The sequence below is a fragment of the Castor canadensis genome, chromosome 13, assembly GCF_047511655.1.
Source record: "Castor canadensis chromosome 13, mCasCan1.hap1v2, whole genome shotgun sequence".
NCBI lineage: Eukaryota > Metazoa > Chordata > Mammalia > Rodentia > Castoridae > Castor > Castor canadensis.
In genome coordinates this window covers 45,350,078-45,638,435 of record NC_133398.1, presented here as the reverse complement: position 1 = coordinate 45,638,435, position 288,358 = coordinate 45,350,078, and the positions used below count along the sequence as shown (strand labels likewise).

Sequence of the window (288,358 nt, the reverse complement as noted above, 5' to 3'; positions counted from 1 at the left end):
ACTCACATAACTTGAAATCTAGATAGGCTTCAGGCACAGCTAGACCCAGAGTGTTAATGAATGCCACTGGGTATCTGTCTTTCCCTCTTTCCCTTAGCTCCACTTCCTTTTGCATATGGCTTTATTTTAAAGGCAATCTGCCTCCAGATGGCAGAAGTAATGACAAAGGGTGGTGGGGTATTCACATCTATTCCCCCAGCAGGTTTGATCTAAAAACCTTCCATGGTAACTCAAGCAGAGCAGTCTCAGGAAAACTCCAATTGGCCTCACTTGTGTTACTTGTCAACTCCCAGCACCATGAAAGCTTGTCACACCAGAGCCACATAAAGTAGAGAAGGGGTTCAGGAAGGACAGCTTCTATGCCTATGGCTTTGGTAGCAAGTGGACACTCTTCACTGAGTACTTAGATTGATCTTAATGTCAGAGAAGTACCTGCTGCCAGTGCATTCTCAACCTGATCTCCACTCCCAGAGACCAGGTCTGGCTTTTGACAGTCATGTCCATGCAAGGCCTCAGTGGTACCCTCAGTTACCAATCTGAGCCCCATAACAGTAAACATTAATGAGGATTTTCTGCATCCTGAGCAAAAGCAGGAACTAAATCAGGCAAAGTGTCAACCCTCATGCCTCTAAGAGCTGCTGGCACAAGGTGTAAAACCAAAAGAAAGCCAGTGGTCTCTGATTTGTTTTTCATCCCACTATCCACAATTCACCTTGTGGATAGCAGAGATTGAAAGAAAAGGGATATTTTCATATTTTATGGGGAAAAATATAATAATACTTCTGTTCTATCACAAGGCCTGCTCTCACCTTGCTATTGGACTTTAAGCAAATAATTTAGCCTCTTTAGTTAAAAAGAAAAGGAAAAGGAAAAAAAGAACATTTTATGAGCAAAACTCTTTCTATATCAGGGTGTCAAAAGGGGACTTTTTTTTCTATTGTCCTTTTGTTATAAATACGGTCCAAAGCTGAGAACGAAAACAAGGCAAGCACCTCTCATTCTATTTAGAGCAACTATCCTTCCAGGCCTTTTTGTGAGGTACGAGGACAGACCCAGCCCTGTCAACAGTTACCACCCCACTCTGCAATACAAGAGAGCTGTACAGAAAGAAAGGTAAAACTAGAGGGTGAATGGGCTTGTGGTGAGACCTTCCTTCCTCCCCAAAGCCACAGAAGGAAGTACCAAGAGATGTTTTCAGAGATTAGGGACAGCCCACTCACCCTCATTCTTTGTCCTCTTAGTGGATGCAGAGGAGCAGTTGCCACATTGCCACATGAAGGAATTGGGGTTGGGTAAGATGTGTCAGGAGCCTTCAGTCTTCTCTGTATGGTGCTGGGCAAATCATATGCATTGCCAAATACACAAAGAATTGCTACTACACACACAACTCTGTTGTCTTGCAACAGTAACTGGGCAAGTTATGAATGAAATATTGATTTGCCATATTAATCTATTAATAGACACTCTTTGAATGAATATCAATTTAAAAAAAAAAACTCAGACTAAAAAACACATGAAGAAATGTTCAAAACCCTGGCCATAAAGAAAATGCAAATCAAACTATGTTAAGATTCCACCTCACTCCTGTTTGAATTGCTACCATCAAGAACACAAACAACAACAAATGTTGGTGAGGATTTGGGGAAAAAGAAACCTTCGTACACTACTGGTGAGAATTTAAATTAGTACAACCTCTAAAGAAAACAGTATGGAGGCTCCTCAAAAAACTAAAAATAGAACTGCTGTATGATCCAGCATTTCCACTCCTAGGAATATACCTCAACGAACACGAATCAGGTTACAATAAAGACACTGCACACCCATGTTTATTGCAGCACTATTCATAATAACTATGCTACAGAAACAGCCAAGATGCCCCACTACTGATGAATGGATTAAGAAAATTTGGTATTTATATTCAATGAAATTTTATCTAGCCATAAAGAAGAACAAGATTTTGTCTTTTGCAGGTAAATGGATAGAACTGGAGAGCATCATCTTAAGTGAAGTTAGCCAGGTTCAGAAAGCCAAAGGCCACATGTTTTTTCTCATATGTGGAATGTAGATAGACCTATACAAATACAGCAATATTATGAATATCAGGCTAAGGGAAGGTCATTCAAAAGGGGGAGGATGAAAGAAAGAAGTTAAGAAGGTGATTGTGGTTGATGTACTTTCTACACAAGAATGAATATAGAATTTTTAAACCTGTTGAAGTCACCATAAGAAGGGGACTAAGGTAGAAAGGAGAAAAATAGAGGGGATGAACCAATTCTGGCTATAATACATATATACATGGAAATGTCACAATGAAACACCCTGTATAGCTATCTTAAACAAACAAAAATGTTATTATGTTATTTTTTTACAAAAACAGAGAACAGGAAGGCAAAACAGGTCCTGTCTGGGGGGTAGGTATTGGTGGGAGAAAGAATGGAGTGGGAAAAGGGCATAGGAGGGTGAATATGGTGCAAATACTGTGTGCACATGTATGTAAATTGAAAAATGAGACCTGTTGAAACTATTCTAATAGGAGGAGAGAGGATAAAGGAGAATGATGAAGGGGGTTAATTCAGACCTGGATCAACCATAATTACCTTCTTAACTTCCTTTTTATTCTCCCACTCTTGTATATGATCTCCCTTTATAATAACCCGTTTTTCAAATATTACTTGTATTTTCATTGGGTCTATATTCCACATATGAGAAAAAACATGTGGCCTTTGGCTTTCTGAACCTGGCTAACTTCACTTAAGATGATGCTCTCCAGTTCTATCCATTTACCTGCAAAAGACAAAATCTTGTTCTTCTTTATGGCTAGATAAAATTTCATTGTATATAAATACCAAATTTTCTTAATCCATTCATCAGTAGTGGGGCATCTTGGCTGTTTCTGTAGCATAGTTATTATGAATAGTGCTGCAATAAACATGGGTGTGCAGTGTCTTTATTGTAACCTGATTCATGTTCGTTGAGGTATATTCCTAGGAGTGGAAATGCTGGATCATACAGCAGTTCTATTTTTAGTTTTTTGAGGAGCCTCCATACTGTTTTCTATAGAGGTTGTACTAATTTAAATTCTCACCAGTAGTGTACGAAGGTTTCTTTTTCCCCAAATCCTCACCAACATTTGTTGTTGTTTGCGTTCTTGATGGTAGCAATTCAAACAGGAGTGAGGTGGAATCTTAACATAGTTTTGATTTGCATTTCCTTTATGGCCAGAGATTTCTTCATGTGTTTTTTGGCCATTTGGACTTCTTCCTTTAAAAAAACTCTGTTCATTTGCCCTTTTCTTTATTGGGTCATTGATTTTGGGGAAGTTTAGTTTTTTGAGCTCTCTGTATATTCTGGTTATCAATCCCTTGTCAGATGTATAACTGGCAAAGGTTTTCTCACATTCTGTGTGCTGCCTTCTTCAATCTGGTGACCATTTCTTTTGCTGTGCAGAAGCCTTTTTAGTTTCATATAGTCAATCCTTCCTCTTAGTTGCTGAGCCCTTTTAGTTCTATTTAGGAAGTCATTGCTTATGTGTATTAATTCCAGTGTTTGCCTTGCTCTTTCCTGCACTAGCTTCAAAGTTTCAGGTACTATATCAAGGTCATTAATCTACTCTGAGTTGATACTTATACTGGGTGCAAAACAGATTGTCTCAGTTTTCTGCATGAAGGAATCTAGTTTTCCCAACAACATTTGTTGAAGAGGCTGTCTTTTCTTCATCAGATGTTTTATGTGCCTTTGTCAAAAATCAGGTGGGTGTAGCTGCATGGATTCATATCTGGGTTGAGAAGACATTTCTGACATGATCTTTTCTCCATGGCCTAATCTTACTACTCAAATACCACCTCTTTTGTGATGTCTCCTGAATCATTGCTCCACCCCCACCATCACTGCACTTCCTTATTTGAATTTACTTTTATATATCAACAACTCAACTCATTTGTTTTGTTTAATACTGTTCCACTAGACTAAATTGTCAGTCCCCAGAAAAAAGTATCTAGCACAAAAATGAAATGAGGAAATCTTAAGGGAAAGAAAAAGGTCAGTTCACTTTCTTCCAAAACAACTCATTCATTCCAGCTTTCAACTGGAAAATGCCTGCCTAATTTTTCATGCATTTTTCCTCAAGCAGTCTTCTGGAGAAAAATATTAGATAGGTCCTCATTTGACATGATAAATATTTATTGAATTAATGGATAAATGAACAGATGAATGGATGGATGGATGGACAGATGAATTGATGGGTTTGTTCTCAACCTGTGATGTGTCAAAATTCTTACAGACTGTCCAGTTATTTTTGTTTAAGTAAATAAGTACTTAAAAACAAATATAATTATTTTCTTTTGCTCCTCATCTGTCATCTCTGTATGCCATCATTTATTAATTAACAAGCATAAGTTTCAGGGCTGGAGAAGTAGTTATCAACAGTAGAGCACTTGCTTATCCTTCACAGGCCTTGGGTTTGATCCCAGCACCACAAAAAGAAAAAGGACACAGGTTTTGAGTGATCATTTTCTTGGCTAGAAGGTTCCTATAAATGTCAGCTCTTGAAAAAACACCTAAATGTTTTCCATGTAGAGAAAAGTATTATCAAGATGTGGTATCCTTTCAGGTCTATAATATATATCACCTCTATTAAGTGAGCTTACTAACTTTTTCTCCAGAGCAGTAATATTGCCCACCTCATGCACAGCATCCAGTCATTGTCCCTGGTAGTTCCAGAAAATGGTTTTCATTCCAACCCCCTTCTTCTTGTCTGATAGGATGTTCTCCCTGTCCCCTAACTGCCAGTCTCCCACTCCTTATGCATGGCTATCATCCTCCAGCTTTATCCTCTGGCTCTAGTCATTTTTTTCACTGACAGATCATAAGTGCCAAGTCATTTCCTCTCAAAGGTTCTACCCGACTCAGTTGCATCAGCAATATCACAACTGATCAAAACTCCACAGATCAACTCCATCCATCAAAAACCTATCCACACATCCAGGCTCTCGGCAATGATTTGCAGTCTTTTTGGTTTCATAGAAAAGCTAACTAAACTACAGTATGTGGTAGTAAGAAGAGAAAACAAAGAATAATGGTTGTGCATTTGGTTCTAAAGTCTAATCAAGAATGGTAAGGAACTCCTGCCAGAAAGAATTTCACCTTGTCCTGTGGCTTTCTAGATAGAGGACACTGCTCAAGGTTGACACAATATACCCAAGAGGTAATCAATAGTGGCTCAGAACTCAGAGCCATACTTGAGCTGAATCTTCCCAGTATATATCAAACATGTTACACACACACACACACACAACCTTGTTCACTTTCTATTCCCTTTAACTCTTAGCATAATATCTGGCCCATCTAATAATGGCCAACACTTACTATCTACCAGATCTGTTCTGAGCATTTTGCAAAAAGTATTCAATTTAACCACCCTATTATTATGAGTATTATCATCCTTATTTTATACATGAGGAAGTTTCCACATAGTATCTCTTTTATTTAACCTCTATCTATAAAGAAACTCTTTCTGTCCACATTTTTTAGACAAGGAAACTGAGGACCAAAGAAATTAAGTAACTTGAATAATCACATCCACCCCTCTGGTAAGTGTTGCAGGATGGATTCAAAGTCAGGATTCTGACTCTACAATCCATGCATTCTCTTTTTTAAACTGTCTGCTTCCCAAAAATCTCCTAGTGTAGAAAATACAGAAAAAGACATTGCTGAATAAAAGAAAGATTCAGATATTAAGCAACTTAATCCAAATTCATGCCATCAAGGTGGTACTCCCATGATTAGACTGACTACAAAAAAACCATGATCATAACCTTTGGGTTTTTAAACCAACAAATAAATAGAAGGTATTAAAAAGAGAAAAAAATCCAAAACCATCTAATATAAGGATCCAAAAGTCATTTTTAAAAAACAGAAGTAAATATACCAAAGACCTGGAATGAGTTAGTTGCTGCAATTGAGTATTAATTTAAATGTGAGCTTCCACAACTATGCCAGAGTAAAAATGATCAGTGCTGTTCTGGTCCTAGGAGTGAATCAGCACACAATAGCTACATTGGAAAGCTAACTTTCTGCATCTAGCAGATGCAGTTATTAGGCATCTACAAGTAAAAGTGCAGTGTTCTGCCCTGAAACATTAACAGGATGTATTTACTTTAAAAAGGTGGAATTTACCAGGATGAGTATATACACAGGATACAGCAGTGACTTACAAGAGCTCCTCCTTATCACAGAATCCATTCCTCCTGCAGGGCACATAAACCACAGAACAGTAGAAAAAGAGATCATAAAGAAAGTAACTAAAGGAAAAGAATGAACATTTGCTGAAATATACATCATCTCAAAGTAGCTTATCAATAGCTTTATGAAACAAGTGCTAACATTCACCATTTTACACTTGAGGATGCCAAAGGCCAAATAATAACTAAAAGCATAGAATTTTCCTGAATAATATCGAGATGAGTACAAGTTGAGCCCATATCCCATCTCTGAGGAGTCAGAAGTCATGTCCCTTTTCCACCTCATTCTACTGGTTTGACTTAACTGAGGCAAGTTGCAAAAGCTCTCTTGATACCTGAGTCATCATGTGGTAAAAGGACTCACTGGGTTGGTGGGAGAGTGAAAATGAAATAATGAGTAGAAAATCTCTTTGAAAAGGAATAGAGAATTTCATAAATTTTAGCCTCATTATGTCCTATTCATCTTTCACAGCTTAGCTCAAAGTCATTTCCTCAGGGAAGCCTTCCCTAACCTTCTTGTCAAGATTCAGTCCCCATAGTAAGCCTTCTCCTTTGTGTGCCTTATTAGAGCACAATTTTATGCTGATGCTCTTATGGGATGGTCTGTCTTCCTCTCCAGTGTGCAGTTCTATGAGGGCAGAGACACGCTTAGCTTTTTCTAGCATTATAACTCCAGTGCTTAGCACGGTGTCTGGCACTTAGTAAGCATACAATAAATATCTGTGGAATAAATGCATAAATATATTTGTATTACACATTTTTATGATCATAAAGTATAATCATAAAAACAAAAATTAACACCTTACTTCTAGCTTAAAAACCACACTATCTAATCATCATAACTAACTAGATCTTAGAAGTAAAAAGAAAAATATCTCTTCTGTGTGGAAAATGACTGTCATAAAGTCCACATAGCTTGACTCTTTAGGAAAGGTGGATCCACCCTCGAGCCATCATCCTGACAATCAGGCATAAAATAAGGCAAGGGATGACAGCAGCTAGGATATCTGACAGCTGCCAAAGTGACAACCAACAGCAGCAGGAGGAGGTAGAATATAAAACAGTGGGCTGGCTCTCCAGCACAAAAGTCCAAAGGCATTAAATGTGGGGACCACTGGTCACACTCCTAGGAGACACCCTCTCACCACTCAGTGCAAGGCTGATGCTCCAGGAGGGGCACCATGTCTCCAATACAGGGAAAATAATGTCTGAGACACTGTACATCAGCAATGGGACACCGGCAGATATCCTAGCAATGTCTGTCTGCTAGAGTAAAAATGAAAACTGTTTTAGCAGCCAATAAACTTCCCTAAAACAGAAAAGATATGTCACTCCAGAATGACTTTACATCACTGAGGGTTTAGTGAGACATGGTTTTATCCAGCATAGGCTAGGACCGATTACTTGTGTTTAATCTCCCCCTCTTCATACCTCCCACTAAGATTAATTTCCCAAAACAAATTTCAGAAGAATAAATATCCTCTTATCTAGCTGACCTGAGAACGATAAAATTCATTTCTCTTTACCAGCTGGGAAAATATGGAACCTAATACCAACTTAAAATGCAGCAAGGTGGTATACAGGACAGGCAGGTGGGGGCAGCAGACAGTAGTGATAGGATAAAGATAAAACTATGATCCTTTGCAGATTCAAATAACAAAAAGTTCCCATATAAGGGAGAAAAGATTTCTCTTATCAGCCATCACTAAGTTTATGGCTGAGACCTCTATATCAAAAGACAGTTTAACAAGAGAAAGGCATACAGGTTTAATAGGAATGTTACATGACAAAGACCCTTTTGTAAATGAAGACCTGAGAAATGGGCAAACCCATGTATTTTGACACTAATTTTAATGAAGAAATAGTTAGCTGTAGAGAAATATGTTTAGAGAAATACATAACCTAATGGTAATAAATGCTGGGGGATTAGCACCTGTGTGTTCAGATTCTTCTGGTGTTTTTGTGTCTTTGAGAATAAAGATGTTCTTTTCCTTCAAACATAGGGAGGACACCCCTGGAATGAATTCCTTATGATGTACATTAGACAAAAGTCCAAGAATTCTTTTTGGGTTTGCATCAGGGGAAAGAGACAAAGACAAAGTCAGAAAGACATTTTTACTTTTGCTGTTATCTGAAATGCCAGGATATATATTTGGGGGTAAGGTATACTAAACTCCATCACTTAATTGAATTTTTTTGGTTGTACTGCTGTTTGAACTCAGGGCTTTGCACTTACTAGGCAAATGCTTTACCACTTGAGCCATGCTCCTAGCCCTTTTTGCTTTAGTTTACTTTTCTAGCAGGCTTTCACACTTTCTGCCCTAGGACCAGCCTTAGACCATGATCTTCCTACTTCTGCCTCCCACAGAGCTGGGACCACAGGCATGAACCACCACATCCAACTTGTTTGTCGAGAAAGGATTTCAGTAACTGTTTAACCCAGGCTGGCCTCAAACCACAATGCTCCCATCTCCACCTCTCAAGTAGCTGGGAATACAAGCATGTACCACTGGTCCTCACGCACACCCCACCCCCATCACTTTATTGATACAAGAGCAAGAAAGTCTCCGTGACAACCAAGATAGAATAAAAGCTTGCTCTCGTGGTTAGAATTCATGCATCCATTCATATATTCAGTTTACCGTTAGGCAAACTGATACCCTGTATCTCATTTTCTTTCTTGTTTTTTTGTGGGTTTTTTTATACTTTTTTATTAGGATATATTAATTGTACAGGGGGAGGTTCCCTATCAGATTTCCATACATGTTTACAATGTACCTTGGCTAGATTCATCCTCTCCGTTATTTTCTCTCATCTCCCTCACCCCAACTTAAAACAATTTCCAATTCTATTTTCATACACGTATATAAAGTACATCAACCATATTCACCCTCTCCATTTGCTCTTTCCCTTCCCACTAGAACTCTTCCCCTAACAGGACCTGTTTTGCATTTCAGTCTTTCATTTTTCAAGTTTACATTCATTGTGCAAAGGGATTTCACCATGGCATTTTGCTTGTAAAAATATTGTGCTTTAACCAGATTATTTTAATAGATTACCTCCTCTATTATTCTCCCTTACCCTGCTCCTCAGACCTCCCCCATTAATCAACAACTTTCAATGTGTTTTGTTTCTGCATTTCATTTTCTATACCTGCAATATGGGGAACTGACAGTACCCAACTACATTAGTCAGACTTCTTGTCACTGTGATAAATACCTAAGATAAACAACTTCAGGGAGGAAGGATATGTTTTGGTTCATGTTTTTAGAGGTTTGAATCCATAATCACTAGGCTCCAAACACTACAGGCCTACGGTGAGACAGGGCATCATGTCAGAGAGGGTGCAGGGGAGCACAGATGCTTAACTTATGGTGGCTAAGAAGCTGAGAGAGCATGCCTGCTCCAACTGGCCTTCTTCTTCCCCCTTTGTTCCATCTGGGCCACCAGAGTGGTTTGTACTTCCCACATTCAGAGAGGGTCTTCCACCCTCAGTTGAGGTCCCCCATGCCATTTTCTCTGGAAATGCCTTCACAAACACACAGATGTGTACCAGACTAATCTTCTAGGCTTCTCCTAGTCCAATCAAGTTCACAATCAAGATTAACTATCACACCACCTAATAGGATTTTCAGAAGGATTAAATAGCAAATACATATACACAAAAAGTAATCATGGGCACATAGGAAGTGCTCATTATTCTTATTGTGAATATCACTACTATTTTTATTACTAATTACCTCTGTGTTATATAATATAAGAAGGGCATGGTAAATTAGAGTAGGAAAGAAGGCAGACATGGGAAGACATGATAAACAAAACCAGTAATTATAATTTTAGATAAGGTGAGAAAGGAAATAGAAATGTTGCGATGGTATAGAAAATGTGAGCTACCTTAGTGAGAATGAACAAGAAAAGCCTTTCTTGAGGAGGTAGTGTATAAGAGGTTTCATTCTTCCCTTCTGCTAAAACCAGGAGGAAACTTGCTCCAGACAGAAGAAACAGTACAAAAACTTTGGAGCAGAAAGAAGCAGAGCATGCTCTGAGAATTCTTAGAAGACCTAATGTGAATGGAGCTGAGTAAGGTGCAGGAAGAGTGAAGTCCAAGGGAATAGAAAAGGAGTCCACAGAAAATGCAATGATGGCTAGAGGCTGAGGACTTCATTTGACACCGATGCACCCCAATTAAGTCACAGGCCTTCTTTCTCTCCTGAGTTCCTTAAGGAAGTAGTATACTCTCAAAGATAAATACTTGCTTATGGCTATTTTTTTAATATCACATAAGATCCTAATAATGAAAAGAGGTTATTAGAGAAATGAACCAACATTTATCTAGCCCCTCTATGTACCAAGCATGGTTCTAGACTCATATCACTTATATTAAATCATTTAATTATCATAGCAGCTATAAAAAGGGCTATCAATATCTCCATTTTGCAGAAAATACTTTGAGCTAAACATCAGAGTTGTGAAGTAACTTGTCCAAGGTGACCCAGCTAATAAGGCAGAACTTAGATTTGAGCTTGGATCTCTCTGTCTCTACCATGCATCCCAGCAACAGCTGTTCATTCAGTATTAAGCATTTTCCATGGGTCAGACTTCATTAGTTATCTCATGTCCATTTTTGTTTGGCATTTGATATTCTACCTTTTTTATGACAAGGAGCACAGGAGCTAAGAGCCAAGGCATTAGCGCATCTAGCTCTGAGAGTCTTTCATTTGTTGGAAATAATGAAAGGCACCACAAAGGTGTGTAAGAGTGATTCCACTCGGGACTTCTTTAAGAATAACTGTTTTACTATGAAAGAAAAGTTTAGAGCTCTTGGGCATCTTGCAAATAGAAAGCTAATTTGCCTTATCAATTTTTGTTCACTGTGCTTGATCCTTGGGATAATTTGTGAGCCACTGTATCAGCCTCATTTATATTGTAGTCTTTTATCATATGGATGCAAGATATATTTCTTGCTGTCAAACCTAATCAAAGCATCTAAGGAAACCAAAGCAACTATTTATTTCCTCAGAGATCACAGTAAATGTCCTCTTGGTATTTTTAAAAATAAGTTGATTTTTTTTTTGGCTGCACATCAAGGCACTTAAATTAAGGACAGTATGTCTTCATTTCAAATGTTGGTTGATACCCCTTAAATGTTTGCTTTTTTAAAAATGAATTCATGTCTAAAGCTGGCAATAATGGGCCCTGTATTATTAACAATTTAATTCAAAGTTTAATGCATTTGACATCACAAACACATGGATCCCACATTATAATAACCTTTAGTAAATGAAGAGTAAACTAAATGTAGGCTTTTGAGACAGCTAATTTAAAAGGTATGATACAGAGGATAATATTGAAATATAGAGATTACTGATATACACTCTGGATCCAATATAGGGGAGGGATAGAGGTTGTTTAATTTTAATGTCCCCAGAGGTTGACTTTGCTCATAACATTTATAAAATATTGAAAGACAAGAAATGGTACAGATGTGAATTTTGCAGTTGGTTTTTTCAGTTGCCCTTGAAAGCAACTGCCATAAATCTTGGATGAAGCCAAATAAGGCTGACGATTTTGATCTTCAATTCATTCTTTTCTATCCTTCAAAAGGTAAATGATCCTGATGGAATTAGAGCTAAGCAGAATGGCTTTCTTCTGTGATCTGCATAGCCAATGATGCACACCGTCATCATTAGCACAGCGGAGCTGGTTCCCTCGTGTGGCTGTGCTTGTGCACTCAGGCTTGAACTGCATTTTGAGTGAGAAAAACACTTAAACGTTGAGCTCAGAAGCCTTCCATTTCCTCCCCTCCCTCTTTGCTTTCACTTCTGTGTCAGTTCAGCAGAAAGCCAACGTGCAAACTGAACGTATGAGAATCAAATAAAAAGCTGTACCACCAAGTCCTGTACTGGCATTTGAAAAAGCTTCAGCAAAAGAGTTCTTAAATCTTTTGACTGGGAAAAGAGTACTGCAAAAACTTATAGAAGTAGAATTTCCAGCAGCCCAGGGCTTCCCTTACAGAAAATACTGGGGCCTTTCCCACTACAACATGTAAATTGGATGACTCTTTTCTATCCCTATGGTAAAACATATTGTCACTTTCTGAAGTCCCACTCAGCATCCATAAGACATGGCATCCTGTCATTAGGAATGGCAATAAATGTATTTGTGTGGGTTTGCAACTCTGCTTCAGACTGCAAGGAAAACCCAGTTAAAACAACCACAGAGAGAATCATCTATCTTCATAAATTCAGTTGCAAAGAGAAATTCATCATGTTTACTGTCTTTAAGAAAGGAGCGGGTCTTGTAATAAAATGTTCTCTGGTCCAGATTCTTTGTATTTATAGGATCCTTTTCTTTCAGGCTTTCACAGAGTATGGCACATTTTAAACCACTAGCTGTAGCTTCATTAGCATAACATAATAAATAAGTGGTATGTCTCAGAATGAAGAACGTGCCTAGAGAGGATGAGGAAGGGGTGTCCCTTCCATGGTTAAGTTCATCCTATGACAGCTCAAGGCATAAGAAACCACAGAGCTGAGCATTCTGAACCCCAAAAATGCAAAAGAGACAAAGGGTCTTTGTGATGAAGATGGATATACCCATCCTTTCCTCTTTTCTCACTCCTAAATTGCAGAGAACTATTATGAGAATGTGTTCATTCATTTGTTGACATTTGTTGAGTATTAATATGTATCAGAGGATACTAAAACAAGATTACGAAAATAATGATATAGCTTGAAAACAATTTTTATCTTACTTTTAAACATTTTGCCATTTTATGCATCCAGAGACATATACTCACAATATGAAATTGATCATGCATAAGAGAGATGACCCCAAAATGAGTTTCCAGGTCCATCTTGATCTTCTTCTCCATAGCTCCCCACCAAAAAAAAAAAAGCAATGATAAGTGTTACAAGCCAAAGTAGAACCATGGATGTTCAAGTGCTGGAAGAATGTCCCTGGGCCACCTGGCCCATGAGCACTTTTAACGTCCGTTTTTCAGACACTTTGTGGAGCGTCCCTTAGCTTTGTCCTATAACTTGTGTAATTCTACCCATTCTTGCTAGTGGAAATTTTAATATTTTTATTGCATAACTTTAAATGATTTTCTAGAAAATATATTACTTTTTGAAATTAGTTTCTTTCATGGCTGGTTTTTGTTTGCTTTTGTTTTGGTTTGATTGACTTGTGGTTTGGTTTTTTGTTCTTGTTGGTTTTGGTGTCCAATTTCAAATGGGGGAAGAGATTAAATTCTGAAAATTAGTGGAAGTGGAGTGTGGAGTCCAACTGGCTGGGTTCGAGGGTTTGGAAGATTTTGTTTTTTGTTAACTTGTTTTCCTCCATCTTTTATTAGAAAAAGAAATATAGTATAACAGGATAAAAGTAGGGAAAAAGGGAGAGAAACACTTCTGCTCCCCATGCAGGAATTGGAAATATATATTCTTCATTTCATTTTATGATTGGACTACTAAATTGAGTGTCAGGACAGCACTAGGAATATCCTGTTTCTGGAAAACATCTCAAGTCATTGGATATGCTCTCTGACAACCAGGGTGGGTGGCTGTCATAATCTTCACCAAACCACAATACTTCTGAGAGTGCAAAAAAATGTGCTCTTTAATTATATCTAAATAGCAGGCATAAGCCAGAATTTAGCAGGTAAACTGTAATTCTCCTGGGCAAACCAATCTATATGCTCATCACATCTGTAACATTAAACTGATTTTTTTTTTTAGACAGGGTCTCACTATATAGCCCAGACCAAACTGACCTCAAACTTGGGACCTGCCTACCTCTTCAATGCTGGGATTACAGGCATAAAACACCACACCCAGCTAAGCTGACTTCTTTAGGATAAAGAAACATATCCCAAAGGAGATGATTTATGAGACTACCAAGGGCTCTGTCCGCCCACCTGTTCTCTTCCACATTTGCAATGATGGCCTGAATAAAGGTATAGGCAGCATGTTAATCAAGTTTAACAACAGCATAGACTGGGAAAAAGTAGCTAATATGCAATAATCAGAATGAAGGCTTAAAATTATCTTTAAACTGGAATATTAAAGTCAAGTCAAGTAACTTTGAAGGAATAAAGTCCTACTTTGAAATTCTAAACAATAAATTACACAAATGGGATGCAAGAATTGTTTGGAACCCTTTACATGAGTGAAAAGAATGCCTATGGGGTTTAGTTGACCACAAGTTTAATATAAGTATGTAAAAGGCTCTCATGTTAAAGATTAATGTTCCCCTATTTTATATTGTAGAACTGTAATTGAATGAACAGCATAAAAATATTAATAAATCAGCAGATTTTTAATGCTACAGAGAAATGGGCAAACTTGTAAGATAATAAAGAAATGCAAGTCAAGACTAAGATGGCCATGGATGGTTTTCCTATATTAAGGATGTTGAATCAGATGAGCTCTACAGACTTGCAGTGAATTCTCAGTGAATTTCCCTATCTCATTCACACTACATTCCACTGCCAGGCATACAAAGCATGCAGATCTACTAATGGTGGCCAAATTCTAGGAGCTCATGTGAACCAAGCTATAACATCTTTTCTTATTATTTTAAAGATATACCTCTTCCAGCCAGATCATCCACTCCCTCCATGTTTCCAAAGCAATTTTTACTTTCTGTCTCTTTCTGTCTTTGCTCTTTGCCCTTATCACACTGAATGACACAGTCATTCCTGATCTGCCTTCTACTACCAAACTAGGCACTCCCTGAAAGGCCTGACTTTCATGGGGGCTTATTTGTTTGGAGAATAAATGGTAAGATAAACAAACAAATAAATGAATGGATGAAAATAAATCTATACATGCCTGCATTTCCTAAGGGATAATTCTACCATCATTTTTAGCAAATCTCTTTTCAGAAGAAGAAAAATAGAAATGTTAAAGGGACTTAGGCAGCATTCTGCTTAAAATGTCCTCCAAACCTGATATAATTCAAGCTAAGTGTCCTTCTCTGTGGAATCAAAAGTTCAATTGTCCTACAAATTACAAACTAATGCAACTATTTCCCCTCTATATAGAAGCTCTTTTACCAAGTGAAACAAACTCATAGCTATAGAAAAGCTAATGTTTCTGCTGTATTGCTTTTCAGAATTTAAAGCAATGATGATCAAACACATACTTCCCTTGGAATATCGAGAAAGGGTCACACATACACTTCCCCAGTGAGTTAGTTATTGTAGTTGTAAAAACCAAACCCTCTGTAGCCTACACTAACACTGATTTAAAGCCTAATTCTCTGAGCACACAATATAAATCCTTCCAGCCTAACGTCCACTGATCTGGAACTGGAATCCACAAGACAATCATCTTCAAAGAATCTTATAGTGCAACTAATGTAATATAATAAATTTTAAAAGACCAGCTTGCTTTTCCCTTCTTCTGCCACAGTAAGAAAAAACAACTGCAGAAAAACATAAACAATAAACATCACAAACTGGAGCTGGATTAATAACGTATATATATTTTTAATTCCTCTAATTTGAATACCTGGATTTCATTGGTCTCTTCTCTGGCTGTTTTTCAAGGGTATTATAAGATTACATGATTTGCTAGTATACCCATATCCATGGTTTTCTGGTGTTCAGAACAATGCTGATATCCAATACTGTCAACTGTCTATCACAGTACAGATTCTTGGGTTTGTTTACCATTAAGCATTTATTAAACTCTTCATGCACTTCACAGATAAATGATGATTAATTTAATTTTAGTTGCTTAATTTCAACTGAGACTCAGGACAGATCTTTTCTTTTTTTCTGGGTTTTTTTTCCATCTTTTTCTTCTTTTTGCTTTTTTAATTCTTGGCAAGAAAGAAAAGTGAAGTGCTTTAATCCCTCACTTATCTTTAAATAAAATCAGTTATCATAGGCAAACAGTAAGTCATAAAATAGACACAGTGATTTGGGCAGTAATCCGTGGGCACATAGATCATCCTGCCATGGTACATTAATCATTACACTTGAAGACAGGGCAAAAGGGATGATGTTTTTTCAATTGTCTATTGCAATTCAGCAACATTCAAGAATTTTTAAGCTGGGCCATTTCTGCAAATAGAAATGAATGCATTTTTATCTAGAAACATCTTCCAGCCACATCCTTGAACAGGATGAAAACAACACCAGAAAAGCAGAATTGTTCCTGAATACAGAAAAGATTGTTTTAAGTAGTTAAGCAACCAGTAGGAATCATGTACCTTTCTAAAACCATTCAGTCCTAACAGTAAAAAGACTCCATGACAAAGTCCAAGGTCTGCCTCCGGCATACACATGATCTTGATGAAATCATTTCACCATCCAGTCCTTAATCTACTCATCTGTTAAACGTGAATAATTGTCAATCCTGTACTATGATAGTAAGGTATCAAAGCATGTAAGCAAAACCCCAAGTAATTTGCATGGGACATATTAGGCACTTAAAATATAGTACCAAATTTTGTCTTAGATATCCCTTATGCTTATGATTCAGCATTGGACACTGTATATGAAAATAGGAGGACACCAGCAGCTCTGTCATATATGGAAAGGAGATTCTAGGTAACATCCCCTACTGCTCCCATCCCTGGCAGTGGAACTCACTTGTCCTTTCCCAGTGGAATCTTTAACTGAATGCTAGTATCTTGTACCTACTCCATTCTGACTGAGAGCTGTAAGTCTCTCAGTAAATAAAAAATATCTCCTTCCCACAGAAAGTTTGGAAACTGAACTAACTACTAGTACTATTTCAAACAAGTTATTGTTCTAAATATCAAGCTGTTGGGGATCATGTAGATCTAATATGCCAATAAATGACCAATCTCTTCACATTATATGGGAAGATTCCATAATTATATAGATACAGGCTATTGTAAACATTCTTTAAAGTGAATGAGATTCTTTATAACAGTTATTTTTGCTTCAAACTATTTAGCCAATGCTTTCTAGTACCACTTTAGATTATAATGTAATTTTTTTTAAATTAATGAATTCAAACTAGATGGTTTGCCACCATTCTGGCTGGAGCTCCAGCTTTTGTATTAATCCCTACCTCTTGAGTGGAACCAAAAGATGTCTGGGGTCCTAATTTTATGGGTCATATTCATATCGCTTAGATCTGACATCCAAGTCTGAGTCATCCAAGCCTGACAACTAGCTGGTCATTGACTTGTTGAAGCACAACCATATGTATCACTTTTTAGTTTCAAATGTAGAAAGGGTGGAAATCATAGCCATACCCAGGCTTTGCAGGAGTCTAGTGCTGCGAGCACTTAATAGTTGACCAGGAAAAGGCCTTGCAGATACTGACAACAGTTACCCTAGAAAAAGGAAGATCTGCTGGATAAGGCTAAAGGGAACAAATAAAAGGTTGTAGTATTAAGATAAAAGTTCAGTTAAGTTTAGAAGGCAGGTCCTACAGTAAAGTGAAATAGTGTATATACTTAGCACAATGTTTGACACAGAGTAAGTATTCAGTAAATGGTGGTGATAATGATGATGACACTGAGAAGGAAGAGGAAGAAAACAAGGAGGCAAAAGAAGATGATGATACTCCCAAATATAAGGACTATGCTTGGGGGATTCCAAGATGGTGGCTACAGGGAGGAAGCAGAAAGCGTGTCTCCTATAGTGAAATCTTGGAGAGATGCTGGAGACACACCTTGCAAGCAAAACCACCGAGAAGAGGCAAAACTTTGACCCCTCCAAACCTCCAGCCAGTGCAGAGAATCTCCACTTCACATTAAACGGAGAAATCAGAAGGGTCCCCGGGCTGCCAGTTGCCCATGCCCAGACAGCTTGGGAAGACGTGGACAAGGTGAGCTTAGTGGTACCACAGTACTCCCACAGACAACCCTGGGCCAGAATAGCATAGCCCCCTGGACAGATCGATCCCCACCCGGGGAAATAAGAGAAACTGAATAATAAGCAATAAGAACAATAAAGACACATTGCAAAGAGAGTGGGGCACACTGAACACCGAAGAGGGGGGGAAGGGAAATCCTTCCCAGAACTGTAAATAAACAAGCTGGGCCTAGCCAGAGAGGCTCCGGCGGGAGCAGGGGCACACGCCCAGCAACAAGGAGCAGAAAAGCTTGTGAGAGTGGTGGCCAGCCGGCAGGAGCAGCAGCACCACCCAGCAATCAGGAGCGGGAAAGCTTGTAAAAGCAGCAGTGGGAGGAAAACTCCACAGGATGAGGGGAAGACCCACTTCCCATGTGAGCTGTAAACAAACATGCAGGCCTGAAAAAGCAGGTGCAGTGTCACCTCAGCCAGTGTGCTTGGACAGGGGAAAGCTTGTAGCAGAGGCTCACGTACAGGAGAACTCTGAGTAAACAAAGCCTGCAGGGCCAGGTGAGTGCTAAGCTCACCCCCGAGATCTGCATAAATAACGCCTCCAGCAACAGCAGGCTGACAGCAGTAGGCAGGCAAGCCACAGCTGCAGATAGCCATTCACAGAACTGTCTCCAGATGCTTTTTTTTCTACCTTTGATGAGAAAACAACTGAACTACACCTGCATGCTGAAAAACTTACTGAAACAGTTTTGCATTTGAACTTGGGACACTTTGTGGGGTTTGTGTGTGTGTGTGTGTGTGTGTGTGTGTGTGTGTGTGTGTGTATGCAGTTTTGTCCTACTTTATGTGTCCCCTTTGATGAGAAAACAACAGAAGAACATGTGAGGCACCATCTCCAGGATTGGAGGCTGAGACAGACACCAAAATTATTAAGACTGAAACTTCATTGCATTTGAACTTGGAGGGTTTTTTTTTTATTTTTCATTTTGTTTTATTTTATTTATATATCTATATCTATATCTATATCTATATCTATATATATATATACACATTTCTTTCATTTACTTTTTTTTATTTTTATTCTTATCTTTATTCTTTTTAGTTTTTATTTTCAGTCCTCTCTCTGTCTCTCTAATGCCTGTTCAGCTTACTGTCGATTAGTACACTAACGCTCCCTGTTTATATCTTTGAAATTTTTTGTTTGATTCTTTGTTTTGTTTTTTCCTACTTGTCTGTTTATTTGTTTTTCCCTTTTTCTTTAACTTCTTTCCTTTCCATCTCCTCTCACCCTTCCATTCTAAATATCACCATTGTTATTATTACAAGCTGTAAAATACTTAATTGCACACAGTACAGGGACAGTAACAACACCAAAGGCAATGACGGGAAGACAGAAAAAACAGGGAAACCAGTTTCCCCAAGCAAAAAATTAGTACAGGAACCAGAGGGAAATGAAGAAAACAGATACTCAGATACAGACTCCAACAAAATGAAGATAAACTATGCCAAAGACCCCAATGAAGCCCACAAGAATAATTTAAAAGAAGACATACTACAGGTACTCAGTGAGAATTTTATAGAGATGATACTGGATAGGGTCAACCAAAATGTACAGGAGACACTCAAGAAATTCCAAGACAACAAAAATAAAGAATTTGAAAAAGCAAAAGAAGAAATAAAGGAAACCCATAGAAGCACTGTATAAACACCAAAGTGAAACAGAGAACATGATTAATAAACAGATAAATGAACTCAGGACAAAAATAGACAACATTAAAGAGGAAACCACTCAGGATATGGAAAACCTCAGAAAAAAGAACAAAACAGAACTGCAAAACAAAACGGAAGGCCAATCCAGCACAATAGAACAAACAGAAGACAGAATCTCAGAACTTGAAGATGAAATGGTAATTAAAGGAAAAACAGAAGAACTATTAATTAAACAACTCAAGATCTGTGAAAAGAAAATGCAAGAACTCACGGACTCCATCAAAAGACCAAACATGAGAATCATGGGCATCAAAGAAGGAGAAGAGGTGTAAACAAAGGGAATGTGTAATACATTCAACACAATAATAACAGAAAATTTCCCAAATCTAGAGGAAGAATTCCTATACAGATGCAAGAGGCCTCCAGAACACCAGACAGACCAGATCAAAATAGAACTACTCCACAACATATCGTCATTAAAACAACAAGTTCAGAAACTAGGGAAAGAATATTGAAGGCTGCAAGAGAGAAAAAACAAATAACATACAAAGGTAAACCTATCAAAATCACAGCAGACTTCTCAACAGAAACATTAAAAGCAAGAAGAGTGTGGGGTTAGATCTTCCGGGCAATGAATGAAAATAACTTCAACCCCAGGATACTCTACCCAGCAAAATAGATGGAGAAGTAAAAGTCTTCCATGATAAACAGAAACTAAAACAATATGTGACCACAAAGCCACCACTACAAAAGACTTAGTTGATGTCTACAAAATATCTCACCCAACCTCTACAAAATATACATTCTTCTCAGCAGCCCATGGAACCTTCTCCAAAATAGATCATATCCTAGGGCACAAAGCAAGCTTCAGCAAATATAAGAAAATAGAAATTATACCATGCATATTGTCTGATCACAATGCAGTAAAAGTAGAACTCAACAACAAAAGTAGAGACAAAAAACATGCAAGCAGCTGGAAACTAAATAACTCATTACTTAATGAACAATGGATCATCAATGAAATAAAAGAGGAAATTAAAAAGTTCCTGGAAGTCAATGAAAATGAAAACACAACCTACCGGAACCTATGGGACACAGCTAAGGCAGTCCTGAGAGGAAAGTTTATAGCCATGAGTGCATATATTAAAAAGACTGAAAGATCCCAAATCAATGACCTAATGATACATCTCAAACTCCTAGAAAAACAAGAACAAGCAAATCCCAAAACAAATACAAGGAGAGAAATAATAAAAATAAGAGCTGAAATCAATGAACTAGAAACCAAAAAAACCATACAAAGAATTAGTGAAACAAAAAGTTGGTTCTTTGAAAAAATAAACAAGATCGATAGACCCCTGGCAAACCTGAATAAAATGAGGAGAGAAAAAACCCAAATTAGTAGAATTAGGAATGCAAAAGGGGAGATAACAACAAACACCATGGAAGTCCAGGAAATCATCAGAGACTACTTTGAGAACCTATATTCAAATAAATTTGAAAATCTAAAAGAAATGGACAGATTTGTAGAAACATATGATCATCCAAAACTGAACCAACAGGAAATTAATCACTTGAATAGACCTATAACACAAAATGAAGTTGAAGCAGCAATCAAGAGTCTCCCCAAAAAGAAAAGTCCAGGACCTGATGGATTCTCTGCTGAATTCTATAAGACCTTTAAAGAAGAACAGACACCAACCCTCCTTAAACTGTTCCACGAAATAGAAAGGGAAGGAAAACTGCCAAACACATTTTATGAAGCCAGTATTACACTTATCCCAAAACCAGGCAACGACACCTCCAAAAAGGAGAACTATAGGCCAATCTTCTTAATGAACATTGGTGCAAAAATCCTCAACAAAATAATGGCAAACCGAATTCAACAACACATCAAAATATTATTCACCATGACCAAGTAGGCTTCATCCCCGGAATGCAGGGGTGGTTTAAAATATGAAGCAAACAGAAGCAAAGACAAAAACCACTTGATCATCTCAATAGATGCAGAAAAAGCCTTTGATAAGATCCAACACCATTTCATGATAAAAGCTTAAGAAAACTAGGAATAGAAGGAAAGTACCTCACCATTATAAAAGCTATATATGACAAACCTACAGCCAGCATTATACTTAGTGGAGAAAAACTGAAACCATTCCCTCTAAAATCAGGAACTAGACAAGGATGCCCACTATCTCCACTCCTATTCAACATAGTACTGGAATTCCTAGCCAGAGCAATTAGGCAAGAAGAGGGAATAAAAGGAATACAAATAGGTAAAGAAACTGTCAAAATATCCTTATTTGCAGACGACATGATCCTATACCTTAAAGACCTAAAAAACTCTACTCAGAAGCTTCTAGACATCATCAATAGCTATAGCAAGGTAGCAGGATACAAAATCAACATAGAAAAATCATTAGCATTTCTATACACTAACAATGAGCTAACTGAAAAAGAATGTATGAAAACAATTCCATTTACAATAGCCTCAAAAAAAATCAAATACCTAGGTGTAAACTTAACAAAGGATGTGAATGACATCTACAAGGAAAACTATACACTTCTGAAGAAAGAGATTGAGGAAGACTGTAGAAAGTGGAGAGATCTCCCATGCTCATGGATTGGTAGAATCAACATAGTAAAAATGTCTATACTCCCAAAAATAATCTACCTGTTTAATGAAATTCCCATCATAATTCCAATGACATTCATTAAAGAGATTGAAAAATCTACCAGGAAATTTATATGGAAACACAAGAGACCACAAATAGCCAAGGCAATACTCAGTCAAAAGAACAATGCTGGAGGTATCACGATATCCGAGTTCAATCTATATTACAAAGCAATAACGACAAAAACAGCATGGTACTGGCACAAAAACAGACTTGAAGACCAGTGGAACAGAATAGAGGACCCAGATATGAAGCCACACAACTATAACCAACTTGTCTTTGACAAAGGAGCTAAAAATATACGATGGAGAAATAGCAGCCTCTTCAACAAAAACTGCTGGGAAAACTGGTTAGCAGTCTGCAAAAAACTGAAACTAGACCCATGTATATCACCCTATACCAAGATTAACTCAAGATGGATCAAGGATCTTAATATCAGACCACAAACTCTAAAATTGATACAGGAAAGAGTAGGAAATACTCTGAAGTTAGTAGGTATAGGTAAGAACTTTCTCAACGAAACCCCAGCAGCACAGCAACTAAGAGATAGCATAGATAAATGGGACCTCATAAAACTAAAAAGCTTCTGTTCATCAAAAGAAATGGTCTCTAAACTGAAGAGAACACCCACAGAGTGGGAGAAAATATTTGCCAGCTATACATCAGACAAAGGACTGATAACCAGAATATATAGGGAACTTAAAAAACTAAATTCTCCCAGAACTAATGAACCAATAAAGAAATGGGCAAGTGAACTAAACAGAACTTTCTCAAAAGAAGAAATTCAAATGGCCAAAACACACATGAAAAAATGCTCACCATCTCTAGCAATAAAGGAAATGCAAATTAAAAGCACACTAAGATTCCACCTCACCCCTGTTAGAATAGCCATCATTAGCAACACCACCAACAGGTGTTGGTGAGGATGCAGGGTAAAGGGAACCCTCTTACACTGTTGGTAGGAATATAAACTAGTACAACCACTCTGGAAAAAAATTTGGAGGCTACTTAAAAAGCTAAACATTGATCTACCATTTGATCCAGCAATACCACTCTTGGGGATATACCCAAAAGACTGTGACACAGGTTACTCCAGAGACACCTGCACACCCATGTTTATTGCAGCATTATTCACAATAGCCAAGTTATGGAAACAGCCAAGATGCCCCACCACTGACGAATGGATCAAGAAAATGTGGTATCTATACACAGTGGAATTTTATGCAGCCATGAAGAAGAACGAAATGTTATCATTTGCTGGTAAATGGATGGAATTGGAGAACATCATTCTGAGTGAGGTTAGCCTGGCCCAAAAGACCAAAAATCATATGGTCTCCCTCATATGTGGACATTAGATCAAGGGTAAACACAACAAGGGGAGTGGACTTTGAGTACATGATAAAGCGAGAGCACACAAGGGAGGGGTGAGGATAGGTAAGACACTTCAAAAATTAGCTAGCATTTGTTGCCCTTAATGCAGAGAAACTAAAGCAGATACCTTAAAAGCAACTGAGGCAAATAGGAAAAGGGGACCAGGAACTAGAGAAAAGGTGAGATCAAAAAGAATTAACCTAGAAGGTAACACACACGCACAGGAAATTAATGTGAGTCAACTCTCTGTATAGGTAACCTTATCTCAACCAACAAAAACACTTGTTCCTTCCTATTATTGTTTATACTCTCTCTACAACAAAATAGAGATAAGGGAAAAATAGTTTCTGCCAGCTATTGAGGGGGTGGGAGGGAGAGGGAGGAGGCAGAGTGGGTGGTAAGGGAGGGAGTGTGGGAAGAGGGGAGAAATGACCCAAGCCTTGTATGCACATAAGAATAATAAAACAATAATAATAAAAAAGACTATGCTTTTTTCATTTTCATGTCTTTACTATCTAGCTTTTTGTCTGGGAGTTAAAAGATGCTCAATTATCCTTTGCTGAGCTGAATTGACTAGAACCAAACAAAGAATTGCCAGAAAAGGAAAAACCAAAGAGTTCATAGAGAAAATCAAGGTGGACAAAAAGAACTGGGGAAAGATAAGCACCAAACCATTACTGAGCAATGTTCTAGACAAACAATGCCCACGAATAACAGCATTCCCTCCTTTTGGTTCTACAGTCCACAAACCAACATGAAGTAAGACACTGTAAAAACATGGACCTTTTTACAAAGTATAAAACTTCTCAAGTAGGATGAGTCTTGCAGCTAAATAGAAAAAGATTTTAAAAAGGAAAGGGCTGAGTATTCAGGAATGTCCACCAGAATCTCTTTCCCTGAGAAACCCAAAAATGACCATCAAACAGGGAGAAAGGATGCATGACTTAGCGAACTCTGGATAACAATCTTCATTGTTAACCACAATGACAATCACTAATATTTTTGGGGAGCACTATGTCCACATTCTGTTTATTGCTCAGCAATCCAACAAGGTGCATGTTATTACTCTCATTTTAAAAAAAGAAGAAACTGGTGTTTAGAGAGTTTAAATAATGTCTCACATAGCTGGTGGGAAAGTCTTTTAGACTCAGATCTGTGTAACTTGAGACTAAATCTTAGTCATTACCATAAACCAGCATTCTGTCATTCTGCCACAAAATGTACTCATAGGTTATACTTTATGCTTCAATTTCCCTGATGTTTCATAAGCTTTACTTTTGATCATAGATTTTTTTTTTTGCCTGAGACCATAGACTCCAGAAAGCAAATGTTAATAAAGAGTGTCTGTCAGTTTCCTAAAACTAAAAGTATCAGATATGAGTGTATTGGTAGGTGCATTTTTCTATAGAGAAGAAGGTTTATTGTTACAGCCTTTGTTAAAGGTGTTTGTGATCCCAAACCAACCATGTTAAAAACCACTGCATAGGCTATGCATTCAAGATTATTATCTTGAATTACATTATCTGGATATGATAATACTCTCTGGAGATTAGTAGAGTTAGATAAAACACTAAATAGATACAGGAGGGATCTAAATAAATTTTAGACTACTACTACTATCACTAAATCCTGAATTTAAAAGTATAAGAAAGGATGAGCAAGAAAAAGAGAAAAAAAAAAGTTGAAAAAATATTATTCAAAGACATGATTTGAGGAAAGCCAACTTTGTTTCTTTTCTTAAAATATTGTTACTAGTCCAAAAAAGAGAAGGAAACAGTTTCATTTGCTCATTTCCTTGCCTGTTCCCATTTATGCAAAGAATAATTTGAGCACCAAGCAAAGATAAAAATGAGGAGCTCTCAAGTGCAGCACCAGCACCTCAAATTCCATCTCACAATCCAGGTCAAAAAGGACCCAGCCTACAATAGCTGGTCAAAGAACAATGGCATGACCTGTGCAGGGTTTCTACACATGACACGAATCTTAGGCAGTAGAGAGTTGTGCCTGGTGAAGCAACAATCCTCTTTAAAAATCCTTCTCTTCTCAGCAGGATTCAACTATCCAATTGCCCAACTCCTTCATTGTTTCCAAGACCACCAAGTATAATGATAGACATTTTCCTTTTCTCTTTGGGCTGTTTCTCATGTAGATGTACTACTTTCCCCATCTTTCTTGCTGGTACTTAACTTTCAGTTTCCTTTTGATAAAAAGCCTATTTGCAACTACACACACTACTAGTCACACAAAAAAAGGCACACATACACCTACACACACACACACACACACACACACACACACACAAACAACCAGCTACTACATTCATGTCCAGAGAATTTCCAATGGTGCCCTGCCTCTTACTTGCTTTAACACATTTGCCTATGTAGAAAAATTATTTTTCTTTAAGGGAATGAGTTTTCTCTGGAGGCATACACTCAATTGTAGGGTTTTATTTTTCTTTTAAGCATTTTAGTTTTTATTTTATTTGGGATCAAGAGGGTTTTTATTTCCATTGAAAAAAATAAGATAAAGTGATTCGGCCTTTTCAATCTTACACCAACCCTGAGGTCCTGAGTTCAACCTTTCTCCAAAAAGAAAAATGTCAAGGCTGAAATGCACCCAATTTCACCTAATTTTCCATGTCTCACTCTTCAAGAAGATGGATTGAGATGGCTCACCTCACTGAATGGGCACAACTTATTTGATAAAATAAGAACTGTAAGCCTGTGGTTTAAGTAACTACACCATTGTGAGGAAGGTTGTAGGCACTCTGCAACTCTCACTTTATAGCTGACCAGGGCCGGCTGTATAATTATGCAGAGCACTCTTTCTATTGGCAAGATCCATTGATCCTTAAGTGTACACTTTCTGGCATCCAATAAACTAGGACGATGAGTGAGCAAGCTTTTCGGCTCTTGGAACAGTGAAGGGCTAATTAGTTGCATCTACAGATTAATGACTTTCAACTAGAAAGGGCAAATGCACAGGGATAAGCCACAACCACAGTGACAGAATGCAAATAAAAGCATTTATAAGGGCAGGAGGAGGGGTAGGGAGGGCCAGGAAGGACCATCAATTGCTATTCCCTCTGCACTGTGACACATTCCAATGAGGGAGGGCATTCTGCCAACCCGCCTGCCTTCAACAAAGCTAAGGCATAAACAGAATCTGTTGATAGATACAAGCAAGGCCAGGAGGAGAGACAGAAATTCTCCACAGAAAGTGCAATAGGGATCAAAAAAACCTGTCTCTCTTCTCACCCCAGCCAGCCTTTGCCTTCTCTTTGTCAGGGCAGCCTTCGATTTCAACTGGCTCTCCTTCTGCCCTGTCTCTCACCCTCATCTATATAAAAGTTGACTTGATAACTTGCTAGGAAACTTCCCAACCAGTACACAGAATCACATGCTTAAATTCTCTGTTTATTCTCATTTCCTGAGATGACACTACTTATGCAACTTTGCATAAGGAGTTTGTCTCGTTATTTTTATCCCTATTTCCCACATAAAAATGCAAAAGTACTGCCTCATTCCTTTGACTTACTATGTTAATGAAAGGTTTTTCCTCCAGTGGAGGTGAGACTGTACCAGGATAGACATCACTGGTTCTCAAATTTGGGATGTCACTAAACAAAAGTATCTTAAGTGGAATTGGAGAAATTGATATAGGATTTAAATTTTTTACAGCCTTAAATAATTCGCTGAAAAAATTATTTATCATAATAATCAATGTACAAAAGAAAAGGTGTTTTAAAACCATAAAAAAAATAAGATATACTTTTAAGTGTATTTAGCTTGAAGAAAAGTACACTATTCTGTCAAGTATTTCTTATTTCTTCGTATAATGTTAGGATCTTTCGTCTGACCAGAGTGTAGAATTCGTTGGTGTTGAACTCTTAAAGTAAGAGCCAGGACACATTTTGGGAGCATATATGTCACACAACTTTAGACCAGCCTTTCCTAATCCAAATCTCACCCACAGACAACATTATAGTCCCCTTATAAATTCTCATTACAATATATACTTTTGATGCATTGAACTTATCACAACTGTTACAAACATTTTTTTGTTTGCTGTCTCCACGATCTTATACAGGCATATAGATTTGTTTTTAACTAGATGAAATTAAAATCTCATTCTAGTTTCTGCTCTGTCACTTACCAGCCAGGTAACCTTTGGTAAATCATTTAATCAAGCTGTTTCTTGCCTTGTCAAGCTTGTTTGGTGGATCAAATCAGGTGATGTATGCAAATGAAGTATATCAATTATAAACTTCTATGTAGCCGCAATTCACACACACACACACACACACACACACACATCAGCAGGAAGCACTCCTGTCAGACTTGCCAGCTAAATCTTTCCTTCTAGTTAAATTATGACACCAAAGTTGACCTCAAATTTCTAGAAAATACTAAAAAAATCACAAGACTAGATATAAAGTAATATAATTTCTAGTTGTTTTTCTCTTCCACCAAAGAGACATAGCATCTACTTTTGTTCTCTGTTTCATGATTAATAAAATGGGGAGTGTACATGAGCCTCAAAATTCTGTCCAAAGGAATGGTTTCATCAGTATGATTACAAAGGACCCAAGCACCACACAGCCAAGACTATTCCTTGCCATTTAATACACATTTCCTAGCATTTATCATTTGTTAGGCACTTTCATATAACTTAATGCCCTTTAAATTATTCTAAATAAGGTTATTTAACAATATAAAATAGTATTCAAAGAGAATACTATTGCATTTTTCATGCTACATTTCACTGTGTTTCTGGTGTGGGCACCTGGAGTCATCTATTAGATTACTTTGCTTTGTTTTGTAGCTAGCATCCCTTATAGCTTTGGTATGCCTCATAAAGGCTTTTGTTTTTTTCCAAATTGATGTTATACAAGAGAATAAAAAGTTCAAATTCTTTTTTTTTCTTTTATTATTCATATGTGCATACAAGGCTTGGGTCATTTCTCCCCCCTTCCCACACCCCCTCCCTTACCACCCACTCCGCCCCCTCCCTCTCCCCCCCACCCCCTCAATACCCAGCAGAAACTATTTTGCCCTTAGTTCCAATTTTGTTGTAGAGAGAGTATAAGCAATAATAGGAAGGAACAAGGGTTTTTGCTGGTTGAGATAAGGATAGCTATACAGGGAGTTGACTCACATTGATTTCCTGTGCGTGGGTGTTACCTTCTAGGTTAATTCTTTTTGATCTAACCTTTTCTCTAGTTCCTGGTCCCCTTTTCCTATTGGCCTCAGTTGCTTTTAAGGTATCTGCTTTAGTTTCTCTGCGTTAAGGGCAACAAATGCTAGCTAATTTTTTAGGTGTCTTACCTATCCTCACCCCTCCCTTGTGTGCTCTTGCTTTTATCATGTGCTCATAGTCCAATCCCATTGTTGTGTTTGCCCTTGATCTAATGTCCACATATGAGGGAGAACATACAATTTTCGGTCTTTTGGGCCAGACTAACCTCACTCAGAATGATGTTCTACAATTCCATCCATTTACCAGCAAATGATAACATTTCGTTCTTCTTCATGGCTGCATAAAATTCCATTGTGTATAGATACCACATTTTCTTAATCCATTCGTCGGTGGTGGGGCATCTTGGCTGTTTCCATAACTTGGCTATTGTGAATAGTGCCGCAATAAACATGGGTATGCAGGTGCCTCTGGAATAACCTGTGTCACAGTCTTTTGGGTATATCCCCAAGAGTGGTATTGCTGGATCAAATGGTAGATCAATGTCAAATTCTTTAAATTCAACAAAAGTTTACTGACTGCTATAAAAGAAAAATTGCCCCAAGCCTAGTTAAACAAGAAAAGTAACACTAATTCAAAACTACTGCAATAGAGGAGAGAGACTGAACTCAACTCCACTGAAACAAAAAGTCATGGGCAAAGGAGGGTGTTAAATGCTGAAGCAAGTAAATGAAAATGTATTAGAGAATTAGGAGAGGGTTGATCAATGTGAGTTAGGCTACCTGTGTTTAATAATTGTCATTTATTGACATCAGTCTCCTACTCTCCCACGAAGACTGGGAGACAGGACCCCTATATGTTTGTTTTGTTTTGTTTTGTTTTGTTTTTTGAGACAAGGCTTCACTGCATAGCCCAAACTGGCTTGGAATTTGCCATCCACCTGCCTTGTCCTCATGAATGTTGGCACTACAGATGAGGGCCACCATCCCTTTCTGGCCCTGCCTGTCTTGATGATTACATTTCAAAGGGATAGCTCCCAATTTCTTTGAAAAAGAAAGTACTGGGTTGTAGAGGATTTATATCTCCAAGGGCCCAAGAGATAATTTACAATTGAAAGTTTTCTAAAGTAAATGCTCTGAGAAAAGAGAAGCAGAAGTTGTAATCAGGTATAGCTGGAGGGAAATATCAATGCTGTCTTGGTCCCATGGTCACTGGGAAGGTTACCAGAAATACTTTGTAAGGCAGACATGTTCCTTTCCCTTCAAATCCTATTGTGTCTAACCAAATGACTCCTTGCTTCAGTGGGCCAAAAGTCTGCCTCTAAGTCATTTGTCCCTCTAGCAATGTGGTCTTCTTTTTTTTTCAGTATACCATCTCCACACAGGCATACAGTGTACACTGATCAAATTCAACTTCCCTTCACTCGCCCTTCTCCACCCACATACCCTTCCCAACCTCTATTAACCACGATTCTACATTTGTGTGAACTCTTATTAGCTTCTATATATGAAAGAAAACACTTGGTACTTGTCTTTCTGTGTCTAGTTTATTTCACTTAATATAATGTCCACCAGTTCCATCCATTTTGCTATAAGTTGACAGGATTACATTCTTCTTCATGGCTGAATAACACTATTGTGCATACATATATTTATACATAGCTATATCTATATCTATCTATCTATATATATATATACATATACACATATCACATTTTCTTTATCCATTAATCTATGGGTGAGCACCTAGGCTGGTTCCATACCTTAGCTATTGTGAATAGTACTGCAATCAACATGCAAATATGTATCTCTTTGGTATGCTGGTTTCATTTCCTTTAGATATATACCCAGAGTGGCATAGCTAGGTTATATGGTGAATCTACTTAGTGATTATTACAAACCAACAGAGTTTGATGGCAAGGCTGGAAACAGGATCACAGGCATGGGTTTAACCAAATTTTTAATCAATGTTATTTTCTCTTCTCCCTCAAATATAATTATAAACCATTTAATTGTCTTACAGTGATGGATCATAACTCAGGGTCTCTGCCATTCTACACAAATCTTCATCCCTTTCAAATGCTTGTCCATCCATGTACCATCACATTTACAGTAACAGACATACTGTTTTAGTTGTCAGCTTCCTTTGGCGTTTTAATTTCTGTCACTTACAAATCCAGTTGCTCTTGTTCTGAGAATTCTTTGCATGCCCTGGAGCCCTCATCTCTTATGACAGCACTCTTTGCTGCACTTTAAGTGCCCCTGTCTCCCTTTCATTATTTAATCACATGGTAAATTTAAAAGATGAGTCCAGATAAAGAAGGCTCGTTAACTTTAATGGGTCACCCTTTATATTTGGGTGAAAGGCCTCAAACCCTTGTAAATTAGGCTGGAATTTATAAACCATGACAAACGTGATGACAAATACTGATTTCCCAGTAAATTCTTTCAACACTCTAATTCCCATACATGATGAATTAGTAGTGCTCCTTTCTGTTATTATTTACAGAAATGACTTTGGCATTGTCTTGATAGGTGGGCAATTTACTTAAACCCATGACAGATCTCACAGATTAAGGTAGAGCCACATATTTCCCTTATTGGGCTTTTACTAGGAAAAAATCTGACTATAATACATATGTGATGTATGCACAGAGAATTAAAAATATACTTCATGTACTGTTTTTAAAAAAAGTAAAAACAGACCAACTTGAGAGAAAAATCAGTTTCCCACAAAACTGCTCAAGTTACAGAGACCAAGTGGTTTTATTTCACAAATTATACCTCTGTGTTAGACTCCTCTTCAAGAAAACTATAGAGATCGATCAGCTCCAGCCATAACATCCTTAATCCTGCTGTTAGACTTTTGTAATTTTCTGCCACTGGTGAGTTATTGCCTGACAAGTGTTTAAATATTATACATAGTGAAGTTTAAATAAAGAAATTATTTACACAGGAATTTTAAAAAGTCTATTACCAATTATATAGTTCCCTGAACACTTAATCATGCAGCCAAGTGCAAAACCCTTCAGGAAGTCTGTCCTCTACCATGTCACCATAATGAAGGACGCCTCGGGAAATACGCATTTAATCTCTGCAGCCACATTTCACACACCTAATCTCACTTTGCAGTGCACTCTGCCACTTCTTGTCATCCAAACAAAACGCAGGTAAATGATGGAGAAGCTTAGCTTATACCCTTTAAATATTTACTGGCTAGTCGACTCTCAGTAATACATGTTACAGTGTTAGACTCAATTTCATCCTCGAGTGGGTTGGCAGACAATTTGGACAGGCTTACTCAGAAGTGGAGGCTCTTGCCTTGCTCTGCCTTTGAGGAGAAGCCATTCCCTTATCGTAAGTGAATTAGTTTAAGAACTTTCCCTGCTAGCCCACTGTATCAACAAATCAGCCAGGCCTGCCTCACTGACAGCTCACTTATCCCAACTCTGTAAGTTGATGGGAGAAAAGTCCTGTGGAGGAATCCAGATCTCTTCTGCCTGCCAGTCCTGGTGGATCTGGATCCCAGTCACACAAGGGATCCTACATTTCCCAAAGTGAAATTTCTGTAATTTCCTAGACAGAAATCCAACCTGTTTACTGTCTCATTTTTTTCCCCACAATGGAACTTGAGCCTAAGCGAAAAGGAAGCTTTGCTCCATAACCATGCTTCAGGCTACCTTTAGAAACAGAACTATTTCCAAGAACAGGTGGCCAGAGCCTAAAGTCACTGACTACAGATGGTGGTAGAAATCTTCCTGTTCTGCTCGTTGTCTGGGTTTTTATTGAAAGTCAAAGAAGTTTAAAAGTTCCCTGAGAACTTTAAAAAAACAAAAAGAATGAGATGAAACTATACCTACTAACATGAAGATATCAATAGTATGCAATGCAATTAAGTAAAACTCCCATTTATATTTTTAAGCCACTTATGTTTGTATATATATATTTTTTATTCATATGTGTACACAATGTTTGGGTCATTTCTCCCCCCTCCCACTACCCTCTCAATACCCAGCAGAAACTATTTTGCCCTTATCTCTAATTTTGTTGAAGAGAGAGTATAAGCAATAATAGGAAGGACCAAGGGTTTTTGCTAGTTGAGATAAGGATAGCTACACAGGGAGTTGACTCGCATTGATTTCCTGTGCATGTGTGTTACCTTCTAAGTTAATTCTTCTTTTTTTTTTTTTAACATTATTATATCTTGATTTTATTTTTTTTATTTTTTTTCTTTCATTTTTCTTTTATTATTCATATGTGCATACAAGGATTGGTTCATTTCTCCCCACTGCCCCCACCCCCTCCCTTACCACCCACTCTGCCCCCTCCCTCTCCCCCCCCCTCAATACCCAGCAGAAACTATTTTGCCCTTATTTCTAATTTTGTTGTAGAGAGAGTATAAGCAATAATAGGAACGAACAAGAGTTTTTGCTGGTTGAGATAAGGATAGCTATACAGGGCATTGACTCACATTGATTTCCTGTGCGTGGGTGTTACCTTCTAGGTTAATTCTTTTTGATCGAACCTTTTCTCTAGTACCTGTTCCCCTTTTCCTATTGGCCTCAGTTGCTTTTAAGGTATCTGCTTTAGTTTCTCTGCGTTGAGGGCAACAAATGCTATCTGTGTATATATATTTTATATGTTTACATGTACATATGTAAGTGTGTGTGTGTATGATTATCTAGAAAGAGTCTAGACAGACCTACTTTCAAATACTATTAGTGAAGTATCTTAAAGAATAGTGAATATGGTGCAAAAAAGTGTGTACACATGTATGTAAATGCAAAAATGATACCTATTGAAACTACTCCAGGAATCGGAGAAGTGGGGGATGAAGGAGAACAGTGGAGGGAGTGAATTCAAGTGTGATATATTTGATACATTATAAGAACCTTTGTAAATGCCACAATGTACCTCCTACCCAGCACAACAATGAAGGGAAAAATAAAAAAGAATGGGATTCAGGGAAACAGATTAAAAAACCAGGAATTCTACTGCGAATTTTTGCATTGTGAGAATTTTCACAAACTTATATGGCCACTATCATTTTTAAGTGTTAATAAATAGAAATCTCTCCATTGGCTCAGGTTTTCCTCACATTGGCACATGTAAGCATTGGGGCTCAATGTTAGACTGCAGATGGGAAGGCAGAGCCTAATCTCCTTCACTGCTTGAGGATGGCAGATAATTGACTAAAGTGGCTGTGGAACAGACTGTAGACATCACCAGGAGCCTCCACGGGAGCTTTTGAGATCTCGTTCTGAATCTATTTCTTTGTGTCCTGATATCATGGCAAAGTAAACTCTGTATGCTTTATGGCTAATGAATTAAATGCTTTGAAAGCCTGATTTTATGCCTCTCTAGCCCATGCTTTACTTGGCATTAGACTATAGCTTTGTGAAAATAGTTAAGTAGTGGTTTTGTTGGATTTTTCCTAAGGTATTTGTCAATAAGAAGACTAAATCCCCCAACCCATTTCTGCCTTGAGGCTCCAACACGCAGCCCCTTCAGACATCAGAAAGACCTGCTCCTTGCTTTCTTGAGCAAAAGAAGTCTATCCTTCTATAGTTACTATGTGGTGCAGATTGGCACAATATCATAGCTAACACAACAGAGTACATGAAAGAACAGGTTATAACATCTCTGCTGCTGTAAATTGAAATAATAAACTTTGGCAAACACAGAGGATGGCAAATTCAATTTGACAGTCCTCTCAAAGCAGACTAAGAACAACAGAGGGAAGCTGGCTAAATAGGATTAGAAGTCATTTTATTTGATTATTACATCATTGGATGAGGCACATTGTAATGCAATTCCCCCAAACTGTTAATGCAACATTGGCAAAATAATGGTAGAAATCAAATTATCATTATGTTCTACATTCAAAATCACTGATTTACAAGCTGGAAGGGAATTTTCTAACTTCCTTTGGCCTTAAGAACTCTCTCTTTAAGCAAACACACAGGTGAATGTCTAATATGTAAAACAGAGAAACCCAAACTTGCTCACTGTGATGAGAAAGGGAAGGTTGTACTGACCACCTGTCCCACTTCTGCAAATCCCTCCCTTCCCAACTTCTCTTGAAGAGCTTTTAGGAAATCTCTCAGTATCTACTATGGAGAATCATTTAGAAAACATCACAACTATCCTTTAAAAGATGCAGACTTGCCAGGCATGGTGGTTCATACCTACAATCCCAATACTGTCAAAGATGAAGAAGGAAGATGGTAATTTTGAAGTCAACCTGGGCTGTCTAGCGCCTTCCAGGCCAGCATAGGCTGCATAGCAAGACCCAATCTCAACAAACAAACAAAAGGGATACAGATGGTAATTCTTTCAAGATTGCTAACTAAAGACAGAGCTAGGAAAAAGAAGAAGAAAAGGAAACCACATTTGGACAAAGATTCTTATTGTGAAATCTTTTGAAGGAATTAAGAGATAAAAGTTTTGGGGGGCATTAATAACATGTTAGAAATAGTGCTAAGTGCTTCATAAGCAAGCTTTGGCAAATTTGAAATTTACACAATCCTTTCTAGGTAGATACTATTCTTTTCCCTGTTAAACAGATGAAAATACTTAGGCTCAGAAGAATTAAATAATATAAGGTCACATGGCTAATAGATGGCAGATCTGGTTCAAAGCCATGCAACCTGGCTTGAAGGGTAACATACCCTACCACTGTGCTTGTCCACCTGTGCTGCCCAGTAGTCAGCCACCACCATTTTTCCCCAATTATTTTATTGATAAAATGGCAGGAAGGCAACATTTCACTAGTGTCACCACACTCTGTGGACCTAACTATGCGTATCACCTACTGGAACTAATATCCTACTGGATACCTTACATAGAGACTGCCAGGTGACATTGGTGGTACCCCTACTTTAAGCAAGCCAGTCAACAGACAGACTACTTCTGTCAAGAATAAGCTCCTCAAATTCAAAGCTGTGACCAAATGAGACAGGGTAACAGACCTCTGAAAGACAAAGTAAAAGCCAAAGCAGGAATGACAATCAGAATCCATGCCCTCTAAGGCAGGAAAAAATAAGGACAGATCAAGCTGGAGTATTTGGGGACAAAACCAGACATGGATAGAGATGGGAAGGGACAAGCAAGCACTGAGTCACAAATAATCCCAGCAAGGTCAGAGTACAAGTCAACAATGGCAAGAGGAAAGTTATTGTGGAATGTCCTGGCAGAAATGTGACTCACAAAAATTGTAACTTGCCAATGTTCTGTTCATCAGCTTATACCTTAAAACACTGGCCACTCTACTTTTTGAATAAAGGAGAGAAAATAAGTAAGAGTTAAAAAGGCAAAGTTGATTAGAAAGAGGATGAAAAGTTCTTTGAAGAAAGATTAAAATATTTAGTGTTGTTTCACCTGCATAGGATAATACTGAGAGGAAAGGGGCCTCAAAGGCATCAAATATCCTTATAAGAGAAAGCTTATTGCTTGTCCTCTGTTTAAACAAACAAAAACTATTCATTGTTTTGTTAAACACATGTTTATCAAATACCTACTATGTGTGGGGATACTAATGTGGAAAGGCACAAAGTCACAATCTAGTGAAGATCTAGACATGTAAATAAATGATTAATATTGCAGTGTATTGGACAATCAGGACATATATGGAAAACAAAGGAGTACACAGAAGGAAGTGGTAAACCATGGCAGTGGTGTGTTTGGGAACAGGCAGCTGAACCATCTTAAAGGAAGAAGGGGAGGTTTCCCAGAAATGCCAGAAAGAGAAGAACATTCCAGGCAAGGAGAAGGGTATATGCAAAGGCAGGAGATGGGAAGCTGTCTAACACATTCAAGGACTTAGAAGTAGTTCAACAAAGCTGGAGATTGGCATGTAGGATAAAAAATAGGAGATAAGCCAGAGACACAGACTGAGGCTACATAATGGAGAAGTTTTTACATCAACTAATAGGCTGAGCTTACCTTCAGCCAGTTAAAATGTCTTTCTATAAAATCAAAATACATTGACTGGAATGGGCTTCCCAGCTGCATTCTCCTCTCTAGACATACCTTCCCTCTACAGGGACTTTCAGACCTTTTCACCACTTAGCCATAAAAGGGTAATACTTGGGACTAGGAACTCTAACCTATTTTCCTGTTCTACACCATTGTCTATTTCGATTCCATGATAGTTGATTAAAATGTTTATATCATCCTTGCTATCATTTGGGAATTTTACCCACAGATTAAAGGGAGCTGTTGTGCTGGTGGATGGCTCAAGTGGTAGAGTGACTGCCAAACAAGCATGAGTCCCTAGTTTAAGCCACAGTACAGCCAAAAAAAAATCCAACTGAAAGGGAGCTGTTAAAGAGTTTCAAGTAAGGATGTCACATGATCAGGATGACATACTTTTTTTGTTATTATTCTTGATTGTCAAAGTAAGCAAAGGGAATGAACCTCTCACCATGGATACATTTTAAAAGATACACAGTTTTCTATCCTGTGAGTTGGATGGTTTTGATGCTACTTGGCCCATGGATGACTGAATGGAATTGCCAGAAAGGGTTTTCACTTCATTTATTAGACTATTCCCTGATCAAACATTGGAAAACACTGCCTGGTTAAATCTTCCTGCAACATCTCTGAAGAAGATGAAGCAGGTGAAAGTTGGCTGGGAGCAGACCTCTTTGAGTGACAACTTCTGTCTCGTAAGCATAGACATGGTTTGGTGTGGAAATTCTTTTCACACTGGTATACTAGGTAACCGCTAGCAGCAGATAACATCTAGCAGTGGCCTCTTGTCTCAGAGCTGTCCACACTGTTGCCGTCTCTTCTCCAGTGACAACTACAAGAGCATGCTGCCAACTTCACGTTTATAGATGAAGGCAAGTGGGCAGGAGCTGCCAATAGGAAGGAAAGAAGTCTAAGTTCACCCAGAAAAACAGGGAACTGCAGGGGGAACAGAAGCCACATTTCAGCTCAGAATCTCATCACTTAAGTCATGTCCCTTCCAAGTACACTAAATCCTATCTAAATTCAATCATTTCTAAATGATATAAAAAAATAAAACCTTACCTTTTCTTTTTAAAAATTTGCATTTCTTGGTATAAATCATATAACCCTAAATCCTAAATTTTCCCCCGCTCATTTTTTCTCATCTTTCAACTACTTACTCATCTACTACTGTGCAAGCATTTTTCTCCTCATTTACTAAAATATCACTTTTTTCTTCTTTTTTTCCCTCCTAATGCTCACCTAATTAACAGCCAAGCAGCTTTTCATACAAAATCTCCAAGCTTTAAAATTTTTCCTTCTGATTTGAAGCTTTAAAAAAAAAAGTGTTGAGTTTCAAAAATACCATTTTCCAAGAGTTTTATGTGCTCAGTCATCCTGAGTGAAGCCAATGTGAACAGCAGCTCTGCAACTCCCAGAGACTGGGAGACTTACGCTTCCTGAGATGATAACTGGGTATGCAGTGGCCATCAAAGTGGATCAAAGAAAACACAACGGAGCCACATTCAGCAAAAGCCTGACTTGCTTAATTCCCTTTTATTGTGCTGTCCTTAAGAGTTAGAAAAAGGCTTGCCTTAAAACTTTTATTAATTCATTTACCAATCTTTTTTTGGTGGTACTTGGACTTGAACTCAGGGCCTTGTGCTTGCAAGGCAGGTGCTCTACCACTTAAGCTGTAGCATGGAGGAGGACCAGAAAAGAAACAGACAGTTTGTGTTCTAATAATGTAGCAGAAGGAAGGGATGGCATAGCAGAAAGAAAAAAACTTAAAGAATTAAAACATGAAAAAGGTTACATAACACTGGGGGAATAAAATAGTCAATAAAGTCGCATACAACCATATATGAGTTAAGCTTTGCTTTTTGCTTCTGTAACCTGCTTGCAAGAGTATATAAGGTGAGACCCCTTTGTTCTTGGGGCTCAGCCTTCGGACACAAATCCACTGAGTCTGTGCCGGCACAATAAAGCATTGCCTCCTGCTAAACTGCCTCAGTGTCCCGTATCTCAGCTTTAGATTCCTGCAGCAGAGCCACTCCACCAGCCCATCAAAAATCATTTTCGACACCAACTTCAGAGTAGGCACTAATGTGGTGCTGGAATATGATGATGAGCAAAAGATACAGTCCTCCTTCTATGGAGTGAATACTGAGTAGCGATTCTTAACCTTGGCTGCATTTTGGAACTCCCCAGGGAGTTTTGGCAATTCTAAAGCACATCCAAACCCAGACCAATTCAGAATGTCCAGGGATGAGGCCCATACTAAATATTTTTAAAGGTACCCAACTGATCTCAAAGTGCAGCCAAGGTTGAAAACTAGACACGGCAAATAAGTAATTATGTAAATAGAGCATTAATAAAGACTAGAAAGAATTTTTCATGCTGTCAGAAGACGTCAATGCCATTCATTTATATATCCAACCAAGATAGTCTGAATACCAGCTGCTCATCTCAAGCTATAAGGGCAACATGTCTATGGGCCATAACAAGAAACACTGGGTACCCTGGCCATCCTTCATTTGAATGCGTCAGAATGAGCTGAACACGGGAATTTCTGGTTATTCCGCTCTGCTCCAGTGAAGGAAGCTAGATGATTCACATCATGAAGGGACTAGGCCACAGAGCTCAAGCAAAGGTGAAAGCCTGACCCTCCCAACCCTGGCAGGATTTTGAATAAGGCCATTTGTCCGAAACTCAGTGCTTAAAGGACCAACTGGAATAGAGGGTTGTGGTCTAATCATTTGGATTGACAATAGATGGCCAAGAAAAAGGAAAAAGGAATCCTGATCCACTGGGTCTGTTTGCAAATTTAAAGAAGAAAATAACTTCTGTAAGGCTCTAAGCAAGATTGCCTGGGATTTGCTCAGGGATATGTGCAGAATCCTTATATAATGAGCATCTTTAAATAAACAAACAGCTTTCTGGCTTTGCAAAAGCTTCTGGGTACTGAAGAGGTTATTAAAAGTAAAAGAGGTGAAATTTAACCTCACCGTTGCTCTGAGAATGGCCTTCCAGATTTTAACACCCTCCTGCTGTTGGTTATTGGAAGCATTGTAACTCAAGAGAATGCATTTCTTTCTTGTATCATTTTTATTTTAAATATCGTCTGGTATCATTCACTGAATTTACACTATATTGGGTGGAACTGTACTTGAGAAACCACTTATTTGCTCATTATACTCTCTTTAATTTTTTATCTTCAGTCTTTACATTGTAAACCTGACTTCATTCAGCTCATTCCAGCTACCATCCAAAACTGTCACAAAGCAGAGAACGTTCAATATTAAGGATCAATGATATACGGATGTGGCCAAATACGTATTTCTAAAGAGAAATCATGTTTTAAAATGCCTTATGATCCAGTGTTTAATTGCATAATGACATGATATGATTATTTTTTTAAACATGAACTCAGAAATGCTTTAAGAAGCAAGTGGGTTGAGAATTTGCCATGTTTCTTCCAACAATCTCAAGAAGAAAGTAGCTAAGATTGGATTTTATTCCATAGAGGAAGAAAGTTTCATTTTTTAATAAACACAAAAGATTTGGGGCTTATTTTAACTTTTTTTCTTTGGTGGTACTGGGTTTTTAATTCAGGGCCTCACGCTTGCTAGATAGGCATTCTGCCACTTGAGCCACTCCTCCAGCCTGGGGTTTATTTTACACACAGCATAAAATCCAGATTTTTTTCCTGATGCTGCTTGTTGGTCTGTCACCTGAAGGACTGCACTATAAGTCTTGTTTTCCAAGGACTGACATCAGATAGAACCCAGAAGCTTTGCATGACCTTGGCTGTTAGTTAAGACCCATTCACACAGATCACCTCCTAGTTTACAATTTACATCAGAAATGTGGAAGGAAGGTAAAAGGAAAATAAGATGAAGCTATGAATAAGGTTAGTACCCAAAGTTCATGCTCTAGTTTTCTATACTAAATGTAGAGCCTTTGTCCTCAGACTTTATAGTAATTGCCCAAGTTTGTAAGGTAACAGTTGGCAGAGTTTGTTCATGCCATTGAAGCCCTATCTGTTCTGCCAACTAGCTTGAAAAATTCACCTACCATGTTACTTGAAATGCTCCCATCACAAGCTCAATGCTTATATTTTCCATCTTAAACAATTCAACCCAGTTCTATTCATTTAATGTGTAGTCAGCTAGATCACGTCAAAATTATACCTTCCAAAATATTAATATATGTAGTATGACTAACATTTACTACAAACACCAAACCAAATTCCCAATTCTTATGTTATATTAGAATTATATTCCAGTGAATTTAGGATTATTTAAAGGTATTTGTTGTTTTGACATCTTTTGTAAAGTAGTATCTGGCCAATGTATAGATTTTCTTTAACTCAGAACTAGCTCATGATTTCACAAAGGACTATACCTCCAAAACAGAAAGAAAGAAATTATAGCAAAGCAACCCATTTTAATAAGATAATATAGAACTACTAAACTAAAACATAAAAATCAAACTCCAGAAATACAATGCATAGTATTTTCCCATTTTTTTCCTTCAATTTTTTTCTGGGGCATCTTTTGCATAACCCCTGTCACCTGCTATGTTTAGATGTGTCCCATGGTATTTGTGTGTCAGAAACTCAATCTTCAAAGTCACATGTTAATTGCATTTGTAAGGGGGGCCTTTGAGAAGTAATTAGTGTTAGATGAGGTCATGAGTGACCTTGCATTAGTGACTTTAGAAGAGGAGAAGAGAGAATAAAACTAGCAAGTTTCATTACTGCTCACACTATGATTCCATTGCAGCAACAGAAAAGACTATGGTAGCTCCTAAACTTAAACCTAAAGTTTCTCTTCCTTTTTAGGTGCCACAACTTAACTCAAAATGTAAGATCACAATTCCTGCTACCAAGTTTTTCCGGAGAATAAGACATCTACAGGAACCCAAGCACCCACAATCCTTGAAATACCAACTGACTGAAATGAGATTTGGTTAGTTAAGGATGTGCTACCCGTGAAAACAAAGATATCACTAGCCTTTCCAATTTCTCAACTGTATTGGCTTGCAGAAAATAAAATGTATTTCATAGCCTCAATTACACAAACCACTATATGCAAAATTCTGGCTCAATGATACATTCATAAGTTCACACTCTAATTAAAATAATGTTCATTAAGATGGAGTTTTAAAAATAAAATTAAGTGTAAAAAAAAAACACAGAGTTGGACTTTTATACAAGTTTCAAGTCCAACATGCCAAACTTATTTATCTAAAGATATAGCTGAAAAGTCTTGAAACTAAAAGAATCAAAAGAATTCTAGTCAGCATTTTTTGGACAGGAGAGGTACATATCACAGAAGCGATAACCTTCCTCTCCCAGGATCCCTGAGAATGTTTTCTTCCTCCAAGTATATTCCACTTTATCAAGCCCTAGGAGGGTCTTATACAGGAACAGAAATTTCCCTAACGTGATATTTCACTGAGACAGCTACTTTAGGAAGATGCTGTAACACTGACCCCAGGAAGCAAAGTCACTGAGTATAGATGGGGAGGCATAAAACTTTTCTTTAAAGAATAGAGTCAAGGCTCAGATAGCTGAATGTCTTAAGATAATAATCAACGTTTATTACATCCCCAGAGCACTTTGGTCTTTTGAGAAGCATTAACTAAAGAAAATAGAAAAATAAATGTGCTTAGAATTTCATGTGTAAAAGCAAAAGTAAACAAAGGGTCCAAAAATAATATTTACTCTGTTCCAGGCATCTTGCTAATATCCTCAGCATCTCCAGGTTCTCTGTCCATACTTTTCCAGCCAGATCAAAGATATGGGAGAATCATTCACATATACTGTATCAATGGAAACCTTTGCCCTCTGGCTTTCAGCTATTTCTGCCAATGAGAGTAAGGGCCAGAAGACTGGGGGCAGAAGAGTTCAGGCAGGAAGTTAAAAGGAGATTTAAAGCAATAATATGAATAGGGACCAAATCAGGAGGGAAATGAGAAAAATGGAGAGACCAAATCAGAAAGATGAATTAAATATGAGACTGAGAGCCTAAGGCAGGCAATAAAGCAAATGGTGAAACTCGTAAGGGTGAGTTTGGCATTTCCGAGGAGGCAAAGCCTAGGAAGAAGTATGGCAGATATGACTGCTTATTCTGTGTTGCACAAATTGCAGGATTCTGCATGTGGATTCATGTGCCTGAATGCCATTCTGGAGGTCTTATTCTCAAAGGATTTGGCTGGGTGTCTCCATTTGTAGTCTCTGTCAGTCTCTGATAGCTGTTTTAGGCATGGTATAAGAAGCCTGGTTAGACAGAGGAAGTGTTTCTCTACCTCCAGGTACAAAAAGAGAGCAAGAATAAATGGCTCATGAATCTGCCACAATTCTACACTTCAAGTATTTCATTTTAACACAATCCATTTAAAGAAGACATAGAATTAGTAGGTCATTTTGGCCAGAAATATTTAAATGTTTTAATATGACTAGAGACATAAATCTATACTGTACTGAATTTCTTCCATTCACCCCAAACCCTTATAATTCAAAAGTACTCACCAAATTCTGCCTTGTAAAGGAAAACATCTTGTGTAAAAAACTATCACATATTTCCACCATATTCTCCCAAACTTGAATGATAAGCAATTGTGTGCATCTCCCCCTCCACCCCCATGTGCATATGAAGTCTAGCAAATAAGAACATAAAATAATGACAGGAAGAAAACAAACCAAAAGCTAAAATTACCAGTGGAACTGATTAGCATATGTATAAGAGACACTTGTACAGATGTGGGATGCTTTCTTTAGAATGTAAGTTCTCAGAGCAGTGATTCTTAATCATTTTTGGAGTTGTGACATCTTATCATTTATTTGCTTTTTACGATCATCACCCACCTCCTCCCAAGAGCATATTTTTAAATGAGAAGGAATAATTTTACTCTCAAGCACTTGCCTTTATTTTTACTTTCCCTGAGAATCACCCTAGAGAATTAACCAGCCACAGTTACCAATAGTTAAGAATCCAGAGGCCTTTGTCTTTTGCCTTTTTTGTTTGTTTGTTTTCTATGGTACACATTTAATAATCCACTGGCCACAGCAAAGGGTATAGATGGAAGGGAGAAACTGAGATCAGAGTCATTTCTACAAGAATCTTTCAAAATTTGTATAGGCCCCTTTGGAATAGACCTAAAAGGGGAGGGGGAAGATGTTGATGTATTTCTTCACATATATATACATACCCTTCCATTTAAGCAAAAGTTGAACGCTGAGAATCAGTCTCCACATGTTCCAATGATTCACTTCATTGCCAACTCCATTGTGCTAAGACAATTTCATAGGCTTTATTGATTATTTGTGTAAATGTGAAAGAAAAGCAGCAACATACATAACCTTTGATTCTGCCACTTGTTTTAAGCCAAGGTTTAGTTCTTCCTATAAGATTTTGTTAGAAGTTTTTTGTATGGGCCAAAATGCAGAGTACTTCACTCCTCTGGGGGGAAAATTAAATTACTCTTAAATAGGTTTCTTAGAGTCAGAGTTGGAAGGATCTTTTCTATTGCATAAAAATAAGTCAGCCATGAATGTAATTTAAGACTACATACTGCCCCATATTACTTTAAATAAGTTTTAAACCCTCATTAATCTTCATGACCCTTTTGCCAGGTGTGCAGCCACTGGATATTAATTGTAGTTATCTAACAAAGGTGCAGAAAGAAGAAACATTAAATCCTAAATGACATAGCAAGTCAAAATGCCCTAGGTCTTCATGGTTTCTACCCATTCTTTTTTTCCCAGTGATTCTTTTCTCTAAGTAGCAAACCACCTGACCTCCAAAGTATCTAAGCAAAACTTTATCAGGGAAGTAGAGTCAAAGTGATGGTGTCAATGTACAACACTGGCAAAGTTAACTGTGAGGTTTACCCTCAGAGCTAGAGAGAGAACAAGAGGCCTCTTACATACCAGCCCACAAATTTGCATATTTCAACCTATAGCCTGAGAAACACTCGTCTACCCAATCCCAAGCAAGGGTTCTCTTTGGCCCATTTAGGGGCAAAAAAGCCATTTGATTTGCCTGACTGTGCAAACTAGTTACCCAGTCTGATCCAAATCATTGACTTTGAAATTTTAAATCAATTAAGATCAATTCTGTGTTTTATCTACAGAATTCTTAATGCAACCAACACTTCTGTTTCTCTCCTAAAGATAAAAATCCCTTCAAATCCTTTAAAAATAAAGTTGGTGTTTTAGTCATAACAAGATACAAAAACAGACAAGGTATTATAATATCATTTCAGAGCAAATGATTAAATTCCACTTAGAAAAGATGTCATCACTGCTTATCACATATGTATTTGAGAACTACATGAGCCTAATCACAATGATGCCACCAAGACAAAAAGCAAGGAGAAGGGTGGGGTTAAAGACAGAGAAGGAAGCTTAAGCCAATATAATGAAAAAACAGAATACCCATATAGCTAAACAGTTCACTTTTCAAAGGCAGCACAAGGGCAAAATGCTTTGTGCAAAGAAAAAATCAGTTTCCAAAGTGTATGCATTCTACAAAGAGCCAAGCTAATTATTCAAAGCAGAGGCCCATGAATTCCCACAATTTAGTCATTCTATTCTGACACATTCGAGCCCAGCGATCTGCTTCTTATCACTAAGACTTTGATAATTGGCTTAGACATATCAAATAAACTTTCTGGAGAATTCAGTCATAAGCAGGTATGACATCCTAATAGGGGTTTTATTAGGCCTTTCTCTGTGCTGTAATGTATTAGCAATCACTGTGACATTTTCTGCTCTGGGGGGTTTTGGCCTTACTCATTTTTTACACTTACTAGAAAATAAATTTATTCACGGTAGAGATCTAATCCAATACACTACTCTGTTTACCCTGGTTCTAAAGGAACAAGCCTCTCAGAATTAATGAAAAGTGACATATACATCATAGAAGAAAATGTTCTGTCTTCAGCCAGGCATAACTGAAAAGCAAGAATCTCTTCCGATTCTACAAACTTGGGAATTCGATCAGTACAGCCTTGCTCTCCCTTTCCTTGGTCACACTTTTGCCTTCCATTCCATCTTTAAAAAGAGAGAGAGAGAGAGAGTTTAATCAATTATTTACCAAATCCTATGTAAAGAACTTTATTATTTCCATTTTAAAGACAAGAAACAGCAATCTCAGGAAAATTTAATAATCCATCATTGATCACATGACTAGGAAGGCTAGCACTGGAATCCAAACATCTCGTAATAGAAGCAAGGATTACATAATATTCATATGCTTTCAGAAAAAAATAGGAATGATGATGATATACTCTTACAGAATATATAGTCTTAGATAAAAATATGCTAAGCATTTTCTACATATGGCCTTACTAAATTTTTGCAACAACTCTTAGAGACAAACATTATTAATTTCATCTTATATTTGAGAGAACTAAATTTTAGGGAACTTATGGATCTTGCAAACATACATGTAGCTGTGCTACAAAAATACAGCAGTGGAGAGGCTGACATTCAAATCCAGAGGCTACACTCACTCCATAGACATTGCCATGAGAGACCATGACATCTGATGGGTGAAAATGCTAACTGTGGTGGGCAAAATAATGACTCTCCAATGATGTCTCTGTACTAATCCCCAGGACCTGTGAATGAAAATTAAGATTTTCATCACAAAGGAGAATTAATATCATCTAAGTGTGTCCAGTATGATCAAGAGGGTCCTCATTGGCAGACAGAGACAAAAGAGAGATAACCAAAGAAAAGGTAGCAGCATTTAAGACATCCATAAGCCTTTAGAAATGCAACTTTTAGAAACTGGGTAAGACAAAGAAACTGATTTTTCCCTTAGAGCCTCCAGAAGGAATGCAGCCCTGTGGACACTTTGATTTTAGGACAGTAAGATTTATCTGAGAGTTCTGACCTCCATAACTATAAGATGACAAATTTGTATTGTTTTAAGCACCTATTCATTACAGCAACAATAGGAAAGGAATACAGGATCTCTCCAGGTTAGAGAAAGATCAGATACTTGCTGAACAAATGTGATATAATTAATTAGCCCTGTCAAATTTAACTGAATAATTGATATAAAAATTCTAGGAACTTGGATTTTGGGGGAGACAGTTTGTTGTTGTTTGATTTTGGTGGAATTCTTGTTACTTGTAATGCTCATTTTATAAATGTCTTACAGTAAGTGTGAAGTAAAGACAAGAAGAGTTAAGGCAGGAGAATTCCAAGATGGCGGCTAGAGGTAGGAAGCAGAAAGCGAGCCTCCTATAGTGAAATCTTGGAGAGACGCTAGAGACACACTTTGCAGGCATAATCACCGAGAAAAGGCATAACTTTGACCCCTCCACATCTCCAGCCGGCGCAGAGAATCTCCACTTCACGTTAAACGGAGAACCGAGGAGGCCCCTGGGGCCGCCAGTGGCCGGCACCCATACGGCTTGGGAAGACGTGGACCAGGTGAGCTTCGCGGTACCGCGGTAGCCCCACAGACAAGCCTGGGCCAGAGTAGCATAGCCCCCTGGACAGACTGACCTCCACCCGGGAAAAAAAGAGAAACTGAGTACTAAGCAATAAGAACAGTTAAGACACGCTGGAAAGAGGGTGGGGCGCCCTGAGCGCTGAAGATTGGGGGAAGGGAAGCCTTCCTGGGACTGTAAATAAACGAGCCGGGCGGGCCGGAGAGGCTCTGGCGGGAGCAGGGCGTGCCCAGCAACCAGGAGCAGGGACGCTTGTGAGAGGAGGGAAGACCCACTTCCCACGTGAACTGTAGATAAACACGCAGGCCTGACAACGCGGGGCAGTGTCACCTTTCCCAGTGCTTGGGAAGGGGAAAGCCTGTGGCAGAGGCCTCCGCACAGGAGAACTCTGAGCAAACAAAGCCTGTGGGACCAGGTGAGTGCTAGCTCACCCCAGAGATCTGCATAAATAACGCCGCCAGCTACAGGCTGAGAGCAGCAGGCAGGCAAGCCACAGTTGCAGGTACCACTCTCAGAACTGCCTCCAGACGCTTTTTTTTCTTTTTCTCCCTACCTTTGATGAGAGAACAACCGAATTACACCTGCAAGCCGAAAAACTTACTGAAACTGTATTGCATTTGAACTGGGGACACTTGATGGGACTTTTTTTTTTTTTTTATCTTCTGTGTGTGTGTGAGTGTAGTTTTGTTCTACTTTATGCATCCCCTTTGATGAGACAACTACAGAACAACATCTGAGGCACCAACTCCAGGACTGGAGATTGAGACGGACATCCAAATTATTAAGACTGAAATTGCATTGCATATAAACTTGGAAGTTTTTTGGTTTTTTGTTTTTTTTTTTTTTTTAATTTTCTATTTTCCATTTTATTTTAATTCATTTTTATAAATAGATATTACTTTCATATACTTATTTTTTATTTTTTTTATCTTTGATTTTCAATCCTCTCTCTGTCACTCTATTGTCTGTTCAGCTTACTGTCGATTAGTACACTAACACTCCCTGTTTATACCTTTGAAACTCTCTTGTCTGATACCTTGTTCTGCTTTCTCCCTCTTGTCTGTATATTTGTTTTCCCCTTTTCTTTAACTTCTTGCTTTCCATCTCAGCTCACTCTTCCATTCTCAATATTACCATTGTTATTATTACAAGCTAGAAAATACTTAATTACACACAGTACAGGGACAGTAACAACACCAAGGACAATGACAGGAAGACAGAAAAAACAAGGAAACCAGTTTCCCCACAGCAAAAAATTAGTACAGGAACCAGAGGGGAATGAAGAGAACAGAAACTCAGAGCCAGACTCCAACAAAATGAAGATAAACTATGCCAAAGGACCCAATGAAGCCTACAAGAATAATTTAAAAGAAGACATACTACAAGTACTCAATGAGAACTTTATAGAGATGATACTGGATAGGGTCAACCAAAATGTACAGGAGACACTCAAGAAATTCCAAGACAATAAAAATAGAGAATTTGAAAAAGCAAAAGAAGAAATAAAGGAAACCATAGAAGCACTGTATAAACACCAAAGTGAAAGAGAGAACACAATGAATAAATGGATAAATGAACTCAGGACAAAAATAGACAACAATAAAGAAGAAAACAGCCAGGATATGGAAAACCTCAGAAAAAAGAACGAAACAGAACTGCAAAACAAAACGGAAGGCCAATCCAGCAGAATAGAACAAACAGAAGACAGAATCTCAGAACTTGAAGATGAAATGGTAATTAAAGGAAAAACAGAAGAACTATTAATTAAACAACTCAAGACCTGTGAAAAGAAAATGCAAGAACTCACTGACTCCATCAAAAGACCAAACTTGAGAATCATGGGCATCGAAGAAGGAGAAGAGGTGCAAGCGAAGGGAATGCGTAATATATTCAACAAAATAATAACGGAAAATTTCCCAAATCTAGAGAAAGATATTCCCATACAAATGCAAGAGGCCTCCAGGACACCAAACAGACCAGATCAAAATAGAACTACTCCACGACATATCATCATGAAAACAACAAGTTCAGAAACTAAGGAAAGAATATTGAAGGCTGCAAGAGAGAAAAAACAAGTAACATACAAAGGTAAACCCATCAAAATAACAGCAGACTTCTCAACAGAAACATTAAAAGCAAGAAGAGCGTGGGGTGAGATCTTCCAGGCACTGAATGAAAATAACTTCAACCCCAGGATACTCTACCCAGCAAAGCTATCATTCAAAATAGATGGAGCAATAAAAGTCTTCCATGATAAGCAGAAACTAAAACAATATGTGACCACAAAGCCACCATTACAAAAGATTCTGCAAGGGATCCTGCACACAGAAAGTGACACCCAACTTAACCATGAAAAGGCAGGCAGCACCAAGCCACAGGATAAGAAAAAGCAAGACAGTAGAGAGTAACATCAAGTTAGGTATGCACAATCAAATCTTCAAACAACTAAGATAACTAAATGGCAGGAATCACCACATACCTATCAGTACTAACACTTAATGTTAATGGACTTAATTCACCCATCAAAAGACACCGTTTGACAAAATGGATTAAAAAAGAAGATCCAACAATTTGTCGCTTACAGGAGACTCATCTCACCGACAGAAATAAGCATATGCTTAGGATGAAAGGCTGGAAGAAGATTTACCAAGCCAATGGCCCCCGAAAACAAGCAGGAGTAGCAATACTTATCTCTGACAAAGTAGACTTCAAACGAGATAAAGAAGGACATTCCATACTAATAAAAGGGGAAATAGACCAAAAGGAAATAATAATCATCAATCTGTACGCACCCAATGTCAACACACCCAATTTCATCAAACATACCCTGAAAGACCTAAAAGCATATATAAACGCCAACACAGTGGTTGTGGGAGACTTTAACACTCCATTATCATCAATAGATAGGTCATCCAAACAAAAACTCAATAAAGAAATCCAAGATCTAAAATATGCAATAGATCAAGTGGACCTAGTAGATGTCTACAGAACATTTCATCCAACCTCTACACAATATACATTCTTCTTAGCAGCCCATGGAACCTTCTCCAAAATAGATCCTATCCTAGGGCACAAAGCAAGCCTCAGCAAATATAAGAAAATAGAAATAATACCATGCATACTATCTGACCACAATGCAGTAAAAGTAGAACTCAACAACAAAAGTAAAGACAAAAAACATGCAAACAGCTGGAAACTAAATAACTCATTACTTAATGAAGAATGGATCATCGATGCAATAAAAGAGGAAATTAAAAAGTTCCTAGAAGTCAATGAAAATGAAAACACAACCTACTGGAACCTATGGGACACAGCTAAGGCAGTCCTGAGAGGAAAGTTTATAGCCATGAGTGCATATATTAAAAAGACTGAAAGATCCCAAATCAATGACCTAATGATACATCTCAAACTCCTAGAAAAACAAGAACAAGCAAATCCCAAAACAAATAGAAGGAGAGAAATAATAAAAATAAGAGCTGAAATCAACGAAATAGAAACCAAAAAAACCATACAAAGAATTAATGAAACAAAAAGTTGGTTCTTTGAAAAAATAAACAAGATTGATAGACCCCTGGCAAACCTGACTAAAATGAGGAGAGAAAAAACCCAAATTAGTAGAATCAGGAATGCAAAAGGGGAGATAACAACAAACACCATGGAAGTCCAGGAAATCATCAGAGACTACTTTGAGAACCTATATTCAAATAAATTTGAAAATCTAAAAGAAATGGACAGATTTCTAGATACATATGATGATCCAAAACTGAACCAAGAGGAAATTAATCACCTGAATAGACGTATAACACAAAATGAAATTGAAGCAGCAATCAAGAGTCTCCCCAAAAAGAAAAGTCCAGGACCTGATGGATTCTCTGCTGAATTCTATCAGACCTTTAAAGAAGAACTGATACCAACCCTCCTTAAACTGTTCCATGAAATAGAAAGGGAAGGAAAACTGCCAAACACATTTTATGAAGCCAGTATTACACTTATCCCAAAACCAGGCAAAGACACCTCCAAAAAGGAGAACTATAGGCCAATCTCCTTAATGAACATTGATGCAAAAATCCTCAACAAAATAATGGCAAATCGAATTCAGCAACACATCAAAAAGATTATTCACCACGACCCGGTAGGCTTCATCCCAGGGATGCAGGGATGGTTCAACATACGAAAATCAATAAACGTAATAAACCACATTAACAGAAGCAAAGACAAAAACCACTTGATCATCTCAATAGATGCAGAAAAAGCCTTTGATAAGATCCAACATCATTTCATGATAAAAGCTCTAAGAAAACTAGGAATAGAAGGAAAGTTCCTCAACATTATAAAAGCTATATATGACAAACCTACAGCCAGCATTATACTTAACGGAGAAAAATTAAAACCGTTCCCTCTAAAATCAGGAACCAGACAAGGATGCCCACTATCTCCACTCCTATTCAACATAGTACTGGAATTCCTAGCCAGAGCAATTAGGCAAGAAGAAGGAATAAAAGGAATACAAATAGGTAAAGAAACTGTCAAAATATCCCTATTTGCAGATGACATGATCCTATACCTTAAAGACCCAAAAAACTCTACTCAGAAGCTTCTAGACATCATCAATAGCTATAGCAAAGTAGCAGGATATAAAATCAACATAGAAAAATCATTAGCATTTCTATACACTAACAATGAGCAAACGGAAAAAGAATGTATGAAAACAATTCCATTTACAATAGCCTCAAAAAAAATCAAATACCTAGGTGTAAACCTAACAAAAGATGTGAAAGACCTCTACAAGGAAAACTATACACTTCTGAAGAAAGAGATTGAGGAAGACTATAGAAAGTGGAGAGATCTCCCATGCTCATGGATTGGTAGAATCAACATAGTAAAAATGTCGATACTCCCAAAAGTAATCTACATGCTTAATGCAATTCCCATCAAAATTCCAATGACATTCATTAAAGAGATTGAAAAATCTACTGTGAAATTTATATGGAAACACAAGAGGCCACGAATAGCCAAGGCAATACTCGGTCAAAAGAACAATGCAGGAGGTATCACAATACCTGACTTCAAACTATATTACAAAGCAATAACAATAAAAACAGCATGGTACTGGCACAAAAACAGACATGAAGACCAGTGGAACAGAATAGAGGATCCAGATATGAAGCCACACAACTATGAGCAACTTATCTTTGACAAAGGAGCTAAAAATATACGATGGAGAAATAGCAGCCTCTTCAACAAAAACTGCTGGGAAAACTGGTTAGCAGTCTGCAAAAAACTGAAACTAGATCCATGTATATCACCCTATACCAAGATTAACTCAAAATGGATCAAGGATCTTAATATCAGACCCCAAACTCTTAAGTTGATACAGGAAAGAGTAGGAAATACTCTGGAGTTAGTAGGTATAGGTAAGAACTTTCTCAATGAAACCCCAGCAGCACAGCAACTAAGAGATAGCATAGATAAATGGGACCTCATAAAACTAAAAAGCTTCTGTTCATCAAAAGAAATGGTCTCTAAACTGAAGAGAACACCCACAGAGTGGGAGAAAATATTTGCCAACTATACATCAGACAAAGGACTGATAACCAGAATATACAGGGAACTTAAAAAACTAAATTCTCCCAAAACTAATGAACCAATAAAGAAATGGGCAGGTGAACTAAACAGAACTTTCTCAAAAGAAGAAATTCAAATGGCCAGAAAACACATGAAAAAATGCTCACCATCTCTAGCAATAAAGGAAATGCAAATTAAAACCACACTAAGATTCCACCTCACCCCTGTTAGAATAGCCATCATCAGCAACACCACCACCAACAGGTGTTGGCGAGGATGCGGGGAAAAAGGAACCCTCTTACACTGTTGGTGGGAATGTAGACTAGTACAACCACTCTGGAAAAAAATTTGGAGGCTACTTAAAAAGCTGGACATCGATCTACCATTTGATCCAGCAATACCACTCTTGGGGATATACCCAAAAGACTGTTACTCCAGAGGCACCTGCACACCCATGTTTATTGCGGCACTATTCACAATAGCCAAGTTATGGAAACAGCCAAGATGCCCCACTACTGATGAATGGATTAAGAAAATGTGGTATCTATACACAGTGGAATTTTATGCAGCCATGAAGAAGAACGAAATGTTATCATTCGCTGGTAAATGGATGGAATTGGAGAACATCATTCTGAGTGAGGTTAGCCTGGCTCAAAAGACCAAAAATCGTATGTTCTCCCTCATATGTGGACATTAGATCAAGGGCAAACACAACAAGGGGATTGGACTATGAGCACATGATAAAAGCGAGAGCACACAAGGGAGGGGTGAGGATAGGTAAGACACCTAAAAAACTAGCTAGCATTTGTTGCCCTTAATGCAGAGAAACTAAAGCAGATACCTTAAAGCAACTGAGGCCAATAGGAAAAGGGGACCAGGAACTAGAGAAAAGGTTAGATCAAAAAGAATTAACCTAGAAGGTAACACCCACGCACAGGAAATCAATGTGAGTCAATGCCCTGTATAGCTATCCTTATCTCAACCAGCAAAACCCCTTGTTCCTTCCTATTATTGCTTATACTCTCTCTACAACAAAATTAGAGATAAGGGCAAAATAGTTTCTGCTGGGTATTGGTGGGGGGGAGAGGGAGGGGGTGGAGTGGGTGGTAAGGGAGGGGGTGGGGGCAGGGGGGAGAAATAAACCAAGCCTTGTATGCACATATGAATAATAAAAGAAAAATGAAAAAAAAAAAAAGAAGAGTTAAGGCAAAGGAAGAATATCTTTCAAGTTTCTTGAATTATAGAAGCATGTGCTTGGATAATACAGTTCAGTTAAAGCATATGTCTTTATCATGACAGAACTTTTACGGGAGATGTGTTACAGAAGTAGGGCAACTCTAGCTCTGATGGAAATGTTAGAACAAATACTACATTCAACATAGCACACATGGAAGGCTGGGCAATGCAGATGCTACAGAGTGAAGCAGTTGACTCTCCAGAAGTCATCTGTGGCAGACACCTTGTTTTCCCATTCCTCACCTTCTCCCTTTACCAAAACACAATTCAGGTTGTATCTTGGGCATCCATGTATTTCACAAGCAGTGGGCACACCTAGTGCTAGTGGATGACTGTTGATTAATCTTAGCCAATTGTGTTAGTTTCACTCCTCTTATAAATAAGTACTTCAGAAGAGACCATGCAACCCAATCTTGGAAATGAAGCAGGACATAAGATCTGGAGGGAGGCTTCCAGAAATCTGTTCCCTTACATTTCAAATCAGCTGTAAGGAAAGGCTATTTTTCTTTTGGGTTTAGATATTGGTATTTGCTTAGAGCAGCTGCAGAAACTGTCATGCATACATTAAGCTACAAGTTCAACTGAATGTGATGGCATACACCAGTAATCCCAGAACTTGGGAGACTGAGGAAGGAGGATCTTCAGTTTGAAGCCACTTGGGCTACATAGTGAGTTTCACGCCAGTCAGGGCTACATACAAAGACTGTTGGGGAGAAGAGGTCAGAAAGACAGAGAATGAGAGAATCTTGATAATAAAAGACAATACACTGTAAGTGGCAGAATAGAAAAATAAGAATTTGGGTCATTGGTGAGATTAAGCCATTAAATCAGCCATTCCTGAATCTGCATAATTCCAACCTTCTTTTTTATGAGACAACAAATGACCCTTATTGTTTAAATCAGTTGAGGTGGGATTCTCAACTATACACAACAGAAAGAATCCTAAATGACAAATTGAAAGTAAACTAGTCACTAGTCTTTGTGCAATATTTCCTGTGGTTTGGTTCCCATTTCTAGCCTGGCCAATTCTAAACTATTCCCAGTAGACATGAACTACCATGACAACTGCCCTCATAGTTTAGCAGATACATAAAGGATGCTGTATTGGTATATGAGGACTATTTACTTCTTGGATTAAAAGTTTATCCTTAAAATTTCTTATCCCTAAAGGTTTGCATTCATTCAGCAATCGTGGTAAGAAAACTTATTTTTCAGTTGATATCTAGTAGAGATAAAAGTGAGATCTGGGTAGTGTTTGATGACAGTTAGTTGAGAAACCACAATACGTACTCTTGTCCCCTTTCTGATAGATTCTGAGGCTGTATACACTCAAGCATCAATGGCAAAGGAAAGCAAAGCCATACTTCTTCATTCATTGGGCTTAGGTCCTAATATAAAATTCTTTGGTAAACGGCAGGAATCCTTTGGCTTGGGTACAGGGACCTAAAGGGGGTCATTAAATTTGAACTTCATATCCAGCCTTCCATTGGGGGTTTTAAAACAAGTTAAAAAGATCAATGCCCTCAGTGGAGGAAAAAAAAAAAAGGGAATATTGGGTGAACTTAGCTTCTGATAGCAGGAGGTAGCCTGACCATACTGCCCAGAAGTCACACAAAAGATGAAAACAGAAAAGAAAGCCAGGCCTGATGGTGAATACCTGTAATATCAAGTACTCAGAACAAAGAAGTAGGAAGATAGTGATCCTGAGGCCATCCCAGTAAAAGCATGAGACCCTATCTGAAAAAAAAGCTAAAAACAAAAAGAGTGGGGTACGGCTCACATGGTAGAGTAACTGCTTAACAAGCACAAAACCCTAAGTACTCCATCCCCCCAAAAGGAAGGAAGGAAGGAAAGGAGGGAGGAAGGGAGAGAAGAAAAGAAAACAGAGAATCATACCTATATAAGTGATCTTTTAATGTAGAGAAATATTGTACCCAATATACATATCTAATCTGTATCATGAAATCTGACCACTGAAATTTCAAGGAAAAGGACAAGCAAATGTGAAATGGGAAGCTGACAGAGGAGTATAAGTTCCTTCTCATAAGGCCTCCATATCTAGTCTCTGAAATATATAAGGCTTTCCTTTTATGAGGTGGTCAATATTGTATTACTATTAAAACATAATGCAAGCTTCATTCACAGCTGCTTTTATAGTCTCCTATGGATTGGATTTTCTCTTATGAACCATTATATTTATAAGCATTTATTTCCCATGGTTCTACTAAAAAGTGAAAAATGATAATCACAACCAAGTTCAGACAACATGCAGAATAATAATGTGCTTAAAATTTCTTATTAGAGGGCCACCTCATTATAAACAGATTGTGTCTATATGGTGGCTAGCATACTCATGGGATGAAACAGCTGGTCTTACTGACTTTTTGCCAAACTTCACTTTGGGGGATTTGGTAGGGATTTTTGGCCTTTACATAGCTCAGAGTTCACCATGGTACAGTTTGAGTGGTAACCTAAACCATAAAAGAGGCCAAGAAGATGGTATGCTCAAAACACAGCTGGGTTCCTCCCTCATCTCATCAGCCACATCAAGTCTTTTACCAACATCCATGAAAGTTCATTTTCTCATTTCTACTTTTCTTTTCATTACAGTCTTTTCATAGGTTGGAGCTAAAATGAATATTCATCACCTCTGCATGGTAATCCTTCCTCAACCTAATTCTAATTTACCTTTCTATATTTAAATCATATTTCCAAAGACTCTGCTCCAGTCAGATGATTTTTATTCTTTTTCCTATTTTCCTGTTATATCCTGGAAATAGCTTCTGTGTTCCCTAATGGAAACATCTAAGCAGAGGATTCAGTCCCAACTATTCATTTTCATCAGAAGAAACTTAATTCCAGAATTACTGGAAATGGAGAACATAGTGTATTAATTAGCCTTTGCTGCATAACTATCAACCCAAAACTGATGACTTAGATCTCTTATAATTTCATGGGTTGGATGGATAATTCATCTGCTAGTTGTTTCCTATGGTCCCTCATACATGTAGAAGTGTTCCATTATTGTAGGCAACTTCTTCAGCATGTGTATCTTCTTTCAATGGTTTGGCATCCAACAGGCTTCCTTTTTATTTTTTTAATTTTTTTTCTTTTATTTATATGTGCATACAATGTTTGGGGCATTTCTCCCCCCTTTCCCCCGCCCCCTCCCTTATCCCCTCCTTCCCCCTTGCTACCAGGCAGAAAATATTTTGCCCTTATCTCTAATTTAGTTGAAGAGAGAGTATAAGCAATAATAGGAAGGACCAAGGGTTTTTGCTAGTTGAGATAAGGATAGCTATACAGGGAGTTGACGTGCATTGCTTTCCTGTGCATGTGTGTTACCTTCTAAATTAATTCTTCTTGAACTACTCTTTTCTCTAGTTCCTGGTCTCCTTCTCCTATTGGCCTCAGATGCTTTAAAGTACCTGCATTAGTTTCTCTGCATTGAGGGAACAAATGCTATCTAGTTTTTTGGATGTCTTACCTATCCTGATACCTCCCAAGTGTGCTCTTGCTTTATCATGTGATCAAAGTCCAATCCCCATGTTGGACTTTGATCTAATGTCCATATATGAAGGAGAAATACAATTTTTGATCTTTTGGGCCAGGCTAACCTCACTCAGAATGATGTTCTCCAGTTCCATCCATTTACCTGCGAGTGATAACATTTCATTCTTCTTCATGGCTGCATAAAATGTCATTGTGTATAAATACCACATTTTCTTAATCCATTCATCAGTAGTGGGGCATCTTGGCTGTTTCCATAACTTGGCTATTGTGAATAGTGCCGCAATAAACATGGGTGTGCAAGTGCCTCTGGATTAGCCTGTGTCACTTTCTTTTGGGTATATCCCCAAGAGTGGTATTGCTGGATCATATGGTAGATCTATGTTTAGATTTTTAATAAGCCTCCAGATTTTTTCCAGAGTGGTTGTACTAGTTTACATTCCCACCAGCAGTGTAAAAGGGTTCTTTTTTCCCCTGCATCCTCGCCAACACCTGTTGTTAGTGGTGTTGCTAATGATGGCCATTCTAACAGGGGTGAGGTGGAATCTTAGTGTGCTTTTAATTTGCATTTCCTTTATTGCTAGAGATGGTGAGCATTTTTTCATGTGTTTTTTGGCCATTTGAATTTCTTCTTTTGAGAAAGTTCTGTTTAGTTCACTTGCCCATTTCTTTATTGATTCATTAATTTTGGGAGAATTTAGTTTTTTCAGTTCCCTATATATTCTGGTTATCAGTCCTTTGTCTGATGCATAGCTGGCAAATATTTTCTCCCACTCTGTGGGTGTTCTCTTCAGTTAAGAGACCATTTCTTTTGTTGAGCAGAAGCTTTTTAGTTTTATGAAGTCTTATTTATCTATGCTATCTCTTAGTTGCTGTGCTGCTGGGGTTCCATTGAGGAAGTCTTTGCCTATACCTATTAGTTCCAAGGTATTTCCTACTCTTTCTTATATGAACTTTAGAGTTTGAGGTCTGATATTAAGATTCTTGATCCGTTTTGAGTTAATATTGCTATAGGGTGATAAACATGGATCTAGTTTCAGTTTTTTGCAGACTGCTAACTAGTTTTCCCAGCAGTTTTTATTGAAGATGCTGCTATTTCTCCATCATATATTTTTAGCTCCTTTGTCAAAGACAAGTTGGTTATAGTTGTGTGGCTTCATATCTGGGTCCTCTATTCTGTTCCACTGGTCTTCATGTTTGTTTTTGTGCCAGTACCATGCTGTTTTTATTGCTAATGCTTTGTAATATAGTTTGAAGTCAGGTATTGTGATACCTCCAGCATTATTCTTTTGACTGAGTATTGCCTTGGCAAGTTGTGGCCTCTTGTGTTTCCATATAAATTTCACAGTAGATTTTTCAATCTCTTTAATGAATGTTATTGGAATTTTGATGGGAATTGCATTAAACATGTAGATTACTTTTGGGACTATAGACGTTTTTACTATGTTGATTCTACCAATCCATGAGCATGGGAGATCTCTCCACTTTCTATAGTCTTCCTCAATCTCTTTCTTCAGAAGTTTATAGTTTTCCTTGTAGAAGTCATTCACATCCTTTGTTAAGTTTACACCTAGGTATTTGATTTTTTTTGAGGCTATTGTAAATGGTATTGTTTTCATATATTCTTTCTCAGTTTGTTCATTATTAGTGTATAGAAATGCTAATGATTTTTCTATGTTGATTTTATATCCTGCTATCTTGCTAAGGGCTGTTGATGGTGTCTAGGAGCTTTTGAGTAGAGTTTTTTGGGTCTTTAAGGAATAGGATCATATAGTCTGCAAATAGGGATATTTTGACAGTTTCTTTACCTATTTGTATTCCTTTTCTTCCTTCTTCTTGCCTAATTGCCCTGGTTAGGAATTCCAGTACTATGTTGAACACGAGTGGAGATTGTGGGCATCCTTGTCTCATTCCTGATTTTAGAGGGAATGGTACAGTTTTTCACCGTTAAGCATAATGCTGGCTGTAGGTTTGTCATATATAGCTTTTATAATGTTGAGATACGTTCCTTCTGTTCCTAGTTTTCTTAGAGCTTTTATCATGAAATGGTGTTGGATCTTATCAAAGGTTTTTCTGCATCTATTGAGATGATCAAGTGGTTTTTGTCTTTGCTTCTGTTAATGTGGTTTATTACATTTATTGATTTTCATATGCTGAACCACCCCTGCATTCCTGGGATGAACAGGCTTCCTTATGTAGTGGTTTTGGAGCTATGGTCCAAGAAGATGAACAGTGAGGCTACAAAGCTTTGTACGGCTTAGACTCTAAACCCACATAATATCACTCCCACTACACTATATTGGTCAAAGCAAGTAACAAAATGAGTCCAGGTTCAATGGCATGGAGAAATTCACCCCTGGGTGGGATGTAAAAGTGATGTTGCAAGGTGGGATTCATACCAGAATGCAAGGTATTGTGGTCTTTAAATAATTTATCACACAAGAACAGGGACCAGTTGTCAGGAAGCACTGGCACAGAACACATGGAATCCTTAATAGGGGCTACTTAGAATGATTCTGCTTAAAGACAGGATGGCATCCAGGGACAATGTAGATAGTTATATCAAGAAGAAACCAAGTAGATTATTACAAAACTGCCTTTCTATTGCTGAATATGGTCCTGGTGTAATTTGAAAGGGCATGACCACATGCCCCTTTTTGAGGGAAAGGCAGGAATTTAGCTATTCAGACAGCTCTCCCATGTTAATAGTAAGTAAGGGAAGTCCCCATGTTCTTGTGTCTGGTCATATGCTTTTTGTAACACCAAAATTCAACTGTCAAAATGCCAGGTTCTATTGATATTCTGGAGACAGGACAATGCTAATCAAACACTTGTATAAATATTTACCTAATGTACAAAAGTAAGAAGTCCATTAGAGTGTGTGATTGCACAAGCTCAGTTGCCAAATGACATGAAGATCTAACTCATATTCAAAAAGTAACTTGAAAAGAATAAGATCCAAGTCAGGGGAGCCCTGTAGTATAATGAAAACACCTTGGGCTGACTTAAATTCTGCCCCTGGCAACTACTAACTCTCAGACTTTTGGAAACCTTTCTGTGAGAAAGGGTCTCTGTCTTTAATTTTCAACTTCTTCATCTATATAATAGCATAACTATATTTACCTGGAGGAATTGCTATAAGAATTTTAAAAAGAGCTAGGTGTGGTAGCATATAGCAATAATCCCTGCACTTGAGAGGCTAAGGCAGAACCTCAAGTTGGAGGCCAGTCTGGTCTATCTAGTAAGACCCTATTTCCAAAAATACAGAATTAGAAAAGGTCCTAGAACATAGTCATGTGCAATAAGTAGTATATATATATATATATATATATATATATATATATATACTTTAATATCAAATAACCCAACCTCTAATTGCTGGGTTAGACAGTGAGGACACCCTGTTGATAGCTAATCTTGATTATCTAATGATTGGATTGAGGAATACCTAGGAGACTGGTGCAGCACACCTCTGTGTGTGCATCTGTGAGGACAGTTCCAGAGATGATTTGATCATGAGGGTTCTGACTTAATGAATGACTTACTTCATTGATGGATGGAAACCTTGAATAGACTATTGGGAGGTGGAGCCTGACTGGAGGAACTTGGTCACTGTAGGTGGTGTCATTGCGGGCTATGTCTTACCCTGTCCCTTTCTTGTTACTGCTATGTTTTGCTTTCTGCTCCACCATGTTCTCCTCACCATGATGGACTGAAACTGGAGCAAAATATTTTTTCCTCCTTTTAAGTTGTTTTTTGTCAGATATTGTGTCATAGCAATGACAAAGCTCACTAACACACCCTGACTCCTGGACTCATACAGCACTGTGAACATGATTAAAGAAATCAGCTCAACCTTTTAAAACTTTGCATGCCACCTTCTCTGTTTAACTTTCCTAGGCATCTGCTATGTTTCTATTCTTATATTGTGATACATGTGTTTGTAGAGGACTTAGAACCAGAGGTTAAAAAAACCCTAGGAGCACAAATCAGCCTCATAATCTCCCATGACCTGGATGGAATGTACTCACCAAGGTGTGAGACACAATTCTGCTGAACTCCCAATAATGAAGATTTGCTAATGAGGTTTTATTATATAGAGCTATAAAGGCAGTAGAAATAACAGCCTAAATACATCACAATTAAGAATACAGATTAATTTCCCAACGTGACTCCAGAGGAGGATCAATGCTTTGTCAAAATAAAATAGCAAGAGATCCAAGATGGCAACAAGGGTATGGAAGCAGACAGCCTAAGCTCCATGACTCCAAACCTCCCTGAGACATTGGAGCATACTTGGGTAATTCTGACTGCTTCTAGCCAAAATAATAACAACCATCAAACTAGGTGCAGGAAAGAATTCAAATCAGCCTTTAATTGCACCTAACAGCTGCAACCTGGTGCACAGCTAGCAAGGCAGTTCCAGCCCCAGGAAACCCCTCCATCCCCACAGCAATTTTTCTTCTTTTCTTTTTTCGTTCCTTCTCTTCTCCTTTCTCCATCAAGCAGAACTAAAAGCACCAACCAGAATCAAACATTTGACATCCTGAACCCCTTGCTTATGGAAAGCCTCCCCATACCACATTATACTGAGAAAATTTGGTGCCATTTCTTTTTTTGGTTTTGTTTTAGTATTCATATGTGCATACAAGGCTTGGGTCATTTCTCCCCCCTGCACCCACCCCCTCCCTTACCACCCACTCCACCCCCCCCAATAGCCGGCAGAAACTATTTTGCCCTTATCTCTAATTTTGTTGAAGCAAGAGTATAAACAATAATAGGAAGGAACTAGTGTTTTGCTGGTTGAGATAAGGATAACTATACAGGGAATTGACTCACATTAATTTCCTGTGCGTGTGTTACCTTCTAGGTTAATTCTTTTTGATCTCACCTTTTCTCTAGTTCCTGGTCCCCTTCTCCTGTTGGCCTCAGTTGCTTTTAAGCTATCTGCTTTAGTTTCTCTGCGTTGAGGGCAACAAATGCTAGCTAATTTTTTAGGTGTCTTACCTATCCTCACACCTCCCTTGTGTGCTCTTGCTTTTATCATGTGCTCAAAGTCCAATTCCCTTGTTGTGTTTACCCTTGATCTAATGTCCACATATGAGGGAGAACATACGATTTTTGGTCTTTTGGGCCAGGCTAACCTCACTCAGAATGATGTTCTCCAATTCCATCCATTTACCAGAGAATGATAACATTTCATTCTACTTCATGGCTGCATAAAATTCCATTGTGTATAGATACCACATTTTCTTAATCCATTCGTCAGTGGTGGGGCATCTTGGCTGTTTCCATAACTTGGCTATTGTGAATAGTGCCGCAATAAACATGGGTGTGCAAGTGCCTCTAGAGTAACCTGTGTCACAGTCTTTTGGGTATTGCTGGGTCAAATGGTAGATCAATGTTTAGCTTTTTAAGTAGCCTCCAAATTTTTTTCCAGAGTGGTTGTACTAGTTTACATTCCCACCAACAGTGTAAGAGGGTTCCTTTTTCCCCGCATCCTTGCCAACACCTGTTGTTGGTGGTGTTGCTGATGATGGCTATTCTAACAGGGGTGAGGTGGAATCTTAGTGTGCTTTTAATTTGCATTTCCTTTATTGCTAGAGATGGTGAGCATTTTTTCATGTGCTTTTTGGCCATTTGAATTTCTTCTTTTGAGAAAGCTCTGTTTAGTTCACTTGCCCATTTCTTTATTGGTTCATTAGTTCTGGGAGAATTTAGTTTTTTAAGTTCCCTATATATTCTGGTTATCAGTCCTTTGTCTGATGTATAGTTGGCAAATATTTTCTCCCACTCTGTGGGTGTTCTCTTCAGTTTAGAGACCATTTCTTTTGATGAACAGAAGCTTTTTAGTTTTATGAAGTCTTATTTATCTATGCTATCTCTTAGTTGCTGTGCTGCTGGGGTTTCGTTGAGAAAGTTCTTACCTATACCTACTAACTCCAGAGTATTTCCTACTCTTTCCTGTATCAACTTTAGAGTTTGTGGTCTGATATTAAGATCCTTGATCCATTTTGAGTTAATCTTGGTATAGGGTGATATACATGGATCTAGTTTCAGTTTTTTGCAGACTGCTAACCAGTTTTCCCAGCAGTTTTTGTTGAAGAGGCTGCTTTTTCTCCATCGTATATTTTTAGCTTCTTTGTCAAAGACAAGTTGGTTATAGTTGTGTGGCTTCATATCTGGGTCCTCTATTCTGTTCCACTGGTCTTCATGTTTGTTTTTGTGCCAGTACCATGTTGCTTTTATCGTTATTGCTTTGTAATATAGTTTGAAGTCAGATATTGTGATACCTCCTGCATTGTTCTTTTGACTGAGCATTGCCTTGGCTATTCGTGGCCTCTTGTGTTTCCATATAAATTTCATGGTAGATTTTTCAATCTCTTTAATGAATGTCATTGGAATTTTGATGGGAATTGCATTAAACATATAGATTACTTTTATCGACATTTTTACTATGTTGATTCTACCAATCCATGAGCATGGGAGATCTCTCCACTTTCTACAGTCTTCCTCAATCTCTTTCTTCAGAAGTGTATAGTTTTCCTTGTAGAGGTCTTTCACATCCTTTGTTAAGTTTACACCTAGGTATTTGATTTTTTTGAGGCTATTGTAAATGGAATTGTTTTCATACATTCTTCTCAGTTTGTTCATTATTAGTGTACAGAAATGCTAATGATTTTTCTATGTTTATTTTATATCCTGCTACCTTGCTGTAACTATTGATGATGTCTAGAAGCTTCTGAGTAGAGTTTTTTGGGTTTTTAAGGTATAGGATCATGTTGTCTGCAAATAGGGATATTTTGACAGTTTCTTTACCTATTTGTATTCCTTTTATTCCTTCTTCTTGCCTAATTGCTCTGGCTAGGAATTCCAGTACTATGTTGAATAGGAGTGGAGATAGTGGGCATCCTTGTCTGGTTCCTGATTTTAGAGGGAATGGTTTCAGTTTTTCTCCATTAAGTATAATGCTAGCTGTAGGTTTGTCATATATAGCTTTTATAATGTTGAGGTACTTTCCTTCTATTCCTAGTTTTCTTCGAGCTTTTATCATGAAATGGTGGTGGTGCCATTTCTTGCTGCTGCTGCCACCACTGCTGGCACTGCTGCTGCTGGCTCCCAACCTGCCTGCTCAGCAATTGACAAACAGGTGAGCACCACATACCATGTGGAACTCCCGTATCAACCTCTGGGAACATAAACCAGCACAGGCCCTGAGCAAACTGATCCCCCCACCCGAACAAAAACTGGGTAACAAACAGTGAACTGTAATCTAGCATGGACAGTGGAGAGGACAGGTGGAATGCTGAAACTGCACCGAAGAAAGGGGTAAGGGAAAGGCGCTGGTCTCAGCATTGAACTATCAGTAAACAAACACAGAAAAGGCAGTGAAGACTGAGAGTGGGCTGGCAATAAGCTACTCCCCGAAGCAGGGAAAGTAGTGGATCAAAGAGCTCATGTCCTGAGCCAGAGAGCCCCATCCATAACCAAACTGCCCCACAAAACTGAAAAAACAAATAGCAAACTCTAATAAAACACAAATAGTGGAGGGGCGGGTTGAATGCTGAACATGTCCTGGAGAAAGGGGGCAAGGCAAAAAGCTAAACTCTCAGCACCAAACTCAGCAACAAGCCACCTCCAACACAGGGCAGGTAGCAAGAGCTGATCTCCTGAACCAAAGGGCAGCATTCAAAACTGAACTGCCCCACCTTGCCGGGGGAGGACTTAACCAAATAGCTGCAGCTGAAGGATAACACAGCTGGGGAAATCAAAAGCTCTGACCACCCCAAATTATCTGGCAAACCTACTGCACCTCACAATTTCAATTAAACTGTTGGAAGAACAAAACACTACTCACAACCCAATCATCCAGTGTGACCACATCAGAGCTTCTGCATATACACAAATACCAGGACTGGATGCCAGAGGAGTAACTCCAGAATTTAAACTAAGACTGAAATTCTATTGTTAGTGAACCTTGTGTAGTTTTCTTGTTTTGTTTTGTTTTCATTGGGCTTTTTTCCTGTTGTTTTTTGTTTGTTTGTCCTATTATTGTGAGTTTTTTATTTTTATTCCTATTTTCTTTTTATCCTATCAACTTTACCATCATCATCTTCTCATCCTCACTCTCAACCTCCTTCACTCTCCCTCCTTCTCCTGTGCTATAATCCATTGCTCTCCTTCCCTACTACTGTTTCTGCCCCTTCTCATCCACCCTCTCCCCCACCCACACCTTCCCTTCCCATTCTCCCCCAACCTGTCACCAGAATACCCCTCACTCCTATACATTCACCACCTGCTGATCAACCTACCATACCAAATTTATACAACCCTAACCCTCTGCAATCCCTGACAAAAGCACCCTATACTAAAACAACAGAAATACACACAAACACACACAAGGGCCATAAAACCCAGCAGCTACCACACCACTTCCCCTACTCACCCACCCCACTTCCCACCTCCCCTTTTAGTGCCACCTTATCCAACTCCCCAAATATCTACAGCTAGCCTAACAAATGTTAACCCCCCCCCCAACTCCCACTGCTTATAGATATTACCACCAAGGGGCTTCTATGTAATACATAAACTACTGGTCGGGTATTGAACCTGTGTATTAGTTATTGCTAAATTACACCTCCAGACTAGGGACAGAAATAGCACACCAACCTAGCTAACAACCAAGAAAGCCAAAGCACAAAAATTAAATCAAGGGAAAGAAAACAGGTGACTAAAACCACTAACTTATCAACTTATCAAGAACATATCAACTTACCAACTTATCAAGAACATATTTGCACAATACAAAGTGGAGCAATGGGAAGAAGAGATGGAAACCACTCTCCTCAAAAAAATAATTTCATACAGGATTCAGAGGGAAATGAAGAAAATGAATACTCAATTCCTGACCCCAACAAAACAAAAATAAATGACACCAAGGAAATCAGCAATGCCCACAAAAACATCCTCAAAGAAGAAATATTGCAAGTAATCACTGAGAATTTCATGGAGAAGATACTAGATGTGGTTAACCAAAATGCACTCAAGAAATTTCAAGACACCAAAAATAAAGAATATGAGAAGACACAGAAACAAATAAATGAATTCAGAGGAGCCCTAAATAAACACCAAAGTGAAATAGAGAACACGATAAATAGAGAGATAAATGAATTAAAGATGAAAATTAAAAATATTAAAAAGGAAGTGACCCATTATATGGAAAACCTCATAAAAAGGAATCAAGCAGAAACACAAAACACAGTAGAAGGCCACTCCAGCATACTAGAACAGGTGGAAGACAGACTCTCAGAACTCAAAAGTAAAATAGAAATTAAACAAAAAACTAAAGAGCTATTAGCCAAACAACTCAAGTCCTGTGAAAGGAATACACAAGAACTCACCAACTCCATTAAAAGACAAAACCTGAGAATCATGGGCTTTGAAGAAGGAGAAGAGGTCCAAGCAAAGTGGATTTGTAATATATTCAATAAAATAATAACAGAAAATTTCCCAAATCTCAAGAAAGTTTTGCCCATTCAGGTACAGGAACCCTCCAGGACACCAAACAGACTTGACCAAAACAGAATCTCCCCACAACATATTATCCTTAAAACAAGCACAGAGAATGGAGAAAGAATATTGAAGGCTGTAAGAGAGAAAAAACAAATAACATATAAGGCTAAACCCATCAAAATTGCAGCAGACTTCTCAACAGAAACCATAAAAGCAAGAAGGACATGGAGTGAGGTATTCTGGGCACTGAATAAAAATAACTTCAACCCTAGGATACTCTTTTTTTTTTTTTCATTTTAATTTAAGTTTTTTTTTTCTTTTCATTTTTCTTTTATTATTCATATGTGCATACAAGGCTTGGTTCATTTCTCCCCCCTGCCCCCACCCCCTCCCTTACCACCCACTCCGCCCCCTCCCTCTCCCCCCTCCTCAATACCCAGCAGAACCCTAGGATACTCTATACAGCAAAACTATCATTCAAAATAGATGAAGCAATAAAATCTTCCATGATAAACAGAAACTAAAACAATATATGACCAGTTAGGCCCCACCCCCCTAACAGCCCATTCACCTATGAACTCATCGATAGATTAACCCATTGATGAAGTTAGAGTCCTCTTGATCCAATCACCTGTCAATAGTGCCACCACTGGGGACCAACCTTTCAATACATGAGCCTTTTGGTAGGGGGTGGGGGGAAATCATAATACATATCCAAACCATAACAAAATTTAAGGCATGAAAGCAAAGAATAATGGGACAACTAATTGTTTAAATGGTATACAGGCTACTTAAAGGTACTATTAAGAGACATGATTAGAAGACTAGGTTGGGACTAGGTAGAGAATAACTTTGAATATTAAGATAAGCACATGAATTTTTATAATACTGGTTTAGATAAGGTTTTGAGCAGGCAAGAACCCTGACTAAGGCTGTACTTTAGGAAAAGTATAGTGCAGCAATGCAGAAAATGGTTTTCCAAGGAGTTATGAGAAGGGAAGATTAGTCAAGAAATCACTACTGTAGTTGAGCGGAGTTACTTAGTGTGTGCAGTCGTTACATAAGTGTTACTATCCAAAATTGCTTTGGCAGATGCTTTCTCTATGTGGCAGAGAAGGAAAATGAGCCCTTTAAATCTCCAAGCCTCCAGGGATTAGGAGACTATGATTTAGATCATGACATTATCATATGGCTGATAAGTTGCCTAACAAGAACTAGCATCTGGAACTTCTAACTCCCAATCCAATCTCTTCATTTAAATAAATATTTTCCAAGTCAAGAGAAATGGATGATTTCCATATGGTTTTCATTTCTCCTGTAGGAAAATCTTTGTTCTTCTCTAATAAATCCAGAAGTTTTTAAACACTTTTTTGTCTACTTGGTTCTTTTACAAGCAGAAAGGGAAAAGTTGAGCTAAATTCCACATTGGCAGAAATGTAATGGAAATATATCATCATGGTTCAGACTATAGGTTCCAATAGGCATGTGAGTCCAAATCCTGCCTGAGCACCATACTAGTATGCCTCCCTAAGTCTCATTCTTCTTATCTCTAAGATAGAAAGAACATATCAGGAGTTTATAAATGAAATGTTCCTGCTGCAGAGCAATTATTCAGTAATTATAAACCACAGTTATTAAGAGTATATTACGCTGCACATGATATTTTTAACTATGTCAAATTGGAAAACATATTTCAGTTGTTTTAGCAACACAAGTTGGTGGAGCAGAGTTCTTGCTGGTCTTTAGAATCAAATGTAAGTTCTTATAGCTGAGAGAATAAGTCACCTGCTGCCAAGTAGAAGGCAGTAAGATTATTTTAAGTGATGAAGAAGGAAAATGTTACTCTGAGCATTTTAGTTTAATTTGACATGTTCAATCAGACAGGAGAAAAAAATCTTGCCTCTCCAAAACAAGATCATGTAATATGTCCACTAGAAGATCCAGCTTACAAATTTCATCTTCAATGCTATATGTTTATGCTAATTTATGAAGGTATATTCTGTTGATTATAAATGAAATTATTTTGCTTGGCAGTCAAGTGCAGAAAGACAAATATCAAATCTCAGTAGCTATACTTCCAACTGTTTTGCAAACAGAGATAAAAGACAATTCCCAACTAAATAAAATTGCTTTCAAGATAACAACCAACTTTCAAGTGTATTTTGTTGAATAGGAGAAGCCAGGTTTACTCCAAAAGTTTCCAATAATTGGAGTTGAATAATATTTATTAAAAGAACTTGTGCACTGTGTTGAAATTAACAGGAGTGGTGCTTTTTGGCTCAGCATGATGCTAATATCTGTAATTAAGGATATGCTTAAAGAGCATCTGCAAAATGAGTATTTAGTTTCATAAATCTCTTTACAAGTAAATTGACTGAGTTTCACTGTTTTCAACAAAAAACACAGTAAAAAAGTAAAGGTCATATGTCATCACTTGTATTCATTAAAGGTTCATGACTCTAAGCCCTGTTATCACCTTTGCAATCACTGGTATCACCACTACACTTTCTCCATCATCAGCAACACCCTCACTTCCAGCACCAGCTATACTCCCAACTCACCATCTTCAACTCTACAGCCTCTATGACTTCTATCACCATAAACACTATCAGTTCTAACACCAATGATACCAATTCAATCACCATTATTACCAGCTCCACAACTATCACCACCATCATCCCCATATCCATCTCCACAGTTCACCACTATCACCAACACTACCCACTAACCATTGCCACTATGTCTGCCACCATCCCTCATCACAATCACTGCCATCATTGTCTTCAGACCTCTAGTTATACCAGATGTTAATGCTATAGACTCCATCCAAATTGTTTAACTAGGACAAGTGGTAATATTGCAAGTTAGTTACTCAGCAGTTAATCAATTTATGTATATGGTAAACTCAAACTCGATCTCTCAATTTGGGGTAGAAAATAATGTGTAAATAAGCAGGACACTTGTTTTTATTTCTTTATTTATCCAATTTGCCACTGCCACTTTAACGTACTTTTTTTTAAGGAACCAATCTTTTTTAAAAAAAATCACCCATTCTTCATCACCTTCCTCACTCTCACTCAAGATACAGATGTGAGGGTAGGATTCAGCAAAAGGATAAAGGTCAGAGTTAAGATAAAACTAAACAATTTGCACATTTGGTAATTTTTAAAATAAAAGCAGAAATTTTAATGATAAAAATAAAACTCTGCCAAAGGAGCTACCTCAATGTCAAAAAAACCCAACTTGGCTACATTGAAACACCTACTTTGTACAATTTTAATTCACATGTGCACAACTAATAACAAAATGTATTTATCATTATGATAGTGCTAATGTATTTCTCGCAAACTGTTATTCAAATAATATTTCTAATGATTCAAAATACAAACTTACATATGTTTTCAGATTATTTAAAATTTTCCCACCTCCAATTTATTCATGTGAAATTTGATCAATTAATATTTCTCAGGTCAATCACCATACTCATGCATTTCAGCCAAAAGTACCTTAGAAGAATCAGTCCTAATTCAAAATGTTGCATTATGAAAAGTTACCTAGCAAGAAATAGAAGGAAGATTCAGGAAAATGTTAGGACAGGTTGTGCTCTTCAGTTGATACTAAAGAACAATGCTAGATATCCTTCAACTCCCCCATTCTCAGTCCACTCTACTTTTTGGCTTGGTTTTGCTGTTGTTGTGCATTCCTTTGCTGACTCGTAAAATGATGAAGCCCATCACCTGGCTATCCTTGGGCTGATAGTGAGATCCAGCCAATGGGAGACAATGGAAAGAGAAGTTGAGCCATCTTTCTCTGCTTCTTCCCAGCTTCAGTCCATTTCTATGTTGTTACATCACCACAGCTTTAGCCAGGAAGGTCCTCCTACCATATGATGACTCCAGCTGTCACTACCACAACACTACTTCTTTCTGTCCTTTTGGTTGCAACAGTATCCCATAGTTGCTTTGTCTGTATGCCTCAATGTATCTAACACTGCTCACACACTTGAAAGTAACCAGTCCAACAAAATCCCTTGATTTGAGCAGTCTGCAATGAATTCCACCTCCTGTTAGCACCCTGAATGAATCAGCAATGAAAAGGAGACATGGTCCTTATGCTGATCTTTTAATACCTTATGAAGAGGTCATCACCCAAATCTAGTGTACAGATTAAAATACCTCAGCAGTCTGCCAAAACTAGCATTAAGAAAGATGGTGAGGCAGGGTATATACCTATCTATCCCTGATACACCTATCTCTGCACTCTTAGCTCCACCTCCTGGCCCTGAATTTATAGAAGATAAAGAAAAATTTAAGATTACATTCTAAATGCTCACCTCAGTCTATAGACGAGGAAACAGGAATTCTGGATACTCTTGAGAATATTGTGTGTGTAGAGATGCTTCATGCCAATCCTCGTGAGAATCTAGGCAGGGCACATCTAGGGTGCAGAAGAGAAAGGAAACTTTGTAATATTAAAAATCTCTTCCATTTTTATAACACTAGAGTTTCCAAAACACTTTTATTTCTGTCATATTATTGCATAATTAGGAAACCAAACTGTAATACTCTGAATGAAAAAGACAAAACTAAGAGGATAAAGAGAACATTGAATAATGCTGAATTGTAAAAAAGTAAATAACATTTGAAGAGAATGTATGCAGAGAAATCTCATCTAATGTAATTGTCCCAATTCTTGTAAAAAAATTGACTATAAAGCAATTTTCTTTTAATCAAAACCTATTTTTCCATTGACTTACATTACAAAGTCAAAGATGTATTCCCCACAGGAAATATTTAGCCTAAGTCTAAATAAAAATCACATTTAACCATGCAACAAACCCCTGTAAAGTCAACTATCTAAAGGAAAAGCTGTAGTTTTCTGATAAAACAAAAATCACACACAAAATAATTCAGAAAATACAAATAAAGTCTCCACAATAACATTCCCTTAAGTATAGATCCACATAGAAGCAAAAATCACCTGGAGAGGCTTCAATGTAAGGCAGCCACACAATTTTTAAAAGCCCATTTTTATTTAAATATAGTTGTGGTTATTGTGGGGTACTATTTGAAGAACTTTGGAGGGTTCAATATTCTTTTCAATATTGCTGTATGGCATTTCATTCCCAGTGACTTATTCCTTCAGGTTAAATACTTCCTTCTCTTAGAGTCTTCTTTCAAATTAGAAAAATCCTTCAAAAGGAAAACTTACTATGCCTTTGAAGCCATGTTCTCCAAATTATAATCTTTGGACCATCTATATCAGAATTACCAGGGATGCTTATAAAAATGCAAATTCTCACCCCCAGACCATCTGAATCGGCATCTTAAGGATTGGTCCTGGAGTCTGAAATCTTAACAAGTTCCCAAGGGCAGGTTAACATTTGAAAACCACTACTTAGTGTGAATAAGGTTGTCAAAGGGGTAGGAAATCATCCTGTCCTGTATATATTTATTCTATGCTGTAGATACTTCTTTATTCTTAGAGATGTTAGAGCCCTCTAAGGATGCAATCACAATATCCCTCAGCTGCAGGGGTTTACAGTTTATAAAGCACATTTTATTTACTGTATTTTAATCTTTATAGCAGTCCTGGAAGTATTCTTCTTTTGTCAATCTCTACTCTTTCTCAAAGTTATGCAGACCTGAGATTCAAAACCAGATCTTCCAGGGCTAATTCTCATGTTCTGAGTTTGGTTTATCTCACTTGAAAAGTTAAACAGTCTTTAAAACAGAAATGAATGAGGCTTAGACTGAAATCTCAAATAATCAAAAGATGGGAACACAAAATGGGATTAAAAAGTTCTTATGTTGGACATTTACAATTCAAAGTAAATTGCACTGACTCCATAGCTCAGTCAAATTGTAATATCACAAAAACACTTGACTCCAATCAAAGGACAAAACAGAATATTCGTTGTTCTTAGTCATTTGATTTTACACTAAGCTCTAAGAATCTTTCTCCATCTAATGTATTATATATAATACATAGTATTATATATAATACTATGAACAGAATGCAGTGAAATGTTATATTCTGCCTTACAAAAACATAATCTTCTCAATCTAATTTTTATTAAGAAAAAATTCTAAACACGCATAAGACAGGATAGTTTAACAATCCCACATGTACCCATCACCAAGTTCAACAGTTATTAAGATTGTACCATTTTTGGTAGAAAAAAAATTTATGTAAATTCTGAATTCCCCACTGCAAATCTTAAAATAGTTCCTAAATGAAGGAGCAAATACATATATTAACAAATAAATTTATACTCACACACATAATTTTTAAGGAGAATGAATTGTTTCCCTTGTGGGGATGCATACAAAATGCCTGCTCACAGCTCAGAAATGTTTGTGTTTTCACAATCTGTTTGATGGCAGGCACTAATGGTCAGAAAAAATAAAATTTAGTTCTTACAGTCTGTCCTGTCTTTAAGCAAAATGTGTGCCATTTACTTGGGAGCTATCTAACAGATGTGGATTTAAAAGGAAGAGACCAGTTATAAAGCACCAGGGGAAGCTGCAGATGTCCCTATTTTCAATGCGTTACTATGTGGATCCAATTTATCTCACTACAAGTGACCTAGGATTTTACAAAGCAGCTCCAGATTATAGATCCCCAACACCCTTTTTTAAAAGTCTTACATTCTTGTTTTAATGCTCTCAACTTAATGGGAAAATGGGTGGTATACTTCAGGCATACAGAATGGTGTTCGGGACACATTAAATCTGGTAAATAAGAGAGGATGGAACTCCATGAAAGGACATGGCATGCAAAGGAATTGGTGACTGAGCTTAGGTGTCTGTGGCAAGACCATGTCTTAGACCTCCTTGTGCCTATATCCTTCATCACAGCAGAAACCTGAAATTGATTCATTATTTTGGGGGCAAGAAAGAGTTCTGTCTGCTTGCCCAAAGTTCTAGTTTTCCACAGACCTGTAGCTATCATAGATTGACAACTTGCTTTTTACCAGGCACTCAACTGAATTTTTTTATAAAGATTATCTCACTTCACTTGTAAAATCCTTTCTTTTAAGTATTCTGATGAATTTCAGATGTGAGGAAGCTGAAATTCAGTATAAGTAATTCATCAACTTTAAAAGAGGCTGACCCAGGATCTACACTGGGTTCTTTCTGATTCCAACATCTTTTTGAACTCTAATAACCTACAGGAATGAGTGCAGTTGATATAATATTTAAGGACAATTTGGCAATATATATCCTCTGAGTTAATTCAGCAAATCCCTAACAAGAAGTTTTTCTTGTGGGGAAAAATAAAACAAGGTTCCAAATAGTATATATAGAGACAGCCATTGCCACATTGTTTGCACTGTAAAAATGTCAGTCAGCAAAGTGTCTATTTTGAGGGTGAATAAGTGTTGACAAGCTCCCTACTGAAGTAGTATACAACAGCTTAAACGATGAAAGGTAAGGAATATATTAATACATAACCTCTACTTATTTCAGGGCAAAGAAAGAAAATTTAGGGAGAACAGTATAACAGAATTGTGTGTGTGTGTGTGTGTGTGTGTGTGTGTGTGTATTATGTATTAAAAGATTTGAAAGGTAAGCAAATTACATGTGATGTTAGTTTCTTTGAATTATTTAAATTTTAAATTGTACTACCAGATAAAATGATACAGATTTTCCATTTCAAACACTAAGTCCCTTTCTCTTCTCTCCTCAAAAGCCTATAGCCTAATCCTGCCCAGCTTTTGAAAATGCATCAAGAGATGTTTTGCGGGAGACATGAGACTCGTTTTTATTCACATGTCACAGATGTGGAGATAGGAGCTTCCTTTCTGGGATCCCCGGACATCATGAATACATTCTTCTTCACAACAATTACCTCTGTGTAAACATTTGGGTTACAGTATCACTTGACCCTGAGATCCTCCAGAGGAGGAACCACACTTTCTTTATCTAGTACGTGTTTAATAAAAGCTTGACGAACAAGTGAGTGAATGAAAAGAGGAATGGATGCTTGGTGGATGAGGTTGAACTTTAAAAGATTGCTAATGTATTCAAAACCCCCATCGCTGAACAATAGTAGTTGATTAAGGAACAACTAAAGCCAGAGCTAAAGGTGCTATTGAGAAAGAGTTTTAGGTCATTAAAAGAATGTGGGCTTATGGTTAGACACTGGATTTGCCACTTAGTTTTATGAGAAAATCTCTTTATCTCTCTGAATCAGAGTCACCATCTGTAAAATAGAGTTTCAGGTTTGCTGTAAGGAAGGAATTAAATAAAATATGCCTAATACCTGGCACATAGTAGACACTCAGTGAATATTTGCTGTCATCATTTATAGCTCAGACTGTTAGGTGAAGAGTATTTGTGCTAAGAGTGGCTTCCAGGACCATGAGAGCAAGTTAAGGGTCACTTTTCAGCTGCTGATCTGACACTGTTCCTACAACAATAATGGCCCCAAATCAAATGCATCTCTTGAGTACGCAGTCATGAGGCATCTTTTAGACCATTTTGATTCTTGGGCAAGGAAGAATGAGATAGGGGCAAAATATCTCCCAGAACCAAAAAAAGTGAACCTCTGGAAGTCTTGGTTTCATGTAATCAAAGACATTATCTAATTTACAAAAAAAAAAAAAAAAATGAAAGTTTTAGGGACTTCAGTGCACTATTCTGGGAATAGACCCTGCCAAACACAACTTATCCTAGAAAGAGGAAGGGATAAAATTTGAAAGAATCTATCAACCTGCAAAGTATACACACATTACTCTGATTCAGCAATTGTTCATCTAACAATTTCTCTCATACAAATAACTGCAAAAATGGGCAATTTTACATAAAAATGTAAAATACTGTTTGCAGGAGTGAAAAATCAGCCACCACCCTAGTCAATAGGGAAAGGATTAAATAAATTATAATGCATCTCCCCAGTGGTGTAGACTGCAGCTGTTAAACTGAAATCTATCTATACTTCCATGATAAAATATGCAAGATGTATGAATAAGTGAAAAAAGAAATTACATGGAAGCTCCTCAAAAAACTAAAAATAGAGCTGCCACATGATCCAGCAATTCCACTCATAGGGATATACTCAAAGGAAGGTAAAGCAGGCTACAATAAAGGCAACTGCACACCCATGTTTGCTGCAGCACTATTCACAATAGCTAAGCTATGCAAAATGCCAAGATGCCCCACTACTGATGAATGGATTAAGAAAATGTGGCATTTATACACAATGGAATTTTATTCAGCCACAAAGAAGAATTAAATTTTGTCATTTGCAGGTAAATGGATGGAACTGGAGAACATCATCTTAAGTGAAGTGAGCCAGGCTCAGAAAGTCAAAAGCCACATTCTCTCTCTCATATGTGGAATACAGACCTAATACAAGTACAGCAGTCTTATGAAAAACAGGTCACACTAAGGAAAGGTCACATAGAAGAGGGGGAATGAAAAAGAAGAAAATTAAGAAGGAGAATATGGTTGAATGACTATAGAATTTTTTTTAAAACTGTTGAAGACATCATAAAAGGGGAACTAAGGTAGAAAGAAGTAAAACAGAGGGGATGAACCAATTATATATATATATATATAATATATATATTATATTTCCATATATATATGGAAACGTCACCAGGAAAGTCCCTGTGTAGCTATCTTAAACAAGGAAAAATGTCATTTTTTTTAATTTACAAAATTGGAGAATAGGCGGGTGGAATGGGTCCTTCCGGGGTGGGGGAGGGTTAGTACCAGTTGGGGGTGGAGGAGGTGGGGAAAGGGTATGGGAGGGTGAATATGCTGCAAATACTGTGTACACATGAATGTAAATGGAGAAATGATACCTGTTGAAACTATTCCAGGAATGGTGGGAGCAAGAAATAAACAGGGTGAATTCAAGTCTGACATATTTGATGTATTGTAAGAACATTTGTAAATACCACAATGTACACACAGCACAACAATAAAAAAAGGAAAGGAAATTACAGGACAGTATAAACCCCTTTTGTAAAAAAAAAAAAAATTAAAAAATAAAATAAATACAAGTGATAATAATGCTTACATTTCATAGAAAAAGTCTGAGAAATATATTCTAATATGTTAGAGTGATACAAAGGTGATTTCACTTTTTATGATAAGCAACACTTTACTATTTAAACATTATAAATAAACGTATTATTTTGGCAATTACAAAAATAAAGTTTTTGTATTTTTAAATCTAAGCTACTAATGGAAGGAAGGCAAAATATGGGACAAAGCCTAATTTGTTGAAGCCTTCAATGATCTTTTTTGATTCTAATCTCCAAGGCCATTTGACCTTTAGCCAGAAAATTAGCCATGTTCTATAATTCTATTAGCTAACCTGATAGGTCTGACTAATGGTAAACAGGACAGAAGAATACCAAGAATGGTCTTTTTTTTTTTTTTTTCAGAATGAACAAAAGCCTAATACACAACCTGGCTGTGAAATATGTAATTGGAAAAAGTATTGCCCCTTGGTTAAAGAAGTGACCTCCAATGAGCAATAATTCCTTTAGATTGAACATTTTGTTACAACTGTCCACAGAAACTTAAAGAGGTTATTTCCTTGATCTGCAGGGCATTCATTTTCTGCTATAAGCATCCCACAGTGTTAGGTATATATCCTACATATAGAAGATTAATAGCATTTCTCTAGTGCTTTTCCCCTGAAGTTCTTGATGCAAGAGGCATTTCTAGAAACAATTTGATCTGAATCACTTTTGAGCCCCGCCATTCAAGCATTCCTAGCTGTTTTTCTCTCTTACTTTCACCACTGTTGCATATTTTTATTTTTTTAAAAAATTACTTCTATCCACTCATAATTCTAAAAATACAAATAAAAAATATTTCCCACTTACCAAATTGGTAAAGAGAAGAAATAGACAAAACCCAGGTTTGTTGAATGCACATTCATGTACTGTTAGGGTGTGTCAATTAGCAGAATTTTCCTAGGAGATAGTTTGGCGATATGTACTAGAATGGAAAATGTTATTCCTTGTGACTCAGCCATCTTGATAAGGAGTTAAAAGAGGTATGTTCCTTAAAAATCTAGATGCCAAAACCTTGAGATCAAACTTCTTAACTCCAAAAATGAGAGAGAAATTTTTTGTGTGTGAATTACTCAGTAGTCTGAAGTATTCCATTGGAGTTTCACAGAATGGACAGAGACACCTCTCTAACATCATTCAGGATTTTGGATCAGAATTCCAAATTAAGCTCACAGTTTGCCAGAAATGAAGATGGGACACTGTCAGCTGTTACCTTGGTCATTCCTTTAACTCTCAGTTGGAGACTTTAAGACATTTGATCCCTACTCAGATATAAGTAGATACTGACTTGATGGATAAGACATTTGCCCTGTCTCTGGCTATTAACAGGGATACCTCAAGGCCCATGTTGTCTCCCTGTGCACAAAGAGTCATCTTTTACTCTAGTGACATTTGAGCAATATTAGAGGAAGGAATTAAACTCAGGAGATTCTTATCCTTCTAATCTCTTCCCTACCCTGTCCTCCCAGGAAAGCCTTTGGAATTCAAGGAAAACAATCAAGGATGGTTTAAATTCTAGTGGTTAAAGGAAACTCTAGCAAAAAACAGAAAATGTATGACATAGTTGCTTTCCACTTGGAGGTCTGTGGCAGCCACCACTAATTGACCATGGCATTTTTTTAGACTGGATGATAACCCAAAAGGCATCTGCTTCCTGTAGAGCTGGTACACAAGATGAAAGCCATTTGCCATCCTTAGATCCTGTTCTGGAACAAATTCTAACCAAAGGCCAAAGGAGCAGTTTGTTGGCAAAACAGCAAAGTATAAATGAGAGGAATATTAGAAAAGGAATAATAACGCCATCAGGGGTTTGGGACTTAAAAACCTCACCACAGCTATACATTTCATTTAGTCCTTACTAAGCACTATATGACAGCTCTAATAACATTTTAGAAAAGAAAAACTAAAGCATAGTTTCTACCCTGAAGACTACATAGGAAGAGAAAGCACATTGCTCTAGAAATTAGGAGTGTAGACTTCAGAAAGTCTGTAATACGAGATGCACAAGATTTTATCTGAGACTCCTTTTCCTTGCCTGTTGCTGCACCTGTATAAACACAGAGTCAGAGCTTAGATTTCTCACAGCTACAACCCAGAGTCTGCCCAAATTGTTCAGGCTTTATTCTTTGAAAAAAGAATAAAAGAAAGTGTAAGAAATGCAGGAAATCTAAAGACACGATTATTATTCTCATTTTACTCTCAAGGAAAATAAAGTTCCAAGATGTGAAGAAACATGACCAGAAAATAGCCCTTAAGGGGTGGAAATAGGATTTAAACATGAGCATCTTGAAAGCTATAGGATTTGCGTGAAACCACAGGGCCTCCAAAAAGGGAAAACTTCAGTGAGTTTTATGAACAGGAACACTCATCTATGTGCATCTACGTGGCCAAAAATCACAATTTTCGAGGAGGACGCTGCATTTCTACAAATAACAAGAACTAAGTAGTAATGGATGCCATTAACACGCTAGCTGCAGATATATAAATTGAAGAATGTGACTTCTGGTCATAGGAAATACTTTCCAAGATCTTTGAGTCAATGGACTGAAATCAGGAAATAACTTCTCATTATACACCTTCTCCAGTATTTACTTAGCTACCAAAAACCTAATCCTACTATTTGATGGTGCCAGACTGTAAGGAAAGAGAGCACACAGCATATGACACAATTTGAACAGACCAGCAACAAGAGCATTTCCACCCTTTATTTGGTGATTTCCACTCCTGTCATCTGAGCTATTACAGGGTTCAGGGACAGAGAGAAAACAGAACTAAACAGAACTGGTAGACCTTAGAGGAAGGTGAAATGAGGGGCAAAAAATCACTCATTTGTCCAAAGGTGGAAAAAAATCTCATGACACTAAACCAGTTTGATTCAAAAATACTACAAAATTAAAAATAATACCCTTTGTATCAAATAAGACCTTTCTTCTCAGAATTAATGCCTCAGATTAGGTAATCATTCAAAATTAAAACACACAATTTTTATAGGGCTTTTTTATACTGCCAACATGTTCTACTGTTTACGTTGGAGCCAAAGATTAAACATCCTTATATTTTTGTTGTGATTTTACTGCCAAATGCAAATATCTAACTGTAAGTAAGTCATTACTCTCCTGCTGCTATGGTCTGATTAATTCTCACAATATTAGCCAGCAATTCATTTTATCCCTTGGCGTCACAAGTCCAGTTGAAGGAGATAAGTGGCTGATAAAAGATTTCCAAGAACAGTTATAAATGATTCACTTTAAAGGAATAATAAAACAGCCACTGCCTAAGTGCGACAGAGTAAACCTTCCATACATCGCACAAAACTAATTTAGTTTGAAAAACTTCGGCAAATTATAGTCAATAATCTTCACTGTCACCCTGCTGCTCATAAAACTTTTGAGAGGAAACTTAATGCTGAAATGCAAATATTTAATTAGATTTTAATGGTGAGGTTTATTTTTCCTAAATCTGGTCATCTGTCTCAATTACATTCTCCATTTTTTACAGTTAACCAGGAATTGTCATTCCCATGGGTTTGGAGAATGTTTTCTCTTCCCTAATTCTTGTTAAGCATTTGCTTTTGCACAAGTGTTGTTCTTATGGAAAGAGTTTGGCTTGTTCTCTTTTAAAAAAGAGAAATATTTAAGGAAAAAAAAGAAAGAAAGAAAAGTACATGTTCTGAGCAATGCTTTTTAAAGCTAAATGCCCTTATGTCCTAATAAAAGAGCATCTTCAGCTACTAAACAATTATCTTTTTTATACCTTGCTGCAGAGAGGCAATTAATGTTTTCTTATTTAATGCCCAATTAAAACAGTTCTGTATATACTTGAACATTCTAAAACTATATTTCCTTCAAATGTATTCTATAGTTTAGATTTTACATTAAATGAAATGGCTGTTCATGTCCCTTTCTCCAAAACCAATATTAAAATCTGTCATTCCATCCGTTAAGCATAAACCCCTCAGAAATGTTGAAGTGGGTGACAATGAACTTGTGTTCTTGAGCTTCTCTTGTTCTTGGTCATCAAACTACATGTCCTACTTCAGACCCTCTCTTCCATACTAAATTTTGTTATCCTGGGGGTGGAACTTCCTCCTTTGCCAGTTGCTTTCTGTTACACTTCACCCTCAGGGAGCACAGAGGTAGATTAGAGGGCAAGAGAAGGAAAGAGAGATTTGCTGGTCCTTTGACTTGCTGTTCCTTAGAGCATCAGTCACTCCAGTAATGCTTCTTCAAGCTGGCAGTTGATTCCAGTTTGCAGGTTCCCCAACACTGCCAGAAACAGCTTCAACTCACATTCTCAAAGATGCCAGTGGCGGCCAGCAGTGTGCACCTACTCCAGCCCAAGCGAAACCATCCACCAAGCTTCTAGGCTTCAGAATTCCAACCTCCTTCTTTTGTTCTCCCAACCTGATGACTGGTCGATGCTTCCTGCAGTGGTCCCTTAATGTTCACTTCTTTGTATTTTCAGTTCTTTAATGCCTTGGGGAATTGGGGAGCTGGGAGTTGAACCCAGGGTCTTATGTATGCTAGGCACACACTCTACCACTGAGCTATACCCTAAACCACATTTAACACCTTTAATACAATTTTTAATACTCAATTCTGTAAAATTCCTGTGACTTCATTCTCCTGGCTAGATCATGACTACAATTTCCTTGCTCATTTGCAAAACATATAGATCAGGGTTAGAATCCCAGCCTACCACTTTAGCAGCTAGCTATGTGACCTTGGGTAATTGTTACTTAAAATTTCTGAGCTTTTGTTTCTCCTTATGCAAAATGGGTATAATGTCCTAGGGTTGTCAGCATTAATGAGATAATCTATGTCAAGTAACATAGTAAGGGCTAAAAACATGGTTTCTGTCCTCCTCTTCTTCCATAGGTTCAGTTCCTCTCAATTACAGCAGATAAGAGTTATACTCTTTCATCCCTGAAAATAAATGCACTCCTTCTCCTCTTGACAACTTATATTGTACCATTGTAGCTCTAAATCATCCTGGTTAACACCTCTACAAGGCCTTAATTCCAGGTGCCATCATGACAATACTGCCTTCAACCCTGTCAGTACATTTCATGTTAACCATATTCTTTTCCATTGCTTTCAGACAGCCTATCTTCTCTTCTAGTTATTTTCCCACATGACATTTTTCTCTAAAACATTCCTGCATCTCTTATTCTCTTCCTATACAGTGTCTACAGCTGTCATTTTTTCCCCCATTTTGCCTCCCACACAGCCTCACCTTCACCCCAACTCTTTACTCCCATTTTTCTTTTTGCTTCCTGGAAATTTCATGTATTGCTAAAATAATTTCACATCAAGACATACATATCTTTTATAAACACTAAATTCCTTTAGCCCATTTGCCTTTCTTTTGTGAAGTTCTAGGGTTTGGTTCATAACAGGCCCTTGATAAATATTCACTGACTGAACAAAAACGAATGAAATCTCCATTTATCCCAAACATCAATCTTTCCAAATTTGTTGGCTTTTACATTTTGAAAACTGCTATTTTCTCACTCTGAGCAAGAAAGAATAAACTTGCATCATGTTCTCCTTTCTGTTCTACCTTTCCATTAATATTATAATGGAAAAATGAAACTTCAAAGACACAAAAATACAAGGTATTCAAAGATATAAGGCAACGTCCTCATGTCTAATCCTCTTTCATTCAAAAAGCACTCTACTTTCAATTTTTTCTGTGATCTATTGTTTGATAAGGCACTTAGGCATATCGCTGCATGGACAAGTCATATTAAGTTATTGGTGTCCAATTATTGCTTTTGTAGCTGTGTGAATGTGTGTATATGTATATAAAATATTTGGTAAATTGGGCTTACTTTTAAAAAATCTATTTATTTATGTCTACTGTATTACTACAGAAGTTGTAAGGCAGTTAGAAATGAATGTTCTTTCTATCTGATTATTTCCTTTGCCTGGGACACATCAAGCTTAAAGTTCACTATATTAATATTCTATATCAATATTCCTAATTGAATGTTATGACATCATTGGTTCCTACCATTTCACCCTGTCCTGTCGGGAACTTTGGTGCCATGGCTGATAAAAGAATTTGCTGAGACAAGCAAGTAAAAGAAGCAAAAGGTTAATTAGGGAACTGCTGAGAGAAGCAGCATGCAGGCAAGCACAAGGGAGTGTTGGTGTTGCACTGATATGAGGGTTGGGCAAGTTTATTAATGCAAAGCAAAGCAAAAGTACACCCTCTGGCATGAGCGTGGGCAGACTCAATAGGGAATACTTGAGATCCCAAGACCTAAAGCTTTTATTGAGGTCTGCAGAGATGGGGGTGGTCAGTCCTCAAAAACTGTTATGTGTCAGAGAATGGTCTATGTGTCATAAACTTCTCCATAAGTCATGTGGGGGAGTAGGCTTGGATGATCAGACTGGGGCTGTTATTTTATGTGGGTTCCAGGCACTACAGGTCAGCAAGACCCTGCTGCATGTCACAAGCCATTCTGTTAACATCAGCGATCTACGGTGTGATTCTTTATCACATCCAAGTCATGTTTCTCATTCAGTTTCCTAACTCCCTGCCTAGTCTTTTTTCAACCAAGTAGAATTCTCCTAACATGAATATATCATTATTTTCCCTTAGAACCTGATTTTTAAACATACAGAAGTGAATTTCCCAGACAGTCCGTGAGTTGGGTATTTATTTCAATGACTTCAAGAACATTTACGAACAAGACAAGTAAAAACATCTGGATAACACTTTTCCTTCACTATCATTTTATGGAAGATACCCAAACTCAGAGAGGTGATGCAAGCTGTCCAAATGTCAAAGTGGGAGTGACAGAATTGGGACGAAGTTTAGATCCCCAAAATCTCAAGCCAATGTTCTTTCTCTGTGTTATTATCCTGTTACTTCTTTGGAAACCCCTAAGACTTCTTTCAAATCTTGAATGTCTGGAGAGAACTAGTTCATTATGTCTGATCTCTTTTCATTCTGGTTTGATTCATGTTTTTATCCTCTTTTCTGTTCCACTTCACAATGTAGAAATTAAAATATAAATACAGTAATGATTCCTCAGCACCATACTATTATCTGTGGCCTTATTAATTGAGAGGCAACTCAAGTAAAAGAGAGAAAACTAAGATGCTAAAGCATCTGCACACATGGGGCTTCCATTTCAAAATGCTGACTTGGACATACAGCATACTGCCTCTCTCCTTGTGAATCAGAGATTAAATATTTTTAAATGAGAATAATATGGATGTGTATAGGATGCTTGAACAAGAAGGGTAAATTCCAACAGATCACAAAATCTAGGAAATCTCTGACATATTTAAAGTTTTTTGGAAGCAAAAGAAAAATTCTGCATATCCATTACAATACTTTGTTAATGACCTGGTACATAAACCACAGCACACTCTTTTATATTGTTTGACTTTTAGCTTAGATATAAAAGAAGTGAGAACAGAATTAATATTTATGTATTATTTAATCCTCAAAACACCTCAATAAATTTGGTACTATTATTATTATTCCCATTTTGCAGATGTGGAATCAAGTACCAAAGAAGTTAAGTAACCTAAGGTCCCCTAGCTGATAAATGATAAGGTCCCCTAGCTGATAAATGGGAACACAGGTGTTTCTGGCTCTGAAGCCTGAGCAGTTTCTGCTACACTGAGATGTCTCCCCACATAGGGCCAGGACTTATTGCACACTGTCAAATGACAGAATTATTAATGACACTGAATTGTGCAGGCAGTTTGATTGGCTGAAGGATTTTTGAGGAAGAATATAAACAAAGTTGTTTAATCTTGTTTACAGAAGTAAGAAACCTAAGGAATGAAGAGGATAAATCCATTACTTAGGGTGGCAAAAATCACAAACTCTATCCAAAAACAGAAATCATGTCATCACCTTTTAATGGCCACTATCCACAATCTCTGTCTTGGTCCCAACTTGGACCTAGAGCAGGCCTTTACACAACAGGGATTAGGATGGCAGTGCTGAGGCTCTGGAACCAATACAAGATAAAATGCATGGGCTTGTTCTCATTAGTACATTATTAATCCTCTGAGTGATCTCAGACATAAGCTCCATTTTCTTAAAAGCCTAAAATCCTCACTACGGTAACTATCACAAGTCCCACAGAAAAGCAGACGCAGAGACACAAATGCCAGAAATTCTCCCATCCCCATGGAAGTCTCAGCACCCTCCAGAGAGGCTGGCTGTGGTAGCCTTAATAACTGGTTTAGCACTTGGGGATCTCACAGATAGGATTTCACAGGATCTCCTGGGAGATTTCAGACAGTTTTCATCTCTGCTGTGAGCATGACTTTATGCAGTAGCAAGAGAACCATGCTTCAGGTCTTTCATCAGGGAGAGAGCTCAATGTCACCATGAAGAAAAAATGCCTTGTCTTCCTTATTATGCTTATGTCTTCTCTTCAACAAAATTAGAGATAAGGGCAGAACAGGTTCTGCCTGGAAGTGAGGGGGAGAAGGGGGAAGAGGATGGGGGAGGAAAGCAGGAGGGAAAAATGACCCAAACAATATATGCACATGTGAATAAATGAATAATAAAAAATTAAATTAAAAAAGTTAAAAAAATAAAAATTTAAAAAAAGTAGGTAGAAGGAAACTAACATTACTCTCCTATGAGCTTTAATTATGTTCTCTCATTTAATTTGCAAAAAAAAAAAAAAAAAAAACTCTGAAGTAAGTGAGTGTATCTCATTTTGAAATATGATTAAAGATGTGTGAGTTAAGAAACTTGTTCAAATTCAGTCACTAAGGTCATGGACCTAAGATTCAAACATGGGTCTATTCGACAATGGAATCCATGCTCTTCTCACTTAATTACCTCCTACAAAATAGAAATTATGAAAGTTTTCTAAATAATAATCCATCCTTTATACCTGTGAAGTTGAATATAGAAGAAAATATTAAGTAGCTATCCTTGTTCTGTGGCTTTCTCTGACTGGAAATAATTTGATATGAAATATTCTTGCCTTTTTGGAGAAAACTATCTAAATACAGAAAACATTGCACTATTACCTAGTAAATTGGTTTTTTACATACCATAGTTTATCATCTGCAGATACTGTCAGAGCCTGATATTTGAGTCACTATGCTTATGGGATTTAATTTTTAATGATGCAAAAATTATGCATAATATACTATCATTCCTCTTCTAAACCCAGAATCTGATAGCTAATAATTGTTCCTTACTTAGTTTGCTAACACTCCATGATATTAATTAGAATGTAACTAGAATAGAAAAGTGACTCTGAAAATGGTCTTTATGGATTCTGTGCTCATTTTCTTCCAATAAGTTCAAGATTAAAATTGTTGGGTACACGCATCAACAACTTTCTCCCTGACAGACATTTCCACAAACAAGAGATAAGGTCTGAAAAGCTAAGTTGGTGACCTTTGTGCTTCCTGCAAATGCAAAGAACTCTGAAGTTGTATCAGTTAGTATAATACCGGCTACTGTAACAATAAGTCACCAAATTAATTATTCATCACATCAAACAGAAATAAACCTCTTTACTTACGTGTCAATCTGCAGTCAATGGATGGCTTTCTTCCACATGGTGATTTAGAGACCTAGGTTTCTTCCAATTTACGATACTGCCATTCCCTAGGGCCTTACAATCCTCTGCCTCTGCCTCCAGGGATGTGTATGTACACGTAGAATGTTCAAGAGAAACATATATATATATAATTAATATATTTATATAGAGATATGAATAATATTCACTTTTTTTAGGGACCTTATAAAGATTAATGTCATAAATACATAATCTTAATCTTACTAATCTCATGGAGTAGATATTGTTATAAATTTTTTACTTTACACTTGAGGAAAATGAGTCAAAAATAAGCCTAACATCACTGCACTAGTTTCTTGTGGCTGTCATAACAAATTGCCACAAACTTAATGATCTTATTAGTTATTTTTGCATCACTGTTTCCAAAATACCTGACAGAACAACTTAAAGGAAGAAGGATTTATTTTGGTTCTTGTTTTCAGAAGTTTCAGTCCATGTTCTGTTGGCCTCATGTGCTTGGGTGGAACATCATAGTGGCGGAAGAATGTGGTAGAGGAATGCTGTTCATCTCATGGCAGACAGGAAGCAGAGAGAGACAGGAAAGGGCCAGGGAGAAGATACTTCCAAGGACCTGCCCCCGTGATCTACTTCTCCAGCTAGGTCCCACCTCCTAAAGTTTCCAACGCCTCTCAAAACAGCACCACCAGTGGGGAACCAAGCTCCCAACACATGACACCTCTGGGGGATATTTCATATCCAAGCCACAATAGTAATTTAAATATAACAGAAACATATAAACTCACAGTTCTGGAGGAAAGAAGTCCAAAACTAGTGACACTGGGTTAATTAGTGTCAGTAGGGCCACACTCTCTCCAGAAGCTCTAGGAGAGGATCCATTCCTTGCCTCTTACAGTATCTGGTGGTGCTAGCATACCTTGGTCTATGGCCACATCACTCCAAATGTGCCTTGTCTTCCCTGCATGTGTCAAGTTTCCTTCTACTCCCTTTTAAAAGGATATATGTGATACTGGGCACCAATGGCTTACCCCTACAATCCTAGCTACTCAGGAGGCAGCCCAGGCAAATAGTTCACAAGATACTATCTCAAAAAAACCCATCACAAAGATGAGCAGGTGGAGTGGCTCAAGGTGTAGGCCCTGAGTTCAAGTCTCAGTACCATAAAAAAAAGGAAACATGATTACATTTAGGACCCATTCTGAAAATCCAGGATGATATCCTCCCAAAATCTTCAATTTAATCTTATTGCAAAGATGTTTTTGTCCACATAAAGTAACATTTATAGGTTCCAGGCATAAGGACATATTCTTTGGGGATCCATTTTCCAGACTACCACAATCATCCAACTGTCACTACGGAGTGACAGATTCAGAAATTGAAATGAGGAAACCTAGGTTCACAGTCTAAGACCTTACCCATTTTGCTAAATAAGGTTTCCCTTAGCCAGGTACCAATTCAGCTGCCAAAGAACAGCTGAAGGGCTGAGTATGTAGTTCAGTGAGAGTGCACAGGGCAAGGCTCTGGATTCAATCCCCAGCTCTGAAAAGAAAGGGAAGGGAAGCAAAGAAGGAGGGAGGGGAGGGAGGGAGGAAGAAAGGAAGTTATAGCTGTTTACAGAAGAAGAAACTAAAGATAAGATGCAGACCCCTCATTTTCCCACATGTCCTGCCACCTCTCTACGTGTTTGAATCTTATGACTTATCTATAATATAAGAATATTATTAGATGAATAATGCAGTATTAGAATTATAGTGTTAGGCTTCATGACACAAGCCCAAAGTAAGAAGCAAACCTTGTCCTCCTAATTCATCCCTAAATAGAACAGTGAGTAAAGGGAAGATGTAGAAAAACAGCAAAAGATTAACAAATCAGAAACTGCACAATCGTAACGTGATAATAGAACATTTATTTTACATGAATTATGCCATTCATAAAAGGAATCATGACTATGGTGAGACCTAGAAGAAATAAGGAATTCAATCTCTGTCAAGTTAGCCCATTTTCTTTTCATCATTTTGATAAAACATCTGAGAAAATCAATTTAAAAGAAGAAAGTTTTATTTTGGCTCACATTTCAGAGATTTCAGTCCATGGTTTGGCTACATTGCTTTTAGGCCTGTAACAAGGCAAAATCTATCAAAGCAAAAGTTCTTGGCAGAGGAAAGCTGCTCACCTCATGGCAACCAGGAAACAAAGAGAGACATAGGAAGGAGCCATGGACAAGATCTATCCTTCAGCTCTTTGCTTCTTATCAACCATACATGAAGAACTTGCTCCACTGCGTGCTCTCACCACCATGATCTGCACAAGTGCAAATGGAGTCAACCAGTAGTCGATTGAACACTGAAACCATGAGCCAAAATAAATCTTTCTTCCTTTTAAGTTGTTTATATCATGCATTGTGTCACAGTGACAAGAAAGTAACTAGTAGAGAAAATTGGTACCAGAGAAGTGGGGTCATTACTGTGACTAAACCTGACCATGTGGCTCTTAAGCCTTTGAAACTGATTTGTGGGGGAAAATTGGAAGAGTTTTGAGATGCAGACTAGGGAAGCCCTAGAATGCTGTAAGCCGAACTTAATGGTTGATTTTGGTAGTAGCTCAGAGCACCAGAATGTAAAAAGAAATGAAGACATTAGAGATGTGACTCATGAGATTTCAGACAGAAACAAGGATACTGTTGGGAATTGGACTAGAGGCCATTCATGATATGTTAGCAAAGAACTTGTCTACATTTTGTCTACCTGAAACTTTGTAGGAGACTGACTTTAACGGTGATGAACTAATTAATTTGGTGGAGAAATTTCAAGGCTATTGCATGTTTATTGCTGGCTGCTTTTACAGTGAGAATTGAGAGCAAAAAGCACAGCAGAAGTTTCCAAAAAATGTGCAGAGCATGACAAGAAAAGGATCCAAGCTGAAAGTTTGGGACAAGATGGGTGTGGTTATTAGAGATTAGAGCAATTTAAAAGAAGTCAAGCACTTTGCCCTAGGACAGTAGGAAAGATGCCTTGAAAGCCTCTTAGAAATTGGCCAGACCCCACTCATCATGGGCACCAGGGTATAAAATTATAAATTCATTTGAAAGACTTTTCCCATGTAAACAGAGAGCTACAGGCTCTCCATGATCACATAGGGCCACCAAGGGAAGTGTTTTCCTAGGTTCTATCACCCCAGCACTCAGAAGCTGTTGCAGTCATGGTCCAAGGAGACTGGACACTGGTCCAGCTGGTGGAAGACCTGGAGTCATCCACTTGATGACTAATTCTTCAATCTGCAACTAACATCTAGTTCCTGAATATTTCCAATCTCTGACCTCTTGTGAGTTTTATTTCTTACTTTTGTTTTGTTTTGATTTGAGAAGGGTCTCACTCTGCTGCCCAGGCTGGTCTCAAACTACTGGGCTCAGGTGGTTCTCTCACCTCAGCCTCCTGAGTAGCTGTGACTCTAGGGTACAACACTGCTCACTAACTTTTTCTGATTCCCTCTCTGTTTTTCATAGCCTCTCTTCCACAAATCATCAGCAAAGCAAAAGGCACAGGAATGGGAGGGTCACTACCCCCTTATCACTGCCATGTCTGAACTGCCATTGAGCGTTCTGGATGACCCCTCAGATCAACACCAGTGTCCACCCTCTCCTAATTTGTGGTGCATTCTTGCAAATTCACCTATCATAGGAGCTCTGTAGATTTTATTATTTCTGTAATCAAGATAATTTGCATAACAATTATAGCTACCAGGAGACATTTGACTCTGCAACATGTACTATTTGCAAATGGAGAATCACTTTTGCAGTTGATGGAAAGGAGAAGGTGGGGAAGTTGGTCATTTGCCCTAATGACTTTTTCATGATAAGCAGCAGGCATCTATGATTATTTCCAAAGGCAGTGAATAGGTTCAAAGTCTTACATTATTGGACTTTAATTAGGAGTCTAGTTTGCATATACTTTAAATGTTAATCACTGCTCAGTGAGTCACTGAACTCAGATAGGTCACCCACAACCTACTCCTTCTAGAAAGAAGTATCCTTTTCTTGATGAGATGTGAAGTACTGTGAGACAGTGGCACAAGCTCCTGTTTCTGTAAAGAAAATGTCAAAGGACAGGAAGAGTTCAAAATGATGACTAGGAATCTTCAGATCTGCAAATTTCACTACTCTTACCTCAATTCTTACATTACTCTTCCCTAAAATAAAATGCCTAAAATAATGTGGTACAACTTATGTTACCTATAGATTTCATTGATTTTAGATCTTCTGGAGATATTTTGAGGTACAGTGGCAAATATAGGAGCAGAATGGAATTGGGGGACCTAAAACTAGTCTGAACCAGTTTTGAGAAGGTCACTCTAGCAGGGAATTCTAAACCTGGCTCATAGCTTAATTTTGCCTTCTGAAAAAATGAGAAAACCAAATGCTGATACAATTTTCTTGGATAACATTACCTATTATTATAAAAATTGTGTCCTTCCTACTTTCCTGGTATTGAAATATCTTCTTAAAATAAAATTGGCTCCTAGTAGATGGTAGTCATGTGTTGATGCTGTTTCTTAAAACAAGGTCTTGCTTAGTAAAATTTACTTTCAAGAGTAAATTTTTACAGGGGGAACAATCCTGGGTTAGTGGTTAAAATTCTTCAATGTGGACATGCTCAACTAGGGCTCCTCAGTCCTGGTGTTCATCAGAGAAGAAACCTTACAGCACAGGTTTGCTAAAGACCTACTGTTTTATTATCTTTTATTTCTGTCCAAAACAATGCTTAAAAGTCAGTATTTCTTCATTTCCTGGCTCTTTTTGATGAGAAAGGACAAACACTTAGCAAAAAAAAGAGAAAAAAATCATATAAGGTGCTTGAAGACAGAAATTACTTCCTCAAGTGTTTTAATCATGCTGTTGAAAACCACTTCCTTCAGTGGCCTAATCACATAAATCATAGTAAAAGGTTAAAGATGAAGTTCAATTGTACCAAATTGCCTGTGATAGTTTCTCAGAAATGGATTCCTTTGTGTTAAAAGGTGAAGTCATTCTGCTACTCATTGGCATGCTCAGGTGGTCTCTGGAGAGTAACTTCATACCCCCATCCAGGCAATGTGCATGAGTATTTGGTTTAGAAGGGTGTTTGTTTAATTTATTTTTATAAACATTTGACTCAAACCTAGATATGGGGCAGAGCTACTACGAAATGTAATTTTATACTATCAACACCAGGGGGCAGCAGCCAGATTCTCTAAGAGGAAAATAATGGCAATCTAATTCTATCACTTCCTCCTTGATAGACTATGAGACATCATGCAAAGCAGTTCTATGTTTTATTATCCAGGGTTTTGAGATACTAAGCATTATAAATAGAAAAATTCCTCAAAAATATGATTGTATGTTAGCAGCTATATTGCAGTAATTTTTTTTGGCAGGGGGTGGGATTTGAACTCATGGCTTCCCACTTGCAAAGCAGGCACCCTAACACTTGAACCACATCTCCTGTCCATTTTGCTCTGGTTATGTTAGAAATGGGATCTCACTAACACATATGCACAGGAAATCAATGTGAGTCAACTCCCTGTACAGCTATCCTTATCTCAACTAGCAAAAACCCTCGGTCCTTCCTATTGTTGCTTATACTCTCTCTTCAACAAAATTAGAGATAAGGGCAAAATAGTTTCTGCCGGGTAGCGAGAGGGTGGTGGGGAGAGGGAGGGGGCGGAGTGGGTGGTAAGGGAGGGGGTGGGGGCAGGGGGGAGAAATGACCCAAGCATTGTATGCACATATGAATAATAAAAAAAAAATTTTTTTAATTAAAAAAAGAAATGGGATCTCACAAACTATTTGCCCAGGCTGGTCTCAAACTGTGATCCACAACGTATCAGCCTCCCACATAGCTAGGATTATAGGCATAAGCCATTGCATCCAGCTGCAATGATTCTTAAATACTAACTTTTTTTTTTTTTTAGGATACATTCATTGTACAGAGGGGATTCATTGTGACAATTCCAACTAGGATTACATTGCATATTGGCTATATGGCCCCCACCCTCTCCTCCCCACCCCACTTAAAGCATTTGCAAGAGGTTGCACCATTCTATTTTGTATGTGTATATGAAGTATATCAACCACATTCCCTCATCTTCATTCACCTCCCACTTCTCACAAGTCCCCCACACACATACATTGTACCTGTTTCACAGTCCTGTCTTTCGATTTTAATTCCAAAGTCAGTGTTCAAAGGGGTTTCTCAATGCATCCCAGTGCACACATGCTGTTCACCCCTGCTGTTATTTTCCCTTACCCCTGCCTTCCTACCCCCGTTATTCAACAACTTTCAGTACATATTGTTATGTCTTCTGCCAGCACAGGTGTAATGTTAAAAACTAACTTCTAAAGGATGCTGCAATAGAAAGAATCCTGCATCAACAACAGGAGATAGGGGTCCAGTTTTCCCTTTTGTGCAACAGCTTAGACAAGTTACCTAATTCCCTTGAGTCTCACTTTCTCCATCTTTAAAAAAAGAAATGTGTTCCCAGAAGTCAACCTTTTATCTGCTTGTGAACCATTTGCTTTGTGCTAAAATTATACAATGTCACAATATCATCTCATTTAATCTCTAAAAATTCTACGAGGTGGACACTATTTTCTGCCCCCCCACCTTCAAAGAGGAGGAAACTGAGTCTTAGAGATGTTAACTGGCATAGAAGTGGAAAACGGGAGGTCAGATTTAACCACAAATCTGGCTAATTCTAGGCCTACTACTACACTCTACATTGCTAAATGTGTCTGTCTTCCCCCATGAAACAACTACTTAATTTGAACTAATTGGAGTTGCACAAAATGGTAAGAGAAATTTATACAAACACCCCTGAACCCCTTCCCTCTTTCGGTGACAGATGACCTTCTACAGACAATGCCTCACCTTGGGTGTCTAATCCAGTAGTAGCTCGGTGGAAAGAATTTAGGACAGATAAACAGGGATGCAGCCCCACATGGACTAGACTCTAGGTGCTCTCTCTAGCCAAGGCCTTTCAGAAACAGAAAGTGTTCCTTGCTAGGCAACACTACTGATGCCTACTTCAGGGATATATTTGTGACTAAGTAGCCTGAGGTATAGTCCTTGACATACAGAGTGGCTGAGAAGGGACAGGACATGGAAAGAACATTTGTCCCACCATGAAGCTCCTTCATTCACTAATATGCTATTTTTCTCAATGACTGATAAAATACAGATTTTATACTATTTTACAGAAAGAAACAGGCTCAAAGACTTGGGAATCAAAATTACATGTCTCTTTGTATTTGATTCCAATCCCACTATTCGTCTTCTTAGGCCTCCATTATCATAGGAATTTGAGGGATTAACTCAATCTCTTACTTGCAATGTAAATGACTCTTTGAAGGAACTCTAATCCATAACAGAAATAGCTAAACTCTGGGTACCTGGTCTTTCCTCCAGGCCTCTCTACAAGACATCACCACCCTGCTCTTCCCCAAAATGAAACATACCTACACTGCTTTGGGGAAACCAAGTCAGCTCTTCCCAAGGCACAGCCACAGCATCTGTTCTTCATTGGTTAATTGGTTTTCTCTGCTCAATGCCAAAGGAAAAATAGCTGCCATTTATTAAGCACTAACTGCATGCTTTACAATGTTTTCTCTTATTCTAACAGCCTTGTAATAAAGATACTCATTGCTCCATTTTACAGGTGGGGACAGCTTCAGAAATCACACAACCAGGATTTTCCCCCTTGGCAGGTTTGGCTTTCTTTCCACTGGTCCTGCAACCTCTGACACAGGCATATTGTCTATGTGCTCTAATTCTACACAAGTATCACTCAGTCAGCTAAAGGAAGTGTAAATTAGTGTACACGAATACTCAGATCAAGGCTGTCTGTATTGGAAAAGATCATGTTGAAAAAAGAAAAGGGGTTAAATGGTTTCTTATTCAGTCCCTTAAATTGTATATAACCAGCAAAGTGCTATTTAGCAAAAGGAAGCCATCAGGGCAGTGCTATTCTGTGAATATCAGAGCTATGTTCTCAAAATATGTTTTTAATATCTTCTAATTTAATCTCAATTGAAAAATGAGAATTGTGTTTACAGAAATGTACGGTTAATGATGGATGCATACACTTCTGCAATTTCAGACTGTGATTTCTTTCATTCTTTGTGTCTTTGAGCAATGAGCTTCCCCATCTGTGTTACATTTCAAATAGTACTCAAAATTCAGCTAATTTGTCATATTTTTATTACAAATCAGGACATGGAGTTAAAAGTATATAAATCAGTCTATCTATCCATCTTAAATGAGCTGCATAAATTCAATTTTGAAGTACATTTCCGTAGCTTATTTTCATACCTGATCCTCCTCCCCATTCCCTTCCCTGTCTGTAATTTCCTTCCTTACTCATCCAGCCTCCTGTGACCCCAGGTCACAATGTCCACCTGTTTGCACAAGGTGTGTCACATTGTCCCCATTTCAGAGAGAAAGCAGTTTCTTTAATTTCTTTTTGTTGTGTTAGAGTTTCTCTAACACAACAGGCAATGAATATTCATTAAATCCTAGTCTGTGTGGACCACATCACTAGGAATTATAAATGATATTGCAGTACAAAATGGACAGATCTTTGCCCTCAAGGGACTTAGAATCTACCAACCAATGCCACTACATGAACTGGTTTCCCGCTGACCTTCAATTCTCCTACAATGATGAGATTAAGTACATTGTTCTAACAACAGACTCTTCATTGAGCAAGATTCACTGCACATCTCTTAAATGTGTGCCAGGACATTTTAAATGTCTACTTTTGGGAAAACATATTTATTACTTTCATAATAATAGAAATAGGTTGGTAGTTGTTTTTCTCTGCTTTCCAACAGTAGGAGTTAATTTTTTATGATGTAAATTCTTAATTTATTTGCTTTTAAGTTTTAAAAAATGGACTTGAAAACAGGGAACTTGCTTATTATGAAGTCTTGTTAAGTAGTACCAAGAATGACTGTCCACTTTTCCCTTTCTCAAAGCCTGAGTCTTTTTAATATGCTTTAAAAGTATTTGTTAAAATGTGTGCTTGTTTTATAGACCATCAATTTAATGTGACCATTTCCAAATAAGCTATAAAGACTATGAAACTATTATAACAATCAATGATATCAAGAAACAAAAATGAGATCTAATTACACTTTGCTAAAGTCATATATCCCCTTAATAACATTCATAAGTTACCAGTTACATAATTAAATGCCAGAGGTATTATCAAAGATACATTTTAAGGTCTAATTAACTGATAATAATTATGGTTCGATGCTAAGTCTACATGATAATTAGGAAGACATTAGCAGAGAAAGTCTGCTAATCTGAAAATTATGCAGCTATTTCCCACCTGTTGCAGCATGGATGGAGTTCTGTCTCCAAAAAACAACTTCAGGTTCTCAGGTTGGACTCAGAAGAAATAAGTGTGGCTTTATGTGCAGCTGGAATAAAATAGAAATCCTAACTCCTGGACTCTTCTTTGTATTTTTTATTTTTAATTGTGCTAATATACATATAACATAAAAGGTACCCATCTATACATTTTTAAGTGTACACTTCTGTGTCATTAAGTACATTCATACTGCTGTGCAACCAATCTCTGGAACTTTTTGATCTTGAAAAACTGAAACTCTGTGTTTATTAAACAGCTCCACATTTGCCCTTCCCCAGCCCCTTACAACTGCCATACTACTTTTGTTCATATGAGTTTTGACTCCTCTAGGTACCTCATAAAGTGGAATCATACAGTAGTTTTCTTTCTGTGACACTTAGCATAATTTCCTCAAGGTTCATCCATGTTGTAGCATATATTTGAATTTCCTTCCTTTTCAAGACTTCATAATATTCCATTGTTAGTGCATACCACATTTTGTTTATCCATTCATCAATGGACATTTGGGTTGCTTTCAGCGCTCAGCTATTGATAACAATGCAGATTTCAACACAGATCTACAACTGAATCTACAATGTGATGTAAATACATTTCCTGAGTCAAAAGCTTGACCCAACTTCTGGTAGCCCCAGCTGCCTTGACAATGAAGCCCCCTTCTATCGGTGAGCCAGCCTTCTCCTGGAGAGTGGCATACTCCTTCCTAGGAAGGAAGTTAGAGAGGATCTGATATTTACTTTGTCCACCACGTGTCAAGCTCTGTGCAGAGTGCATTTATCTCTATTTATGATGACCCTCTGAAGAAGGTATTAATCTCTGCATTTTACAGATGAGGAAAGTGAGGCTGAGAGTCTGAGAAGAACAACATTCCCACTTGCATTCGTGCATATGAATTGTACTGTTTGAGGGGTCATTCTGCATGACAGGCGTTTCTTCCTTACATCTATACTGCCCCCCTATGTGCCTCACCCCCATCCCAGATGCAGTGGATAAGGAGGCATGAGATGAAGTCCAGCTGGAAGGCAAAAACAGACTTTCAAGGGAGCAAACCTCTATATGTACATTAGCACAGGAACCAGGAAAGCTGGATTCTGACCCCAGTGCCAACCACTATTGGATTCCAAATGTCTGATACGGCAGTGTGTACATACACACAGAGGTATATATTATCACATGGTTCCAGGCAAAAACCCTAAGATCTCAATTGTAAAGTGTACATGACCATGGGCCTTAAAAGATTTGGGGGAATTTAAACACAATATTTCCAAGAGTGCCAGGAATGCTCTTTGGTGCAATAAATGGTTACTCGTAGTACTGTAGATCTGTGTTGACTAATGACAGAATCAGTGGCAAAAGTGTGAGGTAAAGACAAGGATATACCAAGTGCTTAAAGTATGGGTGTCGGGGTTTTTGCTTCTCTTCCTGGGCAAAAATACTCTTTAATAGGAATAATTTGGCTTACCATTCTGAATCCTGTGAGAAATGGACACTGATCTGTTTCTGAAAGTCTTGAAATTATTTTCCATCCACAAAGAAAATATCCAAGGGTTTCAAGGAAGCCATGGGGCTAGGAGGGAAAACAGTTTTATCCAATTATAGAGTGGGAAGAGGACTGGACAGTCATGAGTTTTGTGGCCCCTCGTTTAGTTGGTCATGAGAATCACCTGAGGATGCTTGAAATACAGATTCCTAGCACTGACCCCAGAAAGTTCCTGACTCAGGAGGTGAATCTGTGGCATGTAGTTCCCTAGCTATATATGGACTCCTACAGCTGTGATCCCCTTTCTGTCTTGTTTCCACCTCATAGCAGGCAGAAAAGTTGTTTTCCTGACCAATTTCTCTCCTGGGGATACACCCAAAAGAATTGACAGCAGGACTCAAATATTTGTACACCCATGTTCATGGCAGCTTTAAACACAACAGACAAAAAGTGGAAGCAACCTAGTGTCCATCAAGTGAGGAATGGATAAGCAAAATGTAGCACAAGCCCACGATGGCATATTAATCATCCTTTAAAAAGGAAAGAAATTCTGACACAGGCTGCAACCCATGTCTTGTAAGTAGGACTTCATCTTATGTCTCAATATCCCATTGTGCCTAAGACAGGGCTAGAACATGACAGAGGGTGCTATAGAAAGGGCAGAACAAGTAGAGGGAAAGACATGTGCAAAGTGGGCAAACCTTGAGGACATTGTTCTAACTAAAATAAGCCAGTGGTGAAAGTCAAAGATGGCATGACCCCACTTAAATGAGATACCTAGCATAAACAAATTCAGAGGCAACATAAAACTGTGGTTGCTGGAGGCTGGGGGAGGGACGAGAAGGAGGGATTGTCCATCGGGTCATTTGGGAGGAGGAAAAAGTTGTGATGGTCAGGATAACTGCACAACAACGTGAGTGTGCTTAAGTGCTACCGAACAGTGCGCTTAAAATGATAACTTTTATGTTGTCTATATTTTACCACAAAAGCATAAACAATAAAAACAATGATCTAAGCAGTAAAAATGGGAGGAGTGGGGAGATTTGTTTTGAGCATCACCCTCCATCAGCCAGGTTCTCTTCCAAGTATTAACATGATTCCTCTCCTCCACCAGCCTGTGCATCTTGCAGAGAGGATTGCACTGTGTCTGTGACTCCAACTAAATGGGAAATGCACTCTGCTAGCAGCCCGCAAAGGTTTTGGGGAGTCAGAAAACGGAGCAAGCAGCCCTCCCAGTTCCCTGGGCTTGGGGATGGTGGGGACAATTAAAGGCTTCTTAGAGAAAGTAACACTTCCAATTTTCCTGCTAAAGTATGGGCTCATTGTCCTCCCTCCACTCTCACTCTATCAGAACTGACACTCGCCTCTGCTCCAGCCACTGCACCGTCCGAATCCTTGCTTTGGTGTCCTGAAGTCCCAGATGGAACTTCCCTAGCACCAGCTGACTGACTGACCTGTCAGTCAACGTTACAGAAATTCTTCCTCAGTCAGAGGTTAGAACTTTCACTAAAGTCTTTTCTTATACCTAATATGTTGTAGCTATTTTTATTTTATGTGTTTTTTGTCATCACCCACATATCTGCGCTAGAAAGTATAATAATAGATAATAAAAAAGAAATGAAAAATAAAAAGGTCCATAATTCCACCACCCAGAAATAGTAACACACACACACACACACACACACTTTTTTGTCTTAGTGGGATAACACTATGCATTATCACTTTATAATCTCATTTTTCCATGGCACTCTTTGTCTTGAGAGCTGAGTCCTCTGAGTGTTTGTGACTGGGCAGAGCCTTGGAGCTAGATTCCAGCATTCTCAATCTCCCAGGCACAAAAGCAGTTTGCATGCCCAGGGAGACTCCTGGGGGAGAAGGCAGGGTCTACAGACATGAGAGGCCTGGAGCCTCAGACTGAAGGCAATGCAAGAAAAAGTGACTTTCTGTCTCTTCTCCCCAGGCCCATTTACTCCCCTTCCCCGCCCTTTTTAGCTATCTCTCCAAACACAACTCATGCAAACTCCAGCCCTTTGCAGCAGGCCTGTCCTGCCAGGCCAGCAGCCGGGCAAGGTGCCATTGACGCAGATGGGTTAGAGAATAGGTAGTCAGTGCTCATTTATGTGGAAAAATAGGAATGCCAGCATGGATGTTGATAACAGGACTCCGAGGAAAGAATTTAGCCTTCAACGCTCAAATCAAGACAGACACAAACAGAATTCTAGCTGAGGGACAAATTCACTCTGACCCAAGAGGAACAGCTGTCAATTCTTGGGGAAAAACATTTCTGTGGAGAGGGGAAAGTGGGTATGAGGCCAAGGAACTATCTGGTGTGTTCCCCTTGAATTTGGCAGTATCCTTCATCAAGCCAAAACAAGCTTGCTGGGCCTAGCCAGTGCCTGGCAAAAGCAGGTCATGAAGGCAGTCTCCAGACACATCAAGAATCCATACCATTTGGGCTGCAGACCCAACTCATTATTTGCTATGAAAGTTTATGTAGCCACAAAATTAAATGAGAAAAGCACATTAGGAAGAATTTGCAACCTACTTAACTCATGCCTAAGGACAATGAAAGACCACAAAGTAGCTGTCAGCTTAGTTACTCTCTTCCTCACTTTAAGTCATAACTAGTTCTTCAGGAGAAAGCTCCAGGCACAACATGAGCTTCTCACACATTCCATGGCTTCTCCCCTCTAGCCCGGGATCCTTCCAACAGACGCAAGCATGGCACTCTTGCCAGGACACTGCTAGGGACCCCTGCTTTAGCTGCCGTTTTATAAAAGTCCTTAAGATAATTTCTACAGGCCCCACTGGGTGGGTGACTTTAAGTCTAGTCATAGATTAGACATTTTAACAAGATTTTTTCTTTTACTAAATCATAGATCAGTAAACTGCAGCATCAATCCAGCCTACCACATGGTTTTTTAGTTGAACACAGTCTCACCTTCATATGTTCCCATGGTTGCTTCCCTCCCATGAGAACAGAGTTGAAAAGCTGCAAGAGAATCTGCATGGCCAATAAAACATTCACGAACCTGAACCTTTGAAAGTTTGCCAGCTCTTCCAATCCAACATTATAAGCATCAATTTTTGTTGTTGCTATAAAAATTACTTGTTCATGGTACAAAAGACCAGCAAGGAAGGGTTATGTGAGAGTTGAAGGATTATAGGTAATTTTCTTCTCATTTCACATACATTTTTCTTCTATACATATTATACATTTGCTTATAATTCAGGGGGAATTTTTTTTTAAAGAAAAAGTGAGTGAATTGGATGTCTGTGTTATAGCAAAGAAAATCTGCAGGAGTGGTTGCAGATATACAAATTGCGCTTGTTTTAGTCTGTGCTGCATAACAAAATACCTGAAACTAGGCAATGTATAAAGAGTAGAAATTCAGTTCTCATAGTTCTGAGGCTAGCAAGTCCAACAAGACCCAGCAGTTTTGGATCTTTGCAGAGGGCCAGTCCCTGTTTCCAAAATGGTACCTTGATATTGCATCCCTATGTGAGGAAAAACAACCTGTCCTCACAAAGCAGAAGGAAAAAGGGAAGGAAACCAAAAGCAGCAGGAAGCCACTTTTTTTAAATTTTTATTTATTTATTTTAATAGTACTAGAGGTTGAACTCAGGGCTTCATGCTGGCTGGGTAGGTACTTTACCCCTTGAGCCACACCGCCAGCTTTTTGTGTTGGTTATTTTTTGAGATAGGGTCTGGATTTATCCCTGGGCAGCCCTGGACCATAATCCCCCTATTTGTGCTTCCCCACATAGCTGGGATGACAGGCACATGTACCACACCCAGCCATTGGTTGAGATGGGATCACTCAAATTTTTTGCTCAGCTGGCCTCAAATCTTGATCCTCTTGATCTCTGATAGAATTACAGGATTGAGCCACTATGCCAGCTCTGAAGCCACTTTTATAAGGGCCTTCATGAGGAACAAGTTCTATGGTTTAGTCACCCTTTTAGAGCCCCACCTCTTTGTACCATCACAATGGCCTATAAGTCTCAACACCTGAATTTTGGAGGGAACATATTCAAACCATAGCAATACTAAACCAAGCCAAATTTTCCATTTTTTTCCTGTGGGTAAAAAAAGAAAGATCTTATGACATCGAGTGCAGGTTATGTATTAGTCCAAGTCATCCAAAAAGTAGTCACCAAACATGAGAAGATTTTATTAGGAGAAAAATCTGTGAGAGAAAATGAGGAGGGAACCAGAGGAGGCTGAGCACAATCAGAGTGAGGAGAAGAGAAGAAAGGAAAACTGAAAATGTATGAATATGAAGTTTTGTTCTGGGAAAAATTCAGCAAGGCTGATGGGGAGGTCTTGAGCCAAAGTTACCAGTCAATGGAGTCCTGTGTCTCCCGGATGTGGTTCTGCTCTACTCTCTGTTGCTCAGTCATTGGCAGCAGCCTTTGGGAATCCTTACCCGGACAGTGCAGGGACCGATGTCCACAGGTAGCCATCTGGGGCTCCAGCAATTACACTACTTGCAGTCAGAGATCTGAGAAAAGCATATTCATGGTCGCTTCAAAGGAAAACTACAAAACATACACACACAAAAGTATGTAAGCCTTTGTTATAAATCATTTCAAGCCCTGACTTAGCATATAAATAAGGTTCTAAGGAGACACAGACTTTTTAGAAGCAGAATAGACCCTAGAGCTCACTATTTAAAACCTCCTTATTTTATAGATAGAAAAGTGGTATTTCAAATAGTCTACCTCATAGAAAATGGCCCAATTCTCTATCTTTCAGTAGAGTCTATGTTTTGAACATCATTGATTTTAGAGCTTAAGATACTCTGACAATGATAAAGTCCATGGGGCAGAAAGAAAGAGCTTTAGTGCAGAACGAACCATCAATATTGAGGTTACTATTTAAACTTAAGTCCAGATGTATCATTTGTAAGATTTTCAAGTACAAGTCAAATGAAAACCCCATCCTTTATATAAAGTGTCCAACCAAAGCAGGATGTTAGAGCTGTTTCCAGATAATCAGATAAAGTCACTGATGGTAAGGAAATAGTCAAATAACATTTCTTAAGCATCTACCGTGTGAAGTAGTACTATCAGTGTCATGATTGTACCACTATTTTAAGAAGTTAGATCTAGCAGCAGCAAAGGCTAGTTTTAGAGACAGAAAGACCAGTTAAAGAGGTTGTTGTAATTATCTACACAATGATAGAATAGAAATGAGGGGAGAGACATAATACCTGGCCAAACAATAAAGCACAGAACCTAGCAACTGCAACAAAGATGTTTCCAGGCTGAAGGAATCAAAGGAAGAGAAGGCCTTTAACCAAATATTGGTGAGGACAGAAAATGGAGAGCTTGCCGGGCATGGTGGCTCATGCCAGCAATCCCAGTTCCTGGGGAGGCAGAGATCAGAGCGGATAGCAGTTGAAGGCCAGTCCAGGCAAAAAGTTAGCAAGACCCTGCCCCCACTACCACCATCAATAAGCTGAGCATGGTGGTTCACGCCTGTGATCCCGGCTATGTGGGAGGCTTAAGTAGGAGGATCTCATCTGAAGCCAGTCTCAGGCAATAACTAAGGCAAAAAAAGGTCTGGGACATGACTCAAATGGTAGAGTTTCTGCCTAGTCAGCATGAGGTCTTGAGTACAAACCACAGTAATGTGAAAGAAACGGAAGAAAGAGAGAAAGGAAGGGAGGGAAGGAAATAAGGAGGGAGGGAGGAACTGGAGAGACTAGAGAAGTCAATAAGCAAAACTGCACTTGTGCAGATGGAGACGCTTTTGGACCATTCATGTGGAGCTATCCAGCTAGTGAGTGATGATTCAAGTCTACATCTCACTATGGAGCAGGGCTAGAGGCACCAAAGTCAGCACAGCAAAGTGGGAAGAAGGTAAGAAAAGAATCAGGGAAGTCTGGTACAGAGGGAGCCAAAAGAGAGCAGAGCCCTTAGAAGCAACAACTAGTCAACAGCACTCAGTGCTGTGAAGAGATTGAACCTGGTGAGTAATGCAGAGACCAGGCCAGAGAGCAGAAGTCACACGGCAGAGTTGGGAGTGAGTAGATGATGAGGAAGTGGAGGCCAGCAATGAAGAGAGGGCATGGTAGAATAGTGGAATAACCACTGCAGGGAGGTGAGATATAATTGGCCAACACTGAGCTTCTCAGGACTGATTTTGTTGTTGTCAGGTACTTGGATACATGAGTCCTATTCCCTCATTTCTACAGTCACTCTCATTCCTGACACTTAAGTTTGCCCAATCTGGTCTCCAGATAACTGTACCCTGTAGGATTTAACTGCATTAAGAATGAAATAGGATTTTGTGAGCAAGCCTCAGCACAACTACATGTAATAGCTTGCTGTATAAAGGATGGTATTGGAAACTACACTACTTGGGATGAGCTCTCCCTCCACCTCTCCTGAGCCCCCCATCCCGCTCTTTCCTATTCACAAGCCTTCATTTATATCTTTTCTGACTTAGAGAAGAAAGGGGATAAAAGGCTTATATGTGAGAAAAAAATATTTTTAATTTAACTTCTTACTACATCAATTTACAAACATAACCATGTCTTGGTTCTCTCATGTGTGTGTCTCTCTCTGTTTCTGTTGTCTCTCTCTCACACACACACACACACAGAAGATGTTAAAGAAAGTCATATGAGTTTTTCTAGCTCTGGAATCATCAGTACAAGTTGTAATAATACACTTTTCAAAATATTTCTGTGTTGGCTCTGTAGCAAATCGTAACTGTAAAGACATTAAGCAGTAACCACTATATTACAAATAAAACTTACACCTGTCTCTGTCTAAAATGCTGCAGTTTATTATTATTGTTGTTATAAGGAAAGGAAAAGCAACCCTATAGGTATAACCCTTCACAAAAGAAAAATATCACACCAGCAACTCATTATTTCAGGTTGTTATTATGTTAGACGATAGCTTCTAGGTGTAAGGCACATACCGATAATGATCACTTAACACAGAACCTCATTAATAATAGATGAGATCTGATTATATCCATTCCTGATGTTACTTTAATAACCTGTGGCATTTTTGCAACAAAAATAATAATTTAAACCTTTTTGCTTAAAAAAAATTGTTCTTGGCACATCTTAGTACTACTCTGGAGAAAATAGGTTGCTTTTGAATCAAAGAGCAGTCTCTGACTTGAGTTCTTTCTGGTGCCTTTAAACAGTAAGAATTTGACATTTCAAAGAAATCATAAAAATATTAGACTGCATTTCTGGCCTTTTAGAGATTTCGAGAGAAGGGACTTGATAGCTTTTCATAGCTGGGTATAGTCATCTTGTTTTTTAATAGGCTACATCAGCTTCTGTGCTCAGACCAGACCCAAACACCTTGTATTCCTTGATACTGCTGTTGGCCCGTACTTACAATCTGTAAGAACTGAACAGATACACTCTATAAAGCACTTGGTTTTGGTATTTCTCACTATACTCATAGTTTCTCACTATCAGAAACTATGTTGCTGATTTCCCTTGCTCAGTTCTTATTTAACCTTGCACCTCTCAAATAAGCACCATGTGGAAGGATGAATGCTGCCCCCCCAAAAAAAAATCTTCATGAATTACCTTACTATGGCAAATGGACTTCGCAGATATTATTATTAAAACAAGGTCTTGTTGTCTTTCTTCTGCTGTCCTCAAGTCCCTGAGCTCAAGTGACCCTTTTCCCTCTGCCTCCCAAGTGATGGGAGTATAAGTGCCCACCCCTGGCTCAGACTTTTTTTAATTATTCATTTATTCACATGTGCATACATTGTTTGGGTCATTTCTCTACCCTGCCCCTCTCCCCCACTCAGTTCCAGGCAGGTCCTGTTCTGCCCTTATCACTAATTTTGTTGAAGAAAAGACACAAGCATAATAAGGAAGACAAAGCGTTTTTTGCTAGTTGAGTTAAGGATAAGTATACAGAAATATTCCTAGCATTGCTTTCGTGTACACATGTGTTACAACCCATGTTGATTCATCTCTAACTGATCTTTACACTGGTTCCTGATCCCCTTCTCATGTTAACCTCTGTCACTTTAAGGTTTCTGTATTAATTCCTCTAGAGTGGGGACACCAAATACTTTCATGTTTTGGGTTTTCTACCTATTCCTATATCTTCCGTATGTGCTCTCCCCTTGTCATGTGATCCAAGTCCAGCCACATTGCTGCATTTGCCCTAGATCTAAAGTCCACATATGAGGGAGAACATACAATTTTTGGTCTTCTGAGCCTGGCTGACCTCGCTCAGAATGATGTTCTCCAGTTCCATCCATTTACTTGCAAATGTTAAGATTTCATTCTTCTTCATGGCTGAGTAAAATTCCACTGTGTATAAATACCACATTTTCTTAATCCATTCATCAGTAGTGGGGCATCTTGGCTGTTTCTATAACTTGGCTATTGTGAATAGCACTGCAATAAACATGGGTGTGCAGATGCCTCTGGAGTAACCTGTGTTGCATTCCTTTGGGTATATCCCCAGAAGTAGGATTGCTGGGTCATATGGCAGGTCTATGTTTAGATTTTTAAGAAGTCTCCAGATTTTTTTGCAGAGTGGTTGCACCAGCTTGCATTCCCACCAGCAATGGACTAGGGTTCCTTTTTCCCCACATCCTTGCCAACATATGTTGGTGGTAGTGTTTTTGATGGTGGCTATTCTAACAGGGGTGATGTGGAATCTTAGTGTGGTTTTGATTTGCATTTCCTTTATGGCTAGAGATGGTGAGAATTTTTTCATGTGTTTTTTGCCATTTGAATTTCTTCTTTTGAGATAGTTCTGTTTAGTTCAGTTGCCCATTTCTTAATTGGTTCATTGATTTTAGGAGAGTTTAGTTTCTTAAGTTCCCTGTATATTCTGGTTATCAGTACCTTGTCTGATGTATAGCTGGCAAATATTTTCTCCCACTATGTGAGTGGTCTCTTCAGTTTAGAAACCATTTCTTTTTTTGTGCAGAAGCTTTTTAATTTTATGAAGTCCCATTTGTCCATCCTTTCTCTTAGTTGTTGGGCTGCTGGGTTCTATTGAGGAAGTCTTTGCCTATACCTATTAGTTCCAGAGTGTTTCCTACTCCTTCCTGTAGTAACTTCAGAGTTTCAGGTCTGATATTTAGGTCCTTGATCCATTTTGAGTTGATACTAGTACAGGGCGATAGACATGAATCTAGTTTCAGTTTTTTGCAGATGGGTAATCTCTTCCCAGTAACATTTGTTGAAGAGGCTGTCTTTTCTCCATTGTGTATTTTTGGCACCTTTGTCAAAAATGAGGTGGGTATAGTTGTGTGGATTCATATCCAGGTCCTCTATTCTGTTCCTCTGGTCTTCATGTTTGTTTTTGTGCCAGTACCATGCTGTTTTTATTGCTATTGCTTTGTAATATAGTTTGAAGTCAGGTATTGTGATACCTCCAGCATTGCTCTTTTTGCTGAGTATTGCCTTGGCTATTCACAGTCTCTTGTGTTTCCAAATGAACTTTAGGGTAGATTTTTCAATCTCTGTGATGAATATCATTGGGATTTTGATGGGAATTGCATTAAACATGTAAATTGCTTTCGGTAGTATAGCCATTTTTACTATGTTGATTCTACCAATCCATGAGCACAGGATATCTTTCCATCTTCTGTAGTCTTTCTCGATCTCTTTCTTCAGGAGTTTGTAATTCTCCTTGTAGAGGTCATTCACATCCTTTGTTAAATTTACTCCTAGGTATTTGTTTTTTTTTTTTTTTTTGAGGCTATTGTGAATGGAATTGTTTCCATATATTCCTTCTCAGTTTGTTCGTTGTTGGTGTATTAGAAAAGCTAATGATTTTTGTAAGTTGATTTTGTATCCTGCCACCTTACTGTAGCTGTTTATGGTGTCTAAGAGTTTTTGGGTAGAGTTTTTTGAGTCTTTAAAGTATAGGATCATATTGTCTGCAAATAAGGATATTTTGACAGTTTCTTTACTTTTTTGTATTCTTTTTATTTCTTCTTCTTGCCTAATTGCTCTGGCTAGAAATTCCAGTACTATGTTGAATAGGAGTGGGGATAGTGGGCACCTTTGTCTCGTTCCTGATTTTAGGGGGAATGGTTTCAATTTTTCACCATTAAGTATGATGTTGGCTGTAGGTTTGTCATATATAGCCTTTACAATGTATAGGTTCATTCCTTCTATTCCTAGTTTTCTTAGAGCTTTTATCATGAAGTGGTGTTGGATCTTGTCGAAGGCTTTTTCTGCATCTATTGAGATAATCAAGTGGTTTTTGTCTTTGCTTCTATTCATGTGCTGTGTTACATTTATAGATTTGTGTATGTTAAACCGCCCCTGCATCCCTGGGATGAAGCTGACTTAGTCATGATGTATGAGCTTTCTGATGTGCTGTTGGATTCAGTTTGCCATTATTTTATTGAGGATTTTTGCATTGATGTTCATCAAGGAAATTGGGCTATAATTCTCCTTTTTGCAGGTGTCTTTGTCTGGTTTTGGGATGATAGTAATATTGGCTTCATAAAATGAGTTAGACAGTGTTCCTTCCCTTTCTATTTCATGGGACAGTTTAAGGAGAGTTCGTATTGGTTCTTCTTTAAACATCTGATAGCTTGGCTCAAATTTTTTTTAAGGATCTTGAAATGGGGAGATTTTGATAGGTACCTGGGTATGTCTGATGTATTGTCCTAATAAAGGAAGAAGTTGATGTACTGACAGAAGCAGAGACTGAAGTGATGGGGGAGAGAGCCACAAGCCAAGGAATACAGGCAGCCATGAGAAGGCAAAGAAACAGCCTCTCTCTTCAAGGTCACCAGAAATAATCAGACAGACCCAGTCTTTGATTTTAGCCCCAAGATTCATTTCCAACTTTTAACCTCAAGTGCAAGACAATAAATTTGTATGGTTTTGAGGCACTAAGCTATTTGTGGTAGTTTGTTATAGCAACAATTCAAATTTAATACATTTTATATCTTCCTTCCTTTCAAAGGGTATCTGCTCTTCTCCCTCATTCGAAAGGAATAAAACTTCAATGGGATAGAAGAAAAGGAAAAGAAACTTCAATGGATTTAATTTTAATCTATATGAGCTTGAACAAAGAAACGATGGAAACAATGGGAATCATAATTTTCCTACTGAAGGTAATGTTTGCCTATTACAGAAAGTTGGAAAGTATAGACAGAAAAAGAAACACATAAACTATTGTTGACATTCTATTGTTTCTCCTTCAAGTCTCTTTTCTATGTATATGCTTATGTACTTTAGTATTTACTGTCAGGGTGTTGAAAATAATCATGGATGTCAGGTATATGTTGTCTATTTGTTAATAAGGAATTTGAGTATCAGAGAAGATAAAGTAATTTTGTTCAGTCACACAGCTCATGAAGAACAAAGGCAGGTTCTAATATAACAGCAAATCTCTTTTTACCACCCACAGTTAGTGAGTGGTAATAAAACTGTGAGGAGGCAGATAGATCTGCTAGCTTTGATAGAAGCTTTAAGATTCTCTCCTGCTAGAGGTAACCCCAAGGAACCAGATGCTTTGAAATAAAATGCTAATAAGAGCCATCTTTGTTTTTCCTAAGTTGATTCCACTCCTAACAGGCCAATGAGGCCAGGAGGTCATTAGATCAATGTAATTGAAATACATAAATTAATCCCCTATCATATAAGCAGCCAAAGTATGTCATCGCTAGAACCAAAAGGAGGTAGGGGTTTTGTTTTGTAACTTCATGTAATCCTCCAGATAAAGACTTTCACATCTATGCTTTTTATTAGTTGCATTACCAATACTACACTGCTCAGTTTTGTTCCATTTAAATGTAGTTGTTTTGTGTTTTCAAAGAAAACAAGGAAGGAAGGAAGGAAGGGAGGGAGGGAAGGGAAGGGAAGGGAAGGGAAGGGAAGGGGAAGGAAGGGAAGGAAAGGGAAAGGAAAGGAAGGAGGGAGGAGGGCAGGCAGGGAGGGAAGTTTGCCAAGACCTATGCATTGGGAAAGGATGATTAACATGCTGTCACAATTATGCATATTGGTTTCATCCATAGACTTCTTTTTATTATTATTCATTAAACATTTCTATTTGTGTCAGGCAATTGGGAATTGCTTGCATTTAACAGTTTAATGCCTGTGCAGTCAGTGATGTAGAGAAATTGATGTAAATGAAAATAAATTGAGTGTTATGCTCGGTAGGAAAGCACCCCAGCTTGTATCCCTCATCTAATTCACTGCCTAAGCCAGAGTGCAGAACTCCTAATGCAGTCTAATTTCTTCTTTGTAAGGTGCAAAATACAGCCCCATTAACTCTCAAACTGAGGAATGTTTCTTAAGAAGAAAGAGCATCTGCATCTTGTGAGGTTCTTGGGAAGTTGGTGTCCTCTATATGGGTTCTGGCTGGGACATTCATCCTGAAGGCAATTTGGAAAGACAGACAATAGGCAATAAAGCTAAATCATTGAAGAGACACCAGAGGGCTCTCCTCTGTTTCCAGGTGTTGGAGCTGGGCTGTAGCCAAGACTATTCTGTCTGCTCCGAGTGCACCGCTCCCTCCTTCAAGGTCATTTCCCCTAGTAAAGCAGCAAAGGGAAATGGGGTTGGAATTAAGGTAACATTCGTGAACCCTTTTATACAGAACATCTACAGCTGCTGTACTTCTCACATTTCACTCTTTATGCCATATTCCTATTCCTCATATTCCAGTGACAGGGCTCTAGCTGTTCCAGGGTAATCTGATTACATGGTCCCAGTACATGAAAAGACTTGCTCATGCTTATGTTAGGACACATATGCTCAGAGTAAAATTGAATACAGAAAAGACTAGAAGAAAAATTATGGTCTCAGGGACAGATGACTATGAGAAGCTTACATTCTTCTGTGGTGTCCTCATTTTCTCCATGGACCTCTATCATCTTATATTTAGAAAGACACTTTTTGAAATATATAAAGCCCCATTTTCTATCTATCTTGAATCATATTTGCTCTACTCTAAACTCTAAGGAGGTTTGGATCAACTGGTCAATCATTCATATCTTTCACCAAGATTTATTAAATACCTACTAGGTCCCAAAGTCTCTGTTCTTTCTAGGACTACAATGATAAATAGAACTCTGCCCTTACCTCAAAAGAACCCTAGGTCAAAATGTAAAGACATAATTTCTTCTAGTAAGTTACTTTGCATTTGTACTGTATGCTGGATACTAACCATTCTTCAAACATTACCTCATTTCCTTATCTGTAATTTAGAGGTAATACTAAAGTGGCTATAAAGATTTACTCTTGAAGCATAAGGGTCAGTACCTAACTTAGAGTAAGTCAGCAGATATTTATTGCACTGTGAAAGGTGTTAGAACAGACAAAATCTAAATAAACTAAGAACTAAATATTAAAGGTACAAAGGAAGGATAACTACATCAGAAAGAGATGCTAGGGACACTTGAGATTTGATTAAAAGGGATTAGGATTTTATTAGTAGCTAAGTAAGGGAAAAGCATTCCAGGCAGAGGCACCAATAGATGTCTTCCTCTATTTGAAAATGTCTTTTCTAACACTTCTATAAGGAAACAGCCCCTGTATGATATATGCTGTATAATTGCATGAGACTACTTCCTATGTTAAGATACTTCCCTGACAAATGTCTGTTTTCATTTTATAAAATGATTCCATAGGAAAGAGAGGCAGATGCACTAAGTTCACACAGAGAACATTCACAAAAACTCACCAGAATGTGTACAGGCTGCCGTAGTTTACATCTTGAATGTCCCCCAAAGGATCCGTGTGTCTAAGGCTGGTACTACTGGGAGGTCATGGAACCTCTGAGAGGTGGGGCCTAGTGAGAGGTTCTTAGGCCAATGGGGGTGTGCCCTCTGAGAGGATAATGGGACCCCCATCTCCTCTGTCTCTTTGCTTTCTGGCTTGTAATATGAGTAGTGTTTGTTCTACCACATGCTCCCCTTATGATGTGCTGCCTTGCCACAGGCCCAAAGCAATAGGGTCAATTGATCCTAGACTGGAACCTCCAAAACAGTGAGCCAAAATAAATCTATTTTTCTTTGCAAGTTGATCATCTCGAGTATTTTGTTAACACATGAGCAATAATTTACAAATGCCACCATTCTGCTAACACTTTGGCCTCAGTGTAGGAAAACACTGCTCTTTAATGTGGAACCTCCCTCTCACTCATTTTCACATTTTTCTCAAACACAGCCCATAAGAAGTTTATTTGTAAATAATAGGAAAAATCACACAGATTGGTAAATCCAATGATACTCCTAGAAATGGGCCAAGCTCAGCAGAAGCACTGATATTTCATCTATAGTCATCTTATCCTCCTAATGAGAGCACAGGAGAAGAAATTAAGATAGATATTGGGAAACAATAGGCACAAGAGAGCCTGTGAAACATCTGTTCTTAGAAGTGCTAAGCATATAAGCAAGGTCCACCAATCTTGGATTGCATTGATGATTTCCTGTTTTAAGTGTGAGGTTGACCTTGAAAGTCTTTGACTGCTATAATTTTCCAGAAGGTTAAGTTGCATTACACTGAAGTTTTCCTACATGACCAATTAAAGAACATGTTACTTTAATTGATGGGATTATTCAACACTTGAAACAGTTGTCCACGTATAACAGGAAGTCTATATGTTTTTTTTAAGTAGCTTCCATTCATGAGCCTTTTCCCCAAAACCTAGCACCCAGATGAATATATTCTATTTCTTTTCAATTCAGCCAATCTACCATGGCCCTAAGCAAATCCTATAAATCCATTTATAATTTATTAAGGATTTATTGGATATTTCATTCAACCAGTTCACACAAATGCCTACGTATTTGTTACCTTTTCTTATCACTGTGACCAAATACCCAACAGAACAACTTAAGTGGGGAATGATTTGTTATGTCCAGTTTCTGAGGATTCAGTTCAAGGTTGGCCCCAACCACTTGAACAGTACATCATGGAGGTGAGAGGTGAGGTGAGGCTGTTCTTCACTTCTTGGCAGATGGGAAGCAAAGTGAGGGAGAAGAGACCAAGGACAAGATACACCCGAGAGTCTACTTCTAGTGACCTACTTCCTCCTGGCAGGTTCCACCACTTAAAAAGTTTCCAGAACCTCCCAAAAATAGCACCACCAGCTGGGGACCAAATATTCAGAACGTGAGACTATGGGGGACATTTCATATTCAAACTATAAAAGCATGCATTGTTAAAAAACAAATGGTCCCATTACTGAAAATGAGAAACTACAAGGCAGAGCCACAATAGGTTTAGAGTGACTTCATTTAAATGTTTATTGACTGGAATCCCAAGTAGTCTTGGTGCTGACAGGGCAAACAGCTTTGCATTTAGCCATAATGTATGGAATATGTATCCATGAGTAGTTTCCAAGGGATAGATGAAAAAAATTTCATCTACAACTTTCTCTGTACTCAAGGAGCCTACAACTTCTAGGATAAAATTAAAAACAATAAACACTCAGGTATGCTATATAATTGTAACATTTTGTTAGCATTTTTGTTTGCTTTGTTATTTTGCATCTTGAGTCCTTTTAGACTGAAATATTTTATGAGCACACCATGTGGGAACAACACTACTGCTAATGTGTTATTTCTATTCAGAGTATAATATATTTTTACCTAGGGCCTTCAAAGGAAAGAGGAAGGATGCATAGATTTCTTTAAGGAGAATAAAAAGGGCAACACTCAGAATACACAACTACACCACCAGAAAGATCCCATCCAGGACCCCTGAGTAAGTTGGAAAAGTGACTGCTATGGTTTGAATGTGTTCCACAAAATTCATGTATTAGAAACTTAATCCCTATTTCAACAGTGTTGAGAAGTGGGGCTGTTAAGAGGTGATTAGGTCATGAGGCTCTGTTCTCATGATTAATGTTTTTATGTAGGAATGGGTTCCTGATATAAAAATGAGATCAGGCCTCTTCACTTGTCTCTCTTGCCCTCTCTTAACCTTTTTGCCTTCCACCATGTGAGGATGCAGCAGGAAGAGCCTCATCAGATGTTGCCACCTGGATATTGGACTCCCTAACTTCAAGAACTATGGGAAATAAATTTCTTTATTATAATTGCCTAGGCTGTGGAATTCTGCTATAGCAACACCAGATTGTCTAATACAGTAGCTAAACAAGATTAGGAAGTTTGAGCCTTCAATGAAATTACTATTTTCCAATATTCTCTGGGTGTCAATAACAGAGCTAGCTTAACATTATATGTTAAGCATTATGCTGAACAATATCACTTCCATTATGGCCACATAAAAAGGGCTCAGATTTTAAAGGAAGGAGGCCTAGCTACTTTTGCTAGCCAAACAACGTGCCAGAACCTATAGAGGAGACTCCCAGGATTGTGAAACCAAGTGTAAGACACCAGAGGGCCAACAGTGTGACTAGAATTGCTGATATTTTAGAGCAATAACTGATGTTTAGAACAATTTCCAGTTGCTATAAACACAGAATGGGAAGAAAAGCAAATACAAATTTGGGAGAACCTTCAAGGCAAACCAGTTTGCTCACTAACATCTTCTCCCAAGATGTCTCAACAACACGATGCTCATTACTTTGAAAGTCAACCATGCTCCCCAGGACAAACTCGGAAACTAATTTTGTCAGGATTCTGAGAATGAGTCCATATATCACCTTAACAAACTAAAGAAACTAATATGTAAAATCAAGATATCGATATATTTTTTCTCAATGAGAAATTAGTATCAAAAGGGCCAAAATACATAAAGTCCATTTAATCATTGTTTTATAACCCTGTTCACAGATCATCATGGCTGATGAGTTAGAATGTTCTTAAAAGCAAAAGCAGGGCTCGGTAGTGCACGCCTATAATTTAAGCACTTGAGGTGGCTAAGGCAAGAGGAGGATCATGAGTTCAAGGCTAGCCTGTGCTACCTGTCTCAAAACAAAAGTGCTAGGCACTAGTCACTCACTCCTGTAATCTTAGCTGCTTGGAAGATAAGATCAAGAAGATGGAGGATGGAGGCCAGCTGGGCAAATAGTTCACAAGACTCCCTCTCTAAAATTGCCAGAGCAAAATGGACGGGAGGTGTGGCTCAAGAGGTGTGCCTGCTTTGAAAGCATGAAGCCCTGACTCAAACCCTAGTCCTTCAAAAAAAAAAAAGAAACAACAAAAACAAGCAATAGAAAAACAAACTCAAATTTGATAAAACAATAAAAACAAAGAATTGACTCAGGTAAGTCAAAAGATTTATGGTAGGGAGTCACCATTAATTAAATTTCTATCCACAGCTTGTCTTCATTTTCTATTATATCGGCACCCTCATAGGACTTCTTCTCATGACTGAAAAACAGCTATGAGCAGCAATGATACGCATTTCTAATTTCAATTTCAGCAAAAGAAGTACAGCTTCCTTCTGCCCAACTGGCAAATCGAGGTCCTAAACTTCACTTGGATTGGTCAACTTAGGTAAGTACTTGCCATGAACTACTCCCGTAGACAGAGGATGGTTAGGCCCGGGCCATTGTCTACCTGTGAATCAGTCACTGTGACAGGGTGTAGGTTTATGGATAACCTCTGGGTGAAGGAATGGCAACACCCTCCCTCCCCAACTGCAGTGCAAAGCTATGCAGTATAAACGGGATGGGATGGAGGCTTCGAAGGCAGCGAACTAACTGTACCTACTTTAGGAAGCCACGCCCAAATCAGGTTATTTCATGAATGTGGAATCAGAAAAGAGAAAGCTAGATATGTAGATCTCTAGCTTTCATGGCATTAAAATAAAAGGCAGAGTCACCCAACTCTCTACTGTTACTTTAGGTAAAATACATGCAAAACAAACAAACAAAAAAGCCTTGGTCCATTGGCTAATTTCTGATTTATCAATATACCTTAAGAATGAAAAGAACAAAAAGACAAATACTGTATGATTCCACTTACATGAAGTAGCCAGAGTAGTCAAATTCATACAGAAAGTGGACTGGATTGCCAGGGGCTGTGTCAGCAAGCTATGCTAATTATTATTTAATGAGTATATAGAGTTTCAGTTTTGCAAGATGAAGAGTTTGGGGATATGGGTATTGGTGATGGTTACTTAATACTGCTGAATGGTCCACTTAAAATAATAAAGATGGTACATTTTATGTTCTATGTATTTTACAATTTTATAAAATGAATGAAAGGATGGGTTATAGGCATACCTTACAGGCCTTGGAGTTGAATTTAGGTTATCTCTAAAGTGTTGCACACTTATTTTTAAGTTGAATTATGAAAGAGCAACAATTATTTTGTGCTGCAAAAAAATGTAATAGGATCAAACAACAATACATAAGGAAGATGTCAACATTCGAACTCAAAAAACAAGATGTAGGCAATTCCCTAATCTCTTACCATTCTTTGGTTCCAGTGAGAGATTAAACCAGCACAGCTGGAAACCATTTAAATTGTGCTGCAAGAGACTAACTCCCAATGACCTTCCACTCATATATTTATGACTGGGGTGTGAGAGGGGGGAAGTTGGGGGAGATGACAGACATCACCTGGTTCCGTTATTCTAAAAACAAGGCAGGGATTCACCAGTGTGAAAAGAAAAATTCTGTTCTCAGACCCAGTCTACTGGAAAGTTTGCATGACAGCATTGGGGTCAACCAGTACAACTTTAGGGTCTCTCTGCAGAGCCAGCTCATTGGTGAAACTTGACTACTTGGGTAAAAGTTGCTGGAGGTTTTTCCAGTAGGGAAGTTGGCTGTCTGTCTTGCTAATCTTACAGCCAAGTGCTTGGAGGAGGTTTCACTGTAGTCCCCAAGTACTGACCATATTTCCAAAAAAAAAAAAAAAAAAGGAACTTAAGAAGCACTTCCAGGGGCCTGGTAAAAGAGCTGGTGGCATGACAGCAAGTAGAGGATGAAGGAAGCATACCAAGTGTGAGTGTCTGATAAGGTTTATAAGCCTCACAAAACTGCAGCTGGATTTTGTTATCTTAGCATGAGCAACAGCGCTCCAGAGACCTCTTTATTACATTTACTTTGATTTTTCTACACTCTTGTGATTCCTGCATATCCGATCACTGAACTCTAAAACTCCATGTGAATACTCAGCTGATGTGGCTCAAGGAGCACTAAATTTCCCTCCAAAGAATGTTTCTGATGTTTATAACTAAAGGACAAATATTTCACTTACTTTGTAAAAATCCTTGTTTATTTTTTTGGGAAATGGGAAGGCGATTTCCTAGGGCTTAAACTCAGGGCCTGCACTTTCTAGGCAGTACTGTATCACGTAATAATTATACAGAATTGTTATATATTATACATTACTTCAGTAATCCTAGCTACTCAGGAGGCAGAGATCAGGAGGAGTGTGGTTTGAAGCCAGCCTGGGCAAATAGTTCCATGAGACCCTATCTCGAAAAACCCTTCACAAAAATAGGGCTCCAGTGTAATGGCTCAAGGTGAAGGCCCTGAGTTCAAGCCCCAGTACCACAAAAAAAAACCAAAACAAACAAACAAAAAAAACCTGATTGCCATAATCTAATTACCATTTCCTCAAGGAGAGAATAAGTGCCCAAGAAGATGCAACGTAATGAAAATGAAAACACAACCTACCGGAACCTATGGGACACAGCTAAGGCAGTCCTGAGAGGAAAGTTTATAGCCATGAGTGCATATATTAAAAAGATTGAAAGATCCCAAATCAATGACCTAATGATACATCTCAAACTCCTAGAAAAACAAGAACAAGCAAATCCCAAAACAAATAGAAGGAGAGAAATAATAAAAATAAGAGCTGAAATCAATGAAATAGAAACCAAAAAAACCATACAAAGAATTAATGAAACAAAAAGTTGGTTCTTTGAAAAAATAAACAAGATCGATAGACCCCTGGCAAACCTGACTAAAATGAGGAGAGAAAAAACCCAAATTAGTAGAATTAGGAATGCAAAAGGGGAGATAACAACAAACACCATGGAAGTCCAGGAAATCATCAGAGACTACTTTGAGAACCTATATTCAAATAAATTTGAAAATCTAAAAGAAATGGACAGATTTCTAGATACATATGATCATCCAAAACTGAACCAAGAGGACATTAATCACTTGAATAGACCTGTAACACAAAATGAAATTGAAGCAGCAATCAAGAGTCTCCCCAAAAAGAAAAGTCCAGGACCTGATGGATTCTCTGCTGAATTCTACCAGACCTTTAAAGAACTGATACCAACCCTCCTTAAACTGTTCCACAAAATAGAAAGGGAAGGAAAAGTGCCAAACACATTTTATGAAGCCAGTATTACACTTATCCCAAAACCAGGCAAAGACACCTCCAAAAAGGAGAACTATAGGCCAATCTCCTTAATGAACATTGATGCAAAAATCCTCAACAAAATAATGGCAAACCGAATTCAGCAACACATCAAAAAGATTATTCACCACGACCAAGTAGGCTTCATCCCAGGGATGCAGGGGTGGTTCAACATACGAAAATCAATAAACGTAATAAACCACATTAACAGAAGCAAAGACAAAAACCACTTGATCATCTCAATAGATGCAGAAAAAGCCTTTGATAAGATCCAACATCATTTCATGATAAAAGCTCTAAGAAAACTAGGAATAGAAGGAAAGTTCCTCAACATTATAAAAGCTATATATGACAAACCTACAGCCAGCATTATACTTAACGGAGAAAAACTGAAACCATTCCCTCTAAAATCAGGAATCAGACAAGGATGCCCACTATCTCCACTCCTATTCAACATAGTACTGGAATTCCTAGCCAGAGCAATTAGGCAAGAAGAAGGAATAAAAGGAATACAAATAGGTAAAGAAACTGTCAAAATATCCTTATTTGCAGACGACATGATCCTATACCTTAAAGACCCAAAAAACTCTACTCAGAAGCTTCTAGACATCATCAATAGCTATAGCAAGGTAGCAGGATATAAAATCAACATAGAAAAATCATTAGCATTTCTATACACTAACAATGAGCAAACGGAAAAAGAATGTATGAAAACAATTCCATTTACAATAGCCTCAAAAAAAATCAAATACCTAGGTGTAAACCTAACAAAAGATGTGAAAGACTTCTACAAGGAAAACTATACACTTCTGAAGAAAGAGATTGAGGAAGACTACAGAAAGTGGAGCGATCTCCCATGCTCATGGATTGGTAGAATCACCATAGTAAAAATGTCCATACTCCCAAAAGTAATCTACATGTTTAATGCAATTCCCATCAAAATTCCAATGACATTCATTAAAGAGATTGAAAAATCTACTGTGAAATTTATATGGAAACACAAGAGGCCACGAATAGCCAAGGCAATACTCAGTCAAAAGAACAATGCAGGAGGTATCACAATACCTGACTTCAAACTATATTACAAAGCAATAACAATAAAAACAGCATGGTACTGGCACAAAAACAGACATGAAGACCAGTGGAACAGAATAGAGGACCCAGATATGAAGCCACACAACTATAACCAACTTATCTTTGACAAAGGAGCTAAAAATATACGATGGAGAAATAGCAGCCTCTTCAACAAAAACTGCTGGGAAAACTGGTTAGCAGTCTGCAAAAAACTGAAACTAGATCCATGTATATCACCCTACACCAACATTAACTCAAGATCAAGGATCTTAATATTAGACCCCAACTCTTAAGTTGATACAGGAAAGAGTAGGAAATACTCTGTAGTTAGTAGGTATAGGTAAGAACTTTCTCAATGAAACCCCAGCAGCACAGCAACTAAGAGATAGCATAGATAAATGGGACCTCATAAAGCTAAAAAGCTTCTGTTCATCAAAAGAAATGGTTTCTAAACTGAAGAGAACACCCACAGAGTGGGAGAAAATATTTGCCAGCTATACATTAGACAAAGGACTGATAACCAGAATATATAGGGAACTTAAAAAACTAAATTCTCCCAAAACTAATGAACCAATAAAGAAATGGGCAAGTGAACTAAACAGAACTTTCTCAAAAGAAATTCAAATGGCCAGAAAACACATGAAAAAATGCTCACCATCTCTAGCAATAAAGGAAATGCAAATCAAAACCACACTAAGATTCCACCTCACCCCTGTTAGAATAGCCATCATCAGCAACACCACCAACAACAGGTGTTGGCGAGGATGCGGGGAAAAAGGAACCCTCTTACACTGTTGGTGGGAATGTAAACTAGTACAACCACTCTGGAAAAAAATTTGGAGGCTACTTAAAAAGCTAGACATCGATCTACCATTTGATCCAGTAATACCACTCTTGGGGATATACCCAAGACTGTTACTCCAGAGGCACCTGCACACCCATGTTTATTGCGGCACTATTCACAATAGCCAAGTTATGGAAACAGCCAAGATGCCCCACCACCGACGAATGGATTAAGAAAATGTGGTATCCGTACAGGAAATCAATGTGAGTCAATGCCCTGTATAGCTATCCTTATCTCAACCAGCAAAAACCCTTGTTCCTTCCTATTATTGCTTATACTCTCTCTACAACAAAATTAGAAATAAGGGCAAAATAGTTTCTGCTGGGTATTGGTGGGGGGGAGAGGGAGGGGGTGGAGTGGGTGGTAAGGGAGGGGGTGGGGGCAGGGGGGAGAAATGAACCAAGCCTTGTATGCACATATGAATAATGAAAGAAAAATGAAAAAAAAATGTGGTATCTATACACAATGGAATTCTATGCAGCCATGAAGAAGAACGAAATGTTATCATTCGCTGGTAAATGGATGGAATTGGAGAACATCATTCTGAGTGAGGTTAGCCTGGCCCAAAAGACCAAAAATCGTATGTTCTCCCTCATATGTGGACATTAGATCAAGGGTAAACACAACAATGGGATTGGACTATGAGCACATGATAAAAGCGAGAGCACACAAGGGAGGGGTGAGGGTAGGTAAGACACCTAAAAAATTAGCTAGCATTTGTTGCCCTCAACGTAGAGAAACTAAAGCAGATACCTTAAAAGCAACTGAGGCCAACAGGAAAAGGGGAACAGGTACTAGAGAAAAGGTTAGTTCAAGAAGAATTAACCTAGAAGGTAACACCCACACACAGGAAATCAATGTGAGTCAATGCCCTGTATAGCTATCCTTATCTCAACCAGCAAAAACCCTTGTTCCTTCCTATTATTGCTTATACTCTCTCTACAACAAAATTAGAAATAAGGGCAAAATAGTTTCTGCTGGGTATTGAGGGGGGGAGAGGGAGGGGGCAGAGTGTGTGGTAAGGGAGGGGGTGGGGACAGGGGGGAGAAATGAACCAAGCCTTGTATGCACATATGAATAATAAAAGAAAAAAAAATCAGGCCATAGGCTTGAACTATTATTGGTGATACTTCAAACATACAAACTTTAATCACAGTCCCCCTTCTCTTCATATTCATGTTAATTTGTGGAGTAAGCTGTATTCTTGTTACAAGTATTCCTTCTCTGAGTTTAGATCATAGTGGTTTAAAAATAAAATATCCTTGTAAAACAAACAAACAAAAAAGAAGATGCAACATATCAGATGATGAATTAGTATTCTACGCTTTGTAGTAAGTATGAAGTTAGGTGTTTTTTTTGTATTTTTTAATTGTTTACACATTTATTCATATGTGTATACATTGCTTGGGCCACCTAAGTGCAAAGTTTAATATACCTATTCTTACTTGGTTATGTATTATTGGTAACTCCAGTGGTGTGAGAAACCCATCTATTATCTATTATTGGTAGATAATCTATCTATCATCTATTATCTATTATTGGTAACTCCAGTGGTGTGAGAAACCATCAGTGGTGGGAAACCCATCTAACACTTAAGACACTGACATAAGTATCATTAATCTCAGTTTACAGATAAGGAAATTGAACCTCGAAGTATTTAGTAAATAGCCAAGGGTCATATAATTAAGAAATAGTACAATGTGATTCAAACTGAAATTGGTTAGATTAAAAAAAACTCCTTTTAATCATCATGGTTAAACAAAACAGTATCTTTGTTGGACCAATGAAATCTTGGTGAGTTTTCCACATTTTGAATACTTGCCTCAAGAAGTATCCAGACAAAGATGGATACTGGAAAAAATATAAATGTTACCTGTTAGGCAAAACAGATGCCACAACTTTGATTAAACTTCCATAATATTCTTTGCAACTAGTGATAGTCTATCACAGTGGAAACATTACAAGAGGAAATGGAAATTGTAGTAAGTGAATTCCTGCTTCCAACCTGTTTTTAAAGTCATCTTCAAATGGTTATTGTTTCCACAGCACAGAAGTTAGGCAGAGGTTAAAGAGAGCAGGGTTCAAGTTCAAATTCTCCTTTGGTCAAGTTGTTTAACTCCCTAAGCCTCAGTTTTCTCATTAATAAAAAATGGGCATTATAGTAACATAAAATTATCTTTTAAATTTTTATTCATTTGAATAAGCATGTCATTGTGGTGTTAACTTTTCATTTCCCTGTTGGCTAATGATGTTGAGTTTGCTTATTTGCCATATTATACCTTCTTTATCAAATTCAAGTTCTTAACCCCACTTTATGACTTTTTTTTGTTTTTGGTGGTACTGGGGTTTAAACTCAGGGCCTCTTGCTTGCTAGGCAGGTGCTCTACCACTTGAGCCACTCCACCAGCCCCTTAACCCCACTTTAAAAAACTGGTTTGTCTTCTTAGTAATTGCTTTGAGATTTTCAAAGTAAATCCTAGCTATACACCAAATAGTGAGAATAAAGAAAAACTATAGCCCTCAGATATTGCTGGTAAGAATATAAAATGGTACAACCACTTCAGAAAACTGGTTGGCAGTTTATGAAAAAGTTAAATGTACACCTAAAATAAGACCCAGTCATTGTACTTTGAGGTTTTTAACCAAGAGAAATGAAAAACATGTCCAAAAAGTCCACCTGTGCATGAATGTTCACAGCAGTCTTATTGGTAATAGTCCCAAAGTAGAAATAACCCAAATGTCCATCAACAAGTAAATGGATACAAACCCCATACAATAAAATGAGGTTTTTGTTTGCTTGTCTTTGTGGTGCTAGGAATAAAGCCCAGGGCCTTGAACATGCCACGTAGCATTCTATTACTGACTACGTTCCAAGCTCTATATGATGGAACACTATTCATCTATAAAAAGGAAAGACCACCACAACATGGGGAAATAAACATGCTGAGTGAAAAAGTCACACAGAAAAAGAGTACATTTTGCATGACCCACTTATATACAATTCTAGAAAATGCAAACTAACCTACAGTGACATAAGTAGATCAGTGAATGCTGGGACACAGGTAGAGGGGAGCAGAGGGCTGAGAGAGAAGGAATACAAAAGGGCACAAGGACACATTCAGACATAATATGATATATTTTTTTGTCTTTATTATGGTGATAGTTTCCTGAGTGTGTATACATATATGCCAAAATGAACCAAATGCATCCTGCAAAATGTGTAATTTACTGTATGTCAATTATACCTCAAAAAAAATCTTTAAAATTTTCCACTGAAGTTCTGAAATATTTCATCATGTAAATATTTTCCATGTTTCTCTTCTACAATAAATTGATGCTATCTAAATTAATGACACCTATTATCTCTAGAATTGAGTTTCACTGTACTGATATAAACATTTCCAAACAAAGTATGTAAATGAAAACAAAAGCTTAAAAATTTATTAGCCCCCAACATTCCCTCTGCCATGTAAAGTGAGCCTGAAATGAAGACGGGATCCCCAGTAGCCATGCTTGTATACATGACCCTGCCTTCATGGTCAGAGTCAAGCCATCTGAAGGCAGGCCACTAAAGATGAGAAACAAAGATTCCAGTGTTCCAGAGAAAGGGTGTATAACATTTCTTTTGAGAACCCTGGAGTTCCATGGCTTAGTTTTAACTCCTCAACTTCAGGTTCTGAGCCAGAGCTGGTTTATGTTGTCTGCAACCCTGGAGAAAAAAAATTAAATGGACATTTAATTAATTTCACTGATATTTGTTATGCTTTTTATCACAAATGGCCATACCCCTATTTAAAACAGGATGCACAAACAGCCTGGAAGGTCATTCATCCATTCATTGAATAAAGCTTTCTCCAATGATGCATTATGTGCCAGGCACTGTATGTCACATCTCATACATGCTACAACAGCCTATACATGTTTACAGTTGAGAAAGCTTGGGCTCAGGTGGCTCAATTACTTGCTTAAAGTTAAAGAGCTCCTAGGAGGTCCTGGATCCAGGATTTGAGCCCAGTCTGTCTAACTCCAGAGGCTATAATTTCTCAAATGCCTACATTCTCTTCCTGGTAATGGTACCCGCTCACATCAACAGTGAGCTTACAGTGTCCAGCCACTGGGGCTCGTAGCTTTGGAAGCCAGGGATCCCAACATAATCCCTTGATTCTGTTCCATGGCTGACAGTGTGTCCACTGGATGCAAATCAAGAGGTCTTGGCCCCGTAAGTCTTGGCCCTATGGATGAATTATCTATTCTAGGTGGCAGGGACAATCAGGGGCTTTTTTCCCTGGTGTTGATGTCAGTAATAATAAAACTTATTATTCAGTGGTAAAGGAGTAGCTAAATTCTGAAAATAAAAATGGCCAACCTCAACCACAGGAAATGCCATCCCTGATTATAAATCAAAAGGAACCAGGACTGTAATATTTTTCCTGAAAAGTCACTGGAACTTTTAACACCTATGACAAGCAGGCTTAAAAGTTGCACTTATTTGTGGGTGCCCCGCTAATCTCTGCTGCACTGGCCATGTTAAAGCCAGAAGACCTCACAATACTTTCTTTTCCTTAGGGCAGTAGGTCTACCAGAGCAAAGAAAGGTTTTCATTTTCAATTTCAGAGATTTCAGTATAGTTTAAATGTGCTATTCTTGTGTTAAACATTAAATAAAAGAGGAAAATATCTGGACATTCACATTATATATTCTTCCTTGTGATAGATCTGTAAAAACATGAGAACTTCCCAGTGCTTGTATACACTGAAAAAAACCACAGTATCATTTGTTAGAGATATAATTGAAACAAGCATTCTATACTCTGGTGAGGTTAACCAGAAGTATATCCACATGATAAAAAATATAAACACATTAAACCTTTCTTCAAACAGGTTTGCATTTATATGGCCCACTTTAATAATAAACATTTTGTGTTAATCAGCAAGACAGGGCTTTGAAAGCAATACTAACAAGTATCAGTATAGGCTTTACTAAAATTATTCTAATAGTGCCTCTCCTATACGGTTGCTACTTTGTACTCTCAACTATATGCATTTTCTCCTTCCCCAAAAGGTTCATAAACTATAAAATTCTCCAAGAGGTTTGAGACTAATTGCTAAAAATACAAATTCAAAAATTGTATGTCATGACATACCAATGGATATTTAGCTGTGAAATGTGTAGCATGTAATTCATCACTACTACAAAAACCTCTTAACATTCATTTCTAAGGTAGTCCCTGTAAGGCTTTACACTCACATTCACTCACTCACTTATATCCCAATCTGAATTCTGGAGTGGGGAAGAAAAAGGTGCAGGTAGTCAGGACTTTGGAAACCACATGCCACCCTGGGTGTGTTTGGTTTGCACATGGCAACAGAATAGCAGCCAGTGTGCACCTGCAAACAAAGGGAGGCAGAAAGTCTCTGTTAGAAAGACTTGGCAACTGCTGTGAGTTCCCAACACAGAACCTAAAAGTCTATTTATTTAACGACCCCTCAGAAGTTTATTACAAAAGGGAAAGCAATCTAACATATGTGAGGAAATCTCTTACTAATGGCCAGGTTCATTTAAAGCAATGTGTTTTATAGTTTCTAAAAGTAAGGAATTTCTTTTCAAATGAAATCTTACAATTTATTCATTTATCTAATCATTCTTCCTGAGTGTTTACTGTGTGCCAGGAAGTGTACTACTACTGTAATTAATAAAACAGAAATTAGTTGTGACCTGGGCATTGATGGATTACACCTGTAATCCCAGTTACTTGGGAGACTGAGATCGGCGAGGCCAGCCTGGGCAAATAGTTCCCAAGACCCCATCTACAAAATAATCAAAACAAAATGGATTGGCGGTGTGGCTCAAGTGGTAGAGCAGCTGCTGAGTTTAAACACCAGTCCCAGGGCGTGGGGTGGGGGTAAGAGAGGGAGGGAGGGAGAGAGACAGAGAGAGAGAGAGAGAGAGAGAGAGAGAGAGAGAGAGAGATTGAGATTGTGGAGACAAAGCAATAAGTCAAGTAAACACTAAAAACAAAATTATAAAGAGTGCAATTTTATGAACTACACAGAGCACCGAGTAAGGAGGGAACGTACTTAGGTAAAGAGATCAGGGAAGGATTCTCTGAGGCAGTTACATTTAAGGGAAGACTTCTAGGATCACAAGGAAATATGAAGCACAAGACAATGGTTGCAAGATGGAAACCAACAAAAGTTCCTGAGGGCAGAAAGTAAAAATGTGGAGTACTGCCAATTTGCCTAACCATGTGACTTGTTTTGTAATACTCAGCAGCTCAGATAAAGAACAGAGAAGACATATTTTAGATTGACACACAATCAGGAATTACCAATTGACTAGGTATCATTCAGGGTCTAGGAGGTGGAGGAAATGAGGTGCTTTGAGAAGTATGAGAGATCAGAGAAACCCAATATTTACCTGAGTAAACATTTAAAAAAAACAACAAAACAACCTCCTAGGCTATCTTTGCAGAGGTCTGTGTGTATCCGATTATCATAGAGATGTGGAGACTTTCAGAACCATCAAGCACATTTCACTAAAATCTGGAGATGCCTGAAATAGAAGTGAAAGTTCACATCATTAAGATTATGTCATTTCTTAGAAGACAGCCATCATCTATATATCACTAAATGGAGCCTAAAGCAGTACTTTCCTATGACTCCATCCCCCATTCAGGGAATATTACAAAAATCTGTGATCACTTGCCATGTCCCACACATAATCCACCATTCAACATAAGTCAAGGTTTTACATTTGTAATTTGTTTTAGCCCTTAGAGAATATCTTGCTAGTATTTTAAATAGATAAATCAAATCAAAATTTTGTTAATAAAATATAAGAAATGTCAAAAGACCTCTGATTTATTTAATGATGTCTAACATTTCTTGATCTCCATTTATTTCAAGTTTTTAGGAAGAAAAATGGCTCATCCTGCTCTTATTTTTATTCCTTCATTTAGGAGATTACATCTCAGCTCCAAAACCATTTTTAATAATAAGATACGCAATTTTTAACTGTTGGTATTTTTAAGAGAATAGACATGATTAAGATTAATTTATACAGTTTCAGATATACTTGAATAATGGATTAGTATGTACAGCACAATTTGATTCATGTCTGATAGTCAAGCTTTTATATTTTTAACTTCATCCATATATAAAGAACTTACTCCCTTATTTGCTTAAAAGCCAGAACTAACTATATAATACAAAGAAGTGAATATAGACAGAACACAGCTAGGGAGCCCATTCCAATCATCCAGCTTATAAATGGTATGCATTCCTCATAAAGAGGAACTTTGCCCATGGATGACATAAGGTGCTTTCCAAAGGAGAAGATAAGAATGAGATATGTGGAAAACAGTGAAAACAGACAATACCTGGATACTCACATAGAGGGTGGAAGGGATACTTGCCTCTTATAGCAAAGAGCTATGTCTGTGCTAGGTCTTGAGTCAGAGACAGATTCTCAATTTTATGAGCCAACTTATTCATATTTCTTATACTGAGAACCTGAGGGACAAGAGGTTCATGATGGACCTTGGAAATAATTACCATTCTCTTCATTTATATTTCAATAATTTATGTCCTCCGTGCATTGATGTGTGTGTGTGTGTGTGTGTGTGTGTTAAATGCTAATGAAAACAATATGATGAATCTACTTGCCTTTATTTTTTGTGATACTGTGATTTGATCTCAGGGCCTGTGCTTGCTTTAGTGCAAGCAAAAGGATTCATGGTCTGATACCATGTAAGGTCTTAACACATCAACTTTTTAGTGTTTACCCAATAACAGTAGTAAGTGGCAATGTTACAGACCAAACTAAGACATCGCAAAATGAAAAATAATCTATATAGAAAGGTTAAAATGTAAATGAAAATTTGTTTAATAGTTCCTCAGGCAAATGTGTGTCATGCCTACTCAAAGTTGGCTAAATTTAACAAAACACTGGGATTGTGGAAAACCTTAACTAAGTTTAGCAACTAAGTGTATTTGATAAAGAAAAGTCTTGGAGCTTCAGTTCCCATCATGTGTAAGGCAAGCAATATTAGAGTCTGACTCGTTTAATAAAACCTTGCACTTCATAGCCTAGGTTTATTTATTTACCCATAAGAAATACTTAAAAAGCCAGGCATCAATGGCTCACACCCACAATCCTAGCCACATGGGGGCTGAGGTCAGCAGGATCCCAGTTCAAGGCCAGCCCAGGCAAATAGTCTGTGAGAATCCCATCTGCAAACTAATCAGAGCAAAGTGGGTTGGAGGTGTGACTTTTGCCCGCTTTGCAAGTGTGTAGCCCCAAGTTAAAACCCCAGCCCCACCAAAAAAAAAAAAAAAAAACTAAACAAGGACCTTGACAAGGATGTTTAAAACTACTGTAAACTTTGGCTGAAGGCAAAATCTTCCTTTGAGTTTCACTCCTTTTCCTTATTGTTCAAAATGGTAAAAATAAGATGCTATTCTCTTCTCCTGTGAATGATAGTTCACCAATTCTATGGCACACACACTACTTATAATGCTCACATTACTCCTTCCACACACGACACCTATACTTACTACAGAACTATCAAAAAGCAGTAAGAACTACCTGGCTGAAGAAGAAATGCTGAAAATAGAATATAGTTTACCAGTGTGCCAATTAAAAAACTTCTAAATGTGTTAAAAGAAAGAGAAAGAATTCCTTCCTATGTTCAAAGAGACATACCTCAGGACAACAAGGAAAAAACAAAAGCTTAAATTGAGCAAAAATCTACTGGAGAAAAACAATTTTAAACAAGGAAATAGGTTTACAAAATCTAATATTGAGTCTTTTTTTTTTTCAATTTCTTCCAGTAGTGTTGCCTATATCATAAAATGGTAATGAATAAAACAAATGAGAAACCAGACATTAAAAGAATGGGAAAAAAATCCATGTATTCCTATAGTTCAAAGTCAAAATTCAAAGTCTCTATTACATAGCTTGTCTAAGAAGATAAAAGAAAAAAAATTTAGTCCCAAAAGAAAGGACACTGTTAAATAAAACACTTCATAGCTCTCTACTCTCTGAAGCTCTTGTCATGAGCCACCTCCATCCATGTTCCTATGAACACAATCTCAGCTTTCTCTAAGTTAAAGTGCATTCATGTTGATGCACGTAACTGGATCACTGATTGTAGAACAAGAAAGAAAAGAATATAATCAGATAAAATGTTCTGAGAAGAATGTTAAATTTGACCCCAATTTGAAAAGATCCATACTTCCTAAGAATTTGTACCTAAAAACTGAGCTACAGTCTTATTAAGCCCTTTATATCTAAGTACCAATTAAACAAATACAGTACACAAAGAAGTCGAAGGATACCTTGAAAAAACAATCAGCCTCAGAATGTTGGGATACTGTAAGGGACCTGTTTTTTCCAAGAACTGGTAAGACTGGTAAGAACTGATAGGACCTACACATACTGAAATGCAGCATGCTACCGTGGAAATTTCACTGGCTTTGGAGTTGTACAATCTGGGCAAGTTATTTAAATAATCTGAGAATGTTTCTTCCTCTCTGAAATTACTGTGTCTACCAGTCAGGAACAGTGCAAAGGATTAGAGATGTAAGTGATTAGGGATTTAAGTAAATGCCTATCCCAACACATGGCATCTAATAAACAGAACTCAGAATTATTAACATACTAAAAGCGGGAAAGTTCCAAGAAAATACGCAAAAAGTGGAGGGGATGAGCTGATGGTTAAATAGCATCAACGTCTTAGGGCAAAAAGGTTTTCACACAGAAAACGAAGACAGGGCAAAAGCCTTAAAAGTCTTGTGTGGGCCAATTGATGGTAAGGGCTGAAGAGAAGCCAAGACTTGCATGAGGAGAGGTGCAATGAGCAAAGGCCAGGTAGTAGAGAAGTGAACAAAGTCACACTGTAGGAAGAACAGGAGAACTGTGCAATACCACACTGTGTTCAAAATACTGTGCAGCTTCAAGACACAGTAGAAGGAAGGGGAGATGAACATGAAAGGAAGAAACAAAGAAAAAGTACCTAGAGGTCTCCAAACCTGAACAGGGTACATAGAATGTTCAGGTACTTTTGTGGGGCTAAACAGATAGGGCTTCTGGCAGTGAAAAGCAATCTCTAACCAGTATTATAATAGATGATAGTATTTCAGGGCTTGAACAACCTGGAAATCATTTTAAGATTACCTCATCCTGTCTATTTTAACAAGACAAAAAAAATTAAATCCAGAAGAGGTAAGTCCCCAAGTACTAAGGCAAGGTTCTATAGCAAAGCTATGCCTAGAACTCTGGCTTATGAGACCAGTGCTTGTGTGGTACCTCACTGTGCCCAAGTACTAAGGCAAGGTTCTATAGCAAAGCTATGCCTAGAACTCTGGCTTATGAGACCAGTGCTTGTGTGGTAACTCATTGTGCCATGGGGCATTGGCTGCCCCATGAAAATCATAAAGTCAATTATTTTTATTCACATTAGCATATGCAGCTTTCCAAGTCTTAAAACATACTGTAAAATATAAGAACTTATTTTTTAACATTAGCATCTTTCACATCAAAAGCTCTCTATTGACTTCGGGGTATTTTGTTGCACATAACAAAAGAGAACATATGGAACACTTGCTCAGCAAATGATCCATCAGCACCTACTGTGTGTGAGGAACATACAAACAGAGGGTACAAACCCTGTCATCAAGTATACTGAAGAGGATAACATGCCTACAAATCGGTATAATCCTGTAAGTATACTTTGTTCAATGTGCTAAGGAATTAAAGAGAAGAGAGCTCAATGGACCTGAGATGAGAGAGAAGGAAGACAAAACTTCACTGAGTTGATGCTGGAATAGATCCTAAAGAAAAACCAGTCATCAATAGATGAGGACAAGAAGGTAATCAGTTTCAGTAACAAGTGCCTGGTACAATGGCTGTGAACACTGGTGAGGCCTGAAACTGTGAGGATTACTAGAAAATACGGCAAAACATTAGGGTGGGAACTGGATTGGGTTTATGGAGAGAGAAATCCTAGGCAGGCAAAAAGGCTTTAAGAAAGCAAAAACCAGCCTCTTAAGTTGTAAGGAAATATTTTTATAAAGAAAGAGAAAAAATGTATTGTTTGTGAGCCCCAACAATAATCAAGTGATTAACAACGCTTACTGGCAAAAGACCAGAACAAAGTCTGGTCTTGTCAGATTTCAGGAGCTGTTACAAAACCTGTATTTGAGGGTGTTAGTCTTGAGGTGAGCAGATTGATTCTGGCTTCTTGGCAAAAATTCCTTGCCCCACATCCTTTTTTTCTAGAATCATGTCTCTGTTCTATTGGCTCCTCCTTCCACCTCCCACACCACTAACCTTGTTCAAAATTTGACATTCCAACTGAAAAATTCTTAGTCTTGGTATTTTTATCTCTCAGGTCCTGAGTGGTCTTCAACAAATGGTTCTTCAAAACCACCCAATGACAGCCTCCAAGAAGCAACCTCTGCCTCTGAAGAATAACCTCTACTGGAATCAAATTATATGGACATTTTCTTACAAGAGAGAACTATTAATACATCTTCAACTCCAAATGCTACTTGAGGCAAATTTTATGAGTTGTAAAATATATTGTGAGCAACCTGGTTAGGTCAACCAAGTTCCCGTTGGAGATGATCTTCTTAGAAACAAAAAGAACAGGAAGGTAAGACTGTTGAGGACTTACTTTGAGCTAGGTACCACCCTAAGTATTTTACATATTCTAATTACTGTTTTTCTTTCCTTGTTTAATTCACTCTTTTTTTTTCTCTTTTATTTTGTTTTTACACTTACTTATATGTGCATACAATGTTTGTGCCACATCCCTCCCCGCTTCCAGGGAGCAGAACCTGTTCCGCCCACTTCTTCTACTATTTTGTTAAAGAGAAGACATAAGAGATAAAAAGAAAGACATACCGTTTTTGCTAACTTGGGATAAAGACAGCTATACAGTGAGATTATTAGCGTTGCTTCCATGCACTTGTGTATTGCAACCCATATTAGTTCATTTCTACTAGACCTCTTTGCTACTTCTTGGTCCCCTTCTCATAATGGCATCTGCCAACTTAAGATTAGTATATTCTTTCCTATACAGTGAGCACATCAACCACATTCAAGTTTTAGATTCCTTTCCTTTTCCTATTTCTCCTGAGCGTGTTCTCCCATTAGTGTGTGACCTATGTCCAATAGTATTACTGTATTTGTTTCAGGTCTATAATCCACATGTGAGAGAGAACATGCGATTTCAGGCTTCTGAGGCTGGCTAACTCTGCTCAAGATGATGTTCTCTAGTTCCATCCACTCACTTGTGAATGACAAAATTTTTTTCTTCTTTGTGGCTGAGTAAAATTCCATTGTGTACAAGTACCACATTTTCTTGATCCATTCATCAGTAGTGGGGCATCTTGGCTGTTTCCATAGCTTGGCTATTGCGAATAGCGCTGCAATAAACATGGCTGTGCAGGAGCTTTTGTAATAACTTGAGTCATATTCAGGTATATTCCTAGGAGTGTTGCTGGATCAAATGGCAAATCTATGTTTAGTTTTTTAAGGAGCTTCCATAATGTTTTCCAAAGTGGTTGTACTAGCTTGCATTCCAACCAGCAGTGCATGAGGGTTCTTTCCCCTCCAGACACCTCCACCGCATCCTCACCAGCATTTGTTGGCAGTGGTGTTCTTGATGATAGCCATTCTAACAGGGGTGAGGTGGAATCTTATTTAGTGTGGTTTTGATTTACATTTCCTTTATGGCCAGGGATGGTGAGCATTTTTTCATGTGTTTTTTGGCCATTTGGACTTCTTCCTTAGAAAAAGTTCTGTTTAGTTCAGTTGCCCAATTCTTTATTGGTTCATTGATTTTTGGGGATTTTAGTTTTTTGAACTCCTTGTATATTCTGGTTATCAGTCCTTTGTCTGATGTATAGCTACCAAATATTTTCTCCCACTCTGTGGGTGGTCTCTTCAACTTAGAGACCATCGTTCTGTCTCATTCTTTCCAGTATTTGAGTATTCAACTATTCTATACACACTACATCATTTCTATCTGAGATGAATTTGGAAATGATTAGAGCAAGGAGACTGTCCTAGAAAACCCATTTCTTCAAATTCCCAGATACATAGTCATTGTAAAAGTTCCTACTATATTTCAGATGACAGAGCATTTAAAGATACTCAGTAGTATGAACACTAGAATTTCTTTAAATAGTGGGTATTAAAAATCCTAAGTATTTTGTGAGTTTTGCCTTCTATAATCACATCCTTTTCAAAATTAGGACAGTTGCTGAAATGGGTTGCAGGGATGAGCCTGAACCCAGGCAGAAGTAAGGAAAGCATTATGAGGATTTAACTCATCCACCTAGCATACTCTTGAGATACCCAGCAGCCCTGACCACTGATTTACATTCCTCCCTGATGCACACTTGCCTGTGCCTTTTAGACTATTAAAATATTAACAGGGTTTGGTATCTGTCATTATTAATTTTGGAGAGGAGCAAGGACATGCTGAGCCATAGTACTGATAGATTTGTAGAATATGTTAATCATAACACTCATTATTCAGTTAAGTTACTATTTTTTTCAGATGGTTTTTCTCCACTTATCTTTTTAATAATTTTTCACTCCCAATGAAGTATGCTGGTTCCTTACAAATCTACTTATATATGCTTTTATAATATTTTCATAACAATAATTAACTGAACAATTTTTGTGCCCCACTGCATAATGGTGAAAAGTATTGATAAATTTTTAACTAGAGATAAGCTATAAAGTAAGTAGATTATTAAAGGAAATAAGAACAGTATTTCCCTGCTTTTATTTATTTATTTATTTTTTGTCCTATGGTAAAGTCTGTAAGGTCCAGGGCCAATTTCTCATGGTACCATTTGTTGGTTGGGGACACCTGCCATGGGCACCTGTGCACTCAGAAGGATTTCCCTCCTGGCTCCACAAGTGACCTTTTGGCAACAGCACCTCACTCCAAGACTTCTGGAAATTAGCAACCTTCTGTTATCAACGCCTATTAGATATTATGATATCTGATTTGGGCACTGTGGAGAGAAAACTAAACCATCTTTCAAAACAAAAATCAAGACACATAGTCTGACAGGAGATGCTCCTGCTTTTAAAGCGAGAAAGCTAAAACAAAATTTAAATGACTTCTAAGGTACAGGCAGCAAGAACTGACACACAGGAAGATTTAATCTTTTCTAATGCCAGAAGCTTAGAATGTACCAACTTCTGATTTGGGGTTCACATTTAACAAAGGCAACTCAGGCTTTTCCCTTGGTCAGAACATAGGATTCAAATCTAATTGAAAAGGTAACTAAGAAGTATCTTTTCAGAATTGTTTTTGGTCACCAAAAAATGTTCAACACAAAATACAGAGGAAAAGAACTATACATGCAGTTCTTAGGAAGTAATCAGAAATTCTCTCAGGCTGATGATTTGTTCCCCCTTTAAGGGTGAGTGCCACATGTCTGCCAGTTTTTTCATTCTCCTTAATCTATTTCCCTCTATCATTTCTAAGAGGTCAGCACTTCATATACCCAAAATGGGATGATAGTGGCAAAACATGTAAGCCAGTCTTAAGTTAGAAGTGAAGGTGCTTCACACCCAACTTCAGCACAGTGCTTTACTATAGCCCAATCCATATCTAAATACTTGAATGACCAATGTTCAGACCATACTTCAGATAGTTCTGCTACTACTTTACTGAAGCACCCTACCCCTTCAAGAAAGGATGAAGGATGATGTAAGGATGAGGAATGAAGGCAGAACTAGAAAATAATTTAGCTGATTGTGTGGCTTTAAGCAGAAGCAGAAATATTTTCAATATGGAAGTTGAAATAATTTCAACTGTGCTTTATCTAAGCTGCTTACCACAAATCAGATGGTGATACATCTTTTGAAAAGAAAAAAAAAAAGAAACATAGCCAGCATTGATCTTCACGGCCCAGACTCACAAAATGACAACTTAAAATAATAACAGCAGACTTTTTTGATTGTTCCTGTGGGCTTTAAAAAAAAGCTGTTGTGAGAGGTATTTTCAACTTTCAATATTGTGCAATTCATGTTTAAATTGATAATCTAGATGTTATCTCATGACCTTGAAGAAGCTCAATTGTAAAATGTAAATCTCATCCCATCTCCCCAAAGCATTCAATGATGGATTATGTGAAAGGAAACATTATACAAAACAGATTGCTTGGGAAACAAGGTGCTGTAATTAACCCATGACTCTCCACTAGGCTCCTTCATGCTTTCTACTTTTACCATTAGAAATATTCTAAAAATCAATTATTTTTTCCAATCATGGCATTCAAAATATAGCTGAACATTTCCAGAGTGAGTGAATTCACCCATTGTGAGTTAACTTATTATTTTGAAATGAGTGAACAGTCCATGTTACAACAAGGGTAGAAACCATAATAGAAAGTTCAAGAGATAGCTGACACTTACAAGCACCCTGGAAGTTGTGAATTTTCCATGTTAATTCCTGATACACTTTCTCTTGTGATTGAACGCTACCTATATAAGCCTACAGTGGGTGTAACAGGGATGAGTGAGTAAAGATGAGGAGGGATGAGAACAAACACAGCTATTAATACTCCTAGTCAACTGACAAATTTCAATTTGCTTCATTATGGACTGAACTATTTATACTCTTCAACTTTTTTGAAGACAGCAGCTCTGTCTCAACCTTACTAACTGTCACAATAATACAACTGTTGGGTAGCACTATGGACTGAACTGTGTCCCCCCCAAAATCATTTATTAAAGTCTTAACCCCTAATGTAATGATGGTGTTTATAGAGATGGAAGTTTGGGAGGGTAATCAGATTAGATGAGATTATGGTGGTAGGTTTAGTACAATTATAAAAAGAAGCACCAAAGACGTGGGTTGCTCTTTCTGCTCCTATACTTGGAAACACAAAGAGGAACTCATGGAAGCACACACTGAGATGACTGCTACCTGTAAACCAGGAAAAAAGCCCACACCAGGACTTAGCCATACTGTCACCCTGATTTTGGACTTCAATCTCTAAAACTGTGAGAAAATAAATTTCTGTTGTTTAAAGCCATTCAATTTATGATATTTTGTTATGGCGTCTAAGCCAGGACAGGTGGAGATGTATTTTGAGAAGAGTCCTTTGCACAAAAACAAAGTAGTTCAGAAAACAATAGTTCTTTATCTCATTCATACTCATATTTATGGAAGCTTCATTTAACACTATTTGGCCAGTGCCCAGTGCTACCACCTTTAGAACAGCAAACAACAGTATACAATCTAAACAACAAGAGAGTGAACAGAGCCCTTCTCAGAAGATGGAGCTGTTGATTTAATTTTCTGCATAGGATATCCTATTCAATTGCAGCAGATAAGAAAAAAAGGCAATTCTGATCCCTCCACAAGGCACCTGGGCCCTGCTGTGGTTGGAGATGCCTACATTGGGGCAGACTGTTTGCTAGACCTTGGAATCTGGGCCTTCTTCACATCTTAACAGCTTATACTCCCCAAATCTTCAAAGCACCAGAGAAGATGAAATGAATTAAAGGAAGAAATCACTAGCCTCCAACAAAGAGTAGCTTAAAAGAAAATTGCTAAATTCTACTTTATAAACCAAGTTGGTTCAGTTCTGACTGTGGCAAATTTGAAACTTTCTATCTGGTTCCATATTGTTCTGATGTATAAGGGCTCATGCAAGGCTGAGATACACAGTTAGGTTTACCAGCTGTGTATCAGTGTATCAGCTTCAAAAGTAAGATGCCCTTGGAGAGCAGTTTCCAATAACCTAATAGTATTCCTATTATTCAAAAAAATAAGAATAAAATGCTAACACCATGCAGGCAAGTGCAGAGATGGAAATGAAAGCTCTGCCTAGTACAGCAAGCTTTATTTGCTTTTAATAAAATTGATTTGAATCAATTTGAGATAATTGCTGGGGATATAAGGTTTTACCTTTAGATACATCATTTGTTTTTGTTTCCAATCTGGACTCAAAAGGAACATTGCCAGTGTTTTTCCAGTGGCACAGTGTAGTTCTAAAAGAGTTAAAGTAAGAAATCTACCTGCTTAATCTGCCAGAAAACACATGAGAGGAGCAATCAGCTCTGGAAGAGTCACTCTGAATGGGGTCTGCCTGGATGCTTGAGGCCATATTGTTTGTCAGTCTTTCAAAATTCAAGTCATTACCAGATGCTGATCTACTATAATATTGTGATATTTTATCTGATTATACTTACCTGATTGTGCCTTATCTGCTATTTGCCTTCCCATTCTTCCATGTATATTAAATGCAGGTGCTTTTATTATTCTGAGAGCTAGAAAGTGTTGACTACTCTGAATATAAATGGGGATATTATATCATTAACTTGCTCTGAAAGCAGGGCCATTCACCGTGTAAATCACATGCAAGGTACCTAGTGGAGACACAATAAACCATAATGTCTTGAGAAAGAAAGCAATGAGGAATGGATAAGGAGATAAAAATTTAAGGCATTGTTAAAGAAGGGTAATCTTCAAAATCCTATTTTGTTCTTTCAAACTAGCATTTGTTGATAATATAACCTTTATATTAGAAACTTTTTAAGTTCATAAAAAATCTTTTGGGGAAACATCACAACATGGAATGCTATCACTAGTAGGATTGCATAAAAACATGATCACTAACATTCTATGGCAGTCCAAGTTAGTAGAACATTTGAATGTACTAATCTAATCTTTCAGAGGAGTATTCTTTGCTTTGGCAAATATATTCTTACCCTACCTGGGTGTACAGCTCAAACAAGGTGAACAAATGGTCAAATGCTTCCAGCATTTCCAGACATTAAAAGGTGAAAAATTTAAAATCTGTTTGCAAATTTCGAAGGAAGCAATATGCAGTGAATTAAGGCAGAACTGTGACAATGTATAACTGCCCAACAGTCTGGGGTTATACGCTCTGCTTAACTTCCACTATGTTGGCCTTACTAAAAGTTAATCCACAGTTATTTAAGTGGAAAATATCAGAAAATCCATTTTCAGAGCAAATGTTACATGAGAGTTTAAATGAGACACTTGCCTCAGTTGGACATGGCCTGTGCATTCGTAAGCATCAGACTCTTCTACTGATGTGCAGTTGGGAGTCATGCTCCTAAAGGAACAAAAATGACAATCTTTGTGTGAAGTAGTGTGGCCAGAGTCATATGCTAGCAGATCTGAAGGTGTAAGACTGAAAAAATAAGTGTGAGGACAAATGGGACCCAAGAGGAGTAAGGCAACCAAGGAGGAAACAGTTTCTGTTCTCATTTTTCCTCCCAAATTCCCTGTGCAGTGAGACCACTACATAGGGCATTGGTGCTACTTCTCTTTCCCACACCCACCATTGTACAGAAATGCATAGAACTGTCCATTTTCTCTTACCATAACCAATGTGTGTTTAAAATTCTTTTCTAGGTCAAGGTTGTTCCTTCATCAGAGGAACCTTTAATATTCTTAAATTACATGCTTGAAAACAAAACATAACTATGGAAGATGGTCTGTTCTTTTCAGTAATTCCATATTTGCACATATTTTCTCAGGAAAGACACCTTAATAGGATTCTCATAACCTGATTAAATTTCATTTATTTGCTCATACATAAAAGTAATTTAACTGGGTATTATTTTACACTGTTTAAAAGGTTTATTCACAGAAAACTGTGAAAATAGGAAATAAACATCCTAAATGTAAACACAGAAACTACAATGCTTTTAGCAAAGGGGGAATGTGTTCCTAAACTATAGAAAGCAATAACCATAGGGAAAAAGAGAAAATAAATTATACTTTATCAAAATTAAAACTTCTCATCAAAAGACACCACTAAAAAAGTGAACAAGTAAGCCACAGCCTTGAAGGAAACATAGGCAAGACATGTATCTGACAAAGGACTGGTACCCAGGATATGGAAAGAGATGTGACAACATGAAAAATAAGGAAAAAAAATTAGAGTCAAAATATGTATGCAGACATGGCCAACAAGCACATGAAAAAGTTCTCAACCACATGCATCATTAAGTAAATGAAGACCAAAACCACAAGGAGGTACCACTACACATTCACCACAATGTCCATAGTGATGGACACCATCACATCAAGTGTGGGTGAGGCGGTGGGAAGTAAACTACCCAGCCATGCTGAGAAAAGGGTTCCTTTTAAAAGGAAACACACTAGCAGTTCCACAGGCAGATATTTACCCAATAAAAATGAAAATATGTTCCCAAAAGACTTGTACAAGAATAAACATAGGAATGTTTATTCAAATAGTCTACGACTAGCAAACATACAGTGTCCATCAATCAAATAAACAAACTGTGGCAAGTAATGAAATTGACAACATAAAAGAACAAGTAAGTGATACATGGGACAACATGGAGAAATCTCACAAACACTAACACAGAGTGAAAGTCTTACACAAGAGTATACACTGCATGAGTTCATTTACATGATGCTAGAATATGCAAAACTAATCTGAGCCTGCTTCTTAGATTCCAGAAACGCTATGTCTGCCTTCATTAGTTTGCTCTGGCCACCACAATATAATACCACTGACTGGGTGTCCTACACAACAGAAATTCATTTTCTTACAGCCACAGAGGCCAGAAATCCCATATGAAGGTGTTGTTAGGTCTTAAGTCCTCTGTCCTTTGCCTGGGGAATGCCGTCTCCTCAATGCATTCTCACAGTCTCTTCCTCTGCTTATAAGGACATCACTCATTTTGGACTAAGGCCCCCCAGTTATGATCTCATTTAATGTTAACTACCTATTTAAAGGCCGTATCTGCAAATACAGTCCCTGTACAGGTTAGGACTTTCACATATGAATTTTGGAGGGACACAATTCATTATATAACACCATGAAACTACAATCTCTATTTCTCCCTTCCATAGCCCCTGGAAATCACTGTTCTACTTCCTGTTTCTGAGTTTGACTACTCTAGGGAGCTCATATCAATGGAATCATACAAAATTTGCTTTTTTTAACTGACTTATTTCACTTGTTGTAATGTCCTTAATATACTTTCATGTTGTGGGCTGTGACCGGGTTTCCTTTTGTAAGTCTAAATAATATTCTTTTTATGCATATACCACATTTTCTTTATCCATTCACCCTCAATGGACATCTGAGTTGCTTCTGCCTCTTGGCTATTGTACATATTGCTACAATGTATATGGCATGCAAATAAAAAAGATTTCTGTTTCTTACTGTTGTACACATACTCAGGGTCTTCTCTTAGGGATATCTGGACTTCAGATGGGATGTTCAGGGAAAAAAAAATCCCTGAAATCCCTGTCTTTCATTGGGTGATCTGGAGCACCTAGAGTATTCTATACTACATCTCAATGGGCCCCTCTTTGCAGAGTGCTCAAGATATCCAAGTTGCATTTCTTAGTCAAAACAGGCTCATGTCTCTTAGCCCTTTTCACTGCATTTACTGTCTAGAAGATCAAACCTTCCAGTATCTGATGCCTTTCCAGTACTCAACTTTCCTCCTTTATTCTAGATATCTCTGCCTCAAAAGGCATCACTGTGTACATGATTTAAAATGACACAATAAACATAAGCCCTCATCTGCTGTAACACCTGTATATTTTAATTAGCAAATATAAGAAGTACACAAGTAACAAAAACAGATATTTCTACAATCTTCCAACTGATAGTCATGTCCCTTCCATAGGAAGGATGCTTCAAAGAAAACAGTGGATTACCACAAAGGCAACTGGCTTATTTTACAACTTTGTCTAAGGCTATCCATCTGAAATTAGTTAATATTTTCCATACTTACTCCTGTCAAGTGACATACTGAAAAATTCCTTAAAGAAGAATTTTTGTCCAGATTTTTCAAATACAAAAAAGCTTTAAAAAGCATTACAGGCCAGGCACTGGTGGCTTATGCCTATAATCGCAGCTACTTGGGAGGCTATCGGGAGGATCGTAATTCGAGCCCCGTCTAGGAAAAATAGTTTGTGAAACCCCATCTTCACAATAACTAGAAAATGGACTGGAGGTATGGCTCAAGCAGTAGAGCAAGCTGGTAGCTTTGCAAGCACAAAGCCCTGAGTTCAAACTCTAGTCCCACCAAAAAATAAAAAACCATTACAATGAGAAAATCACTGTATCAAGACTATTAAAAAGTGGCATTAATCTTTTTTAGCTGTTTTCAAATTTCTAACCATTCTGCCAACACCTGCCAAAAAGCTGATGGCACCTCATGGATCAAATGTCATTCCATGCCATCTCATTCCTCTTCCAAAATGGGTACGGGATTGTTTCGTTTATACTCACTTTTAAGTGCAAATCATAACCACATGCTCTTAGATCATCTCTTTGTGCTCATTCATGGAGTTGGGAATGCTGGCAGGTTCCAATGGGAAAAACAGTAAATATTAGACAATATACCCATAAAATGAGATTTTAGTTCCTGTGGCAACTTTACTAGAGAAATGTGGCTAGGACTGAAAATGTCTTTGATTACAAAGTTATGATTTTACACAAGTTAATTCACATATATATAGTAAAGATATTGTATAACAGATCCTTATAAATATGCCACAAATAAAACAACTAAGCTGCCACATATTTTACTGGCAGGGAATCACAGATCACTGATGATACCTATACTCCTTTCTCATCCCATGACATCAAGGTTAAATTCAACTACCTAAATTTCACAGCAAATTTCTGTGACAGTAAGTTAAGATTTTCTAGAAATGGTATAGGGATGTACCTCCATTTCTCACTTAAAACACAATACCCCCTTCTGCTAATGCTCAGTTGCTGACCTGTTAGTCTTTTTGTTAGTCTGTGAAAATTTCATGATCTCTAGGGACACACTGAATTGAGAGTCTTGGTTAGAAAACACATGGAGCATTCTTACAAGTCAGAAGAAGGTGAGCAGCTATTTGCTTACAGACTAACTCATCCATTTAGAGATTGATCTCTGCCAAATTCTCTGTGATTCTGTAACTCTGTTATTTATGAGGAGCTGTGGCATCTTGTTTCAGAAATTACCAACCAGTCAACACTGATGGGTATGTATTTTTCTTGCTCAGTGGCAAGAAACATATATAATAAATTCTTAGGAACTTCATCTCTTTCAGTTAGAGTCAAAATAACTGCTGACTCAGGGACTGGCCACAGAACCTATTCCTGGGTAAAATGGAGGATCACCACTATAGAAAAGGATTTCTGCTTTCAGTTTTCTCCCTCTTCCTGTACAATCTAAGGCAAAACCATACCATAGAGAATTTGATTTTCACATTCCCCTATTATACTTGCCTAAAACTAATCTCCTTCCTTTTTTGCTTTCACCAAAAAAAAATTCATTATGTTTTAACCAAGTATTTACTAAGAACTTATTATGTGTTAAGCTCTGTCCTAAATTCTGAGAATTCAATGTGAATGAAACAGAACAATTTCTTGGTTTCTTCATTTTGGTTCTGAGGCAGGGACTAGCTATATAGCCCAGGCTGGGTTTGACCTTGTGATCCTCCTGCCTCAGCCTCCAGTGTTAAAAATATAGATATAAGTCACCACATCTGGCCTATATTCTTGAGATGAGTGAAGAGAATAAAAATGGAAGCAAGTAAGTATGTATGCAGGGCAGTGGCAAGTGTTATGAACTATACAGAAGAATGAAGAATGCAATGTGGAGGTGCTAGCATAGGGAGTGGTCAGAGAGGTGACCTGAATGACCGGAGACTAACTGCAAGCACTGAAGGCAGAAAGGCAGGTAAGTCCAAAGTATATTCACATCAGGGATACACTGAGAAACCCCTTTGAACACTGACTCTGGAATTTAAAATGAAAGAACGGATTGTAAAATAGGTGCAGTGTGGGGGAGGCACTGCTGGGAGGGGGCAGGGTGAATGGAGGAGATGAAGGTGAGAGAATATGGTTGATGGGCTTCATATATGTATATATAAAGTAGAATGATGAAAGAAAGGATTTCAGTACTTCAGCATTTCTAGAAAGAACAGAGATACCAATGAGAAGCCAAATAAGACACTATGTTCCATGACTGAGAAATTGTTTTGAAATATTTTATATTATTTTAAATTTGTTCCCCATTGAAAATAGCAACAGATTCAGTGCCCATGTCCATTTGATTTTTAAAAACTTTTAAATACTTATTTTACTTTTATGTTCACACATAGACATTATTAACCATCTGCCTTTGCATTAGTTAAACATTATTCAAATAAACATTATTTTACAACCGGAAAAGTTATTCGTAGAGTTGTTCATTTATCCCCCAATAATTTTTCTTTGATGTTTAAAAAGGGCCAAAAGCTATCATCATTTCAAGTCTTTCTTAAATCATTACTTGTAACACAAAGAAAAACAGATGATAATACAGTATTTCATTGTAAATGAAGATGGCCTTAAAGAGATTCTTTAAAATTTATTAACAGCATCAATTATCTCCTTTTGAGAAAATATCTAAAAGGGGAATAAATGATAGCCTACATCTAAACTCACACTGTTAAATGAAATGAGGGTGGCACAAACTACTACTAGCTGACAGTTCCACTAATTAAAGCTCTTATAGAATATCCTCTTGCATAAGAACAGAATATGGATAAATTTATTTTACTTCTCTACTACTTTAAAACACAGAATGAGTATAAGTCCAGAATTAGAGACTATAGCATATAAAATAAACAAAGATAATTCTTTGCTATGCAGGGCAGAGAACAGAGAAAAAACTAGAGTAAACAGAGGGAAAGACAAGGCTTAAGATCTCTTGAAGACAATATGCTTGACCCAAACTTATTAAGATTAGAGAAACACCCTAAAGAACAGAAATCAGAATAAACCAGCAAAAGGAAACTCTGAGGTGTACTCTAAACCAAAGTTATGCATATTGGGTTACTTAGAGCCAAGGACAAGTATGATAGACAGCATCTAAGATGTTCCCCAGGACTATGAGTCAAGTAAAATGACCCAAATCTCCCCATGGATATTTGACTAAGAGGTGTTAAATAGCATTAAAACACTGTTAATGCTAATGATAAACCTTTATTATAAGCACCCATTTTAGTGCTTATTTTTCTTTTAAATAAGTTAAGCTGCTGAGGGATGGGGTGCATTAACCTTCTAATTGACAGCTGTTAGACATTTCCCTGGTGCCTGGCTGCCTCAAGCAGAGGACTATCAGCCAGGCAGCCACTATTTCTAACAGCTTAAGCCAGACTTTTTGCCATTACAAGCTTTCATGAAATCTTAACAATCATTTTCACCCAGGCCATACAGGGAACACTTCCCCTGAGAATCCAGCAGGCCTGAGATTAGAACAAACACCATCCTTCATTTGCTTGAAGGGCTGTGCCATGATTAGTACCCATGCTAGGCAGGCACTATTACCACTTGAGCCACTCTGCCAGCCCCAATCTTTATCATTAGTAGCAGGCTGAGCTGGTAACATGAAGAGGAGATGGTAGAAGCATCCCCAGAGCAGTAATAGCAGCAAAGGTGGCAGCAGTCACCACCCCAGTGGTACCAGCAACAGTGGCAAAAGAACTGAAAAATTCCAGAGAGTGACAGGGGGCAGGACAATGGGAAACAGAGGAGGTAGAGCACAGATGAGAAACTGTGGGCTGCTGGCTGCTAGAAGAGTTCCAGGGAGCTGCACTAGAAGGCACTGCCTATTGCTGCTGTTAACTGCTGGTGAAAGCCATGGAGACAACAGTTGTTAAGTGCTAGGGCCACTGGTGGTTAAAGCTCAGAGCAATAAGCCTCCAACCTGAGTATCTATGGAGTTATAAACCTTTATACTCCAAAGCCTGGAGTAATAGGGCCCTAGTTTTCAGAGCAACTTGGAGATATAAAACTCTGTGTCTACCAGTCCAGCTACTAGATCTTGGGCACTCAAAGGCTAGTACTGTCTCACTTACTCATGATTTCTACCTGCAAGCTGATTAGTTACAACTCCACCACTTAATATTCATGTTCTTATATAATGTCCTCTTTTGAGTATAGGCTGGACTTTAATATATAGAGTATAACAAAAATAATGGATGTGACAAAAATAATTTTGCTCTCATCTTGTTTACCCTTTTTTGGCCTCTTGATTACTGGCTCTGATGGAAGACAGGTGCTATGTTATAAACTGCTCTGTGGAAAAGCCTCATGGCAAGAAACCGAGGAAGGCCTTTGCCCAACACCCAATGAGAAACTGAGGTCTTCAGAGTAACAACCCACAAGGAACTAAATCCTGCCAAAAAAAAAAAAAAAAAAAAGTCACGAGTAACATTAGAAATGGATCCTCTTTCCCGTCTAGCCATCAAGTAAGACCATAGTCCCACCTGACATCTCAATCATATCCTTGTGAGCAATCCTGCACCACACAAGCTGGTTGAGCTACATTCAAGTTCTGACTCATGGAAATTGTGAGAAGAATAAATGTTTGTTGTTTTAAGTTACAAAGTTTGGGAGTATTCAGTGGTATAGAAATAGATAACTACTACAACCTGTTTCTTGAGGTCACTGAATTAAAGTCTTTTCTTTAATGAGGTTAAAATGTCCTATAATTTTTGTACAGTGGTTCCACTTCTAACCTCTCAACCGGCTTTCTTTAAAAAATACAGTATCATGTTAATTCTCAACTTCCTTATGCAAAGTCTTGGAACTATATGTATATGAAAGACCGGAAGAAGATTGTTACACAAGTAACATATAAAAAAAAAAAATCCAACATAGAAACTGAACGTAACAGAGATAAACAGTACCTCTAGAACAATTACAGAATGTGCCCATGGAAACTAAATTTAGCATTAATCATCTCAATCATAAGAAACCTGATGTCATCCTAAATATAGAGATATAAAAAAATGTATTTTAATATGCTGAGAATGTAGCTAATTAATTAAGATGTTGGTAAAAGAGTAAATCCCAGTAAAAAGGATTTTCTTTTTAGTAAAAAGTTAACTCTTCTATGAAGTATAATATAGAAAAGGTCACAAATTATATTTGATAGATCCTTGCAAGGAAAACAAACCAGGGTAATCATCAATCAGATGAGGAAATAATCCTCCTCATGACCCCTTCCATGTCTTATTTCCTTCATTCAATATCACACGTAAAATCCTTCCATATTGCATGTAGCAGCTTGCTCAAACTCATTGCTACATGACATTTTATTATTTGACTTAATCACAATTGTTCATTGAACTATTGATGGACATTTAGGGTGTTTCCAAATTTTGACATTAGGAATATTTTTACTATGAACATTTTCATACATCTCTTATAATGTAATATAATCACAGATCTAAGAAGTACATAACTAGGAGTCAAATTGTTAGACCACAGGTTATATATTTGTTTAGTTTTAGAAGATACACACTAAATAATTTTCCAATACAGTGCACCTGTTAAACTCCCACCAGCAATGTATGAGAGTTGGAATGGCTCGAGTTTTAAATTTTAATCATACTTATGTTAGTTTAGTATACTTTATTGTGGTTATAAGTTCTGAGGACTAAAAAGGTATTTATTCTCCCTTTCACAAGTTTGATTAAACATTTCCCTCATCCTATAACAAAATCTAAGTTTTCTCATTTTTGAAAAACAAACTAAATAAACAATGCAAACAAAGAAACCAAACAACCCTAAAAAGATCCTAGAGTTTCTGAACTCCTAACAATATTCTATTGCTTAACTGGGAAGGCAGTAAGATATCTGTTCAATTTACATTATTTATCCTCATTTCAAAGGCAATCTAAAAAGAGCAAACAAACATAACCTGGATATTGGAATTATCAAAAATGTTAAGGCAGCCATTATGACTATGCTCAACAAGGCAAAGAAAAATAATGTTGGAACAAATAAAGTGATAGGTATTTCAGCAAATACACTGAAAATATAAAAAGAACCAAATGGAGTTTTTATAATAGAAAAATACAGTTTAAAAATCACTGTATCTCACACCCCTGGAGAATGAACAACACGCTGCCTCATGACCAATGAGTCAATGAAGAAATAAAGGAAAAAATCAAAAAGTTCCTGGAATCTAATGAAAATGAAAGCAAAACCTATCAGAACCTATGGAACACAGCAAAGACAGTACTAGGGGAAAGTTTATAGCCATAAATGTATATATTAAAAACACAGAAAAATCTCAAATAAAGCAAACTATTGTTATATCTCAAACTCCTAGAAAAACACGAACAAACTAAATCCAAAACCAGGAGAAGGAGAGAGATAATAAAAATAAGGGCCAAAATCAATGAAACAGAGACAAAAAAAAAAAAATCATACAAAGAGTCAATGAATAACCCTTAGCAAGTATGACTAAAATGAGGAAGGAAAAAGACCCAAATTACCAAAATTAGAAATGAAAAAGGGGAGAACACAACAAACACCAAGGAAATCCAGGGCATCATTAGGGATTGCTTTGAAAACCTATATTGAAATAAACTGGAAAATCTAGAAGAAATGGACAAATTTCTAGACACATATGGCCAACCAAAATTGAACCAAGAGGATATAAATTACCCAAATAGATCTATAACAAGCAACAAAATTGAAGCAGCAATAAGGCATCTCCCCAAAAAGAAAATTCCAGTATCTTGACAAATTTACTGCTGAATTCTACCAGACCTTTAAAGAACTGATGCCAACACTCCTCAAACATTTCCATGAAATAAAAAGGGAAGAAACACTGCCATAATCATTCTACAAAGCCAGTATTATACTCATCCCACAACCAGACACAAAAAAAAAGAGAGAGAATTATAGGCCAATCTCTTTAATGAACTTAGATGCAAAAATTCTCAATAAAATACTGACAAACCAAATTCAACAACATATCAAAAAGATCATATACCATGACCAAATCAGTTTCATTCCATGGATGCAGGGATGGTTCAACATACTCAAGTCATTAAATGAAATACAGCATATTAACAGAAGCAAAGTTAAAAATCACATGATCATCTCAATACAGAAAAAGCCTTTGATAAAATTCATTATCTTTTCATGATAAAAGCACTGATGAAACTAGGAATAGAAGGAATGTACCTCAACATAATAAAGGCTACAAATGACAAGCTGATAGCTAACATCATACTAAATGGGGAAAAACTGAAACCAATGGAACAGAATAAAAGACCCAGATATGAATCCATGCAGCTACACCCACCTGATTTTCAACAAAGGTGCCCAAAACATATGATGGAGAAAAGACAGCCTCTTCAACAAATGTTGCTGGGAAAACTGGGTATCTGCATGCAAAAACTGAAACTGGATCCGTGTCTTTCATCCTGTATAAATATCAACTCAAAGTGGATTAAAGACCTTAATATAAGGCCTGAAACTTTGAAACGAGTGCAGGAAAGAATAGGAAATTCACTGGACCTTACAGGCATAGGTAATAACTTCCTAACTAGGACCCCAATGGCTCAGCAATTAAGAGAAAGGATTGACAAACTCCACATGAAAGTAGAAAGTTTCTGAACAGCAAAAGAAATGGGTCTCTAAATTGAAGAGGCTACCCATAGACTGGGAGAAAATCCTTCCCAGCTATACAACGTGACAAAGGATTAATAACTAGAATATATGGGAAGTTCAAAAAACTAAACTCCCAAAGAATCAACAACCCAATAAAGAAAGGAACTGAATAGTTTCTTTAAAGGAAGAAGTACAAATGACCAAAAAACACATGACAAAATGCTCAACATCCTTGGTCATAAAGAAATGCAAATCACAACCACACTGAGATTCCACCTACTCCTGTTAGAATGACTACCATCAAGAGTACAAACAACAACAAATGTTGGTGAGGAGGTGGGGCAAAATGAACTCTCATATACTGTTGGTGGGAAAGTAAATTAGTACAATCACATGGAAAACAGTATGGAGGCTCCTCAAAAAACTAAAAATAGAACTGCCATATGATCCAGCAATACCACTCCTAAGCATATATTTGAAGGAATGTAAGTCAGGTTACAATAAAGATACCTGCACACCCACGTTTATTGTAGCATTATTCACAACAGCCAAGCTATGGAAACAGCCAAGATGCCCCAAAACTGAATAAAGAAGAAAATGTGGTATTTATATCCAATGGAATTTTAGTCAGCCATAAAGAATGAAATTTTGTCATAAATGGATGGAAATGGAGAACATCATCTTAAGTGAAGTTGGCCAGGGTCAGAAAGCCAAAGGCTGCATGTTTTCTCTCATATGTGGAATACAGGCCCAATACAAATAAAAGCAGTATTATATATACATACATATATATACAGAATATGTACTCAGAAGCTGGATGGGTAGAGGAGACCAAGGGAGGAAGAAAAGGGGACAAGACACAACAAAACACACTGAAAACTGTTAAACAACACAGGATAGGGAAGAAGAACAAAGACGTACAGTGGAGGGGGATTACATTAACTTAAGCACAATGCATGTACAGGTATACTACCAAGGCAAAAATTCCAGTGAACAAGAAATAGACACCTAAACAATGAAGGATAAGAATGAAAAACAGGTCACACTAAGGGGAGGGCACTAATGGGACAGGGAGGGAAAAAGAAGGAAGTAAAGATGAATATAGTAGATGTACTTTCTGTATAAGAATGAACATAGAATATTTAAACCTGCTGAAATCACCACAGGAATGGCACTTAAGTAGAAAGGGGAAAAAATGGAGGGGGTGAACCAATTTAAGAAATAAGATATACATACATGGAAATGTAATAATGAAACTCCATGTATAGCTATCTTAAACAAACAAAAATGTCTTTTTTTTTTTAAATGAAGGACAGGAAGGTAAAACAGGTCCTCTGTGGGGGGTGGTACCAGTGGTAGCGGGGAGGATATAAGGAAAGGGTAAAGGAGGGCAAATATGGTAGAAATATTACATTTGAAAATGGAAAACTAAAATCTGCTGTGGGGGGTAGGGGTATAAAGGAGAATGATGGAGAGAGGGAGTCTAACTAAGATGTATCGTAAGCACTTTTGTAAATGTCACAATACACTCCCAGTACGATATGTGAATAAAAATCACTGTATGAGCTTAATAGCAGAAATAAGATAAAATTGGAATGAATACAAGAACTTCAAGATAATACAGGAAATTATCTAATATGAACAAGCCTCAGGGACCTTGAAACCATATCAAAAGTTCTAATACTTAAATAACTGGAGTCCCAGATAAAGGAGAAAATAAAGCAAAAATTGTGATGACAGCCCAAGGAAAATGGAACATTACATACAAGGAAACAACAATTCAAATACTTCTTATTAGAAACTGTGAAAGGCAGAAGACAGTGAAACATGTTTTAAGTACTGAAAAGGATCAGGAGAGGCAACCCAGAATTCTATATCCATTGAAAAATACCCACTAAGAATGAAGGAAGCTCCACCTCTGGTCAAAATGGAGTAATGGGGACTGGACTTATTCATCCTCCTGAAACAACTGAAGAACAGACAAAATATGTGAAGCAACAATCTTGAAGACACTCTTAAGACAAGAGACAAGTGACCCACGTCAGGTAGGAAGCAAGCCAAGGCTAATGATTATTGTTTTCAGAGTGCTCCAGGGAGTAGAACAAGGAAAGGGAACTAGGCAGAGCACAGAGGTCATTCCCTAAGTCGAAGAAATGAAGTTTAAGCCCAGAAGGACCATGGTAGCAGGAGTTTTCAGAAAAGTGCAGCGGAGATGAGTGTACCCAGAAAGAGAACTCAAGATATGCAGAGGATGTCCTATGTGAGAAGCAACCAGAGGCCAGGAATGAACTGTCATAAAGAAGCAAAGGTAACTGGGCCCAGCAGCCACACAAGACTAGAAATAGTGCCTGTTCCAGCCAGAATGGAAAGCCTTAATGATTCACATTGTGTGTTAATCTCACAGAAGGGTATTCTAGTATTGGGGAACGATTAGCAGGATGCATCCTGCTTAGGAAATCTTAAAAGCAAGAATAGAAAGAATGAAACTATTTACAAGTAACTTAACTGTATCTCATTAAAAAGGCTCATGACTATGTATGAATAAACGTATCCAGTAACCAACAAAGTAAAATTCAGAATGTGTGGCACTCAATCATAGGTTGCCAGGTTTGTAAAGAAACTAGAAGATTGGCCCATCATGAGAAGAAAAACTAATTAAGTGAAACAAGCCCACAACTGGCACAGCTGCAAGAGTAAGAAGACAAGGACTTCTAAAAATGTCATTATAACTGTTTTCTACATGCTCAAAAGGTTAAGACTTGGAAGATAAAAAGATATCTATCAAACTTCTTAAAATTAAAAACTACCATGTATAACATGAAAAACACACTGGATGGAATGAATGGTAGGGTAGATAATGTAGAATAAGGTTGGTGAATTTACGACAGACAGAAGAATTTGACACACTACAAGAACTTTTGTAAATGCCACAATGTATCCCCACCCAGAACAATAAAAAAAAGGACAAAGAAATTGTTATTGAGATGACCAGATCATCAGTAAGATATGCTAAAAACTTTATGTTAAGTATATACAATTGGAGTCTCCAAAGGAAAAAAAGTACAATAAAATATTTGAAGAAATGGTCAAAATGTTCTCAAGAATCTCAGTGAATTCCAAATGAAAGAAGAAATATAAAGACAATGACAATAAGCTACATTGTACTCAAATTGCTCAAAACTAGCAATAAAGAAAATTCTATAGTGTACCTATACAATGGAACATTATTTGGCAATAAAAAGCAATGAAGTACAGATACAGGAAACATCAATGAACCTCGAAAATAAAAAAGCCAGACACAAAAGGCCACCTATTGCACTATTCCATTTATATGAAATGTCCAAAGTAAGCAAATCTATACAGACAAAAAGTGTTATTAGTGGTTGTCAGGGGCTGAGAGAAAGCAGGCATGGGAAGTGACTGCTATGGATATAAAGTATCAATGGTAGCATGACGAAAATGTTCTGAATTTAGACAATGGTTGACAGATACAGGGTGAAATCTGTGGTATATGAATGACAGATCAACAAAGCTGTAAAGATAATATAGTAGAAACAGACTGAGGAGCATTACTAGCATAATATACTTCTAAAAACCTCAGTCAAAAGAGTTAAAAGGGAAACCACTCCCAGAATACTGTAAAAAACACCTCAGACTAAGCAGTTATATTCACAAAGTTTTAAGTAAATGAATAACCAGACTTAATTACTGCATTTAAATATTTAAAAATGCAACTACTACAGAAGATAAAAGAGCTATTGTGGGAATGGAAACGAAAGTGTTATAGTATCAGATGTTTTTCCTATAAACTGACAAAAAAAGGTGTCTCTTAGTCTGATGGCAGTGAAAGACAGAAGATGAATCATCGCTTGTGAAAACCAATTTATTCAGTTACTCTGAATCCCTGTTATTTATTACTTGTCAGCACATGCTGCTACTTCAATTAAGTAAAAAATCTTAAGTTCACTGTCTGCTCCAACCTCACCCTTTAAAAAAAGCAAGAAATGACAGAAAATTTAGAACATTAAAGGAATATTTTAAGTTTATTGTGATTTTACTATTTTACTGAGGTGTTGTGCATTACATATCTGTAACAAGGGAACAAAGCAAAGATTCATTGCTTTGACTAATTAAGATTTAAATGTTTACAGGGACCTTTGTGAAAATGTAATTTGGGACCTTTTCTTTCAGGATAATACAAAACTAAAAATTCAAAATAAGGCAGTGTGTGAAAGTGTTCATGCAATAAAGCACTGAACTGTGAGGAAGCCTGACACACCAAACTCATGGCTACTAGAAAGTCAGATTTCTTACCTGTAAAGTGGGTGAACTCTTTCAGGTAAGTTACTATACCCGAACTTGTTACACACAAAGTATATTACGATATTTCACTTTACCATGGTTAGAACGATTTTATCATTCAACTGAAACCAACAAAATATTTTTGTTCAGATTAAGTTCCAGACATAATGGCAACTACTGCCATAGAAAAACATGGAGAATCTGTCAAGAATATTGAGAAATATATGTAAACTGAATGTGCCATCTACCCCTACCAAGCATAAAAGCCTGCTGTCTCTTATTTGTTCTTTACTGAGTTCATACCTTTAAAATATTACATACAGCAGACTAGTTCTGGGGCTACTCTCGGCCTTCAATGACAAACACATCATTAAGTTTTAATGACATTACGTGGCCTTGTACCATAGAGCACACAAGTCCATTTCCTTTATTCTGCTGTTTCACTCACTGACAAAACCTATATCATTTCTAGTAAATTTTAAAAGCGTGACTGCAATCAGGAGTCAAAGCAAATGTAAGTGGATATAAAAGTGTGTTTTCAAATAGTTGCCTGAGATGATGCCTCATTTATCCAGTAAGTCTTGAAAGAACTAGACCATATAGTCTTCTCATACCAAAATACCATTTTTTACATTTTTACAATAACATATTTACAGCAAAATAGGGTTGTACGCAACCCTATTTGTTGCAAACCAATTAATCATTAGAAACATCAATTACAGCCAGGTGTGGTGATGCACACCTGTAATGCCGGCACTTGGGAGGCAGAGGCAGGAGGATCATGAGCTCAGGCCAGCTTGGGATACACCAAGTCCAAGAACCAGTTTGAGGTACATACCAAGACCCTGTCTCAAAAAAGCAAGGGGTGATATGTAGCTCAGGTATAAAGCACTTGTCTATCATGTGCAAGAACCCAAGTTCAATCCCAATACTGCAAAAAAGAAAAAGCACTATCCATTATCATGATGTGGTGTGATATTTACACAAAACTCCTACATGTGATACTATTTGCCCTTGCACTAAGTAATCTACATGAACTACATAATAGCACTTCTTTCATTGTCAGATGTCATTTCTCTGTTGTATGTATTTCCTCTGCACGTCTCAGAGTTCTCTCATACTTCCAACATTCTTTGAGCTTGAACAATCAGCAATCATGGTTAACATATAATTTTAGGAAATTGAGACTCTGTAGTTTCTTGTTTACATGTAGATCTTGATATAGTCAGAGTAGAAACCCTATGCTTTCATACTTGTGCAAATGCTTTCTCTCCAGATTGTAGTGTGCCTTTTATCATTTACTTCTTATACACTTGCCAACACTGAGTACCATAAATAAAAGTCTACACACACACATATAATTTGATTAGTGAAAAAGGTCTGCATACCATTAAACTGATTAACAGATTGTTTTAAATATTGGAGAAAGCACAATACCAGTAGATTAAGCCTAGAAAGGATTGAAATTTATAGTTCTCTTTGTCTAAGTTATTTGCAATAAACCCATATTACAGACAAGAAATGAGGAAATAAATTAGGAATTACAAAAACAAAGCTTCTTTAAAAAAGTTCTTTGAACTGGAAATGACACAAACTCATATTAAGAGAGAAAGTAGGAGGAAAAGAACTGATATTTGAGGACAACATGTACTGAAATGATTGTGGGTAATAAGGGAATGAAGTGGAATGAACAAAAACTCCAATCCTTTTCTCTAATTAAAAAAACACTAATTCAAAATTAATATTTATGGAAAACATATGCAAGAAATAAACATTAAATTTGTTTTATAATTTTTTGGCAATTCTGGGGTTTGAACTCAGGACTTCACACTTGTGAGACAGGCACTTTTACCACTTGAACCACATCTCCAGCCCAAATTTGATACTTGAAACAAGATCTCATGCAATCAAAAAGTCTATTTCTTGGTTCTATGATTACAAAATTCTTCATTATCTACTTAAAATTAAAAAATAGGCTTTTAAGTAAAGTTAACAACATGTACCTTGTTTTTCTTAAAGTTTGCAAGAATACTGCAAAGAATTTTTTAAAATCTTTCATCCAATGATCATTTAAAGGAAGAAACTGGGCAGTGCCAGTGGCTCACATATGTAATCCTAGCTACACAAGAGGTAGAGATTAGGAGGATCTCAGTTGGAAGCCAGCCTGGGCAAATAGTTCTGTGAGACTCTATCTCAAAAAGACCTTCAGAAAAATAGGGCTGGTGGACTGTGTCAAGGTGAAGGCCCTGAGTTCAAGCCTCAGTACCACACATACACACACACACACACACACACACACACACACACACACACACACGAAGAAACTAAAGGGTAGTAGGAAAATGTAAGAGAAAGAAGTTAATAGTAAAGTAGAAGAGAAAAGGGAAGAACAACAATGAAAAAGATTGGTCAGGTAGGGCTGAGTCAAAGCAGGCAGATCAACTAAGCTGACCTAACTGCACCTCTGAGTTTCGACTCATCTGGTAGTTTAGTTAAGCACTAAATATAAACCGACCAGTCAAAATTCTAGTTTCTGACAACATCTCACCGATAATGGCAAATAATTTCAAACAAATTAACAATTAAATGTGTTTAACATTGATGACTTGCAAGTTTACTCTCAGGAAGAACTACAATCTAAGAGTTCCTGAATTCCACATCAAATGCATTTAGTAAAAGTTAATTTTGTGGATTCAAACAATAACTACCAATGAGGTGCCTATTCTTCACAAAGACTAGCAAGCTTTAAAAATCAGTTAACATTAATTCATATATAGGTAGAACCACAAAAGCTAAATTCTTATAGTTGTCATATTCTGTAATTGAGAGGGACTGATTTAATTTTTGCCACATCCTGACAAAAGAGATTTTCAGTTCTAACAAGAGAGATTTCCCACCTACACATTCGGTGGAAAAGATGACATCTTAAGGTTTATTTAAGGAGAATAGCTGACTATATGAATGTGTATTTAAAAAAGAAAGGATAATTATTGTCTTCTACCTTCATAACCATGTAGCATTTATAGTTACTCTTTGGTTCTTTGTCCAGTGGCTATAGGAGCAGTTTGATTAACTAGTGCACAACAAAACCTTTTTCCAAAACCTTAAATAATTCTGTTTACACATTTTAATGTTAATAGCAAGAAAGAACTATAAAACATGAAACTTGACAAGAAAATGTAATGTTTTAACATTTAAATTTGGCTGTAAATAAGGAAACATAACAAACATTTTTTTCTCTTTCTACATATTGTGGATTTGTTGTAGAAATAAACATGATGGTTTATATAATCATGAATAAGTCAAAGGACCTTATAATCAAATTAAAATTTGATATCTTAGTGCTCTTTGTGTTATATTCTTTTCTTCCCTGTTTACAAACAGAAAAATCCCATAAAAAGCTATTACACAGATGGTTAATAACAAAACAATTATTTTCCAGGTATCAACTACATCAAGCTATTTTGTTTTTCACCAAAAGTCAGAGATAAAACTCTAATGTTTACTGATGCTTCCAGACTTCTTTTCAGGCATTTTTCTGTTTAATTTTAGTTTTTCCTAAAACTATACTTGACTGATAAACATGATAGGCACTAACAACACATTAATTTCGTGATTTTAAGTATTACAATAGAAACACAACCTCATTTAAAAATCCCATGTTGAATGTATTCAAGGTTGGGGATGAGGGGATCAGTTACCAAAACATGTTCCTTTTGAACTCTGATAAAAATATGTTCCAGACTGAGAAGATATGCTAAAACAGAATAGTATTTAACATATACAAATTGTTCAAAGGGAGCAATTTAGCTTTGAAAAGTGACATCTTAGGTTGGAGATGTGGCTTGAGAGGTAGAGCACCTGCCTGGTAAGCACAAAGCCCCAAGTTCATACCCTAATACTGCCCCCCAAAACCCATAAAAATAAATAAGTAAAAGTGACACACTGAATTTTATTTTAAAGCAACATTAAAATTTTGGTCCTTTTGAATCTATAAACTTGTACTTTTTTATATATTTTCTACTTTTAAAAAAGATCTTTCAATCTGGCACTGGTGGCTCATCCCTGTAATCCTAGGTACTTAGGAGACAGAGATCAGGAGGACTGAGGTTCAAAGCCAGTCTTTGGCAAATAGTTCTTGGTATCTTAGCCTGAAAATACTCAATACAAAAAGGAGGGGGGAGCGTGGAGTGGCGCAAGTAGTAGAGCACCTAATGACTATTTTTATAAAATACACTTATAAGCAAAATTCCTTTGTTATTAAAGTAACATGCTTTACCTTCCAACTGAAAACTGCTATCAAAAGGGGAATTGCTTTTGGGCTGGTGGAATGCTCAGGTGGTAGAGTGCTTGCCTAGTAAACTTAGCGTGTGACACCCGGAGTTCAAACACCAATACCGTGAAAAAAAAAAAAAAAGGCATTGATTTTAAAATAAAAACCATTTAAAACCTTAAGAAAAACTTGTTGAAATTAACAAAACAATTTACGAAAGTTCTGAAAATCATTCAGTATTATATTTTACAAATAAAGCATTACTAATTGTATACAAAGACGACTGATTATTTTTAAACCCAAACAGGAACATACTGAATGACGACTGCAGAAGTGGAGATTTTGAGTTTCTTCATAAAACCAGGCAGAGCAGCATAAACACTAGAATATTTTAAACTAAGTGCAGGTAAACCTACAAACTCCACAGAATAAAAATCAGATTAGGACAAATCACTAACACATCAAAAAGAAGACCATTCTATCAGCATTTCTGTGGGACAAAGCAAAGGGAAGCCAACTGGGCACGTAGTAGATCTGGTAATAAGAGAAACCCAAAATAAGTGGAAATTATGGCAAGCCAACTTGAGACAGCAGCTGACAGTGGGTGGGGGTCTTACTTTTACTAACAGCAGGTGAATGTAAGGTACAATGAGGTCAGAAAGGATGTGGAGTCCCTAAGAACTCCTCAAACTGACAAGCCAGGACTCCTAGGACAAGATCTCACACTAAGGAAAAACAACTGGTTGTGAAATTCAAAACAGAGCAGGAGGGCCAAGTATGGTGGTGCATGGCTACAATTCCATACTTGGGAGGCAGAGTTAGGAGGATGGAGGTTCAAGGCCAGTCTAGGCAAAAAGTTAACAAGATCCAATATTCCAACAAACAAGCCAGGCATGGTGATTCCTGCCAGTAATCCCAACTTCTTGGGAGGCAGAGATAGGAGGATCAAGGTCTGAGGTCAGCCCTGGGTAAAATCATGAGACCCTGTGTAAAAATCAATTGAAAGAAAAGAGATCTTGGGGCATGCCTCAAGGTCCTGAGTTCAAACCCCAGTTCTTACACACACAAAAAAAAAAAATTAAGAGAAAATCAAATGAAACCCCTTTCATGATAAATTGATGCTAATAAAAAAATTTAAAAGAGAAAATCAAATCAATAGTATGGAAAGGTAATTCCAAGTATAAGTCAGGGAGGGAAACAGAGACAGCAAATCTCGGACAGCATGTTGACTCATTTTGAGTATTAGAAAACAAAAACAGGCAAAGGGGCATAAAAGTAGAAATGCTAACCTGATCAGGTTCTTTCCCTAAGTTCAGAAAAACAAGCATCACATAAAAATGAGAAACAAAAATATTGAGGTCAAATCTCATGCAATGTTGCTACATAATAAAATTAAAAAAAAAAAAAAGGAACTGAGTAACATCCCTACAGACTTAAATAAAAGTACAAACCCACAAAATATGTTAAAACTACTACCTTGTATTTTGAAATGATATAAAAGTCATATAAGAAAATGATACAAAGCATAAAAGAATATAAATCAGAATTAGATACTAGGTTCCACAATTCAGGGGAAAAAATAGAAATGAAAGTCACTTCAGAATCAAAACTAAACTAGAAGGGACATAGGCTTAAGTAAGCAACAAGTAATGGCTTAGAGAAAACAGGTGAAAAGGGAAATATTTTAAACTCAAAATGAAGATTGAAAAATGATTTATATGAAAATTTTGGAAGATGGAGCACAAATAAATGAATGGAAATGACTCAGTAGATGAGTAAGGTTGCAACACAGAGAGAAATAAACTAAGAAATAACTTAATCCTAAAAACAAATTCGAGTAAGGCTCAGTAATAAGGATCCCAAGTTCTTACAAAGAGTTCAAGGGGTATAAAACACACAAGTTGATTTCCTCACAAATAGGCAACAAGTATTCATTCATCAGCTCTACCAAAGATATTGGCAAAGTAAAAGCATGAGATTCCAAACTCAGGTGTACCCAGCAGAGTTTGAAAGGCAGGACTAGCCTGCTAAGAAAAAGTCTTTAATGGTGAGTGAATTGTGGATATCCTCAAGGTATGGCACAAGGCCAAAGCAAGCAAGTCCTGGCAGATTCAGCCAGAAAAAAAAATAAGAGCTCACCAGGCATGATGGCTCACACCTGCAATCCCAGCACATGGGTGGCTGAGGCAAGGAAGATCCAGAGTTGAAGACACAGCTTGGGCTATATAGGGAGATCTTGAGTCAAAAAAAAAAAAAAAAAAACCACTAGCAAGAACTCTTTTTAGATTCAGACAGATTCTTATTTACACTTATGAGAAAAAAGCAGTCAAGGGTATCACGTTCCCACAGCCTTTGTGCTGGGTGATATCAACACAAAAGCAACAATACAGCAGAAGTAATGGGAGACCTTGTTGAGCTAAGGCCATGCTGCAGCTAAGCAATTTGATAACCTACAGTTGTTCCTGAAGGGGGGCAAAGGTAGTAAGCCCCAGGTCTCACAGAAACGAGGAGAAGAGCAGTTAAGAAAGACATCCTCCTACAGACAAGACATCCTTCTACAATCTAGGAAACCTCCCAGAAGAAAAGCTGTTAAGAAAACGACCATGTAAGAAGTCCTCACAACACTGACTATCTTGCCATGTTCTTGGGAGAATCATAAGGTGTTCCAGCAAGATTAAGGTCAGTCTTTTTTTGTTGCCATTTTTTGGCAGTACTGGGGTTTGAACTGAAGACCTCATGCTTACTATGTAGGAGCACTACTACTTAGGCAACTCCACCAGCCCAAGTCTGAGGTCACTCTGAGGTTCAAGATCTACCTGCATGACCTACCTGAATACATTCAAGGTCACCAAGATACCATTCTGGAGTCATTGCCCTAGATACAAGAAAAGAATGCTATGTTTAAAAGGGAAATTCAGAAAATACAAATAGCAAAAAGATCTCTGGGCTATTAAAAATATGATAGAATTTTTCAACCATAAGAAGAACTGGAAAGGAAAATTGAGAAAATAGGAGAAAGTGGAATAAAATATGAAAAAATGGAAAATTAAGAAAGTGTACAACAATAAAATCAGGCCCAGATATATCTAAATAAAATGACTGCCAGAAAAATAGGGGGAAAAAACACTTAAGTTCTTTAAAAAAAACTTCTTAGTACTTAATGACAGGAATTTCCCCACTGGTGATTTTAAGTTAATAGATGAAAAATTATCTATACCCTGAACACATCAAGAAATTTCAGAATAGCATCAAGAAATTTCAGAATAGTGGGGATAAAGATCAGATCCCGATAACTTCCAAAGAGAAAGTAACAGAATACACATTAAGTATCAAGAATCAGAATGAGAAACGAATTCTCAGTTGTTTCAATGATAAGTTGAAAGGCTCATCTACACTCACATAAAGTTTCAATAGAGCATATGGACAGAACTGAACTATGCTGAGTCACACTGATGAATCAAACCCACTTATTGTTCATGAAATCTTTCACATGAAGCTCTAAGAAAGGGTATGCCACCAAAACAAGGGACTAAACCAAAAGAGGAAGATAGCTTATTCAGGAAATGGGACACCAACATGAGAGGTAAAGGGCAATCAACCTAGATTATCACAGAACAGAGAGCACCAGGAGAAATGTCTTTAAAGAAAAAAAAAAAAGATTAGACAATGTACCTGAACCTAGTAAGAGGAGACTTATACTTCCAGAGGTCGGCTTGGGTATAAAATTAATATATAGAGAACATTAAGCAAATAAAATTACTAATGGCAAAAATCTTAAAACAAAAGTTTAACCAAACAAGGAAATGTAATTATAGATAACATAATCCAGCTATGAATAGTAATTCTATGGTACAAATATCAAATACTAACTTTACCAGAAAGTGTGACAGGACTGCACTGTATAGGGAGGATGAAGGAGGAAGGTGTGTGTTCAGGACACAGAAGAACTAGAGCTTAATCTTCATATTTCAAAACACATCAACAGATAAACTCTAAAGCTGAAATACCATGGCATAATATAATAACTGTGTTAACACCGACACAAATACTCCAGAACACAGCTAAAAGATTTCAAAATGGTTATCTCTCACTAGTAACAGTTGGGTATAAAAAGGACAGGGAAAGAAAGTGCTATTTTTCACTCTAAGCTTTGAGGGGAGGGGCCCAACTTTATTTGACTTAAAATTATTTACCTATTATTTTCCTATTATTTTGAAATAAATAAGACAGTAAGTTAAACATAACCTAAGTTTATGGACCAAAGTGCATAATTCTAGGTAATATACTTACCAAGAGATTGCTTATAATGAAGACTACAGTAGGTAAAAGAAAAAATAGGAAGCAACTAGACTGTTGCTCTTACCAAGCAATAGTAAGGGACAAAGAGAGACTAAATAGATTGCTTCGTTTTAAATTGCAAGGGGAGGAGAATGGAGAAGAAACATTTGTTTCTACAAAATTTATGGTGTTCTATATTGGAATTGCAGACTATGGTAGCTGAAAGAAATACGTATTTGACTAACAGTTTATTTCCCTCGTTTTATAGCTACTTGGACACAAGCAACTAAGTAGAGCAGAATCAGAACCCTCTGCTCTTAACTCTCACATTCTTTTTAGTGCATCACAAATCATCTTAAAACAACTTAAATATTAAGGGAATAGCTGAGTGCCTACTGAAACATCCATTGCCACTTCTCTGCTTGAAAAAAGGGAGTGATGGTACACACCTGCAAATCCAGCACTTGAGAAGCTGAAGCAAGTTAGAGGTAAGTCTGGGCTACATTCTAATACCCTGTCTCAAAAAAAACAAAAAATAAAGCAAAAACAAATTAAAAAGGAGTCTATTTGAATATAAAATATAAAAGAAAATGTGAAAATAACTAAAAATGAAGTTTGAAGTTTAAATACTGATCTTTTACTTTTTAAGAATAGAAGCTGGTCATGGTGGTAACATGCCTGTAATCCCACCACTTGGGAGGCTAAAACAGGAGGACATGAGTTTGAGGACAGTCAGGGCTACAAAGCAAGAAGACACTGTCCCAAAAAAAAGAAGAAGAGAAAGGAAAAGGAGGGAGGACCAAGAATTTTAGAAACTTTCAGACTTTCAGACTGCCCAAACATTTGGCCCAAAGTGAAGATGCGTCCCCTCCTTTATCTACCTTGAAATGGCACTGAAAAATGTCTATTTTATTACAATTTGAATTACTGCTCAAATGATTCAGAATGCCTTTACTGAGATAACTAATCATGCCCTAGGATCTAACATTTTGCTGAAAATAGGTCTTGGCAAAAAGATTTATAAGGAAAAGGATATACTACCTGATAGTCTTAAGGAATTGGTGGTGTTCAACAGAGAGATATGAAGTTGTGGCGTGATTTTTCATAATTGGAATGTTTTACTGGTAACTGCTGATGGTTTTTTAGGATATATCTGAATATGTAGGAACACCAAGGCTTATGGCTTAAGACAACTGCTCATTAATGCAGAAGACACATTACCAGCTGCCACACAGCATTCAAGATTTGGATTGAAGCCAGGCATTGCACATCTGTAATCTCAGCACTGGGGAGAATGAAGCAGGGGGATCTTGAGTTTGAGACTAGCCTGGACTACATATCAAGTTCGAGGCCAGTCTGAGCAACATAGCAAGACGTTACCTCAAAAAAAAAATAGAGAAAATGTTTGGATCAATTTCCTAGTTAAATATTATGATTATCTGACATTAAATGGAAACTCTGGCTGCAATTTTTGTGATTTTAAACTCATAAAGAAAATGTTTAGGAAACTAAATGTTTAGGATTAAACATTTTCTTTACCTTAACAAAAGGAAGAAATTAAGCATAAAAAGAAGCAGTGCCTGTATCTTTATTAATCAGTCTATTCCATGCTAAAATCTATACCGAAACATCTCTGGGTTTAAGATCTGAACAAGGCTGAAAACCTTAGAAGAATTCAATAACTACCTGTGAACTGATGATTTAAATGGCAGCATCAGATCAACATGTGGTATTTTCCCGTTACTTAGGCATTTCTAAAACAAAGTCATTCTCATTCTTTAAAGCCAATCATTTTCAGAAAGTATTTAAGTCTTTCAACATGAAAAATAAAGAATAAGAAAAAAGGCTGTTTTTTTTTAAAGGTAGGAATCTAAGTAGCCTTCAATTTGTTCAGTTCATTCTATCTCACACATATCTACTCCAAACATCCTTTAAACCACTCTGCACACTAAATAACACAGGCACACAAAGCTTTATGAAGGTAGTGACTAATCTAACAATACTCACACCTTTTCCTACTCTTGTATGTTTAATCATATGAATGCCACCTATTATATTTCATAATTAGTAAGGAGTACTGTTCTATAATATTTTATTACTTAACTTTTAGTTTAAGTTGGAAGAGAAAAATTATTTTACTATAATCAATGCTTTTTCATCTTGAAGCAGTAACAATGAGAACTATTTAAATCATACCCATGTTTACCAACCTAAGAGAAGCATTTCAAATGATAAAGGCTTCTGTGGTTCATTAGAAAGATTCCAAAATTCAGAGAAGGGGGAAAAAAATACAGGATTATTTAAAGGCTTATTCAGGAACAAAACATAAATTTGTAACTGTAACACCAATTATTCATAAATATCTTCCATGTCCACTTAAAAACCCTTTAAAATTAACATACACTAAAAGTCAGCTAATAAAACACAATCCCTACAAATTGTGTCTAAGGAGAATCCTCATATTATGTTAGTAATATGTACTTTGTAGAGTATGGCTTATATATTTATTATCAAATATAAAAACAGATCTATATTTTAGAAAAAAATTAGTTTATTTTAAGTTAAGGGACACTACCTAACTTTATTTTGGTATCAAATAACTTCAACTGGCAATGAGGGAAAAGCATCTTAATTGTGGCAAAATGCTTATTTGTTTACAAAAACTATAAAAAATTAGATAAATTATAACATGAACTTATCAAAGGTTCTTGAAATTAATTTACTCTGGGTAAAGTACCAAAAGTCTTCAGATCCAGAATGATAGCCTTTTATTATTTTGATTCATGGAATTATAGCACATTAGATCTTCAAGCAACAACATCAGATAAAACCCTGTATGATAAAATATTCCCCTTTTCTTGATAGCCTGGAATGTAAATGAATATTTGTTCTATTTTACTGCAGAAAAAAAACTTGAACAAAGTGCCCAATAGGATCAAATACTTGTTAGGATGGCTTGTCTGCTGAAATTAAGCAAGGGCAATTAGTTCTACATTATTAAAAACTGTCTTAAATTGAGTTTTCTGTTTATTAAAAAAAAGTTATTCTCAACCATTCCAGATCGCTAAGCCTTACAACAAAAACTGTTATTCAGTTTGAATTAGGAAATCCACATCCACAGAAGGCATTTTCAAAACCATTCATATTTTAAAAGTGAATAAACACAAAACTAAATTTCTTACAGTCAACAAATCTAGGAGCAATAATTTAATATTCTGCTGAAAAATAAAGGAAGCCTTAAGAGAAACATGCTTGGTCAAATCTTTCTTAAAGCTCTTGGATCTGTGGCCAAAACATTTAAAAACAAAAGAAAAAATATTAATGATTCTTTCCTAAAGCTTTTTAAGATGTTAATTTGCAGGCATAGCTAAATAATCACCTAAAAGTGTATCCAAGCTATCCAACTATATTTGCCATGAATTCAAACATACATTTTTAATATAAAAAGTTTTTTAAAAACATATTTTAATTCTAAGATGAGCTTACTTAATAAGGGTTACATGAAAAATATCACATAAGACCCAAAATAAACTTCAGATACAAAATTATATGATGTGGCTTCATTCAAACACACCTAAAATTCAAACTCAAGTAAGTAACTAGGCTGGCTTTTTTATGTCACCAGCTTTCATCAGGGCCTTAATCGCTCTTGCCCTCATCTCAAGTTCTAGCAGCTCCAGTTGCTGTGCAGAAGGCTGAACATCTTCTGGTGGAGGAACAGTCACGGTGGCTGCCTTGGGTTCCTTTGGGCTAGACTCTGCCAGTCCCAGAATCTCATTCACACTTTTTTCAATATCTTTCTCCAGGTCATCTATCTGACCAGCTTCACTTTGGATTGTGTTTTCTGGGGCCTCAGGAGCAGCCGCTTCTTCGTTGCATGGGCCTTCTATGTCGCTGTCATAAGCATCTGCATTTATACTGAGTACATCGCTATCTTCCCCTTTGCCTGTAATGAACAAAAAAAAAAAAAAAAAAAAAAAAAAAAGGAGGGGGAAAGGAAAGAACCATGTAACCTAAATGCCCTAGGTCAGAAAAGTCTTACTGTTTATGATTAAAGAGCTTCTTTCACCCCACCTCCCACCATAAAGTCCCAAGTACATTCCATTATTCCCCATTCCAATCCCTTCTTCCCTGACTCTTCGACTTCAAAACAAATTGAATTTCATGGAAATCCTAATGTACTTTTCATTCCAAGTTAGTAAGACACAGAAGCACTGAGAAACATTCCATCACAGAAAGTTCCTATGATCCTTTTCCTAATTAAAATGTTATAATGTTTTATATCACAGTGAAGCTTCTGCATTATAAAATGAAAGCAGATGCTGGAAACTCTTTGTCATTAAAGAAAATTTCATTCCAGAAGATATTTAAAATACATTGATTTATTAACTAAAAAAAAAAGAAGCAAGCTGGATACTACGTACTTTACAATTATCCCAAACTTTTCATATGCTATTTCAAACACTTGGTTCTGAATTAATAAATTAAAGGAGAATACCTAAGGCCATTTTCTAAGATAAAATACGTATTCATGAGGAGGATTTTAATTAATAAAGTTAATACACCATCATTTTTAAAAATGCATTTATATAAAACTTCTATAACTGATGTTGGGACTTGGAATATAAATACAGATTATGACTCTCAACAACCTTGGCCTTTGCGTTGGATATTACTCAACTTCAGACATCATTTACAACTAAGAATATTCTTATTACTCCAATTTATTTATATTTTAAGTACCTAATATGTTTTTTATTTGAAGAATTATTTTCAGGGCTGGGGATGTAGCTCAGTAGTAGAGCACTTCCTTTGTATGGGCAAGGCCCTGGGCTTAGTCCCCAGCACTGCAAACTGCAAAAGAGGAGTCTTAAAATGTTGGCTTTCATAGATAAAATGTTGGTTTTTCATAAGAAAAACTTACTTACAAAACATAGATTGGCAGATGGAAAATTCTGATAACAGAATGTACAGGAGGGGTGTAAACAATTCTACTCCATTGTTTTTTTAACAGTTTATTTCCTGATCTTAACCAATTCTCCTATATCCTTACAAAGCAAAACACCACTCCCTATTCAAAAATTGAAATAGAAAAAATGAATGAGAAATTTTTGTGTCCACAAATAGAATGAGTAAAAAAAAAAGGTGGGGGGAGATGATTTTAATTATTTGATGCCAAAGAACAATTTACATATCTCCCCCAACACTTGGGAAATAAAACTATTTCCAAAAATCAAGAGAAAAATTATAGAAAACAAAAATGGACTTTTGTCTAAAGAAATGTTTTATATATATATTCTAATGTGAGACAAAAATTAGAAAAGAAGTGCTCAGCTGTTCAAAGCTTCACGTCCATTTCAGTGCCTGGCAATCTTTAACCTAATGCTCTAAATCTGTAGTCACTAATTCTGAATGAGAATCTATAGGCTGTTTAAAAGATTTTAAAACATAAACTTTTGAAATATGTGATTTTTTTCGGGTTAGAGGTTACTGCCAGATAATGAACAAAGAGTCAAAGAATATGGGTGCCTAGGGAGAGAGGGAAAATACGAAGTTGGGATAGCAGAGTCCTAATCCTGCTCTGGAAGCATGTGCTTTGCATAAATCCTGAACCCTCTCAGTTTCTCTCCTATAAAAATGAGGGAAAATTATCCTAGAATATGACTGAAGTTCAAGGTCTAATTTAATAGTAATTAAGTCTTCATAAAAATATGTAAACTGCCACACCTCAAATATTCTTCTTCCTCTAAGATATGGTTACCTCTCTTCTTTCACTTAGTATATGCATCAACTAGATAATAGTGACAAAAGAATTTCTTACTGGCAGCAGAAGCTACAATTAACAATTGTTAAGTGAGTATACTCATACTCTCACTTAATTTGGATAATTTTTAAAGTCCATTTTTATAAGCTTATTTAAGATATAATTACAGCTGAAGACACACTTTACCCTGCACTTACATAATAAAATCTACACGTTATAAAATTATCAGCATCAGAGATTCAGGATCAAAATGTTTACATGCAGAAAGTCTCAATATTTCAAAGGAAAACTGTGAACAAAAAATTTTCATTTATGTTTCCTACAAGTATTCTTCAAACACCCCCCCCCACACACACCAGGGGTACTGAGGGATTGAACTTAGAGCCTAGTGCTTTTTAGGCAGGCGCTCTATCACTTGAGTCACTCTACCAGCCCTTTTTGTGCTGGGTATTTTTGAAATAGGGTCTCACTTTATGACTGGACTGGACTGGCCTGGACTGGGATTCTATTTGTGTTCCCCACATAGCTGGGATGAAAGGCACGCACTGCCATGACCAGCTATTGGTTGAGATGAGGTATGGAAAATTATTTGCTCAGGCTGACCTTGGACTGCAATCCTCCCTATCTCCACCTTCTGAGTAGCTCATGTAACAGCTCAAACTTTTTAGTGGGAAAAAGTTAGGCTTTGCTTTTCTTTGTTTTAGTGACAACTGTCACTAAAGAAAGGCTTTATAAATTTGGTGTTCTGTTTGCATTCAAAATTATCCAAAATCCAGAAGCCTTGAGTTCTCTGTAACACAACATTGCTGAAGGCATTCACAGGTTTCATCTGTCCATTATAGCTCCACCACAGCTGCCAAATCTTGGTAGAATTATGTACTTGAAATGACTTAGCATGAGAATTTTATTTCACAAATTTAAGAACAAGTAACTCATACAACAGGGCACAAGGAATTACTTGCAGATCTTAGAATCATACTTCTACTATTTCTTAATTTCTATCATTTCAATAGAATTTGATCAGTAACTCACTTCTTAAAAGTATCATTTGCAAACATATGACTACATTTCCAAAGATAATTTGCTCTCATCCTCTCATCATTAGTAGTAGGAAATTGTAGGGGTTTCTATCAATTATGACCCTCTATATGTAAAATTTACACATTCTTTTTAAAGAAGTGACTTTACTTCAAATGCCTCATTCAAAGTCCTTAAAATTTCAATGTGGTTATGTTCTGTCCTTCTGAACCTCCACTGAGTGGGGTGAGAGAGAAACAGAGAGATGAGAGATGAGAGAGAGAGAATGAGAATATGAGACTATGAATACAAGTGCTTGCTTGTGGGTTTTCTGCAGATGGAAGATCTGAGTACCCACATAAGTTGCGTAAGAATTCTACAAAGAGGCTGGGTATGGTGACTCAAGTCTATAATCCTAGCTACTCAGGAGGTAGAGAATGGGGAGCTGCAGTTCAAGGCCAGCCTAGGCAAAAACTTCACAAGACTCCATCTCAAGCAACGGCTGGATGTGGTGGTGCACACCTGTCATTCCAGCTACACAGGAAAGCACAAATAGGAGGATCACAGTCCAAGCCAGCCCCAAAATAAAGCAAGACCCTATATCAAAATAACCAACAAAAAGGGCTAGCAACATGGCTCACAGGGTAGAGCATCTGCCTAGCAAGCACAAGGCTCAGAGTTCAATCTCAATTTTAGCAAAAAAAAAGAAAGGAAAAATAACTCCACAAAGATAGGAGCATCTTCAAGTCTTCACAACAAGTCATAGCAACAAGTCAATCTGAAAGGTAAATTATTTCTATTCCTTTAAACAAAACCTAATCAATAGTAAGAGATAAAACAGGTAATGTGATGCCTATTTAAATAAAGTTTTAGAATTAGTTTTCAGAAAGTTATGTTTAAAAGCTGTTTTAGTAATAATCAGAATGATGTAACATGATTTATGGTAAAAATATCAAGAATGAGTTATGAACTAACTAGCTGTTTGAACTTACAAAGGCACTACTATTTAAGCCCACTTAATTGTTCAAGCTTTAATTAAGACCTAAAGGAAAAAAGAAAATAAGAAGTCATCTTAAAGTATGCATGATAAAAACTAAGATTATTGAAATCCAGGAAGAAAAATAAAATACAAATGCATCACAGTTAAAATATTAAAAATGTAATTAAAAATAACAACATTACAAATTCAAGCTATGAACTAACTATAAAAGGCATGATAATCAAAAGTAGTGCAGGGAAGAGAGTAAGCAAAAACTTAGACCCAAGTTACCGTTGTCATGGAGGAGAAGAATTGGAGTAACTTTAAACAATTCACAAAGAAACAAGAGCATATGATATATTCCTTGTACTAATTCTGTAATTATTCCTCCAGTAATATTACATACTGTTTAGAGCACTTCAGAGAGAAGCAATACAAATAAACAAGTAGACAAACACCTTATGGGAAAGGATTAAAGGGCTTTACGAGTTTTGCTAGGCAATGGTCACAAGAAAACAAAGTAAAAGTTCAAAGACTGTTCAAGGAAAAAGTAGTAAAGAGAACAGGGATTTACATCTCTCATGGTTGGTACCCTGGTGAACTACTCACCAGCATAGATTCTATCACATTTTCCTCTAGTGAGTATATTTCAATTTCTCTTCTTTTCATTTTCCTACCAACTTGACTCACAGCCCAAACCCAGCATCTAAGTACTAAAGAGATTTTAAATGAAAAAACCAACCCATCTAGAGTCAGTATCTAGATAGCAATATGAATCAATCATTACTCAAATTCACCACTGACACAGATGAATAAATGGAATAGTTTATCAGAGAAATATTTATTTATATTATTCAATGAGCCACAGTTATAAATATGGGATAAAACCATAAAGGCAACAAATATTTGGCAACTAAACAGAACTCCTTACACTATAAACACTGTATTGAAAAGAAGGGAAAAAACTATATAATACCCAATTGCTGTATCAGTGGGAAGGGGGAGGAGGTGGGGAAATGATGGAGGAGGATGAATATGGTGCAAATACTGTATACAGATGAATGTAAATGGAAAAATGATACCTGTTGAAACTATTCCAGGAATGGAGGGAGGGATGGATAAAAGAGAATAGTGGAGGGGACAAACTCAAATCTGATATATTTGATTATGGTAAGAACTTCTGTGGACGTCACAATGTATCCCCACCTAGCACAACAATAAAAAAAATTTAAGTAATAAATTCTTGGCATAAATGAAAGGGAGTACACCATGAAATGGAAAAAAATAAAATGCAATACCTATTATTTTTGAGATTATCCTTGGTGAGATAAAGGAAAAACATTTTATGTCATAGTTTTGATTTTTCTTACATGTTTTAAATACTCAATGATAGCAAACACGTTAGAATTGCTAATCACATCATGAACATTTTGAGTTATAAAAGTTAAAAAGGACTTTTATATATATATTTTTAAATTTTTGGCAGTACTAAGGTTTAAACTCTGGGCCTTGTGCTTGTTAGGCAGGAACTCTACCACTTGAGCCCCCAGACATCTTATGACTTCTATCTTTCAGGTGGGGTCTCCTGTTTTTGCCTGGGGCTGGTGTCAGACAAGGATCCTCCCATGTAGCTGGGATCACAGATGCACACCACCATGTTTAGCTTATTGATGGAGATGGGGTCTAACTTTTTACCTAGGCTGGCCTCAAACTCCTAAATGAAAATGGTAGGTGCTGGGGTTGTAGCTCAGTGGTAGCATAAGGTCCTGGGTTAGATCTCTGGCACTGAAAAAAGAGGAAGAAAAAAAAAGCAAAGAAGATTAAGACTTTTGAGAAAGAAAAAACAGCATAAATAAGATGTTAAGAAGGTCAGACTACAAGAAGATATTAGCAAAATACTTTTGTAAAAAAAGTAAGAAGGAAAAATTTCTCTGTTATCATTAGAAATAAAATGGACAAGTCAGGTAAATTCACAAAATAAGAAACACAACAGACAAAAGGCCAATAAATACAAGAAAACAATATGCTCAATCTAATTTCTAACTAAGAAAATGAAAAATTTTAAAAAATTATTTTTTATTCCCTTTTTAATATTTTTGTTCATAGTGGTATAGTGGTTTGAACTCAGGGCCTCACACTTGCTGGGCAAGTGCTCTACCACTTAAGCTACACCACCAGTCTCTGCCTTGTTTTTTGAGATGAGGTCTTCACTAGGCTGGCCTGGAACCAAGATTCTCCTATCTCTGCTTCCTGACTAGCTGAGACTACAGTTGTGCACCACCAGGCCTGGTCCTTCCTTTCATTTTAAAGTAGAATTTTTATCTATCTGGAAAAAAAAAAAAAAACTAGTACACAGGTAAGATGGAAAAATTACCAAAATAAGTCAGGTATGGTGGCATACACCTGTAATCCCAGCCCTCAAGTGGTTGAGGCAGGCAGATGGCAAAAGTTCAAGGCCAGCTTGGCTAAACGGTAGACTGTCTCAAAAAGAAAGAAAAACTACTATGATGTATCATTAAGACAAAAATAAGCTGAAGAGAGAGAATCATATTTTTACTAAGAATAATGATACTTTTAATTATTAATAGTGACTAATCCTAGGGAGGGGGATTAAAAGAGGAAGAATAGAATTAATTTCCTAATTTTTCTGTATAAATGTTAAGTTGTTCTCCAACCTTTTATAAGAATATAATCTTGTGTAAAGATTAAAAGGAAAAAAGTGAAATTACAGTATGAGTTAATATGAAAAGATGTCATCTAAAGATAAATATTTGCAGGATTTTTACAAAATGCAAATAAGGCCAAATTGGAAGAAAAATTAAAGCAAGAAGAGACATCATAGATAAGTGCAATTCTTTCTTAGAAGCAGGGAAGAGTTGACTGTGGAGCAAACATGATAACTGAAATTAAATTCACTAGGAATAGGCTGAGCCACTTCCTTTCCTTCCCACATGACCAACCACTCTGTACTCTATTGAGGGGTCTACCCCATTCCATGTCTATCAAAGAAACAGATGTTAAGAGAAATATATGCCTAATTAGCTGCTAAAGAAACCCAAACAAGCTACTATGAAAATCCAACTACAAAGCAAATTATGTACCAGATAAACAAAGGAAGGAATAAAAAACATTTAGAAATCAGCCCAGCATGGTGGGGCAACCCTGTAATCCCAGCTACTGGGAAGCACAGGCAAGAAGATCTCGAGCTTGAGCCCACCCCAGGCAAAGTCAGTGAGACCCTATCTCGAAAAGAAAAAAATGGGCCAGCCACCAGAGGCTTATGCCTGTAATCCTAGCTACTTGGAAGGCAGAGATCAGGAGGATTGTGGTTCAATATCATCACAGGCAAATAGTTCAAAAGAATCCTATCTCGAGAATATCCAACACTAAAAAGGGTTTGGTGGAGTGGCTTAAGTGGTAGAGCACCTGCCTGGCAAGTATGAATCCGAGTTCAAACCCAGTACAACCAAAGGAAAATGCAACAAAAATTACAGACAAAATAACATGACTATCCACTAGCCTGTAAACTTAATTTTTAAAAGTCACAAACCCTATATTAACTAACCCATTCAGAGATTTACTCCAAGAATCAATAAATATTCAGTGTCTATTGAGTATGTCACAATAGCAGTGTAAAGACCACAGAAGAGGGAGACCTTGTTAAATCCCACGAGCAGAGCGACAAACTATTTGTGGCATGATTAAGACAGTTTTTGCCTTGCTAGTTCTTACAAGATGCTTAAAGTATAGACATATACTTTTTTAGGTGCCAACTGTGCAATATAAAGTATATGAGAATTTTAGTGTACCAGGGAAAAGCAAAGGAGATCTTCAAAGACATATGATATGGGAAAGGTCTTTAAGAATAAGCAGAATCTAATGGGCGATATTAAAAGAAGAGGAAATTCTAAGGGCTAGCGAAAAATGGATAAACAGAATGAAATACACAAGTGAGAACATATAAAAGGGTAGTGTCCAAAATTATTATCTCTTAAGACAAACTCTTACAACGCATCAGATAACTGAATATTTTGGGCATCCCATCAGGGTATTGTACCAGGATGACCTAGAAGAGTAGATAATCTTTCCTCTCATAATCTGAAAGTAAACATAAAAAAAAATCTTTAAAATATTATTTAGTATGTCTCCTATCATGTGATCAAATAGGCTTCTAATAAAAGTTTGATATCACAATCTAGGAAGAAATACGAAAATACCCAAAGGCAAAAAAAAAAAAAAAAAATGAAGACAGAATAGGTAGCTCAAGACCTGTATTTCCATGTTCTAGAGCTCAGAATCAGAAAATTTTACCCCAAAAGATCTCTTGGAACTTATTCAAAAGAACGTATTAAAATATTTCTTCTAGCAACATCTCAGTATTCCACAATCTACCTAATGAAGGAGATGTGCTAAACTTCACTGACTACCTCCAAAACATGTAGAAATACTTCCATAAAACTGGAATCAAACCTTCTGATTAAAGAAGAAAATGATGAAAATTATCAGTTTCACCCTAATTCTTTTGGAAAGAGAAAATATATGAAGAACTTCTGGAGCCTTTAGAATAAAGTTTATGATAGGGAAGATGGAAGTCTTGTTTAAAAACGTCCTGGTTTTTTTTTTTCCAGACCAGAGAAAAGGTATATTCTCAATCCAAGAGTGTAGAAAGATGCTCAAACACAAAACTCTTTGTAACCATTAACTAACTACCCAAACGATGAATTACCCAAAGAAACATAAAGTACAGAGGAATCACTATGATGGACACATATTTTAAAAAGAATCCACTATCAGTGATTAGAAGACCTGTATGAATCTACAAAGCAGTAAAAACAAAGCTACAGGCTAAGGGAAACCAAAAGCATGACTCCGTTTTGGTAAGACCAGAAAGAAAAACAAGATGGAAACAATATGTTCTTTATTGCAGGCATTAGAATAATAACAGGTGAAAGAAACCATTTTGCTTCCATCTTCTCTATTAAGAATAATGTATTTGGATACCTGCGGTATGAGCCTGTAATCCTAGCTACTTGGGAGGATGAAACCCGGAGGACTGTGGTTCAATGTCAGCCAGGAAAAATAGTTCACAAGACCCCATCTCCAAAACAACCAGAGCAAAATAGGCTGGAGGTGTGGCTCAACTGGTAGAGTGCCAACTTTGCAAGAATGAAGCCCTGAATTCAAACCCCACCTAAATAAATAAATAAAGTATTCAACCTGGAGGCATGGCTCAAGTGGTAGAGTGCCTGCCTAGCCAAGTTCAAACCTTGGTACCACAAAACAAAAAACAAACAAACAAAAAAAAACATTCGAAGGAATGCAGCACAGTAGCTCAAATGTATTTCCCAGCTTCTTGGGAGGGAGAGATTGGGAGGACTGTGGTTCAAGGTCAGTCCTAGCAAAAAGTTCATAAGAACTCCACCTAAACCAAAAATGTGGGCATGGTGGTATGTACCTTGTGATGGGAGGCATAAAATAGGAGAACTTTAGTCTAAGAAAGCCCAGGCAAAAACATGAGACTCTATCTGAAAAATAACTGAAGCAAAAAAAGGCTGAAGGCATGGCTAAAGTGGTAGAGCACCTGCCTAACAAGAGTGAGGTCCTGAATTCAAACCCCAATACTGCCAAAAAATAGTAACAGTTATATTATTGTTGCAGGAGAAGGGTAAAACAAAAAGGAATCTTTTATTCATCCATTATCCTACTCTCTTAAAAAGAATTTACTTACTAAGTCTACATATGATGGACTAGCACTGAAGACTTAAAAGAGCCTGAGACACAACCTCTGACTAATGAAATCTCCTTTTAAAGGGATAGTTACATGTACAAAAACAGAAATACCACAATGTACAGCTATTTAGGGGTAGGACCATGTCAAAGGAACACGGATATGGCTAAATGTTTGCTGAACTGAAAACAAGTAGGGCAGTGTTAAAACAGAAGTAAACCAACAGGCAGCAGTGGTTTGCACAAGGTAATAATCAGCCTCACCATAAGAATACTCAGAGACAGGGTAAGCAGCAGTAGACTACAGGAAGTTTCACAGATTTGGAGGCATTTGGTCTTTAAAAAAAAGAGCTGGGCATGGTGTACACAACTATAATCCCAGCTACTTTGAGGCAGTGGAAGGAGTAACATGAGTTCGAGGCCAGCCTAGGCAAAGGAAGCAAGACCCTATCTGCAAACAGAAGAGCTGGAGACATGGCTCAAATGGCAAAGTGCTTGCTTGGCATGTGCGAGCCCTGGATTCAATCCCCAGTACCACAGCTGAGGCAGAAAGATCAAAATCCAAAAAAAATAAATAAATAAATAAATAAATAAACAAACCGAAACAAAAGCAGGGGGCAGGGGGGGAGGAGGGGGCTGTATAAAAGATGTACTAAGAGTAAATTAATTTATATTTCAGGTGTATATATAGTGGATCACAATATTAAAACTTACAGTCACAACTGACAGATTTCCATTCATATTCTGAGATAGGCTATGAGCTAGACATATGATAGAACAAAGCTCTGGTTGTCAAACAAAGGTGACTTCTATATGACTACAGTATAGTAAACATCACAGCAAGTCCCAGTAAAATTCTAGGTTTATTAGGTTTAGGAGCTCTAGAAAAAAAAAGGACAAAAAAAAAAAAAAAGTGCTAACTAGTTCAGACAGATTGGGTAACATCTGATTGGGATATAGATGACATTTGGAAGACCCATGTCGTGGTCTGGGGAAGGAACAACAAGCAGAGGAAACATAAGTGACACAATAGTGCTTGAAGCGCTAGAAGCAATTCAGGAGGTGAGAGCCAGCATGTGTATGGACATCAAGTTAACTCTTACTGGCCCAAGGAAGGACTTCACAGGTTTTGCTTTGAGATGAGACACTGTTGTAAAAAGACTGGTAAGAACAATGATGCAGCCATTCTTACACCTGAAAATAATCTTTCAAGTGCTGAGTGGAAAGGAGACTACAGCAGAGCATGGATAGAAATAGGGGGGTCCAGGATGCGCTAAGAATAAAGGTCAACAGGTTACTCCAGAGGCACCTGCACATCCATGTTTATTGCGGCACTATTCACAATAGCCAAGTTATGGAAACGGCCAAGATGCCCCACTACTGATGAATGGATGAAGAAAACGTGGTATCTATACACAATGGAATTTTACTCAGCCATGAAGAAGAACGAAATGTTATCATTCGCTGGTAAATGGATGGAATTGGAGAGCATCATTCTGAGTGAGGTTAGCCTGGCCCAAAAGACCAAAAATCGTATGTTCTCCCTCATATGTGGACATTAGATCAAGGGCAAACACAACAAGGGGATTGGACTTTGAGCACATGATAAAGTGAGAGCACACAAGGGAGGTGTGAGGAAAGGTAAGACACCCAAAAAATTAGCTAGCATTTGTTTCCCTTCACGCAGAGAAACTAAAGCAGATACCTTAAAAGCAACTGAGGCCAATAGGAGAAGGGGACCAGGAGCTAGAGAAAAGATTAGATCAAAAAGAATTAACCGAGAAGGTAACACACACGCACAGGAAATTAATGTGAGTTAATTCCCTGTATAGCTAATCCTTATCTCAACCAGCAAAAACCCTTGTTCCTTCCTATTATTGCTTATATTCTCTCTTCAACAAAATTAGAGATAAGGGCAAAACAGTTTCTGCCAGGTATTGAGGGGGTCTGGGGGACAGAGAGGGGGCGGAGTGGGTGGTCAGGGAGGGGGTGGGGGCAGGGGGGAGAAATGACCCAAACATTGTATGCACATATGAATAATAAAAAAATAAATTAAAAAAAAAAGAATAAAGGTCACAATAATATGGCTAAGCAGAAGTATGAAAACGTTGGATTCTGAGCAGGGCAAATAGGAGCTGTTCATGGAGATGAAAGGGAAGGAATAAAAAATGATTCCAAGGCTCTTGGCCTACATACTCAGAAGAACATAACTGCTATTTATTGAGATAGAGAAGACTGTTGAAGTCACAAAGTTTTGATTTTTGTTTGTTGCAACAAAGAACAACAGGGAGAGAGAATTTAATCTAGGACATGCTAACTTTAAGTTTGGACCTATATTAAGTAAACTGGAAATAAAGTGGTAGAAAGAAGTCTAAATTGTAGAAATGAATTAGTAGCAACCAGTTTAGGTACTACATAAAATGACCATGTAGGGAATGTAGAAAAGAGTCTGAAGAGTAAGTCCTGGGGCACTTACCCTTTACAAATCAAGAAAATGGGAGCTTGATGCAAAGGTGACTAGGAAAGAGCCAAGGAAGACAGTATAACAATCAGTGGTTGTCAAATACAGCTAGCAGGTTGAGTGTTGTTACCAGTGAAACAGTTGATAGCAACAGTTCACTCAAGAGAGGATGGTGACTGGGTAGAATGATGACACAGTGCAGAAAAAGGAGTTGGTTTTGGCAACACAGAGTTCATCCCCTTTAGCAGGACAGGGGCACATGGGTGGATATGAAAAATTTTACCTATAAGAAAAAATTTTCCTTTACCTATGTATAGGTAAAGGAAGTTCCAAATAACTTCCTTTATTATAGAAGATCCTTCCAGACCAGGGACATTTATTTATCTATCTTTCTATCCCTGGTGGCTGGCACCAACAACAATTTATTTATTAGATGAAGAGGTCAGCTTCAAACTTTGAAGAGATATCACTCAGAAGATTTATTAAACTCACTTTCTATAATCCAAAGGGCACAGAAGAACCAATAAGTAAAAGTTACACAAAGAAATAGTCAGGCTAGGTATGGTGAAGCATACCTGCAATGCCAGCTACTCAGGAGGCTGAGGTAGGAGAATTATTCAGGTCAGAAGTTCAAGATAAGCTTGGACCACATAGTGAGATCCCTTCTCCCCTGCTTCCATCTTGAGAGAGAGAGAAATTTCCAGGATGTAGTAAGGGGATCAGGCAAAAAATAATGGTGGCAAGAATAATTATAATGAGCTAATATTTATTGAGCACTTCATTTGTACTAAGCACTTCGCTAAAGTACTTTAACTTACAAGTATTAGCTCATTTAATCCTTATTCTAATACAGTAAAATAAGTATTTATATTTATTATTGCCATTTTATAAATGAGGATGCTGAAGAGCATAGAGTTTAAGTTACATGTTCTTGGTTTACACAGCTAAAGTGGCAGAACCAGAATTTAAACAAGTCTATTTCCAAATCCTATATACTTAAACATTCTAAACCAGTTTCCAAATCTTAACAGACTCATACTTACTACAGAAGCTTCACAGATTAAAATATTGCTTCAGGCTGAATGTATCTTCTTTTAGGTCCCTTAAATAATAACAAACCCACCAAATAAATACAGTAATGTAGGAAACACAGACCTAGAAAGTCTGTATTAAATATAAACAGACATTAAGGAAATGAAAAGGGTAACTTAGAGACTGAGAAAATGTCTGCCAAACCCATCTCATAAAGACTAGTACTGGGCTGGGAGCATGGCTCAAGTGGTAGAGCACCTGCCTAGCTAGTGTAAAGCCCTGAGTCCAATCCCAGTAATGCAAAAAAAAGAAGAAAAAAAAAAAAAGGTGTGTGGAGGGGGGGTGGGACTGGTAGCCAAGGCAGTCTTAAATACGCAACAAAATAATACATAACCCAATTTAAAAATTAGCAAAAAATCTAAAGAGATAACTCACCAAAAAGGCTATACAAATGGCAAAGAAGTAAAAGATATTCAATTCCATTTGTCACTAGGGAATTGCAAAAGAAAACAAGAAGAGGCTACCACACATCTATTAGCATGGCCAAAATCCAAAACTGTTGCTGAAAAGGATATGGAGCAACAGGAGCACTCATTCACTGTTGGAGGGAGGCAAACTGATAGACACTTTGGAATTCAGTTTGGCAGTTTCTTATAAAATTAATCTTGGCATTTACCTAAATGAGTTGCAAACTTATGTCCACAAAAACTTTCATACTTCATAACTGCCAAAACCTGGAAGCAACCAATGTCTTTTAATAGGTGAATGGATAAATACTGCTGTACATCCTACACAATGGAGGATTATTCAGAATTAAAAAGAACTGGGCTAAACCACAAAAAGACAGAGTGGAACATCAAATGTGTACTGCTGAAAGAAGTATACTGAAGTATACTGAAAGAAGGCAATTTGAAAGGCTGCATACTGTATAACTTCAGTTGTCTGACATTATAGAAAAGGCAAAACTATAGAAACAAAAAGAAAAAAATCAGTGGGTGCTAGGAGCTCAGGAAAGGAGCAAGGGAAGAATAAGTAAAACGAAGGGATTTTTAAGGCAGTGAAACTATTCTGTTTAATACCATAATAGTGGATAAGTGTTTAATATATTAGACAATTATAAAACCCATAGAATGTACAGTACAAAAGTAAATGAACTTTAGTTAATAACCATGTATTAACTGGTTCCCAGAGAGAAAGGTGGTGAACAGGTATATGAGAACCTCTATACTTTCTGCTCAATTTTTCTGTAAAACAAAACACTTGAATTCAAGCCTACTATTTACTATTTTTCCCTTTAGTAGGAACACTTTGGTAATGAAGGACATTCCCTCACAAGGATGTAATTAATGATGGAGAAGTAACCATGTCCCAAAGGGGATCCAAATACCTGTTGAAGATATGGACTGGGAAACCTCTGAAATACTTGCTATAAAAGTAGGTCTACAATCCCATGGAATATGTTACAGGATGGCATGGCTAAGAGAGGTATAACTTAATGAAACATGGAAATAAACATTTCTCTGAATGTACTAAATCAAATCTTTTGTAATTTCACTCTTATTAAAACAGACACATCAGCTGTGGTGAGGCACATGTGTAATCCAAGCAACCAGAGGCTAAGGCAGGAGGAACTTAAGTTTGAGGCCGGTCTGGGGATAATGAAGGCCAGAGCCATGAGGAGACTGAAAAAAAAGTGTTACAAAGCTTTCTAGAGTTGGAAACAGAGAAGCATATATACCACTGTTTAGTTCTTCAAAGGCTGTGTCTAATTCCTTTTCTTTCTAGCCCCTGATTTATCTCCTTATCTAGTTAACAAATAAAGAGTCATGGAATGCAGATTCGGAACACGAGCTTAACTTCTTTAGCGGAGGTTTAAAATTTTGTTCTGAGGCTGGTGGAACAGTTCAAGTGGTAAGAGCACATGCCTAGTAACCATGAGGCCCTGAGTTCAAGACCCAGAATCACACAAAAAAATTGTTCTAAGGAAATTAAGTGACACTCAGCAATCAGTGACACTCTGTTACTTTTAAGTATAAGACTTTTTTAGATTAAAAAAAAAGTGAATTGGCAAGGATGTGGGATGCATAGTGCCCCGTATCTGACTTGTTGTTGTTGTTGTTGTTCTGTTTTGTTTTATGAGACAGGGTCTTGCTATGTAGACCACGCTGGCCTCAAAACTTGCTATCCTTCCTGCTTCAGCCTCCTGAGTACAGGGATTACAGGTGTGCTCACCCTGCCCCCAGCTTCTCAACTCCATTTTACCTACAATTTCACTTCTTTATTTTTGATTCTAGTCTCTATTTACCCACATTAGCTTCTCCCAGTGTTGTACTCCATTAATAACAGCAACAATAGTAAGAAGAACAAGAATTGCTTGGGTTTTTCCATCTATCATTCACCTTAAAAATTCAAATTATCTCATACAGTTTTATATTTAATAGCTTTGATAAATGACTGTAAAATATTTTATGTAATTTAAAATTTTTGTAGGAATAATGTACTAGAAAGACATACTGAGTATTTTTATCTAGCTTTTTTATCTAGCTTTAAGGTATGACTGACAAGTGAAAATATATACTTATAAAGTGCAATGTGGTATTTTGATATATACATACATACGTGTGTGTACACTGTGACATGAGTAAATCAAGTTGATTATCATATCCAACACCTTACATTTTTTTGTAGAGAACATTTAAGATCTACTCTCTCAGCAATTTTCAGGTGTGTGGCCATTATTATTATTATTATTATTATACAGTCACAATGTTATACAATAGATATCTAGAGCTTATTTTCTTCCGGTACCTCTTGACAGTGTGATAAAATATACTTTGGTGACCACTTTCTGAATGGCTGAAAGAAGCCCATAAAAAATTTCTATTCTAGCTGAGTGTCAGTGGCTCACACCTGTCATCCTAGCTAGTTGGAAGGCTCAGATTGGGAGGAGAGTGGTTCAACACCAGCCTGGTCAAAAAGTTCCCCAGACCCCATTTCCAAAATAACAGAGCAAAATGGATTGGAGGCATGGGTCAAGTGGCAGAGCACCTGCTTTGCAAGTGCAAGGCCCTGAGTTCAAACCCAAGTCCCACAAAAAAAATTCTAAGCTTTCATCACATAGCTTAACCACTTACAAAATATTTCTCCCCTACTAAAGTCTACCTTTCAACTTGTTGAAGCTCTTGTTAACAAGACAATCTGTGTGTGTGTGTGTGTGTGTGTGTGTGTGTGTGTTTTGTATGCACTGCTGGGAACTGATCAGGCCAAAGTCTTGCTAACATGCTAGACTGGTATGCTATCACAGAGCCAAATCCCCAGACTAACAAGATAGTTCTCTTTTTTTTTTTTTTTTTAAACTCAGGGCATCACAGATGCTAGGCAGTTGCTCTACTGCTTCAACCACACCTCTAGTCCTTTTTGTTCTGGTTATTTTGGAGACAGGGTCTTACTTTTTGCCCAAGCTGCCCTGGACCATATAATCCCCTGTTTAAGCTTCCCACTGTAGCTATGACAAATGTGCACCACAATGCTTAGCTTTTTTCCACTGAGATGGGGGTCTCTCGATCTTTTTGACTGGGCTGGCCTGGAACAGCAATTCTCCTGATCTCAGTCTCCCAAGTAGCCAGGATTACAGGTGTGGACCACCGCACCTGGCTGTAACCCCACTAACTCATGAACTCCAAGTCCAAAATATAGACAAAGGAATGAGATAAAATATTTTCTAAAATGTCAAGATTTATACCTGACCAAAGCATAATTTAATGTGCATATTCTGTGTTTGCATGTCTCTCTATAATAAGAATAATTTTCACATAAAAACACTAATGTATAAGATTCAAAGTAGAATGAAGTAAATTTCTTTCTGACTTTAATTTTATACACTACATAGTTACATTACTTACTTTAATAGCTATATTCAAATGAATATGTTTCAAAGAACCACCAAGAATCTAAAACTAAATCAAGCATCCTTTCTTTTCCTCTAATAAAATAAAAAATGTAGAGGTAACAGAGAAAAGTTTATATATTTCATTCTGCTTTCATTAAACAATTTTAGAAATCATCTATTAAACACTCTTCCCAAGCACAAACAATGCACTAGGCACTGATCTTTACAAAAACCTGATGGTTTGAAAGACCAAACATCCAAATATTGCTTGAATTTGCTGTACAACATCACCACCAGGTGGTGGTTTATGTCTTTTGTTGGCAAACCTTTATCAATAGGAACGGCAGTCCACTGTATCTTCTGACGCTGATTGTTTGACATAATTATACAACAAAAAACGTTGTCTAATGACAATTTTATCTAATGGTTCTATTTTTCTTTTGGGGGACCATACAGAACTAATCATTCTTCTATATGACAGCCCTTTCAATATTCTAAAATGACCATAAGCCTCAACTCTTCTTCAACCTAAATATCCAAACTTAACTCAGCTATTTCTCACAGTTTTAAATTTTTTTCTCATGACAACTTTTGATAAAGAATGAAAACACAAGACGTTAATTTCTAAGTTTACAATAATTTGCAAAACTACACATATCTCCAGTCACAGTTTAAATACAGATCTGCATTTTATTATTGCCAAATGTCTTGTGCAAACACTCATAAGTAAGTCTACATGAAGATAATGCGTTAACATTAGCAGGGATTCATTTGATATTTTAAAGATATTTTCTATGCATTAGATACTTTCAACAAATAGTTTTCAATTTTTTAATAATAGCAACAATAACCAATTTAGAAAATTTAAATAAACCCTAATTTTAACAGTAGAGCTAACTCTTCTTGATAATATAATCTCTGAAATCCTAGAAAATTAACCGTAAGATCTCATGCTTGCAGTAAGCTGGCCCAGGTACATGTGTAAACATATGTGTACGAACATACACACAGCTGTACTAAAGAAGAAAGCTGTAACTGATGTTTTTTATATAACTGTCCTCTGGCTAAGAATGAAGGATTTCACAATTTCTTTTTTTTTTTTTGTCTTTTCTTTTTTGGTGCTGGGATTGAACCCAGGGCCTCGCGCATGCTAGGCAAGGGCTGTACCACTGAGCTACATCCCAGCCCCGGATTTCACAATTTCTAATAGAAGAATTTCTATTCTGCTACAATACCAATCAATCAATATTATACCTACATTTAAATAATATTTGTATGGTACAAGTATATCCTCAGTTATTAGTTAATATCCTTAGTTTATATCCTTAGTTATTAGTTTATGAAAATGTGTGGTGGAAGTTACTATATAATCTGATACTAACCTTCAATACTACTAAATTCAGACATGGTATTTCCTATGAAGGAGATGAATGGAACCAGTAGCAGACAAAGAAATATCAATTTCAATTTAATAATTCAGTTAATACTTGAATATTACTTGAATAAATGCTAGAGCAATATCATGTAATACTTGAGTATTTTAGAAGCTTAAAAACTTAAAATATAACTTAAATAACTTGTCAGTATCACATTCCAATGACAGGTCTTATAATAAGATTTATTCTGGGAAGAGCAAATAAGAAATTCAATGTTGCTTTACATTTTGTTCTACTGAACAAAAGGTTACTTTAGTACTAAATAAGCTTCAATGAACTTTCTTAAATGGTCAAGCCATTCACATGGCAATGCATTCACAGGGAGCATTATATTCTGCTTTTGAGCTCATTGTGAGCAAGAATAGCTACCTAGGCAAGAAAAGTTACACATACAATATTACATTTTGAGAACTCTGCACATTACAAGTAGGCAATAATTTATTCATTTAGAAAAAAAGGGAATATTCTACTGAACTTGCTAGGATTTCTATTTTCTGACATTCCTCAGCTTCTTAGGTAGTAACTCCATACAAGTTATTTACTGTCCGATTCAGACTATAGTTATGAGTATATGAAAGATGTTCTGCACAAATAAATCTAATAATTCACATTTATTTCATTATGCAACAAACTGCTTTATCTTTTAGTCACTTATTTTCTAAAAAAAACTTTACTTTCCAGTTTTCTTGAAAAAAATTGAAACAATTTAATCATTTCCTACAGGTTATACTCTAACCTGAGCATGAACAGTATTTGTACAGTGGTATGGTTCAGCTTTGAACTTACGTTCTCTCACCTTTGCTTAATGCCATCAGTGTGTTCTTGAGGCTTCTGATGCCTTCCATGAGAAATTCAGGATATAAGCTTATGGGAATATAAGCTTAAAAGGCCTGGACTTTGTGAAAACTGACTACTCTAAGGTCTTTTTCTCTTCCTCTTTGCACCTCTATCGCTTGTTTTCAAATGATTAAAGTTATCACAGGAAAAGCACAGCAAAATAGGCTGTTGACAGTAGGAAGCGAGTTCTAAAGAACTCTGAGTAATTGAACATGGAGTAGAAAAACAGCTTCCCTTACAAGGTAGCCTTAGCTAACTTGTGCAATGCAATCTCTAGCCTTTTCCCCTCAGAACAAGAATTAACATAATGTACTCACTTTAGCTTTTTCTAAATCTTTTATTCGATACTATTCTTTTCCCCAGATGATTTTATAGCATACTCTCCATTAGAAACATGAGTGTAAGAGGGTTATATAACTGTGACTGCATTACATGAAACAATGTAAATGTTTAACATGCACTGATATAAAACAAGCACCAAGGAAACCTAATCTGAGTTAGAGGGGAAGGGCACAGCAGTAGTCATGGTACAGATACATAATTTTGTCTGGCTGTTTGTAAGGCTAACACAAGAGAACGTCTGAAAAGTTTTGAGAAATCCCAAGAGCATCAGAAATATGAATAAACTTCACAGCATATAAATTAGAAGAATTACAGAAAAATCTATATTCCTTTCTTTCTACATAAAAGGAAACAAAACACAAAAATTATGTAATTTTTTTCACCTTGTTAATTAAACATTAGTAACAAACTGCAGTTAAAATTTCTGTCTAAAAAAAACTGATGATCTGCTTCTCTTCTCTCTACCAAAGAAGTTCCTAAGACTCAAGTTTTATGGAAACTATTCTAAGCCATCAAAGATGAGGTGCTTGCATAATGGATAACTTGATTCTCTTAGTTGCAACAGATTCTCAATGCTTTGAATTAATTTTATCATGAAATAGGAAAAATGTGAGATTGTATTTGAGTAACTAAAAAAATTCTTATTTTACTTTCAACTTTTCCTAGTAGAGATGAGAAGAAACCAAAAAGGCATTTAAAAGAGTAGTCCTATTAACTTATAAGACTTAAATAAATTAAAATTGCCATCTTATTTCTGCTAGATGGTTACGTCAAAAACTACTGATTTGAAGGAAGAAATTAAATAAGAACAAAATACCTTGGGGGAAAAAACTTATCTTTTAAAAGTTATCAGTGTGCCATCCCAGCACACTCGGGAGGCAGAGGCAGAAAGATTGCAAGTTCGAGGCTAGCCTAGGCTACGTGAGACCCTGTCTCAGAAAAAAAAGTTGTTGGCTTTTTTCCACATATAACCTCAAGCCATCCAGTTAAAACATCTTCAATGTCTTACAGCTGAGAATATACAATAGAAATTACTGAGTTAAAACTATTCAAAGATGATAGAAACTTCCTAGTGTCATCTATGACTCACTATACACATAGAAGTTACTCCAGTAGCTAAAGGAATCATAAAATACAGGATGGATTCTTTCCTCTTTTGATTTTTGGGCCAAATAAATTATTTGTTCCCTTACCTGTAAAATGGCATGAGGTGGAACACTGTGGAAATCTACAATTGGCAAATGTTATACAAAAATTACAAAATTGATCCATACCTTGTTTTAATTCCAAACCTTCTGGTTGTTTGTTCTCCCTCAGGGATGAAGAAGAATCTATACATGTGTCTTGCCTGAGAAATGAAAATAAATAAAAACAATTTAAAAACCATACTCAATCAAACTTTTACTGCCCAAGTTCCTAGAATTAAGTTAGGCACTTGGGAAGATACAATGGATTCTCCTAAGCCCCAGGGTATAATTTAGTACACTCCAGAGACTCAGAAACATATACACAAGTGTCAGAAGTAACAGCTACAAACTACTACCAATTTAAACAATGCATTTCTTCGTAAAATCAAGGGGTATACCTGGAGGGAACATGGAGGTTATTTTTTTCTCCTTTCCAATACTCCATAGGGTATCTGATGAGAGAAATCACCACTCACAGTAGTATCCAATAATTTTTCAAGTACCACTGTTAAATTTAATGGATATTTTGGAATTGAAATTACATTATATCCATCTAATTTCATACCTCAAATGCTTTGATGTCTACAATTCGTGGAAAACACATATTTTATATGTAATGTATACATGTAATCAAAGCAAATGGATTAATGTAAGATCATGCAAAAACGTTTCAATTCAATACATTCTGATAGCTCTGCAAACTAAGCTGATGCTTTCCTAAGACAGCATTAGACCACCTTAATTTTGATGCTACAAGTAACTTTTCAGCAAAAAAGTCAAGAAACTGTAAATATTCAAATGAGGTAAGAAACTACTTCTTAGAAACAGGTACCTATAACCTTCTAGGAATTTTTATACATACGCTAAGATTGACATACTAGAAATATTTAAGGAGTTTTCCTATTCTCTAAACTATTTCTATCCAGTTATAATAACAAATCCACCAAATAATGCAAGGATTAAAAAAAGACTGTGATCATTTATTTTTAAAGTTTGTAATATTCTTCCCAATCAACATACATATTTGGTGTGTATATGTTTATTTTGGTATTAACTGTAAAATCTGAGGCATTTGTAATTGTCATATCTCCATTTCTTATAGTTATGTGTTGTCAAATATTACCTACTGAGTTTTCACTGTCACCAAAATGACTGGCAAAATCCAAGGAGGTTATCAACAACAATTCTCTTTGACAATCTAAGGACAAAATCAAGCACTCAGCAATAAAGTTAAAACGTGCTACCTCAAGCATTCCACTAAAATTAGTGTTTTCCTATTGAGAACATTAATCTTACATCAACCTTTAAAGAAAATTTTTGTTTCTGCACATCTCTGAATAGCACTTAATTCTTCATTACACAGATACACCTACATTTACAAAAAAGTATACATGTCAAAACATAATACGCTATCCCATAAAAATGTGTAATTTTTGTGTCATTACATATCAGTTAAAATTTAATTAAAATAAATTTACAAAAACACAACTTCAACAAAAATGTAATGTGAAACGAATTCAACAAAAGGAATGCTGGAGGATGAAGAGGATGGAGGAAGGAATTCTTATATGCTGTTGGTGGGAATGTAAGTTAGCACAACCACTATAGAAGTAAGAACGGAGGCTCATCAAAAAAATTAAAAATAGACCTACCTTATAACCCTGCTATATATACTAAAGAGTGTAAGTCAACATAAAGAAAGATATCTGCATACCAATGTTTATTGCAGTATTATTCACAATAACCAAGCTATGGAATCAGACTAGATGCCCAACAACTCATGGATAAAGAAAATGTGGAACATATACACAATGGAGTATTAGTCAGTCAAAAAGAAAGAAATAATGTCATTTGCAGGAAAATGGACTGAACTAAAGATTATCATGCTGAACAAGATAAACCAAGTTCAAAATGCCAAAAGTTCAAAAGGACAAAATATCACATGCTTTCGTTCATATGCAGATCTGAACCTAAATTGATAATACCAACAATAATAACAGGACATGAGAGTAAAAGGGTCTGGGGAGGGGCAGAATCAGCAGTAGGGGAAAGGAGACAGTACTGGGGTGTGAGCATGATTGAAGTATATAATATATGTATATGAAGATAGCACAATGAAACCCACTAAATACTGTTTGAAAGGGAAAATGAGGCTAAGGGAGTAAAACAGAGAGGGTAAAACTAATCAAAGTACATTGTTCACATCTATAGAAATACCACAATGAAACCCCTTTGTAAAATTAACATATGTTAATAAATAGTAGATGGAAATAAGTAATACTCTAAGAAAGACACATTACCTATGCATTCTAGCTGAGAATGTATAATCTATATTAGGAATAATCAGACAAACCCAAAGGAAAATGAGTAATATTCTAGTAAGGAGAGTTCAGTGTCAATGTTGTAGAAGAACAATACGCTGCAGAAATATCTCAAGTTAAAGGAGGCTTGTTCATGTCAATGAAATGTTATAACTGACCTGAGACTGCTGAACTACAGGGGGAAATGTTATAAAGAATATTACAGAACCAAAAAACAATGTGAAATACTGATGGGGGACTGAAAAAAACTATTTTATCAATTTTAAATTTCCTGAAGTTGACACTTGCAGTTTTATAAGAGTATCACTGTTCTTTAGAAAAACACAATGGAGCATTTAGAGGCAAAATGTCATGATGTATCTAACTTAAGCCTCAACACAAAGGTGTGCAAATAGTGTACAATGTTAATAGGTAAACCTAGTTAAAAGCTGTATGGATGTATCCTGTAGTAGTATTCTTGCAACACTGAAATTATTTCCAAATAAAAAACTTAATGAAAAAAATTAAAAAATTAAGTAATAAAGCAATGAAAACTGGTCAAAAACCCTTAAATATCCTTTAAATAAAATTAAGATGCCTCTATAAAGATTATCTGCTGTCATAAACAATTATTTACATTCCCAATATGAACTTTTATAAAATTATATTTTATAAGTTAGGTTTGAACAGGCTGTTGAAGTCAATAAACAAAATTTCAGATACTAGGTATAGTACACCACCCTGTGGTCGAAAAGTGGAAAGTTCAGTGCTTTTATAACAGTATTATCTGAATTTTTTTTTTTAAGTTTTCAGTGGTTTAAAATTTAAAAATCAATAATTTTCCTAAGATGTAGGCATTACAATTAAAGTTGTCATACAAGTTTAAGAGTTCTCTGATATAATTTTAAAATCTCCATTAAATAGCATGAAAGGCAAGGTATTTACAAAAAAGGAACTATCTTAATACCTTCAAGTGCAAGAAAACAAGAAGCATTTATGACTTTATTTGTAATTTTATGAAAATAAAAGTCTAACTCCTAAACACCATAAACAGCATCAGCAATGTCGCAGATTACAAAATCAACTTACAAAAATTATTACTTTTCTATACACCAACGATGAACAAATTGAGAAAGAATATATGAAAACAATACCATTTATAATAGCCTCAAATAAAATCAAATACCTACAAGTAAACTTCTCTACAAGAAGAACTACAAACCCCTGAAGAAAGAGACTGAGGAAGACTACAGAAGGTGGAAAGATCTCCCGTGCTCTATTGGTAGAATCAACATAGTAAAAATGGCTATACTCCAAAAAGTAATCTACATATTTACTGCAATTCCCATCAAAATTCCAATGACATTCATTAAAGAGATTGAAAAATCTACCGTTAAATGTATATGGAAACACAAGAGGCCACGAATAGCCAAGGCAATACTCAGTCAAAAGAACAATGCTGGAGGTATCACGACACTTGACTTCAAACTGTATGACAAAGCAGTAGCAATAAAAACAGCATGGTTCTGGCACAAAAACATATATGAAGACCAGTGGAACAGAATAGAGGACCCGGATATGAATCCACACAGCTATGCCCACCTTATTTTTGACAGAGGTGCCAAAAACATACGATGGAGAATAGACAGTCTCTTCAACAAATGTTGTTGGGAAAAGTGGTTATCTGCCTGCAGAAAACTGAAACTAGATCCATGCCTATCACCCTGTACTAGTATGAACTCAAGATTGGATTAAGGATCTTAATATCAGACTGGAAACACTGATGTTAGTACAGGAAAGAGCAGGGAATACTCTGGAAGCAATAGGTATAGGCAAGGACTTCCTCAATAGAACTCCAGCAGCCCAGCAACTCAGAGAAAGGATGGACAAATGGGACTACATGAAATTAAAAAGCTTCTGCACAACAAAGGAAATGCCTATAGAGTGAGATAAAATATTCACTGGTTATACATCAGACAAAGGACTGATAACCAGAATGTACAGGGAACTCAAAAAACTAAACTCCCCAAAAATCAATGAACCAATAAAGAAATGGGCAACTGAACTAACAGAACTTTTTCAAAGGAAGAAATCCAAACGGCCAAAAAACACATGAAAAAATGCTGACCATCCTTGGCCATAAAGGAAATGCAAATCAAAACCACACTAAGATTCAACCTCACTCCTGTTAGACGAGCTATCATCAAGAATGCCACCACCAACAAATAATGGTGAGGATGCAGGAAAAAGGAACCCTTATACACCACTGGTGGGAATGTAAGCTAGTACAATCACTTTGGAAAACAAGATGGAGGCTTCTTAAAAAACTAAACATAGATCTGCCATAAGATCCAGCAATACCACTGCTAGGGATATACCCAAAGGAATACAACTCAGGTTATTCCAAAGGCACCTGAGCATGCATATTTATTGCTGCACTGTTCACAACAGCCAACGTATGGAAACAGCCAAGATGCCCCACTTCTGACAAATGGATTAAGAAAAAGTGGTATTTATATACAATGGTATTTTACTCAGCCACAAAGAAGAATGAAATTTTGTCATTCACAAGTAAATGGATGGAACTGGAGAACATCATCAGAAGGCCAAAAATTGTATGTTCTCCCTCATATGTGGACTTTAGACCTAAAACAAATATAGTAGTATTATTGGACATGGGTCACATGCTAAGAGGAGAACACATACAGGAGGAATAAGGAAAGGGAAGGAAACCTAAAACTTGGAAGTGTTTGATGTGCCCACTGTAGAGGAGCGAATATAGTAATCTTAAACTGACAGAGGTCACTATGGGAAGGTGACTGGGAAGTAGTGAAGAGGTCTGGTAGAGATGCACCAATTCGGGTTGTGATACACACATGCAAGGATGCCTCTCTGTATAGCTATCTTTATCTTAAGCTAGCAAAAATGCTATGTCTTTCTTATTATCTCTTATGTTTTCTCCTCAACAAAATTGGAGAAGAGGGCAGAACAGGTTCTCTGGAAGCGAGGGGGGAGAACAAGGGGGATCGGGGGGGGGGGGAGAGATGGCCCAAACAATGTATGCAGCACATATGAATAAATGAATAAACAATTTAAAAAAAAGAAAAGAAAAGTCTATTCTCAGGTGACAAGATGGACTAGGTGCCAGAATTAAGAAAACTAAAACAATTCCAGTTTATATTTAAATGATGTTTAAGTATTTCTATGAAACACTTTAAAACAAAGTAAGAATTCTAAAACTGGAGGCAAGGGAGAGAAAATAGTGCCAAGTCAATCTGGGTTAAGGATTTGCAATGAGCCATGTTCCCTTCCATTCAAAAAAAAAAAGAAAGCCTGGTTTTATTTTTCTAACTCCTTTGTCCCATCTGCAATGTTCCATCTTAAAAGCAGCTTAACCACAAGGATGGCCTTGAATTATAAGAAAAACCTACATGCACCCCTAAAATCAAGTTATCCAATCAGCATCAGTCCAACTTTCCTTATTTTACCCAAATATAGTTAATTACCCATTCCATCCTTTCTCACAACTCCAATTGTTTTCACATTGGAGTAATAACTGGGGAGATCTGTGGAACTTAATCAAGAACAACGACATGTGAATAAACAAAGTTATAAAATACATTTCTAAGGGAGGGATCAGTATCTTGTCTAAATGAAAAATATTAAGAAAGTATCTTAACAAAAGGGGAAACAGGACTAAGTCAGTCTGAGTCTTCTCATTGTGGCAAAAGTCAATTCACCAAAAAAAAAAAACAAAAAAAACAAATCATATAAACTGGCATAACAAAAGGCATAACCCAGAGTTCTCTTAAAGAGTAAAAAAAACTAAAAGCCATTTTTCTGCTACTAAAAATAAGAAACACATCCCCCAAAAAAGGTGAATAGCTAAAACAATCTTAAAAACTAGCACAAAGTTGGAGAATGTATGCTACCAGGTTACAAGACTATAAAGTTACAATAATGAAAACGGTACAGTATTGGAGAAATTATATATATATATATATAAAATAGAATAAGACTCCAAAGACAGATTCATATATACACACTGAATTGTTTTTGCAACATAGGTGCAAAGGATATTTAATATAGAATAAACGGTCTGAGCAAATAGTACTAATAAATTAGATATCTATCTGGGTATGATTTATAATCCACACTTTGAACCATACACAAATATTAACTTAAAATAGAGACCTAACATGAAAATCCGTAAAACTACTAGAAGACACAAGAAAAAAACCTTTGTGATCCAGGTGTTGGTGGCTCACATCTGTAATCCTAGCTACTTGTAAAGCTGAGATTTTAAGAATTATGGTTCAAGGTCAACATGGCAAAAAATTCATGAGAACCCATCTCAGCCAATAGCTTGGAGCTGTGGTGTACACCTGTCATCCCAAACTATGCAGGAGGATGAAATTGGGAGGATTTTGGTCCAGGTCAGCCTGGGCAGAAAGCAAGACCCTATCTTCCAAAATAAGGGCTGGAGGTGTGACTCGTGGTAAAGAGCCAGTCTAGTAAGTATGAAGCCATGAGTTCAAACCTCAGTACTCCCTGCCCCCCCACCCACAAAAAAAAAACCTTTGTGTCACCCACTTTATGATCTATAAATAAAGATAAATGGTCATGTCAACTTCACCAAAATTGAGAATTTCTGCCTTTCTAAAGAGACCATTAAGATAATGAAAAAATAAATCACACTGAAGAAAATATCTGCAAGCCACATATCTTATGAAGAACATGTATCCAAGCCACAAGTGGTGGCATGCGCCTGTAATTCCAGATACTTGGGAGGCTGAGGCAGGAGAACTGCTAAAGCCAAATAGCTGGGTTTGAGGCCAGCTTGGGCAACACAGTCGAAATTTTGTCTCAAATGAAGGAGCAGAGTATATCCACAATATATAAAGAACTCTTAAATCATAATAATAAAGTAACACAGTTTTAAAAAGAGGTTTAAAAATGATTACTTCAAGCCAGGCACTGGTGGCTCACACCTGTAATCCTAGCTATTTTAGAGGCAGAGACTAGGAGGATCACTGTTTGAAGCAAGCCCAGCCAACTAATTCTCAAGACCCTATCCCAAAAAAAACCATCACAAAAACAAAAAGGCACTGGTGGAGTGCCTCAAGGTGTGGGCCCTGAGTTCAAACTTCAGTACAAAAAAAAAAAGTCACTTAAGATACATTTAAGATAGATGGCAAAAAAAAAAAAAAGGCAGAAATTCTGTACCTTTACTTATTAGGAAGATGAAAATTAAAACCACAATGAGATACTACACATTCAGGCTAAAATCAAAACAAATGATAAGTGGAACAACTATCCTTGGCATCAGAGAGGATGCAGAAATGAAGAAGCAATCATCCTCCTAGGTACTTTCATAAGTAAGATGAAAAATATTTATGTTGCCAGATGATAGTGGCTCAAACCTGTAATCCTAGCTATTTGGGAGATGGAGATTGGGAGGATTAAGGATGGAGGCCAGCCAAAAGACCAAAAATTGTATGTTCTCCCTCATATGTGGACATTAGATCAAGGGCAAACACAACAAGGGGATTGGACTTTGAGCACATGATAAAAGCGAGAGCACACAAGGGAGGGGTGAGGATAAGTAAGACACCTAAAAAATTAGCTAGCATTTGTTTCCCTTCACGCAGAGAAACTAAAGCAGATACCTTAAAAGCAACTGAGGTCAATAGGAAAAGGGGACCAGGAACTAGAGAAAAGATTAGATCAAAAAGAATTAACCTAGAAGGTAACACACACTCACAGGAAATTAATGTGAGTCAACTCCCTGTATAGCTATCCTTATCTCAACCAGCAAAAACACTTGTTCCTTCCTATTATTGCTTATACTCTCTCTGCAACAAAATTAGAGATAAGGGCAAAATAGTTTCTGCAGGGTATTGAGGGGGTGGGAGAGAGAGGAAGGGGACGGAGTGGGTGGTAAGGGAGGGGGTGGGGCAGGGGGAAGAAATGACCCAAGCCTCGTATGCACATATGAATAATAGAACAATAAAAAAAAAGGATGGAGGCCAGTTCAGGTAAATAATTCATGATATCCATCCCCAAAATCACCAAAGCAAAAATGGACTGGAGGTGTGGCACAGCCTGCTTTGTAAGCATGAAGCCAAGTTTAAACTCCAGTCCCCCCCCCCCACACACACAAAAGGGTTTGTTCATATAAAACCTTGGGTGTGAATGTTTATAGCAGCTTTATCTGAAATCACTGTAAGTGGAAAACAACTCTAATGTCCTTGTATTTGTTTTTCTATTGTTGTCATAACAGATTATAACAAATTTGGACTAAAAGAACATGAATTTATATTACAGTTGTGGAGGTCAGAAATTTGGTATAGGTCTCTGGACTAAAATCAAAAGCCTCTGCATGCTGCACTCCTATCCAGATGCTCTAGATGAGTAACCATCTCCTGTTCTTATGGTTTTGGAACAAAATTTAGTTCCTTGAGGCTATAGGACCAAGGTCCCTATTTTATTGTTGGCTGGCCACCGAAGACCATTTCCAGCTTCAAGTTCTCCTCATGTCACATCTTTGTGACTCACTCTGCTTTATCTTCCACTTTTTTTTTCACCCCCCCCCCCCCGTGGTACTGGGATTTGAACTCAGGGCCTACACCTTGAGCCACTCCATCAGCCCTTTTCTTGTGAAGAATTTTTTCGAGATGGGGTCTTGCGAACCTTTTGCCAGACTGGCTCTGAACCTTGATCCTCCTGATCTCTTCCTCCTAAATAGTTAGGATTACAGGCATGAGCCAAAGGGCACTGGGCTACAGTCCACTTTTAAGAACTCAGATGAATGATCATAACAGTCCAACCTGAATAATCAAGGATAATCTCCCTATCTCAAGGAACAAGCCAAACAAAGCCATGAAGAAGCAATCAGATAAAACCAGCAAGTAAGACAGTCTACAGGACAACTTACTTCATTTCCTCAACAAGTTAAATTATTAATTAGAAAAAAAGAAAACACATGTAAAATACATTCAAGAAAACACATGTAAAATACCTTATGGGGACATATGGGAAAACATGAAAAGGATATCACAAGATATTAAAAAACTACTGCAAATTTTGTGAAATGTTATAAAGGAATAATGGCCATGTGGGAATGTGTCCTTATTTTCTAGAAAATTAAAAAAAAACATTTAGAATCAAGTATCTGTAATTTATTGAAAACAGTACAAGAAAACAGATGAAGCAAATATGGAAAATTACAACAATTGGTGGATGTAGGCAACAGGAATATGGGAGCTCATTCTATAAGTCATTCTACTTTTCCATATGCTGGATATTTTTAATAGCAAAAAAATTAAAAATAGGTCTGGGAGTGGTAGAGTACTTGCCTAGTATGTATGAGACCCTGGGTTCAACCCCTAGCACTGCAAAAACAAAGAAACAAAGCTCCTAAAATGAGGAAATTCCTTTTTATCTAGCTCAGACAAGAAATGTCACCAAAACAATTTCAAAAGTTACTTATACAATTTTAAGCATTTTATGTTAACATACAGCACAGAAATGCTCCTTTAGTTCACCAATCTTTAGATACAGACCCATGGCATCTCACCTTCAACATAAATTCACAGAAAAGCTTCTTATCAACCTACTCACATAAATCAATGTCCACATTTCTAGTTTGTTTAAAACGAAAAAAGGTAAATGCAAAAAAATTTTATTTATACAACACCGCCCATCTTTTATTGTTTCCCCAGCTAAGTGACCACACAGCTAATTTACCACTTTTTAACAACTTAACTTTCACTGTTATCAAAGCATTCAACATAATCTCCTCTTTTCACATTAATTCTTCACCTGTTTACTTATATTTAATTAACTTTGCACAATTACAATAAATGCATTGGAAACAGACATTGATTGACTCTTGGTAAGCAAACAATTCAAAGTGCACTGTGTATTACAGAATAGTCATTAACCAATTTAGCATATTGTTAACACCAGTGAACTTACTTTTCACAAGAAATGGAAAGGACAGTTAATACAAGGAACCAATTTGTAAAACAGAGATGGGGAAAGAGGAACTGGGAGTGGTATTAGTGGGAGTAGGCAGGGAGGAGACTGCACTTGGGGAGTAAAGAAGATGTATGTATGTATGTATGTATGTATATATATATATGTATGTATGTATGTATGAAGACAACATAATGAAAACCACCAAAAAGTGTTTGAAAAGGTTGGGGAAGAGGGTTAAGGGCATATAATAGAAGCGGTGAACCATATGCATCTATGGGAATAACACAATGAAAACCCCTTGAACTATTAACACATGCTAATATTTAAATGCCAGGAAAAAATATGCAAAAAACATGAGGAGAAAGAGTACAGAAACATCATCTAACCCACTGCTTAAGAAGCATGATGAGACAGTTAATTGATATTTCAAAAAGTTTCCAAAACTCTTACAAGGATGGGAGGACAGGATAAAGGTGAATGTTGGAGAAGGTGAATTCAACTATGATATATTATACTCACTTTTATAAACGTCACAATGTACCCCCAGTAAAACAACAGCATAATTAAAAAAAAGAAAAAGAAATAAATAAAAGCTAAAATAAGAAAAAAAATTGGGTTTCTGGCTGGGTGCTACTGGCTCATGCCTGTGATTCTAGCTACTTGAGAGGCTAAGATCAGGAGAATTGAAGTTTGAGGACAGCTTGGGCAAGCAGTTCCCAAGACCCCATCTCCAAAATAGCCAGAGCAAAACTGGGTGGTGGTATGACTCAAGCTGTTGAGCATTCGCTTGCAAGCTCAAAAACCTGAGTTCAAACCCCAGTCCAACCCACCCTCCACTTTCCCTCAGAAAAGAATTACATTTCTGCATCATGTTAAGTAAACCAGGTTCAGAAAGACAAAAGTCACGTTTTCTCTCATGTATGGAAGAAAGATCCAAATAGAAATATAAATAAAAACATTATCATATATACATACGTATACATTATCATATATACATCATATATATATATGAAATGTACTCTAAACTGTTGAACAATACAGGGTAGGAGGGAAAAGGGTAAGGAAGAGTAATAGAGGATGTATGACTGATTAAAGTACAATATATCTACAGGTAAAATACCAAGGCAAAACCCTACTGAACACTGAACAGACACTAAAATAATGAAGGAAAAGACTTTAGAACAAGTCATGTAAAAGGGAGGGAGAGGGTAAATGAAGATGGTAAAGCAGGGGGAATATGGTCGAGGTACTTTCTATACATATATGAGTATAGTACATTGAAACCTGTCATTCATGACTTATCATTTTAGGAAGGGAGTGGGGGAAGAGGGAGAATAATAGAGGGAATGAACCAAACTGGGATATAAAATATATACAGAAATGTCACAACAAAACCCCCTGTATATATGATAATACACTAACAAAAATTTTAAAAAAATAAAAACAAATAAGTAAAACTAGGTTTCTGTAATATAAGAACTCACAAGATACTTTGTGTCTGTGTGCAGAAACTGCTATCCAAACAGAAAACAATACTTCCCAAACCCCTCAAAGTATCCCATGGAGAAACAGAAGCTCATATACCTTGATTAAAATGAAGATTTCACCTTGGGCCTGTGAAAAGCTTAGTCCATGTTATTATAGAAACAACTGAAAGGGGACTCACCTGCTTCCTATTTTCAAATACAGTAAGTTGGCCTTAGTCATGGATTTATTAAACATGGTTTTGACCAAGCACAGTCAAAAAATAAATTTTTAAAAATCAAAAGAATTTTCAAAAACATCAATTTTTAACTCCCTTACATGCACATCATGTAGCTCAGCTGATGAAAGAAGCTCTCAATCAGTCCCACAATGTCACCAGCTGTGTTTAAATCACTGCATGATCTGCTAAATGTTTTCCTACCCTTAATTTTGTAAAAATATGCTTCCCAAAAAGCAAATCCAGGTAAAAGTTATGGTAGTCCTCCCATGCCAAAAGGCATATAATGTGCTTGTGCTCACTTTAATTGATAAAGTGAAAATTTTAGATTTGTTGAAAGGCAGCATGTCTTCAGTGGAAGCTGGGCAGCATTATGGGGGAAAAAATGAATCAAGCATTCACAGTATTTGACATAAAGAGCATGAAATTACATCTTGTTTTTGGTGAGGAATATAAATTTGTACAATAGCAATTTTGTGACAATAATGTAGCCTACTCTATGTGGCTTCAAGTTACGGATGTTCACGTACTGTACATATGGTCTAGGTAAATTTGAGTAATTTTAGAGTACTGAACTCTACTGCATCCTGAGCATTTGAGGTTTTTCCTCAACAGTGGTCTCATTGGAACCATATATCCATGGATACCAAGGTCACAATTACTTCAAAATAGACTGAAACCAGGTGTGGCGCTCCATGCCTGTAATCCCAGCTACTCAAGAGGCAAAGGTAGGAAGATCACTGTTGACTGTCCAAGGCCAGCCTGGGAAAAAGCACAAAACTTTTCTTTTTGGATAATACAGTTCAATTGACAACATGAGAATACCACAAAGTTCACCAATTAAAAAAAAAAATTAAACTTTTTGGATTCTTGCCAAAGAAAAAAAATCCATGTTAAATGTCATCATATTCAAGATATAAACTACTTTTAACACTCCTAACACTTTGCGGTCAAGGTACCACTTCCAGTCCTTAGGACTTAAGCAATCCCTAATCTTTTTTCTCTCACTATAGTTTTGCCTATTTTAGTATGTCACATTAATGGAATCACACATTATGAAATATTTGACGGCTGGCTTTAGTTAAACAACGCTTCTAAGATTCATACGTGTTGCTGCATATATCCAAAAAATGCCTTTTTGTTACAAAATTTCAATAGTATGAATGTACCACAGTTTGCCTTCTCATTTGTCAGTGGAAATTCTGCAGCATCCATCTGGGATGATTCACCCCCATGAAACTTAGGGGTCAAGGGGAAGTGATGGCAACATAAAGATCATGCTGCCTTCCTTGTGTGAGTAATCAGTACTTTTTCTCTGTGCCATTAGTTTCTTCTTGTCCACTGGAAAGTGTAAAACCATGACAGACTAACCTAAGAGCTACACACAGGATAAAAACCATTGTTTAAATTTCCTTTGTTGATACTAATTCCAGTGACTGATTTTTCCAAACTGATATCCCACAGGATTTTATTTTGGACCCTGTCTTTTTTTTCTCATGTTATTTGTAACATACAATTGACTTTACTTACATCAATTATATCAATGACTATACAAGTAACTTTCAAATATTTATGTAGAGTTTTGATATCCCTCTTTAGTTCTAAATACGTAATTATACTATATACCTGGACAACCTCTTATGATTTTCAAATAAACTACATCTAAACTTAAATATATTAAATATGCCACATAGCATGTTCTGATTCTAAATATATCATTGACCACTTAGGGATTTTCCTTTACTGAACTTTCTTCTAATTGTTAAATTCTATAGCTTCCATATCATTAATATCTTTTTGATCCAACACTATTTTCCAACCCTCATTATTAACAAAGTAATTCTCAAAGTTACTGTGGCACAAAGAATAGAAAAAATGGTGAAGAATTTAGGTATTGTGGGGAATATACTGACATGCTTTTATCATTATTAAACAAAAACAGAAAGAGGAAGAGAGTTAGACACACACACACACACACACACAGAGAGAGAGAGAGAGAGAGAGAGAGAGAGATTGGAGATGACTCCAAATTTGACATGAAGTAGATAGAAGACAAATTGAGAGAAAAATGAATTTAACACATAAGGAAAACCTGCTACTTCATGTTTCTTTATAAACATTTTTCTTATTTCTCATAATAAAACTATAAAGTAACAATCAACTGCATCTTTACCATTAATAGAAAATAAAATTCAAGTTACTTTACCAAGATCATATGAATATTAAGTTACTAAACTGAAATTAAAGCCCAATGTTCATGATTCAAAGTCTGTATGTCTTCTGAGAAAGAGTAAATAATGGGAGGGTTAATTTGATTAAAGCACAATATATACATTCTGAAATGCCGAGGCAAAACACCCTTGAACTATCAATATACAATTTAAAAAAAAAAATCAAGGACAGAGGCCTTTTCCAGAGGTGGGAATCGGTGTGTTGGGGCGGGGGGAAGTATAAGGAAAGGGAGCATGAGGGTGAATATGATGGATGTATTTTGTATCCATACATAAAATTAGAAGGTTTTCAACACAAAATGAAACCTGTTGAAATTATTCTAAGAGGGAGAAGGGAGAACATGGAAGGGATAAAGCTAACAAAGATATATTGTAAGCACATATGTAAATTTCACAATGTATCCATCTGACTCTCACATGGAAATAAAAAAAATTTAAAAGGGTAAGCGGAAAAAAATAAACAACAGTGAAGATCAGAAGAGTTTAGGAAAGAAAACATGCACTTGAAAGCTGACCTTATTAGCCAAGAAATATAATTTGAATGTGTAAAGTTGGCAATGTGAGAAGATAATGTAAAACTGTTAAAATAATTTTAAAATTTTCGTAATGTGTGTACATCTATCTTAAAATCTTTTTTTTCTTTTATTATTCATATGTGCATACAAGGCTTGGGTCATTTCTCCCCCCTGCCCCCACCCTCTCCCTTACCACCCACTCCGCCCCCTCCCTTTCCCCCCCCACCCCCTCAATACCCAGCAGAAACTATTTTGCCCTTATTTCTAATTTTGTTGTAGAGAGAGTATAAGCCATAATAGGAAGGAACAAGGGTTTTTGCTGGTTGAGATAAGGACAGCTATACAGGGAGTTGACTCACATTAATTTCCTGTGAGTGTGTGTTACCTTCTAGGTTAATTCTTTTTGATCTAACCTTTTCTCTAGTTCCTGGTCCCCTTTTCCTATTGGCCTCAGTTGCTTTTAAGGTATCTGCTTTAGTTTCTCTGCGTTAAGGGCAACAAATGCTAGCTAATTTTTTAGGTGTCTTACCTATCCTCACCCCTCCCTTGTGTGTATATCTTAAAATCTTATGAAGGACTGGGGTTGTGTCTCAAGCAGCAGAGCACCTGCCTAGCAAGAATGAGTTCAAACCCCAGTACCACCGAAAAAAAATTTTTAAGCTTTAATGGGTTATAAGAAAACTAATACATATACACATGCATGTACCTTGTACTGAAATACTGTAAATTTACGGTTTCTTAGAGAATTCAATTAAAGGTATGTCCTTTCTGATTAAAACTATACAAAAGCATACAGGTTGCCCGTTAAAATAATACCCAATTTTCATGTATTTTTAATAATACTTTATTTAAACATTTTTTATCTTTATCTAAACATTTTAAAAATTATTTTCATTCTTTAAAATTGGGATAAGGAAATAAAGTCATACATTTCCAGTAATAAGAAACTGACAAACTAATTTAATTACTTTCAAAGCCAGCCTCTGGCTTTTGTGTACTTTCCCTTCAATCAGTCTCCTTTTATGGGTATTTTAAACATTAAAGTATCAGGCAAATAAAGTACTATGTAGCAAACTGAAAGATATATGTCATATAAATATACATGTCAGATAAGGAGTAGCAGCACTATCTCCAAATAATTTTTGGCAGTCCCAGGAAAGTTACTATTTTCTGGGTTTTTTTTTTTGACAGTACTGGAAACTGATCTCAGGGCTTCAAACCCACAAGGTAAGAGCTCTACCTGGACTGCAAACCTCCTATTTATGCTTCCCACATAGCTGGAATGACAGCCACACGCCGAGTGTCCAGTCAATGGTTTAGATGAGGGTCTCTAGAACTTTTTGCCCAGGCTGGCCTTGAATGTCAGTCTACCAGATCTCCACCTTCTAAGCAGCTAGGATTATAGACTGAAGCCAACACTTCTGACTCAAGTTATTGGTTTAGAAAGCAACTCAGAAATTCAAATTTTGGTGTGATGCTGCTAGTTTTCAAATTTTAGAAATCATTTCAAAAAGTTTTAAATGTTGTTTAGATCAAATAGAAACCCTGTTATAGCTTTAGGCAAACAATCTGTAACTTTGGCTTAATGCCTAGGTTTTGACCAAGTACATTATTTTAGTTTCCTGTTGCCCCTGAATCAAATTTTTATTGCTTTCTGTTGTTTGTTTGTTTGTTTGTTTGCAGAAAGGGTCTCACTATGTAGCCCAGGCTGGCCCTGAACTCACTATTGAGCCCAGATTGGCCTCCAAATTTTTCATCTTCCTATCTGAGCTCCTGAGTGCTGGGATTACAGGTAAGTACCACCTCACGTGCTGTGTGTACAGCAATGTGTACTTAAAACAAGGTAAATTTATTCCCAAATAGTTCTGGAGATCATAAATCCAAAGTGAATCTCAGGAAACTAGAATGAAGGTGGAGACAGTGCTGCACTTCTTCTGGAGGCTCCAAGGAAAAATCCCCTTCATATCTTTTCTACCACCTATGTTCCTTAGCTCATGGCTCGTTCCTCCATCTGCAAAGCACATCCACTCCAATCTTTGCTTCCTTCCCTGAATGCAACCTTGCTTAAAATTACTTGCCAAGTACAAATGCCTTCAATTTACGATGGGATTACTTCCTAATATACTGTAAGTTGAAGATGCTGTTAAGTTAAAAATGCATTTAATATACCTACTCTACCAAACATCACAGCTTAGCCTGATGTACTTCAATGTATGTGCCCAGACCACATACATTACTTTAGTTGGGCAAAATCATCTACAATGTAGTTTTTTTTTCCAGGGACTTTATTTTTTTTAAAATAAAGTACTGCTACATAAGTACATAAAAATTATACCTATTAAGAAGTTACTATGTTTCCATACATGTACACACTGTGGAAAGTTGAAATTGGGTTAAATAAATAAATATCCTCAAACATTTATCATTTCTCTGTTGGTAAAAAATATTCACAACTTTCTTCTAGCTTTCTGAAAAGATACAGTACATAACTGTTATTTATATCACCCTATTGTGCAACAGCTCAGGAGAACTTCTTACTTTTATACAACTGTAACTGAATGTCCACTGTGAACATTTCCCCATTCTTCTCTTTCCCCTATTTTATAATAAAGTGGCAGGTATCTCATGTAACTTATTGAATACTGTACTGAAAGTGAAAAATAGAATAGTTGTATTGTAAAACTTTTGCATCATAATAAAGTCAAATCATTGTTAATTCAGAACTATGTGTACTTTTTCCAGATTCTTGTCTGGCTACTGACTTCATGAAATATTTTGATATTCAAACATTAACAGTTTTCATGTATCATTTTTATAGCTTCTGGACTTTTAGTCTTCAGAAACCACCCTGTCAAAAATTATACAATTAACATATTCTTTTTTTTTTTTTCAGGTCACTCATTTTGACTTCTACTAAGGTATAAGAGATGGTATTCTTTCTATGCCTCTTTCAAATGCATCTGAAAATATGTAATAGTTTTTACAGTTGCTATAAATATAGAATTTGTTTCTAATTTCCTAAGTGTTTCTGCTAAAAGATAGAAACACATCTTACACATAACCCATATCAAATTCTAATCTTTTGCTTTGGCTTTTTTGGGGGCATTGAGTATAGTACTGAGTTTTAAACTCAGGGCTTCACTCTTTCTAGGTGTTCTATCACTTAAGCCACATGTCCAGCCCTTTCTGCTCATTTTTTTTGTTTTTTGGGTTTTTTTGTTTTTTTGGTTTTTTTCTTGAAATACAGTCTTGCTTTTTGCCCAGGCAGGCCTGGACTGCAATGCTCCTACTCTCAGCTGTGACATAGCTTGGGTTGACAGGAGCATGCCATGGCACCCAGCTACTGGTTGAGATAGGGGGTCTTGAAAACTATTTGCCTGGTCTGGCCTCAAACCACATCCTCCCAACCTCAGCCCCCCCACTCCCACCCCAAAGTAGTTAGGATTACAGATGTGAGTCCTGGACACCTGGCTTGGTTTTTGTTTTTTGAAAAAGGGTCTTGCCATGTAGCTCAGGCTGGTCTCTAACTTGCAACCCTCCTATCTCAACCATTACAGGATTACAGGAATGCAGCCATCATGCCTGAATTCTGATTTGTTTGGTTTTGTTTTTTTTTTAAAGCAATAATCTCTCAGGTATTCTAGGTTTATAATCTCCTACATTAGAAAAAAGATACTTTTACTTCTTCTTTTCTACAGTTTATCATATTATCCTGACTACATTTGCTAGAACATCTAAGAAACTGTTGTTGAAAGTTAATAGGCATAACAGCCTTCCTGTCTAGTTTTTCAATTTCACCATGTGGGTAGTTAAGTTTTAGACACATGGCCTTTATCATTTCCCCCTACAACTTAATTAGAAATGACTATTCAAAAACTAAATGAAACTAGCCGGGTGCCAGTGGCTCGCACCTATAATCCTAGCTCCCCAGAAGGCAAAGATCAGGAAGATCGAGGTTCAAAGCCAGCACAGGCAAATAGTTCATGAGACCCTATCTCAAAAAACCCATCACAAAAAAGGGCTGGTGGAGTGGGTCAAGGCATAGGCCCTGAGTTCAAACCCCAGTACCCAAAACAAAACAAAACAAAAATTAAAAAACTAGCAAAACTAAAAAGTTTCTGCTAAGAAAAGGAAATAATCAGAAAAATAAAAAGGCAGCATACAGGTTGGAAAATATTTGCAAACCATACATAAGACAAAGGGTTAATATCTAAAATATATGAGGAACTCACACAACAAAATAGCAAAAAAAAAAAAAAAAAGTAATAATAACCCAATTAAAAGGGAGTAAAGGACCTAAACAGACATCTTCCCAAAGACGACATATAAATGGCCAACAGGTATATGAAAAGGTGCTAAACATCACTAGTTATCAGGGAAATGTAAATCCAAACCACAATAAGGTATATCTAACACCTTCTGGTGTGACTATTATTTGAAAAACAAGAAATAGAAATGGATGTGGAGAAAAAAGGAACCTCCTATATGATGTTGTAGGAATGTAAATTAGTACAGCCATTATGGAAAACAGTATTGCAGTTCCTCAACAAAATTATACACAGAACTACCAGATAACCAGAACCATCAGATAACTTAGCAATCTCACTTCTGGGTATATAACCCCAAAGAAAATGAAATCAGCACCTCACAGAGGTATCTACGAGGGGGGAGGAAGGGAGGGAGGAGTAAGAACGGGGGACATGAGGAGGAGGAGGAGAATAATATGTAATCTCAAGATCTCAACTATACCTGGAATAAAAAATGTAAAATTCATTGATACAGAGTAAGTGTTATAAGGGGAACAGTGTAGGGAAAATAGGCAGATGTAAGTTAAATGACACAATGCTGAAGTTATTTAGGATGAGTAAGTCTAGAGTTCTAATGTATAGCATGAGGATTACAGTTAATAATACTGTACTGCATAAAGGAAATTTGCTAAAATATATTTTAGGTGCCTTTATCATACCTAACAGAAAAAGCAGCTATGTGCACTAATGGACAGGTTAATTTGCTTCACTGTAGCAGTCATTTTACTATGTCTATCAAAGCATCAGGTTGTATACCTTAGATATAGTAAAAAATGATAGCTGAGTACTATCAAAGGTCTTTTTAGCATCTACTTATATGATCATGTAATTCTTCTATTGATATGAATTATGCTAATAAATTTTGTAATTAAGTCTCCTTGTAAAATTCCTCAAGTAGTTCCTGCTTGGTTACAGTATAATTACTCACTTGATACATTGCTGAATATATATTTATGGATGTAAAAATTGTAAGAATTAGCATATATGAAAGAAACGAAATGAAAAATACAATAAAATAAAGTAATAACCTTGTATTGTCAGGTAATTCAAAAGAATCTCAATGATCCAGCACTTATCAGCTCCATAAGTGGGTATTATGACAATTTGTGTTAATACAGGTTAAGTATCCCTTATCCAAACTTCTTGGGACCAAAAGTGTTTCAAGTTTCCAAGTTTTTCATATTTGGTAATATTCATATCGAGTTTACCAACTGAATATCCCTAATCCGAAAATCCAAAATCTAAAGCTCAAAACTTTTTGAATGCTCCACATGACGCTCAAAAGTTTGGACTATGGATTTTAGATTGTCAGACTGGCCATGCTCAGCCTGCCTATCTGATTGTTCAACCTACTCACCAGAGAATGAAAAAAGTTAATGTGAGGCTGGCCTGGTGACTCACACCTGTAATTCCAGCTACTAAGGAGGCACAGATTGGGAGGACAACAGTTCAAGGCCAGCCTAGGCAAACCCCATTTCAATCAGTAAATAGCTAGGCCTGGTGACATTTACCTATAATCCCAGCTACACTATGGGCCATAGGTAGGAAGACTGAAGTCTAAGGCTGGCCTTGGGCTAAAATGTGAGAAAGAGATGGTACCTGAAAAAATAACTAAAAGCAAAAGAGGGCTGAGGCAGTGGCTCAAGTGGCAACTAGTGCCTACCTAGCAAGCACAAGGTCCAGAGCTCAAACCCTAGTACCACCCCTCCCCCAACAACAAAAACAAGTTATGGGTGGGGGGGATAAAGAAGAATAGTGGAGGAAGTGAATTGAAGTATGACATTTGATATATTGTAAGAAACTTTGTAAATGCCACAGTGTACCCCCACCCAGCACAATAGCAACAACAAAAAAAGTTAATGTGATCTGACAACCACATTGTATAAGTGAGTATTTTGAAACAGTGGCTTTGAATCTATTCCCTATTTTTTTTTCATTACAATAACTGAGAAGTCAAACACTATTTTGTTGTAATTTTTTTTTTTTACAGTACTGGGAATCAAATCCAGGGCCTTGTTCATGCTAAGCAAGTGCTCTGCCATTGAGCTAACTTCCCAATCCTGCTGTTAATTTTTTTAAAAATTAAATTTCTATTCTAATTGGCATTCATTAAATGGCTTCTAACAGTAGAAAAGGCAACCCTAATGCCAAGATGTGAAAAAAATAAGGCATTAAATCTTAATATCACTTAAACTGAAAGAAAAATTATAAAGGGAAACAAATGTAATGAAGTAAAACTTCAATTGAGGATTCTACAAGTAGAATAAAGAAACAAAAAGATTAGGAAACTTATTGCTGAGGATGTAGTTCATTGGTACAGCCAATTGCCTACCATGTGTAAACCCCACGGTTCAATCCCCAGCACTGTAAAAGATAAAGAAGAAAAACATAAAAACTTTTAAAGCAACAAGCCTTACAAATGCTTAAGCTAGCTGGTGTACATGAGTATACAATAAAAAGGACTTAAAAGGAAAGCCAATGGTAAAGCTTATTAAAAATGTGTACACGCTCTACTTTACAGTTAAGTATAAACCACCCTGGGATACTCCTAAAGCAAGATGTATGTGATCACAAAAATTTCCTGATTATGAGACAGACAAGCAATGTAGTGATCCCTTTTCAATACTTTACGTAGGTAAGTCATTGCTCTCTAAGTTTTAACATGAAATTGTCGTTCTTAATGATACTTACCTAACAGTATTCTATTAGAATTTTTTTTATCCTAGATTTCAGCTTAAATATGTACTACTGCCCTCTGGTAATCTTTATTTGTAATACTGGCTGTACCCAAAATCTTAATTCTTCAGGAAAAATGCCATGCTTTGCAAACAGAGAAGCAAGTCAATATGGGCATCTGCCAAAATATTAATTGTTTAGGCAAGAATGATCAACACATGCCAAAATTAATGATGGTCTTGATACACACTGATAAAACAGAATAATCTGAGAAAAATAATTAGCATGTTGCTTACTGATTAGTCATGTTCTTAAAACCTCATGCACTTTTAATCACTGTAATAGTCAAATTATATACACACACACGTATATATAAATGTATGTCTTTATACCCATATATGTTAAACATATGCAGGAAAAGTGTATTTTATATATATATATAACATATATTTTACATATATATAAAACATATATTATACACACACACACACAAATACCAGCTTATCAGTGAAATGAGAATATTTCTATCACCTAACATCAAAGGACATGAAGAAGAATTCATGAGATGAAGAGTTCTCAGCTACCAACATAATATCCAGTAGAGTAGATAGTAAACAGTGGGTATCATCATTATGTTCAAAATCCAAAGGAGAGATGTGATTCTGCTTCAGGTTGGCATCACTGTTGTTCTATAGCTATGTACAGTAGGTCAACTTATTATTAACACTAAGTTAATAACATATTTAACTCTATGTATAGAGTTAATTCTCATATATGCCAAAAGAACCAACTGTTACAAGTAAACAATTACACTTGGTTATTTTATATAAATAAAACAGAAAATCATATCCTTGATATAAGAAACCTTCAATGGATAACAAAGAAATTCTGAAATGAAAATGAAAGTGTTTTAACTTACTGACTGACTAAATCAGATCCCATCTTAGAGCCATCATCTGCCTCCTCTTCCATATCAGAGTCCATACCGTTGTCACCTTATAAATGAAATAAACTATTGAAAATGTGTATAAAATGTCAAAATGAATTAAACATTACTAAAAGTGTCATCTTTAAAAGTGATACATGTTTAAAAAAAAGGTTTATAGTTGTTGCAAGATTACATTTTTCAATTACTTATATTTAAAATAATGTGGGGTTTTTTTTTATGGGATTGGGATTTGAACTCAGTACTTCATGCTTGCAAAGCAGGTGTTCTACCACTTGAGCCACACCTCCAGTCTGTTTTGCTCCAGTTATTTTGAAGATGGGGGGTCTCACAAACTATTTGCCCAGGCTGGCCTCGAACACTGATCCTCCCAATCTCACACTAGGATTGTAAGTGTTAGCCACAGGGGCCCGGCAATAATGAGATTTTTCTCACTGCCTTGCCTTTATCTACTACATGTAGATATGTATGTATATATACTTTGAGACTACATTCTTATGTAGTTTTTTAATGCCTTTTTTCTCACTGCCTTGACTTTATCTAGTACACACATACAAGAGTATGTGTATAAATACTTAGAGACTACAATTATTTCCAGAGTTACAAAATCCATTTAACATTTTAAAAAGTCATTTTCTCTGGAAACTGAAAGTGTCTAATTTTGTTTCTTAGGTAATGCAAATATTAAAAATCCTTTGCAGAGTTCCAAAAGAAAAAAATTGCCAAAAAAATCTAAAATTCTAAAAGTATCGGTATCACAAAGACTAGTCGTATTTCAGACAGACACATAAATGTTGGCAAATTCCAAGAATTCTTCTAACTACATCAGGGCCTTATTAGAGCAGAAATAACATGTAATGGGTAATTATAAGCTATAAAGAGAATATAAAGCAAAACATTTTAAAATTTATTTTAAGGAAAATCTTTGCCTTTTCAGTAATCTTTTACAGTATTTTTAGTAAACATTTTTTATTTTGCTTTATTATGATGTAAAAACCTGTGCTCTAAACCTATATATTGGTTTAGAAAAACTATACATCAAATCTATTCTTAAAATTCTATTCTTATATGTAAATCGTATTTCTCAATACAAATAGAAAATACTCCTCAATGACTACCCAATCATGAAATTACAGTAACATCCAAGGAAGAGAAAGAATACCTCAAAATTTATGCTAATACAGTTTAGCTAATAAGTTAGCAGAATGTAGAAATATTCACTCTTACCCTCAAGAATCTTCAGGATTTTTTTTTCAGACAGGAGTTCTAACTGTTCCTGGCACAGTTTTTTAATTTCTTCTATTGAACAATTCTAAAGGAAATGACATTTTAACAAAATTTCATTTATGTACTATAGTTCCAATGTAAACTGGAAAACTGCAAGCATAAGAAAAATTCCAGTTAGATAAGTCTTATAATAAAACAAATTAAAGCTGAAATACACTGATATAAATGTTTTTATGGGATGAAATCTGAAAAACTGCCTGTTAAAATGAATACTTTAGAGATCTGATGGGAATACATAAAGTCATGTTTTATTATGAAAGAACAAACTAAAGAGTAACTCAGTTTACCAGATATCCTTAAATCTTCTAAAGGTTTAAATATTCACGACCTGCCTCCATATGTCATGGATATTTGATCTTAGGCTTAACTTGTGCAAGGCCTATTTCTGCAAGTATAAAATTAAAATAACATATATTTCCCTTAATTTTCAGAAATGCATGCAAACAGCTATAAATTTAATGAAGCATAAGCTATTACAAACTATCATTGTGTACTGTTACATAGTCATACATTGTTTCTTAAAACACCAGGGAAGATTCATTACACTTCCAATTTAACTACTATCACTTCTTGAATTTAGAATTGCTTCTACAGGTTCAATAAATTTCTTGCCTATGCATTTTTTTGTAATTTTTTAAATATATAAGGCCACTTATACTTCTCCAAATTCCCTTTGTTATTTCTTCTCAAAATGCTTATTTTAAATTAGAATATCCAATTAACTCCATTCAATAAAATGATTGCTACAAAAAAGCTTGTATTTCTACACATGTATACAGTCTAATAATGTAATAAAGTACCTTTAACACATCAGGAAGCATCTTCTGTAACTTCTTCTCTCCTATGATACAGAAGCACTGCTGAAGCATTTCTTTTTTGTCTGATATGTAGAAACTAACTGGTTTTAATGACACCGTCAGATCCAGTCCACCTTCTTCAAGGTCACTGTGCTCTGCCAACAATAATTCTTTTTCCAACGTTGGTAAAAGATATTTGGTTTCCTAAAATTAAAGGAATAAAGAACTATTAAATAATACTATTTAAAATATAAAGCATAGGCATATGAATCATACATTTCCACTTAATAAATTATTCTTAATTAAACATTTCTAAATTCTTTTTTGCATAATTATTTATCTAAAACCATAGGAAAGAATATTTAATTGCTCATCATTCCTTACCTTTGCTCTCCACACTGTAATTAACTCAAGGAGTAGCTAGCAAAGAGATAATATTTTAGGACATACGGATGAAAATACACACAAAATTGAATATTTGCTACAATTTTAGACTTTTAAAGAATTAGGACAGTCCTTCAATTGGCCACTTACCTCAAAGTTTATGTGTGTACTGTCTCTCTACTAAATTCATATAAAGAAACAGAACAGCAGCAAAAATGTTACAAATCACAAATATTATGAAGTGATATGCTTACCATGAGCTATCATTTTAATCTCTTGTATAATTTAATCATATTCAAAGGAAGCAAATTATTTCAGTAATTTAAGACATTTCTGAGAATTTTTATCTTCTATCTTCCAAATCTATCCAATTTCTCCATACCTACCAACATAACCCTGGTCCAAAAAAGTATGATCTTTCCTAGATTACAGGAATATTTGTCTGCACTTCCTACACCTAATATAAAGCCTTTGTTTTGTATACTGCTAACAGAATGAATTTTATAAAATGGGTATATAATCATTCTTGTTTAAAACCCTTCAATGACTTCACATCGCTCAAGGGGTAATTTGGCCCACTTGGATTCTGGACACAATGAACTCCTTTGAATTTCTCAAATAGAACCTGTTCTTCTTCCCTTAGCTCATAAAGGCATGGCTTTTGTACATAATATTCTTCTGCTTTCCCTCCCCCTTCTCTAACATTGTACTATGTTCACAAGATTAACAAATTCAGATACTTATCAGATATGAATTATAAAGTTGTTTTCTTCAGAAAATCTTCCCTGACCATACAGGTTAGGAAGGTTTCTTTGTTATGTCTTCTAATGTAATTATTTAAAAATGGGGAAACTCTTAAAAATACTAAGACTGAAAAGTAAGTCAGATCAACTCTTGTTTTAATGGCTCAGAATGTAATGACATAGAGAAACGGGAACAGTGATATCAGGAATGTAAAAGGGTGCAACGGCTATGGAGGAAAACAGTTAACAGTGCCTCAGAGTCACTATCTGACCTAGCAATTCCATTGCCAGACACATACCCAAGAAAAATGTTATCATACCTCCACATAAAAGCTTTTACAAGAGTGTTCATGGCAGCATTATTTCTAAGAGCCAGAAGGTGGAAACTCAAATGTCACTAACTGATAAGTGGAAAAAACAAAATGCGGTAAAACCATACAATGAAGTATTACAGTCATAAAAAGGAATAAGCCTTTGTGTTTCAAAGGAATGAACTAATGTGTGACAACATGGATGAAGCCTGAAAACATTATGCTAAGTGAAAAAGCCAGACACAAAGTACCACATTTGATTCCATTCAAGCTAAATTGATTTCATTCAAATTTAATGTCTAGAACAGGGAAATCTACAAATTTATAGAGACAGGAAGTAAATTAGTGGTTGAAGGGATAGAGCAGAGTAGAGTTACTGGGGATGATAGTTAAAAGGTAGACATAAGGTTATTTTTTAGAGTAATGAGAATATTTTTAAATTGACTAAATTGTTGATTGCACAACTGTGAAAAATACCCAAGACTACTGAACTGCACACTTGAATAGGGTACTTGTAATAATATTTGTCAATTATATTTCAATAAAACTCTTACCAAAAATTAAAAAGTGCTCAGCATGATGGTACACACCACCCAGTATTCGGGAGGCTGAGACAGGAGGATCCAAATTTGAGACCAACCTGAGCTACATTGAGACCCTGCCCCAAACAGAAACAAAAAGACCTCAATACACAACAGATATAAGGGCCTCTCCGAATTTTGTGATGCTACATGCCTAATATGTGGTGACTTTTTCTTCTCCATGAATACACTTGTTTCTTATTAGAAGCTGGATTTAGTTCTGTAAGCCAATGTATGTAATATTTCACCATCATGATAAAGAGTACTAGAGAAGGGCTGGAGGTGTGGCCCAAGTGGTAGAGCACCTGTCTAGCATGTGGGAAGCCTAGTTCAAACCTCAGTACCAGGGTTGGGAAGGTAGCTCAGTAGTTAAGTGTTTGCCTAGCATGCTTGCACACACACTCACACACACAAAAGTATTAGAGACAGGGAAATTACTTAAAAATAGTGATATCCAGAGGTTAGGGATATAGCTCGGTGGCAGAATGCTTTCCTAGCATGTGTGAGGTCTTGGGTTAGATCCCAGAGTGAAGAAGAAAAAAAAGAGTGATATCCAAAATTGAATCTCTCAGGACAGAAAACTTAATAGAGCTGTAACTATTGAAGAATTTCTTTAAAAAGAGTTTTTAAAAATAAGCTAACCCTACAAAAATTCTACCCATTTAGCTACATGGTTCAATGATTAAGTTAACACATATATTAGGAAAATATTATAAACTATTTCATAACACTTCAAAAAGGGTTTCCCAACTCAATTCATAACAAAAATAAAAACTATAGGCTGATCAAACTCACGAACATTTACACAAAAGTAATTCCAGCTTCATACAAGAAGGAAACCCAACACACCAAATACGACTTATTCCAAGATCGCAAGGACAGTTCAACATCAATTAATCAGTAAAATTATTATTATCTAATTAAAGGAGAAAAACTGTGGTCACCCAAGCAGAACGCCAGGAAGTCATCTGATAAAACTAAAATCCCGATGAAACAGGAGTTGAAGAAAATTTTCCTAACCACCAAAGTTATCTTTCAAAATCTGTAAGTATACATTAGAAATGTTCCCACTAGGACTACCATATGCAAGGCCCTGGGTTCAATACCCAGCGTCTAAAAAAGAAAAAGAAATGTTCTCACTAAAAAAAAAAAAAAAAAAATGCTTATTATCACCACTAGCATTCTATCCTAATGTAATTCTTCCACAAGATGCATGTACAAGGATTCAATTTGGTATTGTGTGTAATAACAAGAAAACTGAAAACCTAAATATTCATCAATAAATAAGGAACACCGGCAGTCTCTAAAAAACCGACATACCACATTTACAAAGAAACCTATCCCCATGCAGTGGTATTATCCAATTCAGTAGGGAAAATATCACAACAGAGATTATGTGTAGGAACACACATACACATATCTAACAAGGAATGAAAAGAGACTTCGTACCAACTATTAATGTGGAGGTATGAAGAAGGACTCGCACACTTACGCTTTCATTTGTGTTGGAAGTTATTAAGCATACATTAGTTTTCTTTACAATGAACTAACTTTTTAAATAGCAGTATCTTAGCATATTGATGGCACATGAAGAACACGGCTTTTGTAATTAGGTGTTGGAGTCAAGTCTAAGCGCTATTAACAAACTCTTGAGATAGTGGGTAAAGCTCCTTACTCTGGGCCTCAAGTTTTTCAGCTCAAATGTGGAGTTAATCAGAATCTACAAAAAGAAGAAAAGTAAAGCGCCTGGCTCACAAGGTCATTGACCTGACTCAAAACTTTTTAAAGAGCCGAGGGAGATCACAAGTGAAAGACACCAAAAGTTTAAAAAAAAACTAAAAGTAGAAAGTCAGCTTATCAGTAAACCCAGAAACTGGAAAGCTTAAGACACAGAAGCAGGGTCCACAGAGACTTAGGCATGTGAATCGCAAGAACAAGGGGCCCTCGGGATCGCTGCACTAACAATGAGCTCCAGCTGGCGCCCCAGCAGGCAGCTCTGCAGCCCGCCCGCTTCCGAACCAGCAAAGCAGCAGCTAGGGGACGCCACGACAGGGAAGCGCAAGCACCTGCTGCAGGGAGCCCGAGACGCTGGATGACGAGTCGGTGCTCCTCCGCTTCCGGCGGTCGCTCCGCTCCGCAGCGCCGGTGACACTTCCGCTGAAGCTCGCGTTCCCGCAGCAGCCGACGCTCCCGCAGCCGCTAGCGCTCCCGCAGCCGCTGGTGCTTCCACTGCCGCTACCTGCGAGAGCGGGGACGAGGTCCGGGGCGGCGAGCGTAGCGGCCGCCTCCTGGCCGCTACGTTTGCGCCGCTTCTCCCGGGAAGACTTCTTCCCAGTCATGATCCCTCTGCTGCAATCATCCGGGGAAGGCTGATCGTATCTGGAGCAACAGAGTCCCGCTCTCGCTGCAGCGGACGGCGTCGCGGGATTTACGTCACTTCCTGTCGCGGCGCAGAACGTAAAGGGTTATTCCTGGGCTGGGATCTGTCGCTCCGCCTGTCCCGCCATGGCGGTCAGCTTGAGTTTGTAAGGCATACGTGTAGGCTGTCCAGTTGGGGTTATTTTGGTTTTTTTCTATTTCTATAAAGAACAGAAAATGGAGATTTACAACAGTTTCTTGCATTATTGTTGTTGCTTCTTTTCAGTATTACCAATTTACAAATACATACAAAAGTAAACTTTCACTTTCTAATTCAACGTTTTCGTTTGCCACCAAACTTTATACTCACAGCAGTGTAAAGGTGGAGAATTTAAGGAAAAGTAGTTTCTTCTCATTATATATCATCCCCTGGACAGGTGTTTTTAGAAAGCGTATATTAGGGAATTGCAGAAAAATAGGGATTTTGTGCTTCCTTGGTTTTAGGAATGATGATGTGTTACTTCTAAAAGCACTTAGGAAAAAGAATTAAAGAATAAAAAATTTGAAAAGAAAGGTACTTGGCTGTAGTATTTTACTGTATTTGTCAATATGAAAACAAAGAGTTAAGTGGAGCCAAAATGATGGCCATCTCTGGAGACAAATTCTAGATACCTAGATCTAAGTGATCCCAAAATGTTGTGGAGGTTTTGTTTGTTTGTTTGTTTGTTTGTTTTGAGAGCATCTGGCAATTGTTGCTCGGGCTGGCCTGGAACTCCTGGCTTAAGCCATCTTCCTGCCTCAACCTCCCAATCAGCTGGGACTACAAGCACAAACCAGCCAACTCTGTGAAATCTGAGTTTTTATATATGATGTAGAAACAAAAATTGGAAGTTACAGCAAAGCAGTTCATAAAATTGCATTTACTGACAAAAATAACACAGGAGGTTTGATTCATGATTTTGACTTATGTTATATATTCCAGGTAACAAATACAGTAACAAGGAAAAGACTATTACTAGGGTTATTATCTTTACTATGTTAGAATGGCTGCAAAAACCTGCTATGTTAAATCAGAATGTCCTAGTTGACTGCAGTCTCATGCCTCATGTTGTCCCTGCACTAAAGGACTTTATGACCAAGTTTTTTGTTTGGTTGGTGAAACTAGTTTTTGAACTCAGGGTATTGTGCATGCTAGGCAGGTGCTCTACCACTTGAGCCATACCTCCATCCAGACCAAATTTTTGTGACATTTCAGATCCTTTCTAGTTCCCTCTTTTGATCACTCTTTCTCTGGGACGTATTAATGATCAACTGAAGCACTGATAGTCAACAGAATGCTCACTCCTAGGTAGCCTTGTCCCATATAGGAGGGAAAGAGAAAGCTTTAGTTAATGAGGCTAGGGGTAAATTTTAGATGTTAATAGGGGATCACTGAAGTGTATGGGGACTCAGTCATGCAGTAAATTCCTGAATCATGTCCAATTGTTGACAACCCTAATTTTCATTTACCCTGCAGTTCTTATATATCAAAAGAGAGGAAAGATTGGTTTTTGCAAAGCAATAGCAAAGCTTTATTGAAAGAAAAGAATAGGTGGTGCAAAAGAAAAAGTAGTGGGCACTGGCCAGGTGGCCTAGAGGCCAGCAAAAGATTATTTTTAAAGGATAAAACATATAAATTAGGGTATTGTCACAAGAAAATCGTACAATCCAGATGTGAAAATGGCTCCATTTCCCAGGGTGAGCAGCTGAAGATGTCAGAAATCTTAAACAAGCAGGAAAATCTAGAAAAGCTGGAATGATCTGTTATAGATAAGGCAAGCTCAAATAAACTAGTAGTTTCAAGCTTGACCTGGGAAGAAGTATTCATTCAGGTACAGTAAGAAGTACTGTACCTGAAGAGTGTGTGATCATAGCACAAAGGCTATGCACTTATCAAGAACTACATAAGCTAAAAAGTCAAGAGTTCTGTAGTTGGCCTGAATAGCTCTGGCTGTAGAACTAGCAATTTTACTAATGGTTCAAGAGAGATTTCTAATCATGTATTTATTCCAGACAGAGTAAATTCCTAGCCACAATCCCAGCATTCTGTATGTTCTCCCCTGCTGTTGGAGTTAACTCCTCCAGGTGAGTCACATCCCTAAGAATGTCTACCACTATTATCCTCACCTTCAGAAGGGTTTTCATCTGTATAGTCTTCTATTATCCATAAGACTCTTCTTTTGAGACTACGATGTTGAAGAAGTTTGGAAAATGAATTGGAAGGTAGTGAAAGGTGTAGTTAAGGTATCCTAAAACATACTGTCCTCCAAAATGTAATGAGTACAGGCATTCATAAACCCAAAGATGATATTTTTTTGGTGGTACTGGAGTTCGAATTCAGAGCCCTATGCTTGCTAGGCAGGTACTCTGCTACTTGAGCCACCCCACCAGCCCATTTTTGTGTTGCATATTTTTGAGATAGGATCTCACAAACTATTTTCTCAAGCTGGCTTCGAACCTTGATCCTCCTGATCTCTGCCTCCACTGCAGGTTTGAGCCACCAGCACCAGGCTGATTTTTTTTCTTTATCTTTTTCTTTCTTTCTTTTTTTGTGGTACTGATGTCTGAACTCAGGGCCTTGCACTTGCTAGGCAGGCACTTTACCACTTTAAGCCATGCCTCTCGTGCCCTGAAGTTATTTTTGTATCCACCAAGAAAAGATAACAGGAAGGTATTCATAATTGTGCAGGTCTATTATTATTGGAGTTTAAAGATCCGCTGGTTGGTAAGCAAATTGGTAATGTTTTGAAACCAGGGATCAGTGATTGGGATAGCCAATGAAATACTGTTAGTTGTATGGATGGGCAGGATGTAGCATGGGTGACCTGGTCAGAGCCATACTGCCAGTAAACAAAATTGAGGTTTGAGATCTTAGGGATCTATGCAGAATAGCATGCTCTTTGAAATACTTTGTGGACTTAGGTCATGAATAAAGGTGGCATTTCATCTGACCATTGACCCAGTTGTTTTTTGCGGGTTTTTTGTTTTGTAAAATGACCATACGTCTGCAAGGAGTTGCATGTTGACATGGGAAATAAGTGGACTCTACAGTCAATATCTGGAAGTGTCTCCTCATAGTTTTTATGAAAGGGAGGAACTGAGGAAAAATTAGCAATAGGTACAACAAGCAGATAATTGCCCAGAGTTTTCTGCAACAATGGAAATTTCATCCTCAGCATAGTGTCTCATGCCCGTAATCCCAGCTATCTGGGAGGCAGAGATGGAGAAGATCGTGGTGGAGGTGTGGCTCAAACTGTTGAGCACCTGCTTTGCAAGTGTGAAGCCCTGAGTTCAAACCCCAGTACCACCAAGTAAACAAAAACAAAAAACAGAGATGATTGTGATTTGAGGCCAACCCAGGTGAAAAAAGGTAGTGAGATCCGCCAGCCAAACAAAAGTGTGCACTCCTGTAATCACAGCTATGCAGGAGGCCATACATAGGAGAATCATGGTCTTAGAGTGGCTCAGGGAAAAACATGGGACCCTACCTGAAAAATTACTAAAGCAAAAAGGGGGGGTGGGTGGGTTGGATCAAATGGTAGAGCACCTGCCTAGCAAGCACAAAGCCATGAATTTAAACCCCAATATTGCAAAAAAAAAAAAAAAAAAAAAACAAAGAGAGTAGGGGAGGCTTGGTGGAGTGGCCCAAGTGGTAAGAGTGCCTGATTAGCAAGTGTGAAGCCCTGAATTCAAACCCCAGTACTGAAAAAAAATGGGGAGGGGGGATTTCTTGAATGAAGAAGAAATGTGTAGTATCAAGGGCAATTTCCCAGTGCCTCAATCAGAGGGGCATAAAGAAGAGTTGAACAATGTTTGCACATGCTAATATATGGAAGACTTGTACTAAGCTATTCATGAAGCCAATGAGAGATCAAAGAGTGAACCCTTCCCTGACCTTATGGAGAGGCACTACACAGTTTCCTGGGATATATATGGAAGAACAATGACCTTTCAGGTCCTCTCTGTGAAGATGCCACTGACCTCCCATCCGCCAGGTACCAGCCCCAGGATTGTGGCATCCCCCTTCCCTTTGAGGAGCTGTTGTGGGCCTCTCTACCTGTGATCTTTTATGAAGGATCCTCAGTTCCAGATGAAAGCCCTGGAACTTGACCCCTCCATGGGAAATTTTATACCTGCTCTTTGCCATTTTCTTAGGAGCCCCCAGTCTCTAGCAGCAGTTGTCAGCCTGTTATGATTCTAATACTGATCCTCAATAAAGGCAATTAGAAATTGGCTCCCAAGCCTATCTGAAAGACAACAGAATAGTTCAATTCTATAACTGGTGACTCCTTCCTTTCTCCAAATCTAAGGAGAATAAAATGTAAAATTAAATTAAAAGAGAAATGATAAATGTTTTAGGAGGTATATACATTTGGTTTTTTATTTTATTTTTATAATATCATTGTACTAGGGGTATATTGTGACATTTACAAAAGACATTTAGAATTCTCTTAGTTAAATTAACTCCCTTAATCATTCTCCTTTACCCCTCTCCCCCATTCTTAGAGTAGTTTCAACAGTTCTCATTTTTCCATTTTCATATACAAGTACATAATATTTCCACAATATTTACCAGCCTACACCCTTTCCTTATATCCTCCCCCTCCCACTGGTGCCAACCCCCAGACAGGACCTGTTTTTACCTTCCTGTCTTTCATTTTTGAAAAGGAGGTAGATATTTTTGACTTAAACATTACAAAATGTACATGTTTGTGAAAATATCACATTATCCCATCAATATGTAAAATATTTATGATGAATGGGGATATAGTTCAGTGGTAAAGTGCTTGCTTAGCATGCATAAGATCCAGGGTTCCATCCCCAGCACTTCAAAATATTTTAAAAAGTTTTTATGTTTCTGTGTTCCAAATACAAAATTGTTGGGAGTCAATTTTGGTTGAAGGTCTCTGGTAAGTGTGCAAGTCTACTCCAGAGGAGGTACCTTTGTAAAATAAGAGAATGCACAAGGATTGGTTTAACAATGTCTAACCTTTATAATGAGGTAGGAGAATCCTCTATTTTATTTCACTTTCAGTAAACAAAACCTCCAGGTTGAAAACTGTGATCTTTAATAATATCTTTGCTTCCCAGGAGCTCATGGTTAAGAATTCTTAATTAACTGAATTTTTTACAAGAAGTTTACTAAGATTGGACAGTCGTGGAGAACATCTCCTTTGAGGAAAACTGGCTTATATGTTTCCTCCTGTTATTATTTCAAAGGGAGAAAGTTGATATTTTCCAAATTGGATAGAGCAAAGTTTGCATAAAACCAGCAGAATAGCCTTTGGCCAGAGAAACCTAAAATCCTGTCAATTGGGCCTTTATTGTTCCATTTGTGCATTCTACAACCCATAAGACTGAGAATGATAAGTACCATGTATGTGTTAGAAAATCACTCACAAACTACAAATAGATAAACATTTGGCCAGGGAAACATGTTCCCTGGTAACTGTGGAGTTCAAAAGGAACTCCTCAGGAGCAAACATCTTTTCCAGTAGGATTTTCTCATTTAGGTCATAATTTTGGAGCTTGAGAATACTTCAACCCAATAAGAAAACATGAAATCATTGCTGAAACATATAGTATCCCTGCAGTGGTGGTAAGTGGACACATTCTAATAGCCATAACTTGAAAAGTCCCAGAGACAAAGGGAAGTGTCCTTGTGATTCATAAACTGGCTTTCTAAGATTGTTTAATACAGACAGTACAATGGAAGTATTACCTTTTGAGTAACTGTAGGAGATTTTTTCCAGTAATATTTTTCCTTGCAGACTAATGAGTTAATTCATGAATGTGTTGTAAGAAGGGTAACTAAAAGTCTTATGAGGAGAATTGGTCTGTCATTTCATCCATACCATAAACTAGTTTCACAAGAGAAAGCTCCAGCCAGATGTAGGGCAAATGCCTGAAATCCCTGGAGCACTCTGGAGGCTGAGGTGAGAGGCTCTCAACTTCGATGCCAGCCTGGGTGGTAGAGGGAGATTGTCTAAAACAAACAAATGAACAAAGAACATTCCTTCTCCCCTGTTCTAGAATTCCTTCTCAGAGGTTCTCACTTGTGCCTCTTTAATAGGTGGTCCTGAAGAGGTCAGGAAGCCAGTTGTTTCCACAGCATTCCCAAATCACGGGCTATTGCAAATGCATTCCTACTGCCTGAAAAGTATTAGCCAATTTACCTTCTACCATTTGGCAGGCCCTACCTAAGGCAATCAGTTCAGTTTGCTGGGTTGATTTTATATCTACCAGATATGGTAGAGTTGTTTTCTATGTCTTCCATTACAGACAGCTGCATCCTGCACTGCTTTTTCCAGAAATATTTTTAAAATATGATACATCTATAAACCAGACATGTTTCTGGGTGTGAGGAGTTGGTCAGTCAAAGAAACACACTCATGAGGCAGCTCATCAGCAGACAATAGTAGAAGAGTTGGTTGAATTGATCTGGTTACAGCAGAAAACAGTGACTAAAGATAAAGTGAAGGAGACAGTGGTAAAGATAAAAGAAGGCCTTTATATGAGGCAACATAGTAATATTGGGTGATGATATTTTAGGATAGTTTCCATAGAATGAAGACATAAATAGTGGAGAGCCTATGACTATCATGACTATCTCTTCAATTGCCTACAAGCTGAGCTGTGGCTGATACAGCTTTCCTTGTACAGTCAACCCTTTAGCTACTGCACCTAACAGTCTACTGCAGTATCCTGCAGTTCTATTCTGTTCTGAACTCTAGATCATAAATTTGGATATTTAGGTCAAATTCTCTAGCAAATCCGAGGAGAAGAAGAGGAGGAGGAGGAGGGGGAGAGGAAAGAGGGAGGAGGAGGAAAAAGAGAGGAGGAGGAGGAGGGAGAGAAGAAGGAAGATTCCTCCAGAGGAAGTGGAGAGGGAAAGATTAGATTTCAACATGGAAGTTGACAAGAGAGGTAAAGGGATGCTTAAGGGGCAGTTGGGAGGAGAATAAGAGAAGCAGTGGTGAGAGAAGCTTCTGAAACCTTTCTAAATTTAACTGGCTTTTTTTGTGTGTGTGAAATTAATTTGACAACTTCTTATTCATTGCCTGGACAGGGACTAGTCTACCAGAATTCTTTGGGATGCCTCCAAGTATCACTGAAATAACTTTCTCATTCTGTATGTTTTTTTTATTCATGCAGTACTAGGGTTTGAACTCAAGACCTGGCACTTGCTAGGCAGGCACACTACCACTTTAATCATGTCTCCAGCTGTATTTGCTTCTAAAACCAAATTACTGTAATTGAGTGCACAAATACATCAGTTTTGGAATTCCAAAATATCACCATTTGCGCCATTATGATTTGGGTTCATCCTAGGTTTTGTGGACCCATTTAGCAAGATGAAGTTCCCCAAACTGTACAAAAATCCATCTAGAGTCTCTAAGGGGGTTGCTCTTTAAAACAACAACAAAAAGCTCAGGCTTTGATGAGCTAGTTCCCATAGTTGAGTTTTTTTTTTCTTTTTTGGGAAGAATTCAAATTTAATACTTCTTGATCAACAGAAATGAAGACAGGGCACAAATTCAACACTACAGTGAAATGGGGTGGGGTGGGGGAGAGGGTCAAGGGTGGACCACAGAAACCAGGGAGTGATTCCTTTGGTGCTGAGTCCATGGCTAACTCAGCAGACCAAGTACTGCAGTGAGTGAACCAATGAGTGAGCCTGGGAAGCCTGGCTGGTGGCAGCATCACTGACCTCAGGCCAGAGGAGTGTCTGGAGCTTGTCACAGCAATACTTGGTCAGCATCTGAACATCACCTGAGGGGCTTGTTCAGGGCACAGCCCTCCTTCTATCGAAACACGAGGTGAGGAAACAGTTTCCTGCTGTTGGGACTGTCTGCTGACACATAGCGGCAGCACTATATACCACTGCAGCGCCTCCCCACAAATGATTCCACAGCCGGAGGAACCCAGGCAGTGAAGGAGCCACAGTGTTAAATGGAATGTGAGGGATAGGAATTGGCAGAGGAGGAGCTATGTCCATGGGGCCCTCCCCAGGCATCAGTGAAGGTTGCTGTTGATAAGGAGCACCTATTCTCCAGGTTTGAGAGTTGGTATCCTGAGGTAGGAGCAGTTGGCACAGCGGAAGGCATCACCCAGGTAGCAGTCCTCATAGGCCAATGTGGGCTGGGAATTCTGGCCCTTTATCTTCTCCCTTTCCAGCTCTTCTGCAAGGCCACAGGTGCGGTTCTTACCTGGGAGCTCTGACCCTTTGACTTCTTTTCCAGCAATTCTGTGACGCCACAGGTGCAGTTCTTACAGGCTTCCCTCTTTTCCCCCTCTCCACAGAGATGCAGAATCAGGCTTTTTCACATCTTCTGGATCCAAGCAGCATATCTGAGTCAATGAGATTCAAGCTGTCATCCTCCATGCCATTGGCTGAGAGGGTCCAGAGCATGGTGGCAGCTGAGTCCATAGATTTCACTGGAGAAGACTTCTTGGTGATGAAAAGCTTAAGCTGACTAGAACCCACTTCGAAGCTGGGTTTTTTGCCTGTGATCTGAACACAGAGCAGGCTATCACTGCTGAAACCTAGGTGCTAGTACACTGACTGCATCGCCTCAGGGCTTAAGGTCTTCTGCTACAGCTCTTTTACTTCCACAAGGCTAGAGTCGGGGCTGAACACAGGTTAGATGCTGTCTTCACTTTACTATTGCTAACCGTATCTGTCTGTGTTGGTTCTTTCAGAGAAAGACATCCTCTAGGCCAAAGGATCCAAGCCACCTCAGTCAGAACCGCAGCGCTAGGCATACTGGTGCTTCCTGGGACTTCTGACAAAATAAGTATCAAAGCTGGATTCATTATGGGCAGAGTACAGTAGCTGGTTGGTATTTTCCAGACACTTGGCCCCCACTGCCAGTTAGCACTTGAAAGTGTATCCACCAGATCTTCCAGAACCTCCACTGGGGATAACTGATTCAAGACAACTGCCACAAGCTGGCCAGTTGAGATTCCAGTCTGCCATCCTGCAGGGCTGAAGGACCTGTCACCTAGGTTACCTCCAGTCTTCTCCACTGCTGCTGACTTCTCCTACTTTAATCTTTTAATTGTGAACAAGAAAGGGAGAGGGGATATGTGAGTCAAGTATGCTGCTTTTGACCTTAACTCAAGGCGTCCCCTTTTGAGTCAATTTTGGCACTTTTACATGTCTCAGCAATCATTTACTTTGTGGTAAGTGGGATGCTAGAGGTGCCAGGTAACCAGCTGAACAAAGCTTCTAAAATGTTCTTTCATGGGGATCCCTGTGAGACTGCTGCACTTTGGAGGCAAGTTTAAAGCCTCACCACCTCATTTCAGTCCTACAAGGCATATCAGATTGTCTATTTTACAGGAAGGCCCTGGTGTCGTCTTTAAAGTTTGCATTATCCACCAATAATAGTTTACTCCTCAAGGAGGCTCAGATGTGATGCAAGCAAATTAAAGGAGCAAATATACATCATCTAAAGTCTTCGTGACAAAAAGGCTTGAGGCTTGATCTCAATCTAACCAAACCACTGGATCTAGCTTTCAGCTTATAGGAAATAGAAACTGTCATGTACAGTCTCTAAGATGACCAGTGCCTTGACTAATCCATTGTCTTTGAGTAACCTGCTTCCAACCATTCTGTTGAGATGTCACTTCTGTGATTAGATTTTAAAAGATTCCAACATTGGTCCTGCTAGCAGGCTCTCTCCTTTGCTGGCTTTGAAGAAGGAAATTGTCATGTTGGCAACCAAACCAAACAAAACAAGCAAAAATGAGGATAGTCTCTGGCAAACAGCTAGCTAGGAACTGACGTCCTCTGTCCAACCCCAAAAGAACTGAATGACCATGGAAGCTTGAAAATGATTATGTTCCCAGACAAGCCTTTAGATGAAATCCCAGCCTTGGCTGGTATTATTATTTTTTTGGCAGTACTGGGGCTTGAACACAGGGCCTCCACCTTGAGCCACTCCATCACCCCCTTTTTGTGATGGGTTTTTCTGAAATAGGGTCTCACCAACTATTTGCCCAGGCTGGCTTTGAATCATGATCCTCCTGAGTAGCTAGGTGCAAGCCACCAGCACCCAGCATAGCTGGTATCTTGACTACAGCCTCATGTGAAACAGCTAGTGGCTATGTGGGATTCATGACCCACAGAATATGGTAGATAATAAAGGTCTGTAGGTGGGTGGTTTGTTTTGTAGCTCATGTTAGCAAATGTTCTATTGCCAAGCGTGTGTTGTTTTAAACCATTAAGTTTTGAGGTAGTTTATACAGCAATAATGCATAATACAGAAGGTTTACAGGAACATTTTACAAATACAAAACTGGGCATACTTCACATTCTAGAGTAGAGTCTTCAAAAAGTCAATGGTAAGTGACTCTTCAAGTAAGAGATCTAAGAGATATAAAACCAAATAATTAAATTGAGAAATAAACCCTAATTAGATTTAGATAGGACCATTTACAGCAAAAGACATTCTTAGGAAAATTAAGGACAGTTGAAATATGAACTAGATATCTGACATTATGAAATTACCTGTTTCCTTAAGTGTGATAATCTTATTGCAGTTATAAAGAATATTCTTTAAAATGCCCTTATTCTTAGAAGATGCATACTAAAAGGTTTAGTTGATTTGAAATCTGCAACATGTTTTTTAAGTAATGTCAAAAGTATAAAGAGAAAAATATGGTGATATTAAAATGGTACAAACCTATAGTCTCTGGTTTAACAATAGTTTGACTACAATTTTTTGACTTTATAATGGTATGAAAGCCATACACATTCCTTAGAAACCCTACCTCAAATTTTGAACTACACCAGTCTAGGGACATCTGGTAAAAAGCTATTCATGATACTAGGCAATGGCAATGCACCACAGCTCTCAGTCAGTCATTAAATAATGACAATGAACAACTAATACTCTATGGTGTACTGTGTTGCTAAGCTATTATGGTCAGTAGGTTTGGTATATTACATTGCATTTTCAAATTGTGGTAAGTTTATTGGGACATAACACCCATCATAAGTCAAGGAGTACCTGTAGTTGGCAAGTCCTTGAATGTTCACTGTACTTCTCTTTCACATTTTCTTTATGCATAAACATTAAAGGAAAACTCATGGAAAAATGAAGTTAAATGAAAAAGCCTTCAAAACTGTATTTATAATCACAACTATACTGCATATAATTTTCTACAGAAAAATGCATCAGAAATTAGAATAATTAGAAATTACTCTCAGAACTTATAAGAAGGACAATACCTCGCAAATGGTCCTCTACTCATTTTATCATTTCCTCACAAAATAACCACAAGAAGAAGTGTTAATTACTATGGAACCTCCTGCTCTTGTCCCCAGAATCTATATTTAGCTTTTTCTTCCACCACTTATGAAGATTATGAGGTGGATAAAAAACTTAATCACATTGCTATTTAGTCATCTATTGCTATTACGTCAAACTCAATTATAAGAAAATCACAATAGTAACATACTCATCTAAAAATGAAGCTAAGTTATGAAGTTGAGATGCCAATTTAGCTCATTTGCAGGCAATGAGATTTCAAATGCAATGTTAATTACACTAATTCCAAGACTCATACCAGACTTGTAGAGGTGATTTGGCCATGTCTATCAGTCTAATGTCCATTAACTTGATCCATCAGTTCCATGCATAAAATGTATTCCAAAGAACTAGTAAGACTCTTGTGAGATTTGCCATAGCACTGCTTGGTAGCCAATTGGAAAAGTACCCAATAATAAAACATGGGTATATTTATATAATGAAATATTGTATTTATTAAGGTAGATATATGTGTCCTATATAGAGAGTTTTAAAATCAGATTATTGAACAGTGTATCACAGTCTTTTTTTAAAAAATAAAACGTTTACATACATGTTAATATGATTTAAGGTATGAAGAATGGTTCTTTTAGTTTGTTGAATTTCAGGCAATTTTTACTTAGGGGGGGTGCATGTGTTTCACTCAATGAGTATTTTTCTTTTGGAAAAACAGGATTAAGAGAATCAAAGAAAAGTTTAACTAAAGAAAAAAAAATCTTTAAATCACTATCATGTCCTTCAACTGAGATTATCTTTCCTTGTACTAAGCTGTGTAAACATGAAATGACATAATAAAAGTTGTTATAAAAAGACACAGTGATGGGAATCAGTGTTTACAATTTGTCACTCCTTACATTTTGGACTACATCCAATCATTATTCAAACAATTTTCAAAATATTGCAGATAAATTGTTTGTACTCACAATTACATGCTAGACTGGACAAGAAAGCAGTGTACTATAATGGAATCAAGCTGATTTGGGTTAACCTCAAGTTTTGCCATTTAAGTCTGATGTACCAATCTAAATCCAATCTCAATAAAATGTAAAAGCACAGGTACCTAACTGAACAAGCAAACAGTACTTAAAATACAGGTATACACCAAGAAGTTGCAACTTAATACTCAGTAAGGTACACATCCCCTATATTTACATTTTACTCATTAACTTTTGATATTCTACAAGTTTTACCTTGGATTAATCTAGACAATCAGAACTTTTTCTTCCCTTACTGAGAAAAAACTGTCCTTTTAGACTGCAATTTGGAATCAAGCCAGGAATCCCATGATTCTTTACACTGTAAATGGTCAGAATGTTGTTCACTGTAGTAGGGAAAGTGCTCTTTGTGAAAACAGAGATACCAGGGCTGAGGATGTAACTCAGTCATTAGAGCACTTGCCTACCATGTGTGAGACCCTGAGTTTCATGTCCAGCACTAGGGAAAAAAAAGAAAAAAGAAGTAACACTTCTCTTAAGAAATTGAGTTACCTTAGACACAATAAATTATGTGATTAATAAATGACTCCTTCTTTGTGGTAGTTGCTAAGATGTTCAGAAATACCTGTGCCCTCCTTACAACATGGCAAGTACTTTGAGTAGTCTACAAGTACTCATGACTTCACTTTTTTAACTATCATGATTAATTCTATTGTTTATTTTTGAAACCAGAGGTAATACTATCTTTCATTTAAAGTAGGTTCGAGGATTATAGTATACTGCCTGAACAATATTGGATGCTTAAAATCACTAATTTCATATGACAGGCTCTTGTCAAATAACAAAGTTTGATGTATGCTTGCTTGCACAATTGCCTAATTACATTTAGCATTCCAAAATTCTCTTTGAATTAAAGAAATATGACTCAAGCCAAATATCAAAACTGAAATGAAAAATTAAGTTAACTCAAATAGTGAAGGGCAAAAGAAAATAGATCTTAGTTGTAATGAAAATGACCCAAAATAAACAGCTAAATATCAAAGCCATAATGACAAATGAAGTTACCTCATATAGTAAAGGGGTAAAGAAACTAGAACCTGTAACTGACTTGAAGCCAAACCTATCTGAATTGACACGTGATCTAACTATTTCACTATTTTTTTTCTTTATCTAAAAACGGCCCATCATACAAGGCACCGGTGGCTGTAATCCTAGATACTTGGGAGGTTGAGTTCGAGAGGACTGAGGCTCAAGGCCAGTAGAGCAACTATTGTGCAAGAGACCCCCATCTCCAAAAAATAACTAGAGTAAAAATGGACAGGAGGTATGGCTCATTTCAGGCTTTCTTACAAGCCCAAAACCCCAGTCCCACCAAAATAAACAAACAGATAAAAATGACCCATCAAACACTTTCTCTTTACAAATGACTTAAATCAAAATATTATTATGTCTCTTCAATAAATAATTTATAATAATTTATAAAAGTTTTTAAAGTAAATCCTTAAATAAGACCTTGAAATATATCAATACTGCTGAAAGAATCCAACAGTGATAGTAAAGTTAAATAGGAGATAAGTGACAACATTAACAGTTTGTTGTATAAAAACGGTAAAAGCATGTTTTATAAATAAAAGCCCTTATGTTCTCCTGAATGAATACGACGAGGCAGAAAATGGCATTATAGTTGAATTATTGATTAATTCTTTCTTAATTTACTTCTATACTCTTGAAAACCTACCCACATTACACAGGAAAATCTCGCATTTCATCAGTGCAAAAATTTTATTTCTCCTTTGTTTCCCCTCCCCATCACTTTACAAGATCTGAAATTTTACTTAATCCACAGTATTATTCTTCTTAATCATCTGCAATCAGTCAGGTAAAATGTGAGGGAAAAAAACAAAAAAAAACCCAACAACACTAATCAATTTAAAATCTCACCCCCACCCTTGGCCTTCCCCATTGCTACAGCAAATTTAGGATTAGTCTGCAACATTCACTTACTTTAGCTGGCTCTGATACTGAGGCATACTTTTTTATTTGAGAATCAACACCTAAAGACTTAGCTAATTGTACAGCATTTGAATCATCACTGATAAGTGTCCCAAGAGCCACAAGAAGTCTAAAAACGGCTTCTAGGTCTTGTACAACTTCCAAAATTGTACTAATTACTGACAAGCATTGAGCTTTCCCTTCAATGTTATGGTCTTTATGGAAACAAACAGAATAGTTCAAGGTCAAGGTAGCCAGAGCAACATGAATGTTCTTATTGCTCCCTGATTTCAGTTCTATTGCATGGGACATCAGTGATTCTCTCTGAGACATCATGAGTTTTTGTCCTGCCTGGCCAACAAAGCAATTACAAAAAGTCCTGAGAGCAAGCAGCTGGTTTGCTGGCTTTCCTTTAGGGTTCAGAAGATTCATAAGATGACTGCTGAACTGAGCCCCTTCCTTTTCATTGCAGAAGTTCTCATTCACATTGGGATGTTTAATTGACAGCCGGAGAACGTCAAGTGCAGGAAAGACAATATCTATTAGAAAGAAAAATTCATTAATGTTCACAAAAATATAGAAAGTTCCCTATGACTGTTACTCAATTTTTAAGGAGTTTACTTTCCTACTATGAAATTAACATGTGACCATTTTAGAAAATGTGAAAAATCATGTGCTTGCTTTACAAAATGCATATATTTCTGAAAATCATGTTAATTGGTTTTTTACATTTGTATTGACAGTATTTATTGCTAAAAGATCATATATGCTTTAAGAATAAAGTAATATTTTCAGATTATCAAATAGCCTAATGAATGAATGCAGTAGGAACTTTGCTTTAAAAAATTTTGTAAGAAGACCAAAGAGGTGAACAGGCAAAGTACTCCAAAATCTGCAATCTCTTAGCACCAGGTACCAAAAAGCATTTCTGATTTTAGATTTCTAAATTAAGGATGCTCAACTAGTAAAGTTAATGTCAATGTTTCAAAATGAAAAACTCCAAAATCTAAAGAATTGTGGTTCAAACATTTCTGATGAGGACTATCAACTTATAATTTCAGATTCTCTTAAGGCATGTGACCAAAACAACATTATAAATTATAGTGATGTAGTGAATTCTTTTTGTTAAGTTTTTCACAATTTGAATTAGAACTGTCTAAGTTAACTTTCATTTAATCTAGAAACAACAGTAATATTGTTAGAAATGAATGCTTTCGAGTTACATTTTAAATGGTGCTTGCTTATTTACCTTCAGGCCAGTGGATAGCTTTCCACAAAATCTGCAGTTGCTGGGCTGTGGGTTTTTCTGAAGAACTATTACATATTAGGGACAGTATCTTTTCAAGAAGTACCAAGTCATCTTCAGTTAACTTCTTCTCTTCAGGTGCAGTTCCATTGAGTTCCTTCAGTTTTCCTAGAACCCAAAGCCAAACTTTCAAAATTCTCTAACTGTGGTTAGTCAGGTTATATCAAAGCCAAAACTTTCAGTGAGAATATTCTGCTGGAAGAATATTCTATTGTACAACTGTATGACTTTTCTTGGTAATTATTAAAGACCTTAAAATAAAAAGGGTTGTGTTTTTTCAGCTGAGCATTTGTATGGCAAAAGAAAGATTACTGTGATCATTTTTATTTCACCTGTTATTTTCTAAGACTTTCTGAAGGTTTCTATTTTTAATAAAGTTTGAAAGTACATCAGATTTGTAACCATTCTAAATAGTTTGCAAAGCAATAGCACATTGTGTATGACCAGGCGTGGGTTGACCCTACGTTCCTAACAGAAAATTTGTAACAACTTTTTACAGTTGCCAATGGAATAGCTGAGTAAAATGCCTAATGAAAATAAAGTTCCAGCTGCATATTTGACAACACATTAAAAAATTATTTAGCAGAAAGAAATAGCACCTTTCCTTCCCATGTTCACCATTTCTATCATTTCTTCAAAATTCTTTAATTCAAGAAAACTCAAATTCCACTCACAAAGATTAATGAAGATAAATCATCCAAATTTACAAATTTTTATAAAATCTAAATGGAAACATGGACCTGTTTCACTACTCTTCAGCATCAGAAATTTCAAGTATCACAGAACTATTGAAAACTACTTATTTAAGGAATGTAAAAAGCAACAAATCGCTTAGATTTATATAATAGTTTTAAAATGCCTTTTTAATTTAAAATAAATGAAGATACATATGAAAGATTTTTTTGTTTTGGGGTGAGCCTGGGGTTAGAACTCCGGGCTCTGCACTTGCAAAGAGGTTCTCTACTGCTTGAGCCACACTCCAGTCCATTTTGCTGTGGTTATTTTGGGGATGGAGTCTTGGGAACTATTTGCTTAGGCTGGCCTTGAACCAAGATCCTCCTGATCTCAGCCTCCCAAGTAGCCAGGATTACAGGCATGAGCCACCAGTGCTATGAATGCTTTTTATAAAGATATTATGAAGGATGATAATGACCTCTCAAAATACCCTGACTTATATTTAGGCATGAATGTTATCTTAATTCTCACCATCTTTGTGGCAAATAGAGATGATGGTTCTCTTCATCAAAAGACCCAGCATTCCTTCCTTCCTTCTTTCCCTCCTTTCTTACCACTCTCCCTGCTCCCTTCCTCTCCTTTTTTACTATTTTTTTGAGACATGTAGACCAGGCTGGCCTCAAACATACTACATAGCTCAGGTGGCCCTCAAACTTGGAAAACTCTGCCTCAACCTCCCAGGTGCTGGGATTACAGACTTGTACTACCATGCTCAAATACCTATAAGGTCTACTTTGCTTAATCATTTTAAAAGCCTTATAAGATTTCCTATGCAAACAGCAGGGCTCACCACGCACCTGCAGATAATCAAGAATTGACTTTGTGAGGAATAAACAATGCCACTCAAAGTTCTGCTCCAGGTCCTCTAAACAGCATCTCCAGACCAGGGGATGAGCAACAGTGGAGAAGCAGCCTTGATGGTGTCTCAACTGTCTGTGGCATGCGAGAAAATTAATTTAAATCAACTTACCTAATATCTGTGTAGGGTTTGCTTGGTCAAAAGTGACAGCTTCTTTTTTAGGGAAATATATATTCACTGTTTTAGATGCAGCTGATCGGTAGGCACTATTCCCTATTTACAGAATCGAAAATCATTCAGCATGATCATAAATGAGATTTTTCTAATTGTATGACTTCATTTTCACAATTATTAACGTGTAACTACTGGGTACATGCAATGAAAACAAGCAACTTCAAAAAAGAGAAATAATTCATCTATCAAATACTGTAGACTGTTTATGTACTTATTGATACAACATTAGCAGGCACTGTCATTTATCCTTGTCATCTTCATAAATCCCAACTTAACAAAACTCTATCTGATGATAAACAAACTGACATAAGATGAGAATTCAGAAACAGTTAGTGGAATGAATGACTTCAACTAAAGTATAAGTTAAACCCCAATTGCCTTACTTACATTTTAAATCTTACTTGTGCTCCATTTTTATTCTAATATAAAGATGAAGCAAGTAGTAAGTGTACAAAATTAATTCTAACTTTATAAAGCATAAATTATTTACTCACATGATCAAAGATTAGCTACAGACATTGCCTACACTCCTGATTGTTAGTCTAGTCTGTGGTAAGGACAATGAAAACATTAATCAAATAGTCAAACAATTAAGCACAATGAAAAGACCTCTGAAGACAAAGTACAGGATGCCATGAGAACTTATGACAAAATGGGTGATTTGGCAAAGGACAAATGTGGATGCTCAGGAAAGTTTTACTGTTCAATACTTTTTGTTTGTTTGTTTTTGGTGAGGGGGCAGTAATGGGATTTGAACTTAGTGTCTTTCTACTACTGGAGCCACACCCTCCAACCATTTTTTATTTAGCTTGTAGTTTTGTTTTTGTTTGTTTTTTGGCAGTACTGGGGCTTGTACTCAGGGCCTAGAACTTTCTAGACTGGTGCTCTACAACTTGAACCTCTTTCCCAGCTTTAGTTTGTTTATTTATTTATTTATTTTTTATTCATATGTGCATATATTGTTTGGGTCATTTTTTAGTTTGTTCTTGAGATAAGGTTTTACTTTTGCCTAGGCCGTTCAGACTAAGCCTCCTACCACCATCTTTCGAGTAGTAGAATTACAGGTGTGTAGCACCACACCCAGCATGCTTTTTGAGATAGGGTCTCCTTAACTTTTTGCCAGGATTTGCTTTGAGCTTTGATCCTCCTATCTCTGCCTCCCAAGTAACTGGGATTATGGGTGTGCACTATTATGCACAGCCTTCAATAAAGTTTTAATAAGTACTTTATTTAAAAATTAAAAAGGAAAAAAGGGGGAGTGAACAACCAATAACTCGTGGTCTAAATAACATAAGGATCATAAAACAGAATCGTGTGTTCAGATCTCTTGAGGTAGAAAATAGCATGGCAAGCTTGACACATGCTGGAATGAATAAAAAAAAAAAATAAGAATGCCAGAAAAGCCATTTGAGGGTTTTTAAAACAAAGGTATAAACAGAGTAAACTACAAAAAAGGTCACTGCCTGCAGTATGGACCATGGAGAGACCAGATTGGATGCTGTTATTTCATTAGTCTAGGTGAGAGGGAATGACAACTTGGACCATGGTATACAAAGGTCCAGTACAGATAAGAAATTGTTAAAACTAACTTCTGAATCATGCTGTAATCCCAGCCATTAGGAAGTCAAGGAAGGAGAATTGCAAGTTTAAGGACATCCTGAACTGCATAGTGACCCTTTCAAGAAACCCAGGGCTGGGAAAGTAAAGTATCTGCCTACCATGTGTAAGGCCCTGGGTTTGATCCCCAACACCATAAAAAACAAAACAAACAAACAAAAAAGCCCAAAAAACTGATAGAAAAATGGGAAAGAGCACTGTTAACTTTAGCCTCTTTTGTTAAATAAGTGCAGTAAACAATCACTAAACAATTATTCTCTACAAAGCAATTTACATGAATTTTATAATTTTAGGCTTTTACATCTCTGGGAGGGAGAGATTATCTCAACTTTTCAAGTGAGAAAAACAGAGCCAGACACATCAAATAACTTGTTCAAGATAAACAGATAAAAAAAGTAGTGATGGGAGCAGGGGGGAGAAATGACCCAAGCCTTGTATGCACATATGAATAATTAAAAAAAAAAAAAAAGTTGTGAAACTGAGATTTGACTCAAAGCATTTTTTCACTACCCAGTCCATAATCGTAACTACTATCTTATGCTTACCACTGCTGAACACAGCCAGACACCATGGTTCACGCCTAAAAATCCTAGCTACTTGGTAGGCTGAGATCGAGAAGATCAAGGTACAAGGCCAGCCAGGGCAAATAATTTGTGAGACCCCCATCTCCAAAATAACCAGAGCAAAACAGACTTATACAAGTTCCTGTTTTACAAACATGAGCATGTGTGTGTGTTACATATGTATGTATATATATTGCCAAACAATGTTACTTTTGCAATTAAAAAACAGCTTATGAAAACACATGCCAAGTTAGTTAAGTGGTGAGTTTATGAGCATTTACTTATGATTCTCAATAAAATGTCATTCAAATTCTCATATATATCTAAATATGTATTTGACATTTATCTGATATAAATATATACTGACATATATTTATCTAATAAAGCATAAAACAAAAATTAAGTAGGGAAAAATATGTCAAGAGATATGTCAAATTAAAAGTGTTGACCCACAAATTTAGCTTTGCATTTTACTGGCAGCATAAATGGAGGAAATCATGCCTGTTTATAGTCATGGACAGGTAAGATGTATCAGACTCCAGGTTACATATTAAAGATAAAAAAAAAATAATTGCTCAAAAGAAAGCCAGATATTTCAGACCTAAATAATAAAAGCAAATTCTTTTGAGTCTTCTTAAAGAAAATATTGGTTAATCCAGCAACTAGCATGAATGAAGGAGGAAGGATTGGAATGAACACTGATTTTTCTAAGGGCAGTGAAGAATAAGTTTTTTCAATCCTGCAAAGTTTATAAAACTGCCCTTGCCAAGACCCACCTACATCAATATTAGACCAGTGAGCAGCTATAGGAGTGAGAATCAAGCTTACATTTTTAAGTTTTCCAAATGATTCTAATGTGCAGTAATGAGACAATTTTGAGAAAATTCTAAAAACTAAACCACGAAAATGATCTATAACAGAAGTCCTCAAGTAAGAAAATGACACAGATTTTCTTACTGTTTTTGAAATCTAAAAATTTCTATATATATATAAATTTTTTTTTTTTTTTTGCAATGCTAGGGATCAAATGCAGGGCCTCAAACATACAAGGTAAGAATGCTACCACTGAGCTACACCTCAAGCAATTTCAATGAATTCTCAAAATCTAAAAGAAAGAAAAAGAAATTAAAAGTAGGTACCTGTAAATGGATCAACTCCAGCCATGGCCGTGCCCATACTTGTAGAACCTGGCACATAACGACCAGCACCTATAATGCAATAACACTGTAAGCAAAGGTAACTACAGATTACAAAGTTCAAAGTATTCCTTCTTTACATAACATTTCACTATCAGTCACACTTGGAATGGCATCTTTATATACATAATAAATATTCTGCAAATTTAATACAGAGAAATGTTTAGAACAGTGCATTCCATATGTGAGTGTCCAATAAATGTTCTAAATAATTCTGAAGTGACAAAATATGGCATTAAATGGCTCAGACATTATAATTATAGAAGTTTAGTGAATTACAAAAACATTCGCTGGGCTCAGCTTTTGAGGAAAGGAGGAAGATGCGTTATTATTCTAGCCTCTAGAAGTTTATACATATGGTCTGGTTAGTCCAACTGGTGCAACACACAGAGAAAAGGCAAATAAACTAAAAAACAAAACCAAAAGAAGATTTAAGATTAACTTAAAATAATGCAAACTACAGAATAAGTAGATTTGTTGAGCTTTAGTTATACACTAGCCAGCATGCTCATAAGCATCTTATGTGCTCATTGAAGTGTTAAATACCATTATAATTCACAGTATTTTAGAAGGCTGAATCACTTGCCCACAGCATTAAGCTATTAAGAGACAGTACAGTTGTATACTTTTCTGATCATCTGAGTGAATCACCTATAATATGTAGGTTCACAGACTTTACCCATAACCTAGTCATTCTCTAAATTGCCTCCACTTTAGAAGCAAACAGAAAACTTCTTAAAAGTAAAACGCCCCGAAGACCATTTAATCAGAATCCTTGGGTGAGGGAACATAAGCATCGTTAACCTCCCCACTAATCTAGTAAATCAGAATCTCTGGGGTACCAATAGTTCAAATGAGCTTCGCAGATCATTCTAATGGATATTTAGAACTTTGAGTACTGCATAAATTAATAAGAAAAAAGAAAAAGAATTAATATTGACCTAAGTTGTATGCTAGATGAGGAAATCCTTTGGCCCCAGCGCTATTGGTAAAGTTTGGGGAATAACATCAACAATAACAGTAATAATAACAAATACATCTTGATGGCTTAAATGTACTCCAGGTACTTTGCTAAACACTGTACATGTATTATGTCATTTAATTTGCATATATCAATACAGTAGATGCTACAATCTATTTTTGTTTTGATTTTTAAGACAAGGTACCACTATTCAGTCCAGGCTGGCCTCAAACTCTCCATTCTCCTGCCTCTGACCCCTGAGTGCTGGGATTACAAGTGCATACCACCACACCTGTTTTGTTATCTATTTTGTATCCAAGTTCAGTGATCCTAATGACACCATGATTCTCTCAGACATTTACTATGCAATCTTGCCTAGCTACATAATCAATGGATCTTCTGAGTTACTGACATTGTACACCGCAAGACATACTCTGGTTATCAGGGCCCCAAGAGCTCTCCTGATTTTGTTGGTATTGATTCAAATTTGGTAGTGTGCTTTATTTTAGAAAAAAAACCACCAATGACATTCTGGAATTCTGTTGGAGCAAGTTTCAGGTATCACTGTTCCTGAATTGCTGATAAAATAGAAGGCCACCATTTTATCTGCTCTTCAGATCCTTATTACCATCTGAAATCACATTATGTCATCAAAAACTTCCTTAACAGCCATTGCACTGTCATAGTATTTAGCTTGATAGTTGGTTATCTCAGTGTATGGGTTGTCAATGCAAAGGATACAATCATCTGCAGCTGGGACCACCAATTTATTCACAGGAGAAATGACCACTGAGAGCAATTCATTTGCCAGAAGACTGGCCTACATTTGTGTGTTGACCCTATCTATGGCTGAGAGATGATCATGGGTGGTCATTTTTATAGCTCACAGTACTAAGTCTGCAAAGCTAGCAGATTCCATAAGAGTTATAGATCTCTTCCCAACTGGGTGTATCATCTAAGAACTCTGCCTAAAGATCCAACAGCATCATAAAAGATATCATAAGCCATTCTGAAAATAGAACCTTCTTCAGTTGAATTAAAAGTTCAGCTCCGCCAGGTTTTTTTTTCTTCCAGCAATGTTGAGCTGAGGCTTGCATACCTCAGGAAGTAAACTCACTCTGAAGAGATAAAAGATACTTCAAGAAGGCCATGAATAACTTAGATTAGGAAGACTAATCCTGGGTAGCTGTGTGGAATGCCTCCTTCCATGCTAAGTCAAAATATGCCTGGGCAGACTTCTTGATTGCACCGCTCCATCCAATACCAGGAACTCACATGGCTCCTTCTCTGCTCCTGATTTGTAGCATCTCGCCAATGATAGCACTCAGGGTGTATCTTGGTTGGAGGGTTCCCCTATTATCTAATTTCACAGATAAAAAACAAAGGCTCAGACAGGTTAAATAACTTGCTGATTTCTCATAGCAAGTAAGTGGTAGAGCCAGGTTTTGAATCTAGGACTGTCTGACTCTAAAACCTCTATTTTTTAACTACTCTGCTCTCTTGGTGGAATGAGCCATGGGAGAAATAACATGCTATTTAAAAACCATGAGGGAAATCTACAAAGACACTCTAGGAAAATGCAAAAATTAGAAGTTAAAAGGAGGTCCATCAAAATTGAAAATATAGATAAGGGAATTATATTATGGAATAATATCTCCAAAACATAATGCAAAATGCTACCAATTTAGTGAAGGCTCTATTAATCAAAACTGCATCCCACCTGTGAAAGGATCTGCTGTGGGCAGTGTGTTGGAAGATCCTGAAGAGCCAGGAACGTAACGACCGCCACCTTTGCATGCAAAACAAAGGAAAAGCTGAGTATATCAAAACTTTTTGAATTTCATAAACAACACAATGCATACATTAGAAGAAGCTAAACTTGGAGAAAACTAACAGAGTGAACTTAAACTGAAAAAAAACCTAAAATTCCAGTGATTCTCCAAGGTTTTTCTTAAACCCAGCATATAAATATTAAAATAGTTGAATTCTAATACAAAGAGACCTCCAGGTGATCTCTGACCTAATAACTATAATCCATTCCTATCCAAACTCACTAGAATTTCTGCTGTTGTTGCTATCAAAACCACAGGCATTAAATGTTAATCTTTTGGAAAAGCCCTGGGTTCATTAATTCATGTGTCAAACAGTATACTCAGTGCTGAGGATCCAGCAGGGAACAAAATTGCTTGCATCCACTGAAGCTTATAACCTACTAGAAAAAAGAATTGCACAGGGAATGAGCACTATGAAGGAAACAGATGTTCATTTACACGTTTACGAGTGTGTGGTGTCTGAGAATATGTTTTGTTTATACATCTAGGGAAATAATCAGGTCATCTACAAAAAGATATGTAAGTATGCTTACAAAATTGGAAGAAAATAAGACAAGTAGTTGACAGATTTCCAGCAGAACAAACTGCTTTTGCACCTGTCTTTCATGCCAAAATGTGTGTAGTACATGTTCTTATTTTTGTCCTATAGTCTGAAATTCCAACATGTGCAATAGCTAGGTACTAGGTACCTAGGTCTTTTTGCTTTATGTGTGTGTGCTAAATGCAAATATTTGAATAGATAAATCATTATTAATTCAGTAGTGAATTACTTTAATAATTCCGATTAAGTCAACATGCAGGTGAGATTAGCTATATTATGTAAATGGGCAAGAGAATTTTGTACTAGAAGGAGAGGAGATAATTTGGGAACAAAGAACACGGAAGGGCAGATGTATACAAGAATTTGAAAACTGTAAGAGGACACAGGGTTCTTGTAGGACAAGAAAAAGCATTAGCAAATGAAAAACATTAAGAAATGACAATAGAGAGAACTAGAGTGAAAAGGTGGAACTAGGGTGGAACTAGTAGTGGAAAAGTTAGCATGTGGTGGCACACACCTGTAATCCCAGCACTTGGGAGGCTAAGGCAGGAGGATTTGAGTTTGAAGCCAGTATGAACTACACACCGAGATGCGGTCTCAAAAAACCAACCAAATAAATGAATAAATAAAAACTAAAAGGACGCTTGCCTAGCACATGTATGTCCTAGGTTAACCCCCAGCACCACATACACACTACCACCACCAGAACAGGAACATATTAACAATAAAGTACCTATTTTGAAATTTTACTTAGCGTAAGCCTTATACAAAGAGGAGACATTCTACTTCCTCCTGTACCTCAGTTCTCTGGATTCATGACTTGGGTAATAGTACTAGTATTACAATCCATTTCCTGAGAGTCAATATTCAGATTAATACTACTCTGATTATAATGTATAGGAGCATGAGCTCCTACCACCATTAATAACATTTTAGATACTGCATACTGTATTACTATATTGCAAAAAAAACCTTTAAAATGAATATGTGAAATACAAGTCACATAACCCACAATCAGTCCTAGAACTGATGTACAACTATCCAATTTAACTGTATATGAAAACAAAATTTCTGTTTAGTAAATTTCACATTATACACTTTTGAAAATGGAATACAGATCAGTGGTAGAGTTCTTGGAGGGGAGGGGGAAGAAGATACTATATAAAGGAACTTTTAAGTTTCTTTATATTCCAAATTATTAAATCCAAGTATTTTAATTCTATTTAGTTTATAGTGAGGCTATATTTTTGAAACAGAACAATTTATAATTGTTTCAATAAAATAAGTAACTACTTCAAAACTGAAGACTTCACATATTTATGCAGGTGAAGTAAAAGTCTCCAGCAGATCCTGGTTTTTATTTAAACAGCTAGTCACAGAGGGCATTTAAATACATCACAAAAATCAACTAAGGTTTGAGTAGAGCTCAGTGGTTAGTAGGGTGTGCTAGGGATGCACAAGACCTTGAGTTCGATCCTCAGCACCAAAAATTCAAAACAAACAAAAAAACCAACACAGATGGAAGTAACTCAATTAAGTAAGACTTAACATAAACCCTAACTTACCTGTAAATGGATCTGAGAAACTGGTGTTCCCAATCCCCAGCATTTGACCTTTTGTGTTATCAATAATAAATTTGGCCACTTGGTCCAAAAACATGGGATTCAAATCATTTTTCTGCAAGAAGTTGTATGCAGCTAGCCAGGGATCATCACTGGTATTATATGGCAATTTATATGATGGTCCACCTTCATTGACATCAATTGAGAAAACATAATCAAATTCCTATAGGAATATAAAACAAAAAGAAAAACAATTGCCAACTTACTAATTTGTACACTTTAATGATATACAACAGACTTTGTTTTCTTTTATAGTACCTAAAACTTTCTCCATAGGGCAGCGCTAAAAGCTTCCCCTTTGACAAATAAAGCTGAATAGCAACATCTGCATGTGTTGCAAAATTAGTTTTTCACAGGCGAGGACAGACAGATTAAAACTACCTATTATTTCCAAGGTCAAAGGAGGATTTCTTGGTTGTTCTCAAGGCCAAAAGTATCAGCTCTTATGGTGCCCTACTTACCAAACATTTGGACATTATAAGCAATACCCTGCAGCGTCTTTCATGTCAAGTTAAGTAGAACCAGGCAATAAGCATTAAAGGAGAGGTGGCACAGAAACTCCTAATCTAAAATGGTTGGGAAAAGTTATGTATGGGAACTTACATAACTTGTCTATCTCATGCAGTTTTCTCTACATGGAAATATAGTTTTAAAAATCTATGTCAAAACAGGGAAAAAAGATAATTCTCCCACAACAATATATATACTTTTAAGTGTCAAAAGACAAAAGAAAATTTTATCAGCATGGGGAAAAAGAAAACCTTTGTCTAATAATTTAAGATAATAATAATTAGAAAATAACAGGTGACATACTTTCCCTTCATACAAAACTTTTCCAGATGTTCGCTGAGTAGCACCAGATGAGCCAACAACATCACCAATTTTGATCCACCTCCCTTCACTAACACTCCACTGGTAGGCTTCAACTTTCTCCCCATCTCTGATTAGACGAGTCTGTCCTTCTCTAGTACCTTAAAACAAACATTTTAAGAATTAAAGGTAGAATGGCAGAGTAAATTAAAAAACATTCATGCAGAAAATTCTTAACATTAAAAATTATACATAAAAAAGAATACTTTTTAAACACTATTATAAAGTTTAAAAGAAACTTTGATTACAAAAAGATTCAAAAATGTAATTCTACTAGAAGGTAGAAGAAAATAATGGTTAAAAGGAAATTTTATTAAAGGTTAAAAAAAAATTCTCCTGGAAAGTAACTGGCCCACTCAAAATAAAACAAGTTTATTGCTGAACATCTCCTGTCAACACAACTCATTTTCCAGATGCCCAGGCCAAAATATTAAGGGGTGTGATATTTCTCAGTCCACAGAACAATCCTTCAGCAACTTCTATCAGTTCATTCTTTAAAATATATCTAGAAAACTGTCTTCTCAACATCTCCATCATTATCCCTTGATACAAGACACCATCATTTCTTAGTTGGATTGATTCAACGGTCTTCCATTCCTGATTCTGGCTCTTCATAAGGTATATTTAAACCAACAATCATGGCAGTTTCCTAAAACTCCTGTCTCACTCTCAGTAAAAACCTAAATCCCTAGAGTGGTATATGAGACCAAAATAAACTGCCTCCACCAACTTCTCTGACCTTTCCTTCTACTATTCCTCTGATCCTCTCACCACCCCACTTCAGCCACTTTCTCTAAAGAGCAATGCTTGCAATAGCCTTGCATTGGCCATTTATTCTGCTTATAGCACTTATATAGGCTACTTTGCCTATCTTTTTTATTTTATTTATTTATTTTTGAGGTGGGATTTGGCTATGCTGGCCCATAATTCCTACCTAGGCTCAAGAAATCCTGACTCAGCCTCTGGACTAGCTGAGACTACAGATGTGTGCTGTTTTGCCCAGATATTCCTTTGCTTAATGACTTTACTTGAATGTTACCTTATCAGCACGGCATTCAGTGGCAGCTTTCTTCTAAGATTTATGTTCCCCTTCCAAAGCACAGAGCTGGAGTTATTTAGCTATGGACTACATTATTCAGCCGCTTGATTCTTGAAGTCCCTACTGAGTACCTATCAGTGGAACCTGGGTAGGAATGATATGTGACAGTTCTGGTCTATTTGTCATCTTTTTTTCTCCCTCTTACTAAATTGTTGTTTTGGCTGAAGTAAAGAAAATTCAGCCTTACTCTGATATGTAGTTCAAAATCAAAATTAAACATTTTTCCAGAAGATGCTAATCTTCTAAAAGCAGTAGCATCTTAAGGGTCACAATGAGAATATGAAACCATACCAATGAATTTTTCATGCTCTATTTTACTAAAATCCAGTGGTTGGTCTAATACTTTGATGATCTTTCACCTATGTTTAAATTTGTATTATCATGTGCTGGCCATTCGAAAAATATCAGCTCAATGATTTACAAACACAGATCTTCTACATATTTAAACATATTATTCAAGGTTAAAAAAAATCATGTGTCAATATCACCACTTACATCATTCGAACAGTCTCTTAAGTATTGGGAAGCCATCAAGCTTCTGGTGACAAAGTGTGTTTTCCAAAGTTTCAAATTTTCACTAAAAATTTGAATTTTATCTTTGGCAACAAATATTGTCATTAAAAAAAAAAAGTATGGCAAATACCAAAGCCTGAGTAACTTACTCGGTTGTTTCAAGTAAAAATGGCATTCCATGAAAAAAAAAAAAGGAGTAATTCAGCTTGCTGAAATAACTACACAAGTGCTTCTCTTTGGCTCCTTGAGATACTACTGTATCATGATATATTTTATGTATACTTTATATATTGTCACCCAGTTTTTTTCTTTTTGGTACTTGGGTTTGAACTCAGGGCCTACACGTTGAGCCACTCCACCAACCATTTTTTTGAGATAGGACCTCACAAACTATTTGCCTGTGCTGGCTTCAAACCTCAATCCTCCTGATCTCTGCCTACTGAGTAGCTAGTATTACAGGTATAGCCACTGGTGTTCAGCTCCAAAATTTTTTTTAATGTATACTAAATGAACCAAATGTAGAAAATTAGTAATTTTTAATGATTCATTCTTAGGGGCAGATGGCAGTTTTTAAAGAACTAAAACTGCACACCAGTAAAGAACAAACTACTAAAACAACTGGTGCTACTGACTTGATTTTTGAACTAGGGAGCCAGCAGGTTCACCCACCATTGCTTTTGCATCATAAGTATAAAAGACCAAGTAACATCTACTATCATAAATTTAGTTTTGATCTCATGATCAAAACTTCTGAAAGGGCTTCAAAATCCTCATGGGCCAATGAACCAGGCTTTGAGAAACACTGACATACCTGTAACAAGATTTTATTAGAGATGACTTGGCCTCTGATTTTAAACTCATGATCCCCAACTCATTAAGCAGAGAGTATTGGGTTTTGTGTCCCCTCCCCCAACCTCTGTACTAAGGATTAAACCAAGGGTCTCATGCACGCTAGGTAAGCACTCTGTCATTGAACTATACCCCATCCCGCCCTTTTTATTTTTTGATTTTGAGACAGGGTCAGAATAAGTTGCCCAAACTGGCCTCTAAATCACAATCCTCCTGCCTGAGCCTCCCAAGTAGCTGGGATTATAAGCATGTGCATCACTTTATTTAAACTCATTTTCTTTTTTGTGGCACTGGGGCTTGAACTGAGGACCACACTTGCTAGGAAGGCAAGCTACCATTTGAGCCCCTCCACCAGCCCTTTTTTTGTACCAAATATTTTTAAGATAGGGCCTTAACCTATTTGCCCAGGTTGGCAAATAGCAATCCTCCTAATATCTGCCTCCTGAGTAGCTAAAATTACAGGCATGAGCAACCAGCATCCAACTAAGCTCATTTTCATGTTTAATCTATAAAACCTCTTTAAGGGAATCCGAATAACCAAGAAGTATTAAATAGGGACTTTTGAGTAGCAACTATTTTTGAGCTAAATACCTATTTATGGAAAGCTTTACTCAGGGTTCAAAATCTGTGAGACAGGCAAGAAGAACATGATTTCTCATAGCATGTACGTGTTATAGTAAAAATTCTCAAAAATAAATATCTGACAATGAGGAAAGAACTGAAACTCTGGTAAAACAACATTTTTTTCTTACGACTCTTAGTATTCCAAAAGGCAAATACAGTGGCATTCTTAACTACCAGACATAGTGAAATATTTACCAGCTTCATTTAAATGTTCCCTTCCAGGAAGCTGCTCAGCATTAATATCCCCTAAATCACCAGTTTTAGAATCAATGGTTGCCTGAGAGAGTTCTTTTTCAAAAGCCTTGATTTCCTCAGCACTTGCTGTCCGATCCTCTGACTCTGTAAACACTCTAATAATACCATCACTAGAAGAAAAAACAAACTGATTGAAAAGGCATTGCCACAGTGCATTAACATTCTTACATATGAATGATCCAAAGCAAAGATAATCCATATTTGTGAATACAAAAAAATGTTACTATGCATTTACTGCTGAATACAGTAGCACTGTGCTGACTTCAGCACATACTACCAGTTATTATTTCAGCTATTTAATGAAGTTATTGGCAAAGGACAGAAAAATACATTTAACACAAATTTTAAGTCTAACTTAAATATTTATCATCATAATAATCTATAAATGTAGTGTTTACTGTTAAAGTCAGTTTTACACAGGCACCATAGTATATAAAGTAAGGTAGACGCTGGCTGGGTATGGTGGTGCATACCTGTCATCCTAGACTGGACTACACAGTGAGTTTAAGGCCAGTCTGGGCTATGTGGCCAAACTATCTCAAAAACAAAAACATACAAACAATAACAGTAACAAAAACAAAAGGTAGTGGGCTGGTTTACTTTATAAAAGGCTCCAAGACCTAACATAGCTAATAAAATAGCAGATGTTCAATAGGAAGTATGGAACCCAGCAACAAAAGTCAGAAAAATTTATGTTTGGGCTAGAGGTGTGGCCCACACAGTAGAGTACCTGCCTTATAAGTGGGAAGCCCTGAGTTCAAATCCCAGTACCACAAAAAAAAAAAAATTAAAGAAAGGAGCATGGTCTTTCTTTACCATGGCAGTAACTAGCAATGTAACCTCAAAGAAAACTAAGGCCTCATACTTGGACTAAATGAAAGTTTTCAACAGCTAGTCACAAAAATATAGCTCAATTACTATGATTTCTAACTTTCAAATTTTGAAGTAAGGGAGCCAAGTTAGCTACTTTTAACTGTATCAATTCTATAGAATACTTAATATTTTACTAAAATTAATTCTACTCTTTCAATTGGTTTATTTTTCTTTGACTTCTAACATGTTAGAGAGAAAAATATCTAAGTGAACAAATCAAGCCCTGCCCCAGCCAAAATTAAACACCTCTAGTTTATTAGACTTCTATCCTTTAGAGCTGTCCCTTTTTCTTCTTGCCTTCAAAAACAGGGTTCTGAAGATGTATTTCCTGCATACATCTCTTCAGATACTTCTTTATCTCCTCTTATTTACCTTTTTCTCTATCACTTTCTACCAAAATGTGATGTCAAAAGAGTAACTAATAACATCTTTCAAACCAAATCCAAATGCTTTCCTAGTTTTCCACTCCTTGACCACTCAAGCAACTTTTGACAATAATGACAATCTCCCTCCAAAATCTCTGTTTCTACCCTCCTGAATTTAAATCTGGACTCTTTTGCATTGTTTAATCTCCTGGGTTCACATTCTCTATCCACAATATATTATAAGATTCAGTTCTTAAGTCTTCTGTTGCTCCTTGACACTTCAAAAAGAGAAAGATGATCTGTGGCTTGCTTGCAGCAATTCTGTGCACATCTTTCCTTTAGTCTCATTCCTTACACTAGGTTCCAGTCCAACTACCCACTGGCATGTGTGTAGCTAACCAGCACTCAGACTGAGGAAGTCTGAAAGTCAAAGTTATCACCTGCACAACTTTAATTCTCCCACTTGTCCATTTTTATTAGTGGGGAATAAAATCTTTTTCTTTCATCCTTTTCCCTTTGAAATACATCATGTGTTTACTTCTTATAACTGGCATTGTGGAGGTCAATGTGTTATTACTTCGCAACTTACTGCTACAGGTGATTTCTAGTTTGCTTTCTTCTTTTTTTTTGACTCTAGAGCTGATGAAGGCTCAGGTTTTAATGTCACACTTCTTGGGCCTGGCATGCCCAGTTAGTCCCCATGGCCCTGCTGCTTACTCGGGCAGTGGCCTACCCATCGTCCTTGGGTACCAGTTGCATGTCCAACTCCAGGTGGCCCATAGCACAAGCCCAGAGCAGGCTGGTGGCTAGCATGACCCCCATGCCCTCAGCTGCACCCCCAAGCAAAAGCTTCATGGGTCCTTGCAGAGAGGCCAGGCCCATTGCCCCAAACCACATGCAGAGTGACATAGGTCGAGAAGCTGCCTATGGCAGAGATCCATGTCACTCTGCATGAAGATGACACCAATGCCAGAGGCCAGAAGACCATTTCCAAACCAGGATAGAAAGGCTGGATTGTGTGCCTTCGAGAGGAGCCAAACGTTGGTGCGATCTAGCTTGGATACTGGGGGTGGCCAGGGGCAAAAGACCCCCAGGTACTCCCATTCTGAGGCTGCTGAGGTGGCAGCAGCATCTGGAAGCGGAGTTGGGCCAGGTGGGAGACCAGAACCCACCTCCAGCCGCCTCCTATGGTTCCCACTTCTAGTCTGCTTTCCTGTTCAGCATCACTTGTAGTTAAACCCAATCTGCACATTTAATAATTCTCAAGTTCTACTTCAATCTGATCATTTCTTGCTCAAGAGCTGGAACCCTGGAACCTCAAGCACTGAGTCTGAAAAATGCCTGGCTTAAACTGTTAAAGGTCACCATAATTAAGCCACACCACACCTACCATTCAATATTCCCCAGCCATGGTCTACCATATCTTCCCATCTCTTCCTGTTCATCCCACAAAGGAAACTTCTACTTTCTCGTTTGTCAGAAATTCTAATTTCTTCTCTTACTCATTATCTGTCAAAATCTAACTTTTCTCCAGAAAGCTTTCCCACACCAATCTCTACCTTCTCTAGCTTTATTTACATTTGACATTTGGACCACACAACTTACAGTACAATTCCTTCATAATAAAGCATGTATCCTAAATGTTCAAATTGTTATTAATGATGTTATTATGCACATTATTTATTTTTAGGAATGTGCATATAGTCTTCCCAATTCACCTGAATGTTCTATGGTTTATCTATATACACTCTGGTGCCTACCAAAGACCTTGACACATAAAACTTATTGACTGACAGAATATAAATACCTCGCACCAACCACAATGTCACCATTGTCCAGCACACAGCAACACCATATAGACTGAGCTGGAAGTCGGATTATTTGAGCACATTCCCCATGTTTCCAGATTCTCAGAGATCTGTCCTCTGCTGTTGTCACAAAATCTAAAGTCAATGAAAACCAAAAAAAAAAAATGTTTGGATAAAACTGAGTACATTTATAAATACCATCTTTCTAGCTAGAAACACATTATTAAAATTAGTTTTAAATTTTATTTATACAACTTCAAAACTCACATTTTCTTCACTTCATATCTTATCCTATAAAAAGTCTTTCCTTACATACTCAAGACCTTTTTTAAAACCATCTAATCTGAACTAATACAAAGATAGCTATACAAATTTCCCCATTAGGGAATAGATGTAAGAAATACAGTTACTAAATTATGTACTCATAGACAGTAAGCTGATTTCAGTAATCAGCTCTCTCCTCCCTATATCGAGAATGGGATGGAACAATGCACAACATGAAATTTTAAATACATAGGATAAGAAAATCTTACCTCTACAATTTGGAAAGACAGATATGCTATAAATATAATTTGTATGTCCATAGTACACTTCAAGACACTCGCCAGTTATTTGCCACCTTCTAATACTAGCATCATTTGCACATGAAAGAAATTCTGTTTCACTCAAAATTGCCAAACCTCTTACACAATCTTCATGTCCTGCATTAAAAGAAAAATGTAAACCAATAAAAAGTGGCGGGGGGCATGGCTCAAGTGGTAGAGCAACTGCTCAAGTATGAGGTCCTGAGTATAAACCTCAGTACTACCCAAAAGAAATCAGTAAGAAGTATAATTTGATGAACAATTCAATATATTTTGTTAACACTATAACTTCTATCAGTGAGCAGAAAAAATTAATTTTTCTTTTTTTTTTGCTTCCTAATTTATTGATAGATTGTTTCAAAATCACACTTACTGAAATTTTATCAAAAAAGGAAAAAAATTCTAAATTCTGACAAAAATTCATGGAGGTAATAATCTAATTATATACCAGAAATTGTAATTGTACATATTTACTAGTTTAGGGGCAAACTGTTTAATCAGGGATTCATGTATTCACTATAGCTTTTTAAAAACAAAAACAAAAACAAAAAAACCTTTTAAATATCAAGTTTATTTTCTGAGTTAATTTGTTTTGTACTCCAAAGTCTGTTTTAAGAAACGATCCATATTGTACATATTCTAAAAAAAAAAATTAAATATCGAGAGATGTAACAGGGATACATCTTTTTTTTTTCCCCTAAATTTCCACCAAGAAATACTGGGCTTGAGCCAGATGTTTCCAATACTTTTTTTTTTTTTCAATTTTTTAAATTATCATGTTACTGTTATAGTGAGGGTACACTGTAACACTTATAAAAGTACTTAAAATATATCATAAAAACTGATTTTCCAAGTTAGAAAAATTTCATTTATTTCTATAGAAATCAAATTTATATAACATATACACATGCATGCACATGCACAGACACACAGTTCTAGTGCTGGGCATTAAAGGAACCCAGGGCTTTATGCACAGTAGGTAGGCACTGGGCTACATTCCCACAGGCAATATTTTGTTTATCCCCAGACTTGGGTCTTTCCTAGATTATTTCCTAAATTCTCTAGAAACAGTATTTTGATCCCAACAAGACTTCATTTTCACCTGATAATTTTTCTTTCCCAGTTTAGGTGCACAGCTCAAGTGGCAGAGTGCCTGCCTAGCAAGTCTGAGGCTCTGAGTTCAAACCCTAATACCACCGGGAAAAAAAAAAAAAAAAGAATGCTAGATTACAAATTTTCCTTCCCAATAACAAGAATAATTCATACATATCACAATGCTAATGACAAGTAAGTATCTCCTAAATTTAAGGACAAAACATTTTCTAAAGCTTGTAATTTAAAAAAGGAAATGAGAAATCAAAATATTTCCATGCTCATTATTTGTTGATTCAGATTAGTTATAAGAAACTGATGACTTCACACTCACTCTCTCAAGATAGACAGATAGATAGATAGGTAGATGTAGAGTACCTACCTACCAAGCATGAAACCAAGCAAGAGTTCAAGTTCCAGTGCCACAAAAAAAGAAGAAAATAAAGAGGAAAAACAACACAAAAACTCACATCAAGCCAAGTGTGGTGGTACATGCCTGTGATCCCAGCACTGGGAAGCTGAGGCAAGATGAGCACAAGTTTAGGGTAGCGTGTGCTCACAGTGAGTTCAAGGTGAGTCAGGGCTAGAAAGACCCTACTCGAAATACACACACACACACACACACACACACACACACACACACACACACAAAATCCCTAATAGCAGAAATGTAATTAAAAGTAGTGATATTATAATTAAACAGTAGATGGTCTGGGAGATGTAGCTCAGTGGTAGAACACACACTTAGCCTGTGTAAGGCCCTAGGTTCAATCCCCAGTGCCAAACATAAAGAAATAATAAATACATAAAAATTAGAGAAGAGATGCCTCAGTATAGGTGTTAATAGCTAGAATTAAAAAGGCTACTTTGTTTTAATTATTGTTGTGCTGAGTGGGGGTACATTAGAGTATTTGCAAAAGTTCTTACGATGTATCAAATATATCATATTTGAATTCATCTACTCTGCTGCTCTCATTCATCCCGGAACAGTTTCAACAGGTATCATTTTTGCATTTTCTTACATGTGTATACATTATTTGGGCTACCTTCTCCCCTCCCCCTCCCCCACAGCCTCTGGGCAAAACCTGTTCAGCCCTCATGTTCTCTGATTTTGTAGAAGAAATATAAAAGATAATAAGAGAAACATGGTGCAAAACTGTAAGATTAGCAAATCCTAAAATTTGTTATTATTAAACAACGTACTTCAATATAAAGGTACTAACAATACTTTCTTCCAGATATGAAGATAATACTGCTGACTTACCACCAATAAGTCTTATGCCTAAATTTGTACTTTAAATGCGTTAAATGGCAACTAAAGATACAACTGCAGACCAACAGGTACACATACTGCAGCATATACATATTCCATTAGACAACTATTTCTTAGTCTACATTCAGTTAGTTTATGAGGTCTCATATTAAAGATGCTAAATATCAAAATCATAAAAATTACATGTGCTCTTTTTTTGTTAAGTGATAATGGTTTTGAATTCTTAAGCACTCTACCACTTGAACCATGTTCCCAGCCCTTCCTTGCTTTAGTCATTTTTCAGACAGTCTCAAGTTTTACCCCAGTGCCAGCCTCAGACCTCAATCCTCCTGCCTACACTTCCCACTTAGCTGGGATTACAGACACACACGACCATGCCTAGCTTGTTTATTGATAGGGAACTCTGCCTCGGGTGGCCTTGAACAGCAATCTCTCTTATCTCTACCTCCTGAGCAGCTAGGATTAAAGGTGTGTGCTGCCACCACACCCAGCCCTATATTTGATCATATTAAGGCACTTAAACATACTAGTGTTTTTCAAATATCATTTTTTTTCTTCTTTTCTTTTTCTCATTTTCAATTACTTTTTTTGGCAGTACTAGAGTTTGAATTCAGGACCTTGTGCCCCTTTGAACTATGTCCCTAGGCCTTCAAATACCATTTTAAAATTCTATTTTTAAACTTTAGAGAAAATAGCACTCATCTGTGCAAATAAGAAGTGATTATATCATAAAAGTTGTCTACTCTGATCTTACCTGAAAACGTCCTCTCACATCTTCCAGCCTTCCACAGTTTAATTGTTTTGTCTGCCGATCCCGTTAACATTAAGCCCTGTTCTGGTAAAATCTTTACTGCCCATACTGCAGCTGTATGACCCTGTGAGTAAAGTGGGTATCAATTTAAATTGCTACAGAACTATCAGACACCTTTATTAACCAGAATATTCACACGGAAACACTGTACCTGTAAGGTCATCATGCACTTGTCATTCAGCCAGACTTTAGCAGTGGTGTCCCATGAACCACTAAGTAATGTCCCAAATTTTCCAGATGAAAGACTGCAAACTAGGGGTAAAGAGTCATTAGTTAACACATTTACATGCAGAAAAACGTTCAACACTCCAAGTTATCAAAGTATTGTGATTTTAAAAACACTTTATCAAGTGACAGTCTCTTAGCCAATTAAGGTTCAACTCCACGGAGACATGGCTTTGGTACAAAATGCCTGGGTACCAGCTTAGCTATGCCATTTACAAGATGTGTGACCACAGAAAGAATACTTAACCTTACATTCCTAATTCGTAATTAGGAACAGGATTAAATGGGCTGTACAATCAATCCCTTCCAGCTCTAAGAAACAACAATAAAAACAATGCAGATGGGTGTGATGGTACATGCATATAATTCCAGCCAGTCAGGGCAAGTATGAGGCCAGTTTAGGCTAAACACCAAGACCCTGTTTAAAAAAAAGAAATAATGGAAATAATTTTGAAATACTGTTTATATATTTAGGGTCATTTTTACTAAAACTAAAAAAAAGGACCAAACCAACCCCACATCCCTGGTACCATGACCAAGAGTAATGGAATAAAATAAATATAAATATGAAAAATTATTTATAAGAGTATTCCAGAAACCCAAAGTGGAGCCACAAATAGGGATTCGCAACTTCCTTCCTGAGAAAAGAAAGAACTAATCACAAAAGATTTTCTATTCCCAGAGTGGGGTCCTTGAAACAAGCCCTTATTTGGATTTCAGAATGTCTACGAACAAGTAGCTGTTATCTACATTGTTCTCTTTCTGAATAGGTGTACTTCTGCTGATTATCATATTCCTCTTCTGCAATTGTATCCTAGGTCTTGGTGACACACATGCTTCTGGGCTCACAGATCTCTACATTTAAGAGGAATCATATGGACCTGATGTAGAAACACCTGAGCAACATTTTCCTGATGTTCAGAATACTATGCATCGCCCAGAGACTCTTAACTTTGGGCTTGGTACTGTAGCTGGATGGGAATTTTAGATTGTTTGAAGATGAGAGGGAGGTAGGATATTTTTGCCTGCAGGAAAGGGAACAATGTAGTAACTGGTGCCCAAAAGGCACACTGTGGTAGCTCACCCTTTCAGGTGCACAAGAGGATGGTAGTCTACTCTTCCACTTAAAGTCAGGCACAGCCATGATATTTAACCAACAGTCAACAGATGAAACAGTAGCTCATACTTTCAAGGCATATGCTTTTAAGAGTTGGGGCATTATTACACATGTTGTCTTTTCAACTGCCGCAATGTAACTACTTCAGTACATGTACAGATAAATCCCCACCTGTCTGGGTCCCTGAGAAAATCTGGTAAGCAGAGTGCCCTTACTAATTCATATTGAATAGTAGAGTAAATGAAAAATACTGTAATGTTACGCTGCTGAGATTTGGGAATTATTTGTCACTATATCATAACCTAGTCTATCCTGACTTATAGGTTAGAATATTTGAAAAAACAGGCCTATTGCAACATAGGCAAATGATTAGCTACACTTAACACAGACAACTATAGAGGAGAGAAAAAAGGGGATTATTAACTTCAGGAAAAAGAACTTTTTCTCTGATAAGAATTTAATTTAAAACTGTAAATAAATTATAATTATATTTAACATTCTTGTTTTCTACTTGTTCCAGAAAAATCATTAATAAGTTTCATAGATACAAACAATAAGATAAAAATTAAGCAGAAAAGGAAAGCAAGACGAAAGGAAAATAAGAATAGTATGTAAAATGTGTATCATACTAATCTTTTTTGGGGGGAAGGCAGGGAGTGTGGCAGGAAGGCAGAGAGGGGGAAGGGAGATAATGAGAGACAATAAGGGCAACAGTGAAATAACAACAACAAAAAAAACCGGATTTGAGGGATGTCAGGTAGCACCTGGATTGAGACCAGAGAAGGGTCACCTCACCCCAGAGGTTAAAATAGCCAATGAAATAATATGTGACCATGTAAGGGACAAGCTGTACCCCCATTTCTGTAACCTGTTTTAAATGGTATATAAGGAAAGCCCCCTTTGTTCTTAAGGCTCAGCCTCTGGATACAAATCTGCTGAGTTGCAGCGGGCCTGCTTAATAAACTTGCTTCCTGAAACCTTTGGTGACCTGTCTCTCTGTCTGAGCCATCTTACAACATTTCTGGGTACTTATTGGGGATTTGGAGGGTGGTGTTTTCACCTCCTTGTTGCTGGCTCAGTGTCCCTGACCTGCTAGGAGGTCCTCCCCTAGCAGGGACGTGTTGATCTGGGGAGAGAAGCCTCTCTTCCAAGCGAACCAAGGAGGCAAGTTTCAGTTGCACGGAGGAACTGGGATAGGCTCCGGAATCAACTTGGGAACCCCACTCATCAGACTGGTAAGAACTCAGGTTTAAATTCAGGCCTGCCTCAGGAGGCAGAAGGGAAGTCTGATCAACTCCCAGTGGAGGGACCCTAGTAGCTGCTTTCTGGGGTCAAACTGTCTCTCAGGTTCAGGGAATGGGGTGGAAGTACTGTGCTGTCAGATGCAGCCCAGCTGTGAAGGACATGCGGAGTCCCCATCCATGGGTCCTCTTGTGGGGAACTCACATTCCAGGGGAGCCCTAACAGGGCCCCCAGTCTGGGTTTATATGGACTCACTATGGCTGAAGAGATGCCTAAATCCCCGCAAGAGGAGTGGCCAGAGACTATGAAGTGAGTGGTGTTATTTGTTTTACCATGTGTGCCAGAGAGGAGGACCCCTTACCTCCTCTCCACAATCCTCAACACTTCAATTTCTGCCTCTGTCCTGATGCCTGGTAACAGGAGGAATGTGAGGAGGTCAGCATAAGAACACCTCCCTAGAGGGCATGCTTAAGAATATTTAAAAAGGAATTTAATGGAGATTACAGAGTCAAGCTGACTACTAACAGGCTTAGGACCTTCTGTGAAATAGACTGGCCTGCTTTTGGTGTAGGACAGCCCTTCGAGGGGTCAGTAGAAAGGTCACAGTCAATGGAGATTTTGAAGTGGTTGTAGGGGAGCCTGGACACCCAGATCAGTTTCCTTATATCGACTGCTGGCAGAATGCAGTCCTCAGTCAGACCACATGGCTAAAGTCCCACCTAGAGAAAGCATGTAGGGTCATGGAAGCCAGGGTGGCAGCAGCTTCCAAGTATAGGGAAAAATGTAAAAAGCAAGAGAAACCCACATTAGCGGGGGGGCCCCAAGGAGACCCCACCCCCTCGTGTGCCACTGTACCTGCTGCCTTCTGCCCCTTCACCTCCACCCTCAGAAGGGGAAGCAGCATCAGACGGGGAAGCCCCAGCAACAACTTCACCTACAAGGCCAGGCCCAGGAGTCCTTGGATCTGCAACAACCCCACCTTCCTCAGGCCCCCTGAACCTCATGGCTCACTCTAAGCCCACCAGTTCTCACTTCACACCTCCTTGGGTGACTGGCCCCTAGGTCCAATCAGTACAGATAACTTTTGACTCTGGTGGCACAGCAGCCTTAAAGACAAAAGGGCCTGAAGCCAAGAGTCTCTTACGGTTGCACAGGAGCAGGAATGGCAACTCTGTGCCTCTAAGAAAGAGATTCCTGAGATGCCTGAGTTCCCTTTAAGATTCCAGGAGTGTGGGCAAAGGATAACCCACCCAGGCTGGCTCAGAACATACCTTCTGTGGTGACAGAATTAAAGCTGGGAGTCATTCATGTTAGCCAGAGGCAATACTACATTCATCACAAGGTCCAAACTGAGATCCAAAAGCTTCTTGACAGGCTACCTCCTTGCAGTCAACTCGACTACTGTTACTTTACACCTGTGGTCCCAAACCTGTACATACTTTTGGGCCTTATCCCAGGTGAGGCAAAGTTCTTTACCTGCCTGAACTTTAAGGACATATTTTTCTGCATCCACCTGGCCCCACAGAGCCAACCCATCTTTGCCTTCCAATGGGAAAGTTCTAGTACTGAGATAAGGGACAACTGACTTGGACTCGATTGCCGTAAGGCTTCAAAAACTCTCCTGCTATCTTTGGGACTGCCCTGGAGTCCAACCTAAAGGCTTTATCGGCTGACCAGCATGGCTGCAAACTCCTCCATTACGCACATGACCTTCGGTTGGCTGGACCAACTCAGGAGGATTGTATGGAAGGAACTCACCTCTTTCTCTCCTTTTTGTGGAAGGCAGGATATAAGGTCTCCTGAAAGAAATCTCAGATTTGCCAGGATACTGTCAAATACCTTGGGTTTCACCTATCACAAGGAAAATGTCAACTGGACCCTAAGAGGAGACGGGCCATCTGTTCCATACCAGCCCCTAAGACCCATCAACAGATTAGAGGATTTCTAAGGGCTACAGGTTTCTGCTAGATCTGGATCCCCAATTACTTTCTTGACAAAACCCTTTTATGAAGCCAAAAAGTGGGGAGAACAGGAACCTATGGTATGGGGAAAGGAGCGAGAAAAGGCCTTTAAAGAAATTAAGAGGAACTCACAAACTCCCCTGCTCTGGACTTGCCAGATGTAATGAAGCCCTTCTTCCTGGGACAACTGTGGGAGTCTTGACCCAGCTGCTAGGTTCCTGGCATTGACTGGTAGTCTACTTATCAAAGCAACTTGATGCAGTTTCCTGAGGCTGGCCATCCTGCCTGCATGCCCTGGTGGCCACTGCTGTCTTGGTGACTAAAGCAGACAACTCTTAAGCTGTATGGCCGGCCCCTAAGCAAGTAGTGGTCAGGCACTGCCAAGGGCACTAGAAGGGAGAGACAACAGCTGTTCAGAGAAACTGGAAAGCTGATAGAGAAGCCAAACAAACAGTTCTCACAGGAGGACAGACTTCAACTTCACTGACAGCTGCCTTGCTCCCGTGTCCTTTATCTGAATGGGATCCATGGTATACTTCACAATAACAGGCTTGGTTTGAGAATGGAGGAAGTTTTCTGCCAGGTGGGTGCTGAAATTTGCCAAAGGCTGTATTGCAATTCCACAGTCCCTGGGTCCCACATTTGTCAAGCAGTTCCATGAAGGAACTCATTCAGGATGGACAGCTCTCAAGACCACCTTGGCCCAGCATTTTATGTCCCCAACCTCTCTGGAATATTTGAGAGGTACAGTCTGTGTGCTAAAAACAATCCCTAATGAGGGCCAAGAGCACCACCTGAAGTGCAAAGTGTTGAAGGAACTCCTTTTGAAAACCTGATTGTGGACTTTATTGAGATGCCACAGGCCAGAGGATGTTAATATATTTGCTGGTGATTGTCAGGACCTTCTCAGGATGGGTAAAGCCTTCTCTACTCAGACTGAGAAAACGAGGGAAGTGGCCGGGTGCCTGTTAAAGGAAATCATCTCTTCGTTCAGAATACCTGTGACTATTGGATCAGACAATGGGCCAGCCTGCGTGGCTGAGGTGGTACAGTTGGTGGCTAAGGGCTTAGGAACAACTTGGAAGCTACATATGCCCTACTGCCCCCCCAGAGTTCAGGGAAAGTAGAACATATAAACAGGACTCTAAAATTGCAATTGGAAAAATTATGCCAGAGGACCCACCTACAATGGAATCAGTTACTGCCCACTGCCTTGCTCAGGATTAGGTCTAGCCCCATCAAGAGGATGGGACTCTCCCCCCTTTGAAATTATTTTTGGGTGCCCACCCCTTTTAGTCAAGGGCCTGCAAGGGGACCTTTAGGAAATAGGTGACCTTATCCTGAGGCAGCAGATGCTGTCTCTCTCAAAAATCAATGACTGGATAAGAGAGACTCCCTGTTAGCCCGACCACTCCCACACACCCTTATAAATCAGGGGATGCTCTTTCAGTAAAGGAATGGAACATTCAGCTGCTAAAGCTCCACTGGAGGGGCCCTTTTGTTGTTGTTTTATCCATCCCCACCACAGTTAAGGTAGCAGAGATCATTCTCTGAATCCACCACAGCCGAGTAGCTCATTGCTCTCATGGGAGTGCTCCAGTTCACTATAGGAGGGCAGGACCCTGCTCCCAAGACACAAGAGACCATGAACAACGAGACATCAGTCCTGCTCTAGTCACTCTGAAAGCTGACTAGTCTATGCTGGCAGAAGCTTGAGTTGTTGCCTATCTCACCTTTGAGGATGAGTCCCTTCCATGTTTTCTTCTTGCTAACCTTGGTCAGATCTCTACCTGAGGAACTCCAAGCCTGGAGCTGTGACTCATGTATCCGCACTACCAGAGCAGGAAGTGTTATTACCAAAACTCTGGTTTTCCATATTTATTATTCTTGTGCAGACTTGGAAGGGATGGAGTCCCAGTGACCTGTTTGGAGGCTGGTTCTCAACCCTAGGTGGGTTAAAGACTTTAATAGGGGTAATGTTCCTTGTCTTAGGAGCATGCCTGATATTAACCCACTAATCCTGCAGTTTGGTACTGTGGTTCTTTAGGACCAATGTGGAATACAAACCCCTATATCAAGGTGATGCTCTTTGACCCAGAAATTGGTCCAAGCATCAAAGTGGGGAATGTGGCAGGAAGACAGGGAAGAAGAAGGGAGATAATGAGAGATAATGAGGGAGATATTGAGAGATAATGAGTGTGCAACAGTGAAACAAACAAACAGAAAACAATGGATTTGAGGAATGTCAAATAGCACCTGGGTGAGACTAGAGAAAGGTCACCTCACCCCAGAGGTTAAAATAGCCAATGAAATAATATGTGGCCATGTATGGGACAAGCTGTAACCCCCACTTCTGTAACCTGCTCTAAATGATATATAAGGAGAGCCCCTTTGTTCTTGGGGCTCAGCCTTTGGACTCAAGTCCGCTAAGTCACTGCCAGCTTGCTTAATAAACTTTCTTCCCAAAAGCTTTGGTGCCCCATCTCTCTGTTTGAGCCCTCCTACAACAGGAGAGACTAGGGTTTTATTATGTTGCCTTGGCTTGCCCCAAACTCCTGGGTTCAAATGATCCTCCTGCCTCTGCCTCCCAAGAAGCTGGGACTACAGGTACACCTCACCAGTCTAACTTTAATCTTTCAAAGTATAGTAAATAAAACTGTTTGAAAAAGAAAAGAAAAAGTGTATAGGGGGAAAAGGGGAAATTGGATGCTCAGGAAATGCATTAACTAGATTTGGTAATAAGAACAGAAGATGTCTCCATGGTTCCATGCTTGGTCACAGGGACAATGACTAAAAGACATTACTGTACAAATAAATAAACGATCATGTTTAGATGCTGAAATCAAGTGAAATTTTCCATCTACATGAAAATTGCTTTTCTTATAGATAAAGACTTTTTTAAGGACCAACTTAGTTTCTCCATAATTTAATTATTATTTTGTTTCTTTAAACTCAAGTTCCCAGGACTGGTGGAGTGGCTCGAGTGGTAGAGTGCCTGCCTAACAAGCATGAGGCCTAGAGTTCAAACCCCAGTACCACCAAAATAATAATAATAATAACAACAAAAACTAGAGCAAAATGGACTGGAGGTGTAGTTCAAGTGGTAGACTGACTGCTTTGGAAGCAGGAAGCCTGAGTTCAAACTCCAGTACCACCAAAATAATAATAATAATAACAACAAAAACTAGAGCAAAATGGACTGGAGGTGTAGTTCAAGTGGTAGACTGACTGCTTTGGAAGCAGGAAGCCTGAGTTCAAACCCCAGTCCCACCAAAAAAAAACCCAAAACAACAAAACTCACGTTCCCAGAAAGTCAATAAATGCAATCATTAGAATGTTCTATTAATACTTCATTCATGTACAAAAACAGATTATCTTAAGTTTATTGGAAACAGCACATTTTTAAATTTTTTAAAATTTTGGATATCTTATTTCTAGATAATAATAACTTCTCCAAAACTTTACATTACAGAATTTATTTCTAATGAGTAATAGTGTTTCAAGCTGAACTTAAAATAACTTCTAGTTTTTAAACCTTTAGGACCAGAAGAGTCTACATGTCTGATCTTGATAGCTGTAACTGGTGCTGCTTTTTATACTCTTTCACAGATCAGAGCAACATAATAGAAGAGACATTATTTCTAAATGCCCAGGAAATCTATTCCTTAAAATTTATTCCAGGATCAGGGAGAAAGAATGAATTCCAAAATCAACTTTTCTTTCAGTAAGCATAGAATTCAGCTTTGATTATGCAGCAGAAAATAAATTTAAGATATAAAATAATGCAAAATAAAATATATTAGCTAGAATCACGATTTACAATGCAGCTGGGAAAGTAAGTATATCATATTGACTAAAGTATAGCATTACTCTACCACTTAGAAAATAAACTATGCTAAAAATGATTAATAATCCCATTTTAAATGGGTAAGAGCTTTTAATTCACACACAAAAAAAAAAACCCTTCCATATGTGAAGAGAGAAATGCAAACTGCCCATATACTAAAACATCATTTTTCATTTACCATTTTGGCAACAATCTAAAAAATTGACAACAGATCTTGTTGTTAAGGGAAGAGGGGACTCTAATACGCTGCTGCTATAAATGCAAAACAGATAAAACCCCCATTAAAAAGATTTGGCAATAGTCAACAAAATTAAATTAGGCATCTATCCTCTGACCCAGTTATATATGTTATATCAAAGTTACACTCACAAAAGAACAAAATGACATATACATAAGGCTATTTATAATGACACTATATGTACTAAGAAAAGATTGAAAACTCTGATGTCCATACCATAGAGGACCAGTTGACTAAGCCAAAGAAGTTATATGAATATACAATGATGTGTTATGCAGATATAAAAGGGAATGAAAAAAATTTCTACTTCAATGAAGTAATCACCTTAACAATATTATCAAGCAAAAACAGTAAGGGAAAATATTGTGTTTAGTGTACCTTCTATCTAAGAAAGAGGAAACATAAATCTGTATGCCTGTTTGCCTTTTTTTAAAAGAACAAAGTTAATAAAAAATAGTTATCTGGAAGGAAAGGAAAGTATAAGGCAATACAGATGAATATATTCCTGCTGTTTTTCCTTTGAAACTATACATCTTTCATAGTAGTATAAAAAAATTACGTTTTAAGAAATACTGTTGAACACCATGAGAGCACAAACTGAGGTTTCTAAATACCATGGCTCAGTTTCAAACAAAAAAGCAGGACTCCTTGCTAAAAAGTTGATTTCGGGTCGGGAGCAAGAAATGCACAAAGTGAAGCTAAATCCTGTAATCCCAGCACTCTTAGGAAGATTTCAAGTTTGAGGCTAGCCTGGGTACATAAGCTAGCCCTATCTTAAAAACAAAAAAACAAACACAAACAAAAACTATCAAAACAAAACACACAAAGGGAACCTAAAATATTCTGTAGTACCAGAAAGCAAGGAAGACAACTGAAAGTCTTCTCAGAAGGTCACAGGACAAATTTAAAGAGATTTCTGATGGTTAGACATGGGACAGTTTTAAAGCATCAGATCCAGACAATGATTACCAATAGCTGCTAAAAATTACCATTGTATAAAAGGCTGATGGGGACTTTATAATGAATGGATGATCCACCACTTGAACCTAAGGATCAATCTTAATATCATTAAAAGAGATATTATGTGTTTCCTGACATAATACAACAGGAAGTACATAACAGCACTCTAAAGTACTCACCAAAAACCTGAATTTCATTCTAATAAAGCTTCTAGATCCAAATTACACTTACAAGAAATATAGGTGACTGAAGAATAAGTTAAAGGAAAAAACTTTCAATAATAAAGAAAGGGAAAAAGCATAATCTAGAAAAATTAAGATCATAGGAAAGTCTATATTAAATGAATCTGGTTTCAAACAGAAAGAAAAAGTGAAGGGCCAGGCACCTGTAATCCTAGCTACTTGGGAGGCAGAGTTCAAGTTCAGGAAGATCGCAGTTCAAAGCCAGCCCAAACAGTTCATTAGGCTCTATTTTTAAAATACCCAATACAAACCAGGGCTGGCAGAGTGGCTCAAGTAGTAGAGCATCTGCCTAGCAAGCATTAGGCCTGGAGTAGAGACAATTAGACCTTGTCAGGGTCAGAATTCAAAGTGTGAGAAAAGTTTTATAGTTCACTTGGATAATTCTGAATATTCACTAGATAGCTGATAGCAAGAAATTACTTTTTGCTTTGCTTTAAATGTGATTATGATACTGTGGGTATTCTTTTCTTTTAGGGAAAAAAGAACCCTTGTCATTTATAGGAAGGACCAGTAAATTAATGCATAGGGGCCACTTGTTTTTTCATAGCCCACAAAAACTAAAATTGATCTTTAGCTTATTGAGTGGTTGAGAGGAAAAAAAAATCAAAAGAGTATTTTCTGATGTGAAAATTATATCAAATTCAAATTTCAGTATCCTACTAACAAATGGATTAAGAAAATATGGTATTTATACACAATGGAATTCTACTCAGCCATGAAGAAGAATGAAATCTTATCATTCACAAGTAAATGCATGGAACTGAAGAACATCATTCTGAGCGAGGTCAGCCAGGCTCAGAAGACCAAAAATTGTATGTTCTCCCTCATATGTGGACTTTAGATCTAGGGAAAATACAGCAATGTGGTTGAACTTGAGTCACATGCTAAGGGGAGAGCCCACATGGGAGGTATGGGGATAGGTAGGAAACCCAAAACATGAAAAGTATTTGATGTCCCCACTGTAGAGGAACTAATACAGAAACCTTAAAGCGACAGAGGTCAATATGAGATGGGGATCAGGAACTAGTGAAAAGATCAGTTACAGATGAACCAACTTGGATGTAACACAATTTATACATGAAAGCAACGCTAGGAATTTCTCTGTATAGCTACCCTTATTTCAACTAGCAAAAATGCTTGTCTTTTTTATTATTGCTTATACTTTCTCTTCAACAAAATTAGACAAGTGCAGAACAGATTCTGCCTGGAAGCAAGGGGAGGTGGTGGGGAGAGGGAGGGGGCAGAAAGGTAGAGGGGAGAAATGGCCCAAACAATGTATGCACATATGAATAAATGAATAAAAAAAATAAAGTAAATGCGAGCAGAAAAAAAAAATTCAGTGTCCATAAATATTTATTGAAAAACAAAAATTATAATTCATTTTGAAAAACAAACATGTTTTGAATTTTTTTTCCTCATGTATGGAATCTAAAGTTAAATAAGAGACATGTAAACAGAAGGGTGACTATTTGGGAAAAGGAAGGAGATGGGGGAGGGGAGACAAGAGGATAATGAGGTGAATATGACTAAAGTACATTATATACATGTATGAAGATTTTGATGAGACCTATTAACTAGTATAATGAAATACATTAAAAGCTATTGAATAATAGGGGAGCAGGGCAACAAGGAAAGTTATAGAGGGGTTAATCTAATTAAAATATGATATATACATGTGTGAAATACCAAGACAAAACCTTCAAAAATCAATGTACACTAAGAAAAAAAATGAACGATACAAAAGTTAAAACAGGTCCTGTCCGGAGGGAGGTACCAGTGAGAGGAAGGGTAAATAGAAGAGGGTAAAGGAGGGTGAATGTGGTTAATATACTTTGTATACCTGTATGAAAATTGAGCAATGGAACTTGTTGAAATTGGGGGATAGAGGATATGAGGGAAAACGATGAAGGGACTGGATCCAGTTAAGATACATTGTAAGCACATATGTAAATGTCACAATGAAACCCTCCTGCACAACTAATACATGCTAAAAAATAAAAACAAAAAACAGCTGGTGGCTTATGCCTATAATCCTAACTACTTGGGAGGCTGAGATTGCGAGGTTTGAGGCCAGCTAGGGCAAATCATTCAAAAGATCCCATCTCCAAAATAACCAGAGCAAAATGTACTGGAGGTGACTCAAGCGGTAGAGTGCCTGCTTTGCTAGCTCAAAGCCCTGAGTTCAAACTCTAGTCCCACAAACATAAAACGTGTGTGTGTTTGTGTGTGTGTGTGTGTGTGTGCGCACGCGCGCATGTGTACCCAGAGAGGAAAAAAGGCCAGACATGGTGGTGAACACATGGGAGTGTGAGGCAAGATAATCATGAATTGAAACCCAGCCTGGTCATAAAAACAAACAAACAAAAAAAAGAAACCCTACCCAAACCTAAAACTCAAACAAGTAAAATAAAAGAGAAAAAAGAATATATATACATAAGAATTTTTTTTTTAATTTCTGGGATGTTCCATTAAATAATAAAATAAAAATAAAATAGACATCCTTTTGCACTAAAATGACAAGAGTTGAGTAGTTATGACAGCAAACTTGTGGCCTGAAAAGTCTAAAACCTAAAGTATCTGATCTTTTACAGAAAACCTGCCAATCCCTGCCTTACAGTTATATATTGAAGTATTTGTAAACGAAATGGCATCAAGAATTTCATTTAAAATAATGTCATGGTAGGGAGGAAAGATGAAACAAAATAGACCACATGCTGATATCCCTGGTGCTATGTAAATTCATGGGTGGAAGATTATATAAATCTCCTGTGTACATGCCTGTTTAATAACTCATCCTAAAATACCAAGTTTCATGTATATATTTAAAGATTTCCATAACAAAATCCTAAATCCTTATTAATCTATTTTCAATATCTTATATATACAAACACATATACACACACAAACACTTTACAAATTCATTAATGGAATTAAATCTAAAGTGTTTATGTCCCAAATACTTGTCATGTCCCAAACAAGTCCACATACATATAGAAAAGTACATAACTGTGATGATTAAGCATGTCAGCTGTAAAACCACACACAAACTCAGAATTATCGTAGAATCAGATATTATATATACACAAATCATGGAAAATGACATTCAAAAAAAGTATTAAATATGCTTCAACAACCATACCAAATCTCCAAACACATTCCTTCTGGATCTTTAATTTCCTCCATACAGAGATAACAATTAAAAAAAAAGAAGTACCCTTAGTTTCCCTGAGTGAATAACTTTTTTGGCACAATACAGTGGAAAACAAAAAACATGACATGTAAATTAAAATTACATAGGTTTTTCCTTTTATAATTGAACACGCTACTTTCTATATATAGTCTGGAGATGAAGCTCAGTGACAGAGCATTTGCCTAGCATGCATAACATGCTGGGTTCCATCCTGAGCTTCATAGAAACAACAAAACAGCATTTTTTATAGATGTAAGCACATGAACCTTTAAATTTATAAATAAATTTGTAACAGAGAATTTACAAAACTAAGATGATCCAAAAAGGTCACACTATCAAGCATAGCTATAGTTAAGACAAAATACACTAATTTAAGAAAATGGATACATGAATTTTACTTTCAAAGTGATGAAACTTCTTGAAATATAAAAATACCAAAGTGTTATACTCACCAGTATTTTTGTGACCTTTTAAAATATAAAGTGGCATAGGACTGTCCAGTGAGAAAATGCAAATATTATGATCGTTTCCTCCAGTTGCAATCAGTCCATGAGGGTATACGTCACTTGAGGGTATGATGCATACACAAGACACAAAATTAGAGTGGCCACTCATACAGTGCATTTCCGTAAAGCCCCTGTTAGGACTAGAAAAACAAGATAATTAATAGATATACACTTGTTCCCTGACTTATCCTAGTACATGAACTGTCAAAGCACTCATTTTCACTTAGGGTCCAGGCTGAACTTTATAGAGTACATACTACTTTAAGAAGTCATTGTGGGAGAATTCCAAGATGGCGGCTAGAGGTAGGAAGCAGAAAGCGACCCTCCTATAGTGAAATCTTGGAGAGACGCTGGAGACACACTTTGCAGGCATAATCACCGAGAAAAGGCATAACTTTGACTCCTCCACATCTCCAGCCGGCGCAGAGAATCTCCACTTCACGTTAAACGGAGAACCCAGGAGGCCCCCGGGCCGCCAGTGGCCGGCGCCCATACGGCTTGGGAAGACGCGGACCAGGTGAGCTTCGCGGTACCGCGGTTCCCCCACAGACAAGCCTGGGCCAGAGCAGCATAGCCCCCTGGACAGACTGACCTCCACCCGGGAAAAAAAGAGAAACTGAGTACTAAGCAATAAGAACAGTTAAGACACGCTGGAAAGAGGGTGGGGCGCCCTGAGCGCTGAAGATTGGGGGAAGGGAATCCTTCCCGGGACTGGAAATAAACGAGCCGGGCGGGCCAGAGAGGCTCTGGCGGGAGCGGGGCGCACCAGCAACCAGGAGCGGGGACGCTTGTGAGAGGAGGGAAGACCCACTTCCCACGTGAACTGTAAATAAACACGCAGGCCTGACAACGCGGGGCAGTGTCGCCTTTCCCAGTGCTTGGAAAGGGAAAAGCCTGTAGCAGAGGCCCCCCTCCCCCGCACAGGAGAACTCTGAGCAAACAAAGCCTGTGGGACCAGGTGAGTGCTAAGCTCACCCCAGAGATCTGCATAAATAACGCCACCAGCTACAGGCTGAGAGCAGCAGGCAGGCAAGCCACAGTTGCAGGTACCACTCTCAGAACTGCCTCCAGACGCTTTTTTTTTCTTTTTCTCCCTACCTTTGATGAGAGAACAACCGAATTACACCTGCAAGCCGAAAAACTTACTGAAACTGTATTGCATTTGAACTGGGGACACTTGGTGGGGCTTTTTTTTTTTTTCTTCTGTGTGTGTGTGAGTGTAGTTTTGTTCTACTTTATGCATCCCCTTTGATGAGACAACTACAGAACAACATCTGAGGCACCAACTCCAGGACTGGAGATTGAGACGGACATCCAAATTATTAAGATTGAAATTGCATTGCATATAAACTTGGAAGTTTTTTGGTTTTTTGGTTTTTTTTGTTTTTTTTAATTTTCTATTTTCCATTTTATTTTAATTCATTTTATAAATAGATATTACTTTCATATACTTATTTTTTATTTTTTTTATCTTTGATTTTCAATCCTCTCTCTGTCACTCTATTGTCTGTTCAGCTTACTGTCGATTAGTACACTAACACTCCCTGTTTATACCTTTGAAACTCTCTTGTCTGATACCTTGTTCTGCTTTCTCCCTCTTGTCTGTATATTTGTTTTCCCCTTTTCTTTAACTTCTTGCTTTCCATCTCAGCTCACTCTTCCATTCTCAATATTACCATTGTTATTATTACAAGCTAGAAAATACTTAATTACACACAGTACAGGGACAGTAACAACACCAAGGACAATGACAGGAAGACAGAAAAAACAAGGAAACCAGTTTCCCCACAGCAAAAAATTAGTACAGGAACCAGAGGGGAATGAAGAGAACAGAAACTCAGAGCCAGACTCCAACAAAATGAAGATAAACTATGCCAAAGGACCCAATGAAGCCTACAAGAATAATTTAAAAGAAGACATACTACAAGTACTCAATGAGAATTTTATAGAGATGATACTGGATAGGGTCAACCAAAATGTACAGGAGACACTCAAGAAATTCCAAGACAATAAAAATAGAGAATTTGAAAAAGCAAAAGAAGAAATAAAGGAAACCATAGAAGCACTGTATAAACACCAAAATGAAAGAGAGAACACAATGAATAAATGGATAAATGAACTCAGGACAAAAATAGACAACAATAAAGAAGAAAACTGCCAGGATATGGAAAACCTCAGAAAAAAGAACGAAACAGAACTGCAAAACAAAACGGAAGGCCAATCCAGCAGAATAGAACAAACAGAAGACAGAATCTCAGAACTTGAAGATGAAATGGTAATTAAAGGAAAAACTGAAGAACTACTAATTAAACAACTCAAGACCTGTGAAAAGAAAATGCAAGAACTCACTGACTCCATCAAAAGACCAAACTTGAGAATCATGGGCATCGAAGAAGGAGAAGAGGTGCAAGCGAAGGGAATGCGTAATATATTCAACAAAATAATAACGGAAAATTTCCCAAATCTAGAGAAAGATATTCCCATACAAATGCAAGAGGCCTCCAGGACACCAAACAGACCAGATCAAAATAGAACTACTCCACGACATATCATCATTAAAACAACAAGTTCAGAAACTAAGGAAAGAATATTGAAGGCTGCAAGAGAGAAAAAACAAGTAACATACAAAGGTAAACCCATCAAAATCACAGCAGACTTCTCAACAGAAACATTAAAAGCAAGAAGAGCGTGGGGTGAGATCTTCCAGGCACTGAATGAAAATAACTTCAACCCCAGGATACTCTACCCAGCAAAGCTATCATTCAAAATAGATGGAGCAATAAAAGTCTTCCATGATAAGCAGAAACTAAAACAATATGTGACCACAAAGCCACCATTACAAAAGATTCTGCAAGGGATCCTGCACACAGAAAGTGACACCCAACTTAACCATGAAAAGGCAGGCAGCACCAAACCACAGGATAAGAAAAAGCAAGACAGTAGAGAGTAACATCAAGTTAGGTACATACAATCAAACCTTTAAACAACTAAGATAACTAAATGGCAGGAATCACCACATACCTATCAGTACTAACACTTAATGTTAATGGACTTAATTCACCCATCAAAAGACACCGTTTGACAAAATGGATTAAAAAAGAAGATCCAACAATTTGTTGCTTACAGGAGACTCATCTCACCGACAGAAATAAGCATATGCTTAGGATGAAAGGCTGGAAGAAGATTTACCAAGCCAATGGCCCCCGAAAACAACCAGGAGTAGCAATACTTATCTCTGACAAAGTAGACTTCAAACCTACATTGATCAAACGAGATAAAGAAGGACATTCCATACTAATAAAAGGGGAAATAGACCAAAAGGAAATAATAATCATCAATCTGTACGCACCCAATGTCAACGCACCCAATTTCATCAAACATACCCTGAAAGACCTAAAAGCATATATAAACGCCAACACAGTGGTTGTGGGAGACTTTAACACTCCATTATCATCAATAGATAGGTCATCCAAACAAAAACTCAATAAAGAAATCCAAGATCTAAAATATGCAATAGATCAAGTGGACCTAGTAGATGTCTACAGAACATTTCATCCAACCTCTACACAATATACATTCTTCTCAGCAGCCCATGGAACCTTCTCCAAAATAGATCATATCCTAGGGCACAAAGCAAGCCTCAGCAAATATAAGAAAATAGAAATAATACCATGCATACTATCTGACCACAATGCAGTAAAAGTAGAACTCAACAACAAAAGTAAAGACAAAAAACATGCAAACAGCTGGAAACTAAATAACTCATTACTTAATGAAGAATGGATCATCGATGCAATAAAAGAGGAAATTAAAAAGTTCCTAGAAGTCAATGAAAATGAAAACACAACCTACCAGAACCTATGGGATACAGCTAAGGCAGTCTTGAGAGGAAAGTTTATAGCCATGAGTGCATATATTAAAAAGATTGAAAGATCCCAAATCAATGACCTAATGATACATCTCAAACTCCTAGAAAAACAAGAACAAGCAAATCCCAAAACAAATACAAGGAGAGAAATAATAAAAATAAGAGCTGAAATCAACGAAATAGAAACCAAAAAAACCATACAAAGAATTAATGAAACAAAAAGTTGGTTCTTTGAAAAAATAAACAAGATCGATAGACCCCTGGCAAACCTGACTAAAATGAGGAGAGAAAAAACCCAAATTAGTAGAATCAGGAATGCAAAAGGGGAGATAACAACAAACACCATGGAAGTCCAGGAAATCATCAGAGACTACTTTGAGAACCTATATTCAAATAAATTTGAAAATCTAAAAGAAATGGACAGATTTCTAGATACATATGATCATCCAAAACTGAACCAAGAGGAAATTAATCACCTGAATAGACCTATAACACAAAATGAAATTGAAGCAGCAATCAAGAGTCTCCCCAAAAAGAAAAGTCCAGGACCTGATGGATTCTCTGCTGAATTCTATCAGACCTTTGAAGAAGAACTGATACCAACCCTCCTTAAACTGTTCCATGAAATAGAAAGGGAAGGAAAACTGCCAAACACATTTTATGAAGCCAGTATTACACTTATCCCAAAACCAGGCAAAGACACCTCCAAAAAGGAGAACTATAGGCCAATCTCCTTAATGAACATTGATGCAAAAATCCTCAACAAAATAATGGCAAATCGAATTCAGCAACACATCAAAAAGATTATTCACCACGACCAGGTAGGCTTCATCCCAGGGATGCAGGGGTGGTTCAACATACGAAAATCAATAAACGTAATAAACCACATTAACAGAAGCAAAGACAAAAACCACTTGATCATCTCAATAGATGCAGAAAAAGCCTTTGATAAGATCCAACATCATTTCATGATAAAAGCTCTAAGAAAACTAGGAATAGAAGGAAAGTTCCTCAACATTATAAAAGCTATATATGAGAAACCTACAGCCAGCATTATACTTAACGGAGAAAAATTAAAACCATTCCCTCTAAAATCAGGAACCAGACAAGGATGCCCACTATCTCCACTCCTATTCAACATAGTACTGGAATTCCTAGCCAGAGCAATTAGGCAAGAAGAAGGAATAAAAGGAATACAAATAGGTAAAGAAACTGTCAAAATATCCCTATTTGCAGACGACATGATCCTATACCTTAAAGACCCAAAAAACTCTACTCAGAAGCTTCTAGACATCATCAATAGCTATAGCAAGGTAGCAGGATATAAAATCAACATAGAAAAATCATTAGCATTTCTATACACTAACAATGAGCAAACGGAAAAAGAATGTATGAAAACAATTCCATTTACAATAGCCTCAAAAAAAATCAAATACCTAGGTGTAAACCTAACAAAAGATGTGAAAGACCTCTACAAGGAAAACTATACACTTCTGAAGAAAGAGATTGAGGAAGACTATAGAAAGTGGAGAGATCTCCCATGCTCATGGATTGGTAGAATCAACATAGTAAAAATGTCTATACTCCCAAAAGTAATCTACATGTTTAATGCAATTCCCATCAAAATTCCAATGACATTCATCAAAGAGATTGAAAAATCTACTGTTAAATTTATATGGAAACACAAGAGGCCACGAATAGCCAAGGCAATACTCAGTCAAAAGAACAATGCAGGAGGTATCACAATACCTGACTTCAAACTATATTACAAAGCAATAATAATAAAAACAGCATGGTACTGGCACAAAAACAGACATGAAGACCAGTGGAACAGAATAGAGGATCCAGATATGAAGCCACACAACTATAAGCAACTTATCTTTGACAAAGGAGCTAAAAATATACGATGGAGAAATAGCAGCCTCTTCAACAAAAACTGCTGGGAAAACTGGTTAGCAGTCTGCAAAAAACTGAAACTAGATCCATGTATATCACCCTATACCAAGATTAACTCAAAATGGATCAAGGATCTTAATATCAGACCCCAAACTCTTAAGTTGATACAGGAAAGAGTAGGAAATACTCTGGAGTTAGTAGGTATAGGTAAGAACTTTCTCAATGAAACCCCAGCAGCACAGCAACTAAGAGATAGCATAGATAAATGGGACCTCATAAAACTAAAAAGCTTCTGTTCATCAAAAGAAATGGTCTCTAAACTGAAGAGAACACCCACAGAGTGGGAGAAAATATTTGCCAACTATACATCAGACAAAGGACTGATAACCAGAATATACAGGGAACTTAAAAAACTAAATTCTCCCAAAACTAATGAACCAATAAAGAAATGGGCAGGTGAACTAAACAGAACTTTCTCAAAAGAAGAAATTCAAATGGCCAGAAAACACATGAAAAAATGCTCACCATCTCTAGCAATAAAGGAAATGCAAATTAAAACCACACTAAGATTCCACCTCACCCCTGTTAGAATAGCCATCATCAGCAACACCACCACCAACAGGTGTTGGCGAGGATGCGGGGAAAAAGGAACCCTCTTACACTGTTGGTGGGAATGTAGACTCGTACAACCACTCTGGAAAAAAATTTGGAGGCTACTTAAAAAGCTGGACATCGATCTACCATTTGATCCAGCAATACCACTCTTGGGGATATACCCAAAAGACTGTTACTCCAGAGGCACTGCACATCCATGTTTATTGCGGCACTATTCACAATAGCCAAGTTATGGAAACAGCCAAGATGCCCCAGCACTGACGAATGGATTAAGAAAATGTGGTATCTATACACAATGGAATTTTATGCAGCCATGAAGAAGAACGAAATGTTATCATTCGCTGGTAAATGGATGGAATTGGAGAACATCATTCTGAGTGAGGTTAGCCTGGCTCAAAAGACCAAAAATCGTATGTTCTCCCTCATATGTGGACATTAGATCAAGGGCAAACACAACAAGGGGATTGGACTATGAGCACATGATAAAACGAGAGCACACAAGGGAGGGGTGAGGATAGGTAAGACACCTAAAAAACTAGCTAGCATTTGTTGCCCTTAATGCAGAGAAACTAAAGCAGATACCTTAAAGCAACTGAGGCCAATAGGAAAAGGAGACCAGGAACTAGAGAAAAGGTTAGATTAAAAAGAATTAACCGAGAAGGTAACACCCACGCACAGGAAATCAATGTGAGTCAATGCCCTGTATAGCTATCCTTATCTCAACCAGCAAAACCCCTTGTTCCTTCCTATTATTGCTTATACTCTCTCTACAACAAAATTAGAGATAAGGGCAAAATAGTTTCTGCTGGGTATTGAGGGGGGGAGCGGGAGGGGGTGGAGTGGGTGGTAAGGGAGGGGGTGGGGGCAGGGGGGAGAAATAAACCAAGCCTTGTATGCACATATGAATAATAAAAGAAAAATGAAAAAAAAAAAAAGAAGTCATTGTGGTGAAGCCCTGAGTTCAATACCATCAAAATAAACAAATAAATAGGAAACAGAGAAAAAAAGAACCCATTGTTTAAAATTAAGCATTAATGCATGAGCTGCTATACATCAGATTAGGAAAAGTTTGTTGAGTGTTTCCTTGATAAGAGTATGCTAATTATCAGAAGGAAAAAAGAAGAGAAGGAGGCAAAATAAATGTTGCTAGTGGCTTCCTTCTCCATCTTCATTCTATTCATCAGTAATTGCTATCCTAAGAAAAACTTACATAAAATTAATGTAATCCACTGTTAATAAGCCTTAAATATAATGAGGACATTTCTACAGTATGAACCGGGCATTAACTTAGTACCCACTAGTGTAGCATGTATATCTATAAGTAGCTAGTACATCCATCATCTCAATATGCAAAAAAAAAAAAAAAAAAAAAAAGGAGTAAGAGGGATATATTTACGAGTGGATGGCAGCTCTAGGGACACAGTACATTAATAAGTGCCGTAGGATTAGAATGTTATCAATTTGTCATATACGTTAATCACTTAGTATCACTGCCTTACTTAACATGTCCAACAACAGATTATGATATATTATGTGGAAAACAAGAAGCTAGCTGCTGAGAGGCACAGAGTTATATTCCCTAACTCAAGCTAAATCAAAGAATTTGCAGTTCAGTAGAAGGTGAAAAGACAAGTGCACATAAAAAACTAAGACTCACAGATAAAAACTGACACTCATCTATTTTTGCTCTTCTCGTAAACCCCACTAAAACAGTAGCTTAAATATTAAAAAATACAAAAAGTATTTATATTTCAATAAAGGCAGATAACAAGAAGACTAGGGAGAATTAAAAAAAAACAGGAATATAACTTTGAATACGGAAAGCTTACAAAAAAGTAGTAAATTATGGGACCTGAGAAAAATCAACTCTAAGTTTACATATAAATTCTTTTCCCTAAAGGCACAATAACTGGAGAGGATTCAGAAAAGCTGGTAGGGTAGGAAGCACCAGGAATCTGTCTCCCAACCAAGATAGCAACTACACTAGCAGAATTTGTCTGATGATACTATTTTGGGACTCTGGTATCAACTGTGGAAGACTTGCAACTCTGGAAGGCTCGGACTGTAAAATGAATTACTTTTGCTTACTTATTTACTTATTATTGCAAAGGATCAAACCCTGGACCTATACATACTGTATCTCTAGCCCTTGAAGTTAATTTTCAGCAGGCAGAAGGATATAAAGTTAAAGGACAGCCTGAGCTACACAGAAAGACCCTCTCTCAACAAGGGAAAACAAAAAGAACAAAGCCCCAAACTAAGTTATTCAAAAGCTACAGCATACAAAGGAAAAAAGAATAGTTTCACTTATTTTAGATTCAAAACCACAAATACACTAGAAAAAGATATTTCATACAAATAGTAACCAAAAGAGAACAGGAACAGCTATACTAATATCATACAAAACAGACTAAACTTAAAAAGATAATAAGATATACATTCTATTTTAATTTAAAAAAATGCAGTCTAGGCATGGTGGCATATGCTTGCAATATCAACAATTGAGAGGCTGACTGAGGGTAGCCTGGGCTACACAGTGAGTTCTAGGCCATCATGGGCTGTACAGTGACAGTTTAAAAACAGAACAGGGTGAGTGAAGTGGCTCAAGTGGTAGCATGCCTGACTAGCAAGCACAAAGCCCCAAGTTAAAACTCCAATACCACAAAAAAGGAAAACAGAAAAAGAAGAAAAGAAAGCCAGGGCTGGCATGTAGCACAGAGGCAAAGCACTTGCCTGCTATATAGGAAGCTGGGCTCAATCATCAGCAACCCCTCCCACACACACAGAATGCAATATAGCAAGAATATATAATAATTATAAATAGCTATGTACCTAATAATAGATATATGAAGTAAATCCCAAGAGAATTAATGGGATAGACAGGTATATAATATTAGCTGACGATTTCAATATCCCAGTCTGTAAGATAGAAAAACCACACAGAAAGTAAGCAAGGAAGCAGAGAATTTCACATAATAAACTAACTGGAACTAACAAAACACTACCCAAGAACAAGACACTCACTATGAAACAGTATAGTGAGCACTATGAAATGGCAATTTTTTCTATTCAAAAAAATTAAAAACAGAATTGTAGCAATCCCACTTCTGAGTATATTTCCAATAGAAATGAAAGCAGGGTGTTAGTCTTGATATACAATCATGTTCATGCAGCACTGTTTACAATAACTAAAACTCTAGTGTCTATCAATGGATAAATGTATAAAGAAAATGTGGTACACACAACAGAATTTTTTTTTGTGTACAGGACTACATTTTGAATTCAGGGTTTTGCACTTACAAAGTAAGTGCCCTACTGCTTGAGTCACACCTCCAAGTCCATTTTGCTATGGTTACTTTGGAGATGGGGTCTTGTGAAATATTTGACAGGGCTGTCCAAGAACCTAGGTCCTCTTGCTCTCAGCCTCCCAAGTAGCTAGGATTACAGGTGTGAGCCACCAAACGACAGAATTTTATTCAGCATCAAAAAGGAAGGAAATTCTAACTCATGCTACTATATGGATGAACTTAGAGAACATTATGCTAAGTGAAATAAGCCAGATACAAAAAGACAAATATTGTATGATTCCACTTATGGAAGGTTCTTAGTATCAAAATCATACAAAGTAGAATGGTGATTGCCAGGAGCTACAGGAAGAAAGAATAGATAGCTATTATTTTAATGTGTATAGAGTTTCAATTTTATAATATGAAGTTATGAAAATGGATGGTAGTAATAGCTGTACAACACTATTAATATATTTAATATCACTGAACCTAACAGTTAACTTAACCTAACTGATTCTAAAAACAGTTAAGATGATAAATTTTGTTACGTCTTTTACCACAATAAAAAAATGGAGACAAATATTGGAGCCAGGTGTAGTAGTACATGCAGAGGCTGAGGCAGGGGGAATCAAAAGTTCAAGGCCAGCCTGTATACATGAAATCGGGTCCCTGATCTTTAAAAAAACAAATTGGGAACTGAGGGAATGGTTCAAATGGTACAGTGCTTGCCTAATATACATGAAGCTCTAGGTTCACAAACAAAAACAAAACACTATGAATCTCTAAAACTGGGGACAAAGAGGCCAGAGCTAGAATATGAAGACTAGTAGAAAGTCTTCAAAATCAGTCAGAAGAGAAAAACTTCAAAGGAAGATATCTGGTACTAGTCAATTTTAGTTATCCACTTCATTTTAGAGGGGCTTTACAAAAAAAAAAAAAAAGCTCAGAGAAAATTAAAAGATAGGACATGTTTTGAAGGCTAATTTTATGTTTGTTTCTTTATGAGACTGCCCTGACTGAACTCAACTCTCTACCCTCCTGCCTCAACCTCCCCCACCATACCCAGCCTAAAAAAATCTGAATTATATAAACCACTAAATCTACCTATGTAAATTCCTTAGCACTTCCCAGCGTAGATGCTTGTGTGTACCATCTGTAGTGGTCCTTGAAGTTCTTAATGGCGGAATCTAGATCCAGTTCTTTTTATCTTTCCAAGCTCCTAGCACAATATTTTATATGTAAGCATTTAATACATTTTTGAATTGATGAAAAAAATACTTCAGTATTTAAAAAAAAAATTCTAGTTGAACAGCTCATACCCCGTGAAAAGTCAGAAACTTTTTCCTTAGAAAAGATAAAAATCTTTTTGGGGGGAGGGGTATACAAGGATAGTTGAGTCCTGGCAAAACACTAGAAGCCAGGACATGGTTCTCTAGGCAGAAGACCAGCCAGATGAAATCTACCACCACAGCTAGGAAGTGCCACCCAGGAGCAAAGAGCTTCCCAGTTTTCTAGTTCTCCATGTTCAACACAGGGCATACAATAAGGATTACCAGACATCTGGGGAAAACTTCCAGCATGAAATACAGTGACCAAAACAAGTAGGGAGGAGGAAAAAAAAACAATTTAGAGGAAGCAAACCACTAAGGAGAAAATACCTTATAAAAACTCATTAACATCCTGACACATGAAGAGATGCTGCAACCATGAAATGAAGATATAACTTCACAAACAAGTCAATTCCTTAGAAAGTATAGCTAAAAAGAGAGAAAAAAACTGTAAGTAAAGGAGAAAAAAAGAAATTTAGAAAACAAGTTTAATAGCTAAATAAGGTTTCCAAAAAAGAAGGGAGGGAAAAAAAAGAGAGAAAGAGAAACACCAAAGGATTCATTTAAGAAATTTTGGACAGATGTTTTCATATTGGTCCAGAAAAATTAGATGAAAACAGACTGCCTTCTAGAGGAAAATATAGGTCAAAGTCAGAATGGCTTCAGACATAATAGTACCACTACAGATAGTATACAACAAAACAAGGGCTCTAAAATTCTGAAGGAAAAATTATTTCAGAATTAGAATGCTACAACCAAACTGCCATTCCAGCAGCAAGCCAAATAAAATAATTTCCAAACTTCTCAGAAGGTCTTAATTCCTTTATTCATGCACTACCTTTTAGGAAGCTCCTAGAGGATGTGCTCCAATAAGGGAACAAGAAGAAAAATCAAGAAAGAGAAAGTTAAATGACAGTGATAATTGAAACCCAACATGACAGACCTAAAAAGGGAATTTCAGAGATGAAAGTAAAGGGAAATCCCAGGATTGGCAGGAAACCAGGGACATAAACTAGGTCAGAAACTTTTCAATGTTAGAAAAAGAAATTATAAAATATCCAATGTGTTTAAATACATTTAGACAATTTAGACAAAGAATTTTAAGTTGAATTAGTAATAAACACATAAAAATTCAGCAAATGAAAAGCAAGAACAAAACAATTCCTAGTCACAGGGAGATCATAACAAAAAGTTACCACACAGCTTAGGAACAGATAGAATGAACAGTCACAAAATACTAATTTAGTTTAAATTAAGCTAAATTAAGTACAGAACATAGAAAGAATGCATATGGGATGAGGGTAGGTAGAAGGCAGAGAGAACTAAATTCTCATATTACTTAGAAGAAACTAACGCACAATGCCTAAAATTAAAAAAATTAAGAAATTTGTTTAACAGTATTTTACATACAGATAGAAGAAAAATATAAAAATTAGCAGACTAAAATTTTGCCTCTGAGAAAGGGAAATGGGAATTGCTTCAATTTCCTAACAAACCCCACAGAACTATTTAACTTAGGACCCTAAATGCTGAGTTTTATAAGAAAGAGAAGTCACTTTTGTCTTGGCATGATCAGGGAAGGTTGAACATGTGGTTTTAAATATGAAGTTAGGTCTTCAAATACGGGTAGGTTTCAAAAGGCAAAGCAATACGAAGGAAAAGCTGTTGGTGCTTTTCTTGTCTCTCCAACCCAGAAATCTGTGACAGAGTTGGGAAATCCAATTTAGTGTGCAGCCAGCTTACAGAGGGCCAAAGCACTGTGAAAGTCATGTTGGCTGGCTTAGTTCAGTGTACAATCCAAAAATGTCTCCATTCAAATAGGCCTTCAGAAGATCCAGAGTTTCTGGGTTTTCAGCAGAGTGCCCAGGGAACCTGCCCAATTCAACCCTCCCCAGATTCCTCCCTCCCAAGACCACCTCAAGCCATCTCATGCTTCATACATCAGCTTTAAAAAAGCAATCGAAAACACCTCCTTAGAGAAGCGTTCTTCTTTAACACCTCTCTCTACCTATTTCTATTATCTGTGTTTCCTTCACGGTATATATACCAAGTTTTAATTATTTAATTATTTATTTGCTTGTTTTTTGATCCACCTTACCCAGCACCCTATAAGAAAGTTCTATAAACACAGGTAACTTGTCGGTCATTTTACTTTTTTTCTGAGGATGGAAAACAAAACAAACAAACAAACAAACAAAAATGCGCTTAAACAGTTATGAAGTGAATCTAAGAGCGGTCACCCCAAGTCTGAAACTTCCAGGGATAGGAAACTTAACAAATAATAATGTTAACTAACCTCAATTTTTCGTTTTGTGAACTGAAATCTGTCTTCTTCTAGGTTCAACTATAATCACCCAAATCTGTGCTAAAATCTTGAACTTTGTCAGGGCTGGATTTTACCCTTTTGGGGGGGCGGGGGCCGGTGAACCTCGCTGATAGCTTTTTAAAACACTCATAAATCTTTTCCTTCCTCAAGAAAACAGCCCACCTTCACACGGCAATAGACATTTGAAGAATGTCATCCCAAGACCACCACAGACCCCAAATTAGCAAACTCTAATCTGGACAGCTAAGTCCCGAATTCAATCCAACTTTGTGCAATACAATTTTTTAAGAACTAAGAGCTTCAAAACTAAATCTACAGGAAGACTACAGAGCAACTCGGGGAAGGGGGAAGAGCAGCGTTACGCCAGATGCTTTCTCATTACCTAACTGTAGGAGGGAGCACCAGTACATTTTCAACTCTTAAAAAAACCCGGGAGAACTCTGCCGAAATCGAAGCCCCGGAAAGGTGCGAAGGTCATCCAGGCTTACCCGCTCCTTAGCGGACAAGGCGGCGGCTCTCCCTCAACCCCATACTCGCCCCACTAACAACTCTCGCTAGTTTCAGGCACTGCGCGTTCTGGGGACCAGGGACCAGGGCTCTGCGAACGGCTGGACAGCGGGAAGGCCAGGGACGGGGACACGCACCCCGCAGGGACCAAGGGTACACCCTCGGGTCCCGACGCCTGCCGTCCCTCGGGGCGGCTGCCTCGCATCGCTCACCTGTCTGGGGCCCAGAGGCGAGTGGTGCGGTCCCGAGACACCGACACAAAAGCTCCGGGCGGATAGATGCAGCACACCAGGCCCCTCACGTCCAGCTCGTGGCCCGGGAGCGAGCAGCTCAGCCGGTACCTGGCAGCGCCGCTCGCCATGGCCAGCGTCGGTCTGACGCCCCGGCCCCGGCCCCCGGACCCCGCACGAGGTCAGCGCACAGGGCAGACACGGCGTGCGCCCGGCGACGGCGGGACACCGGCCTGCAGGTGAGTGGCAGCGAAAGACCGGAAGATCCCGACAGCCGGTGCGGAAGAGCGGCCGGGAAGGGGTGCACCTAGCGAGCCGAGTGACACAGCAACCCTGCTCTGCACACCGGAATTCATCATCGGCCTCAGCCCGCCATGACGCAGAGTGTGTGCGTCCCGACGGAGGAGACAACGGGGCTGAGGTCCAGCGCTCCGGACCGCTGGCGGAGGGAGAGAAAACTACACAGAGGCCTTTTGCCCAGGCGCTAGAGCCCAGGTCCTTTTCTAATTCGCTCCCTTTCTGCGCGCCGCGGCACTGCCTGTAGTCATTTGTGGCGCGAACCAAAACTACTAATCCCACAATGCCGCGCTCCCCGGTGCGTGATCGTCGGCGCGCTGAATCCGGGTATTTTAAATTTGCGTCTTCCGCGCTACGTGACCCAGTGGTTGAGTGGAATTAATTCCTTTTCCTTTCCTGGGGTTTGCTTATCTGGTTTTTTTCAAACCTCGGCCGTCTCCGGAGGTTTTCAGAATCTAAAATTAATGAAAAAAAAAAGAGAGCCTGAAAACTTTAATCACTTCTCAAGTTACCTCCTTGCTCATCACTTTCAATTAGCAAGTAAATACGGCGATCCGTGTCCATCGATTCAAAGCGTGACTAGGTTCGCCGGACGGCGGGTTGAGTGTGTAGATTAGGGGTGAGGCTGAAAATGCTTGACACAGGATCTCGATATGTAGCCCTGGCTGGCCTCAAACTCGCGATCCTCCTGCCTCAGCCTCTTGAGTGCTGGATTACGGGCATTCAACACCATACCTAGATAAATTTTTCACATAATCCCTGTTACAGTGATAGTAACATAACCTAAACAGAACGTATTCATTCCGGGTATCTGGTACATGTGTCTAAAGTAAAAGTGCGGGAAATTAAGTGTTTTCACCGGGAAAACAAATGGTTTCTTCCAACTGTTCTTCATACAAATGACAAATTCTGGATCCCCCCCACACACCATGCCAGAAAGCTTGTAGGAGAAATTGCCACAATGCCAGTACTTTCAAAGACTGGAACATATCCAGTGTGGGAGAATTGGACATCCAGATCAGGCATTAAAGTTTCTGTCAAAAACTGTCATGTTACACACATGCTAGGTGTGTAACTAAGTGGTAGAAATTGAAGGAAAAAAATGATAGAAATTTTACATTTGCAGTTCTTACAAGGTTGAGGCAAAAAATAGTTCCCTGAAAGGAAGAATGTTGAAAAAACAGTCCACTGGAATATAAGGGGAAAACAAAGCACAAAATGTGATATAACTTAATCTTTAAGAATGCTTAGTAACTTAAATCATACTGTCCTTGCCAGCAATATAGTAGATTAAACAAAAGCTAATACATTTCAACATTCCTTGTAAAAGCTGCAGTTTTAAATAAGAGTTGTTCTCAAGCTTTTGGTGTCCAAAGAGAAGAAAGATGTTTTCCTAGTGCTGATATATTTGGTAAGCTTTTTTTTTTGTTGTTAAACATTTTTTTCTTCTGTTAAACATTTAAGAACACTTTATCTTTTCATTTCATATGCTGTAGCAACATTGTCTACATAATTGCATAATTCATAAATGATGGCTAATTGAAAGTTGATCATAATTTCTATTTGGTTCATACCTTAATGCTTATTTTTAAATGCAATAGTAATACATTTTTTACTTTAAAATTCAGAAGACCTAAAAGATGTACAATGTAAATTTTAACACTAGCCCAGTTTTCCTCTCGGAGATTAACATTGGTTCCTGTTTTTTTTCTCCTTCCAAACCCCCATATTGGATTTGAACTCAGAATTTCGTGCTTGTTAGGCAAGTCCTCTACCACTTAAGCCACATCGCCAACTCTATTGATTTCTTTTATACTTCCCAAACATAGTTCACACAAATCCAAGAAACTGTTAGCCTTCACCTTGCTTTAACCGTATAACTTGAGTGTTCTCTACATTACAGGGAAAGGGACTTTTCCTTTACCCTTTCATGTTCGGTATCTGGGCGTCTACAAATTAAATTGGCAAGAGACACATATACAGGAAGAGAAGGTCAAATATATCCACAGATGAGAGCCAGTAAAAGAAGTAGTTGGTTACCAGCTTAGTAGGGAAAGGGTATGTGCATGTGAAAAAAAGTTTCTGTGGCAAACAGTAGATTTCTTTAAGAAAGATAAATGGATTTTCAGAGGAACAGATAAAGTCTGTGATAATGTTCATCTATATAGATTTGAGTGTCTTTTTGTTGTTGTTGTTTTTGTTAAGCAGTACTGGTGTTTGAACTCGGCCTCCTGCTTGCTAGGCAGATGCACTGCCACTTGAGTCACTACCCCAGCCCTTGAGTGTCTTTTTAGTTTCTTCAGGGTAACAAATCAGAGAACTTACAGTAGCCTCATTTCCTGTACATTGCTGCTTTTAGATTTAAAAAAAAAAAAAACTCCAAGGAGCCTTTCCCCATCTTGCATCTGGTGAATCTAAAATGTCTTCAACTTAAAATGATATTCATGCTAACTCTGAGGTTCTAAGTTTATCCTCACAATACCAACATAAAAGGAGCGTCTTTTTATTTTTTCTTTTTGGAGACATTAGGAATTCAACCCAGAACCTCGTGCATGCTGAGTTATACCCCCAAACCCAGGAATGTCCTTTTTTAAATGGCCAATAGTATGTGAGTTATGACTCTGGTATATTTTAATCCATGTCATTAGGGTTTTTTTTCCTAATCTGTTGCTATAATGAATACTTCTCAAATGAGCTAGTTGTGATGGTTCACTCCTACAATCCCAGCTACTAGGGAGGCAGAGGCCGGCATCCTTGAAGTTCCAGGCCAGCCTGGCAAACAAAACAGTTAGTGAGATCCCATCTATGCTGGAGGTCATATGTAGGAGGATCATGGTCTGAGGCCAGTCCCAAGCTAAAAACCAGGACTCTACCCGGAAAATAACTAAAAAAAAAAAAAAAAAGTGGGGCATGGCTCATGCTGTAGTGGACCTGCTTAGCAAGCATGAGGCCCCAGGTTCAAACTCCAGTACCACCAAAAACATGTTTTCATGATGCTTGTATCTTAGTCCATCTGGGCTGATATAACAAAATAACTATAGGCTGGATAATTCATAAACAATAGTAATAGTGTGGTGGTGCTCATCTGAAATCCTGCTGAGGCAAGAGTATCATGAGTTCAAGGCCAGCCTGGACTACATAAGGAGACCCTGTCTCAAACAAATTAAAAAAAAATTAAACATCAGAAATTAATTGCTCACATTTTGGGAGTGCAAGATCAAGGCATCAGAAGATTTGGTAACTGAAACTTAGTATCAACTTCGCCCCCCAACCCCGTCCCTCTACTCTCTATAACCTATGCTAACCACCATTTTGCTCTCCACTTCTATGAGATCAGCTTTTGTAGATGTCACATGTGAGTGAGATGGCATAGTATTTATCCTTCTATGCCCAATTTATTTCACTTAATGATCTCCAGTTCCATCCATGTTGTCACAAATGACAAGATTTCATTATTTTTCAAGCTGAATAGTATTCTCTGTGTATATGTACCAAATTTTCTGTATCTATTCTTTAGATGATGGACACTCAAAACAGCTGTTTTAAGTTCTCCTTTGAAGACTTCTCCCATTATGTTTACTTTGTGGTAGATTTCTGGCACATTCTTTAGGCTATAAAGTGAAGTCACGGTTTTCTGAAAGCTCTTGATATTTTTTAATGTGCAACATCATCAGGACATTGAAGAATTAGATATTCATTCCAGCCTTCGTAATCTGGCTTGTTTTGTGCCTGTCTGTCTGGACTACTTATTTTCTCTGAGTCTGTACTGTAGTTATCTCTGCTATTTCAGCACCTGATGGCACCCTAAGTCCAAGTTTGCTACAAATGTGCTACTGGTATCTTGTCATTGTTTCAGCCTTAGAGGGCAAACAAAATACAGATTTGTTCAACCTGAACATGAGAAGTACCTAAAAAAGGGTAGTTGTCCTCACCATCTTCTCCCTAGGACTGGGGTAGACCCAGACACTGACCTGTCACTGGTCTGGGATAGGAGACTATAGGATTCTGTCTGACTCTGGGTAGAATCACCATAGAGGAACCAATCTCAGAGTCCTATGGCCACCAGTGCTGCAAAGTTGTGTCACACCCTGAGCCCACAGCCTGCTAAGACCAGCATAAAACTGGGATGGGATCAAGGCCCATACTACTACGCTGCCTACTGCTGAGGTAGATTTGTGACCAAAGACTACTAAGACTGTGTATCAGTCACAGGTTATACTATCTGGAACAGAAGTCCTATAGACTGTAGTTATATATCTCCCCTGGCACTAGGGCTATTCCAGAGGCTTCATCTGTAGGCAGACATGGGATGAAAACTGTTAGCATCTTCCCATTGTTAGGTTTCACCAGCTTGCCACTGTGTTCCATGGCAAAGTCCTGTACTTACTGCCCTGTCCCATCCCTAGTAAATGGAGTCTTGATGCATGCTATACTGCCTGAGGTTGGGTAGTGTTGGTGAAGGCAGTCCCTTGGCCATCAAGGCTGATGCTAAGCTGGGTCATGCCTAAGTTTCACAGCTGCATGGACATGCATAGTCTCAGTGTTGCACCTAGTCTCATTGCCACAGCTAATAGTGATACAAGCCTATACTTTAGTCTGTCCCATTGGTACACATTGCCTGATTCTCAGGCAGGTCTAGAGGCTCCATCTGTAAACTGTTCCCTGGAAGTCTCCGATTCTTACCTTAATTCTGTCTCACTGCAGCTGGCCAGGCACTGACCTCCCAAGACAAATCTGGGTGTTAGCCTTTGTGCTTTGCTCCCCAGTGGGTGATCATGATCCTGGCTTTGTCACATGAAATTGGGAAAAGGGTGTTGGAAGCAATCAGCTCCCTGGACTACTGCTATTTTAGTGGCTCAGACTGCAATATTGGCCTGGGATTAGTAGTCTTGGGGCTTTTCCTGGCACTGGGTTTTTTCTGGCCATGGTTGGCCAGATACTGTGTTTCAAGTGTAAGGCCTGGACCTTAGTTTTCTTTCCCTCCCTGACCGAGGGAGGAATCTCTTTCCATGCTACGATGCTTGGAGTTTGGGAGGGATGATGTGGACAATTCTTTCCTCCCTGGTTGTTTCAGTGGGCCTTTTCTTGCTATTATACTAAACTATGGTTTCTCACCTGGCTTCCTTAGCCCCTGTGAAGGTTGCTTGGTGCATGAATAGCTATTCAAATTGGTGTTTGTGTGGGGAGATGAGCCTGAAGATCTTAATGATGGTTCTCTTGCTCTATTTCTCCAAATCTTTTTTTTTTAATTAGAGCCCTAATCCCCTTCCCTTTATGACCTTATTACCTCCCTAAAGCTATGCCTCCAAATACCATCACCTTGGGAACCAGATTTAACATAAGAATTTGGGAGATACGTACCTTCACACCATAACTCTTGGTAAAGACAGTAAGGCAGACTTATTGCATAGGCATAGGGATCAATGCAGTGGGGTTCTGCAGTTGGGGAGAGATTGAACTTAACTCTGCATTCAATATAGCATGGTCTGTGCTTTGGCCTATGGCCAAAGTATAGGGTAGAGGTCAATGAATAGAAGATTATTAGAAGAAAAAGGAACTGATGAAATGGCTTAAGGAGGCCCTAGATTCAAACTCTGGTGCCACCAAAAAAAATTGCTAAGAAATATTAGGGGGAAGGGGAGTTCTTTTTTTGGGGGAGGATGGGACTGGGGCTTAAATTCAGGGTTCACATTTCCAAAGTAGGTACTCTACAACTTGAGCCACACCTCCAGTCCAGTTCTCTCTGGTTATTTAAGACATGGGGTCTCTCTAACTATTTGCCCAGGCTGGCCTTGAGCCACAATCCTCCTGATCTCAGCCTCAGGATTACTTTACTGGCTTCAGTCACTGGTGCCTGGCCAAGGAATTCTTGCTAGATCAACTCAACAAAATTCTTGCTGAAGGCAGACTGGAGTGATAAAGTATAAAGGATGGTTAGATACCAAAGTTGAGGGATTTTTGCTAAACTGACTTAGCAGGATTCTTGCTTAAATTAGATTTTATAAGGACAGAAAGGGAAGCCCAAGATCAAGCCTAGTCAGAAAGACTCAGGAAAACCTGACTAAAGTTTTGGTCAAAGGAGAGTGTCTTTTGACATTGCTTTCCCACTTTTTGTAAATTTCACCTTCCTGACTCTACTGAACACCTCCTTACCCCCACCCATTTTTCCATTAAAATGCCCAGTCACCTCTGTACTGTTTAAACTTTTAATGTGTCTCTATAAAAATCGAGATAGAATTCAGTTCATACTCTCACTCTTTTCTATTGCACTGATTAAACTCTGTCCTTATTGTTAGATCCCTGGCATTCTTGGGGCGGGCAGAAGGACCCGAGGCTAGCACCTTAAAACTAGACCCCGTGATTTATGACTGCTTCTTTCTTCCTGGTGCCTGATTGTTTCTCAGCTTGCAAAACGACTCAGGAACTTCCAGTTACTCAACTAGCCAGGCATGTCGACCTGTTCCATCTAGTGGTCACAGATAGACTAGAAACTCTCTCCACCCCCCATGGCTTGGACCCTCCTATAAAACACACCACTCATTTTACCCAAGCCGCTGCTCCCTGACCTCGAGGGGAAGCCATGTGGTCTGGATCTTAATAAATCTTTCCTTTCCACATGTGGCATGGTCTTTATTCAGCAGTACCTTACACTTACTACATTAGACTTCATCTTGGTTTTTAACAACACAAACAAATATATACTTGGAAATTTTAAGAGGCAATATGTAGTATGTTAAAATAATTAAATTAGAGACTATTGTTCTGAGTCAGGTATTCCTGGGTTATTACACACAAGGAAATAAAACTTAGACTCAGTCAATCAAAGGTGGCAACTAGTCACTAGTGTTAGTGTCTTTAACTTCCTTACCAGGATAGTCCAAGTAAGGTGATTGCTCAAACTTAACCAATCAAATAATTTATTTTAACTTTTCCCCCCAAGACTATATTGCTTAGGCTGGCTTCAAATTCTTGGCTTAAGCAATCATACTGCCCTAGCCTCCCAAGTAGCTGAGACTATGGGTGTATGCCATTGTACCCAACTGAATTTATTTTGCTTTTGCCTCCACTCTGTAGTAGTTTTCCGTTCATCCACCTTCAGCAGAGTTCCAAACCACTTCTAATTTGGAGCTGCCCACTTTCTAAATTGCTGTCTGCTAAAGTAAACTCTTTAAACTTTCAATGTGTCAAAATTTATCTTTCAAAGTTTTTTCAGTAAGAAAAGTACAGGGGACATTGAACACATATAATAAAGGGAAAAGTTGGAGACTAATCTAGAGTGCCAAAGAAGAACTTTCTCCTTTTTCTTTTCCCTTTTCTTTCTTTCTTTCTTTTTTGTTGCTTAGTGTTTGAACTCAAAGGCTTGTGTTTTGAATTCAGGGCCTGGCGCTACTTAGGTGTTCTACCCTTGAGTCATGCCACAGCCCTTTTTGATTTGGTCATATTTGAAATGGCATCTTGAGTTTATGCTTAGGCCAGCCTAAACTTTGATTCTCCTATTTATGCATCATTCTGGCTGGGATGACTGGTGCACCCCACCATGCCCAGCTTTTTAATTGGTTGAGATGAAGTCTCAGGAACTTTTTGCCCAGCTGACCTTTAACTGCAATCCTCTCAATCTCTGCCTTCTGAATAGCTAGAATTATGGACTTGAGCCAGCATGCTGGCCTGAGAACTTTCTGTAGAAAGAACACACAGGTTAAGACTGGCATGATGAACAGAAACTTTGATAGTAAAAAGCAGAGGAACTGGATTCTTAGAAGGCAGAGTATCAGTAAACAGGTCTAAAAACAGAAAGGAACCTGATACACAAGTCCTCTTACAATAAATTTATGCTTACTTGATGTAACCTGAATCTTAAAAATAACAAAATCTTGGGCTGGAGATGTAGCTCAGTGATAAGTCAATATGCCTATCATGCGTAAAATCCTGGATTTGATCCCCAATACCACAAAAATAAAACAACAAAAAAAGGGCAATACCTAGTCTACAATAATCCAAAGTTAAGTAAGATAGGGTGCCTACCCTAAGAAAGCTCAGAGGCTAGTAAGTGAGATGTGATCCTATTCTGCACTCACGTTTTCATCTTGAAAAGTATATGGGAACAAGGGATCACTACTTATTATTCAAGTGATTTTAAGCAAAGTATAATCTCTTAAAATTTGATTTATAGTATCAGTCCTGCCAACTTCAGCTATTACATCTGTAAGTTTTTTTTTTTTCTTTTTGAGACAGAGGCTATTATAGTCCAGGCTGGCCTTGAACTCACAATCCTCCTGCCTCAGTCTCTACAATGCTAGAATTACAGGCTTGTACTATCACATGTGGCTTCTGTTAGAGTTCTTAATTGCAAGCAATAAAGACCATCTATGGGTGATTTAAAAGAAGAAAAAGAATTTATTGAAAGGTCATCAAGTAACTCACTGGCTCTCCGGGACGTTGAAGAAACAGGCTAGAGGTTCTGCTCTTAATAAAGCCTCTGAGAATAGACACTGTAGCATGCAACAACACAATGATGCTGCACCTTGGTTGCTGTGCTAGACCTTTGCTGTCTTAGATACTAAATGTAGTTGCTAAGGCTGGTACCCTCACTTAAATAAATTCCCTCAAGTCCTGCTTCTGATTCACCTTCATGGTTGGGGTGTGCGTGTTAGATTCAATTGGAATGTTGAGTAAGCAATGTATATATACACGTTGCATTACTGGGGCTTAAACTCAGGGGCTAACACTTGCTAGGCAGGTACTCTACCACTTGAGCCACGCCCCCAACCGTAACAAATAATAAGGCTGTCTAGTAGAGGGGAAGTTAAACGATGTCAAGCTTCCAACGAACAGA

At 37.4% G+C, this 288,358-nt stretch overlaps 2 protein-coding genes and 2 pseudogenes across 10 annotated transcripts; all 4 read right to left on the bottom strand.

Moving 5' to 3' along the window:
- Positions 1-101,840: 101,840 nt before the first annotated feature.
- Caap1 (caspase activity and apoptosis inhibitor 1) lies at positions 101,841-214,999 on the bottom strand. 7 transcript variants are annotated; one of them, XR_012440421.1, is made up of 9 exons: positions 214,646-214,999; positions 210,564-210,764; positions 209,704-209,788; positions 208,450-208,525; positions 185,904-185,977; positions 141,126-141,194; positions 126,250-126,384; positions 125,080-125,219; positions 122,961-123,541 (listed from the first exon to the last, which is right to left on the bottom strand). XR_012440421.1 is itself a non-coding variant. In XM_074051687.1 (6 exons), the coding sequence occupies exons 1-6, from the start codon at positions 214,916-214,918 to the stop codon at positions 102,225-102,227; spliced, it is 720 nt and encodes a 239-aa protein (XP_073907788.1). In that variant the 5' UTR covers positions 214,919-214,999; the 3' UTR covers positions 101,841-102,224. The 7 variants fall into 7 exon arrangements, 3 of the variants coding, with proteins under 3 accessions (XP_073907788.1, XP_073907787.1, XP_020038637.1); XR_012440418.1 differs by lacking the exon at positions 141,126-141,194; XR_012440419.1 differs by lacking the exon at positions 141,126-141,194 and having other exon boundaries at positions 125,094-125,219.
- A 4,857-nt stretch (positions 215,000-219,856) lies between these two features.
- Positions 219,857-225,788, bottom strand: LOC109698696 (anamorsin-like; annotated as a pseudogene).
- Positions 225,789-228,992: 3,204 nt separating this feature from the next.
- Positions 228,993-279,501, bottom strand: Plaa (phospholipase A2 activating protein). Of its 3 annotated transcripts, XM_020183049.2 has the most exons (14): positions 279,211-279,499; positions 265,118-265,311; positions 251,795-251,895; positions 251,587-251,707; positions 248,417-248,584; positions 247,883-248,018; positions 244,778-244,947; positions 241,441-241,598; positions 240,571-240,790; positions 238,353-238,421; positions 235,615-235,683; positions 232,233-232,334; positions 230,471-230,635; positions 228,993-229,760 (listed from the first exon to the last, which is right to left on the bottom strand). In XM_020183049.2, exons 1-14 carry the CDS (start codon positions 279,357-279,359, stop codon positions 229,195-229,197), a joined length of 2,388 nt encoding a protein of 795 aa, XP_020038638.1. In that variant the 5' UTR covers positions 279,360-279,499; the 3' UTR covers positions 228,993-229,194. The 3 variants fall into 3 exon arrangements, with proteins under 3 accessions (XP_020038638.1, XP_073907786.1, XP_073907785.1); XM_074051685.1 differs by lacking the exon at positions 248,417-248,584 and having other exon boundaries at positions 279,211-279,501; XM_074051684.1 differs by lacking the exon at positions 238,353-238,421 and having other exon boundaries at positions 279,211-279,500.
- Positions 246,739-247,876, bottom strand: LOC109698695 (transmembrane protein 160 pseudogene; annotated as a pseudogene).
- Positions 279,502-288,358: the final 8,857 nt, after the last annotated feature.

What these genes read in the sequence shown, in the direction of transcription:
- Caap1 (XM_020183048.2), bottom strand. Translation starts at nt 214,918, where the DNA reads ATGACTGGGAAGAAGTCTTCCCGGGAGAAGCGGCGCAAACGTAGCGGC. An exon ending in GGATCTGATTTAGTCAGTCA is followed by an intron (nt 185,978 to 208,449) that starts GTAAGTTAAAAC and finishes TTCATTTCTCAG; the next exon opens with GCAAGACACATGTATAGATT. An exon ending in AGGTTTGGAATTAAAACAAG is followed by an intron (nt 165,092 to 185,903) that starts GTATGGATCAAT and finishes TGTTCATTACAG; the next exon opens with GCAAAGGGGAAGATAGCGAT.
- Plaa (XM_020183049.2), bottom strand. Translation starts at nt 279,359, where the DNA reads ATGGCGAGCGGCGCTGCCAGGTACCGGCTGAGCTGCTCGCTCCCGGGC. An exon ending in AGTGCATGATGACCTTACAG is followed by an intron (nt 251,708 to 251,794) that starts GTACAGTGTTTC and finishes CTTTACTCACAG; the next exon opens with GGTCATACAGCTGCAGTATG. An exon ending in AGCTATCCACTGGCCTGAAG is followed by an intron (nt 229,761 to 230,470) that starts GTAAATAAGCAA and finishes TCTTTCTAATAG; the next exon opens with ATATTGTCTTTCCTGCACTT.